The sequence below is a fragment of the Ammodytes marinus genome, assembly GCF_949987685.1.
Source record: "Ammodytes marinus genome assembly, chromosome: 6".
Lineage (NCBI taxonomy): Eukaryota > Metazoa > Chordata > Actinopteri > Uranoscopiformes > Ammodytidae > Ammodytes > Ammodytes marinus.
The window spans coordinates 18,928,429-19,158,167 of NC_137235.1; the positions used below are offsets into that span (position 1 = coordinate 18,928,429).

At 40.4% G+C, this 229,739-nt stretch overlaps 6 protein-coding genes across 9 annotated transcripts; 5 read left to right on the forward strand and 1 right to left on the reverse strand.

The window, feature by feature from the left end:
* The first annotated feature begins 5,911 nt into the window (after positions 1-5,911).
* Positions 5,912-37,406, forward strand: LOC307251403 (myosin-9-like). The gene is made up of 43 exons (XM_080028770.1): positions 5,912-6,048; positions 10,296-10,486; positions 10,603-10,743; positions 13,703-13,859; positions 14,113-14,140; positions 14,523-14,616; positions 15,063-15,083; positions 16,172-16,264; positions 16,577-16,640; positions 16,900-16,998; positions 17,283-17,426; positions 19,030-19,125; positions 19,244-19,320; positions 22,252-22,446; positions 22,670-22,843; positions 23,092-23,265; positions 23,532-23,646; positions 23,989-24,179; positions 24,271-24,392; positions 24,748-24,817; positions 24,902-25,062; positions 25,149-25,257; positions 26,297-26,428; positions 26,656-26,862; positions 27,256-27,393; positions 27,548-27,671; positions 28,270-28,441; positions 28,657-28,869; positions 29,055-29,199; positions 29,932-30,138; positions 30,229-30,333; positions 30,667-30,819; positions 31,829-32,077; positions 32,358-32,570; positions 32,769-32,981; positions 33,092-33,253; positions 33,526-33,654; positions 34,249-34,337; positions 34,477-34,600; positions 34,838-35,046; positions 35,143-35,251; positions 35,332-35,504; positions 36,410-37,406. Exons 2-43 carry the CDS (start codon positions 10,301-10,303, stop codon positions 36,519-36,521), a joined length of 5,889 nt encoding a protein of 1,962 aa, XP_079884896.1. The 5' UTR covers positions 5,912-6,048; positions 10,296-10,300; the 3' UTR covers positions 36,522-37,406.
* Positions 37,407-38,278: 872 nt separating this feature from the next.
* LOC307251889 (mitochondrial glycine transporter B-like) lies at positions 38,279-47,558 on the forward strand (the record flags this gene model as incomplete). 2 transcript variants are annotated; one of them, XM_080029334.1, is made up of 8 exons in its annotated part: positions 38,279-38,611; positions 38,913-39,011; positions 41,076-41,200; positions 41,633-41,717; positions 42,060-42,239; positions 44,578-44,746; positions 45,529-45,692; positions 45,850-47,558. In XM_080029334.1, 7 exons carry the CDS (start codon positions 38,997-38,999, stop codon positions 45,970-45,972), a joined length of 861 nt encoding a protein of 286 aa, XP_079885460.1. In that variant the 3' UTR covers positions 45,973-47,558. The 2 variants fall into 2 exon arrangements, with proteins under 2 accessions (XP_079885460.1, XP_079885459.1); XM_080029333.1 differs by lacking the exons at positions 38,279-38,611; positions 38,913-39,011 and adding an exon at positions 40,309-40,359.
* Positions 47,559-50,259: 2,701 nt separating this feature from the next.
* Positions 50,260-59,583, forward strand: ift56 (intraflagellar transport 56). Of its 2 annotated transcripts, XM_080029234.1 has the most exons (18): positions 50,260-50,484; positions 50,640-50,783; positions 51,937-52,029; positions 52,174-52,288; positions 52,374-52,423; positions 52,771-52,916; positions 53,634-53,805; positions 54,249-54,323; positions 54,430-54,532; positions 54,897-54,952; positions 56,186-56,239; positions 56,332-56,395; positions 56,489-56,577; positions 56,866-56,949; positions 57,055-57,124; positions 57,409-57,515; positions 58,956-59,089; positions 59,336-59,583. In XM_080029234.1, the coding sequence occupies exons 1-18, from the start codon at positions 50,482-50,484 to the stop codon at positions 59,448-59,450; spliced, it is 1,674 nt and encodes a 557-aa protein (XP_079885360.1). In that variant the 5' UTR covers positions 50,260-50,481; the 3' UTR covers positions 59,451-59,583. The 2 variants fall into 2 exon arrangements, with proteins under 2 accessions (XP_079885360.1, XP_079885361.1); XM_080029235.1 differs by lacking the exons at positions 54,249-54,323; positions 54,430-54,532; positions 54,897-54,952.
* A 2,513-nt stretch (positions 59,584-62,096) lies between these two features.
* Positions 62,097-80,805, forward strand: ubn2a (ubinuclein 2a). 2 transcript variants are annotated; one of them, XM_080030000.1, is made up of 17 exons: positions 62,097-62,655; positions 63,532-63,648; positions 64,216-64,314; positions 65,101-65,211; positions 66,337-66,440; positions 67,843-68,404; positions 69,068-69,138; positions 69,550-69,679; positions 70,677-70,783; positions 71,129-71,239; positions 72,557-72,700; positions 72,902-72,952; positions 73,086-73,128; positions 73,449-74,933; positions 76,017-76,221; positions 76,722-76,790; positions 78,546-80,805. In XM_080030000.1, the coding sequence occupies exons 1-17, from the start codon at positions 62,350-62,352 to the stop codon at positions 78,590-78,592; spliced, it is 3,762 nt and encodes a 1,253-aa protein (XP_079886126.1). In that variant the 5' UTR covers positions 62,097-62,349; the 3' UTR covers positions 78,593-80,805. The 2 variants fall into 2 exon arrangements, with proteins under 2 accessions (XP_079886126.1, XP_079886127.1); XM_080030001.1 differs by lacking the exon at positions 76,722-76,790.
* A 6,246-nt stretch (positions 80,806-87,051) lies between these two features.
* On the reverse strand, positions 87,052-175,716 carry LOC307251966 (myosin-10). The gene is made up of 43 exons (XM_080029449.1): positions 175,588-175,716; positions 170,766-171,147; positions 158,756-158,912; positions 126,313-126,340; positions 124,392-124,494; positions 123,964-123,993; positions 120,277-120,369; positions 119,322-119,385; positions 119,026-119,124; positions 116,143-116,286; positions 115,552-115,647; positions 114,521-114,639; positions 113,703-113,855; positions 113,341-113,514; positions 112,225-112,398; positions 111,164-111,278; positions 106,328-106,521; positions 106,041-106,162; positions 105,866-105,935; positions 105,112-105,272; positions 104,838-104,946; positions 104,029-104,160; positions 103,626-103,832; positions 102,977-103,114; positions 102,331-102,454; positions 101,612-101,783; positions 98,549-98,761; positions 98,272-98,416; positions 97,912-98,118; positions 97,602-97,706; positions 96,828-96,980; positions 96,411-96,659; positions 96,101-96,313; positions 95,727-95,939; positions 95,426-95,587; positions 94,643-94,771; positions 94,400-94,488; positions 92,735-92,858; positions 92,526-92,615; positions 90,793-90,911; positions 90,467-90,575; positions 90,172-90,344; positions 87,052-89,567 (listed from the first exon to the last, which is right to left on the reverse strand). The coding sequence occupies exons 2-43, from the start codon at positions 171,108-171,110 to the stop codon at positions 89,420-89,422; spliced, it is 5,964 nt and encodes a 1,987-aa protein (XP_079885575.1). The 5' UTR covers positions 171,111-171,147; positions 175,588-175,716; the 3' UTR covers positions 87,052-89,419.
* Positions 175,717-193,463: 17,747 nt separating this feature from the next.
* Positions 193,464-219,679, forward strand: cygb2 (cytoglobin 2; the record flags this gene model as incomplete). The annotated part of the gene is made up of 3 exons (XM_080028971.1): positions 193,464-193,663; positions 217,352-217,583; positions 219,515-219,679. The coding sequence occupies 3 exons, from the start codon at positions 193,464-193,466 to the stop codon at positions 219,677-219,679; spliced, it is 597 nt and encodes a 198-aa protein (XP_079885097.1).
* Positions 219,680-229,739: the final 10,060 nt, after the last annotated feature.

A 229,739-nucleotide genomic window follows, 5' to 3' on the forward strand; every position in this document is an offset into this window, starting at 1 on the left:
CTGTTAGCTTGGCCTTTGTCGGGTTTTACTCTCAAGATTAGCTTTGGGCAATGATCTGGGAGTCTTGTTGTTGGTGGTCCCGCTTCAGACGACAGGATTCAGAGCTGAGCATAACACATCTGCTCAGCTCTCTAGTTTAAAACTGTTGTATATAGACCTGAAGCTGGTGCTCAACATCCATCAGTTGTATTGCACAGCCAGAACATCAATGAGGTGCACTCCCACTACAGTGCTCGCTGATCAAGATTGTGTCCAAACACCAAGCTGGAAGCACTCTTCCGCTGTCGAGGTTCTCTCTTATTTAGCTGATGTATATTTTACACACGCACACAGACTGGCACGACCGGGCTGTTGCCACACTACAACTCTGTGAAACCAATTGGGTCAAGCCAGGTGTGCACCTGTTGACAATGAGAATCTAGGTGTGTGTGTGTATGAGGAGACAAAACATCCCATTACTAATCTACACACACAACCAAATGTATAAAGTTAGCCCATTCTACATGGCAATGCTTGTTACGGCAGATAGTGGCTTTATGTGCATATTACCTAGTAAGGCGCAAGGCCGTGGGTCTCTATAACAGAGCTAGTTCATAGTGTGTACCTGCGCTGTGCCTTGACATTGAGGGGGTGCGTCTGTGTGTGTCGTTAAACCCATTTGTAAGTAAACCAAATATCATTTTCACTATGCAGTCATTCAAACCATGTCAGCTTGCTTTTATGGGAAAATGGCCTCCTGTACATACACAGATTTATGGAGAAACAGGAGTTAGCGACGGCGCGTTTTTCTTTTCTAGTCCCCCCTCCCAGTGTAATTAACATCACCGCCTTCCGCTAGTTCACAGAGAAAACAGAGCAAGAGATATGTTTTGAATGAGCTGACGAATATTTAAGGATTGTATTTGGGTTGGGGTGGGACAGGGGTTAGATTGGGGTTTGTAGTTTGGTGGGAGATGCAGATCAATGCTGTAAAGTATATCAATTGCATGTTATTGTCATCGTTGTAACTGCCATTGTTCTTTGTTTTGTTATGTTTTTATTTACTTCCAAGACAACGGTTAGTTGGGGTGGGGATGCACAAAACTTTATTCTTATTTATGATTTTTACACATAGTCTTTTTTTTTTTTTTTTTTTTTTTTCTTTACAGACATGTTGAATTATTGTGTACTTAAAAGACACACTTCTTTTGCCTATTGTTGTTTTTTTCTTTGTCAACTTTGCAATATACTTTTTTCATTTTGGACCCGTCACTAGTCGTTGTCAAGGAGGAGGTTGAAAAGCTGTATCTTTATTAGCAGACAGTGTTTGTTAGAAAACACTTCCTGTTCTCCCCTCAGTCATATGTCTGTCTTTTTCTCTAAGTTAGCTGTGTGTTCGAGTGGAGAGGGTGTGTGATGTTTATTTGTCTACCAAAAGTCTTTATCCATGGTGATTATCATTAGCTTTTATTTTTGTCCATTGTTTTTTTTAATTATGATTGCTGTTTTTATTATTGTTTCTGTTGTTTTAATTATTATTGTTACTATTATTATTATTATTATTATTATTATTATTATTATTATTATTATTATTATTCAGGGCAAAGATGACACCAAATTGAACAAAATAAATAAGTGGGTGATCCCAGACAGTGTTGAGTCTTTTTAAAGTCTTACACTGCTGAGTTGGAGCAATCGTTTGTCTCACCGTTAAGCTGTAGTTTTTCATAATTATTATTTTTCTTATTTTAGTTTTCCTTCGATGAAATACCATGATCGATTTCTTGTTACCCCGGTTTTGGTCATAAATTGTGTGCCGTTATTAAATTTTCCCACCCCCCCCCCCCCCCTCCCCCATGATGTTTGATTAAATTTTTTATTTTATTTCATGTTTATTCTTTTCTCTATTCTTTCTGGTTTCTCCGATGCTGTAGTACTAAGCTGATAAGTAAAATACCAGAGCTTTTCTTTTTCTTTTTTGTGCGTGTGTGCGTTTTTTTTTTTTTTTTTTTTTTCTTATGCTGAGACTCGTGACTGATGTTGCACTTGTGATGGGTTTAATTTTGTTTTTGTTTTGATTTGTGTTGCAGATTGTTGTGCAGAGGAGAATATCGGGTGTTTTCCTTATTTTCTTTTGAAGTCACAGCAGATATTTTATCAATCATAGATCTGTGACCCAGAGCAAGAAAAATTATTCTACAGTGTATTTTTTTCACTGATATTTATTTATTGGTCATTTGTATGTTTTTTTTGGTTTTGATTTCATGTGTATTGCTTTTTTGTGGAGGGCAAACAAGACTCTAGGTAGAAGAGAAGTCTCTCATTGGCATTTTGATCATCGTGTACAGAAAGCAAAATATTGTATTCAAGCATCACACTAACCTACAGTCTATTACGTAACAGATTAACAAGTTGAAATAGAAAACCTATAACACAGTAAAGTGCACTGTCTGTCTCTACTGTGTCTGTCAGACATCTGACATCTGTTTGTTTAGTCTACTGTGTTTACCCTCTCAGAGTCCCAACAAAACAGTCTGCTCATGGTTTAAAGCGGAGTAGCCACAGCATGAATTAAACTAGTACTTTACTAAGAACTCCCAGTTAAAGCTTGTACTGTTTGAAACTTGGATGTTTTTTATCAGCAAGTACTGATGCCAGCTATAAAGCCGACTAGATTTTGTTTATTTCGGATGATTACTACCACAATAGTAGACTGTTTGGGTGGTTATTAACTCCCTGTTAGCGAGGTGATACACGCCTGCTTTGAAATATCATTTAAGTTTGTTGTTTGTTTGTTTTTCTAAATGCAGCTACGACTCTAGATTGCATGACCTTGCTAGTTTGCGGGGAGGGAGTTTGACAGTTGTATCAATGGACACAGCTTTACTGCCTGCTTCTTTCCTTTTTCTGGTTTGTTTTTGTTGTTGGTTTTTTTCCCCTCTTTTTTGGGGGGCTGTATTTTACCCTCTCGCCCCCCTCCCCGAGTCTCATTTCAAACAGAATAAATGCCATTATATTGTGAATACCTCAGGATTTTTTTGGAGAAAAAAAACAATAAAAACACTTAAAAATCAAATGAATAAATAAACAAAAACTCATAAAAAGTTGATGTGTCATGGTGGGATTTTCTTCTTCTTTTGCAGCAGGGTGGGTAAAATACAAATCAAATCACTAGACTTTTTGTCCCCAGGAAGGTTCAAGCTCCAAATCACCATATCCTACAATTCCCGTTAATTCATCTATAATAGTTGAGGTTGGGGAAACATTAAGGACACAGCCTCCACCAATCTGGTCGGGCTGTATCTTTTTATGTTGCCTGAGAGGTGAAACCTTAATGATAATAAAAGTCCTCACAGATGATGAAGCCTAATGTCTGTGAGTGGACAGAATGTTCTATATTTTGAAGTTTCATTTCAAACATGATAAATATCCAATACAAAAAATTAGAGCATCTGGCTCAGAATGCTTCAAATGTGGACACATTTCAGCTTGTAATCGCCCAATCTGTCCACAGTGTGGGGCCCTCTTCATTCAGTGTTAAGTGAGACCCATGAATTCAGGTTGTTGTTGTCCTTGACTAAACAGGAAAAGTATGAGTCAGAAATGGCAAACAACCGGTTTTCAAATCTGACAACTTCTGTCACTGTCTGTTTTAATAATCCCTTAAGTATGGAACTATTTGATGGATAGAGCGGATCTTGAACGAGCAATGTTGTGTTTTTGAGTTGAAGTGTCTGAACTTCTCATTGGTCTGACATAGACAAAATCTGCCCTCTCTCCACATAACACAGGCAGTCTGATGTGCTCAAACATGTTGAGATAGACCTACATGCAGACATCCTCCCACAATAGCCCTTTCCGCACTTTCCCCACAGTGAAATTTACCACCATTACCTGCATGACATGACTTGACTTATTTGTTTTTCTTCTAATCTTACACAATAAGGATTTATGCTTATCTTAACTATAGTTAACTAACTTCAACCCTTGTGTTTTCTGTTAAGGGAGTGTTATAGTAGTGTGTGTGTGTTGTGCAAAAATATGACAGATCATCTTACACTGAGACCATTATGAGGCGTGTGTGTGTCCCTGTCCTGTCCTGAAGTGAACTGCAGGAAGCTGAGTAAAATGTGAAGTGGTGTAACAGACTGTGGCTTGTGGCTTAAACAATCAACCAACAGGGTGATCATGAAGTGACAAAAACACAATCAAACACTTTACAGCCTGCCAAAGGATTATTATGTCTATGAATGTGACATTTGCTCTTACAGCAGGCTCATTAAATAATTGAATACAGTTCACAGCTTAATTATGTGCACTGAATTTGCTAAGTATTTGCAAAACTGAATACTTTTTAATCCATTCACAAAGGAAGAGTGGCTCATTTTGTATATTCAGTGTAAAGAATTACTGGTAATTGGTGTATGTAAAAGGGAAAGTTTGGACAGAAGTAGGCTGAACATTTCTCTTTTAAGGGTTGTGTCTAACATGTTTGATTTTCTCATTACCTCTGCATCAGAACATGGAATGAATCAACTGTAAATCTAAAGTTTGTGTGTCATTGTTTTCTACCACAGTGAAACAATTCAGTGTGTCATTCATGCTGTGACATGCCTCCTTCCCTGCAGCTCTATCAGCCTTTGATGTGTGACAGATATGAAACAACGGGAGGACCCGAGCTTGGGGTAATGACAGGGTTTTAAAAAGAAACTTTACACCGTAGCAAAAACACAAGAATAGACCCCGCCTCCCTCACTGCAGTCTTCTCTCTCTCTGAAAATCTTTTTCTCTTTCTCTCTGTCTCCTGTCTTTCTTTGACCATATATGGTAGGAAATTAAACCTAGAGCTCATTGGTTGATGACAAACTAAGTGCAGGTAGACACTTTCATTTACTGAGTTTGGGTAAGGTTGAGGTTACTACTCAGATCATTTTTTAATGTATTTTTGTTCTTCATTTATATTTTGTTGTTGGGTAAAATATAAATTTGACTTTAGTTTGTTTTTACAAATACAAAGTTGTTACTGCACCATATTTACACTGACATTAAATCCATTCATTGGTCACTTAAACCATTCAAATTTGTATATATACTGTAGATATATATAATAAACATGCTGGAACAGAGTCTGTGAGGCAATCTTACAATTTGGTATTCTCTCCACAACCTGTTATAGCTTTTTTTGTATTTCCACTTTGGACACATCAGCTGTGCCACACCCCTGCTCCTGTTGCAGGTACAGACGAGGCTCTGCATTCCAACACACACACACACACACACACACACACACACACTCTCTCACACTCTCTCTCTCTCTCTCTATCTGACTAAATACAGATTTTACAATTATTAATCAATGACCATCTCTTCGGTATAAAACTTTTTAGTAGTTACAGATGGGCCTAGAACAGAGCCGGGACTTGAACTGTTTCCTAGTTGTTAAATAAAATCGACATTTGAAATCAGTCATTTGATTTTTGAAATTTCGTGCTTAGAGGGCGCTTTTCCGTTTCTTTCCAATTTATTGACTGCTGTTAATTGTCCAAGTCTGAATTCCAGTCAATACATAGGCCTATGTTATAAATAGGCCTACTACATCAATGCCAGAGAGAGAGAGAGATGATTTAACCTAAACCTTAATTTATCTAAATGTGTTGCTAATTTATTTCGACATTATAAACCTGTTGATTCAGTTCTAACATCGAATGCATTGATGTACCTGTGCATAGACTGCATCGAGTCTGTTAAGTCCTTAGCCTATAATTTCCTGGCCGATACGAGTTATTTTTTTTCATAACCCCCTTTTTTACGCGGGGCTCTTGAACGCAGCAAAGCCAGCCCACGCGATAGGGGGAGGAGCTTTTACTTTAGCCTACCTACCTGCGAGAAGATAAAACTGGGCGGATGAAAGGTGCTGACCGCCGAGCCACGCCTGAGCAGCTGTACCGCATGACGGAGAGCAGAGCAGAGACGCTTCTCGTTTTTTCAATAAAGTGTCTTCGAGCTAAGAACACGGACACACGCAGAGACCGACAGAGCTCACATACAGTGCCTGCAGCTGATAACCAGGTGGGTTTTCTTTTTCTTTTTCTTTTATTCTGCGGGTAGAACTTAACTGTCACGTGCGCAAGCGAACTTTACGTTTTTTGTTTTTGTTAAAGGAAGACGAATACAAATCACTTTGGTCTGTCTGGTCAAGAGGATACATGTTGCGCACCTGGTCTGGTCAGGTGTTCTCATCAGGGGGGAGACAGGAGCCCTTTTAAACCCGCGCATGCTCAATAATCACCGAGTTTGTTTATTTATCTATTTGTATTAGCCTACATGTTGATCATACTGCGTCGTTTAAGCTGATCGGATCTTCCTAGAGCACTTTTGCTGAGTCAATACTGTGTGACTAAAACCGCTACTCTTCATGATGCTCAAGAGACAAACTACCAGTAGCCTATAACTAGTTACATCTACCCGTTCCTTTATCACAGAAGGAAACGCGATTGGAAAGCGATTACTTCCAGCTCACACCGGTTGAATAACTCAGAAGTTAAATATTAGCTCTTTAGTTTAGTTTAACTTTTTTTTGACCAGGAAATGGTTATATGCTACAGGAACAGGAAAAACAGGCCCGCCCTCTGGTATGAAAACATCAGTTTTCATTTCGGGTATTCAGTGTTCAGTCTTTTGTCTGTCTTATTTAGTCTTATTTAGGCTATCTGTAACAGATCTTTCAGTTTAGTCCGTCCTGTTGTGCGTCAGTTGGCTTGCATTCTTATCAACTTTTTTTTATTTATTTATTGTTAACTGCACACACCCTGCTGCAGTGCACCTACCCTCAGGGTACAGAATTGACATGCAGACACAAAAGAGGATTTGGCTTTGTGGTTATGACATCCGGGCCATATGTCTGATCGTGACTTGAAAATGTAACCTTCCTCTTTTGCTTTGGCCTGAAAAATTAAACTGCTTCTACATCTGGCACAAGCTCATTTGAGGTGCTCTCATCCCCTTTTGAAGTGAAATCCAAACACCTTCTCACGCTGCAAATGCCTGACTTCTTTCTTCCATCAAATTTCTAATCTTAAACAAGTTTACAGGGTTGCCATCTAAGCCCAAAGCCTGAACACTTTAACATGTGAAACCTCTTCTCACTCACTGCCCTCTTCATTTGATTAATCCTGAGTGTGTGTACACAAGTGAGGTGCAGATTAGACAGACAATAGTGATGCGTTTGCAGCAACGAATAAATCCAGGCGCTTATAAGGACAGGGAGGTTAACTTAGTGAAGTGATCTGGCCGAATTCCGTATTAGGGGTTAAACTTTACATGTGGGTTGAAATCCCTGTGAAAAGAAACGATATAGGGGTGTAGGCGTCAAGGTTGAAGTCAATTGTGTGCAACTTCCTCAGGAAGTTGGGCCATGGATCGCTTTAACAGTGAGGACACGCACATGTGGATGTCACAAGTTTTTCTGAAGTTTGTTGGCATTTTTTGTTGTGGTTTGAGTATTATTGCTGCATTTTGCACCCATCGTGCACATATTGTAAATGCACTTTTTTTTTATGCTGGCTCGTTCCTTACTTCTAGGAAAGCTGCAGTTTTACACACTGCAGGATTTACATGATAAACCTGAATGAAACGGCTCTGTTCCTCTTCCTCTACCCACCGATGTTCACAGGTCTGAGCCTATGGTCTGAGCACATAATGCACTTAAAGGAGGGACACGGATGACACTTTCTGCACTGATCCCTTTATCCCTCGCTATATAAACACACACACTCTGTTACAGTGTCTCTTCAGCGTCCATCCTCTTCCTGAGAGGAGGCAGCTGCTCTAAACTTGTGAGTGTTTTATATTGATTATACTGCCTCTGACTGTGAAGAGGAAAAGGAAATATTTTATTGTTTTAATGAACTGTAATTTGTCATTCTCACATTTTCTTTTTTTCCTTTATCCAAACAAAGGGTGTAGCATGCTGTGCAGACAATTAAACTATTTGGTTGAGTGGTTGTATTACTGTCTAGAAGTAAACCAAAGTTTTTGACATTTTAACTGCCTATTGTAGATTATTTAATTATCATTACAAATTCCTTTCTTTTACAGTTTAAAAAAACAAACATTATTTACAACTGTATTCTGCAGATTATTGTGTATGAGGCTCCCTAATTGGGCTGACTTTTTAAATGGTGATTTCATTTGTTTAAGGATTTATTTTTATTTTTGCAGTTCTCTTTGCCGTTCTCGCAGCCACATACCTCCACAAAGGGGTTTCAATATGACTAATAAGAGAGAACATTTCAGCTACATAACCTATTCATTTCCTCTAATCTTGGCCTCTTATTGTAAAAAGGCTGCACATCCAAAAACCCAATTGGGGAACATTTGGTCTAAAGTTGAGCTGCTCCTATTTTTTTTTAAGTATTTTAACGAGTAAACTTGCAAACCCCTTATCCTCACCAATCAAGAGGAAAAAAACAGACTCCTTTTGTCAGCCTTTTTCTCTCATTAGAAGTCAAATTGCAGTTACTTGTAATGTTTCTGCTTAATCGAGTTTAACATGGGAGTTGGATGAAGCAGCGTAGAGGTGATGTATTTCTTTTATCTCCTGAGGGCATTCAAATGGTTTCTGCCTAGTCGTCCTGTAGGGTGTGGTTTTAGTGGGGGGGCACATTTCTCTTTCTGCCCAGACTTGCTCCGGACATTCCTACCTGCCTCTCTGACTGCAAAGCATCCCTCCTATGACTTTTTTTTGATTGTTTATCTTTTAACATAACTCCGACTACTGGAGGCTTTGAATGCACAGAGGCCAGTGTCACTGTCATAAAGCAGAATGCACATGTGTTTACCCTGTTTAATGGAAATTGCAGGGTGGGGGATAGTGAGGAGGTGGGAGAAAGGAGCTGGGAATTTATGGAATCCCGTGTAATGAGCTGGTGAAGAAGGAATGTGGGTCAGTCAGGGAATAAGGGATGGATAGACTGCAAAGCTCAGGTGAAAGTGTCTAATTGCTTTTGTCTTAGAGCCATATGGCTGAGCCTCAGGGCACAGATACACTGGCAAGACTTGAAATCAAACATGTTTGGGCTGATGGGATTTTTTTTTAAAGAATTGTAACTTCTCTGGGGCGCTCCGGTGGTGTAGTGGATAGAGCGCGTACCATATTGGCTCTGGCCTTCGTTGCAGTGGTCGCGGGTTCGAATCCGACTCGTGGACCTTTACTGCATGTCATCCCCCCCCCTCTCTCTCTGTGTGTCCCCATTTCAACTCTGTACTATCTAATAAAGCTTGAAAATGCCAAAAAATAATCTTTAAGAATTGTAACATCTGGATTGTTATTGCTCCAACACACACTTATGTTTAGGTCACACAGAGTATAAGCTGCATGTTCCATAATAACACATACACAACTGTAGTTTGCCTAAACGTGTGCAGTACCTCCTGTGACCTTCCATGAGACTCAGAGCAGTACATTTCATCGCCTTGAAGACTTTGCGTTTGTCAGCATGGGCCAGGTGGTGTTGAGGCACACACACACCTATGTTAGATATTCGTTTGAGTCAGTTGTTGAAGCTGAAAGTCATTAGGCAAACTAAACAACTAACAGACTTATGATCACAGATGATGAGAGACGGTTTTAGTCACATGACACACTCTAAAAACAGAAGCTTCAGGAAACTGGAACGGTATGTATTGTATGTCGCCCTGAAAAGAGTTTTTGCCGCAGTGAAATGACTGAGTGTCTGACCATTTGATCTTTGCAACCGTTTGGGTTTACCATTTTTTTGGAATCAATTTGAGTTAATTAACTCTGGTTCATCTATACATTTTTGGTGCCAAATTTGGAATTTATTCTTTGTATTGTTTGTATCTGTGGCCTTGTGACTGTCGGTCGATTGAGATGGCAGTGCTCTGATTCACAAGTTTCTGGATTAACACATTGAACCTTTAAACTTGTGGAATAATAAGTACAGTTTCTCTGTGGTTAAAAAAAAATGTTAGAAAATCTGCATTAGATATAGGCGTGGCATATACTGAACCTCTCCACAACAAAATATAAAGTCTCTCTACACAGTGAATCTGTGTGCATTAAACCAGTGCAGTTCTTTCTTGACTCACCAAAACCACATTGATTTTCACATCCTGCCAAATAAATATGGCCTCTGAAGCCAGGTGTATGGTAAAATATTGCTCCAATAGGTGGCCTGAAAGGCGCCCATAAATAAAATGTTGTATTATTATAGCCGTTTAAGCTCTATATGAAAGGTCATGCTGTTAAAAATGTCTTCATTTTGGTTTTAAAATTCTCTTTCTCTGACTTACAGCTAAGATGACGGACGCAGACAAGTTCCTGTATGGGGACCGGGGTGGGGTGAACAACCCTCTGGCCCAGGCGGACTGGGCCACCAAGAAGCTGGTGTGGGTCCCCTCTGAGAAGATGGGCTTTGAGGCCGGCTCTCTCAAAGAGGAGCATGGAGAAGAATGTGTGGTGGAGTTGGCCGACTCTGGCAAGAAGGTAAAAAAGTGTAGATTATACTTTTTTTTTTAAAAATTTTTAAAGCTTGTTTAAAAATGTTTACCTCAAACGTTTCCACAATCTAAATTCCGGAGTTACCCCTCTGTCAATCTCAGGTGAAGGTAAACAAAGACGACATCCAGAAGATGAACCCACCCAAGTTCAATAAGGTGGAGGACATGGCAGAGCTCACCTGCTTGAATGAGGCCTCCGTGCTGCACAACCTCAAGGAGAGATACTACTCTGGACTCATCTATGTGAGTTTGGGTTGACACTTGTTACACATCTCGCTCATCCAGAGATTATGTACAAATAACTCAAAAAGATGGCTGATTATGATAAGCTGGACCGAAAAGATTTGAACACACCTGAGTAAAATTCACAAGACATGGAATTCAATATCAACCCGGAAAATAATTTATTCTTTAAGATCATCGATGACTGTGGCTTTTTCCAAAACATTAAGGAATATATGGGTCAATTAGAAGTAGGATCAACCCTGAGAAGGGTGTGGACTTTGAATTAGATGGTTATTACCTGAATTATAAGAACAGGAAGAACGGGAATGGAGGAGGTGTGGCAGTGTATGTGCACAAAAACTTTAATTACAAGTGGTAGGGAGAAATATGGATCCTTATTAGAAAGTTAAACAGTATAAATCTGCATGGGGGAAAAAAAAGAGGAATGTAATTGTTTGCCGCATTTATAAAGCACCAGGTTCTAATATTGAACATGTCATGGAATGGATGAAAGAAATGTTCACAATGTTAAGGTCATGTTCATCTGTGGGGATTTTGAATGTAGATCTGCATAATCCAAATAACCAGAAAACCAACAGAGTACTTTATCAATACAATGTGCAGTTTAAGCCTCTGCCCAAAAATCACCAGACCCAAAAGGATTACATCTCACTGTGCCACAGATAGATAGACAACCTATTTTCCAATGTTACAGACCAGCAATTCCCAAGCCCCGGTCCCCGGACCTGTGCCGGTTCGTGGACCTGTTAGTACCGGGCCTTGAAATATTTCCAGACTATTTTTTCTTTTTCTTTTGCGGTGCACACAGTGTGAGGGGGGGATGTGGAGTCATGGACCTATTATAAAAGTGTGGAGTGGCAGGTAATACGTCCATAGTACAGAGATGAGCAGGCCCCAGCAAACCCCCACTGCCTGTTTCATTGTGGACTATTCAGGTAAACAAGAGGGCAAATCAGGCCACAGCAGAGATCCTGGTATGACCTGAAAATGCATATCCAGTTGCACAAGTAGATGTCGATCCTGTTATGCTAGCATGATGGGTAGTGGATTTAGAGTTTCATGAGTTTGCGACTGATAAGCATTGCTCCTCAGCTCACAATAGATTAGCCCAGGGACGATTTAAGCCGTGTTTGATGAGCTGCCCCGAGTTCAGTCTTTGAGCAACATTAGAAATTCTGGCATCACCTGAAAATGTATATCCAGTCAAACAGGTAGGTGTCAATGTTGTTATGCTAGCATTGTGGAAAGTGGTGGTCACATGCCTTCAAAGACAGCAAAGCTTTTAAAAACCTAAAGGGGCAAGATTATTTTCAAACGCCTTCATTGAACTCTAAACACTAAATTCATATCAAGATATCTGAATGAGGGGCGCCTTTAGCTCAGTTGGTAAGGCGTCCCCCTCCCGGGCCGGGCCCAGCATCAGACCCGGGTTCGATTCCCACCCGCGGTCGTTCTCTGCATGTCACTCCCCGTTCTGCCCCATTTCACCTCTGTCTCTCTGCACTGTCAATAAAGCATAAAAAAAAATATCTTTAAGATATCTGAATGAGCTATTTGGCTTTGGTGAGTATCAGTTTTACAGCCATTTCTGACACAAGTCAGCTAGCTATAGCCTGGGAAAGTTAGGCTCAGAGTTCCGCATGAAGGGAAAATAATAATGGTTGAAATAGTGAATAATAATTTAAATAGTGTTAATATTATAATTGCCTTTTTCACTTCCCTTTTTCTCCACATTCCTATAAGCCTACCTATAACTATTGGCATTGTAAACATTGCATAGGGCATACGCTGATTTTAAAAGCCCAATTGCATTCACGTGTGATGTTATGGCCCCATTGTTACCATTTTCAATGCGTTGACAGCATTTTTGACATTTCTGCAGGCTATAAAATAGGCAATAGCGTTTCCGACTTCGAAGGTATGTTATCGCCACTACCTATCATGCTAGCATAACAGGATCGACATCTACTTGTGCAACTGGATATGCATTTTCAGGTCATACCAGGATCTCTGCTGTGGCCTGATTTTCCCTCTTGTTTACCTGAATAGTCCACAATGAAACAGGCAGTGGGGGTTTGCTGGGGCCTGCTCATCTCTGTACTATGGACGTATTACCTGCCACTCCACACTTTTATAATAGGTCCATGACTCCACATCCCCCCCTCACTGTGTACACCGCAAAAAAAAATAAAAAATTGTCTGGAAATATTTCAAGGCCCGGAACTAACAGGTCCACGAACCGGCACAGGTCCGGGGACCGGGGCTTGGGAATTGCTGGTCCGTAACATTGGAAAATAGGTTGTCTATCTATCTGTGGCACAGTGAGATGTAATCCTTTTGGGTCTGGTGATTTTTGGGCAGAGGCTTAAACTGCACATTGTATTGATAAAGTACTCTGTTGGTTTTCTGGTTATTTGGATTATGCAGATCTACATTCAAAATCCCCACAGATGAACATGACCTTAACATTGTGAACATTTCTTTCATCCATTCCATGACATGTTCAATATTAGAACCTGGTGCTTTATAAATGCAGCAAACAATTACATTCCTCTTTTTTTTTTTTCCCCATGCAGATTTATACCGTTTAACTTTCTAATAAGGATCCATATTTCTCCCTACCACTTGTAATTAAAGTTTTTGTGCACATACACTGCCACACCTCCTCCATTCCCGTTCTTATAATTAAAATTTTTTTTAAAAAAAAATGCATACGTGGATCACTAAGGGATTACAAAATGCCTGTAAAAAGATAGTAATATATAGAGATTTCATAAAACAATAAACCAAATATGCAGAAATCAATGTAAAAAAGTATTTACGTTAAAATGTAAGTAAACTAATATGAGAATTAGTAGGAAGGAATATCATAGCAAATGTTAAGATATTAATACAAACTATAGTAAATGTCTGGAACACACTCAAGTGATACCTAATGTGTTTTTCTCTCACCCAGACGTACTCCGGGCTCTTCTGCGTGGTGATCAACCCGTACAAGTACCTGCCCATCTACACTGACGACATCGTGAACATGTACAAGGGCAAGAAGAGGCACGAGATGCCCCCTCACATCTACGCCATCACAGACACGGCCTACAGGAGCATGATGCAGGGTACCCGCATTATCAAACCAAGCTTTATTTAAATAGCACTTTCCATTGCACAAAAGGTTACAAAAAGTGCTTTACATGAAAAGAGAGTAAACGGTCATATCATTATCATATCACATTTTTGTTTACAGTACATACACTAGGAGTGTAGGATAATATGATGCACACATGCTAAAAAAAATGTACACCTTCAATTTATCAAAAATAATTCAGACTTAAAGCCGTCAACTTTTTTTATCCTTTCTTTTCCTTTCAGATCGCGAGGACCAGTCCATCCTGTGCACGTAAGTTACTCTGTTCACTTCATTTACTTTGTATATGCAATTTATTTCTGTCATGGTCTGTCTTTATTGCACTTTTTTTTTTTTTTTTTTTTTGTAAATTTATCGATCCTTTCTAAAATGTTACAAGCACAAGTAAAACGAAAAACAAACGGGAACCTCTGCAACATATAAGCAACTTAATCCATTTGTCATCTTGAAGTCCTTTCATCCTGCAATTGTGCTCTTAGAATTGTTTCCTGAGCACTTTTTCTCACCGATGTTGGGTAAAAGATTAGCTAATTTTTTATGCTTTGGGATAATTTTTGCCTTTTTGGTATGACATTCGGTATACTTCCCTCTAATTGTGTCTTAATCATTCTATTTACCATCTATTCTTTGACAGTGGGGAATCGGGAGCAGGGAAAACAGAAAATACCAAGAAAGTCATTCAGTATCTTGCCCACGTTGCCTCATCTCCCAAGTCCAAGAAAGATCAGGTCGGTAAAAGGCTATTTTCTCTCGCTTTCATTCCCCTTCTTCCTGTTTCTTGCCTGAAGAAGACCAAGATGGACCGAACACCCCCACCCCCCACTACCCCCCTTTTTGTATTTTTCCTCTCCTCCTATGTTTTCTTGCTCTTTAAATGTCTGTCCACCTCCCATAATGTATTCTACCTGAGCCAGCTGTGTGGCTCTACTGCACATTCCTCTTTCAGGCCTCGACGTGCCTGCCTCACCTCTAAGTGCTGAAATGAAGCAGAGCACAAACATGAAAGTATGCTTACTTGGAACTCATTTCTTATCATGTAGGATGTCTCACAAGCCTTTTTAAATGACTACTTCATGATTCATCAGGTGACACCAAGTTTCCTCTGAAGTTATTTCATGCGTGCGTGAAGTTGGTATCACATGTGTTAACCTCTCCTTTCTCACCTCTTCCCCAGGGAGCTGCAGTATTGTCACATGTGAGTTCATCTCTCCAGCTCAATATGCATGATGTCTTACTGTTGCACATGCACTAGGCCTGTTCTACTAACAGGGAATGTTTTGTTGTCCTTTTTTAAATTTTCATTAAAATGCATTAAAAACTACTTAACTATGGTCTATAGCTTTTAAAGGAATAGTTCCCCTGCTGCTTAATTTTTGAAGGTTGGACTCAATTAATGATTTTGCTCTCTTGTCTTCACGTTAAAGCTGAAGCCAACAGATTAGTTTAGCAATAGACCAGAAACAGCTAGCCTGGCTTTAATTAAATACACAACTTGACCTTTTTACACATTGGTTTTCATATCTTTAGATTTGAAGAAGCACCAGGCTAGCAATTTACGCTTTTTCCAGTCTTCATGCTACGCTGATCCAACAGGCTGCTATCGGGCAGCTTCATATTAAGCATACAGATATGAAGTTGGCGTCAATCTTATCAAATTTTCAGCAAGAAAGCAAATATTAAAATTGTCGAACTTAGAACAGTTCGAAGCTTTGTATTAGATTAACTTCCAAACTTCCAGGTTTTCCATGTGAAAGAAAGTGTCTGGTATGGTTTCAGAGGATAGAATTACCCAGCAGCTATTTTTCCTTGTTAACTCTTGATTTTGTCATCATTATGCAGCTTGTTGGGTTTGTCACAATGCACTCCTGCATCTCCTTTCTCTTGACTAACCGGCCTGTGTGCTGCTTGTGTTCTCTTGTTTGTGCCTGCATGGACAGGGAAGGTCTGAACAGCAGTTTTGTGCTTGAGTGGACTTGCTGTGTTGCGGGAATGTGTGTTGGAATTGGCAAAATTAAATATTTTTGTGTGTGTGTCGGGGGTTGTTGATGAGGCCGTGATAACATCCCCTGAGGTCATTCTTTTGATTAGACAGCCTGCTTTAGTGTTTTTAAAAGATGAACGAGTTGTTGCACATAGCTCAGGTTTTTATTCGCCAACGAAAGATCTGCATCACTGCAAGGAAATGCATAATTTAATATGGGGCTTGCTTGTCTGATGGCTTAGAGTCAAGATGAAGTGTTATTGCGGCCCGTAGTTTGTTCTGATACGTGTCCTCTCTGTCAGGGGGAACTGGAGAAACAGCTGCTGCAAGCTAACCCCATCCTGGAGGCCTTCGGCAACGGAAAGACCGTCAAGAACGACAACTCCTCAAGATTCGTAAGAATGACTTGAAGAACCCGAAACTTAAAAAATAATCAAATTAAACCATGTCTAATGAGCACCAATCAAAATAAAGGTGGTATACACACCATTAGGTATTGAATATGAGTTTAGCACCCCATCCACATCAAACAAGTAGAACTTAAATCTTAAATGACCAAAATTGTTCACACTTTAGAAGATCAATTTGGTGTCATGTAGACCCCTTAACAATTGGGTTTCTTGGCCCTTTTTAAATGTATTACTCAACCTCATGACATAAGTTTTAGAGCTGCATGAAAATGATTTTGATATGTTTTTCTCTTGTAGGGAAAATTCATCAGGATCAACTTTGACGTGAATGGATACATCGTTGGGGCCAACATTGAAACTTGTATCTTTTTTTTAAAGATATTGAAATTTTAATTTCTGGTTTATTTCCAGGGGGCAGAAATGAACTACAATCAGCCCACTTTGACGTAAATTGACAAACTAAAAATAATGAGCATGATGCAATCCTCTGTCTCAAGTTTACCGTCAGTTACTCTGTGATAAATTTAAATTTGTTTAATGTCACATTACCACAAAGAAAACCAGAGGTTTTCCAGCCAACGTTTCAAAGATGCTGTTGTCCTTGACTGAAATGTCTCCAGATCTGCTGGAGAAATCTCGGGCCATTCGACAAGCTAAAGAAGAGAGGAGCTTCCATGTCTTCTACTACATGCTGACCGGAGCGGGGGAGAAGCTACGCAGTGAGACATTTTTTTCATCACGTGAACACTTACAGGCTACAGTCATTGAAATTGCTGAAATAAGCACAGTAAATTAGGTTTATTGTAAGTGACTTTCACTTCAAGACCCAAGCTGATTATTAAGTAACACGGAAAGTAGCAGACGGTTCACCAGTAGTGAAAACGCGTGTGCGTGTGTGCGTGCGTGTGTGCGTGTGTGCGTGTGTGTGTGTGTGTGTAATGTTTTGCCCTCTCAGATGAACAAGTGAAAAAAAATTCTCTTTTTATTTTTTTTCTTCGTCTAGCCGAGTTGTGTCTGGAAGATTACAGCAAGTACCGCTTCCTGTCCAATGGGAAAGTGACCATCCCGGGCCAGCAGGACACAGACATGTACAATGAGACCATGGATGCCTTTCAGATCATGGGCATCCCAGAAGAGGAGAGAGTTGGTACGGATCATATTTTTTATAAGGCTGTGACTGATTTTGTTTTTATATTTAAAGGTCAAGCTAATAAACATGGATTTGAATGCTGCCTTAAAACAACTTGAAATATGAGTTGGATGAGCGGATTTGTTTGTCTTACAAGAAATGATGATGATGTTACAGCTCAGGGGTACACACTGCTTTTAAGTGAAAAACACTAAACTTAAAACATAACTTTTTAGTTTTTAAAAGCAAAATTCTCTTTAAACTGCCTATCTTTTTTTATTGAATCTATTGATATTTTTACTGCGTCTGTGTGTTAACAAATTGAGTGACAATCCTGAACGTAAAACGGTACTAAAGGTTTTAGCTTTACCAAATCTCTCCTTTTTAGAAGTTTAAAAATATATACAGTGCTGCTTGAAAGTTTGTGAACCCCTTGAGCAATTTGGATTTTTCTGTTTTGCAATGATTTCCTTATTTTATCTTCACCAGTTTTTATATATGAAGTGTCAGGCTTGTGTTTATCAATTTCATGTACTTGTTTAGAGGGAATCGTGTAAGTAGCCAAAAAATAACAAGACAAATGGAAATAGTGCATGTGCAAAAGTATGTGAACCCTCAGCTGCATTGGTAAAGTCAAGTAGGTAATAGATTCAGGTGAAACACATTTAGGTGCTAAGTTAATCAATGAAGCAAACCAATCAAACGAGACATCCTTAGGAAAGGGTTTGAGCAGCACTGATTTAAAAGAAAGATGATGCCAACCAAACCACTGTAGTGACAAGGCATAACCAAACAGATCAACAATGCCGAAAGGAAAGAAGATATCTCAGGATGTAAGGAAGAAGGTAGTGACTGCCCATCAGTCTGGGGAAGGCTATAAAACAATCTCCAAAAGATGCCAGCTCTATCCATCAACTGTTCGACAAACAATTTACAGATGGAGGGCATGCAAAATGACTGCAACTCTGCCAAGAGGTGGACACCCATCAAAACTCAAACCAAGAAGAAGCACCCAAAAAATAACAAATCAGGTAAAGGCCAACCCTCACATCACCTCTGCAGAGTTGCAGACCTCCCTGGCAGCATCTGGGACAAATGTCATGGCATTCATGGGAGGTTTGCTAGAAGGAAGCATCTGCTTTCCACAAAGAACAAAGCTGCCCGTTTGAACTTTTCTAGAGAGCACTTGGACAAACCAGAGGCCTTCTGGAAGTCCATTCTCTGGACATATGAGTCCAAAATAGAATTATTTGGTAACGATAAAAAAAACGCCATGTTTGGCGAAAAGCCTACACTGATTTCCAAGAAAAGAACCCCCTCCCAACAATTAAGTATGGTGGTGGAAATGTGACGGTATGGGGCTGCTTTCCAGCCTACAGACCTGGACCACTTCATATTGTACAGGGAACCATGAATTCTCAGGTCTATCAAGAAATTCTTGACCAGAATCTTCTGCCATCAGTCAGGGAGTTAAAGCTGGGCCGGAAATGGGTTATGCAACAAGACGATGACCCAAAGCATTGCAGCAAAAGTACAAAGGAATGGCTTAAGAGAAAAAGGATTCGTACTCTGGATTGGACCAGTCAAAGTCCGGACCTAACCTTTTCTGTTTGTCTTTCAGGTCTGTTGAAGGTGGTGTCGGCCGTGCTACAGTTGGGGAACATGACCTTCAAGAAGGAGCGTCACTCTGACCAGGCCTCCATGCCCGATGACACCGGTACACACATTTTACTCAGACCCTAACGTCCTCATTTCCTCTGTCTACCGTCTGTGTCACTGCTTTTGATCAAACCACATCCTCTAATATGATGTCCATGTCCCCCCCCCCCCCCCAGCTGCCCAGAAAGTGGCTCACCTTCTGGGTGTCAACGTGACCGACTTCACACGAGCCATCCTGTCTCCAAGAATCAAGGTCTGCATTTTGATCAATATTATGAAATCTGACATTCAGTAATATGAAACAGCCTCATTCCTCAAATGCTTTTGGCCACAAGGGTTGTGATCAGTGTTGGGAACGTTACTTTAAAAAAGTAATTAGTTATAGTTACTCACTACTTGTTCCAAAAAGTAACTGATTTAGTAACTGAATTACTTAATAATAGAAGTAACTAGTTACCAGGGAAAGTAACTATTTGCGTTAGCCTACTGTGAAAAAAAAAAGTTGCTATAGGCCTATGTCAACAATTTTGGATTTTTCTGAGCAGTTTTCACAAGTCAGTTGAAATGAGTAGAACAGACAGGTAGGCCTACGTGTAGGCTACATCAGGCCTGTCCACACAAATGGCTGGGCCCCTGAAAACCTCCAGTCAATGGGCCCCCCTTACCCATTACTCCTATCAACAATGAGTGTGAGTGCGCTCATCCCTCAATAAACACATACATGTATTTGTAGAGAGACTAACTATCTTATCAACCAGGGACAGTTTGGGGAGCAAGGGATCATTATTATTTTAAAATAGTAGCACATTTTTGACTTGGCCCAACATACCTACCAATTTATTTTGATTCCCTTACACTCACTCAGTTGTTTAACAGATCAACAGATCTCTACAAAATAATCAGTCCACACAGAGACATTGTTCTTCTTTAGTATTCACTAAAGCAAACAGTTTTTTCACAATTTGCATGTTTTCTATGCTACTAGTTTCTGGTAAGATACATTTACACTAATTGACTGCACCATATATTGCACTTTTTTGTATTTCTGCACATGACATTAAATCATTTGAAATCTGTTGGTGGTATTGTTGAAATAAATAACACTTAAAAAACAACATCAACCACAAATTCTTCACTCACAAATAAAAAAAGGCGGTTCTCTACATGAATAACCAACCTACCCTCAAAACTATAAAGTTGGCCTATGTTTGATTGCAACGTTTAGGCTTGGTTCATTCTCCTCTCATCACTGCAAAAGCACTGAAATCATTACAAAAAAAGTTCTTAATCTTTGAACTCAAATCTTTTCCTTCAATTATTTCCAACTTCTTTGTGCCTTGTGTCTTTCTTTGCATTAAGAACTTTTTTAGATCTATTTTTATTTTTTAGAAACAATACAGAAAGCAGGATCTTGGTGGTTACGGCAATAATTAAAACAGGATGATGCTGCTCGTCAGCTTCATTGTGGTATGACCCATCTGGTTGGTCAATTGGCCAGGTTTCTGAAAAACTGGTCAGACTTGGCTGGTCGTGTCAACCTGAAGAATATGTCAAAGCCATTAGCAGGTATAGTCCCCAAAGGGAAATTCTTTATCACAAAAATTTACATTATGTGGAGAGAGAATTTAAACCTGTTTGTAGACTCAGGAAAATCACAGAGTAACTAATGTAGAAGAACTACAAAAGGTACCCAACCTGTTTTTTCATGGGGTCCAAATACTTTTCACAACGACACCCAGACACAAGTAGCAGGTAGGCCTACATGTGTTTTCCGTGAGCATGAACGAGTCAGGAAATATAATCCAGTCAAAACTTTTTAATATCAAAACCCAATCTTGTCACCATTTGGCACACAAAGGGTTTATAGGATGGATTATGTTTGAAACAGTTACACTCCGCTGTGCTCAATCTGAAATTTTTTGAAAATTTCTGCTTTTCTACTGCTTTTTAAATGGCAGTAAGAGGAGCCGCGGCTCTGTGTAAACACCCAACTTTGAATAGATATTGACATAAATATCTAAAAATAAAGTTTAGCTTAGTTAGGTTCTTGGCTTCCAAAGACCATGGGCCCCCCAAGTGGCTGGGCCCTAGAAAGCCTTCCCACTTTCTACCCCTTATGGGCGGCCCTGGGCTACATAACCTTCAATACTTATTGCACATCAACAGACAGCAAGAGGTTTATCCTGCACTTCAAGTATTTTGTTCTCAACAAAAGTAGTAGAGGAAACTGCTGAATGTACCGTGCTGATCTGCTATCACTGGATTCACTTCAGGGGTGTCGGCTAAAACACCACTTAAGGCCAAAAACGTCAGACTATGAAGCATGAGACGATGAGAGGAGGAGTAATTTATCCATATGTTTATTTCCTTCTTTAACATGCACAGCAGCATACAGATCCCAGGAAAAGAACAATAGCAATATTCGGCTTGTGATGACACGCTAAACAGCTGTTGAAACCGGCGAATCGCGGCCGTTTAATAAAGTGCATAAATTATAATTTATAGAGATCGGGAAACTCCATGCACTTACTCACAAGGGCGATGCAAACAAACTCAGGGAAAGCACGTTTCAACCGTGGATGGATAGGTGGTTACTGCGGCAATCACACAACAGAGAGAGAAAGAAAAAGAAACTTCACTAAACAGGCGCTCCGGCTGACTGACGTGACGGCGCTAACTGACATCCACACTGAATAAAACACAACTTAAAACACACCGGTCTCCTCACTAGCAGTTTGTGTAGTATGGAGCCAGGGGTGCGTTCGGATAACACAGTTTATTCAATCAATTCATAGTAACGCACCGCATTCAACGTTCAGTAACGATAACGGTGTTGTAACGACGGAAAAAGTAATTGATTAGATTACCCCGTTACTGAAAAAAGAACGGCGTTACCTAATGCCGTTATTTTAAACGGCGTTATTCCCAACACTGGTTGTGATGCAAGTGAAACTTGTCTGTCATTTAGTTGAGACATTTTTATTTTCCAAATACTTTTTTATTGACTGATTGAAACTTTGTTGACGCTCTCCCCCCCCCCCCCCCCCCCCCACACACACATTTCTTTGAGCCCTTTTTTTTGCCTTTTATTTTCCTTCTTAATCCCAAATAAATCATCAACAAATTTCATTGTCATTGAGTTTCATTGATCACAGGCTGACTTTGGTGTATTGCTTCTCTACAGGTTGGCAGAGACTATGTCCAGAAGGCCCAGACCCAAGAGCAGGCTGAGTTTGCTGTGGAGGCTCTGGCCAAAGCCTCTTATGAGAGAATGTTCCGCTGGCTGGTGATGAGGATCAATAAGGCCCTGGACAAGACCAAGAGACAGGGGGCCTCCTTCATCGGCATCCTTGATATCGCTGGATTTGAGATCTTTGAGGTGAGGAGATTAGGGCCTGACAGATTGACGGTTGTGCATCGGAACTCTAGTTCAGTAATCGGTAATACAATCATCAATTTAAAAAGTGAAAGTCAACATTTAAAATGTCTTGTTTAATCTGATCGCAGTTCAAAACCCAAACACGTTTACAATTTTACTAACATGAAAAAAAAATAAAAAATCTGCCAATAAGAGTAACGGTTTCTTTAATTCTCTCCTGCAGCTGAACTCATTCGAGCAGATGTGTATCAACTACACCAATGAGAAGCTGCAGCAGCTCTTCAACCACACCATGTTCATCCTGGAGCAGGAGGAGTACCAGAGGGAGGGCATCGAGTGGAGCTTCATCGACTTTGGCCTGGACCTGCAGCCCTGCATCGACCTCATTGAAAAACCTGTAAGTTACTTTTCCTCATCAAGACTCGCATAAATAATGCACAATATCTGTTTGCCTGGAGTAACACTTGTGATTTAAGGATACATTACCAACCTTCTGCAGATGTCACTGCCCAGATATTCTGCTTAGCACAGTTGAGTTGTGTAATACAGGTCAAGGCCTGTGCATAAATACTGTAATTATGTTTGCTTGAAACTGCAACTAATGTGCGTGTGTGTGTGTTTTGTTTATATCACCATTCATTACAGGCTGGTCCTCCAGGCATCCTGGCTCTGCTGGATGAAGAGTGCTGGTTCCCCAAAGCCACAGACAAGAGCTTTGTGGAGAAGGTTGTTCAGGAGCAGGGAACACACCCCAAGTTCCAGAAACCCAAGAAGCTCAAGGACAACGTTGATTTCTGCATTATGCACTATGCTGGAAAGGTCATTGATGAAAACCTGTTTGCCATGTTGAATGTGTGACTTTGACAAAAAAATATTCCTGTTATTTGAATATTAACATATTGAACACGTACATTTTCAGTTCATCTTTATAAATGAGCAACGCACTAGTTTTTAATCTTGACAAACCTATGCTAGTGAAGGCGAGTGAGACGGGGCATTAAGGTGTTTACCCAAAGTAACAAAGGTTTGGTGGGAACATGGACTTTGTAGTTTCTCCTTATAAATGTGACTCCCCTGTGGTGCAGGTGGACTACAAAGCTGATGAGTGGCTGATGAAAAATATGGATCCTCTGAATGAGACTGTCGCTACTCTGCTCAACCAGTCTACAGATAAAATTACTTCTGACCTGTGGAGGGATAGTAAGTGGATTTATCCAGTTTTCTCAAACACAAAACATGTTTTATTCTGCACGCTGTACATGATGTCCTGATGGCAGTCCATGACTGAAACATTGGAGACATTTCTAAAAAACTTGGTGCTGACTATGTGCAGGGATTGGATCTACCAACCTTTTTTTTATACAAATTTGTAAATAAACACTAAATTGCTTGTAAAATGTAAATACTGAAATGAACCAGTAGCGGAGGATCACACAATTTGTGTAATGTAAGTGCAAGAGCTGCAGTCAGACACAACATGTTTTGATTCAAAATGGATTGACCTGAAACACACTAATTTTTTGTTCCACCTTCTCCTCGCAGTGGACCATATCGTCGGCCTGGACAAGGTAGCAGGAATGTCAGACTCGATGCACGGTGCGTTCAAAACCCGTAAGGGCATGTTCCGCACTGTGGGCCAGCTTTACAAAGAGCAGCTGGGTAACCTCATGTCAACGCTCAGGAACACAAACCCCAACTTCGTCCGCTGCATCATCCCCAACCATGAGAAGAAGGTAGAGAATAGAGAAGGACACTCGCATGGCAGCTGATGCACAAATTAAAGGCTGAAACTGTGTAGGTAATTCATGAATATGTTTCTGTCAGGCTGGAAAACTGGAGTCTCACCTGGTTCTGGAACAGCTCAGGTGTAATGGAGTTCTCGAGGGGATTCGCATCTGCAGACAGGGCTTCCCCAACCGCATCGTCTTCCAGGAGTTTAGACAGAGGTGACAAACCACAGCAGATGTATCTTTACATTTGTGATTATTTTTTTTGTCTTTTAGTACATAGTTTCAATATTTTAGAAAAAGGTTCAATATTTTAGAACTTGAACACGTCAAGACCCATTCCGCAAAACTCGTTTTCTTTTTCCTTTCCCCAATTGTATATTCTTACTCCCCGAGCATTTTCAGACTGTACTACTGCATAACTTGAGGTTAAGACCAAAAAAAGAGGTTTAGGTCAACAACAGTGACTGTGACTAACTACAAAAGGAAGTATTAAAGAAAAACAAATGGGCACTTTAAATTCTAATACAGCTCAAACTACTTGGGTAATTTAATTTTGCCGTCTGTGTCTCAGGTATGAAATCCTCACTCCAAGTGCCATCCCGAAGGGCTTTATGGACGGCAAGCAGGCCTGTGTGCTCATGGTATGAACAATAAATCACTTTTAGAAGGAAGAATACATTTCAAGATCTAGGGTTGAACACTGACTTTTGTCTTCTTCATGTCAGTTCAAAGCTCTGGAGCTGGACCCGAACCTGTTCCGCATCGGTCAAAGTAAAGTGTTCTTCAGAGCCGGAGTCCTGGCCCACCTGGAGGAGGAGAGAGACATGAAGATTACTGACGTGATCATCAGCTTCCAGGCCTGGTGCAGAGGATATGTGGCTCGCAAGTATGAGCTACAACGTCACGCCATAACACTGTAAATACTTAAAGTACGAGAGAACCTGTGTAGACAAAATGTTTGTTTTCCTGTAGAGCCTTTGCCAAGAGACAGCAGCAGCTGACAGCCATGAAAGTTATCCAGAGGAACTGTGTCGCTTACCTCAAACTCAAGAACTGGCAGTGGTGGAGGCTTTTCACCAAGGTAAGAGATTAAAGGCATACTAGGTCATCCTGGAGAATGTTTGTCGACATCATCATTTGTCAAAATCAAATAATATCTTCTCACATTCTGCTACCAGTCCGTACTGTTTGCGCGCTGATGTTAATACAGAGCCTAGGCTCTGTAAACTGGTATGTAAACAAAGTGGACCCGCTTTTTTGACAGTAATTTTGTTTACATACCAGTTTACAAAGCCTAGGCTGTGTATTTGCTCTCTTTTTTTTTTCAGCGAGTCAGTACGGAATTACCTTGTAGGCCTTTTTAAATGAGGCTGGTAAAGTAGCTTTTTATCTTTAGACAGCAGCAGGTCTGTTTCATGTCTGCTATTTTAACTATAGATAATGAAATTATAAAGCTACTAATTTATACAATAAGGCTTATGCATTTAGATTTTTAAACTTCTTTAGTCTTAATTTGATATGTGTGTAGACATGGTTTGCACCCCTTTTTGTTTTTCATGAAAGTTTGGTACTGCTCCAACAGGTAAACCTATTTGCAGTGATTTCTACATATTAATCGGTCACCAAGTGAAGTTTCAAGTCAAATCGAGCTGTCGGGCGTAGCAAGTCCATTATTATCACAACTCTATTCCAGATTGTGTCAAAGTCTGTAGCATTGGGTGTAGATTTCTGACAAAATACCTTGCAATCAGTTGTGAAATATTTATATCTCAATTGAGCATCCGTTGAGCACTTCCTTGTTGTGCTGTAGCAAAAGAAAGAAATCCATCTAACTCTTGAAAAATTTGAAAAGATGTTTTGTCATGGTGCGATTTCAGCAAGCCCAGGAATGTCCACATACCGCCATAGTTTTATTTTTTTTTATGCTTTATTGATGGTGTAGAGACAGAGTTGAAATGGGGCAGAGAGGGGAGTGGCATGCAGAGAACGACCGCGGGCTGGAATCAAACCTGGGTCCGCTGCTGGCCGAGGCCCTAACAACTGAGCGAAGGGCGCCCCCTTCGTTTTTAATAAAGTTTAATTTTTTTATAACAGGTTGATTATTGTGTTTTTTACTTTAGGTTAAGCCTCTGCTGCAAGTGACTCGGCAAGAGGAGGAGATGGAGGCCAGAGAAAGCGAGCTGACTGCGATGAAGGATGGATTAGAGCAGGCCGAGCAGCAGCTCAAAGAGTTTCAGGGCAAGCAGCAACAGGTAGGAGTCTCCATTACACAACAGCAAACTTAATCTGCAGTCAGCCTAACTTTGAACGTGGTAAAATCATTATAATGACTCTGGATCAGAGTTTTCTTCATTGTAACAGTAAATAAAATGAATCTCTGAAAACACGAGTCGTTATGACTAGTCTCTTTTATACTGAATGACGCAGGTCTCCGACGTAATTGTCCGTTCTCCCAGTGACTTTGAATCCCTTCTTCTAGCTGAGTGCGGAGAAGTTGGCTCTTCAAGAGCAGCTGCAGGCAGAGACGGAGCTGTGTGCTGAGGCTGAGGAGATGAGAAGCCGCCTGGCCACCAGAAAGCAAGAGCTGGAGGAGATCCTGCACGACCTGGAGTCTCGCCTGGAGGAGGAGGAAGAGCGGGTCACTCAGATGTCAACGGAGAGGAAAAAGATGCAGACAAACATAACGGTCAGTGCAGTCCTATGCGATTTGCATTGTGTGGTGTGATGCATAAATGTACTCAAACAAACTTTATATATATATATATATATATATATATATATATATATATATATATATATATAAAGTGGCATAAAACAAAAGTATTTTGAGGTAAGGGGGGTTGGGGGCTAAAAAGGTCAAATTAAATGTTACAAAGGCAAACGGCACACACCCATCTCATCCAAACACTTTGAACACGGTAAACGGACAGTGACACACATCAAAACATACAAGTCACAGGAACGGCAACACACAGTGATCCCATTTCCTGCATGTCTTTTTACATACCCTTACAACAGCAGGCACTCCACATAGAACATACAATGGCAGTGGTTTAAAAAAAAATGCATGTTCTTCCAGGACCTGGAGCAGCAGCTGGATGAGGAGGAAGCGGCCAGACAGAAGCTTCAGATGGAGAAGGTCACGCTGGACGCCAAGCTGAAGAAGATGGACGAGGACCTCATGGTGCTGGATGACCAGAACAACAAACTTGCCAAGGTCTCTCGCAACGTGTTCAATTAGCCTCAGTGGTCTTTTTTAGTACTGAGGAAATATACAGTCATCATGCAGTGAGGCTGTATGACAGAAAACACAGCAATTACACAAATGGACAACAGGTTATTTATTTTTTATTCTTGTTATTTGACCACAGGAGAAGAAACAGATGGAGGAGAGGATCTCTGAGTTTTCTACCAACTTGGCCGAAGAGGAAGAGAAGTCCAAAAGTTTGCAGAAACTCAAGAATAAACACGAAGCCATGATCACAGATTTGGAGGGCAAGTATCTATACTGTTTACACAATTTATTTTGATCCAGTGAAAAATGTACTTGTGTGTTTCATAATTAGATGTCATTCTCATAATCATAATGTTTTTTCTTTGTTTACTTAATCAAATTTTGGTTATTTAGCCATACATTTTGACAATTTGTTCTCTCGCCCTTAGTCATGAATGACTGAGGCCTGTGTGCACCTCCACCAACTAAAGTCAAATAGTTTCACACTCTCTGTAATGTTGTCGGACTATTCTTGCTAATCAGCTACAGTACATTTGTCTGCAAGGAGTGGCTTTGTTGCTTCCTCGAACTGTATTTTTCTGGGTGAGAGTGAGACTGAAAAATGAAATAAAAAAAATAAAAATAAATTATTTAAGGATAAGCCCCTTGAGATGTATCATCTCGTTTTCGAGGGGGTCCGAAGTTAGGGTTAGAAATTATATTAAATCAAAAGTGTGAATTAAGAAATGATTGAAGTGATTAATAATACAAATTCAGTTTAAACACTAAGTGGTTTACATGCTTTTTTAAAACCTGAAATGATAAATGTTTTTGTGTTTATCTACCATTCATTTGTCAAATTACAACTTCTACTCACAGATCGTCTGAGAAAAGAGGAGAAGGTGCGTTCGGAGTTGGATAAGAACCGCCGTAAACTAGAGGGAGACTCCACTGACCTCCTTGACCAGATAGCAGACCTGCAGGCCCAGCTTGCTGAGCTCCGAGCTCAGTATGAAAAGAAGGAGGAAGAACTCCTCGCTGCACTGGCCAGGTTTGAAATAAATAAATAAATAAAGGATTTTGCAATAATATTTATAAGCAACAAAAATTACGCAAAATGATTTTTCCTTTTCTTGCGGATCCTTAGATTCACTTACTTTAGATGCAGATGCCCTAACCTTGTGGAGGCTGCATGTAGTGTTTTATCGATCCTCTGTGATCCTAAAAGTTTGATGAGACGGTCTGTCCTCTTTATCTCACCTCCAGAGTGGAGGAGGAGGCTGCAGCCAAGAACTCTGCCCAGAAGAAGATCAGGGAGCTGGACGCTCAGATCTCTGAGCTGCAGGAGGATCTGGAGCTGGAGAGAGCGGCGCGTGCCAAGGCTGAGAAATACCGCAGGGACCTGGGAGAAGAGCTGGAGGCCCTCAAGACTGAGCTGGAAGACACACTGGACTCCACTGCAGCACAGCAGGAGCTCAGGTAACAGTCAAAGTATACGCCATACACATCTCATCCAATACAATAGTTGTTAAGATACTGAGCTAAGCTGGCTGTAGTGAGTGTTCACATGGAAGGCTCTGAGGTGCAAAGATGTATATATTTAGTTTGTTTCTCTTCTGGCACGTGGTTCTTTGTCCATTCACATCCTCATTCTTTCTTTCCAGGAGCAAGCGAGAGACGGAGGTCTCCCAACTGAAGAAGAATCTGGAGGAAGAGGCCAAGCTCCACGAGCAGCAGATGGCTGACATGAGACAAAAACACAACGACGCATTCGAAGATATCAATGAGCAGCTGGAACAGGCCAAAAAGGTAATGGAAGGGGGAGGTGGATGGAGGAAGATTAGCCTGGCTCCGCCCGCCTACCTACTTCCGCTCAAATTTCATTTTCCCTTCAGTAGTCAGGCTGGGGCTGGGGTGTATTAGTGGGATCGAGCTGAGGAAAATTTCCAGCTGTCCAATCAGCGAACAGAGCAAGTGGCTGAGAACGATGACGTTGAAGTCGCGCTCCAGTTTCAGTTGAATGCTGCGTTCCTTTATACTCGGAACTCTGAGATTTCCGACTTGGTAGTTCTGAGTTCCGACCTGTCTCTGTTCCAGTGCATCTGCTCGCGAAAGTATGGACGCCTACAACCTTTCTCGTCTAAATAACTAAACATTAGGCTCTAGCAAGTTACCGTTGCCAGGTACCGGTAGATCCATAGACTACAATATGTAGTAAAGTCGGAAATTTCCGAGTTCCCAGTACAACTGGAACGCACCGTCAGAAGCCGGCTCATGACATGCGTCACAACCAAATGTTATGCGATTGGTTGGCTGATCCAGAGTGGCACTGAGCAGATCCAATAGTTTTAAACTTCAACAGACACCCGCCTCCAAGTGAGGGAAAGTTTGCCAAATAGAGCAGTTTCAGACCTTCTGTACAAATGAAATGAAGTACGATGGTCTGGTTGGACCAGGCTAGAGGAAGATGCCGATGCCTGGCAAACATCTGAATGTATGTATGTTACTGTATGTCACCAATAACATGTGCCACTCCTGCAGAACAAGGTATCGGTGGAGAAAGCTAAGCAAGCCCTGGACAGCGAGTGGAACGAGCTGCAGATCGAGGTGAAGACTCTGACTCAAGGCAAATCGGATTCTGAAAATCGTCGCAAGAAGGCCGAAGCCCAGGTTCAGGAACTCCAGGTCAAATTTGCAGAAAGTGAACGACAGAGGCAGGATGCCAGCGACAAGATGGCCAAGATGCAGGTAATGTGTGGATTGAGAGGTCTCTCTGAGGGGATTTACATGGTTAATTCAAATTTTGAGTGACTTATATTCTTTCTTTGTGGTGTGTAGTCAGAGCTGGACAATAGCAACGCTCTCCTAAGTCAGGCAGAGGGGAAGAACATCAAATCCAGCAAAGACGCTTCTTCTCTGGAGTCTCAGCTGCAGGATACACAGGTACAACCACACATGCACATGTTTATTACTGCTTTTGCTACTTCATTTGGATGTCTCTTCACTAGCTTCAGCTTCTACAATGTGAGTTTCCATATATCTTTTCTAACATTGAAAACGGATTATCTTTTAGTCATCGTTTTATGAACCAAAACGTTTCATAAGGAAACTATCTGCCAGTCACTTTTAAAAGTCATCCACTAATAGTATGTGCACACTCATTGTGGCATTGCAAAGAGGACATGCCAATAGCTCATTGAGCATGACGTTTAACTAACAAAATGTGAGTAAAGAATGTTTTTCTCAAGCTTCTTTCCTTCCTTTTTTGAACTGCAGGAGCTGCTCGAAGAGGAGAATCGTCAGAAGCTTTCCCTCTCAACCCGCCTGAGACAGATGGAGGACGAGCAGAACAACCTGCGGGAAGCACTAGAGGAGGAAGAAGAGAGCAAGAAGAATGTGGAGAAGCAGGTCACCACTCTGCAGTGCCAGGTTGGTCCATGCTCCCTCTGGGCAATTACACAACGCTCTTATCTTTGTTTCACATCAACAGTTGTAGAAATTGTACAGTGTTTTCAGATCTTTATCATTCGAAAGGGATGAATTTAAAGGGGATCAGTAACAATAACTTTGAATGTGTAGTAGTTATGGGCATGATGGTGACATTGCTCTATGTTCTTGGTCTGTCCACCGCTTTGGTCTGAACTAAACTATTTTAAAGATTGAGCAGACTTGTGCAGATGTTCAGTGTGGATACTTGTAGTTACCCTGCTGACTTTGACAATCCCCTGACTTATCCTCTTATACCACCAGCAGTTTGACATATGTGCTTAGTTCAGAGTGACATATCTTTACAACTATTGAAGGGATTGCCACGAAAATTGCTGCAAATATTAAAGGTCCCAATAAGTTGTTATAAAAAAACTTGGTGATCCTCTGACTTTTCATATAACGCTTTGAGGTTAACTTTTTATATTATAAAATACCTTAAAACTGTTATATGAAAAGGTTTTTCAAGCATTAACTTTATCCTCATGATACATTGTAATGATCCTCAGAGTTTATATAATACCATCATCAGCTCAAAACTATAATTTTTCAAAACTCTAGTATTGCAAGTATTTGGATATAAACCGATGACATCTCTCTATAAGCCTTAACTGTACCAATTGTGAACATTTTAGCATGCTTAACTAAGATGGTAAACTTGAATTTTAAAGCAAAAGCATTTAGTTCAAGTACAGCCTCACAGTGCTGGCGGTATGGCTTCACTCTTAATTACCGGTTTATAACAAGACTTAAGTCCTTCACTTTTGAACATATTTAACAATACAAATGCTAAAGCAATAAGAATAATGAAAACATTAAGTCAATTCTGACACGTGGATACAGAAAAAGGACCTCCTCCCCTCCTGTACCCTTTTTGATCCACAGTGTCCCAAAATTGTTCCCACATTTCATGCTTTTCTCTCTATCCCCCTCTCTTCGTGCATGTGTTCAGCTGACGGAGATGAAGAAGAAGCTGGAACTAGAGGCCTCGTCCCTGGAGGGGGCAGAGGAGGGACGCAAGAAGACGCATCGGGAGTTAGAAAGTGTGACGCAGCAGCTGGAGGAGAAGGCTGCAGCCTACGACAAACTGGACAAGACCAAAACCCGTTTACAGCAGGAGCTGGATGACCTCATACTGGACCAGGACCACCTGAGGCAGATCGTCAGCAACCTGGAGAAGAAGCAGAGGAAGTTTGACCAGGTATCATAGCAAGGAGATGCTGATTTTTTTTTTTTATCTTTGACAGTCTGAGATTACATTTTATTTAATCAGGCTTGGTTAGTAATCCATTTTACAAGGCCTAAAAAAAGCAGCTTAAAATTGCAGATAAAAAATTAAATCGCAGAACCGTTTCAATTATACTAAAAAGGAACACAAAGCTCATACAACAAAATAATGACGCAGACCATTTGCGGTATTAAGTTGGAATACATTTTTTCATTGAGATGTAAACTGCCTTTCCTGGTCTCTTCTTCCATAGATGCTGGCTGAGGAGAAAACGATTTCTACTAAGTATGCAGAGGAGCGGGACAAGGCAGAGGCTGAGGCCAGGGAGAAGGACACGCGAGCATTGACATTGGCTCGCGAGCTGGAGACCATGACAGACCAGAAAAATGACGTGGACCGCGCCAATAAGATGCTTAAGGCTGAGATGGAAGACTTGGTCTCCTCCAAGGATGACGTTGGCAAGAGTGTAAGAGAAACATGTTTCGGGCCAATGAAATGACATGGATCTGGATTGGATTGAATGTTGATTTTGTAAAGAAAAAAATATATATAATAGTAATATTGATCAAACATCCAAACATTTTTATCATGTTTCATTGATGCAATAAAGAACTCTTAACTCTTAAATGCTGGCTGTTTACCAATACGACCTCCTATACTTTAGGTTCATGAGATGGAGAGGTCAAAGCGTGCCATGGAACAGCAACTGGAGGAGATGAGAGTTCAGGTGGAGGAGCTGGAGGACGAGCTGCAGGCCACAGAGGACGCCAAGCTGCGTCTGGAGGTCAACATGCAGGCTATGAAGGCCCAGTCTGACCGAGACCTGCAGGCCAGAGATGAGCAGGGAGAGGAGAAGAGAAAGCAGCTGGTTAAACAGGTGTGCAAGAAAACCCTCAACTTGACAAGCTTTCACAAGTTGTCGATTTCCTGCAAAAATTTTCCCGAATCATGGTTCTGCCGGCTTAATATCTGTTTACTATTTTTCAGGTGCGTGAGATGGAGCTCGAACTGGAGGAAGAACGCAAGCAGCGTTCTAATGCCCTCTCCTCCAAGAAGAAACTAGAGCTGGACCTGATGGAGCTCGAACTCCTGATTGATGGTTCCAACAAGGGCCGCGATGAGGCGCTCAAACAGTTGAAAAAATTACAGGTAAAGTCGGCCTGCATGCATACAAAAGCAAGAGTTATTGGCAAAGTGATCGAAAGAGAGATTTATGTTAATGGTACATCCAAAATGAAATCTGTAGTTTGAAAATAATATGAAATGCATAGTTGGCACGTCTTGTAATAAACACATTAACACTAGGAAACCACTATTGTCTTCTGATGTTTACATATTTGAAAAGGCCATTGATAGAAATGGTCATCATTGTCACATTGATGGAGAAAGCCCTCACAATGATCAACTTGTCTTCACTCCAGGCCATAATGAAAGATCAGATGAGAGAGCTGGAAGAGCTGCGTTTGTCTAGAGACGAAGCCGTCAACGGAGCCAAGGAGACTGAGAGGAAGCTGAAGACCATGGAGGCGGAGGCCCTGCAAGCCCAGGAGGTATGAAAGTTATCATGGACAATAACAACATAAAGTTCTGAAACTGGATCAGATGTGAGAAACACACCTGGTTTGGACAAGTTCTTAGTGTCAAAGATTCAACATGATATGAAAGATCATGTATATTACTACATATTATATTAGTACAAAAATAAAATTAGGATGACTTAATAAAAATTCTGTACAATTTAGTGAGATCTGACCTTTTTCTGTGTGACACGAGGAACAGCAGCTACTTTTTTAAATCCAGTCGTTCAAGACACTCAAAGCACATCACAGCAAGTGCATACTTCATGTATAGAAGGGTACTGGCTCAATTTGGAAGAGTATACTTTACTGGAACAATAGCGTTTGAAGTTGGGTTTTTTGGAGGGACGGGGGGGAGACCAATGGCTGATGTATGTAATTAGCTAAAATAGCCACATGTTTACAGGTAATTGTCCCAGCAGCCTCTGCAGAGTCAGGCTTTGAAGTCTTAATAAACATGTCTTCTGCAGGGCATCGCGGTGCCCATATCAACTTTGTACTGTTCTATCAAATAAAAAAGGTGAATACACCAACAACAAAAAATATCTTGTGTCCTGCTTCCTCCAGGATCTGGCCACTGCAGAGAGACTCAAGAGACAGATTCAGACCGAAAGAGACGAGCTCCAGGAAGAAATCAATGGCAGCAGCACCAAGAAGTACAAACCAAACTATAACTGCTACTTTTCAAATAGTGTTCACTTTTCATACTGTTGCTGTAAAAATGGATGTGCAGTTAAAAATCTCCAGGGTCTGTGTCAGTCATTAACGTCACTCCTCTTTGTCACTTGTTGCCAGTTCTGCGCTGGCAGATGAGAAGAGGAGGCTGGAGTCCCGTATCAGCCAGCTAGAGGAGGAGCTGGAGGAAGAACATCTCAACACTGAGATGGTCAACGATCGTCTGAGGAGGAACGTGCTGCAGGTAAGGACGCACAGACAGCCAGCTGATACAGGGGCAATTTAAGTAATGTGGAGAGGAGGGTTTGTGTTTTCCATTTCTGGCATCATTATAATTAAACTTGATTTGCAATAAACAACTTCATTTTAATGGAATTTATTATGGATCTGCTTTACTCGAACGAAGCCGTTTCACTGTGGGTTTCTCTCTTTTTTTTTTATTTTTTTTTATTTTTCAATAACTGTGGGTTTCTCTCATTAGACTGAGCAGATGACCAACGAGCTGTGTTCAGAGCGCAGCACCGCTCAGCAGTTGGAGGGGGCACGCTGCCAGCTGGACCGCCAGAACAAGGAGATGAAGCTGAAGCTGCAGGAGCTGGAGGGAACCATCAAGTCAAAGTACAAGTCCTCCATCACCATACTGGAGTCCAAGATCGCTCAGCTGGAAGAACAGCTCGACATAGAGTCAAAGTGAGTGCCATCGTGACGGACAATTTGATTGACTTGAATGAATCCAGAGACTGATGGCTGATTCCTTGCTGCTCTTACTTTTTGTAATGATTGCAGGGAGCGGCAGCAGTCCTCCAGACTGGTCAGGCGGGCAGAGAAGAAGCTGAAAGAGGTGTTGCTGCAGGTTGAAGATGAGAGGCGCAATGCGGAGCAACAGAAAGACATGGTGAGCACAAATCCTACTTTAATGTATGTAGTTTGATCTGCTCATGTTGCTTTGGCACTAAGTGAACCCTCTGTCTACAGGTGGAGAAGGGAAACAGCCGAATGCGTCAGCTGAAGCGTCAGCTGGAGGAGGCAGAGGAAGAGGTGACACGGGCCAACGCCTCCCGCAGGAAGCTGCAGAGGGAGCTGGATGACGCCATTGAGTCATCAGACCTTATGAACCGGGAAGTCAGCAGTCTGAAGAGCAAGCTCAGGTAGAGGATGCTTACGTTCTCCTCAGGGAGAAAATTGTCTCGGATTGATGGAATTGCTGCATTAAAATCAGACATGTCACAAAAGACATTTAAATCACATTGGGCACTGGCTCAATTGAGTACAGTAGACTTCACTGGAACAGCATCTTTTTAAGTTTTTTTTCTCTTTTTTTTTTGTGATGTTCAATGTATGTAATTAGCTCAAATTGCCACATTGTTTACAGATAACTGTCCCAGTAGCCTCTGCAGAGTCAGGCTTTGAAGTCTGAGCTCAGAATAGTTCTCTTCTCGCAATATAGAGCAGAGCATTTAATTTGTTTAAAGGTTGTTGTTCACATGAAGATCAGTTTACCCATCATTAGAGTACATTGGAAGCAGGGTTAACTCAGTTTTGGCATGGATTCTGCAAATATTTAATGAAAATACTGCGTTCCATGCTAGTGATGTGAATGTGATAGACCTGAGTGATTACCAGGCAGGAAAGGTATATCAAAAAAAGAGGCTCCATTAAAATGGATACTCCACTGGTTTTCACATCAAATCTGTACCACTGCATATGTATACAAATAAATGAATATACTTCATATAGAGAGAGGTACGTGAGTGAAACCGTGGTTAATTTAGGCACCAGGCTTTGATTAAGAGGAACAATGTGTGGAATAGGAGTGCTGTGCTACATCGGTAGAGTACTTTCTTGAGTTGGTAAACAGGATGTGTGGGATCCTGTTTTTTTGTTTGTTTTTTACAAGAGGGATTACATTTCAGATTATCTTGACTTCAGTTTTCATTTTGATTGTAGCTTCAATTACACTCTTTCAAATATACTCATGTATACTGCATACGTCATCTTTTCTACGCTATATCTGTGGAGAGCCTCACCTTTTGAACCTTTGTTTGTTTTGAAGGCGTGGAGAATTACCTTTCAATATGCGGCGTACTATGAATCGCTCTGGCTTGGAAAGTGACGATGAACCGGAGCCGCCGACTGAAGCGCCTGAGCCTGCAGCTGCAGAGTGAACGGAGGAAGGTCAAACGGGAGATATTAAAACGACCACAGTAAAACCTTAGCCAAGCAACTATCAAGATACTTTTTCTTAGACGATTTAGCCTTTTCCCCCCTTATAACCTTATTGTTACTTTTCATATAATGCATTTATATTTGGCCAAATAACAGTAAAGATCTCAGTAAATGATTTTCTACAAAGTTTTTACATAGTTATTCTTGGCCTATTTTTCTACTTAGTGAATATATTATAACATGCAATATTGCTCTTGTAACAAGTCATTGCAATTTCATCTTCTCTGTGCTTGAGGTGTATGTGCTTTTACTGTACCACTTTTGGGAAAAACACTGGACATTTAATGCTTGTTTTGCACACATATGGGTCTTTTTGGGGATTTTTGATTCAGGTACAAAACTGTGGTTCACGTTTACTTGTGTTGGTATCGATCTGTGAATCTGTACTGTACGCTTTTCCTCTCACCGCGTTATCCTTTCAAGTTATTACCTATTTGCACAATGCCAACATGGACACAAGAGTGGAAATTGTTCATTTCTACAGAGATGTATTGTTGAAATACAGCAATGTTGGTGAAAATGTTGAACCATCAAAGATGACCAATTGGCTGGTGTCATTTCTCACTGATTTTAAACATAAATGATTGTTGGTGGTGGGTCATCACTTAATAGCTCTCACTGTGCTATGTTTTTCAAAGCAGAGGGTATTTCTATTAGCACATTAGCCTCTGAATGTTTTGCCATAGTTGATTCCTGCATATTTTACATTTGGTAATATATAGTACCAGTGTATTATTCAACAAATTACATTTCAAATTGATGCCAATATTTGAAGGCTCTTCATTTTTTTTTTAACAAATGCAATAAATTGACAAAATATCAAATGGATGTGACTTGTCTCTTTTGTTAACTTTAGGAACGTTATTGGCTTAAAGAGTAGGTTCATGTTCTTTCAAGTATGTCTTAAAACATTACTCACGTGCCAATAGTTACCATTCCTCCCGTCTACATGTGTTTTTGGTGTGTTTTGTTTTTGTTTTAAGAAATGTACTACTTGGTTCAGACAAGCAGGCCTTATATACCTACATATAAAGAAAACCAGAAAAAAATCTTAAAATCCAAAGAGCCATAGAGTTCAAATTTAGATAATTAATTTGTATTTCAGTTAAAGGTTTTCTGTATTTATTCGTATTAGTAGTAATATCATAATTATTAATTTAACGTTTTGTTTAATTAATATTGAACATTTTGGTTTATAAACTCTAGCCTACTTTTATTGATTTTGGTTAGGGGGTCCAATCATTAATTGTGGCCTACAGTTGAGAGTATTACGTTTTGCTGAAAGAATAATACTGTTGTTAATTGAATGTGAGCAGTATTAATAATAAAAGATAAATAGTTGCACAAATCTTACCATTTAATGCTGAAACATGGGACAACGGCGCCACCACGAGGTCACTTGTATAAAGACATTGAAATACAACGTCCATACCGGCTATTTTACGAAATCAAAAACATTGGGATATGAACTCCAGTAAAGATATAGTCTATACCCGTACCATATGCTATAGTAGGCTACTACAGCTCTCCCACACTGAAACCAAATTGCTATCTGACCGAGCCAGCCCCTGGTCCCTGTCAGATATCGTGTCGTGATGATTATGATAATGAGTCAACGCTGCTCTGGAGGTGAACCCTGTTAGCCACATGCATGCTAACAGCAGCCCAACGTCACTCGGTGTAGCACACACGGCACCTGTCACTGTGGATACATTCTTCTTTCTGGAACAAAATCTGCTCTTTAGGACATTATTAACGACAGGACATTATGATGTATCATCTCATGTTGTTGTAGAAGAGTCAGACTAAAGTTAAATAACTAAGTGGTGCGACTGTCTGAGCTATTTCCTGCCTTAACGTTAGCTTTGACATAAAGTTCAGAATTCAGTCTGGAAACTTAGCTGAGTGTTTACTAACGGACACTAACGAAACCTTCGTAGATTGTCACAATAAATACAAAACATGACGTTCCTAAAGCTGGCATGGGTGACCATCTTCTACATCAGTCCTTAACACACTACAGAGACAGGTAAGAGGAGCTACATGCTAACTTAGCAAGTCAAGTAATGTTAGCTGGTATGTCTGACTTTTCCTAAACAAAAGACTTCCTAGCTGACAGGTTTGAAGCTGTTTGCCAGCCTTTAAAGAGAAGCTGTTTGTTATAACTAGTAGGGTGTAGCTGTATGTGACTCAAAAGCAGCTCGTCAGTCATACTCATTAAGTATCATAACCATACTCTGACAGCTAGCTAACTCAGCGTGCTGAATAGAGATTATTGTTTTGATATGTGGCTAATGGCTGGTGACCGATCTAATTATCCCACTTTTTAGTCACTTTGGCCGAAATCAACCAGCTTTAAAACGGCAGCTGCAGAGGAGAAGGGAGACTCATCAGACTCCTCATCCGGGTCAAGGATGGAGTTAACTGCGGTGAGTTTGCCTGGCCTGCACATCTTATTATGGCCGTGTTACATCCACTGTAATGTGGAGGTCAGGGGGTGAATTAACCAATACTTAATTACTAGTATATATACATTTATATAAACATGTGTCAGACTCAGATCAACCTATTGTAATACTGTCCGTTTGTGTGTGTGTGTGCCGTTGTGTGTGTGTGTGTGTGTGTGTGTGTGTGTGTGTGTGTGTGTGTGTGTGTGTGTGTGTGTGTGTGTGTGTGTGTGTGTGGGTTATGAGTCTTGTAACCTTAATTATTTGACTGTCCAGTGGTTGATGAATGATAGAAACAACACCCTTTCCAACTTGATGACACAGCAGAAAACTACATGTGAGAAATACTGATAGCCTTCTTATCACCTTATCATCGCAAATATGTTTTACAACTAATCTGATGGGAGTTTCGGTCTTTGTCTAGTATTGGGAATCAAACACCTGACAGATCATGTATTTATCAGGTATCAACGGGCCCAACAAGTTGACAAAATCTCATGAATAAAATCAACATCACTTTATTAAAGTAGTCCTGTTTATTTAATTGCAGCATTGGCCTAATTATGCACCTAATTATGCACCCTGAGTTATTTATGGAAAAAGCTGCTGTGGTAAACACAATGGCAAAATGTCTGACTGCAGATCATTTTATATTGTCTCACACTATTCTCCCTCTAAACCATAACGAAAAAATCTGCTGCCTTTTGAGCTGGTTGCTATGCTAATTAAATTTTAGACTTGAGAAATGCATAATTCTTGCCTGTACCTTAACATTAGAGACTGATCTCTGATATTCTTCCCATAGTCATGAGAAACCCATGCACTTTATTTTGAAATTCAAAAACATGTCTGAGCCTGGTTTTGTGGAAGGCTGTGAAACCACCTGAAAAACAAAATCAAAATAATGACTCCTATTGGCTAATCATTGTATGAGCTTTACCAAACCGATTTAACACACACACACACACACGCACACACGCACACACGCACACAGGCACCTCATGACTCATGCCATTTGACAAAGATGCAGTTTAGCAGTGAGTTTTGCAGAGGGGGGGGGGGAGATAGTGAAATATCGCTGTGTGAGTGAGTCCCTGGAAGATAAAACGCAGGCTAGATTAAGCTCCTGCTTGGCAAAGAAAGAAGCAGTCGAAAGCCATTGTGGGTCGGTGGGAGAGAGAGAGGGAGAGGAAGGTTCGTGTGAGGGATGGAGGTTTATTTTATAATATGCTATTCGTAATAGCAGCATCACGCAGAGAGGGAGTTGAAAGAGGACAGAATGCAGAAAAAACAGGATTCACAGAGCAGAGCCCTGGGCATCCTGGGAAAGGTAGGAGTGTGTGTGCGCGCATATTCTGTGCCTTAAAGTGGCACGTGTGAATGTGTGTTGAAGCTAAATACACTATGCATTGAATGTTGTGTGTGTAGGAGACATCTCATACATCTCATACATTTCATTTTTTGTTGTAACTGTGGTTGTTGTTGTTGACATTTTCTTTTCCGTAACATGTTATTTTTCTAACTGTTTAATGTATAGAAACATTCTACTCTTGAAATTGCAGCTAAATTTAGTGTCCATCTCTCTGTCTATTTCTTTGTCTCAAGACCTCGCTGTGTGTTTGTCCCCAAGGCATGTAAACACACATAATGTTGAGTCTCATTCTACACAACAGCCCCTGTGTGTGTGTGTGTGTGTGTGTGTGTGTGTGTGTGTGTGTGTGTGTGTGTGTGTGCGTGCGTGTGGTCGCTCGCTGTCTCTCCACATCTCCATCATCTCCTCTGTGCATAAACCTGGCCTCCGTGCTACAGGCTTGTTTTATTTGTAATGAAAATGTCATGCATGCATAATTACAATCCACTCCATGTGTAATAGGTAAGTGTGTTCGTTATTTTCGGGTCGCATTTCTGCTGTGTCAGGATATTTGATGCAGATAGTGTTTGGAAAATGTTTCCCTGCTCTTTCGAGAGGGGTTTGTGGCATTCACAAATAGTGAATGGCGTTTTTTCATGTTATCCTTTTTGCACTGTGACTCTGTCTGTCCCCAGGCTCACCCGGCTCTCAAAGCCTTCATGTGTGGCTCTCTCAGCGGCACCTGCTCTACGCTGCTCTTCCAGCCTCTGGATCTGGTCAAGACACGGCTGCAGATGCTGCAGAACAATGCCAAGCCTGGGTGGGTGTCTGTGCACACACAATGCACATTCATCTGAACACGCACACTTCACATTTTGCTTACATGCCACGACCACACATGCCCCATGCTCTTATCTTTTCTGCCTCTGACTTTGATCCACACACACTGATAAATTACATGCCCACATGCCCACAAGGCACAAAACCACACACAGGCAATTAAGCACACAAGCCTCATCTTATCTTTCAGGTTGCAGTTAATTCCACTGAAGACCATACATGTTACAATTAAGTGGAGTTTCTTTATTTTAAACAACATTCCTCATGTGGAGGCCATGCCATTGTACCACTTTCCAGCAATTTATTTTTCACAGAATGAAAACAATTGTCTGTCTTTGCGTGCCCGTATGTTTTAAATAAATGTTTGCACCTTCGTATATGTCTAAAATACTTCCTAAATTCTGTCCTGCAGGGCACCGAAGGTGGGGATGTTTAGCGTTTTCGTCAGTGTTATTAGGACGGAGAAATTCTTCAGTCTGTGGAAAGGAGTTTCACCAGTAAGTCACTGACCTTGTTTATTCATTTCAATGGTTTGTCATTGAGCATTAATCCACAGAGGCTCTTTCTACCTTTCAGCTTACATTAGCGTTAACTCTCCATCTTGCTCTAAGACCCAGACAAACACTCAGACAAATCAAGTCGGCTCTTCCCTAGAAATATCACATTGCTGTTCATAGAAACAACTTTTTTGCAACTCATTTTGACTAAGCCATGATTTTGTTTTGAACAAAAAGTTGTTTGTTTGTTTTGTTTTTAAGATAAAGCCACCTTTAGAGGCATCACATTGAGCAAACAATAAGAATATGAGGCATGTTTAACACTGTGTTTCTCTCTGATAGTCCTTTGTGCGCTGCATCCCAGGGGTGGGCATCTACTTCAGCACTTTCTACTCCCTGAAGCAGCACTTCTTCCTGGAACGGGCACCCAATGCTGGCGAGGCCGTTTTGCTTGGGGCGGGTGCCAGAACCGTGGCTGGTGTCTGCATGCTGCCGTTCACAGTCATCAAGACGCGATTTGAGGTGAGCAGCAGTTCCTTTACATACAATTCAAAACATAAATGCACAATGCACAATTCAAGTTGTAAATGTGTGACTGCATTTTGTCAATGGTGCACTTTATGGCAATGATAAGTGACGTGTCATCTATTGTTGGACCTTTGTAAATATTTTTATTATTAGACAATTGTGTCTGATGAGAATTCTGCAGATGTATGGGTGAAAACAAATCAAAATGTCAATAAGAAAATGTAAGTTTGACTTCAATTAGAAAATGTCCATGTTCCTAATCTCGCCGACAACTCTGATTGGTCAGTTGTTTTTCCAACTGGAGAAATTGATGTCATTGAGCAGCACAACACCAGATCTATTTGAACCGCTAAAAAAGGTCTGGAACCAGGCAAGGCTGCAGTAGAAAACAGAAGAGGATATTTGTGTCAATTAATTTAGCTTAAATTTCTTGTACAGGTCCTTCTCATATAATTAGCATATTGTGATAAAGTTGATTATTTTCCATAATGTAATGATAATAATTGAACTTTCATATATTTTAGATTCATTGCACACCAACTGAAATATTTCAGGTCTTTTGTTGTTTTAATACTGATGATTTTGGCATACAGCTCATGAAAACCCCAAATTCCTATCTCAAAAAATTAGCACATCATGAAAAGGTACTCTAAACGAGCTCTTAACCTAATCATCTGAATCAACTAATTAACTCTAAACACCTGCAAAAGATTCCTGAGGCTTTTAAAAACTCCCAGCCTGGTTCATTACTCAAAACCGCAATCATGGGTAAGACTGCCGACCTGACTGCTGTCCAGAAGGCCATCATTGACACCCTCAAGCAAGAGGGTAAGACACAGAAAGAAATTTCTGAGCGAATAGGCTGTTCCCAGAGTGCTGTATCAAGGCACCTCAGTGGGAAGTCTGTGGGAAGGAAAAAGTGTGGCAGAAAACGCTGCACAACCAGAAGAGGTGACCGGACCCTGAGGAGGATTGTGGAGAAGGGCCGATTCCAGACCTTGGGGTCTGGAGTAGAAACATTCAGAGCCACCGTGCACAGGCGTGTGCAGGAAATGGGCTACAGGTGCCGCATTCCCCAGGTCAAGCCACTTTTGAACTAGAAACAGCGGCAGAAGCGCCTGACCTGGGCTACAGAGAAGCAGCACTGGACTGTTGCTCAGTGGTCCAAAGTACTTTTTTCGGATGAAAGCAAATTTTGCATGTCATTCGGAAATCAAAGTGCCAGAGTCTGGAGGAAGACTGGGGAGAAGGAAATGCCAAAATGCCTGAAGTCCAGTGTCAAGTACCCACAGTCAGTGATGGTCTGGGGTGCCATGTCAGCTGCTGGTGTTGGTCCACTGTGTTTTATCAAAGGCAGGGTCAATGCAGCTAGCTATCAGGAGATTTTGGAGCACTTCATGCTTCCATCTGCTGAAAAGCTTTATGGAGATGAAGATTTAATTTTTCAACAAGACCTGGCACCTGCTCACAGTGCCAAAACCACTGGTAAATGGTTTACTGACCATGGTATTACTGTGCTCAATTGGCCTGCCAACTCTCCTGACCTGAACCCCATAGAGAATCTGTGGGATATTGTGAAGAGGAAGTTGAGAGACACCAGACCCAACACTGTGGATGAGCTTAAGGCCGCTATCGAAGCATCCTGGGCCTCCATAACACCTCAGCAGTGCCACAGGCTGATTGCCTCCATGCCACGCCGCATTGAACCTTGAAGCAGTAATTTCTGCGAAAGGATTCCCGACCAAGTATTGAGTGCATAACTGAACATAATTATTTGAAGGTTGACTTTTTTGTATTAAAAACACTTTTCTTTTATTGGTCGGATGAAATATGCTAATTTTTTGAGATAGGGATTTTTGGTTTTTCTTTTTTGCCAAAATCATCAATATTAAAACAATAAAAGGCTTGAACTACTTCAGTTGTGTGTAATGAATCTAAAATATATGAAAGTCTAATGTTTATCAGTACATTACAGAAAATATTGAACTTTATCACAATATGCTAATTATATGAGAAGGACCTGTATATGCATGACACACACATATTCAACAAAGTTTGATTTTTAAGACATGCCCACCTTCATCTTATTCATATATCATGTTTTACTTTGCCAGAGCATTAGTTATTGGCACCGCATAGCTGAGCGTAACAAAGACATCTGTGAGTGAAGTGACATTGTACCCAATGAATGACCATTCCACCTAGCAGCTGTAAATGAATGATCACAATTTACGGCTGGAAGTCCACGGCGGCAGTCTGTTATATAATTATTATAGACACGGTGTAAACGAAGGGTTTAATTTTCATTTCCCTTGTTCATATGTTGTCTTAGAGTGGCCGTTTCAACTATTTGAGTGTGACCGGGGCTCTGAGGAGCATGTATGAGACGGAGGGAGTCAGGTCTATGTTCTCTGGGCTCACTGCCACGCTTCTCCGAGACGCTCCGTTCTCCGGCATCTACGTCATGTTCTACAGCCAGGCCAAGAAGGCGCTGCCTCAAGGTGAGAGCCACACTGCATCAGCATGTCAAAATGGAGGCTGTTTAAATTTGAAGTGCCATTTTTTTGTAGACCTGATGAGAAGAAGGTTGCGTAAGTGTTGTCCTTGTGCCGCAGAGGATTGAGTGGATTTATAGTGATTTGTTTTTTCAGTTTGGTGATGCTTTTGAATCAGGTGTACTAAAGGGGCTTTTCACTGCTCGTATATCTTAAAACTTTTTTTTTTCATTCGCTCAGAAAATCTAAAAGTGAGTTTCTATTCTCCTGTTTTTATACGCATTTCCAATTAAGTAGAGTAGAAACACAAGAAATGTATGAAAATATCAAAAAAGACTTGGCTTACATGGTGGTGTACGATAAAAGCAAAAAGTGCAATGTAAACAGACTCTTCCTTTTGCACACATGTTTATTTCAATTTGCCCACTTCTTAGTTTTGTGCATAAGTATATGGGAATGTCATTAATTCACATTTTCTCAGGCCAATTTTTCTGAAGTTTTTGCAAATATTTCAGCTACATTATGATGGAAACTTGACACCTGTTTTTATAATACTTTCACTGAAGTGTCCAGAACTCCACTTCCTACACCTGCCTTTTCCTTTGTTGATTCTTTTTGACATAGAGCCCAAATGATACATCGACCGGGCCGATATCATTTGTCCGATTATATCATTCCTTAAATAGTGAAATCATAACAGATGTTGCCGAATAAAAAAAAAAAAAAAGCCCGGATATGATTAGTATAGTCTTCCACTTTCTCCTGACACCATGTTCCTCTTCTCTCAGAGGTGGCTTCGTCGCCCTACGTCCCGCTGGTGAACTTCAGCTGTGGGATGGTGGCTGGCGTCATGGCATCGCTTGTCACACAGCCTGCAGACGTGGTGAAGACCCACATTCAAATCCGCCCGTCCCACTGGAACATGACGGACGCTATTCGCTACATCTACACGGTGTGTGTGCTCATATAATCTCCGCTATCACTATTTGTCTTGCTGCAGGTGCACATCATTGTCAGGAAGAAGGGTTGTTGGCAAGTAAGGGACTAGCTTATATCCACTTCATCTGCATCTAACCATCTAATCTTCCCTTCTCTGTCCTCTCCCTCAGGAGCACGGCATGGTTGGGTTTTTCCGCGGTGCCGTACCTCGGTCTCTGCGGCGCACTCTGATGGCTGCTATGGCTTGGACTGTGTACGAGCAGCTGATGGCTCGGATGGGCCTCAAATCCTGAAGAGCAGCTTCATTGTGTGAAGCCTCAATGAAATGGGACGAAATATAAGGGGATGAGGACGAACAGTATTTTTTGCACTGAAAGCCCCACAAAAAAAGAAGAGGGAAGCGAGGAGCCTGTAGAGACGTCGAACAAGCACTGCCAAGATTTTGTGTTGATATTTAAATGTGACTGTTCGCAGGTGTGTGAGTTTGGGGGTGTTAAACCTGACACATTCTTATGTCTTTCTTGGACTGAAGTGACACTCTCTGCTGTCAAGTGAACTTATTCCTCCTCTCAGTGTTTGTGTTTATACAGCCGGAGCTTTGGCTGACTGTGCCGGGTAGCATTGTAAGGCTTTTAACAACTTTAAAAATTTGAATATGCTGTCAATACAAACGGGACACTCAGTAAGCTGGTGTCTGCGGAGGAGACCAAAAACAAAGCACAGAGGAGAACCGGCTTCTGTCATATTTATGAATCTTATTTGCCAATTCACAAGCATAATTATATATTTAGTTTGTTATAGGCTCAGACAATCACAAGAACAGCTGCATTATGGGGGAAACAATCACAACAAAGCCTTCATTGACATACTGCTCCAAACTATGCTAATTTACAGTTTGTAAAACATCTGGTGAATTTCTCACTCAGCGCATTGAAGTCGAAAGTGCTTTTTCAGTCACATCTGGTTTAAAGAAACATAACTGCAAAATATTCAGACCTGTGATGGTATCTCCATCAGTTCTGTATTTTGTATTTTAAATGCTAGATTTGTTTAGGTAGATTTTATTTAATTTTTTGAGGACAAAAACAAAAATGAATTTTGCAATGTCTTCTGTGTTTAAGTAATACTTCATATAATTTGCCTTTTTTCTACACCTTAAGTAAATATTTTAATGACAGGGTGAATTGCAGACTTTTAATATTTGGAGTGACCTAAGTCCTGTGATCAAATTAGTATCTTGTGAGCATATTTCCAGAACATTAAGTCTGCTATTGAAACGTTGCCTCTTTTCTGTGCTCCCATGTTCATAAATTCTTCACAATTCACATTACAGCTGGAGACTTCTCCAGCCTGTTCCCTGGCTTTGTAAATATTCCACTACAATACAGACAGATTGGTGGTAAGAAAAGAACGCCATATTTTTGTGTGCCTTGTACAGTGTGCCCTTTGCTTTACAGATTATTTATTATTGTTGATATAAAAAAGAGGTGATATATTGAAAATAGTGCTCATAGAGATATTGCCAAATGGAAGATCATTAGTGGAGAGGAGATTGGAAGTGTTGGTGTGAGCTGTGTGATATAACGGGAGGTCCTGTAGCAGAAAAAATAAGTTTATTGACATGACTGCATTTCTAAATGCCTCAGTGTTTGCTCTGTAACACAAACTGTGAATCTAACTGTGCCCCACATGTACCGTGATATACTCTTGGAAGTTGAACTCGCTAATTGTCTTCATCACATCACTCCTGTATTGTTGGTTGGTTGTGTGCTGTGACTATATTGTATATGGTCATTGTTATTGTAGATATTTTGTCTGTGCATGTGTTTGCTCACACACATGCTGTGCCCGCCCGCCTGGTTGTAGCCGTTAATAAATCTTCCCCTTTATTTTTTTAAAGTAGTTTTGAGTATTTTTAATTCTTAATTAAGGTTGACTTTGCTTTATTTTCAGATATGATTCAATCAAAACTGTCCTACATCTATTTTTTTTTAAAAATAAATGTCGGCTTTTGAAAATATATAAATAATTCCATCACAGGAAGAGAAGCTAATATCAGTCTTGAGACACTGGTTTTAACAACAACATTAACCATAGGGCCTGCATTTATCTTACTGCCTTCTGCTCTCACTCCGAAAACACCTGTCCTGCTTCTCGACTGGTTAAAGGTGAAGTAAGTAAGCAATTTATTTATGTTAATATAAGTGTTAAATCGCTCTTTATTCATATAGTGATCACTTACATAATGTGCGCGTTTCATAAAGTGGATCTCTCCGTCAGCTGCTCTGCATGTAATCGGCAAATAAACTTTTTGTCGGATCCCGAAATTAATATCCAATCACAAGAGAGAACGTTACAAACCGACACCCGTCTCACTCATGGTCTCACTGCCAGTGCACGCCAGAGGACAGATGGGTGAATGTTGATGCGCCTACAATGGCGGAGCAGGTAAAAATCCTTCCCAATGTCTGTTTTGATGGTTTTTATCATGTTTTATCACACTTATGGATCTGAGATGGTGCTTTAAGTTGCGCCGCTCGCTCTGATCGTCCACTCAATCGAAAACTTCATGTGGGCGTGGTTTATGATTGACACTGTAGAGCAGAAGTAACACAAATTGCATGTACGATTTGACAGTCTATCTATGGTAAAATAGTGTTCAACGTTGCCTTGCATGGACGTAGGATACTTCTTATATTGTCTTATTGTCAGACTTTGGCCTACTCTTTGTGGAGTGCATAGGTGGAGTGTTATGTCAGTAAAGTTGTCACTAAGCGCATGCCATTTTACAACTGGCGTAACAACAGTTTGGCCATTATCGTTGCTGCAGTGTCTAGGTAGCCTAGCTTTACTTCGTTTGATTTATACACTTAGATATATTATGTTTGTGTTTTATAACAACAAGCAATAGAGTTTGTCTCTAGCTGGTTAGCTCAGTAGGTAAAACCGGAGACTGCGACCCCGATGCCAGTGGTTCGATTCCCGGACCAGGTATAATGTATTCGCGTTTCCACAATACCGCAGCACTCAATTAAAGCCCGGCACTGGTCCCGTTGGTGTTTGGGTGTCGGAAGTGTGCTAGAATGACTCGGCTGGGTTTTCGCTGACACCATGAGGACTGCTGTCCCATGACTGGGGTTAGATAGTGACCACAGCCACACGTTGAATTAGACACATTTTTATTTCCTTATCTCATTATTCCTCTCATTGTGAACATTCTGATGACACAGTGAGAGACTGTGATTTGGTGTCTAGGATGAGGGATGCAGAGATAACCTATGGAGATAACAGCCAGGAAGACAATTATTGCCCCAGAGTATTGTTGTTTTTGGCGGCCTGTTTCAAGTTTAGTTTTAGTCTAGTCTTTGTGTCAAACTGTCATTTTAGTTTTTATTAGTCTTTGTCACGTTTAAACTATTTTTCTTATTTCTTGTTCATAAGAAATAGGCCTACAATTCTAATTCCACTCACAATGAGTGTTGTCTTATTTGTATGAATTATTAAAGGTGCAGTGTGTAATATGACATCATCAAGAAAGTTCTACAAAGTTCTAGAATGCAACACTCCCTGGGTAACCCCAACCCTTTCGAATAATAACAGAAGCTACAGTGGCCTTCAAGGACAAGAACAATTCTAAATTTTAAACAATGCACCTGATGACATTCCAACTATGACACTTTCAAGATGGCAGCACTAGACCTTGGTCCAACATATGCAGAAATATGGACATATATGAGACCCTTTCTAAGGGAAAAAATAATAATTCAAAAAAAAATTTTCAGCTATTATGCACTAAATTAAATGTACTTATGGATATTATAATTACTTTCTACAAAATCTGCTGGGAAATAAAACCCAACATTCTACACACTGCAGGTTTAAGTGATATGACAACTGTTTTGTACGTTCTGAGGTATATAATTAACACTAACTCACTTAATTTTCCCTCAATTTTTACTTTTTCTTCTTCCCACTCTTTCTCCTTTCTCCCCAGCTTGAGGCCAGTGCCTTATCCATTTGGCCACTGGGGCAATCATTCACGTATACCATATAACAACACTATTTAAAACACTACCAACCACTAAACGGGCGCAATTAATTATTGGGACTATTTATAAATATATTTGGTAAAAGTTCAAATATTTTGTTGTACGCCACAGCTACATCTTTCTGTTCCGTTGCTAGGCAAAAAAACCAAAACACATCACTGAATCAAGTTGATAGAAGACTATCAGACGGCTTCCGGTTGAGACACAAACTACAAAATAAATCGTCACTCGAGAGCCGTGTAAGAAAACGCCTGCAATTTATCAGCCGTTCATTCGTCTGCCATCTCCAATTTGTTGTTTAGCCCGCACAGAGATTTTCTGAGAAATTTCATAATTCCAGTTTAATTAACACTTTCACCCCGAAAAGGCCTTAACCGCTCTACTACTTTGAACGCTCCTTTGCTAATGCCTTTAATTTGAAAATATGAGAACGGAAGATTCAATCCAAACTGCTGTCTCAATATCAGACAGCTAACGTTTACTAAGCTGGCGCAACATTATCCATGAGATGATACGAATGAAACAACTTGTTATATATATTTTTTCATCCTGGCCACGTTAGTTATATAATTGCATTGGCGTTAGTAGCGTTATCTAACTAGATTCAATGAAGGATGAAATAGGTTGCTGAAACCTAACGTTAGGTAGCGAGCCCAGCTAACAGTTTGTGTTTTCATCGACAGGAACAGCGTTACCTAGGATAGTGATAAACAAGTCCTAGCGAGGTTACCTTTTCAACAGAGACTCGTCGATATGGTGAGTCTTCACGTACCTCACCCAAAGACTGTAATAACATTGTAGCAGTCTCATAAATTAACCTATATCATGTTGCGTTGGTCCCCCAACCCGCTCAAAGTTAGGTGATAACCATAGACAGTGGTGATAACTTTGTAAATGTTGCACCTCGGCAGATCCTCTCTCGCGTGAAGCCAGCCGTGGGAGCAGAGACACAGGAAAGCATCAATGAGAAGAAGAAGAAAAACAAAACTAAGGTTCCCCGCTTGGAGGAGTACCTGCAACAGAGAGACTACCTTGGGGCCTTGACACTGTTAGAGGTACCACACACACACACACACACACACACACACACACACACACACACACACACACACACACACACACACACACACACACACACACACACACACACACACACACACACACACACACACACACACACACACACACACACACACACACACACACTTTGCAGATAGATTAGGTTTAGCTAATGAATGTGTCAGTAGCAATATTACAACACTGGGATTATAATTTTAACAGTACAGAATAAGTTGCATACCAATATAGTAAATGCCAAATAACCTTTAGAAAAATCAAAGAAATTGGTTCAGTGAAATTAATCCAATGAATTAAGGTCCTCCAAATTCAAGGTGGTAGGGGCAGGAGACAGCCAGGGAGGGTCGGAGGATCTGTGTGGTACTGCACATGAGGCACATTTCACTATTGAGAGGAAAATTAAAATATAACACTTTTTCATTGCTGTGAAGTGGTCACACTCATAGCAAATATTCAGGGATTTTTTGTAAATGCATGGGGGAGAATAAGTCTTGCTGACTTGTCGGCTGATTTGAGCTTACTTCAGATACTAGTATTTCTGTATTTGTAGGCCTGGTCAAATGTCAAATTAGTTTTGAGTTAATTTAGCTATTACAAAGTTAAATTATGGAAAATTCCAGAAACTGAAACTAATCCTCTCAAATCACCCATAGGGGCACTGTAGTACACACAATTCTGTAGAACAGTTAAACAAATTACATTTACTCTTATGAGGGCATAACACTATCGGACAATATATTGGTTTATGATTCTAAAATAATAATATCTGCATCGTCCATTATTGGTTGCTATTCTATAAAATGTGTTATACATACTTCTGTGCAGACTCTTCTTCTTTTTTTGTGTGGCCTGGATGTGATTCGTTGGATGAAAATTCGGGAATAAAGCAGTATTCCTGTAATAACAATTAATTATCCAAAAAGTGATTATTCAGTTTGAATAGCTTGCTGCTGTTTCATATAGGGTCGAAGAATTTCTTTTTTTAAACCGCAATGCCTCCTGCAGATTACCCTATGTGTCGTGCCCTAGAATGATAGTTTCAGAAATAGAGTATACCCCACATTCATGCTACAAAAACACTGTATTTCTGAATAATGTTGCTCTGCTGCTGATGTGTTGTGTTATCTCTAGTTTCAGAGAAGTATTGGTGAGAAAGAGGAGCATGCAGACCTCTGGATTGGTTACTGCGCCTTTCACTTAAGTGATTACAAGAGAGCTATGGAGGTAGGATTTCAAATCAATTACCCTAAATGCAGTATATGATTCTTATTCTGAGCATCTGTGGAATATATGGATAAGGATTTGACTGGCAGTTTATCATCGGCTCTGATTACTTTTGTAATATTTCCTCTTATCTTGTTCCGACAGGAGTACAAGGCTCTGACCATGAAGCCTGATTGTCCGGCTGATGTGTGGGTCTATCTGGCATGTGCCTTGTTTTTTCTGGGGCTCTATAAAGAGGCGGAGGAGGCTGCATCAAAGTGTAGGTTTTCTGACTGAATTCATTTGTAACTTCCTCTTTTGTACTGTACACCCTTACTAAATGTTGTATCTCTTGCTCTTTGTAGCGCCAACGTCCCCCCTCCAAAACCGACTGCTCTTCCACTTGGCTCACAAGGTCGGAATACTATCTATGTTATTATCCCTGCTGAGTAACCTTGCATTGTAGATAGAGGTTTATGTATGTAATATGGGAGAAGCACACCATTTGGTATTTATGTTGTAAAATACTGATCTTATACGTTTATTCCATCTTGTTTCAACTGAAAAATTGTTTTTTTAAACTCTTCTGCTATTGTGTCTTTTGATGTACGAGTGTGTCCACTTTTTGTGACCAGTTTGTTCCTAGGTGTGATTCATGTCTTCGCGCTGCCCCCGAAGCTATTAAGCTTTTTGTGCCGTGCTGATCACATCTCTAAACGGTCTATTCATTTCACTGTCTCTTGTCTTCATATTGTGCCTCAGTTCAACGATGAGAAGAAGCTGATGGGTTTCCACCAGAACCTGGAGGATGTGACGGAGGACCAGCTGAGCCTTGCATCCATCCACTACATGCGCTCCCACTACCAGGAGGCCATAGACATCTATAAACGCCTTTTACTACAGAACAGGTCCGTGCTTTGTGCTGCCCTTTACTCTCCTAAATGTACTTCAAGAGTCCGGCTGCACTCTGCACTAGCACCACCTACACTGTGTGAGTTGTTAATGGAGGAGTTTGAGATGTCATGTGCTCACACCTTGTGGAACCATAAAGATAGTTCAAGTGTCTCAGTGCCGCAGACCTGCTGAGCTAGCTTTCCTTAATTCTGATATACTGTATGTGTAGTGGAAAGGATAAGAAAATGACTTTGACTTTGATTTTACTAGATATCCTGTGCCGCTTCTCTCAGTGATCAGTTTCCTGCTTTGTGGCACTTGTGCATCTGAGGATTTGTTAAAGGTTGACGTCGGCTTCCATTGCAGGCCTATGCAGCTCTTCTGAGCACACTTTGGTTGGACTGCAAATTAGACTTACTAGTACTACCACTAATGCATGCTTGGAACATTTTCTAAAATATCAATATAGGGTTATGCAAAAATATGCACTTTTCTCTTGGACAAGATTGCAGAAAGGTCTATTTCCCCAGTGCTTTCATGTTCCTTTACTGGAAACGTTATGTGATCCTACCTGATTTAAGTATTAAATGAATGACATCTGGACAGGTGCTATGCTGTCAGCAGTTTGAGATAATAGGCACATGAAGTTACATTTGCCAAATGTCCTTTTCTAAATATCATAATATTTTTTCATTTAAAAGAAAGTAATCAAAATGTATCTTGTCTCTCAGAGATTTCTTGGCCCTGAAGGTTTACGTGGCTCTGTGTTACTACAAGCTGGACTACTATGACGTGTCCCAGGAGGTGCTGGCTGTGTATCTGCAGAGCATGCCTGACTCCACTATCGCTCTCAACCTCAAGGCGTGCAACCACTTCAGACTCTACAACGGCAAGGCAGCTGAGGTACATGGTCATCGATTGCTGCCTAGCCTGGCAAATGTTTTGGTTGTTCTTCATGTTTATACAAAACACATTTTTATGTGAGGTCTGGTTGGTCGAATTGGTCCATTTTTTGTGGCTGCAAACGGTATTTGCTATAAAAAAGACAGTTCCCAGTACTGTTCCTTTTATTGAGAAAGGAACTAATTAGATGGATGGATGAATGGATGAATAGAATGACCTTCTGTGCATTTACTATGTACATACATCAAAGATATGTTTAGTGTTATCAGTATTTTGCGCTTTGAATAGAATTTATTTTATTTTATTTGGTTCAGTTTTATTTTTTAGCCATGAATACATTATTACAGTTCAGTCATTAAATGCTTGCCTTTTTCATTTCATTGGGGTGGGTTACTGGTGCTAGGTTTGACTCTGCTCTCTCTCTCTCTCTCGCACGCGCTAAGACTGAGTTGAAGAACCTAATCGACATCTCCTCCTGCTCCTTTGAGTTTGCTAAAGAGCTTATCCGACACAACCTGGTAAGCTCTAACTGTGGGTGTGTAGGTGTGTGCCGCTGTGTGTGCGTACGCTGGTGACTAACATGCTACTTCTCCACTCTGTGAATCTCTCCCCTGTGTACTGCAGGTGGTGTTTCGCGGTGGGGAGGGGGCGTTGCAGGTTTTGCCTCCTCTGATCGATGTGATCCCTGAGGCCAGACTCAACCTGGTCATCTACTATCTCAGACAAGGTACGCAGGCATGGCATTGCAGCAAAACCTTGAAAATATTTCCATTAACATGCATTAAAGCTTTAAAGATTCAGATCTTAAGACGATTATTGAGAAATTCTATCATCTGAGATAAGTTGAGAATACAAAAACTAATTATTTCTTATAAAAGTTTAAGTATTGGATGATAATGATATGTTGAAAGTACTTAAAGTTATGACGAAACTCGATGAAAATCCCACTTTCCATATTTCCTCATTCATTTTATTTAACAAGTAGCATCAGTTTCCTTGTGGCAGTTAATTTGATAGTTGTGTTAAATGTCAGATTTTGAAGAAAACTTACCGTAGCTCAGGGACTCACATGCTCCCTTTCAAACTTCCAGACGATGTCCAGGAAGCCTACAACCTCATCCAAGATTTGGTGCCCACAACACCTCAGGTATTGACGTAAAATTACCACTACAAGGCCTAATATTGAATATTTAGCATTCAAGGGTTTATTGGTTGTACGCTTTTACAGAAACTAATATAGACAATGAAAACCCTTATGATTAAATGAATGCTGTTATCAAACCTTCTCTTCCTCAAGAGATGGTTTCTAGGTAGGTTTTCTGCATGTCTTCAGACATACTTAAGCAGATTTTGATATGAAAATGAGGGCTGTCAAGCGATTAAAATTTTTTATCTAATTAATTACAGGCTCTGTGATTAATTAATCTAAATTAATCGCATACTTATGACACTTTTATGCCTGTTTATAAACAACTGTATAGGCTACCGTTCGTCTCTCTCTCTCTCTCTCTCTCTCTCGTAACTTCTGTCTCCTCCTCTCAGCCAGGTTACTACATTAAATAAATTTAGGAACTACTAGCGCCGAAAAAAAACAAGCAGGCTAAATGACTGTCTATCTCCCACAACAGACAGCGCTGCACTGCCACAGGTGCGGTGCGCATATCCTATGCCGACTCATTCACCGTCCTTCTCATAGCCAAAAATATTAACACACACACACACACACAACAGAGGAAAAAAGACAGGCATATGCTTGGAAGAGTGAGAGGGGGTGGGTGTCCGTTTGAAGGAGACGATCGCAGCTAGCAAACAAAAGTGAGACACAGAGGAAGATTGAGAGATACTGTTTTGAACCTATTAGGCACCCACTAAATCAATAATGCACAGACACTGCGGAGAATAACATAAGACGTATTCCTACCTTCATGCTTATTTGCCCGGAGCTTCCCATAAAACGTCCCTCTCTATGCTTCTTTCTTTACTCTTTAATCCCGTGCGGGCCGTGTCAGCAAGCTACAGGTGCAGCTCCGCTATCGCCTCACCTCTTGCACCGGGTCAAAGGGCAATATAGAAGTGCGATTAATCTGCGTTAATTTTTTTTAATCGCGTTCATTTTTCTGTGATTAATTAATCGAAATTAACGCGTTAATTTGACAGCCCTAATAAAAATAAATAGATGGAATGATTTAAAAACTGAAGAAACATCTCCGTTTATAGTTTAACCATGACATATTGCTTTTATGTGTTTTTTTTTCTTCAAAATTTTCATCAAGGCAACCAGGGCTGCCTTTTCTTCCTTTTTAAATTATTTCCCCATAAAGGGACCAGACTAGAAAGCCTATGACGTTTTTTTTATTACTTTGATCATTTATTTTCTCAGGAGTATATCTTAAAAGGAGTGGTAAATGCTGCATTGGGACAAGAAATTGGATCAGTGAGTATTCCTGTTAAATAAATAGTTACACATGCAGGAACACTTGGTAAGAGTAAGTCCAGGAAAAATAAATATTTTATTAATCTCTTTAGAGGGACCACCTGAAAATTGCTCAGCAGTTCTTCCAGTTGGTCGGAGGCTCGGCCAGCGAATGTGGTACGTTGTATTGAAATTTGATCAATATGATCCTTTAAAAGTTTAAAGCAACACTGAGTGAGCATGTGTGTGTAACCTTTTCTTCACTTTCAGATACTATTCCTGGCAGACAGTGCATGGCCTCCTGCTTCTTTCTCCTGAGACAGTTTGAAGACGTTCTCATATATCTAAACTCAGTCAAGGTTAGTTTTGCTCAGTGCGAGGAGCACATTATAAGCTATATTGCCTTGAAGAATCACAGCGATATTATCACTTAACAGCACTATCAGAATGTATGATGGAGAGAAAAATGCTCCCACACACACACTGGGTGAGAGTTGACACTTTAGGTGACAAGTGGTGCGTTACAGATGCAGTACAATTATTCAGGTGTTTGTGATGTAATACTAACATAAAGTGGACACTTTTTTTATGAACATGCGGACCCTTAGGCTTTTTGTGTAGGAATAATTGTCCTTCTAAATTTGCAGGGTTACTTCTATAATGACGATACTTTCAACTTTAACTATGCTCAGGCTAAAGCTGCCCTTGGCAACTACAAGGAAGCAGAAGAGGTACGTGAGTCCAGCACACACTTACACAGCTACTTTTTACAGACAATGATTATTTCCAAACAAAATGCAGGATAATGTTTTTGAATAATTGAATGTCTTTTTCAGCTTTTCCTGCTGGTTCAGAGCGAAAAGATCAAGAATGACTATATTTACCTCAGCTGGCTGGCACGATGCTGTACGTATAGTGGTCTTATTGGTGATTCTGTAGGCTATATAGCATAGTATTAGTTGTAAAACGATTCATTCACATGGCTCCTAGGAGATTTTGTTTGCGTTACACTCAACAGCTCTAAGAAATGGACATTCTCGGAAAATATTTTTCTTCCTTCCTTAGCTTAATCCACATCAATAAAACCTGACAACAGGTGTTTCATATTTTTTATCCAATATGAATCTATAAAGGGTGTTGAAACTGCCTGTGAATGTTGGATTATTGAACACCCGTCTTGTTCTTGACAGATATAATGAACCAGAGGGGTCGGCTTGCCTGGGAGCTCTACCTGAAGATGGGAACTTCCTCCGACTCCTTCAGTCTGCTGCAGCTCATCGCCAACGACTGCTACAAGGTGACATCAACCTCTATCCTCTGAGAATGGGAAACGTGTATAAATCTAACAATTATTTCTTTAAAAAGTTAGTCAATTATAATTAACCCATTGATGACGGCTGCTGCTGCGCGATGCCACATTGCCTCTCCTGCCTGATGCTGCATCGTGCAGCATTGTTACTTTATCTAATTTTCATGGCATGCGCAGCATAGAATGCACTGTCATTGGTTCAAATACACATGAGGTGGGTTTTGTTGATTTTTTAAGACCACGTGACCACCCAAAAGTGGTTTGCCGAAAATCACATCAATCAAAAAAATAAAAAATAAAACAAAATAATAAAAAAAAAATAAGCCGCCTGTGTCAGCGATAGTGTATTACAGAACAGTTAGTGGCGTTTGGTGCGCAGAATCAAGGTCCACTACAGGCTACTGACGAAAATCACACTAAATATTTTATATTATTTATTCTTTTTTTTCTTCCCCCATCTAATTTTGACGATTTTTAGAAAAATTAGTTGGTGTGTAAGCGCTAAGGGAGCATGTTTAAATAAAACCTGTGAACCTTAACTTTTAAATGTATTTTATTTCATGTTTCTATGTGCTACACAGGCTTAGATATTAAGGTTTTGGTAGACTTGACAATTCGTACTATTTTTTCAGAAAACCCTCAGGCATTAAGGACATGCATCCTAGATTGCCATAGTCATCAATGGGTTAATTGCTCAATTGAGTTGAAAGGCTAAACATTTGGACTTTGGACTTTTTGAAAAATGTTATAATAAATGTTCATTAATCTTTAGTTGCAACCCTTGGAATATATTAATTAGCCTTTTCCTGTGCATTTCAGTGAGGGACTGTCTCTAATGATCATGTCAATTATTGGTTTATCAGCAGATTATTTTCGCGATCAACAACAGTATAAAAACAAAAAGTTATTTCAAATTGAGCAGAATATGCTCAGATAGAAGAAGCGGGCATCATTAAATGTTGAGTATTTTTTTGCTTAAGAAGTGACTCAAATGTCAACTTCTTTTCAAAACGTGTCTGCCAATGGACGAAACGTTTTCCATTCGGCTATTTCTTTGTGAAGATGCCAATAGACAGGGGTCTTTTAGTCCAATGATACAATTTTCAAAGGCGTATCCATTTCCTGAACTCAAATATGTCAGATGTATAGATAAGATTGATTCCCAAATGCCATCTTAAATGGAGAAGTTGCACCATTCATTTTATACCAGCCTGTTACATCTGGCATATAATAAGCACATTTGAGCTGTGATTATGTTCTTACAGGTCTTGTCCTTCGAGATGCTGTTTTCTCCCAGAACGTTTCAAACACATGTATTGTTCTGGATCAACCACTTCATTGGAGTTCACTTGATAAAGATGTTGTTTAATCTGTGCCTGGACAATCAATGTGTTTCATATGAGCGCTCACGATCACCTGCTGTTTCAGATGGGCCAGTTCTACTACGCAGCTAAAGCATTTGATGCACTGGAGAAACTGGACCCGGGCTCCAACTACTGGGAAGGAAAGAGAGGGGCATGTGTCGGCATCTTCCAGCTCATTCTGGCAAATAAGGAGTCAAGGTATGTTTTTTTTAACCCATGTTCATTAATGCGAGTCTTGATTTTATGATCTTAAATTAAAAATTTTTTTGTAGTTGTTTAAATTGCGAAAATACTGCCCCGTCAAACTGAAAAGCACCCTAACTTGCATAACACCCAAACTGTGGCCTGTTTCGAGTGAGCGTGATATCTAAATAAAAGAAACATGAGATGATGGTGCATTCTTGACTCTATCTTGTTTCCTCACATATCCTGTTTGCGTTCTAGGGAGACACTTAAAGAGGTTGTGCCCCTGCTACGAAATTCAGGAAACCCCCAGGTTGAATACATCATCCGAGCTCTAAGGAAGTGGGCCAAAGACAACAGAGTCCTCCTCTCATGACAGCCTTCCTCACTGCAGACCTACATCAAGAGTAGCTACATTATGCACACATCAGCAGTCTTTTAAGTGCATTTGGTCATTTCACTCGAATGTACTGTATGAGTGATATCTATGCCAGAAGAAGCAAAGAAATATGGAGCAATTATTTCTGCTACATTGTAGTGTTTTGTATCAAAATATGTATGTTTTAAATTGTAACTCTATTTACTTGTATATTTGTACTGTTACTGTACAGTTTTGTATACTGTTACTGTATATATCTATTATTGTATCAGTTATGTTATTGTATGAATGTCAGTGGAGTAACTGACTTCACAGTTTTCTCTCCACTTTGGTTGGGTAAACAGAAATACATTCAATTTACATAACGTACATAACATAAATAAAAAAAACAGTCACAACACATTTACACATTTTTAGTTTTATATTCCTCTCTGATGTTAATGAAATAAACAAAAAGGAAGCGTTTATCTTATTTGTATAAAATAAGATCCAGTAAGAATAAGTACATAACAAGATATGTATATGGGAAACATATTCAACTTCAAATCACAACCAATTATGTCTATCTTTCCATAATGTGTCCAAAAGTATACTGAAGGAACAGACTCCCAATGTATTCAAAATAACAGAGTGCAATGATCCATCCCCAGCTTTCATTTCATCACACAGTTTGATGTAATTAAGAGCGTGTCTGCTGCACTGAATTGCATTGCTCAAAGTTACAGTATGACTTGTGCAATTGTCCTGTTCGTATACCAAGGGTAAAGGAGTACTTAATTGAGTTAGTGTTGCACTTTCATAAAGTTAAGGAGTTTTGTGACAGACTATAAAACGAGAATGGTCACAATTGCGTCAAGCGAGGCCAGCAATCCTGAATTTTAGTCGCTAGAGGAAATCAATCTTTTAAATGCTGGATCCTGCATAACATACCATATTGCAACTCAACATGTCTGATCAAATGCTCTCATCTTAAACTTCTTAATGCATATATTAAAGTCAAAATATTGAATAATCAAGGCCAGACTTAACAGGACAATTTGAGCCAAGACAGTGAGTTTCAGGGGCAAGTGAAGAACAACTTTTAGTCTCCTCAAAGTTTCTCTGTGATTGTTTTTTTTTTAAAAAACAATAAGACCAAATACACAGCAGTGCGTGGTTAATTTTGTCAGAAAACTTCCCGACGATAAAATAGTGATTTGGTCAGCCATCTGTCCCACTCCTTACCAGATGTGGCCCCCATGCTGTTTTGTTGTTTTCCAACTGAAATGATGGTGCAGAAGACGAGTTGAACTGTTTTCATGTGGTTCAGGTGTTTTTGACAGATGAGATGTGTCCCAACAAAAACCAGTACCTTGAAATGCTAATTTTTGTTTTTGTTTTGTTAAGACAAAAAGAGGGTTTTATATTCTTGATTCGAAAGTGCTCATTCAAATACAAATGTTTCAACTCTGCAGGAGTTGTCACATTGCACAGAGGGTGGTAATTGGGGGTGAATGAGGGCCCTATAGCAAAACTGGGGCTTTGTAACAGGTCAGTCGAGCCATGGTTTCTACCAGAGAAGACAGTCGAGCATTCATATAAATGTCAGTTTCTTACAATCAACCATGCAGAGCTGAATTTGAAAAGAGCTGAACAAAACAGATAAAGAAAAAAAGGGGAACTGAAGTTATAAAATATGTAAAAGGATATAGGCTAATATTTAAGTTGAACGTTTTTTATTTTTATTTATTTTTTTTAATTACAAATTCGCCCAAGTTAAAAATTGAAGCTTTCATGCAATAATTCGTTAACTGGATAGCTTAAATCTTATTTAGAATCTTGACATGTACTTATTTGGCTTTGGGTGATAAGATAACTTGTCCTGGTTGTTTTGATATCTTGTTGAGAATAGCCTAGTCTCTCAAATTACATTTTACCACAGAACTGCTGAATTCAAATCATAGGCCTAGTCACTGTGCATCTAATAATTTGATTATTACATTCAATTGTAATTAACCTGAATGCATCAGTTGTTAAGTAGGATGTACTGACATAGGATAACTGCAGAATGTGAGTGAGCTTTGAAAAACATCGAAAGAGCCTTTATTAATTACAATTCATTATTTAGGCTATTATGCTAAGGAGTAGGCCTAACTGTAATTAGAGCTATGCCTGCTGCACTTCAACAGGTGGTCACTAATGATAACTAAACAGCTTTGTAAGGGTGGTTTACTGAGGCAGCCAATGATCTGGATTTCTTTCTTCCGTTGAGGAGTTGGTGTTTGAGTGTGTGCTGGTGCCATTGTAGAAAAATGCACAATTCAGCATGTTCCTGAATGGACGGAAAGAAAGGCATCAAATGAAAGCTGTCTAATCAATAAACCTATATTAATCGATACCTGGATATACATGCGACGTGTGGTCGGTGTGTCCCACAGCCTGTCCTTTACTCGCACACTTTATAAAGGTCAAATTAGTATTGATAGTGTTTTTATTATCGCCTGTTGTGACAGAGGCGGGTTTAGGGTCGGGGCACGCGCTGATTGGCCGTAGTGACCCCCCCTTGTCATGATGCTTCCGTTCTGTGCCCACGCGCAGGCGCAGCGACCCCTCTCTTCTGATATTTTATTTACTCCCGAAACCCAAGATGGCTCCTGTGAATGTCTCGGTCCCATAGCAAATTTAGGATGCAAGTAGCTGCCGTAAAAACAACTTTTGCCCGACCGTCGCATCCCTTGGAGTTCATATCGTATGGTGCGGAGGAGGCCCTGACGTCCGTCTAGGCACCGAGCAGCCGTCGGAGCTCCGCGAAACCCTCTTCAATCCTCCAATTTGGGGTAGTTTCGCGAAGTAGCTCTTCTCCTTGCTGTCGCTGTCTGTCCGGAGCGAGGCTCAGACAGGCAGGCAGCTCATCTAAATGGCCGAACCGAGAAAAGTGCAATTTGTCACCCTCTCGGCCTTCGCAGCGGGAGCGGCAACGGAGCCTAGGAAACGCCGGCTGGAGGATGAGGCCGACTTCAACTTTGGTAGAGCTGGGGAGGTTGGAGCAGCGACCGGGGCAGGGGGTGCTGCTGCCAGCGACGAAAACGTCGGCAAAAACGGCGACAAGGACAAGGCTGGAGCCAAGAGGAGGGCGACGGTGCGGCTCAACCTGTCCCTGTCCGAGCCCGACGACCGCTCCTCCGTCGAGTTTAATTACGGAGAACTCGTCCAGAGCCTGCAGGTAAGAGGTCCCAGTTTAACTCACATTACCGGGACGGGGGGACTGTAGCTGGAGTTAATTTTATTGCTTTTGGAAGTGTTATTATGACTTGTCACTGCTCAGTAATGGGGGGGAGTGCACCCTGTCCTCTCGTGGACTAGCGTGGCTGAAACTGACCGTACGTGCGACTCAACACAAAGACAGCAGCAGCCAATCCTCTCCGCGAGCTCCCCAACTTCAGCTGCGCTCTGACATACTGTAGCTTTATCTATTTTTTTTTCATTTTTAACGAGGGACCTCCTCTTTTTGCACATGTGAAGATGAAGCTTATCTCGTGCAGCTACCTGTGTCCTGTTCACTCAGACTTGCCCAGCAACAGCCCAGTCACACAGCCATTACAGCAGTGGGAAATGCCACATGCAGTTTGGCCCTCTGGCTGCTGGTGATAGATAGATGAGAGAGCATTGCTGATGGAAGTACCAGGATGTAGCATTGGGAGCAAAGCAAATATCAGAGCCGACAAATCAAAGACTAGCCTCCCTCCTTTTGTTGCTGGCCACTTTGGGATAATACAGTTTATGCTGTGCAGCTGTTTTACACTTGTGGTGAATTGTAGGTAGTAATAAAAAAAAGTTTGCAAACAGGCCAGTTTAATATTTTCACAAGAATCCAAAAAATGGCCACGCGAGCACAATATTTGCCATTTGTGTGGGTTTAGTAATTACATTTTTTTTATGCAATATTTTCTGGACCATCTTCCACATAATATTGTGGAAGATGGTCAGTGACAAGATGCCACTTTGAAGACGGTCATATTTTAGTGTAAGGGGCACCGACCCTTGCTCTGATCTTCCTTGTTCATGGTCTTTAATATTACATTTACATTTTTTCTTCCAGGCCAAACATAATCCTCCAAGTCTGACTTCAGCACCCAATCCAAATGACCCCTTCAACGATGACGAGAAAGAGCGGCTCCAGGTCGAGGCCCTGGCAAAAAAGTTTGAAAATAAATACGTGAGTTGATTATTTGTTTTATCATTTAAAATTACAGCCTGACCAATACTGCATTTTCGAGGTCGATACCAGTATCAATATTATACATTTGTTTTAGTAACTTGTTCTATGCAAGTATGTTTTATTTATAAAGCCTAAAATTTGGTTTAAAAACATATTATATATCCAATAACAGTATATTAACTGTTTTTCCTTTTTAATAAATTTTTTTTTTTTGTGACCAAGAAATGTTTCTAATATGACTTCAAACTAATCTTTCTGTAGTGAAAATTATTTCTTTTTATAGAACAATTTATTTGCCATTAACAACATATCTGTTAAAATCCAATATCGGCCCATACATTGATACGTTTGATTTATCTTGCTGCCAAATGTGTGTTTGTGCTCTTAAAAGGACCAAAGAACTCTACAACAACAGCCAGAGGGAGAAAGTGAGGACATTTTGTCAATCCTCATTTGTAAAAGGGGTCATTTAATTATTTGAAGTCGGAACAATTAGGAATTATTTTGTGTGTATTAAAAATCAAAACGTCATACTTGGGATTTATTTTAATCTTATTTTTTTAGTCTAACACAGGAAAGAAGAAGAAGGACAGAATGCAGGATTTGATCGATATAGGCTTTGGCTATGACGATACAGACCCCTTTATAGACAACTCAGAAGCTGTGAGTACTCCCCACTTTATTAATAATGAGGTGACTTTATACTTATTGGTTTCCAGGATGTCACTTTAATTTAGTCAGACTTCTCCCTTAAGACTTTGTAAATAACACTAAACATTGTTCCTTCCTATACTGATAAAGTACCATCCTCGTGACATTCCTGAACTGCAGTCCCCTTGTCTTGTTATGTTGATGTAGACCTATTCCTCAGTGGTTAAATATTTATTTCCTGGCTGGACGTTTCAAGACGGTGCATTGAATGGCACATCTAAAGATAGACACTTGTCCCCTCTTACAACCTACCTGACTTTACGGTCTAAAATTCCTCCTCATGACTCATGAATGTGTTCGTCCACGCAGAGATACGCCTTGTTTTTGTTTCACAGTGTTTATTTCTAAGTATTCAGAGGATATCACTCTTTGTCCAACTGTAACAGCCATAATTATGCTCTTGGTATGGCTTCTCTGCCGTTAAATGATAATTGTTCTGTTTTGATAGCTGTCCTCTCTGTACTCACAAATTGGCAGCGTCAGTGTGACCCTTTTTTATGTTTTGATATGCTTCGTGATGGAAACATTCATTTCATCTGTGGCCCTGAGGGATTGTGATACTATATAGTGATTTATTTATTTTGGGACATCACAAGTCATCCATTTTCCCTGGCGGACAAAGGAGCACGGCCACCTTTTTGAAGTTTTACCAACGTCCACTGTGTAGGAAGATATATTGTTTTCCAGATTGCTATGATCTTATGACACTCACTGTCCCTCTATTGTTATTCTTCTCAGTATGATGAGCTCGTGCCTGCGTCCTTGACCACAAAGCTGGGAGGATTTTACATCAACACTGGCACACTCCAGTTCAGAGCGGCCTCGGAATCCGAGGGAGAGGGCGACAAGGTAGGGCTACTACCTCAACACCAACACAACAAAACATAAAGAAATAATTGTTATGCACCTTTTCAAACTCACATTCTCAGTGAAAAAGTTAAATAAAAACCCATTGAGCCCATGAAAATAAATACATACTACTATAAAAGATCCAGAACTTATTTCCATTATGGTTGTTGATGTAAAAGTAGCCAAGATGCAGGACTCCAGTTGAGTAGGCAACTTCATAATACTAACAAGCAAGCAAACATTAAAATCCCTCAAAATATTTTGGAAATATGTAACAAAATATTTTGCCCGGACTGAAATATCTGTACAACTATTGCATTGATTGACAATGATTTTGTACAGACATTTATGTTCTTCTGAGGATAAATCCCAATATCTTTCCCCTGAGTGTCCTAATTAGCAAATGTAAGCAATGCTAAGACCTGTACCTGGTGGTGAACTTGGTAAATATTATATCTTTTTAACATCAGCGTGTTATCATTGTCATTGAGTGCATGTTTGCATTTAATTCCAATTTACAGCCTCACAGAGCTGTTAGCATGGCTGTAGACTTCTAGACTTGTTTTTCTTATTTGCATCATCCCAAATACTGATCTGCCTGCGTCAAGTTTAGTGAGGCAAGGCAACAGCTTGCCTACTTTGGACAAATAATGATCCAGGAAATTGAAATATGGTTTGATTCTAACCTGAAGAAGTGTGAGCTTCAATGCCCATGCTTTATTCAGGAGGAAATAAATCCTGCTTTACTAGAGAAGAGGAGCGTGATATGTATTCATTGGGATAAATATTATGGTTACTCTCCCATGGTTATTGCAACATATGACACAGCAGGATCCCAACAGTCTTGACCAGCAGATGAATGTCCTCCCAACAGGAGCTTGATTTTTATTGGTTTTATTAAGAGTTGATGTGGACGTTATCTTTCAGCACATCAAGATAAATCTCTGAAGGACATTCTGGTGCACGCTCACTCCCTCTGACTCACACACACACAGACAGATACACATACACATACACACACACATAGACACACAGACAAACAGATCACTTTGTGTGTGTTTCTCAGACAGAAGTGATCGTTTGTGCACTGTTATCTCCTCATTTGAGTGTGTGCTCTCTTTTCAGAAGCAGAATAATGACAATGAGCAGGTGATTAAGAAGAGGAAAAAGAAGGAAGTGAACAACCTTGAAGAAAATAACCTGAAGAAGAACCGAGTACCCAAAGAAGGGTGAGAATCATTGCAGTATGATATACCTGTCTGTGTTTTTGTGGTTGTCTTGTGTCATCCGGTGAAGTTACACTTATGTAAATGAAGAAGCTGAATGATTCACCAGTTGCTGAGCAAGCTAAAACTCTTCACATTCCAGGCATTACATTTTTTTTAAAATAATCTGACTTCATAACAGTTGAGCCAAGCTATGGAAATAAAATATCACTTTAAAGGAACTCAAAGACACTGTGATATAAATGGACAAGTGGGGGTTGGAAAGTTGACCTTTTGGACACCCATGGATTTGTGGGCCACTTTGAATATGTGATGACGCATTTGTCTGCTCTTTACCGTGCAAATAATCCACCACCCTGTGTGACATTATGCTCCTGTGCTTTTGTGCAGATCCCCTCATACATGTATCATGAGGCAGGGATGCTGACTGACTTGCTCTTACTTGTTGTGACAGGCAAGCCACCTTCTAGAAAACGCTCTATTATCCACGCTCAGATAGGCTGAATACTCACGCCGTCATTCTGAAAGCAACATCCAAAAATAGCAGCCGATATTACCATTGTGCCCTTATGAAATGGACAATGTTATATGTGGGAATGTGTGTGTGTCAGAGACTGCAGGTTAAACCTCAATAGGTCAACGCTCTTCTTACGTTCCTGAGTTGTTTTTGTCTCTTTAGTCGAATGGGCATTTACGCTTCATCTTGTGCTTTTTACCTTCACCCTCTCACTTCTCTGTCCCTCTTAAATGTGACAGAAGTGGTCTTTGTTGTTGCCTTATTAGGATGTCAATCTCACATTTGGCCAGTCATTGTGGGCCTACTTTTTTGCCAGTTTATGGTCATTTTACAAGTTGGAGAAATTTGTTTAGTCTGCATGATAAAGAAAGGGAATATCATCATTCCTTTACAGCTAGCTAGCTCATAGAAAAATAGCTACAACTTGGATTACATTGACATAGTTGGTACTTAATAACAACTCTCAAAGCAAAATATTTATTGAAAAAATTTAAAAACCTTAATTAGACAAAATAACCCCCCTCCCAAAAATATATCTGCTAACATCAACACAATGAATACTTTCACACTCCTATACAGGCTTTATCTTTACAGGGAGATTAATACGTGTTTTTGAATAAACATTGTATCCTAAATAAGATCACAAAGAGGGAGAGAAAAACGTGGTATTAATAAGCATTTAACTGACTCATTGTCAGGCTGAATTACTTAAAGGTGTAGTCACGAGTCTGGAGAATGTTTTAAGAAAAAATCTTAATCTTTTTGTCAAAATCTGACTGATTTCGAAGACAAGCGTTTTACAGATTTGCTGACCTTCCTTTAAGTGACACAAAATTACAACGTAGCGCTCCTCTAAAAACAAGGCATTGCTGTGTTTTCCTGCAACAGAGTGACGGCCCTCGGCCTCCACCGGCCGGAGAAGAAGAAGAGGAAGAAGCTTATGAAGGACTCTCTGTACCTGGCGGCCATGCTCCGCCGCTTCACCCGCGAGAAGGAGGACATGAGGAAGAGGAACCCGAACATGGCTCACCCCAACCTGGCAGAAGGCGGGGCTAAAAAAAACCATGCCACCAACTCAACCAACCACCTGCTAGTCACCAACTCCACCCACCCGCAGGGCAACGCAGCCAGTGGCGAGCTTTCACTGGCAGACCTCACCTCTGACCCCGCTGTGATGTCACTGCTGGGCTCAGCAAACGAGAAGGAGCTGCAGGATCTCCTGGGCGACCTGGACTTCAGCGTGCTGGAAGGTGACCAGCAGCACGCCATTGTAGCGGCCCGGGAGAATGGCATTCTGGGAGTCGGTGTTCCAGGGCACAAAGCGTCAGGAGGAGGAGGAGGTGGTGGCCAAGGGCGAGGCCTGGGGTCTTCCAGTGGACTGTTCTCTCCTCCCCCGTTGCCCGACGGCCTGCCTGCTCCGCTTATTAAACGCATCGAGGACCTGCGGGCGGTGAGTCAGCTGTAGCCTGTCTGTGGGTGGCTGCAATTACCTGTGAAGCCTCTTCACCGAAGATAAACGCAAATGTCGGTCTGCTCAGGAAGTGTAACAAAATGTTTATATAGTTTACTGACTGTTAACGATTTCTGTAGAAACGTGGCTCTGAGCTAAACACTGTGGGTTTTTATGTAACTGAAACAGCACAGCCTTTGAAGAAGTTCTTGTTTTCTTGTTGGCCTTATATCTCAGAGCCCCAATCTGAATCCATAGCATAGAAATATTACATTTTTTATTTTATTGAAAAGGAAGATTTGAGTAAAGGATACAGAGGTAGTGAAGAGGAGGGAGATGAAGAAAGAAATGCTGGATATTTTGTTGTTGCTCGGGAAAGTTAGAGAGAATTATTATTATTATTATTATTATTATTATTATTATTATTATTGAACTTAGTCACATATCTACTATCACAAAATCCTTTCGGTTTCACACTGCAAACTGCACCAGAGTCAACCCAAATCAGGTAAAGGTCATTGTCAGGCAAGCAGAGGAGAAGTAAGGAAAGATGTTACTGTCTGTACAAAGTTCTGGAAGTCACAGCATCACAGATATATGTATATGTATTTGTACTGATGTGGATCAGTGCTGTGGTGCTGACTCAACTTTTTTCTCCTACAGGCCTCGCGGCAGTTTGATCAAGAGGGCAGGAAGAAATTTTTCACCTTGGACATGAATAACATTCTGCTGGAGTGAGTAGGACAGCTTATAAATCACCGTCAGCCAAATCCCAGCTCACTCTCCTCCTCCCACTCAGTCCTTCCCACTCACTTTTTTCAGCAGATTTCCCTCGCTTCCTCTCCTCTGCTGCCTTCAAGTGTTTTGCTCTCTCTCTGTCTCCCATTGTCAGTGGTGATGCCATGCTACTGATTTCCATTCCTCTCTGTTGTTTCTTAACTTAATGTTGACACTCTTCTCTTTCTTTGGAACTACCCTTTTAATGTTACTAGAATCTCCTATGCTATCTTATTTGGTCTCAGTGTATTCCACCATATTTGTCTTGCTTTCTACTTCCAGCGTCATAACTGTGCCTCCTTTAATTTTCCATTGCTTGCATGTGTCAGAAATATTGACTTTTTCTCCTTCCTTTTTCCTTCTCTCAGCATTGAGCTGCAGGTCCAGGAGCAGCCTCCTGAGGCACGTTTGCACATCTACTCGCACATGGAGGCCTTTGTGCCATGCAACAAAGAAGCCCTGCTCAAACGCATGAAGAAGCTCAGTCTCAACATCCAGGTGAGTGAGGCTTACCATTGGAGAAACATCTTTGCCCACTGCAGACATTTTGATTGCTCTCAGGTCACTGATAGCCATATTGGGGAATATCCGAGGCCTCCGTACATGTGCACTATCACACTGCATTGCTAATTTTCCATCTGAAAAAATTATTTCAAACATCATGGGTTGACCTTGGTTTTACCCATGTAAAGACAGAAATAGTTGTGCGAATATTGGAAAAAGGGAGTGAAGTTCAGTAGAGAAGGCCATTATGTTTTTTTTTACAGCAGCTTATACCTCTTAATAACAAACCAACCTGTTGAAAGTGCAGACTATTACCTTTAAATTAATTAAACTCTGTAAACCATATTAAAGCATTTTATTTTACCATTTTAAGAAAAATCTTGTCAAGCAAAGAAGACTTTTAGAATTTTGAGAATCCTTGAACTACTTCATGTTTGTGCTAATTATTGTTATTACTTTACATCATACCAGGGATTTATATGGTCCCTTGTGGCTTATTTATTACTCACTCATTCTCATCTGTGACCACAAAACATTACCTGTCCGGGGATTTTTGCATGACAAACGAGACAGGGAAGCAACCAAATATAATTCTGACTGCGTCTTTCAAACTCAGTTTTCTGATTTGCGTATGTACTTGCGTGTTTCTGCGCTTTTGAGCTCTTGATTTTCTACATTATTTGTGCCTTTTTTGTAGCTTTTAATCCCCTGCTATCTGCGCTGCTTCAGTTTTTAATGTGTAGGCCGTCTAGTGCACGGGTGGTTGACACGGAAAACAGGCCTCCAAATGTCTTTTGTCATGGACCATTAAAGAAGCATTGTTGACAAAATACATCAACATACTCCTTCACTCTCCCTCCTACAATCCTTTTCTGCCTCCCACTGCTTATTCCCTTTTTCCCTCTGCCCACACCATCTCTTTCTACCTTTTCTTTTTCTATCTTCTCTTCTTCTGTCATTACTGCATTCACCCCTTCTCTCTCTCTCTCAGGACGATCGACTACGGACGCCACTGTTAAAGCTTAAGCTGGCCGTGTGCAGTGTGATGCCAGAACAGATAGCCAGATACAACATGGACTGCATGGCCAAGGTTGCAAAGTAAGTCAATCCCTTTTTTGTTCCAGATTAACACCTGTCTTCTGCCCCTGCCTTTCATCACATGTGACTATTATGACAGTTGGTAAAAATGTTAAATTTCATAAACAACAAAGTTAAACTTAAACCCATCTAAAAAATTAATGGCTTATTTAATTTACTGTTTACGGAATAGCTAGGCATTTGGGAACACCATCACATTTGTTTCTTAATTTCAATTTTAGCTACCATTATTCTTCCTTTTTAAATGGACCACACACAAGAATGTAGTAACCATTTAGGTAATATGATGTTAATTTGTTAATGCATACATGTATGTTTATGTATGACTGCGTGTGTGTTCTGCAGGCAGCAATCAGGGGAAGGTGAAAAGAACGGCTCAGAGGAGGAAGATGAGGAAAAGCCTGGGAAAAGGGTGATGGGCCCACGCAAGAAGTTTGTCTGGGATGACAAGCTCAGGTAAAGAGCCAGGACGAGAGGGTGTGCTGTGTGTTTGTGGTACTGCAGGTGAATCCCGACTAGGGCTGGCCCGAATTATTCGAATATTCGAATACTCGTTCGGAAAATTAGTATTCGGAGCTTTGTTTTTTTTTTGTTTTTTTTTTTTAATTATTTATTTATTTATTTTTCAAAAAAAAAAATTGCAAGAAGCTAGTACTGCAATATAATGTCATCAAATAATTTAATATTTGGATATAAAAGTTAGTAATATTGTAGTAGTAGTAGTAGTAGTAGTAGTAGTAGTATTGCTCATTTAGGAGGATATTACATCACCAAGTGTCATAGCGCATCCATTACTTCACCTCCGAGCGCGTAAATCTTCAACAAAATATGCAGATACTGTCAAAATCGGTTCCAGGGAGTATATAGGGATTATTAACGTTTTTTTAATTTTTTTTTATTACATTTTTTTAATGTTGTTTTTGATGGTGTGTTTTTCTGGAACGAATATTCGCTCGGAAAAACCAACGAATATTCGAAGCCTGAAAAATGGCATTCAGGCCAGCCCTAATCCCGACTCATTTTCTCATACCATGTCTGCAATGGTCTGTATCTACTAATTAGATTTCTTTTGTAAAGTAAAGCCTGAAAAAGTTCTGGGAATGAATGATGGGTGGGAAATGGCAACAATTGTGAATAGTCCTCAGTTTAGATGAGATTAAACCTCTCCATTCTTGGGAATATAAAATTCCCCATCCTTGAAATCAGTCCTATGGATTTCGGCTTAAAAATATGCAATGTTGTCCATGAATTTTGATTAATCAGACCGTTACCCATAATAACATAAAATACCCATATTGTCAGTCATGATAGATGGTTTAAAAAAATCTAAATCGAAGCAACAGAACCAGAGATATAGCTTTATTATTGTCGAAACTCCTACATTAATTTTGGTTAAAGAGATGTAGGTACGCTATGCTACTAGCAGCAGCATCTAGCTGGGGTCTGATGTGCTAACTTCTTTCAAACTCCACACCCACATTTTTTTTTTTTGGATCTTCAGTCCCAATCAGTGCTGACTCAAGCTTTATACATATTTTTGACATATGCAGCAGTGCACAAGTCCAGAAAACAGAATTTGATGAGAAGAATCAGTGAATTTCTTTTTTGAAGTCGCTGTGGAAAGACCTTTTATGCCTGCATGAATGTTGAAAACCCCGTGTAAAGAATAAGTGTCCTAATGTTATGTATCACCTCTGACTCCCTGAAAAAAAAACACTGTCAACACCTGCAGCCTTATTTTAGATATCAATAGAAAGATTTGTGTTTGTGCAGAAACCTGATGTGCAGTTTGGTGCGAGTGAAGCTGAGCTGCTATGAGATGGAGAACCAGTGCTCTCTGTCAGTAGAGGACTACCTCAAGTCCTTCTTGGAGAATGAGGTCAAACCACTGTGGCCAAAGGGCTGGATGCAGGCCAGGTCTGTATATGTGTGTGTCTCTCTCTCTCTCTCTCTCTCTCTCTCTCTCTCTCTCTCTGGGCATGTCCTTATGTAGCCTTATTTCGAAACATAAAATAAAATAGTCCACATGAAACTTAACCCAACATTAATGCAACCACCTTTATCCTCTGGCATGAACATTGTGTGTTTTTCTAAATGCTGTGTGTTTCCTCTGCTCAGGATTTTGTTGAAAGAGAGTCTTTCTGTTCACGGTCACCTCACTGGAAACCTGTAAGTATTTACTTTATCTCACACTGCACATTTCCTTAATAAAACCAACTACAAAGGGATTTCTCTGATACTGGGCCTGAATGTAAAATGTTTATAGAAAAGGCTGAATATGTGCTGGCATTCTTCCATACAGAGTCAAAAGGAGAATGGTGCCTGGGCCCAAGGCCAAGGCCAAGGTGAGTAACGTCTTATAACAATAATAACAATAGTTTTATTTGTATAGCACCTTTTTATTGTATTTGATATGAATGAAATGGATATACAGTAGTTAGTTTTAAGAGTCTAATTTGATTAATTTCATGCTGGAGGCTTGTTTAAGTCTAGAGAGTAACAGATAAGGTTTCTGTTACGCTAAGTAGTTTCTACTTGAGTAACTCTACTCCTGATCAATGTTAATGTACTTTTAACAGAACTCCACACTTAACTGAGTGAGGCCTGGTTCTCTCTGCCTCCAAATAAAAATGTTCGGGTTACTGACCATATATATTGTGCCTAGGAGGGTCTTTGGATGCACAAGCTCCCTCTCACCATGGCCTCCACCCTGTCGCTGCCCACCTCCACATCCTCTCTGATCTCCAACCGCCAGCCCTTCTCCTCCTCTTCTCCCTCGGAGCCCATCTGTCTGTCGGACTCTCTGGATGAGGATCTGACGGCTCCCTCTCTGGACTCCATCTCCCACGCTCTGGCTCTCCTCAGCAATGCCTCCAAGGGCCTGGGCCTCTCAGATAGCCCCTTGTCCCCACCACCTCTGCAAATCCCCACCACCTCTCCTCCCCCAGTCGCCCCTCACTACCCCTCAGCCACTCAGCTCTCTGCCTCGGTCGCACCCACAACGCAGCAACATTCCCTGTGTAAGGTGGAGACTTCTCAGCTGGCAGCATCGTCTGCAACAACAACACTACCTACCTCCTCTTCCTCATCTGTCTCCTCCTTGGCTCGTGTGCAGGCAGCAGGCCTGTCGCTAGCCTCTAGAACTGCAAATGGTCCCTACGGCACCATCAAAGGATCTGTTACTATGGGTCAAACCCAGACTCAGAGACTTGTTACCATGGCATCGCCCAATCACAGGTCAAGCCTGGTAATGGGCACAAGTGGTAAGATGCATCCACACCCCTCCCCGTCGCCTCCGAAGCAGAGGCCTCCTCCCACGGCTTCCCCTCTCCTGCCCCCCCATCAGAGGGGCTTTGTTAGCCCGGTGGGGATGCTGGGTACTATGGGAGCCCCACAAGGACTGGCCAAGAGCAGTGCCAAAGGCAGTGGCATCAGCAGCAACGGCAGCGTTGCGAGCAGCAGCGTCACACCCTCTTCCTCCCCCTCCTCTCTGTCCCGCTCCAACTCTGTCACACACCTGCACTCCTTCTGCCTTCCCTCCTCTGTGGTCTCCTCGACGCCCCACACTTCCCACACCGCACACTCTCAAGGTAAATCCCTCACACACCACCACCACCACCAGTCTAACTTCATCACACCAATGCAGGCCACCCTCACCAAGTCCTCCCACAGCAGCAACTCCTCTCCCATCATCAAGCTCACCCCTCGGCCCCCTGCGCCCACCCCCCCTCCCTCCTCCTCCCCCTCCCCGTCATCCTCACCCTCACACATGCATTCCCATCACATGATCCCCAGCCAACAGCAGCAGCAACCCCAGTACTCTCCCAAAACCCCCAAGGCTTTCCGCCCCGCCTTCAGTGTATCGAGCGGCGGGCAAGTGAAGCAGGCGCAGGGCATGTACAGCTTTGCAGGGGGCCAAAAAGCTCAGCCTACCACAATCAACAGTAGCATCATCAACAACAAGGGAGTGGTATCAGCTGTCTGCAGTCACCCAGAAAAAACTCCCTCGTCTTCTGCCCCTTCAGTCTCAACCAATCACGGGCAGAGGCAGAGAATGGTGGGCGGGGCTAACCAGAGCTCAAAGGCAGGAAATGGTTGGGCGGCTTCAGGAACTTTGGCCCCGTCCTCCACAACGTCACACCTCTCACAGGTTAGTTTCTCGGGAACAAGAATACTGGACAAGAGCATATTTAAGCTTCTTTTCAACTGAACAATACAGTTTGGTTTGGTACAGTATGGTTTGGTACGAAACAGTAAACCTAGATATGGCTTGCGGTTTCCACTGCCGTCAGTACCCTTACTCGGTAGGTGGGGTTTAGTCAGGGCTGCTGCTAAGCTTTCGGAGGCCCTAAGCATAATTTGAGTTTGCTTTTTTACCAATTGATCGATTACTCACGGCCATCCCTACTAGGATACCTAGCCTAGGTTGCTGACATTACCTAGCATATATATATATATATATATATACACACACACACACCATATCACTGAACGTTAGCAACACAATTAAGGTGGGCTGATAGAAGTAATCAGTGGGCAAAACACTAAGATGCTTGCTCGTACGCTAGGTGCACAGAATTGTTTTGCCCTTGCAAGATCTCTGTGACTGCTTTTTGGCACATTTACTGTAATATAAGCTTTTAGACACATCAATGCTGTAGTGAATGAGCTTTTGCAGACAGCATTTACTAACAGAACATCTCTTTTTCCTTTGTAATATTTAAAAAAATATATATATATAATTATTACTTTTTTTGGGGGGGGGGGGGGGGGGTAACTTTCATCATTGCAGCGAGACACAGTGTAGCCGGCCATTAAATAAATGAAGAGGAAGAATGCGACGCAATAACAAAAGAGCTGTCCGCCATAAAATATTCTCTAGACCCAAAATAATTCACTCTTTCTGAGATGACGGACGAGGTTTATCCGTTGCACTGAAATGATGATTTTGTCGACTAATCAAGAGACTAGAGTGTGTAGCTCCACCCTTGTGGTACTGCTTGGTACAGAAATGTAAAGGAGACCAAAATACAGTACGGCATGGTATGCTTATTTTGGTAAACATCCACATTTTTACAGTGGCAAAGCAAATAATTGTTTGCAGTGCCGTGCCATGCCGACGCAAACTATACCGCTCAGTGGAAACGAGGCTTGTGTGTTGAGCATGTACAATGAAGTTACCATTCTGAGTAAGTAGGGAAAAAAATAACTGATGACATTTTGTTTTATGAAGGTATCAACGGCAGGCACATCCCTCCTGGGCAGCTCCTCCGCTCTGCCCCTGGGCTTTGGGATGTTGGGAGGCCTGGTGCCCGTCTCGCTGCCCTTCCAGTTTCCCTCTCTACTCAATTTCAGCCCTGGAGCCTCAGGGGCCGCTGGCATGGGCTCAGCCCCCAGCTCCAACTCAGGATACCCTCTAGCACATAGCGACCTAATGGGTGAGTACTGGTACACGCAGCTTGTTAAAGCCTGATTTGTTGCTTAACATTAAAAAGACAGAGTGGAAAGCCATTTATCCTTTGAAAAATACTTTGAACAACCTTGCTTTGTTGAACATAATGTAGACAGCCTATACAGAGCTGCAGTAGTAGTAAATAAGTAAAAATTGCTATTTAAATCAGATTTGTCAGTGTATGAGCTCACACTGAATTATACCTGCAGCAGCTCCACTGTGCCTGTCGTGCTCCACTTCTCTCGCCGTGACCCTCCATTTATTTTTATAAATTACCTTCTCCTTCGTTTGTTCTCTTCATCTTTTGTGTCCGTCTCTGTCATCTTAACCTTTTGTTCTCGTATGCCTCGCTTCCACTTCACTTTGATCCTCTCCCCTCTTTTGTTGCTGGTCTCCTGTTTTAACATGCACAATCTTCTCCATATTCCTCCTGTTGTTAATATTGTTGTGGTTCTTCCTTTTCATCGTCCCTCCATCTCTCCTCAGATCTGTATAAGAGTCTCCAGTCAGGGTCGCAGGCTGCCCTACCTCCTCACTTGCAGCTTGCTTTCTCAGGTAATCTGCATTCCTCCTCATCCTCCATCTGTCTATGTCAAGTCGACCTGTCGTCCTCTGCTAAGCTGCTCTGTTGTTTGCTCTGTAACTTTCTGCTTGCTTCAGTATATTGGATGAATAATATTATTTGCATGCTTCTTGGTTTGTCCTCTGTAGTTGTATCCCAGTAGACGCATGTTGCGAAGCCACTAAAGTTATTCAGAGATGCATTGTTTTTTCCCTAGCTTGCAGAGTACACACAGTGAGGATTCGGTTGTACAGACGGTTCTTTGATTTGAAAGCAGCTGCCTGATTAGCATGTGACACTGCAGTGTGGTTTTTGGCTCTGCGAATCATGAAAAATGAAAAACCTTTGCTGACCTGGCTGATGTCTCAGGGTAATGTGGCTGATTTCAGTTGTATTTGTAGCTGTAAACAGAGACTCCCAGTTCAGTCTCACCTGGATTATTCATGGTACTGAGGTCAAAGAATCAACTGAACATCAAACCCAAGATACAAACTCAAACACAGCTCCTTGTGTTTGAAGGTGTCGCCAGTAACAGCCTGAAATCCTCTTACATCCTGTCGCACCAGCTCACTGCGAAGGTCAGTCAGGTCTCTAACCATGACCAAAAGTTTGAAAGCAGCGTTGGTAAGGTTGCAACTGGTATAGCCTGACATATGCTGGATTTGGATTAGGGATGGCCATTTAGAATTTTTTCTTTAAACGGTTACCAACAAGAATTAACGGTTATTAACCAGTTAACTGTTAAGATTTAATGTAGCCTATTTCTAGTGAAATACCTGAAGCATTATAGCAGGGCTCCCGACCGTCTTTGTTCTAAGGACCGGCATATTCAATTAAAAACTATTCAGGGACCAGTAGCCTATGTAAATGCATTTTGACACAGTTCACTTTCTTACATCCGGTTTAGCGATATCAAAATAAGAGTCCGGATTTGAGAGAAATTAAGATAATTTTATTTTTTGTTTAACCTTTAGTATTAACCGGTTAAATATCTTAACGGTTAACAGGTTAACCATGGTCATCCCTAATTTGCATTTCTGTGCTGCAGTTCTATTTTAAACTATAGCCGAGCTCACACTGGCTACTTTGTTAATTTATTATCATCCAGTGTGTAGATTTTTATCATTAAACCCACAGACAAGAAACAAACATTCTTTGATTTCGATCAGATAACACTGATGAAATATTGTAGGGCCGAAAGATTATTGGCAACTAATTTGATAATTGATTCATTGTTTAAATAATTTTTAAAGCAGAAAATGGCAAAAACTTGATAGGCTCTGGTTCCCTCTTTTTCGGGAAAAACTAAACAAGCCATCGAATAACGTCCCCCTGTGATGCAGGATATTATGAAGACTGTTTTACAATGTTTTATCTACCAAATAGCATTAGGTAGAAGTGAGACGAATACTTAAAAACTGAATATTCATTTATAGTAAAGAAATAATTGAGATTTAAAAAGCAGCCTTTTATAGGCTTTTCAGTTTTCAGTAAAACACTGGTGTTCAAACCTATGTGTAGTGGATGTGTGTGGAGGTGGATCTGGTTGAGTGTGGGCAATACCGAGGGACTGGAAAAAAGAACACTGGCTATATTCATGTTACATAAAGGAGGCCATCTGTAGTTGGACACTGGAGAAACACATTAATTTCCACACAGTCCAGGCTAAACTGGTGCAGCTGGCTTTTGGATGATTGCCTTACATGTAGACATCAAAGTCATTAAACATGTCCATTATCTCCACTCAGATGTGAACCAAAGCCAGGGCGAAGACATGAAGAGGAAATCCCACTGACCAATAACAGCGCAGGACAGCACGGCCTCACACACACTGATAGGAGTCTAGGCTTTGATTGACTGACACCCTGATGCGGTATGAGGGGGCGGGGCTCCACTGCCTCTTTTAAAATGGACCTTAAGGAGAATCTGTTCATCCTCTCTACAAATGGCAATGATGAATTAACTTAACTGTATTTTCTAATTTACCGGGTATGAGAACAAGACAGAGTGAATGACGAGAGAATTTATTTTTTTGTTCAGCTTATTTTTATTTTTGTCAACATGTTTACATATGACCGAACTTGATCACTGTGGAATGAGTGTGAGCGAGGAGGTGATGGAAATAGTGGTGGTACAGATGAGAGTAGTAGTATGCTACGTAATATAATTTGTATTTAAGATTATGTGGAGTAATAGGACTCTTGTTCTTGCAGTACAAAAAAGAAAATGAGAAAAACAGAGTAATGCATTTTTATTTTACTGTCGTTTGATGTGGGAATCGTCGTGTCCCTAGAAATGTTATTGTTGGTCACCTCTGCTCCCACAAATGACTGTTAAGTTGTAGCTTAAATTAATATTGATAAATTATTTGTTATTTACACGGGGACAAAAACATGTTATAGTGTGTGTTTGAGTGCGAGAGAGAGAGAAAGAGAAAGAGAGGTGAGGTTGATTTGAATGTGTGTATGTACATAGAGAAACACAATATACTGTTATTACTTTCCAGATTATTCTGTACGAATGGGTAAACATGTTTATCCCCCTTTCACAATAATGAGTGAGTGTAAGTTTGATGCCCCTCTCTTGCTCAGTGTGTTTTTGGTGCTGTTTAATCACACTGGACCTTTTCTGGAGAAAAAGACTTGAATTGAAAAAGTTTTGAGGCTTCTCTTCTGGAGAGGTGGAGCCGCCTATGAGAGAGGGGAGAAATGTCAAGATTGTAGCCTACTTGAATTTTGTTTTGTGAGTTAAGATTTTTAATTTACTTTATTTTCTGCTTATTGACTCGAACCAACTTAATATAACACAACGCCTTAGTTTATATTTAAAAAGTATAAAAAGATCTATGCAGGACTGTAAAACGCTCAATGCAAAAGTGCAAGTTATCGCTTGGCTTTCAACCTCTACTCAACTTGTCAGTGCATCTCTGGAGTTGTGAATGTTTGTAGATGTTGTGTGACTTGAGACCCCTTATTTCTTCCCCGGTGGGTATACAGACCGAACGTAAAGTGAATTTTAGGACTTCACATCATAAGAGGGATTTTTAACACTAAAAAAAAATAGGGTTATTTATTGTGAAAAGAATTACTACACAAATGTTCACAAACTGTTGGCAAAATGTCTGCCAATGCACAGCCGCTGGAAGTTTAAGTAAAAAAATATATATAATAAATAATATTAACACTTAGATAATATATTCAACTAATTAAAAAGGAGCTATACACTGTTTGTAGTTTTACTGAAATTAACCTACGAAAACATAACTCCATGAAATATCTTTATTTAGACTGATTTTATCTGCTGGGACTACATGGCCTTATGTTTCTGTTCTCCCCATTCTGCTGAGTGCTGACATTACCTGAATGCATCGCTCGGTTCTTAATGAATAAACGTCATAAATGTTCAGTGACGAGGAGAAATAACAGAAACAATCGGAGTTTGTAGTTTTTAAGCAAAAAAAAACACAACGTTGAAGAATTGGCTGTTTGAGGTGCATAAACATTAAAGGTCAAATTAACGCAAGGAAAGAAAATTCACCTGTCCGTCTGTCTGAACTCACCTGTAGACAAACCCTCCCTCTGCTGAATACCTCCGTTAAAAAACCTGTTCTTCCTGAGTCTCCAGCTATCCTCCCCCCGCTCTCCTCCACGTGTGTCTGGCTGACCGGCTGCACCGAGACTGGCGCCAAAGATTGTTCTGTAGCTCACTTATCCAAGATGGGGTGCAGTTGGTCAGTGAGTGAGTGAGTGAGTGTGTGTGTGCGAGAGATTATTCTGACATTTTCCCCCATATGTAAACCCATGAGTGTCCACGTGTGGTTCTCCAGGATGTCATTGTGAAGTCATGTGACTGGAGCAGTGGGTGACATCTTAAACCTTGTGCTTTCCTTCGGGCCAGGGGGAGAGTCAAAATTACATTTTCGTGGTTAACTGGTTACCTAATTTGGTCTTTTGTAGATTATTTTTGTGTGTCAACTATGAAATTAAACAAAACAGGTGGTTTTCATGATGACTCTTCTGGCCTGTTTCTTTTATTTATTTATTTATAGAACATGCTGAATTGGGTATCACAAAGTACTATAGGATGTTTGAAATTAACCATCACAAAATACTGGCTGTCCGGTAAACTGAACACACCTGTGGATCAGAGGACAGCCTAACTTCCTTGAACACTAAGAAGATGCAGATAATCTTTATTTTAATTTATTGCTGTAAATTGTTCCAGGAGTCAGGGCCACTGAAGCTAAAAGCTGTCTTTACAAGCCCAGACTGGATTTATGGAAGATATAACATGAGCATGTCAGTGGAGCGAGTCTGATAAAAGCACATCTGAAATATATCATGCACTTTACTATATTTTGCTATATCTTATATAGCCCCTATCTCACTGGGCTGCGACTGTGTCCGACAAGTTGGAGACACAAAATTGCGAGAAAATACGCGAATTAGCCACGATTTTCACTTGCAGTCTCACTGAGTTGGTACTTACGACTTGTTTGCGAATGTTCAGGCCAAAACTTGCCGGGAGCTCGGATTTATGTCTCACGAACGGAATGTCAGTCTCATTTTTGTCTCAAATCAGTTGCAATTTAGTTTCATATGTCGCCAAACCCTCGCTAAGTTGTCTCACACTTCTCGCACTTTCTGACTCGCGGAAACTAAATTGAGAAGGGTTTGCGACGCGTGCGACACACCTGCGACCACTCTGAGACTATTTTGAGAGAACATTTGTCGCACACATTTTTTGAACATGTTCAAAATTCAAGCGACAGGACTGCGAGGCTCTGCGACTCATGCGAGGAAATTGAGAAAAATTTACAAAACAGCAAAAGATTCAAGAGACGGAAGTAGCCACCAAAAGCAGTAGTGGACAAAGAAGCATCAACAATTTTGCTTGAGATGTTGAGAAGAAATGAGAGCAAGGCCTGCTATGGTGTTGAGTTAACCCCTCCACCAGGTATGATTCACGTGGGTGACCTTGAGGCTCTGCAGCTTCAAGAGACAGACAGAACAAGTTGTCAAATTAAGTTTCAAAAGCACAGAACAGTACCAAGAAACGCCAACCATGGCCTGCAATGGGCAGAAGAATTGTCCCCCAGGAATGATTCCCGTCCCTGAGCTCGACAATCAACAGTTTGTGACTAAGATGATTGAACAAATCATCAAAGCTACGGAGGACAACAAAGCTTCAGCAGCTCTACTGAAGCTAGTAAGAAGAAATGAGAGCAAGGCCTGTGTTGGGGTTGAGGCAAGCCCCCTGCCAGGTATGATTTACATTGGTGACCTTGAGCGTCAGCAGTTTAAGAGTCCAGACACAGAAGAATCCGTCAAGCTCAAGACCAATAAGGACTCTTCAGAAACTGTGCTGGAGCAGCTCAGGAAAGAAAATCAAGAATTGACAGAGAAAACCACAAAAGTCAATGTGGACAATGCAGCTTCAGAAGCTCTACTGGAGCTGGTAAGAAAACAGCCGAACAAGGCCTGTGAAGAGATTGAGGCTAGCCCCTTGCCAGAAATGACTGTGTCTGAGCTCAAGCTTCTTCCAAAATAAAATAATCAAGAATCAGGAAATAGTGATTTTTCACAAAGACATCTTGACCTTGGAACGTGCGCACAAAAAATCAATTGAAGCTGAGCCTCTCCGCAAGTACCAGCAGATAGAGGAAGCACTTCGGAGGCACGATGAAAGAAAGAGAAATGGACATTGAAATGCACTTTGTAGTGTACCACATACTGAAAGGGCTGGAGAGTAGGGCTGTGTAAAAAAAATCTAAATATCGATATATCGCGATACTTAGTTTCGCGATATCAGTATCGATTTTTATAACTAAAAATCGATATTTTTTTAATTAATTTTATGATTTATTTATTTTTTTGCTTTTCAAGGCTTTATTGACAGTGCAGAGACACAGATATGAAATTGGGCAGAGAGGGAAAGAAATGCAGAGAACAACCACGGGTCAGATTCAAACCCATGTCTGCTGTCAGGCCTGAGCCTCTAGGATACTGACTATTGAAGTTAAATATGTTTTTGTTTAGAACACTTAAGATTCATCAAAAAAAAAAATTATGAATAAAAAAACCTTTGAAAGAACACTTAAGATTCACTGTGTCACAAAAGCACACTGATGTGTTTTCATTTGCATTGTGTCCTGTACAGTTAGTACAAGAGTGAATTGCATTTGTTATTTTGATGTTATGGCAGCTGCAGTTTGATCATTTGCCAAAACCAAAAAAAAAGGAAGAAAATAGTAAAGGAAGTTGTGAATGAAATAGTTTTGACTTCATTTGTCTGTGCAATTATCAATATATTGAGCTGTTATGTTTGACAAGGCAACTTGTTTATGGAATATCGCAATATATCGTGATATATCAAGATACGCAATATATCGTGATATATCGTATCGTGACCAGTGTATCGTGATACGTATCGTATCGCGAAGTCCTTGACGATACCCAGCCCTACTGGAGAGTAGACAACAGCAGTTGCAAAAGAAGAGGGTGGACCTCCTCAAGAATTTAAATGAACTCAATCAAACCATGCCAGTGAAGCAGATATCGGAAGGTTTTAAGGACAAGATGGTTAGCGAAGATGAGCAGGCCAAAGACATAGAGAAAGAGCCAAAAAAAAAACTATCCCTGTGGAAAAGATTTTTCTGGTTATTCAAATAAGCTGGCGGCAGGGGAGGATCTAGAAAATGTTACATGGGGTGGCGAAGGGGGGGCAAGAGGTCTTGGCAGGGGGGCATTGGAGGACGGTAGCGGGAATCCCCATATATATTATATTGATCATCATTTCTGATAAAATAAGACATTTGTAGCCTATGTCTTAAGCCTACATAGCTTACCCTATACAACACATTGCTACAACAGAAAACAGGAAATCATTGAAACATGTTATTTTGAGTGACATGACATATCATTCTAGTCTAGTGGAATTTATATGGAAGGAGAATAACAATACAGTAGTTTAGGCTGGGACTGCAGTCAGACCCTCTGCCTACCTTTAATCTTCCTGCTGCTGCCTGCCTCTGTCTACCTGCCTCTGTCCCTCTATCTGAATATAAATCCTCCTCTTCATCCCTCACATTTATTTCTTCTTTTCCTCCACTTATTTATTCATGTCTTTAACATGTGATAGCCTAATGTAACCTGGTTTAATTTGTGCAGCTCGTTTGCTGTGATATGTGAGAGTTTTTAGTAGGCTATGTTTGGCTATTCAAACAAACATGATCGATCTCCTATAGCACTGTCAGTGTCACTGTAGTAACTCAATGCCTCAGAAACGGCAACTCTCTCTCTCTCTCTCTCTCTCGCTCGCTCTCTCTCTCTCTCGAAACGGCGATCCACTGTTAAATTGTATGGATCCGAACATGCAAGTTTTTTTTAAATATTTTTATCAAGCTCTTGCCTGTACTACAATAGGCCTACAAATTAATAAAAGGGCAATATGCTCCTACAAGTCACAAGCGAGTGATTTCCCTTTTGGCCAACGATGAATGGATGTGCTCTTATCGATGAATTAGCTACTTTTACATTGCATTACATTCATTACAAATTTAACTTTAAGTTAAATTGGTGTGTTTAAAATTCACAAGGGTAAACTGACTTCACCTTAAGATGCTCGGAGCAGGTCAGTTACTCTTCGCAGGGCTGCATGGCACAGCAGCGCGATGAGTCGCTGTGTGTGACAAACTGTGTGATCGCTGATATGCGCATATGATGCAGGGCCGTGGCTAAGTATTTGAGGGGCAGGGCATAAGATTAGATTTAAAATAATTTACTTTTGTTCAATGTATTGTTTGTTTCAATTATTTGAGTGGCTTGTTGACATAGTGGCGGTTTGTTCTTACAAGTACATTTTTGAGAATGCAAAAGTTAGGGGGGCAGCTGGGGGGGCAAGGCTCTTCAGTGGGGGGGGCGCTGCCCCCCCTTGCCCCCCTGTAGAACCGCCCCTGGCTGGCGGACAATTTGCTACCTGACCAACAACCATTTCCCTTATCCTAAACATCTATTTACTGTATTTAAAACTTTAAGGGAATATTTAAATATGTTTTATGAGTGAGGCAAAAAGCTAAATGTAAAAATGTTGAACTATTCCTTTTTAAATTAAGAAACAAAATAATACAATTTAAAAAAAAAACTAAACAATATTGATTTATCTGAATCCTAAAGCATTTCCCTTTTAAGTATTTCTAAGTATATCCACCATAAACACTATAACAACATTAAATACAGCAACACAAAGAGTAAAATGTTTAGAATGAGTTTGCAGTTGTTTCTTGGGGCGGTACAGAACGAGTGCCAAGTCCCACTTTAATACTGGAGTAAGGTCACACTTCAAGGGAAGTTATAATATTTTCACATTTTAACTTATCACATTGTGACCTAAATGACTGTTTTTATTTCTGTGGCATGGCATCAATGATCTGCTTTATGAATTAATATTAATCCACATTAACCTTGTCAAGCTTTCATAAAATGGCATCATATTCACCTACTCTGCTTAAATGACTGTGTAGTAACAGTTCAGTAACACTTGGTGGCAACTGTGTTCTTTTCAGTACTCTTAATTCCTTGCTCAGAATTGCCATAAAGTGAATAATTTTCTTATCCTGATGATTTTAGGAATTTATATAATACATCTATGCTATTCCAAATGAAAGCAAAGTCCAAAAAGACATGCCTTAACAGCTTACTCAATATTTCGACAATAAACATTTGCACCAGTAGAATCTGGTTTATTTGACTGTAACATTGAGTGGGGAGTGTCGTCTGTTTGTTTAAATTTTTTCTAGCACTGGTCAATTTTGAGATTTTGGGCTTTCTAGATTTTTAACATGCCTTCTTTCAGTGAGAAAGGTACGAATATTATGAGCACCAATCCGGTAAGGCCACATCCCTCGCTCCTGTTTGGTCCAATCAAACACACCCACACATTAATGCCACCATGTCACCTCTGAAGATGAACACAAAAATACATTCAGCCCTGAACCCAATGGTTCCTACTGAAAAGGGTTAATGTTTTAACTTCAAATCGCTCTAACCAGCACTACACCACAAGCAAGTCTTGAGAACTTATTTTTTTTAGATTGAATCAAAACCATTAAGATTAATCTTTTGGTGTAACCTAAATCAATACTCTTAGTAGCTGAAAGTGGCCATGCTTCTGTATATATAAATATTTTAAAATTATGTTATCCCATGATGACGAGATAGCAAAGCTGTTTATCCCCCAAGCACAAAATAAATACCTTGTGATGATCATAGGAGAACAAAGCTTCTATCCACTCATTACTTAATGTGTGCGGTTACCTTGAGCTCACGAGTTAATTCACTCGTTATTATAAGCTCACAAGATAATGAACATAAGAAGAAACAAAAAATGTCTTGTGATCTCTCGACATAACGCCCTATAATATTGGTAATGAATGGAAATGAGATTTGTTAAGTCGTTATCCGGAAATAAATAATGGAATAAAAAAATATAAACTAGCATTACTCAGCTTCCGTACATATCAGAGGCTGAAAACATAAATTTTGGAATTCCTGCTCGAGAACTTTGATGAGAATAAAAAAGTATGTGGATAATTTTTCTGTCAATCTTTTAATCCCCTAGTTGCAATGTGTAATATCTGAATATTTAGTGGCATCTAGTGGTGAAAGAACCCCTCCGCTTTCGAATATAATAACAGAAGCTACAGTGGCCTTCAAGGACAAGACGCTAGTTACTAAAGATGGCATCATCCACCACTGCCTCAAGTTTTTCCACAATATCAAGTGATGAGGTGGAGATGTATTTATTTATTCTGTAGTACTTCTTGGTCTTCCAACAGGTGCATTTCCCCAGGACACCCACTTTAAAAAATGCATATGGCTGTTAAGTTTGTCCATTCTGTGCTACTGTAGAATCCTGGCAGTGCAAAATGGCGGCCTCCATGGTGGCAAGCCCCGCTCTTATGTAGGCTCATTCTAAGCAAAATAAAAGAAACAAATTTTATTTTCAAGCTATATACTAATTAAAACCTACTTGTGAATATAATAATACATTTCTACCAAGTCTGTTCTGCAGAATGACAATACATTCTACATACTGCACCTTTAAGTTTGCCTAAAAAGGTGTATTATTACAACTAGTTAAATGTATTCCTAAAATTAGAAGGATTTTTTCTTGAACAATGTAATACGCTTACTGTGAACCTAGGTAGTACAGTCCCCCTGCCTAAACGAACCAAAACAGCACCATTTCTACAATGAATATGCTTTATTTTCCTTTTACAAAAACAAACAAACAAAAAGATGACCGTCTAGAAATACAGGTATACAAGAAATAATATGATGGGAGTATTTGCAGTTCAATGCCTGGTTATCAACAGCCAGCGTAATGATGATGATACTAATAATAAAATTAAAATGCGTTAACTACTTGTGGATGATAAAGCTTCCAACCAAATGAAATCCTGCACGGTGCATCATTTCCCAAAACAACTTCTGTACTCAGCCTTGACCTGCGTGGGGTCACAGCAGGGGAAGATATCTTGGTACAAACATGATTTTAGGAAATGCAGCTGCAGAGGGCTTTGCTTCTCATGGAGTTAATCACACTGGAATACTGATTATGACCCAAACAGGTAATTCTGAACATGGAGGTACACTACGGATATGATATGAAGCACAGCAAAAATACAAAAGACACAAAATAAGTTTAGTGTGAATACCTGTTGAACCGGTTTCATCTCTTTAGGGTTTTCTCTTTTTCAAACCTGTAATGAAAACGTTGCCCGCTTATGTTCTTATTCAGTGTCTAAGGCACTTTTAAAGAAACATACTGTTAACGTTTGAGGACAAGATCAAAGGAGTCAGCATTAGACATCAATCTCAATCTGAAGAAATAGTAGATGGATACGGGCGCCCTGGCATGTAGTGGTTTAATAGCTATACTTCAAGCAGAGCCTTAATTACTTCACCTTGCTAAAAATGATTACAGGAACTTGGGCTAAAATCCCTAGGAAGAAAAAATATATATTTATTTTAATTTATTTCCAGACAACCTGTCATCAATGAAAACTAAGTGCTTTATCGGGTCTGTTGGTAGTCTGAAGAGTTGGGCCTCAACTCACAAAATCATGGCACAAACCTGCCCGTTTGTTCATGATTACGTTACATTTGATTCACAGAGCTATTGTAAGAGGTTTCTGGAGAAATGATCAGAAACTCTTATCTGGATGTAGTTTTGTTTTGTGAGCATGTTCAAAGACGTGTCCATGCTGGCTTAAAGGTTAAAGTTAAAAACATTTTGTTATTCATGTAACAGACTGCATATTTGTCTGTAAGAGTTTTTAAAACAGCTGTTAATGTTGTTCAATGACCTCCTAGGCTTTAGCTCTGACTCAAATGTAAACATAACACAAACTGGGGCTCGGCAAAAACACTGAAATGCAAGGACAAGATAACTATTTTCAGTCTGTCTCCATTTCTAATCAAACTACATATTTTACTGAACTGTTACCATTTAGTGTCACATTCAAAGACTTGGGCTGAGCGCCACTTAAGCGCTTCCACTAAGAGCTTTTTCTTTTCTTCCCTCTGTTGGTTTCCAGTAAAAAATTCAAACATATTCCTGTGCAGTTCAGTGCATTTTCCAGCATCGCTTTAAACCCACATTAGAGGACAATATATTTAAATAAACTTCCCACTGGTCACCAATACTGAACGGGTTAAACCCATACTCACAGTGAAAACCCAGCTACACAGTCCTTCTATACATGTTGAGAAGAAGCAACAGAGAAAATAAAATACCTTCTTATTTTTCACAGTAATACACTTTTAAATTCAGAGCCCATGTTTTTCTATCGCATGTCCCGGGATGTTAATCGCTCCTGCGGTGCTGAACAACAAACCGTTTGTACATCAGAGGGAGGCTCATGCCGCCGACATGGTCGTCCATGGTGACCTTGTTTTTTTGGGCTTTTCCACTTTGGAAACAGTCAGTTTGAACACATGAAGAAGAGAGTGCGTCGGGTTTGAGATGGCTTTTACACAATGAGTGAGAATAACAATAAGATCAACACCAGAGTGAAATACGTTTCCTTGAAGTCCTGCATTTCCAGTTAGAAGTGCGTTCACATACGTTACATAATGGATGTGTGTACACCTCACAGCCTCCGCTTACATAACACACACACACACAGTGTCATATGTATAAAAGCATGTTGCACTTATGCATACTTTCTCAATAAGTAGATAACTTCACGCCTGAAGGGAGGGGGTTGTTACGTCATGACGCTGAGATGATACATGGCAGAGAGACCAGCCAGGACTAGCAGCTTGCCAGAGGAGAGAAGTTAGGCAGAGTTGTCCGTTTGCCCTGGATACTGTCCAGGACTCGAGGTGAGGGCGGTGGATCTTCCCTGCAGTGTTGACGGGTACGAAAAGGGCATAGGCCTTACCCAAAACAGCTCATCGCTCCAATCTTCTGTCCAATCAGTGGTTTGAAATGAATAAAGACGCAGATGACGGTGAGTATCTTTTGGTGGAAATGTGGGCGCGGTACAACTATGGAAAAGTGAGATGGGTAGTGACGAGGCAAGTAAAGCGGAAAAGAGGAAGGAGTGTTGCTGGGTTTACTCTGCGTTGGAAGCTTGCGTGTCATTGAAGTCGCCGGCGCGGCTGTCTGCATCGTCATCCGACATGTCGACAGACGCACCGTCCAGATTGAGGTTTCGGCGTCCGGAGCGACTGGAAGAGAAGCTGCTGACCGGGCCGCCACGCCTAGTCAAGACAAAGGCAGAAAAACAACTTAAAACCTGCTGCTTTAACAGTTTGTTCAAAATGTTAGGAAAATGTCTTGAGAGTAAGAAGAGAAGATTGATAGCGCTCTAATTTGTAATTGTACACAAACATACATTTAAAAAAAACAGAGTAATGTGCTTTAAATATCCATTGGTGACCAGCTGCTTTCCGTTTGTGAACTGCTTTAATAAATATATAAATTAGATGCCTCTTTATTTGTAAGTAAACATTAGGTTAGCGTCAGTCAAGACATTTAGCCATTTCCAGTAAGGCTATGGCTATGCTAAGCTAAGGTCTCGCACCACATTGAGTGTGTGTATATAAGAAGGTGGCATCTATCTCCTCATTTAACTCTGGGTAGGAAGGCAAACAAGTCAGATTGTTCCTTTAACCTCACAATATGATGATACAAGAAGTACAATCCTTGTCAATAAGCACATAGGCTAAAAAATATCATGACACTAATTTAATAAAGACTTAAAATAGCCTGATCCCTTATTGCAAATACACAAGACTGCACATCAAGAAAGTTTCACATTCGCAAAATGTATTCAGCATCTTTATCATCATTTTCTCCTCATACCTGAGGCGGTTCTTGAGGGAGTTGACCTCCCGGGTGAGACCCTCGCTGGCCTCTGTGGCGTCATCCAGCTCCCTCTGCAGCTTCCTGCGGCAGGCATTGGCCCTGGTGGCCTCTTCCTCTGCCTCCTCCAGCTGACGCTTCAGCTGCTTCATACGAGAGTTGGCTTTCTCCATCTGACAGGACGAGGGACACACGGGGAAACACACGGACACAGTGAGAGCTTGTTGGCTCAATAAATGTTCTGAGTGACAGTGAATCTTTCCACAGTGCCTCTCTGCTTCTCATGGGTAAATACCTGCTCCTTGTACTGGTCGGCGTGACGACGCTCATCCTCCACCTGCATCATCACCTCCTTCAGCTTCTTCTCCGTACGACGGACTATCTTGTTGGCTGCTGCTCTCTCCCTGGAAGTTTGAAACAGAAAAAGTTGAGACAAGAGCTCGTTATCATCATTTGTCCAACTTTATTTAATAAATCTCATGGAAGCGCTTTTATATCCTTAAAATGAATGTCATTATGATTTACTGACCGATGACAATGGACATTAACATGTATCCAAATTATATTTCATCCCTAGTGCGAGAACATCTACTCTAACGGACTCTTTGTTTGGTCACTTACTTTGCTTCCTGCTCCATCTGCTCCTCCAGCTGCAGGATCTTGGCCTCCAGGGCAGTGATGGACGCCTTAAACTTTGACTTGACCGTCCCCTCCAGCTCTGCCAGCTTAGCTTTCAAATCCTGCAATTACAATATGCAGCCAATAGTTTCATGAGCATTAAGTGTTAAAGTGCTTTTGCAATTGATGACAAAAGCAAACTGAAGGAGTGATAGTACACAGAGGAAACAATGAACAAAATAACCAAGTAAGTTAAAAACATTTACAAGTTTAAGTCACACAACACATAAAACTTAAGGCTCGTGGTAAACTTCTTGTCTAGCATCCCACATTTGTTTTAACCCATTGATGACGGCTGCTGCGCGATGCCACATTGGCTCTCCTGCCTGATGCTGCGTCGCGCAGCATTATTACTTTATCTAATTTTCATGGCATTCCCAGCATAGAATGCACTGTCATTGGTTCAAATACACATGAGGTGGGTTTTGTTGATTTTTTTAAGACCACGTGACCACCCAAAAGTTGTGTGGTTTGCCGAAAATCATGTCAATCTAAAAAATAAAACAAAATAATAAAAAAAATACGCCAGCTATGTCGGCGACAGAACAGTTAGTGGCGTTTGGTGCGCAGAATCAAGGTCTACTACAGACTACTGACGAAAATCACACAACACATTGCATCTATTTATTAACAATATTTAATAATTTTCTAATTCATCTAATTTTGACGATTTTTAGAAATATTTGTTGGTTTGTAAGCGCTAAGGGAGCATGTTTAAATAAAACCTGTGAACCTTAACTTTTAAATGTATTTTATTTCATGTTTCTATGTGCTACACAGGCTTAGATATTAAGGTTTTGGTAGAGTTGACAATTCGTACTATTTTTTCAGAAAACCCTCAGGCATTAAAGCTCCCATATTATACACTTTTCGGTTCTATTATACACCATATTATATGGTCTTAGTGGTCCCTAATACGTTTTTCTTTAATTGTTTGCTGAAAAAAACTTTCAGATAATTTATTGTACTATGCTGATGTTCAGCTAATCTCACAATGGCCTATTTTTTAGAAAGAGCTGCAGCTCCCCTCGTAAATATACAATCTTTGAGCTGCCCCCGCCCCCTGTCCGGAAGCGAAGCCAGATACGCCTCGCCCTCTGCCTGTCAGGGCCGTGGACCAATAAGAAATAGGGGTGTGGGCTGCACAGTGGAAGCTTCTGGCTTTCCAGTTTGTGAGGTCAGAAAAGGGGAAAATTCTGACTGGAGTATATTGGGGGGGGAGGGGTGGGGGTTTCAGAAAGGGGGAGAGTGAGAACAGGAGAGATTGTTATTTTTTTAAATATTTTGGCAGTCTCTAGGCACACCGTGGACCCATGGATATGTTAGAACACATTTAAAAAGTGCATTTAGCATAATATGTGACCTTTAAGGACATGCATCCTAGATTGCCATAGTCATCAATGGGTTAACAGGTAATAAAGTTGCCTGCACTGCAACTGCATCAGTCAAAAAACTGAATTTGTCAAGTGAGATCAATCAAGCAGAACCAAACTGATTTGTGAGGACAGACATTACAGATGCACATTTTCTCTAATGTTAAAGAGTTTTTTAATGGCCGACAATTTACATGAATTAATAGCTGACAGGTAACCAGCCTTTTCTGTTTATCCAACACCCCTCAACAAACATAAGCACATATTTAACCATGCTAATGTATTTGACAAACTACACAAGACCTTGTTCTGCCGCTCCATCTGTTGCCGAGCGTTTTCACTCTTCTGTGTGGTGCTACGCTCACCGGCTAACTCAGCATTCAGAGTGTCGACCTGGGAGAGGGACAACAGAGAGATGGGTTCAATGTTACCTTTTTGTCTTGTGTGATATTAATGGAAGCCAGTTTATGACCATGTTTCTCAATATATGATCTTATGGGACGTCAGTTGACCTGCAGTGTGGTCTTTCTGAAACGGTCGTTGAGCAGCTCCATGTTGCCCTGTTCCTCCTCTAGCTCCTCTTCCAGCTGAGAGATACGAGCCTCCAGCCTCCTCTTCTCCTCCAGGAGTGACGACCTGACACACAAACACACACTTCGTCAAATCCCATCTTCACTCTACTGTTGTGAATTCCTAATTTAAACTACAAGCTCTCATGAACAAAAACTAAAAAACCTTTTATAACTGAGGTCCAGGAAACAGGGTGACCGCCTTTTTTGTTTTTTTTCGCTAAAATCCTTTGAATTTTGTCTACTTGAATTGAAACAAAAAATTGTGAAAAAACAAAGAAATGTGCATATTTGTAAAGTACCGTACTTTTCGGCCTACAAGCCGCGACTTTTTCCCCGTTTTTCGACCCTGTTATTACACAGCACAGTATATATTCTGTAGCTACTGGGTATGGGCGTTAGTAATCGAGTACTCGAGTACTCCTCGTTTCAAATGATCTCGATTGGTGGATGAGGAAAATCGTTTTTTGTTTTTTTTAGTGTTTGTAGCCTTTAGGCCGGCCGGCGGGCCGCCCCTATTTTAAAATGTTATATACGTGTACAAAACGGCACAAAACGGATATAAAGTTTAACAAAATTAAATATTTTGATCCAAGTTAAATAAACTAAGCGTTGTGTCAAACAGAAACCGCAAATAACTGCCACCTCCGTGCAGCGCAGCCAGTGTGTGGTCTCCACAGCACCGCGGAGCTGAATGCGGTGCTGGAAAACTTGGAAAGACACGCAAAGAAGCCAGGCTGACTTCGGGCACATTCGAGCAAACGACATTTAAGAAGCCTTTATTATGGAATATAGGATTGAGATTCAAAAGCCGACGGTGTAACGTTCCGTTAACGAGGAATTAGTCGCGGTAATTAGTCACGGACAGGAGTGAGCATTACTAGCCTTGGATATACTAGCCTACTACTTCTACTGCTTTGGTGAGTTATTTAGCCTATCTATGTGTTTAAATTGTAGGACAATAATTTTATTGTATTTGCTGCCCTTCTTATTTTAAATGTCTATTTTGAATGTTAGCCAACTACAGCCCATGCTTTTTTTCTCTCTCTTTTTTCTCTCTCCACCGCAGACCTACTCCATCGGTTTAAATTGTGGCCCGCTTATTTAATTACTTTCAGTTAGGAAAATGTGTTTTAAACTTGTGGAAAATAAATCCTTAATATCATATGGCAACTGTGACTGTTTGACATAAGCATTGAGCGCTTTATTGCGGTCAACCGTTGTTCTGCAGACAGATGCGTTGCGTCCTAAAAATAGAAAAAAGTTTAACGAGGAATTGATTGATCCTCGAGGAATGCAAGCGATCACACGAGTAGCGAAAACACTCGTGCCCATCCCTAATAGCTACTATTGCACAAAATGGTAACACTTACGTATGTTATGCAAATATGCAACTTGTTTGTTGAAATGTGGGAGCTTCCTCAAGCAGCCATCTCTTTCCCGACAATCTCCTCTGTGCACGAACTCTTACATATGGTAATTAAACATTATAACACCTGCGGCTTATTGTCCAGTGCGGCATATAGTACGGAAAGTACGGTAGTCATTTGAATAGCTGTCCCCCCCCCCATAAAAAGAAGAAAAGATTAAATACAATGTGACACTGACTTTCCAGAAGCACTGTTGGAGATCTCATCGGCCAGCTCATCCCTTTCCTGTTCAGCATGTCGACGGGCCCTCTCTGACGCTGCATGATCCTGCACAAACACACAGTAGGATCAGTGTGGAGAAGATCTGGTACAATTTGTTCCCAAATACATAACTAAAGTCTGAGTGGAGTTTGATATTAAGTCAATTGTCATGAATAAATATCTGTGATTTAAAGGATTTAATGTAATATAAATAGTGAACCTCCTGTAGCTGCAGGATTTCAGCCTCCAGGCTCTTGAGTTTCTTCTCGTTCTCCTTGGACTGGGTGAAGATCTCATCCCTGGACGCCCTTGCCTCCTCCAGCTCCCTCTGATAGTCCTTCATCTGAGCCTACACAGCACAAACAATGTGGCCTGATTCAGAGGCTGACAGAGCAGGAAAGTGGACCACTCAGACAATAGGAAGTTCAATATTGTAGGTTGACCCGCTTGTAAACACGGCCAGCAGTCGCAGCTCATGGAGGCATTAAAGATACTTTAAAACCATAAGCACAGAGTCAACTCAGAATTATCTGAGCACACAGACATGATACACACATTTTTTGTTAAAATTACTTAGAGGATATTGTTATCTCTAGTGTCCATTGTGAATAAACCTGCTTATAAATCAAAGAACAAAGACGTTCCTTATAACTCAAGATATGCCTTAGAATCATCAGGATTGTGCTTTTCTTCACTCAGTGCTAGTTGTCGGTACATTAATGGTTCCACTTTAATTAAATGTAAACAAATATATAATACAGTATAGGCTAATAAAAAGTTGTAACAGCTAACACTGACTTCATGGCACCATTATACTTACTGTTTACATCTACAAGTACAGAGTGTGTTAGCAGTTTAGATCGTAAAACAAAGAATGATATTCCATTCATATTGCCTTTTTGCATCAATATATTGTCGTCAGTATTAGGCTCAGAATGTGCTATGAATGTTGTTCTCTGTCATTCAATAGAGATATATTGTGTGTGCGTGTTTGAGTTTGTACCTGTAATTTTCGGAGCTGTTTGACAGCCTCGTCCCTGCCTTTGTTAGCGGCTTCGATGTGTCCCTCCACTTCGTTCAGGTCCATCTCCAGCTTCTTCTTGGTGGCAACAGCCAGAGTTCTCTGTTTCCTCTCGTCCTCCAACTCTGCCTCCATCTCGCGCACCTGAAGCAGGAAAACAACACACCTGATGTTTCAGCACAATGTGTAGGTTGCATGAGCACTGAGCAGTCAAGAGGGATTCCTTCATGTAAGACAAATGTAAGAAAAGATGATTGGTGCTGGTCCTCATTCAGGTGTGTACCTGTTTGACGAGCGCCCTCTTCTTCTCCTCTCCCTGCTCATCTCTGGCCTGCAGGTCTCGGTCAAACTGGGCCTTCATAGCCTGCATGTTGACCTCCAGACGCAGCTTGGCGTCCTCTGTGGCCTGCAGCTCGTCCTCCAGCTCCTCCAGCTGAGTTCTCATCTCCTCCACCTGTTGCTCTAGCGTTCGCTTGGACTTCTCCAGTTCGTGAACCTGAAAGTAGCATCAGGAGGAAAAAGACCATACCGTCATAAAAAAGCAGCACAGGGTGGAAAAAACACAAAAGAAAATCGTATGTAGGCCTTCCATAGGCCTTTTCTTGACCCATGATGAAGTTATACTAGCAGTTCTTAAAGAGGTCAAAGGTCACTCACGTTCTTCCCCACATCATCCTTGGAACTCATCAGGTCCTCCATTTCAGCGCGCAGCTGCTTGTTAAACCTCTCCAGTTCCTCTTTGGCTTCCAAAGCTTCCTCCAGCGCTCTGGCCATAGATAGGGCCTTGGTGTCCTTCTCTCTGGCCTCGGCTTCCGCACGGTCACGCTCCTCAGCGTAACGAGCTGAGATGGTCTTTTCTTCAGCCAGCAGCTGGTGTAGATAAGAATATATATATCAATATTTAATAAAATGACATATATATGACCTCGATCTATCATTTATGAAACATTTAGATGGTCCAGTGTACCTGGTCAAACTTCTTTTGTTTTTTCTCGAGACTGGAGACGATCTGCCTCTGGTGGTCCAGGTCCACCATCAGGTCTTCCAGCTCCTGCTGCAGTCGGTTCTTGGTCTTCTCCATCTTGTCCATGGCCATGGTCTTCTCCTCCAGATGCTGGCTGGCTAGCTCCATGTCCTTCTGGAGTTTTCTCTTCACCTCCTCCAGGCCCTCCATCGCTCCCACGTCCTCATCTAGCTTCTTCTTTGTCTCAAACAGCTGCAGGAAGGCCATTTTTTAACCAGTGAAAACACAGGATGCAGTCTAATACAACAGGTTCTAAATGAATTATGTAACTCCTTTCTACACACATTCTTGTTTAACTGAATATCTACAGAATGTATACTGTGTATGGTTCTGTGTACTACTGTACATGTTGTACTGTACCTGAGCATGCATGGACTGCAGCTGTTTCTCCAGGTTTCTTCGCGCCTCCTCATCCTCCTCCTGCTGCTCCAGCAAAGTGTTCTTATCCACCTCCAGCTGGCGGATCTGTCCGCTCAGGTTCAGCTTCTGACGCGTCTCCTCCTGACGCAACTCCTACACACAAGAACACAACCAGAGACCATGATCAGACAAAGGAAAAGCAGGTAGGTTATTGGTTGTTCCTGGCTTCAGGAAATGAAAATGTGTTATTGTCACTGTCAAATTTGAGACAAATGATTCCAATTGACAGAAATAAAAAAGGATTAATGTATTAAAAGTTCATTTTAGGCAGGAAACAGTACAAGAGTAATTGATCAAATTGATTAATATTTAGCACATGAAGCAACTGTTTCATTTATGGTGTTTTGTACAGGCTCAGCAACAAAGTTTTTCCAAATATTTTTGAATTTATAGGGACAGCATACATCAATGTTAAATCTATAAACACCTTGAACAAATGTTATACAGTATGCCTGTTATAGCTCTGTTTGTAGGCCTTGGGTAAAGTCACCTTAAAAGTGGTGGGCTATTGAGATTTGCTTTGTTTGATGTCTTATGTCGTTTATATTACTACATAAATAGGATTCTAAATTCATTGATTTAAACGAGACTCTCTACTATCTTGACCATCCTTGTGTTTGGAATTGAGACTGACTCTATCAAGACCCCAGATCAACTTTCCTGAAGCTTTCAACTTGCTTTGATAGAAAACCTGGTGTTGATATCCGTTCATACCTCTAAGTCTTGCAGTTTGCTGTTCAGTTTGTCAACTTCCTTGGCCATTTTGACGCCCTTCTTCTCGGACTCCTCCAGCAAAGCAGACACATTGTCCAGCTCCGTCTAACCAAAGACAAATGGTGTTATGAGAAGAGCACAATACACAGATCGAGCGCATGTAAACCACAGTTCCTCCTTGGAACTCTTGCTTATGCCAAATATTCTTTGGGTTTCTGGCGTGTAATCTGTATCCCTTCCTTAAAGAACAAAATTGCTCCAAATCTTCTCTGCTTCTCTGACGTCTTTTAATCTACATGGAGATGTTTACCTGGAGTTTGTGTGAGCGTTCAGCCAGCTCTCCCTTGGTCCTCTCCACCTCGGTGGCCCTGGACATAAATTCCTGCAGCTGGGTCTCCAGTTTCTTCCTCTTGTGTTCAGACTCCATCTTGGTCTGCTGCAGACTCTTCACCTCACAGGCCATCTCTTTGTTGTCACTCTCCAGGCACTGCTTGTTCTTCTCCAGATTGGCTTTGAACTGCACAGAACAAACAATAATGCTTTGAGTGTTTGATGTTAGAAGTTAAAGACAAATGGGAACCAATCTGTACACATATCATACAACAAATGTAAACTGATATATGCAAACAAATACAAGCCCTGCGAGTGTAACCGGGTACGACCCACTCACCCTCTTGGCCTGATCCAGCTGTTCAGACAGTTCCTCCAGCGATGTGGCGTGCCTCTGTCTCATGTCCTGGATCTGAGCCTCGTGGTTTTTGCTCTCCTCATCTATGGCCTTCTTCAGCTCTGCCACCTCTTGCTCTCTCTTGGATCTGGAGTTCAGACGCAAATAGGAGGGTTTAGAGGAAAGGAGACTTTTAAGATACGAAGCAAAGATATCTTAAAACTCAAGAGTTTATTGCCTTTTTCATCATTGATACACCATTGATGTTTCAAACAAGCACCTTAGCTCCTGCTGGGCAGCGGTGGTGTCCAGTGTGTCCTCCAGCTCCGTCTTTAGAGCCTCAAGCTCCTCACTCAGGTCCCTCTTAAGCTTTTCAGCTTTGGTTCGACACATCTTCTCTGACTCCAGATCCTCCTGAAGCTCAGCTAGCTGGGCCTGAAGCTCCCGAAGCTGCTTCAAGGCGTTGTTCTTCTGGAGGGCTTCCTCGTCACTCCTAGTCACAGGAACACAAGTTTGTTTTTAGACCCTTCTCACTCAAACTAGTCATCCTCGTAATAAAAACATCTCCTTTGATCAGACCTTCACTGAAGATCTGCATTTATAAAGATTTCCTCTAAACCAAATAAAGTTGATAAAGTAAATGTTTGTTTAAAATGTTTAATTTTTTTGTATTACCAGAGGTACCTAAGAGATTAATTGTTACTCAAAGTTTTGGGTCATAACAGATAACGGCACATCCAAAAAGAAAAGTACATCTATTGCATGCAGTTACAGTAGAGTACTTCAAATTGTTACTGTCTGTCTTAAGTAATGATATATTAATAAAATGCAAGGGAAGTCATTGTGGCATTTGTTTTGACTGCAGTGAGGCCACAGGTGTACACAGGGTGGCAGTGTGGTGAAGTGTGCACTACTGCTGTTCACACAGGATCACTGTAAGAAGATGAACATATGAGTGAGACTGTTGATCTGCTGCTGGAAGTAATGCAAAGTGCAATCCTTGCTGGATGCAACAATAAAACATTCTCCTCTAGGCAGAAACCCACGGATTAAACACACTGTATTAATATTATGACATTCATAATTGTTTAGTTATACAGTACAATTAACACAAAGCCTCCGCGTTGATTAAAGGCACTAATGTGTTCAATTTAAAAGTAATTCCTCATTTTCCAAACAAAAATAATGACATGATTGTTCTCAAAATAGCTGCTGAGTTCAAAATGAGGCACAACATGTTTAATGAAAGCTTAATTAACTGAGACTGTGACTAAACTGATGATTTCTATGTGTGAAATTAGTCAGACAGACGTTTACCAACAGACCAGCGTTCTAGACTATTGGCCTGGTGTGAAGAGGAAACTGCTGAGGAACCACATTAAAATAATTTGAGCTGACCTTCAGAGCAACGACTTCCACAGCTGTTAACATCATCTGCACCCAGGAAAAATAATTTAATATAACAGCAAACGTGTTGATGAGAATATTTTCCCTCAGGATAAACAGAGATTTGAGATAATTAGGGGCATATTTTGTGGCACGGATAAAGGGGTAAGATGATCGGGACATTAAAGACAAAAATCTTCTGACGATCTCAAAAACAGGCTTGCTAATATTTTCTTCTCTGCTGTGAAATGATTCAGCCCAGCTCTTTATTGCTTCATATGGAAAAAACTACTGCAGAGTCCAATACTGTGAGCATCAATCACCATCAAATTGCCTGTAATCAGACACGGCTCCTCCGAGATGAAAGGTCGCTTAAGGCAAACGCTGCAGCTGGGAGCAGTGAGCAGAGGAGGACTGAGGCAAGTGAAGGAGAGAAAACATGTACGAACGCGTGGTGAAAAAACGACCGCAGCAGCTGAAATGGACGTTAGCTGCTTTAAGTCAGAGCCTGTGTGTTGTAACGTCTATTTTAGGGTTTCCTATTGACCGGGCCATGCCACAGTGGAGTGCAGTTGTCATGGAGATGGGGTGTACTGCACTAGTGAGAGGATGTCAGTGAAGTCGTACAGTTCACACTGAAATGGGCAACGCCACTTGCATATTATTAGATATTTTACCATACCAGTATCGATTTGTTGTGATACCAGGTCAAAAGAGTACGTCTGCTTGATCATTGCTTTAAGTTAAATGTCACTGTTTTCACAGTTGTGAACACTCAGCTAATTACACCTAAATACATTTGAATGTTATATGAAATATAAAATACAATCAGTATGTTTTCCTTTTTTTCTTTTAATGAAAATGTCCAAATCATTGGAAGCATAAGGTTGAGACAGCTATGTTGGAGCCACAAATCAATAAATCAAAGGATTTAATAGCATTCTTTTTATATTAAACTGTATTTCATCATCCCAAACTTAAAGGTCACATATTACGCTAAATGCACTTTTTAAATGTGTTCTAACATATCCATGGGTCCACGGTGTGCCTAGAGACTGCCAAAATATTTAAAAAAATAACAATCTCTCCTTTTCTCACTCTCCCCCTTTCTGAAACCCCCACCCCTACCCCCCAATATACTCCAGTCAGAATTCTCCTCGTTTCTGACCTCAAAAACTGGAAAGCCAGAAGCTTCCACTGTGCAGCCCACACCCCTATTTCTTATTGGTCCACGGCCCTGACAGACAGAGGGCGAGGCGTATCTGGCTTTGCTTCCGGACAGGGGGCGGGGGGAGCTCAAAGATTGTATATTTACGAGGGGAGCTGCAGCTCTTTTTAAAAAAATAGGCCATTGTGAGATTAGCTGAACATCAGCATAGTACAATAAATTATCTGAAAGTTTTTTTCAGCAAACAATTAAAGAAAAACGTATTAGGGACCACTAAGACCATATAATATGGGGTATAATAGTACCGAAAAGTGTATAATATGGGAGCTTTAAGGCATATTTTTGGCTTGAATACATGAAATTTAGTTTTATTGCTCTGGGCTCAAACAAACCAATAAGAAATATCCATGACAACATGTGGAAGGGTATTTTTCTTTAATTGTACCCAAGTGTGAGAGTGTTAAAGGTAATAGGAAAAAGAGGCAAACATTCAATGTTAATATGTGTTGTGTATTCAGTGTTACTCAGAGTTTTATCAACTAAAAGATGTAGAAACAGACTAAATTGTGTAATAATCACATTAAAGTCAAAACATATCTTACTATGATATACCAAGTAAGAGTATTATTTATATCACAAAGCTGTGGCTCAGAGTTTTAGGCTCAGTTCATTCGTTTGGTACAGTGAACTATAACTATGCTAAAAGGATCATGTTTGGATTGAATTATTTTGCAGAAGTTGTCTTGCAGTTGTGGCCTTCCTTGGATGTACTGTTTGTATCCCACTGACCTGGTTAGAGCAGTCATCAGTTCCTCTTCCTTCTTGGCCAGCTGGATCTTCAGCTCCTCTATCTGAACCTGAAGCTCAGCTATCTGGTCCTGCAGGTCCGTCGTCTCAGCATCCAGTTTGCGTTTGGCCTTCTCTAACTCCTGGCGTGTTTTCTCCTCCTTCTTCAAACGCTCTGAAGAAAGGCAAAAACACATGTATACAAGATTCATAACAAAATGCTAAATATTACTACGATAAAATATAGTCACAGAGGGTTCACAGAATGTGACAAACCACAAATTCATGACACAGCTAATGGTAACTTTTACACAGTTCATTAACCCTTAAAGCCATTTCAACAGACTTATATAAAGCAGGGCAAACTATATTATCAATTCATACTGCTTATAAAGTATTATTATTTATTTAATGTAATTTCATCATATGGAAAAATGTTGATGATGGATACAGGAAAATGTTTTAAAAAATCATATATTTCAGGGTAGCTGATAATGTTTCTTTTTATTTTTCATATATATTTTACTACTTTTTGACACCAGAACTTTGTTAAAGACATATAGTTTGAGGAAAGTTGGGAGTTCAGTGCATAATTACATTGTGAAGGTGCCCATCCATCTACATTGCAGCCTTCTTTGTGTCTGTTCTAGTAAATGTTCCCTGTTTTTGGGACACAAAAAAGATTCAGTAATAGTGGCTTTCTAGGAGTTGGAGTCACTTACCCTCCAGGTCAACCATCATCATCTCCTGCTTGTTCTTGACCTTGCCAAGGTTCTTTGCTTTCTCCTCCTCCTCTGTCAGATGGGAAGTCATCTCCCCTATCCTGTCTTCCAGCAGCTTTTTCTCCTGTTGGGTCGAATAAAAGTGTTTTATTACTCTATATATACCCTTTACAATATCATGTGCATCATCCATCACCTAAAGGCCAAGACACACTACCGACTTGCCCTACGTTCTGCGCTTGCGCGGGATGACATTAAGTAGGCTGTTATCATAACATAGGCTGTCATAACGAAGAGAATGCATGCTGCAATCACACACACACACACACACATACACACACACACACACACCTGTGTCCGCTCCTCGCCCAAACTACCTCGACTATTTCTGAAAACATGTGAAAAATTCATGCACGGACAATCTAATGTTGTGTGCTGATTGTGTTTAGTCTACCGACAAAATCTACGACGGCCGATGTCACCAAACACACCGAACAGCCCCCTTGAGACTCTCCGACGATGTCTGACGCCCGATCATCGGCCCGGTGTGTCTTCGCCTCTAGATGTTTTGATCCCATCTGAAAGGGTTTGCTTAGCTATGATCTCTGTGTCTTTGACCCATCATGTGCAGATCAAATCCTCTCACCTTGAGGAACTTGGAGTTTTGGTCTTCCAGCAGGAGAACGTCCTCCTCCATTTTCTTGATCTTTGCCTCAGCCGTCACTTTGTCCAACTGCAGCTTTTGTCTCGCAGCTTCCTCCTCATCCAGCTGCTCCTCAAGGTCCTGTGGAAAGGAAAGCACACGCATTAAGATTCACAATTAACCTAAAGGGACAAAGTTGAAGTTGCGGAAGAAACTCTTTAAAGCCGCTGTACCCTTGGCTTAAAATATGAAGTATTTCTCTGCAAAATTAAATATTTATGATTAAATAAAAAACTCAGCTAATCTGCTTTCTTGATGTTGATGTAGTTGTATCAGATTTGTTAGAACAGGGCATAGACTCAATCCTACACTCTTCAACTAAGATGGACAAAAAAATTACAGAATTTTAATAATCATTAAATGTTTTCCTAACTGTGCCCTGCCAAAATGCCTGAGGCTTTGGTTAAAAAAAGTGAGTTTGCATGTCCATCACTTATAGTAAGAAGCAGATAAAGAAATATTAATTATTGGGCCTTAAAAATGTCGAGGACAATTATGATGAATATCAAATCTATAGAATCAGTCTGTTTCAAAACAAAAAAACGGAGATAGGTTTGTGAATGTAGACATGTCAGTGGGTGAAGCTATACACCTGGATGTGTGACTGCATCTTCTTCTTCTCATTCTGAATGCTCTGGTTCCTCTCCTCCTCCTCTTCCACCCTGGACTCCAGGTCATGAAGGATCTCCTCCAACTCCTGCTTCCTAGAAAGCAGACGGACTCTCATCTCTTCAGCCTCGGCAAACAGTTCCGTCTCAGCGTGGAGTTGCTCTGCCAGAATGTTCTTCTCCTCTATGATCTGGAGGGAGGTCACAGATTGAAATAAATGTATCCAGCCTTCTTAGATACAAGACTGATTCCTTGGATTGTCAATCACACATTTTTCAAACACAGTGTAATTTCCTTAAAATAGCCATCATCAGGCCCTCAGGTACATCAGCTTGAACAAGGGGTAAAATACTGTATCTACTTTCTATAACAAGGGCCTTGTTTACCTGTTGGTGTTTCCTCTCCATCTCCACCAGTTCAATCTCCACCTTGAGCTGTCTCTCCTTCACCTTAACCAGTTCCTCGTCTTTTGCTTGCATCTCCTCCTCCTGCCTGGTGACCTGCAGCAGAGGCTTCACCTGAGTGAGAGAGAGAAAGAGAAAAATCAAACTACGGGATTTTGACCAAATTAAATGTGTGATTTTTTAGATGAGACCTTTAAAGTAACACAAATAATTTAATTTAACCCCTTTTCCATGGTTATGCTGGTCAGAACATACCTTACATGAATTTATATACATCCATATCACATTATTTTGAATTAATTAATAGACCTTTACCAAGATAAGCAACAGTTTATTTTTTAATCATTATTCAATTGTATTCCTATATACAGTACATTATCAAGTAGCAGCAACAGTCTTGAATAAATTATTACAAATGTTGCCGGCTATTAAATAATATTTAAGCAGATTAAATAAAATACTAAAACCTTCCAAGGCCTTTTATTTTGTACTGAATTAAATGCTTGTTTAGACCACGTCTCTCTGATGAGTCCAGTCAAACAAGTTCAGATGTATGATGCATTTGACAGCTTATTCTTGAAAAAAGCAGTTGATGAGGCAATCTCAACTCAAGCTCCACTTGCTGATCTGTTCGGGAGGTTTTCCTATTACACACAGTTCTTCACAGTTCAATCAGCAGATGTAAAAAAAAAAACGTTTCTTGCTGAAAAAAGTGAGATGTAGAGCGGAGTATCATCTGTGTAGGACACATTAAGCTCTTTGTTTGAGCAGGCATCTGTCAAGGTTCTTACCTTAGTGAAGAGCCTCCACCACTGCCAGTGTCGCAGCTTCAAGTAAGCAGCACAGTTCCTCTGGAGAACCTTTAGGGCACTCAGCTGCTGCTGCTTCTTAGCAAAGGCCCTAAGGGGAGAAAACAAATGATATAGGCGAGTTTTAAGAACTCATATGTGATTTCTGCACTTACAAAAACGTCTGAATGCTTCCCTAAATGCATCTTAGGTAAGCGACTACGGATCTATGTTCGTACCTAAGAAATGAAACGACAAATAAACAGAAAACACTCACTTGCGTGCCAAGTATCCACGGCACACAGACTGGAAGTAGATGATGATGTCAGTGATCTTCAGATCTCTCTCCTCCTCCAGATGAGCCAGGACACCTGTTCTGAAGAAGATCTTACTCTGACCAATACGGAACAGGTTAGGGTCAAGCTCCAGAGCACGGATCTATAAAATGCACATGAGGATTTGTTAAGAATATGGATCAAATTTATATTGTATTTTCAAACATTTAGGAAGAGCTTCTTGTCAAGTTTGGAAACAGTTTGACATAAGAATGCAGTACGTTTTTTCAACCACAGGAAATTTCCCCTGAGATCAAACACCTTCTGAGGAACTAAACCCGCTTTTAATTCCTGTAGGCTAGTTCCAGGTGTAAAAACATTCCCTCCGCTGAAGGATAGTACTCTGATGTTTCGAAAGGCAACAGTCACGAATTGATCAAACAGAGCTGCTTCAACTCACGGACTGCTTCACTCATAAAACAAAGAAATACTCAATAATCGTTATTTGTCTATTCACATTAAAACCAAAGAATTTGGTAATCTTGTGGTTGTTTATATGCGAAGGAAAAGCAAGGAAAAGCAATCAGGAGAGGACACTTTTAGCTCCTCATTTGGTTACCGAGTTCCTGGAACGTATGGTCAAAAAGGGCTAATAGTCCGTTCTTAAAATTCAGTTGCCCAGCAGAGTACACAATATGTTATCCTTTTGAAGGTAGCAATTTTAAAACTGAAATACTGAAGAAGAAAAAAACATACCATTCTCTCACAGGCCTGTTTCCCGTCCATAAATCCCTTGGGGATAGCGTTGGGTGTCAAGATTTCATATCTGTGAACAAAAGAGAACATTAAGTATACACTGAGAATAAAGCTGAAGTTTCCTTTGTGTGAAGCCAGTTACATGGTTCAGAAAGTTTTCTGTGTTGTTTGTTACCTCTGTCTGAACTCCTGGAAGACGATTCGGTTGGGGAAGCCCTGTCTGCAGATGCGAATCCCCTCGAGGACTCCATTACACCTCAGCTGGTCCAGAACCAGGTGAGGCTCCAGTTTTCCAGCCTGACAGAAAAGACAAATACACCATTAGGACCACAAAACCAGTATCTGTTTACTTTAGTTTTTTCCGTACAACATGAGGTTGCCTTCCGGGACTTGGAGTAAGAGTCAAAAAGGTCATATACACAAAGCTTCTAACAAATAAGTTTGGATTATGTATTTATTTACCCTTTTTTCGTGGTTGGGAATGATGCAGCGTACAAAGTTGGGGTTGGTGTTCCTCAGTGTGGCCATGAGCTTGGTGAGCGACTCCTTGTACAGCTGCCCCACTGTACGAAACATGCCCTTCTTCGTTTTGTAGGTGGCACCAAAGGCCGTCTCGTTCATCCCTGCCACTTGGTCCAGGCCCACAATGCGGTCCACTGGTGGGGGGGATGAGAAGAACTTGTAAAGCCCAGTTCAGACCAAAGATTCACCTTGCAACTGCTTGCGACGAGACGGTTTTAGAACGTCGCAGGGGGGAAATCGCAGCAGTGTGAACTGCTCGTCGCAGCGCGTTGCAAGCCGTTGCAAGGCGTCGCAGAAGATTTAACATGTCAAATCGCAAGGTCCAGTTTTAGAACGTTTCGGCGGTCTCGTCGCAAGGAGTTGCAGTTGCAAGCAGTTGCAAAGCGAATCTTTGGTCTGAACTGGGCTTTAGAGCACGGAAGAGTTCACAGGGAGAAGAGAAGCACTGTAGGATGAGCCGTAGCAACAGTGACAAAATGGAGCTATATGAACAAGTGCAGATGGATGAACGAGACAATACACACATTTGTCAAACTACGGAAATCTAACAAAGTGGCATTCAATGTCTAATACAAGCATATGGTGATGGAGCATATAGCCTATCTAGTCCCAAGTCTACATACAGGGCTCAATATGCTGATCGGATATGATTTACTTTCTAAGCATTAACTAAAGTCTAAATGCAAGTTGTAAAAAGCTCTTCTCTGGTCATGGTGGGTGAGAGACTATGCTTGATGGAAGCTAGATGAAAGCTATTAAACATTTTACAGCTTAAGCCACAACACTTGCATCAACATATTGCCAGTAAAAAAATCATCATCTCTTCTAACAAGATTTAAGTTGTTGCAAATATTGGATGCAAACACATTACAATATCACTTTTCATAACTTATATTTACACCATACATTTTAGACATGAAAATCAGTTTACTAGTCATGTTAAGTTCTGATGAGCCTGTGAAATTAGTTGTATAACGTATAGAGCGGAAACGTCAAAAGTAATTTGCAAAACATTTGGTAGTTACAACATAAACAAATGTGAGAGTTTGCTGCATTTCCTTGTCTCACATTATAGTTAGCTTAATATCTTTGGGATTTGGACAGTTGGTTGGTCGAAAGCATGATATCAGCTTGGAAATTCTTTATTTGCTTCAACTTTTTTGATGTTTTGTAGATCAAGTGATTTGATCAAGCATTTTACTATTAATGTGTTTTTTAAGGGACTTTTTTTTAGTCACTATTATGCAAGACAATAATTGTTGCTGTGATCAATTCATTGTTGTTCTTTTCACACATATATATATATATATACCCCCGTGGATATAGGCACACACATGTGAGAATGGAAGAAAGCGGCAGCAAAAGAAACAAGCGGGCACCGTCGTTTACCGCGGAGGAGATGTGCGTCTTAGTGGACGAGGTCTGGCAGCACCAGGGAGTTTTATTCGGGGGAACAATGGGCAAAAAGAACATCACGGTGAAGAACCGTGTTAGGCAGGCCATAGCCAAAAATATGTCCCCCTCCAGCCCATGTGGCCTGCGTGACTGGCGTGCTGTGAGGAAGAAGTGGCAGGAGTTCCAGAACCAAACAAAAAGGAAGAGTGCGAAGGTTTCACTAATCAATCTCCCTTCGTTGCAGGTGATGCAGACGCCCAGTAAAGACAGCGCGGAGTAACCCCTCCCCCATATGGTTTCAATAAACTACTTTGGTTTCTTTTCAACCATGTATTGTGTGGATCATGTTGCATTGAAATGAGGGTGTCAAACCTAGCAACAACAAGTCCCAGGCAATTTGTAATTTATCTAAGCGTAGGTTAATGACGTGTGCGTATTGTGCGCCCTTTCAACAGATCATGTTTTTCTGCTAATTTCCCACTTGTTATATGGTCACCTCAGAAACGTGGACACTATACTCCCACATACTGTATGCAACAATACTTCCTTAACATTCCAGTGCCAGACTTTCAGGTAGAGCACCCGGACACTGCAGCAATAAATTATAGTGTGCAGGACGTTACATGTAGCCTACATCTGCTGGTTATGTTTATTTATTTCAGCCTCCAGGCCTGACAGTTGATATGGGTGATGTGGTGGTTGTGGGTTTATGGTTTAGGGATCAGTGCTTGGTGACTGGTGGTGAAGAGGTAGGGGCTGGGTTTGTTGGACCTCAGAAGAGGTTGATATGTTCCTGAAAACGCAGCGCAGCCAGGAGCTGCATCTCCGGGCTGAAGGCAAAATCTGGATGAGTGGAGACACCAGAGTGATCAGCCGTTGGATCTCCGCACGGGGCAGCCGGTACTTTGCCTGGATGGCCCGGTCTGATAGCACGTCCAGTGGGGAGAAGTGCCGACGCACTTAAGCATTTATGTAAACCGTCTGGCTTTGCGCACGGCGAGGCTGTTGGTTCGCAGCGAGAATGTGTTGTATTGCAGCCATGGTTTCTCACACGCGCGGACTTTGGCAACGCCTAGCAGGTGGAGCTGCTCTGGATGAGGTTCAGCTGAGTTCAATTAAATCCTTGATATCGGTGAAATGCCACAGGGTTGTTGATGTTTTTTTATGTGTAGTACTATAAACTCACATGTGTGTGGAAAACGTAAACGTCTGATTCATTAAAACATTTTTTTTCTCTACTATTCTATGTTTATTGCGCCAGGTCCGCATTGAGCATTGTTTTATTATTTCGAAAAGTGAAGGAAATCAATTTAAAGTAGTACATCGTATCCACATATCTAAAACTAAATTAGCTTGTATGTTCCCCGATGTAGACCCGACCTGTGATAGCTGTAAGAGCGCACCGGCATCACTCTTTCACATGTACTGGTTGTGTCCCACCTTGACTGAGTTCTGGACATCAGTTTTTCAAACAATTTCTGAAGTAATTCAGCATCAAATTGAGCCGAACCCTTTTACAGCAATTTTTGGCATTGCTCCAAATCCGGGCTTGCCTAAAGTGAAGCTGAAGGTACTGGCCTTTACTTCATTACTTGCTCGTAGGGTTATCTTACTCAAGTGGAAAGATCCTGCTCCTCCTTCCCACTCACATTGGATTAGAGACATTATGGCATGTATGAATTTAGAGAAAATACGTTACACTACCCAGGGATCCGAGAATAAATTTGACAGAAATTGGCGCCCCTTCCTAAATTATTTAAAAAACCAACAATAATTATAGAAGAGTAGCTACCCCCTCCCCTCTTTTATTTGATTTAATTGTATTTCTTTATGTGTTTTTTATTTTTTATTTTATTTTTTCATATTGATTGTTTGTTTTTGTTTCTTGTGGTGTGTGTTTTGTGTTGTTGGGTGTGAGGGTGGGATGTGGGTGGGGTATGTTCGGGAGAAAAAGGGGAAAAAAATTGTACTCGCTGTGCTACAATTCCGTTGTTATTAACATTTAATAAAAAAAACCTTTGAAAAAAAAAAAAAAAAAAGTGGAGGAAATAAATTTCCCTGACGTGGCATGATCACTGACGATTTGGTCGCTAAGAAGGTTGTAAGAGTGGGTCAGCTCCATCTTACAGTTCCGCCTTAGTGAAAGAGCTTCTTTCGCTAAGAACGCATCTGGGAAACGCATTCTTCTTTCACAGCGTTCTTAAGAGCGCTCCAAAGAAGTACTTAGCTCCAAAGAGGCTCTTAACGAATCTGGGAAACACGGCCAATGTCATTACAAAGTACTCACATTAAAAACACTCAATTAAATAGAAACTTTTCTAATTATGAATTTCCAACCAACTTAATAAAAGTTGCAAGTATTTGCTGCAGTTTCAACATTTAAACTGAAGTACTGTATAGCCTGCTGTCTGGACCCTTTACACTGACGTCTGAGTTCACAGCCAAAGTAAATACAAACATCTGGTTTAAATTCCCTTCTACTGTGAACCTATCTAGATAGGAAGAAGGCGGGAAATTAATGCATATAAAAAAAATTCAAATCAAGCTTCGAATCATTCATTTTTTATGGACGTATGACATCACGGAGGGACGACAACAGAAAAAAGCTACGAATACTCCAAACAGCTGCACAACATCCAAAACGCTAGCTTCAGGGCTATTTGTCCTAACATAGATCACGTCACATATCTACAGACATACTGAAACAAATGAAAGCATACTGGTTCGACTAGGGAGCAGTTGACTATATTCTACTTTAACTTGTTAAGGAATCAGGCACAACTGCTTTTGGCTGAGACAACAGAGCCATGCAGCCTGTAAGCAAATGAGATCTATTGTAGCTATGACATACAGCACCATCTGAAGCATGAAACATAACAGCCAGATCTGGGCAAAAATATACCAGTACACTTTCAAGATGTTATCCTACTTGAGAAGGTCTACAATTTAGCCTACAAAGCACCTGGAGCAGCTTGTTTTCACAACTCAAAACTGTTAATTTTCAGCTATTATTATTTTGGCCCAGGTCTGCCACAGCACAACCCAGTCATTCACCTGCCGGCTCATCCAGACTAGTGACATTGTCATAGAATGAAGCCCTTTGAATGGTCTGAATCTCTACAACACAAAGAGAGAGACAGGGAGGAGGAGGGGGATGTTACATTCATTCTTAGTAATCATGAATGTGTAGGCCTGGGTCAATAAGGCAGACAGCTGTTGTTAGGCTTGAGAGAGAGAGAGAGCTATCGACAGGCTTGTTAACTGAATACGCAAACAGGTACGTAAATAATGCATCTTTAAGGTAGTGTTATTACTAAAATGAAGTCCTTCTGAAACCTAGTACTGCTTTTTATGTTTAAAGATAAGTAGGAAGCAGCTCACCATCTTTCCAAAGTTCAGCCACAAATTTGTCAGTTGACTGATGCAGAAGTGTGGCCACGTTGTCATTCAGTGGGTCCATGTTCTTCATCAGCCACTCGTCTGCCTTATAGTCCACCTGCAACAATAATGTGGTACAACTCAGCCAGAAGTCTATACCACAATTATAGTTGGACTCATTATGATACCGATACACCTGCCGATACAAAACATTGAGAATAAAGATCCCTTTTATTTGCTTTTCTTTATGTGACAAAGATCTAAAGCATATTTTGAGCATTTCTGTACTAACATTGTTGTTACTCATAGGAAACACTTGTCGCATATAAACCTGTAACATACGCTTTATGTCGGCCATACAGCTGATACTTATATTGGCCCATCTGGAGATTTTTCTCCACAGCAGAATCTCTTACAGCTTAAATCTCTGTGTTTGACTGATTGTGGGATAAAACAAAACAGTCCACATAATGGAGAGCAGCTGTGATACTCAGCAGGTCTCTCTGCAAGACAAATGCTGACTTCTATTGCATAACAACACGGACCAATCCACTTTAATACAATATCTTCGAAACCAAACCCCACCGCAGGAGAACTTTGCCTTATTGTTTCATGTGAGTGTTGAATGTAAGCAAACTTCACTTGCTATTTCATTTTTACAGATTTGGATGGGAAAATATATATTGGAAAAGTTGAATATCAAGAGAAAGGAAATGTCCTTCACTGAACAAATTATGAAATAGAGGTATATTAAGTGTATAGAGTAACAATTAAAAATTGCTATGATGGAGTTGTCGTAACAGCTAAGACTATCAAATTGTTTTGCTTTTTGTCTGCTTGGTGAGTGCTGACCTGTGCTCCAAATGTAAGCTCCATAAAATGAAAGCTTTATCCTTCAATACACTATCATTTTCAAGGAACGACCCAATTAATTATTTTCTTTTGAAAACCGGAAAGGCGTGACATTCCAGCTTGAAAAGAAACACACATCAATAGTGTATTATCAGTCCAGCAGAGGCAAAAACCAACTGAGTGCGATTTTCAAAAATATGTAATGGTCGTACCCTGCCAGCATAGTGGATGATGCAGAAGTCCGCCTTATCTTTGAGCTGGCGGGGCTTCTGGAACTTGCTGTGTGTGCCCTGCTCCTGGGTCAGCTTATCTATAAAGGTCTTGTCTGTGGCTTTGGGGAACCAGCACTCTTCATCCAACAGAGCCAGAATGCCTGGAGGACCAGCCTGAGGGAATAATCACACAGGACAGAGCTAAAGAATCCAGAGAGAGTGAACAGTGAATGTGGCATTATTTCTATTACTAATATCATATTAATAGATGCTAAATAGTTTTTCGGAGTAGCTTAATAATACCCTTTTCCCGCTGGCCAAAAAATCCACCTACACCCACGTTCATCCGGCTTTTTTGTCCGAATGGAAGGGTTACACCCTGCATTTAGATCCGGGTCAATTGACCCTGCAGTACACACGGTTGTTTCTCACCTTGCTAGGCTCAGCGCCGCTTGGCTTTTCAGCGGGAACACAAGTCCCGGTGTAACGCGGTAATTTCTGGCGTATCAAGCCATGTGTTAACAAAAGTATTTATTTATTAAATAATAACTGCTCCACCGGACAGATCACCGTTCATGCTTTCACTTTTGATTCAGATCGTGTTTAAGCCGAAAGACCCAGCTGAGCTGAGGCGCTGAATATGTTAAAAAGACTACAATTATAATATCCATATTTTGTTAACCTGATCGTCCGCACCAACCCGCAATTGATTTAATGTGATGGTGTCACAAGTTACACACCTCACCAAGGCGGTGAGTCTCTGACACGTAAGTAAAAAATAAAGAAAATAAAAAAAACTTGCAGGCGATTGCGGGTCGGCTGATAGTCATTCTAAAATGAAGTCAGTAGCCTAATGATTACTGTAAAAAGCAAAACTATAAAATAAAGCTCTCTCTTCTTTTCCCTCTCTCTCTGTTCACTCACTGCACAGCTGGAGATCAGAGCGGGGGTCTGCCGGCAGTGGGAAAAGGGACACGCAAGTATTTTAAGCAGCGTCGATCCGGGTTCAAAAACCCTTATCGACTCCCTCATTTTGGTGGGAAAAGGTTTTAACTGAAGAATGAGTGGACAATAGGAGTTTAAGAAAGGATGTTTTAAAAAAACATTCTCACTGACCGGCCTCTCAATGAGGTCGATGCAGGGCTGCAGGTCCAGGCCAAAGTCGATGAAGCTCCACTCGATGCCCTCCCTCTGGTACTCCTCCTGCTCCAGGATGAACATGGTGTGGTTGAAGAGCTGCTGCAGCTTCTCATTGGTGTAGTTGATACACATCTGCTCGAATGAGTTCAGCTGCAGAAGGATGGGTGGAAGAAACAAGGAGGTGAACTTTTATTGGAAATGTGTGTAGATGTCAAGAACTGAAAACCTAAAATGTTTAAATACATTTAAAAAAAACTTAACTTTAACTGTGCAAAACATAAAAATTTCCTAGTTACAGCAGAAAATAGAAAAAGAAATAAAAAGATTTTAATCCTAACCTGGAAAATCTCAAAACCGGCGATGTCCAAGATGCCGATGAACGAAGCGCCCTGCCGCTTGGTTCTGTCCAGAGCTTTGTTAATGCGATGGACCAGCCAGCGGAACAGACGCTCATATGTTGCTTTGGCCAGGGCCTCGACAGCAAAGTCAGCCTGGAAGGAGAAAGAGGAGAGAGTGGGAAAAGTCATGTAAGGATATACAGAGCCGACATGGCCAGAAAATGTGTGTGTGTGTGTGTGTGTGTGTGTGTGTGTGTGTGTGTGTGTGTGTGTGTGTGTGTGTGTGTGTGTGTGTATGTGTGTGTGTGTGAGGGAGCACTCAGGCAGGTGGAGGCTTGAGAGTGCTACGTCTTGGCAGGACTATTCATGGTCAATGTTACACATGCTTCAGAGTCAGAGAGGTTTCACAGAAGGTAAAACTAACCTTCCACTGAGATCTTTACAATATGAAACCAGGCAAGACATCAGATCAAGATTCATGTTTTTAACTTCAGAGTATGTATTTACTGAAGGTTTTTAATCAACAATTACCAACCACCAGCTACTACTATATGGAAATAAAGGAAGTCAGAGGCCTGAAACAAACAGACACAAAATTCTAAATGTTTTCTTTTTGAACCCATGCCATGATGGCAGAATTCACCCAGACAAATAAGAACTCCTCTGACTCCATAATGAAACTTAACTACACTGAAAATGACCAACTTAAGTTGAATCAATATACATATAGATCCTTAGTAATGTTACTGAGGATCTCAGCTAGCAGCAAAAGAGGACACACACCTTGTAAGTCAATAAAGAAAGCCTTGTTTACTGACCTGCTCTTTAGTCTGTGCTTTCTGGACATAGTCTCTTCCCACTTTGATCCTCGGTGACAGGATGGCTCTGGTAAACTCCATTACATTCAAACCCAGCAGATGACACAACTTCTGAGCGGCTGATAGATAGAAATGGACAAAACAAACAACAGGAAACAAAACGATTATTTCCCTGTGAACGCAAACAGATTACATTATATTTGAGTCATACCTGTGTTTAATCATCTTGTAAAGACAAAAAAATAATACATCTGGGAGTATTTATTTATTTTTTGATTTACATTAAGATATTTCCTATTATTATTTTGACAGTACAGTCTGACAATAAGATACTTTTGTAGGTTGTTTGCCTATCACTGATTAAAATTAATATTTTATTACACATCTTTAAGATTTCTTTCTTAGGAATTTAATAGAGAAAATGTCATATTTCACATGGCTGGGGCTTGTGGAAAAGTATAAAAAAACAGGATCCGGTCAAGATCAGCCAAGTCTCACTACTAAAATAAAAACATCTGCTTCAGTCCTGAGGTTCTGCTTGTTGCATTTTGAAATATCTGGCTGAGTTGCATCATTAACATTGGACTGATTCTCTCTCCTCTGTCTCCATCTTTTCAAATGCCAAATATGTAGTGCCACATCTGGAGGAACTAGATGGCTGTGCCACATTTCCTTCAGGAGTAAAACCTCATAATGATGTGGCTTAATGGCAGGCTGACAAGACACGGGGAGAGAAAAGACATAAATCCCCAGTTCCTCTGCTCTGTGGATGAGTTACGCAGTGAGAGAGGGAGGCAGGGGAGGGGGGATGGATGATGGATGGAAAGAGGAAAAGGAGGAAGAGATTGTCTTGACCTATGTGAGTGCCAAGCTATGAGGGTTAAGAAGCAAATGTAAAAGGCTTACAGTGTGTTGAGCGTGTATGTGTGTGTGTGTGTGTGTGTGCGTGTGTGTGTGTGTGTGTGTGTGTGTGTGTGTGTGTGTGTGTGTGTGTGTGTGTGTGTGTGTGTGTGTGTGTGTTTGACATGTACCAGTATTATCAGGCATAGAGGCTTGGTCCGTGTTCCTCTCCTTCTTAAAGATAACGTTACCAAACTGAAGCACAGAGGACACCACCTTCAACATGGCTACAGATTAAAGAGAGCAGAGAAAAAACAATATTACTTTTGTGAGACATACTTTAGCAAGTATGTGTTTGAGCAGTGAAACAAGGACATTGTTCAAACCTTAATCTCATAGTAGATAACTAAAAGAATTGTAATAATCCAAGTTAACTGTTCTGTTATCTTTCGCTGCATGCGAAATATTTGTCACATGTGGCACTCATTTATTCATACACTAATGTGGAATTGTGGCAACTAGCTAACCCTGCCCATCATAGGACAATCCTGTACTGTTAACTCGTAGGTTGTAGTAGCTAGCAAACAATTATCATGGAACAAGGTGCATATATAGATATGTTGTATGACAGAAACGAAAGATGGTCATTTTACTGTGAATTCAAGTACATATTTCAGTGATCTTACCAGACCAGGCAGACAACAAAAACAAAAAAATTAAAGTAACCTCATTGAGAAACGTGCGTTCATGTAGGTTTTATGCAGGTGTTAAAGAAAACATACCCAGGATCTCATCATGGGCGAAGCTCATGATGTGCATGGCATCCATGGTCTCCTGGAAGTTGTCTTTGTCCTGCTGACCCGGGATTGGGATGTTACCATTGGACAGGAAACGGTAGTTGTTGAATCCTTCCAAAAGCAGGTCCGCTGTGGAAAGTAGAAAGGAAAAACATTTAGAAGCATGGTTAAGATATCAGTGTTTCCTGCAGTGCTTTATGGCTATGGCGGCCGCCTTAACAACGCCAGCCCCCCGCCTTGACTAGCGACCGGCCTTTTCTCCGTCAAAAAAACTAGCAAGTGTGATGTGTCCTTGTGCATGGACATAACCGCGCAAAAGGCTGCGATTTGCGGTTAATAAATGCGCGCATTTGTCTCCAAGTCTCCAAATTAGCCCATTTAACCATTTGCTCACTGTGTGTGTGAGTGTGTGTGTCTGCGGATCTGCTCAGTCAAAACTCAGTTTTACTTTTAATAAAAAAAAGACTAAAACAAAACACATCATGCTCTACAGACACATCCGTCAAACAATGCACATCATTGTGAGACAGTTATCTCAGCATAACAACAACTGCCTGGGCCTTAGCATTAGGGTTGCTGGACGGGTCCCGGGATTTCGGGATTCCCGTGAAATGAGTCAGTCCGGGAGTACCGGAAATTGGCCGCGGGACCCGTCCTCCCGTTTTTTTTTTTTTTTTTTAGTTTTTTTTGAGGGGGGATATATTTTTAAATATTATTTAGACAGGCAGGCATACGAAATACCAGCGCCTCTACAATACTGAAAGTGCTGTGTCCGAGGAAGAGTCTGATGATACCCAAGAATATGCGTATCAGCCAGAGCCAAGCGAGCAGACGATGACCCAGAGCCTTACTGCACATCTGCAGCAGGCAGTCATTAGCCTCGTTAGAGATGTCGCCGTCTTGCTCAGACCTGCGCAATTATGACGCTCGGCTTGCTGAGCGCACAGCATGTTTGTTGTGCGCTCAGCAAGACGGGCTTCATAGTTGCGCAGGTCTGAGCAAGACGGCTCCAAGTCGAACGAGGCTAATGACTGCATGCAATGTCCCGAGCCAGACCAGAGGTATGGGAATGACCTCCACAAAATAATTTCAAACGAGTTTGCGCTCTTCGAGGCAACCAAAGAGCGACCCAAACACCTGCAGCAGCTCTACTCTGCACTTTCCACCATACAGCCGACGTCCGTGGAAGAAAGAGCGTTCTCGGTGCGGTCAGTTCGTGACAAAGCTCAGAAACAGGCTGAGCAGTGTTTCTTGAAGTCACACTTCATGAAAATAAAAGAAAGGAAAGCTGGAAAGTAATCTTGCTTAGCGTGTCAGTTTGAATAGGCTGTTAGTTCTGTCATGTCTTATTTCACACGTTAAGAGCAATCGGTAGTGCATTTTTTGTTATTTGCCTATCCTTTGGAAAATATTCAATTTAAACTGATTTCGTTCATAGAAATAAAAATAGATTGTTTGAAATACATTTGTTCGCCAAACACCGTTTTTTGGCCATGTTTTGATATTGAACCTCTGTGAATTTTTTTCGTATTTTCTTCATAAAAACACCGTTTTCAATAGGCATCTTCTGGAAAATATTTTGCCTAATTTGAATGGCTTTTCTTCATGTTATTTAAGTAGAAATAAAACGTGATGTAATATAGCATTGTTCTGCTGCATTTATTTATCTATTTGCATTGATTTAGTCCCATTAAAGTAGTATTAAAGGGCAATAATGGTTTCAACGGGAAATCCCGGGAAATCCCGTGAGGAGCTCTGAAATCCCGGGATTTGAAAAGGGGCCATTTCGGGAAATTTCAGCAACCCTACTTAGCATCTCATATACCTCGAATCAAGGCTTTAGTGAAAATGACACGTTTATTTCCACATACAAAGAAAACTTATAAGGCTGGCAGATTGTGTGGTTACATCATGTAATGTACAATGATGAGATTGTGGGCTTTAATTTGAAAAGACAATTAGTCAAAAATGTCCTGGTTCGGTTACAGATTTTTTGTAGATGTTTTATCACAAATCTTGTGTAATCGCTATGCCCAGTTCCCTCTGCCAGGTCTTTCCAGGCTTCCAGAAAGGTTTGTCTCTAATTGATTAATCTCCTAAAACACAATATCAGAGACATTCATTTCAGTAAATAAAGATTTTTTGCATCATTTATCTGATCTAAGGCCATCAGAACACCATCTTTAAAGAGTTCTCAGTGAGAAGAAATACTTTGAGTCTCAATGTTTGAAACCTTCCTCTTAAAACACCTTGAAGAAAATTAGGGATATTCAGGATTGTCATATACGTGAATGTTAATCCAGATCTTCCTTTAATTCGTTGTACAGCTCTTCAAGCCTTAACTGTATAAGATGTTATTGGTTAGTTGAAATACTTTTTGACTGGTTACAGTTTTTCTAGAAAGAGCGGATTTGAAAGAGGCCGTTAAGACGGTCAATGTCAAGCCAAGTTTTGTTATTTACCCACTTGTCTAAATATTGCAAAAGGACAGTAAATTGATCAAATGTAGGCCTTCCTCATCAGTTGGAAGTCGTAAATTGGACATCTTTTCGAATGATCTTTGTGTATGCCTAAATTAAAGAGCCGACCAATCCCTTTATCTTACAAATTGAGTTGCAACAAATATTCCGAAATCCCTCGACACAATTCCTGTGGGGGACAATCTTAAAGGGAGAGGGGGAGTTGTTGGCAATTATTAGCAGGAAAATGAATTGAATATGAAGTATGTAAAGTTAGAATTTATACTGCTGCCTTACTTAACTTGGCTTTTACATAGTAAAACTGCCAAAATAAGCTTTGGCCTACGGTTATGAAAGACAACAGGAAGTATGGTTGTATAATCAATTATATCAATTTCAGTCTACTTACATTTGAGGTGTTCTCCAGCTCCAGCAAGCAGCTGGTAGAAAACGTGGAAGGTGCGCTCATCTTTGGCTTGACGAATAGCTCTGGATTTCTCCAGTAAGTCTGACACAGAACAGTCAAAGAAATAATCTATTCTATTTTGTGGATCAGTTTAATTTAACAAAAATTTGTATCGTGATGAAACCATGATTTTTGAATGCGCTTCCAGTAAACACTCCTGATTGGACTCTTTGTAGATATCTCACCTACAATGATTGAAAGCATGTACAATTCAAGTTACTCAATTAAAAAAAGGATACAGGTTTCAATATTGGCTCCAACAATGTATCCGGTGACATCAAAGTTGATCCGGATGAATTTACCCTGCAGAGATAAAGAAGTTTTAAAGTACATTTTTTAAAAGCCCTTTGAGATGAACCATCTCGTTTTCAAGAGGTTCCACATGAAATAAACAATATAACAGACAAAATCACATACAACTCACATACAGACGAAGGCTCTTATTAACCAACCCATCCGCAATTAATTCCCATGAACCAGCAAATAAATATGTAGTAAGTGCACAAGATAACAGATACATTTAAAGACTGCTGTAACATACACTAAGGCATTGTTGCAAGAAGCAGCTGATTTATTGACATTTACTGACACTGACACATATTATCTAAAAAGGATGAATACATGAATTGTTCTCATACAATAGAAAACATATTTACAAAACTTTCCTTAATAATAAAATGATGTTAATTATGTTAAATACAAAACTTTATCTTGACAAACTCAGCCTTAAATGATAAGTCTTCTCAAATTCTCATTGATGAAAAATAGTGAATATTTCTACTGTCACAGCTGTCCATGGTTGATGCAGAATTAGTTTTACTGTCATTTAATGAAGCTATTTTAATTAATCACAGTAATTCTTAAACCAAGACCTTGCACTCATGTCCCTCTTGTCCTATGTCAATATTAAGAAGTCTAGAGTTGCCTCAAGTCTGAAAGGATCCAGTACACTAAAGGGATCACTATAGCATGAGGCTATTTCCGGCTATATGGCCTGTGAAAATGCTCACATGAAAAATAGGATAATTACATTCATTTGAATCACCTCTGCTTAATCAGATTCAAATGCTGATCTAAGATCAACCAAGGTGGTGTTGTGAGAAGAGCAGGCTGTTGTAAATCCTGGAGTAGACTTTGTGAGCTGCACATTAAGAATGCAGTCCCTTTATGCATATCTTTCTGTTTTTAACTTACAAAACGGGAGGAGTTGTCATTTTTCACTGTCTTGGCATTCCCAAAAGATTCAAGAATGGGGTTGGCTTGTAAAAGCTGACGCTCCAATTCACCCTGAAAAAACAAGAGGGGCGTTACAGCAGTTCTTAGATAGCAAGACCAACAAACAAACATGATGAGAAATTACTTGGGATGCCACTGATTTTTACTGACAACATAAACATGCAGACAAAGAGGGCAGACATTTGTCATGTTTTTTGTACAGTAAGACCACACATATTATCTCTGTGTGTAATCTAAACAAAACCAGACAGAAGATGATGATAGCAAGTGTGCCAGTAATATTAAAATACCGTTATTGTGACAAGTCTCTTAAAAGAACTAGGTATAGAAGGAGAGTTATAATTGACAGTGGACAAAAGCTAATTATCCATAATCATTTGTATAACCCATTTTAACGTCACGGACGTTAAACATTACCTGGAAAATTCTTTTGAGAATAAAATTTTAAAAACCTTTAACCTAAAATGACATAACTCAGCAGGCACACATAACAGACAGTATATGGAAATAATTATACACCTAGGAATAACCTTAATAATATTGCAATGTATGGTTAAAAATACTTTTACAACTTTGTTTTTTAGTATGGTGGTGGAAAACATCTTTCAACTAAAATGGTCCCCATTGTCTGATCTGGAGTTGTTTAGCTAAAAGACAACAATAAGTATGGACAAAAGGTCAGTAAATCTCTTCCCACTCACTTAAATGGCCATGGTAAATGAAAATTATCTTTGGGTTTTAGACTTCAGGGGGTTTATCTGACATTTTCTCAAGTAAACACTTAAGCAAATATTCTGATCAATCACATGAACAAACACGAAAAATATAAAATAATCCTATATTTGGTGATCATAAGACCTTCCACAACCCAATTAATACAATTTGCAGATGTTTTATCTTGAGTAAAAGTTTAAAGAAAAAAAGAAAAACGATCCTGCACTGAGGCCTGCTCTAGCTGACTGAGGACTAATGATGTGTCACGGTGCTTCATAGTGATTGAGATCAAATCTCTAGGAAAGATTTATACTTTCTGTTGTGAGAAAAGCCAGTCAGTCTCTCTATCAAATCAGGAAGAATGTGTCCACAAGCCACACCAAAGACCGATTTTAAATAAATAAGGGACTTTTAGATGTTTGGACAGGTGGCCCACTATGATTCCATCTAAGCCACATTGTGGGCTTTGTCTTGACCAGAGAATCCAAAATGGCTGAGAGAAAAACAATTTATCCTGCAATGTCACTACTCATATGGCTGAGTGGAAAATCTTCCCATTATATCAAAATAGTTGCATACAGTGGAAGTTTGCAGAGGCCATTTTCCACCAAAGGGAACTCTGCGGGAAGAGGAATCAGTATTGCACGATGTGAGGCATGTACTGTGATCTTTGGCCAGAGATCAAGAAGGGCTGCTTTTAATTGAGTTTTAAAGCAGCTGGGATGAAGTAGGCCTGAACTGGATAAACCAGGTCCCTTTCAGCTATCAGAGCAGAGGCATAGCCTACAGAGAGAGGGCAGAGGATTCAAACGAAAGCCTTTGCTTCTATATAAACACATGCCTGTTGTGCAACTTGGTATTATGCATTGGCAATCTTTAACCATCTGTGTGGTACGCACATTAAAAAAAAGAACACATTACAAACACCACTGGGGGCCAATTTAGCAGAATTGGAAGTTGACCCACATTCCTGTTGTAAAGTGAGCATGTCAAGCATCTGACAGCCAACAGAGCCGTCTCCTCCACTTGAGATGGGCGATTGTTGTGTAGCTGTGATCAAATTTAAACAACCCCCAGAGGCTTCAAAACTACTATAGAGACAAAACAGTCACTACAAATACAGTCATTTTGAAGCCTAAAAAATAGCACTCATCATCTCCTTTCAACTTTTTTCTTGAAAACATTTAGAGGTTAAAGCTACGCGCTTGTTTCTTATCAAACTCAGGCTCTTTTGGCAACAGTACTTTAGGGGAGATTGAGTGGCGTCAGAAGATCAATCAAAACTGTAAAAACGGCTAAATCTCAAGAGGCAGAGGCCAGTCTTTCTGGATGTGTGCTGACTGCTCAACATCTGCTTTGGAGGTCACAAGGTTGGACAAATACTACAAGTCGCCCTTTTCAACAAGAAGAAACAGACAACACTCCTTGAGAAATGGCTCAAAGAACTTAAATCTGGACGGGAATAGGCCAATGTGGGGAACTCATCCAGGCCAAGAAAAGCTTAACGCAAAGATGAAACAGCTACAGTACTTTTAAGTGTTGTCATTATAACCATAACTGGCCAACTATGCAGTTGTTAATAAATATATTATATTATATATTTATGTTATATATAACATGCCAACAGTTGTTGTTAAGTCAGACATAGAATGGAACATATTAAACAGCAGATTATACTGTAGTTGCTTCATTGAACAGGCAAATATATTACCCAGGGGATTTATTGGCCTCATGGATCAATGATTGATTTCTATGAAAGGGCATCATGTCCTCACATTCTAAGTTACGTTAATGTCAAATGGCTAAAAGAAGAAGATCGTTATAACTCAGTGAAGACAGGAAGTACAGATCATGCAATGCAAAAGTTAAAGCACAACTACAGCAGGTTAGGGTGGCTGATTAGCATCTACTGCCCTATTTTGTAGGGTAAAGATGACCCTCTTTTATATTGTAAGTGCGGTGAGATATGAGAAAAACTACATACTACTCACATAAAACAGGGATCCACTCTGTAGGATATGGGGAGATTGAATTGTTATTATGGAAAATAATTAATTGCATTAATGTCATGGATACAAATGAGCCTGTAATTCAAGCTAAACATTTTTTATTCATTTTAAAAAATACATAAATTATGCATTAGCTTCAGAATCTAACCACAACCTACAGCAACCTGTGGATGGAATTAGCAACAGGTGTTATCATAAATACCTCAGTAATACGTTATCCTGGCCCTCAAGACTCAGATTACTACTTTGTTTCTAGGTAAACAGGTAGTTAATTGTTTGTACCGAGCATCTCAGGTATGCTGTTATCAAGTCACGGTAAATGAACTACCTACAGGGCTCTATGTCCTGGAGAGCAGAACTGAGACTTTGACGAGGGCTGCAGGTAAACTTTCTTAACTTAACTTTCCTGGTTACTGATGTCCAAGCCTTTAAAGCACAACAGGTGAGGTCACTGTCTAACTTATAATAGTCTACAACACAGATGCAGCAAAGTATCATACGCAAAACGATGACAAGCAGAGGCTCAACATGTGGCTATTATAACAAATACAAACAACATGCATTTGACGAATGTATGATTAATAATAATGGGGAGCAAATACAGTGTTGCGCATCCGAATAATTCACATAAAACACAATAATCATGCCATTTTTTAAATTATACTCACAACTTCATTTTGTGGCTGATAGAGGGAGACAATGTAAATGCTACTGTAAATATGCTGTTCACAGTGTATACACCAGATATGCTAACTTTGGTGTCTTTAAACTTATTCTTACACTCTTCGATGTTCCCTCAGTGGGCTCATTTCAAACAGATATTTAATGAGACCATTTTAGAGAGAGTACATTTGTTTGAGGGGAAAATGTTTGTGTAGCATGCATGCACATGTAAAATGGTGCATAAAAATCCAAGACTTGCCTGTTGTTTCACTGGTTTGGGTGATTCTGGCTGTTTGTTGCAGATAAACAAATGCAAAATAATTAGAACGTGTTCACTTACATCCGGTGCACAAATCCATGTTGTACACTACATGTATTAGTATCTATAATTCTACTCTTTTCAGTTATTATAACATCACATTCATTTGTGACATTATGATCATCCAAGTTAAACCCACTACAATCCCACTCCCAATCACCATTACAGCGTAGTTTACAGCATAATGTAAAAACAATAACCTGCTCAACAGGGGATGTTCGGGCTTAGTAAAGACACAATAGGGCATAGAGGTGGAAGTACATTTTTAATACAACATTAATGTTAGTATATCAACACATTTTTGAGGGCTTATTTGGTTCACCTTAGAGCAGGCATAAATGAGATAAATGAGAAAGGAGAACACTCACAGGAACGGTGTGGTCTTTTCTTCCTTTGTGAGACGAGGCAACATGTGCCAGGTACTGAATGACCTTTTTAGTGTTTTCTGTCTTGCCAGCTCCGGACTCACCTCTGTGAGATAAAAGAAAGACAATGCACACAAAAAACTACTTCCTCAGAAAAGCGTGTTTGAAACACTAGACTGTTTAGCATGACCCTTTTGCATCTGCACCTTAGCCACTCTGTGACTTGGTACTTTCTTCATTAAGCGTGACAGATTTGCAGGGCGAGGACAGAACACAAGCCCTGTCGTCTTTCCAACTACAAAGAAATGCGAAAAAATAATACCACCTGGTGGTAGCTGGCATGTGGATGTGCAGCCTGCCTTTCCCTGCTCTGTCATAAAGTGACCGTGAAACAGAAAAACAGGAAATAAATCTTCTCAAGTCCTCGGGATCTTGCAAGAACTTTGGGGAGAGTTTAGATTTAGAGCATACTTGAGGTTTTACAGTAAGTGCAAATTTACATACACCAAGTATGCACAAAATATTGTTTTGCTTTCAGGTTGAGTGATTGTGATGTGGCTGAGGGTAGACTGGAAGAGCGGTGTGTAAGTGTTTTCAGTCTCAGTGGCTACTGTGAACAGAGGGTGATCATGGAGGGATTATGTTAATGACAATGTTGTTGGCATTGGACTGCTGGGTGTTAAATTCTTCAGCTCTCCCATCTAGGACGACATGCCATATAAACAGGGAGTGCTGACTTAATCATTTCTCATGAGGATTCTACATTTTTTTTTCTAATTGTTTTATAGTACTTTGCAATCAGCTTGTGCATCTCAGTGCCAATACCTCATATTTTGCATAATCTATATTTAGATATCTGTGTGCAAGCATTAATATATCCTTCTTTTGTGAAAAACAGCAACACAGTTCAATAGAACAATAACCATGTAAGAAATGCTAACATGTGAACATAATACTATATTTTCTTTACTGTGTGTGAGGCTGTGTTTTATTCAACTCCAGAACACATTAGAACTGTAACTTTTTATTTTAAATCTGAACCACCACAACATTTCATATCAAGTTTAATTATTCGCTCAAATTAAAATTCCAATATGTTTTAGACATTGATGTCAACTCAAAGGTCTTATTACTAACTTTTCTGGCACTATATTCATATCTCATTCACAATCCATACTGGTAATGTAACAGGCCATATACTGCACTCCACTGGGGTTGTTCATAAATAATAACTATGTCACACGCTCAGTAATCTAGGCTATTATCGTTCTCTTCGTTAACGCGAAATGTAGTGAACTAGCCTTGTTGAATGGATAATCCTGACTCGGTTTGAACTTGTTAGCTTTTGTCGACGTGTGGTTTTAAAGTAATATTTTTTAAAGTGTGCAATACAAGATTTTTTGACCGTGTGTGTATAGAAGGGGCCAAATACCATCCACACAACACCATCCACCCTGCATGAGTAAAAGGGCAGTGGCATGGATTATGTCTTGATACACTCTGGGGCATTTTCTTTGCTGACATTCCTGTCATCTGCAGGCACTTGTCACTGAAAAGACGCCGGGGGGAGGCTGCTTAGCTGAAATGTCAGGCATTTCTCAGAGACATATTTTTAACTTTTCTCTTAAGTTGTGGCTGTCAGAGTAACTGAGATTCACAATCTAAAATAACTGTCAAAGTTCTGGGGCACTGATTCACTGACACTGCTCCTTAACTTGTGTGATTACCAGTAAATGCATTATTATTATTTTAATTTTGACTTAATTATGATACAAAGAAAATAATAAACTGCACAATGCAATGTTGGTACCTGAAATTGTTTTATCAGCAATAACTTTGACATGCTGAAATAAGAAAAGATCCTTGAATAAAATACGAGTAAGAATAAAATTCATGCAGTAATTGACTGAGCCTGTGTACTCACGTGCAAAGAATGGATTGGTCCTCTCGATCTGTAAAAGACAAGAAGAGGGGAAAAGCAAAAAAAAACATCAACATCAGCAGTCTTTGATTTAGTTTCGACTGTGCTTCCAGTAAGTTTGATTGACAGTCGACTAACCAAAACTGTCTTATTATGGGTTTGAAGGTCAAACTTAGTGGGTTGCATTTTAGCTCTCCATCAACATCAAGGGTTCTGAATATCAAGTTTTTCACAGCCCAAGGCACATATTTTATCAAAATAACACCATTGCTTTTTCAAGGTGTATTTTTCAGTAGACTCTGGCTTAAAAGAATTTCACCAAATGTACTTCCTGTAATGTCAGAAAGGCAAAACTGCAAAGTCAAAACACTGCACAGGAGAGATAAGGCAACTGCTATAACAGCTTTAAATTGGTAAATGCTGGGTAGTGACTATTTCAGAGTATAATTTTGAGACTTGGTTTACGGCCAGTAATCCATGATTTTGTGTGATCAACTAGAGCTTACTTTATACAAAAAGGGAAAACGCTACAGAGGATAAGTATCTTTGAACTGAGAATTGGGGTGTGCAGTAGAGAAATACATACAATTAGTCAAATAAAATGCACATGTTTAACTAAACATGCTGTCAACCACTTACAGCAGGATGCCACGAATAGTGAAGAAAAAAAGAATGAGCGCTGTGCTGTGGGCAGTTAGCAGTGTGTCCTTGTGGCAATACATAAAATGGATCTCCATTAACCTCTGGTGTTTTCGAGCTCGGAGTGTCTTGAGAGCTTGAGAGCTGACAGATTATCCGCTATCAAGAGGCCCACTAGGGGGAAAATAATAGTGATGATGTCATGGGAAAATGGCACTTTGTCTTCCCGTTGATGCCCCCCCACAATGACAGGGTCTCCTGTCCAGTCACATGGCTGGCTGAGCAGCTAGAAGTCCGAGATTAGATAAAAGTCATCCGACTCTTCTGTCTGCACTTTACTGGCTTAGTGTTGCACATTGTTCATTCAGAGATAAGACTTTGGCCTTGATTCTGCGTCATTGTCTATGTCTATGACAGGTGCAACTGTGAAAGATCTACTAAATAAGAAAAGTAGCAACGTCGTGATTAAGTTAATATTTAGATGAGAATTAATCATCAAGATTATTATTGTCCTTTGGAAAAAGTTGTATTGCTCTTTACTCCAGTGTTACATTATTTGTATAAAGTAGGGGAGAACGGGGGAATCTGAGGCATCGGGTAATGTGAGCCACCCCCTGTATCTAGGCAACGGAAAACATTTGTGGTCATGTGAGATATATGTTTTCAAGCCCCTCTCATTTCCCCGCCATGGCCCTGAAAGAGAGGACTTCATGGTGCTGTGGTAAGCATGTTTTTTTTCACCAAAATAGGTATTTTGCATGTAAAAGTCAATTTTCTTGCTGTCAACTTAATCAACTGTTGTGCCAAAGCAAATGTATTCACGTAGAACAACTTATATCATACGTGTTGATGAACTACCAACATATGAAACCATGTGATGCTGATAACTGAAGATTAGCCTGAAATGCTAAGAGAGGTAGTTTTTTCTCAAATTGTGGTGGTGGGGGAAAGTGAGCCAAATGCTGTGGGGGAAAGTGAGCCACTGTCTCACTTTCCCCCACCATGAGGCACAAGTTAAGTTTAGTCTTAAACATATTTTAATGTAATATTACAAAACATATGTTTTATTTTAATGTCATACACATTGTAGAAAAGCCATCATGTCAAGGAAATACACCAGGAAGACGACCTGGGGCAACCACACGGAAAGAGCACCTTCTCATCTTTCCCTGTAACCTTCAGGGCTGGAATGTAGAGTAGGCCTAGTTGAAGAGTATGACAGGCTGATGTTATAATCCAGTTGGGTCTTCGCCTGCTCGCTGGTTCTGATTTTCCTATGCTTTGACCCCCAGACACTAGCTGGCTCTAAGGGTCCTGTGTTCTGACCCCCAGACTGTGTTCTAATCTAACTGGTTCTATCTTTCATTTGAATCTTATTAAAACCTTTTGAATTATAATATGTTGTATTTGATTTTGTTCAGAGTTACTTTCAAGTGTTTAGAAAATTTGCTTTGTTTAATTGACCAAACCCCATCATTCTTTTAATAGTCCGACATTAGTTCTGGAATGTGTGGCTAGCTTTCACGATTCTTACTGTTACAATATGTGTTGTTATGGTAGTTTCAGTGTGGAAAAAGTAAGTGGATCAGTTTACCCCACAGCTGGGGTAAAGTGAGCCACATGACAACTTTTTTTAAAACAATCATATTTTCACTGCCCTTTGTCTTGAAAGAATTCTGCTAATGCCCATTTCTAGGAAACATCCTGAATTAATGGGAAATGTGTAAATTTGAGTGATAAATCATTTTAGCTCCCTTAGAGGGGAGCAAATGTAAAAAGTGGCTCAGATTACCCCGTTCTCCCCTATATGTTTAATATTTGAAATAAAATTGAAATCCCAGTGTCATCTTAAAAATGTTGTAGGATCTTCAGTAATAATGATGAAATTGAATAATGTAGATTTTGCACTGAAGCAAAATGGAGATACATTATACTTGCAGGTTGGTTTGACAATTTGATTCATTGTGAATTATTGTACAGTTTCCTGTAAGTCCATTTGATGATTGAGTGCCAATTCATCAAAGGGCTGGATTTCAGAAGCCATTTAATACTGTAACTGAATTGCATAGTCTACTACATGTTTGCTAATTGAAGGAGTTACCATTGATTGATGATTGGCAAGCTGGTGCATTAGTAGATTGACTTGGGAGACTTAAATCATCAATAAGTCAAGAAAAGCCACGCCTTTTGTGACTTCAAATATCAGGGTTTTTCCTGGCTCAGAGTGGGCCTTTGGTGGGTCACTATGTGACGACTTTTTTGGGGTCACGACTATGTGCAACAGTAAAGGCAAAACGTTTGTGGATTTTAAGAGGGGTGTGGGGTTTGTAGAGGGGTGTTTCTGTCTAGCTAAAGAGCATTTCAGTCAGCCTGTCAATCACTGCATTACCATGAAGCTCACTGACTGATGAAATCACAATGAAGAACATGTAGATATGAAGTCAAAATACTAATGATGATTACCTGTTTAATAATGTAAATGTAATTGTTTCTAATTGATCTAAACCAATTAGGCCTACTAGGAAGAAAGTTACAACAGGTGGAAAATGCAACATGATGCAAGAATATCATTTATGGGGGTGCCCTTAGCTCAGTTGGTAGAGCGTCCCCCCATGGGCCTCGGCCAGCAGCGGACCCGGGTTCGATTCCAGCCCGCGGTCGTTCTCTGCATGTCACTCCCATCTCTGCCCCATTTCAACTGTCTCTACACTATCAATAAAGCATAAAATAAAAAAATAAAAAATAATATCATTTATCTGTCCCTGAATCTGGATGCCACCCACTCTAGGTCATTTGCATTAATTCATTCAACCTTTATATACTCAAGAGATAATTTGAGGGGTGACCCTCATTTACAATGACGTTGAGTCAAACAAAACAATGCGAAACAAAAACACAAAGAATGTACAATGCAAATACACAACAAGATCTTAATAAGAGCCAAAACCATTGAAACATTTAGACAGTGATGTAAAGTGGCTGCAATGAAAAAAGGACGTGACATCTACTCGTCATGAAGAAGAAAGATTAGACAATAACACAAAATTATATTTATTTTTCTTTAGTTTTTACTGTAAATACTTTCACCAAACCAGGTCTCTTAAATCCGGCTCTGAGTTGAAATGCTCACAACTCATGATGGCACTTAAGGCCATAACATGTGATGAGGAGTAAACATTGCTTCATTTTGAGTGGTCACAAGCCAGAAAGGTTATGAACCACTGCTCTGAGCCATGCCAAGAATGTTTCAACATGTGTTGTACTGCTCCCCCAGAGGTAAAGGTTTCCTGGACTAAAGTGCTGACTGTGGGGTAAAATTATGGAAGTTTATCTGACTGAGGACACAGCTGGATTGCTCATCAGGGACAACCTGGGTTTCCTGGCTATGACCAGGAACTTCCTGTTGTAAAGTACCGTAAGAAGAAGGGGAATTGGCATGACACAAATGCATGCAATCGCAAGCACACACTAAAGCTAATAGTGGGCGTTCAGGATTCCTCATGCTATGACGTCAACTGCTGCTCTGTGCATGACAGCACTCAATCCCCCATTAGCCCCCATCTCTTTCTCATCTATCTTTGCATTCAAATGCCTATCTGAATCGGACACAAACACAACACCACTCAGAAAGCTAGTGTCCTCCTTTATCAGACTGCATGCAGACACAGTGGTAAGATATGATCCGGTCTGTTCACTTCCATTCACCAATTTGCTTGTGTTGCTGCAACCTTAACTACCTCTGCAGACTGTAAAGTGCTGATTACTGGCAGACTGTGGCTCTGTGTGCAGATGAGAAAACTGTCCAAGAAGGGGCTGTAATTTCTGTATCATTACTTGATGGACATAAGGGTTGTTTTGCGTGTTTGGCATGTCTATAATGCTCTAGCCAGCTTCACATGACTATTATGTTGCGTTAGCAAAGCGAAGATTATGTAATATTATTAGTTGAAGAGAATTCTGAAAAGTCTGATTGGAATTTTAAACATTTGATCCAGACCTTTTAAAGGGGCAAAAAAAACCCCATCTGATTTTCAAAGTGTTTCAGACACAAACATATAATGGTCTTGCAAACTGTTGAAAGTGAAAATGTAGAGGTTTCGATATGAAAACAGCGTCTCAGTACTATAAAATACAAATAAATGTGTGGAGGGGAGGGGGGGCGGTTGACAGTGAGCTCATTGTGAGGCTGTTGTACACTGGGCCTGGGCCAGAAGTGCAAACACTTAACTCAGAAATCGGTCCTGCACGCTGATCTACGTAGATTTTACTAGAGTCACAGAGACATAAAAAAACACAAAACAACAGATGATCTGAACAGTAGAACACAGTGGCTGAACTTTCAGGGTAAAAAACGCAAATACATGAGCACTATAATAATGTCTCTTAACAGAAGGAAAAAGAGCATTGTCTCTTGGCTGTTCATGAATAAAAATGTATATATAATGTTAATGATGATGTTTGCCCAGGATATTAAGACATTTTCCAAGTCATTAAATAGCAGTTATAAAAGTGTTTTCAGTAAATAAGCGTCAACTCAACTATGAGTAAAAAATTAAAGAGACAATTTCCTCTTAAGTAACATACAGAGCTGTCCGCAGCTGACTAAGTTACATCTCCTAAAGAAAATATCTACAACTAAATGCTGGTTTTAACAGATCAATGACACATTGCTCTTAACGGAAATCTAAATTCTGATTACAAATCACTCTGATCTGTGCAGCCATATCAATCAATCAATCAAACATTATTTATAGAGCACTTTTAATACAAGTAAATGTAACACAAAGTGCTTAAAACAATCCCCCCCTCCCACGACACACCCCGATATATTCATACACACAAAAACAATCATTAGAAATAATTAGTGCTGTCAATCGATTAAAATATTTAATAGCGATTAATCGCATTAATGTCATAGTTAACTCGCGATTAATCGCATTTTTATCTATTCTAGCCTGGATGTCCCTTGATTTCTTTTTGTCCCATTATTTTTTCTCATTTTAATGCTCTTATCACACCCATTCTAATTATGATAATTGAGAAGAAATACACTGAACCACAACGGCTTAGTCTACACCATTGTAATTCAGTGTATTTTTTATTGTAGACCCCCAACCCCCACCCCTAGAACAGCATTCACAAACATAATTGGAACTTATTTTTTTATTTAAAAACCAAACCATAAAACAACATAGGGTAGGCTATATAAAACAAATTAATATTAAGGCTAAATTAAACTGGTTGTTGTAGGCCTAAATGTTTTGGGAGTCTTTCATCCACGGCTTATTTCAGACTGTGTGTGGAGTGGACACACTATACGCCTGTGAGCAGGTGGTTGCCATGGCGCTGCTGCAGCCGAGGCTTCAGTCGCCCTTCGTAGCGAAAATTTAAGTGAAAATGAATGACTGGCGGCTGCCACTAACATTCATGGAGGTTTTGGTGTGCGCGCAGGGTTATAAGTAGGACTTTTGCAAATGACAAGCTTTCTTTTCTGTTCTTTTCCGCAAAGTCCCACACTGTTAGCCCTTGCTGTAAACGCTACAGTTAATTACCAGAAAATGCCCAGTAAAATACTTTTAAAACATTTTACAGTATGAAACTGTAACATGCAATGCACCATGGGAAATGTATAATAAACTACAGTTATTTACTGTATAATTTAAAAATGTGGTAGGATACTGTTTTCCTGCAATGCACCATGGGAAATTTCTAATAAACTACAGTTATTTACTGTATAATTAAAAAATGTGGTAGGATACTGTTTTCCTGTAATGCATTATGGGTACACACATACAGTACAGTAATTTACAACACTATTTACAGTAAGCAACCAATGTATGCATGTTCTAGAACTTTCTTCTACAGATGCTGCATTCATAAAAAACGGTCAATTGGAATTGTATTACTTCCCAGTAAAGCAAAAACATTATCTATTATTATATTAGCTGTAGTGTTCTTTTGTAACACACATTCAAACCAGCGTGGTGATGTTAAGAATTTAAAAAAAAGAAGAACAAGAAGGTGTTTGGCTTTAAAACAGCCTTTTGGGCTTCCTTTTGTAGCCTACATAACCCACATTGAGATCAATTTGGATAAGTGCTGATTTAAAATGAAAATTAAGTTATCAGTGGTAAAATAGGCTCTTTGGCACTGACATTGTAGCCTACTGGCGGACATTCATTACAAACCATTACAAACACTTGATGTCTCTGTAATGGAAAGAAAGTCTCACATTCCCTGTGTCCCTGAACGCAGCATAACCGTTGCGCAAAATAACTAGATGGAGAAGGAGACGAAGAACTTGATCCTCAAAAGCCTCTCAAATGTCTCCAGTGAGATGGCTGGAAGCATACAACAAAACCCACAGTAAGTTTTGAATATTTTATCGGCTGACGAGATTATTCGTATAATTAACGCTCTGTTAATTAACGCTCGGCGCAATGCGCAAATAGGGATTTCAGTGATTGTTTTCCATTGCTAAAGTCATATGTTGCGCTAGCATTAGCAAGGTAACAGTTGGTGTTAGCCAGGTTAACATTGTACTGCTGTTTAAAATGGTTTGTCGATGATACATTGTGTTAACCATTTTAACTCACATGTTAACCGCATGCAGTGTTGGAGTTGGGTGCAAACATAGTTAGTAGGCTTTTTAAACTATTATTTCACTGGGGAATTTGAATGAGAAGTAGCATAGCAGGGTTGCTCTCTTTCTATATAGCCTAGCTAACTTTAAATTTGGGAGGGAAAAAGCTAACTTGTACACTCTTATTTCACACTACATTTGTTAAGCTTGTTTGGGTGATTTATGTGACACACTATGTTGAACTTATTGATGAAGCCATTCATTTGATTTCACATTCTTTTTTTCTTCCTTTTTTTGCAGACAATGCCAACCAAACCACTGTTAATGTCAAGAAGAGACTCATTATACTTGGTAAGATAAAAATAGTTGTTGTGTTAGGTTTGTTAGTTAGGTAACCAGTATCGTATGGCATCGTGCAAAGCTATGCAACGTAGCAAAGTCACACTGTGTGTTTTTATTAAGGTTAAGCAAGTTTTTAAATTAAAATGTAATGTACCTATTTTCCATTTTTCCTCAAAAAACAAGAATATATGTGCCCTTCTCTGGGGAATAGGGACCTTTAGAAATGTGCCCCCTGCTAGTCAGCCAAGCATTGTACTTAGCTGAATAGTACTCCAAAACGCCCCATTTACATATTGTGACTTCCACATACCCTACATTAGGAAAATAATTTTAAATTATTAGATCATTTTTGAGATTATTATTTCATAGTGGGGTAAATGTGCCAGTCATCATGTACATGAGTGTGTTTTGGGGTTCTAGGAATGTTAAAATGATGGCTTTTGACGGAGGTAGGCTGTGTATACTAGAGACTACCTTTTATTGTGCTAAGCTTTCTGGATGTGTGTTCCTAGATTTCTGCTGAACAGAAATATAAGGGCATCTCTCTTCTCGTCCTACTATTGAAAGGATGTCAAATAGGCGATATTTTCCAAAATATGGCATCTTCCTTAAGATTTTGTATTCCTGTACATAGTAGAGCTGGACTGGCGTTCTACCTTGGTTTACAAGTAAAGGGTACACTTTGGTTTTTACTTCAATTTTTTATGAGTTTAAGTACAACATCTCAGGCCTTTTCTATGCATTCAAAGGGATTATTTCTCTCATTCTGTTACCAAATTATATTGAAAATATGCCACCCTAAAATGATCTTATGCAAAGATAGCAAATCCATGTAGCATGCTGACCACAGGTATGTACACCAGAGAGAGCGCTCCGTCTCGAGAGAAATAAGCCTTTTGTGTTAACAGAAAGTTTTTATTAATTTGTGTTTTATCTTAACTCTTAATGGGAGCAAAGACAAATACAAAGGGTTGCATTTACATTTTTTTTGAATACATTTATTATAATTTGTGTTTGTTTGTTTATTTCAGGTGAAAAGCTCCTGTCCGCTGACCAGTGGATGGTCAGCATCAAGGGAAAGGTGGCATATCAAATCAGTCAGCAACACAACTTTGCTGCTGCCTTGGCTTCCTATGTCGATTGCTTCTATCTCTACAGCAAGGGGGTCGGCCTGCACAACATAATTGATACAGAGGTGAGCACCGAAACCTTTTTATTAATACAGAAACTCCTGCCATACTATTTTGTCTAAGTGGCTCAAATGTATGAATTAGGGATGTTAAACGAGTCATTGTTTGCGTGTCGACGTGTCGGAGGCATGAATCGACAAATCGATCGATTTACTGCGCCATTTAAAAAAAATAAATAAAAAAAGGCAGTGTTCCTTTTTTTTGCGGCAGCATCACGTAGTTGTGGTGCTGATAAACTGTGCTTTCCTTTAAAAACACTGCTGCCGCCCGCTGTGTGTGTTCAGACTTCATCTGCATCAAAGCTTTTTGATAATAAAGAGAGGCTTTAATTTTAAAAACGCTGTCCATGCGTCGGAGGTGAATGTAACTTACTCGGCTGAAAACAGAAAGTGCAACATATAAAGCATAACCTTTTAATATTCGTCTACGACCGTGATGTTAATTTAACTTTATGCTGCATATGTTGCACTGCACTGTTGACACACACCGGACCTGCAGCGCGCTCGCGACCACACATGAACTCGCATGACGGACGTCTCCCATGTCCCCAAAACATCTAATAAAGTAAAACACCCGATTTATCGATTTCTATTTTTCGAGTCGTCTTAAGCACGTGTCGAAAATCGAGCCGAGAATCGACACATTGTTCACATCCCTAGTATGAATACATTCTTTGTGAACTTGTTTGCTTGCATTTTTCCTTTGTGGAGTACTATGATGCATGTCATGTACTGTATCAGTTCAGAAAAAAGCAAAACCATGAAGTGGGTCAAGAAAATATTTAGATAACTAATTTATTGCTTTTGTGTGTTAAAAATGATTTCTCAGGATAAACCCAGTAGAGGGAACTAAGTGCGCCGCCAAAGTCGGAACCATCAGAAAGACGGCCGCCTGGTTAACAAAAAGCTGTATTCCCAAAACCCTTGGATGACGACTTTCCTCACCAATTGACTAAGTTTCAATGGAAGACCTCAAAGTAGGTAAGTACACACACACACACTGAATGGATGTAAATTGAAAATGTGAATGTACGCCTTTTTAGTTTATTTGATTTTGTTTACTGACATTCTCTTAATTTTACTCTCCCCTCCATGTGCATCAGAAAGACACCCCACGCTGGACAAATCCTTCTTCCATCAGCTACTTCCATTCTTCTTATTGAACCCCACCAAATGCAACTATCAGGGTTCGTACAGATGCTTGTGCTTGGATTTTCTCTGCAGTGTTGTAATTTAACTATTGTTTTTATTTTTTATTCTGTAAATTTTTAAAAAATTCAGAAGTCATGCCAAGGTTAATCAGTTGAGATTTTTTTTTCCGTTTAAACTTATCGGACAATGTCACTCTGACTGTTCATTCATGTTCTCCTTTGTAAATTACACCAAATCCCGAGTTTGTGTTTGTTATTGACTTGTAGATACAAAGAAATAGCATGCTAAATTGACGCTCAACACCGTTAGCAATTAGCTGACCAGCTACTTCTCAATAATTTATTGCTCCAAATTCATGTTGTTAGCTAGTAGTTGAGGTCAAATAGTATATAAATAGTATTTATCTTAATATGAAGATGAATCTGGTAAAAAAGTATGAGGATATCTAAAAAGGAAAAAAAAAGTCCCATTCACCACGTAGTGTGATACTAGTGTAACCTGTTGTGGTCATTTTCAGGACTTTCGCCCCGGTAGAGATTTTGTCACACATCCCATGTTGTTCACTGGGGTCATATTAGTCTATAACAGTTGAGATATTCTACGCTAAATGAAGCGCATACAAATCTTACCCAGGACCTAGACTATAGATAACGTAAGCTCGGGGGTTACTTCATTGTAACGTGATGTTACACTCAGCTGGGTTAGCTCGATGCAGCTCCATTAAAAAAATGTATAACCTAATCCATTAATCACTGGTAACATTAGTTACAGAACCAAGATCCAAAATTTTAATTTTGTGAAGCTGTCAGAGTCGTTGCGGTGTGCTGCCAAAAAGTTATTTCAGTCCACGGTCCCAGCATGTTAACGCTATGTCGGCACATTTGTACTGATGCTTTATTGGACCAGAGCCCTCTAATGGCGCTTTTCCACCGCAAATGTAGCTCGACTCGACTCAACTCGACTCAGTTTAACTTGGTTTGGTAGCAGCACGGGTCGTTTTCCACCGAAAATAGTACCTCCTGAACGTGGGCGGGGTAGTCGTAAGGGGCTGAAAGCCAACTCCGGAGTCAAGTAGCAAAGCAGAAATTACGAGCAGTTGTTGCACTATTAACTGAACCAACCGCCAAAAACACGGATGAAAAATGTTTAAGAAAATACTCCCCTTGTATCTGTTTGCTAAAAGAAGTAGAAGAATATTGCTACGGGCCATTAAAAGGGAGGGTTTGTGTCCTGATGTGTGACTGCCACACAGTCAGCTGTAGGGATGCGTCACGTACATCCCTATGCACGTAAACACGGGCATGATAAAGTTGACTGTTAAGTGCTTGTTTCAGGATACGTGTTTTCAAATGCAAGCCGTGTCTCAGCCTGAATATTTTATTGAGGTAATCAGTGCAGTCCGAGGCTTGTAATGTAATCGCTCGCTATCATGTCTGTCCCAGCTGGCTGCTATAGGCTATTTATTAGCCTAGCTGCGATGTCTCCTCTCGTATGTTCAAAGTAACTTCCCCAAAACAGCCAACACAACTGTGAGCTTAGCGAATATATGGAGAGAAAAAAATCGGGTCTGTGATGCAAATCAAATGAAAGAGAGCCAAAGAAGGCTGCACGCGGCGAGACAAAATACACATAAAAGTCCCTGAGAGTTGTTGAGAATCATGGGGAATAATCAACAGAATGAAGCCGACAGACGGTAGTCTCTGGCCAATCAGCGGCCGGCCGTCTGCCGACGTCACCTTTTAGCTCGACTCAGCTCGCTTGGTCCCTAGAGCGAGGTGATACTAAAAAAGCAGCCGCTAGCAGGTACCAGGTACCATGAAATTGCGGTGGAAACGCCAAAAATGCGAGTTGAGTCGAGTCGAGTTGAGCTGATACCATGCGGTGGAAAAGCGCCATTAGTCCTGTTTACGTTCTGAAATCATGGACGTATATTGGCTTAAATACCTTTTTTATTTGACTGTAAGACCTTTTTGGGAGGATCACTTTTTGGCAACACACCAAGATACACAAACTGTAATCTGGCAACCTAGCAATATTGAAAGTGTCTGGTCATACACAAGCTCAAGAATGTATTTAAATATATAATATCTAGGCATACATTTATACATATTTTTAAAATTCAGCCCGGGAAAAAAAGGAGTGCAAAGGCTGTATTTGCCCTTTGTTATTCTTTAATTTTTCTTACATGTGTGTGTGTGAGTGAAATATGTTTCTAATTAGTAACCATTTCCTACATCTAGACCTATTGATTATCGCTATGGCATTTTCGACAGAAGCACTGCAGCGCTGATATAGTGACAACATTTGTCCCTCTCATGTGATATTGCTTAAGTTTTTTTTTTCTTTTTTTTTTTTTTTTTTTAACCTTTATTTATACAGGTATATCCCATTGAGACCGAATACTCTTTTGCAAGGGAGACCTGAAAAGTATAGTCATGTTGTTATTAACCTGATAAATGGTCATTTTGGGCATATGAACTAAACTGATAAAGGTCTCCTTAGGGCCATACTCTCCAATTTGGTGATTGTCCATATACATTATATTATGAACACCCTCCCATTTTACAGATAAGGCAATGTTGTAACGTGACTAAATGTTGAACATTTCAAGGGGTATGAATACTCACACGTACATTTATTTTATTGGGATTTTATATGATACACCAACACAAAGTGGCGCATAATTGTGAAGTGGAATGAAAATGAAACGTGGTTTTAAAAAAAAATTATGAATAAAAAACTGAAAAACGTGGCGTGCAAAAGTATTCAGCCCCCTGAGTCAATGCTTTGTAGAACCACCTATTGCTGCAAATACAGCTGCAAATCTATTTGGGTATGTCTTTACCAGCTTTGCCCTTCTACAGACTGACATGTTTGCCCATTCTTCTTTAAAAAATAGCTTGAGCTTCAGATTTAGCATCAGATTGGATGGAGAGCGTCTGTGAACAGCAATTTTCAAGTCTTTCCAGAGATTCTCAATTGTATTGAGGTCTGGACTTTGACTGGACCATTCTAACACATATGCTTTGATTTAAACCATTCCATAGTAGATCTGGCTGTATTTTTAGGCTTGCTGTCCCTCTGGAAGGTGAACCTCCACCCCAGTCTCAAGTCTTTTGCAGACTCTAACAGGTTTTCTGTCCTGTATTTGGCTCCATCCATCTTCCCATCAACTCTAACCAGCTTCCTTGTCCATGCTGAAGAACAGGACCCTCAAAGCATGATGCTGCCACCACCATGTATCACGGTGAGGATGGTGTGTATAGGGTGATGTGCAGTGTTAGTTTCCGCCACACATTGCATTTTGCATTCAGGCCAAAAACTTCAAGTTTGGTCTCATCTGAATATGCTGTGTCCCCCGCATGGCTTGTGGCAAGTGTTGGAGGAAGGTGCTCTGGTCAGATGAGACCAAAAAGGAAATGTTTGGCCTTAACGCAAAGTGCAATGTGTGGTGGAAAACTAACACTGCACATCACCCTATACACACCATCCCCACTGTGAAACAAGGTGGGGGCAGCATCATGCGTTGGGGATTATTTTCTTCAGCAGGGACAGGGAAGCTGGTCAGAGTTGATGGGAAGCTGGATGGAGCCAAATACAGGGCAGAAAAACCTGTTAGAGTCTGCAAAAGACTTGAGACTGGGTGGAGGTTCACCTTCCAGAAGGTTAAATACCCTAAACATACAGCCAGATCTACTATGGAATGGTTCAAATCAAAGCATAGTCATGTGTTAGAATGGCCCAGTCAAAGTCCAGACCTCAATACAATTGAGAATATCTCGAAAGACTTGAAAATTGCTGTTGACAGATGCTCTCCATCCAATCTGATGCTGAATCTGAAGCTTGAGCTATTTTGCCAAAAAAATGGGCAAAAATATCAGTCTCTAGATGGGCAAAGCTGGCAGAGACATACCCCAATAGACTTGCAGCTGTTATTGCAGCGATAGGTGGTTCTACAACGTATTGACTCAGGGGGGCTGAATACTTATGTACGCCACGCTTTTCAGTTTTTTATTTCTAAAAAATAAATAAAACCATATTTTATTTGCATTCCACTTCACAATGATGCACCACTGTGTGTTGGTCTATCACATGAAATCCCAGTAAAATAAATGTACGTGTGTGGTTTTAATGTGATAAAATGTGAAAAATTCCAAGGGGTATGAATACTTTTGCAAGCCACTGTATATACTGTATATATTTAAAGCGTTGGCTTCCTTGAAAAAGTTGACATTTTATCTTGAAAGTGCTGGAAAAGTTATTGCATTTTACTCTTAAAAAGCTGTCCGAACCCTGAACTATTTTCCTGGTATTGGTGGTAATTTTAAATCTATCTTGTCCAATCTTCTTAAGATGTGTGAGTATTTGTATTGTGACTTGGTGAATTAATTAATAAAAGAAAATGTATTTACTGCATATCATTGTAGATGTTTTTTCTTCTTCTACAGTTTTCTACAAGCCACTGCACTACAGTTTTGCACAACAATCATTTCAGTAACCTTTTCCTATTGTTAAACAGTAAGGGCACTGTTAAGACTTTGTTATATGGTAAGATACTAGCAGCACGGTTGCCTGCAAAATACTGTAAAGGTTAATTGACAGAATGTTACTGTAAAATGAATGTACACTACTGTAAATTATTTACAGTAAATAACTAGAGCTTTACAATAAGATACTGGCAGCACAGTTGCCAGCATATTACTGTAATATGTTTTTACAATAAGATACTGGCAGCACGGTTGCCAGCATATTACTGTAATATGTTTTTACAATAAGATACTGGCAGCACGGTTGCCAGCTTATTACTGTAATATGTTTCTACAGTAATAAGCTGGCAGCACGGTTGCCAGCTTATTACTGTAATATGTTTTTACAGTAATAAGCTGGCAGCACGGTTGCCAGGTTAATACTGTAATATGTTTCTACAGTAATAAGCTGGCAGCACGGTTGCCAGCTTAATACTGTAATATGTTTTACAGTATTAAGCTGGCAACCGTGCTGCCAGCTTATTACTGTAAAATAGCAAGGAAAAGTCTAACAGTGCAGTCACACACGGAAGACTAGTGAAGGTCGCGCAGCTGAGCTAGAAAATGCTAGGTTCCGGTTTCTGCTTCAAAATAAAAGTAAAAGAATTTACATGATGTTTTGCCGTTTTGCCAGTTAAATGATTTTAATGTGAAATTACGCTGTAGGACATGTTCCGTTTGAATTGACAGTAACTTAAATGCAAGCCATATGTATAGTTTGTGGTGTTTCAGTTGTTCTAACATTACTAGTTGATACAACAGCATGTGAAAAAAACCACGTTTCCTAGGCCATGACGAGCGTTAATCGCGCGATAAAAAAATTGGCCATTAAAATGGGTTTGCGTTAACACCGTTAATAACGCGTTAAACTGACAGCACTAGAAATAATACATAGAAGAGAAAATTAAAATAAAAATACATAGAAAATAAAAGCAGACTACATATATAAATAAAATAGGTTATAAAAGATAGATAAAAACAGTAGGTTGGTTAATCTAAAAGATAAAACAAATAAGTTCTGTGATTAAAAAGCCTGACTAAAAAGGTAGGTTTTGAGTTTGCCCTTAAAGGTATCAACACTTTCTGCGGCCCTCAGGTCATCAGGCAGGGTGTTCCACAGACGACGAGTGTAGTAAGAAAAGGAAGCCTCGCCGTGAGTTTTGGAACAACATTTTGGGACAATTAAAAGACCGCTGCCAGAAGACCTGAGGGTACGAGAGGGTTCATATGATAAAAGCAAATCTGATAAATAACTAGGACTAAGACCATTAAGAGCTTTATAAGCCAATAAAAGGATCTTAAAATCAATTCTGAAGGACATGGGTAATAAGACGCTTCCTTAACTTTGTACTCCAATAGAGTTGTTTTGCCTCCCACTGGTTGAAAAAACCTAGTCAGCTTAAAGCTATACTGTGAATCATATGAGTCACAAAAATATATTGGCTAATATTTATTTATACAGATGTTAATGATAACAGTTGTCCTGCCCTGACAGCTAACCTTAAAGGCCAGGACACACCAGCCCGATAATCGCCGTCGTCAAAAAAAAAGACAAATCTGTTTGTTGTGTGCCGTGACGTCGGCCGACGTAGAGGTCGTCGGGCTTGTTTTTGAGCCTGTCGGCCGCCGATTGAACATGTTCAATCGGCGGCCGACCGTCTTTCAATTGGAGCAATTTGATTGGTGGAGGGCTAGCGAATCAGTGAAGCCCGGAAGTGAGGCGGGTAGCACAAACAGCTAACAACAGCTAGCCATCGTTTTAATGTGTTTGTTCGTTTCGTTTTGCGAGTACTCACATGCATCAACCCTTGTTGACTGCTCGACACCATGCTCGACACTCTCTGCTAAAAATTGTGCTCTTATGGTCCATAAATATAAATACGTATTTCTATCTATGTTTATGCTCTAGAGAGCTGTCCCATCATTTCCGGCTTTCGTATTTTTTCGGGCCACAATACAGATTAGCGCCGCCTGCTGTTGTGGAGACATTACAAGCGCGGGATGTACGGAAAATAAGCAGTCGTCTCGGTGTGTTTTTGGGCCGCGACGGAAAGACTGGAGCTTCCTGAAACGGCGACTCCAGTTTTTGGGTAGTCGGAACGTGTCGGACTGGTGTGTCCTGGCCTTAAGTCACCACCCCAAATCCACAGAAAGCATTTTCATTGTTTCATCTCTCATACAAATGTTACAGCTACTGTGATAATTTTCAATGCCATTAATTTAAAATGATAATATAAAAATTTAAAAATCTAGCCGTGGAGCCAGGTATGACGCACCAGGGCTGTGATGACCAACATTAGAGACCAAGAGAAACTACAAAACTACATAATGATTATACATGGACAACCACAAACATCTGATTTTCCAGCTAAAATAAAGTAATGGGTTAAGAGTCCCACGTGGCAATTATGGAATTTGCTTTAAAGCACACTTGGATGGAGAAGCAGTATTGGCATGAAACTAAACTACAACTCAAACAGAAAAAAAATCTTAAGTATTGCTGTTTGTGAAGAATTCTGGGGGCCTTTAGTCCTTTCTGGGGGGGGTTGGGCTTGTGATCGTTTGTGAGTTTAACACCTCAGAGCAGTTATACTCAGGACAGGGCGCCAAAAAGGCTTAACTGTCTATTACAAGAAGGCTAAAGTCATATTTGCAGTGGCATGAACCAAGACTTGTCTATCGTGTTAGTGCATCTACTACCCATAAGAAAACCATTTCCTATTGGTCAAAGCGGATTGCACTATCCCTAGACACAAAGGTTTCTGTCAATAAGGTTTTAAAAGTTAAACTTTTAAACCGTTTCAGGATTTTTATGGCAAAGGCCTCTGGTGTTGGCCCAACTGGGGCGGATGCTTCAGCCAAGGACTTAGATATGAAACATATGCAATGGAGATCCAAAGGATTTAGTGCCCTATGTGGAGCATTTCTGAGAAGGAACGTCAGTAATGCAATTTGATAGAGAGATTTACTCTGTTTGATAAACACTGACAACATCATTTAGATTTCTGTTCTCGTTATTCAAGCAAACTGAAGCAAAAATGAGTTAAAAAAAAATGCAAGTGATTAATGTGTGATTAATTTCTGCAGGTGCAAAATAAATCAAGTTGTGACAGGTAGTGTGGCGGCCAAATAAAGCAGACTGGAGGGACGAAGACATAAAATCATTGAGTGTGAATAGAAAAATAAGATACACTGAAGGTGACATATTTAAGAGAGACAAGAGGAAAAAGAATGACACAACGGTGATAAATCTACTTTAGCTCATAATATCGTGTAACGAAAAGTTACTACCTACATGCTCCGTAACGCGTCTCTTTTCCAATAGCTGTCGTAAAGAAAATAGCCACCATGGGGAAGTTAGGACATTAATAACTATAGGGGAGAACGGGGGAATCTGAGGCATCGGGTAATGTGAGCCACCCCCTGTATCTAGGCAACGGAAAACATTTGTGGTAATGTGAGATATATGTTTTCAAGCCCCTCTCATTTCCCCTTGGCCCTGAAAGAGAGGACCTCATGGTGCTGTGGTAAGCATGTTTTTTTTCACCAAAATAGGTATTTTGCATGTAAAAGTCAATTTTCTTGCTGTCAACTTAATCAACTGTTGTGCCAAAGCAAATGTATTCACGTAGAACAACTTATATCATATGTGTTGATGAACTACCAACATATGAAACCATGTGATGCTGATAACTGAAGATTAGCATGAAATGCTAAGAGAGGTAGTTTCTTCTCAAATTGTGGTGGTGGGGGAAAGTGAGCCAAATGCTGTGGGGGAAAGTGAGCCACTGTCTCACTTTCCCCCACCATAAGGCACAAGTTAAGTTTAGTCTTAAACATATTTTAATGTAATATTACATGACATATGTTTTATTTTAATGTCATACACATTGTAGAAAAGCCATCATGCCAAGGAAATACACCAGGAAGACGACCTGGGGCAACCACACAGAAAGAGCACCTTCTCATCTTTCCCTGTAAACTTCAGGGCTGGAATGTAGAGTAGGCCTAGTTGTAGAGTATGACAGGCTGATGTTATAATCCAGTTGGGTCTTCTCCTGTGTTCTGAGTCCCAGGCTGTTCTCGCTGGTTCTGATTTTCCTATGCTTTGACCCCCAGACACTAGCTGGCTCTAAGGGTCCTGTGTTCTGACCCCCAGACTGTGTTCTAATCTAACTGGTTCTATCTTTCATTTGAATCTTATTAAAACCTTTTGAATTATAATATGTTGTATTTGATTTTGTATTTTGTTCAGAGTTACTTTCAAGTGTTAGAACATTTGCTTTGCTTAATTGACCAAACCCTATCATTCTTTTAATAGTCCGACATTAGTTCTGGAATGTGTGGCTAGCTTTCAGGATTCTTACTGTTATAATATGTGTTGTTATGGTAGTTTCAGAGTGGAAAAAGTAAGTGGATCAGTTTACCCCACAGCTGGGGTAAAGTGAGCCACATCACAACTTTTTTTAAAACAATCATATTTTCACTGCCCTTTGTCTTGAAAGAATTCTGCTAATGCCCATTTCTAGGAAACATCCTGAATTAATGAGAAATGTGTAAATTTGAGTGATAAATCATTTTAGCTCGCTTAGAGGGGAGCAAATGTAAAAAGTGTCTCAGATTACCCCGTTCTACCCTATGTGACTTTACAGCAAGACTCTACATAAATAGACTGCCAGAAATCGTTTCACACTGGGTTACCACTACAAGAAGGTATTCTACTTTAGTCCACAAGAGAATTTCTTCACAACAACTAGGATTAAGGGGCTCGCTTTGTGGGGATACATCATCCATCAACATGGTCGTGTTCAGTCTCCTGGAAAAACTACTTCTGTACAACCTTTGCAGGGTTTCCTGCAGAACTTTATGGCTAAGGCGGCCGCCTAGACAACGACAGCACCCCCGCCCTTGACTACCGACTGACGGTTTTGCCCTTCAACAAATAGGGGAGAACGGGGGAATATGAGGCATCGGGTAATGTGAGCCACCCCCTGTATCTAGGCAACGGAAAACAGTTGTGGTCATGTGAGATATATGTTTTCAAGCCCCTCTCATTTCCCCTTGGCCCTGAAAGAGAGGACCTCATGGTGCTGTGGTAAGCATGTTTTTTTCACCAAAATAGGTATTTTGGATGTAAAAGTCAATTTTCTTGCTGTCAACTGTTGTGCCAAAGCAAATGTATTCACGTAGAAAAACTTCTATCATACGTGTTGATGAACTACCAACATATAAAAACCATGTGATGATATTAGCTAAAGATTAGCCTGAAATGCTGAGAGAGTTAGTTTTTTCTCAAATTGTGGTGGTGGGGGAAAGTGAGCCAAATGCTGTGGGGGAAAATGAGACACTGTCTCACATTCCCCCACCATGAGGCACAAGTTAAGTTAAGTCTTAAACATATTTTAATGTAATATTACATAACATATGTTTTATTTTAATTAGTGGTGGGCCGATAACGGCGTTAACGTGCTGCGTTAACGCCAGACTCTTATCGGCGATAAAAAAAATATCGCCGTTAATCTCTTGTTCCTCTTATTTTAGCGCGGATGTATACCTGGCCGAATTGCACTGTAGTGCACGAGTCAGAACGAGTCCGACTTCGCACCTGTGTAGCCTACCACATCAAACGTAACGTGCTGACATGGATGCAGCTAGGAAGCCGCCGGGTTTGCTTCAGGGAAAATGTATTTTTAAGAAGCTTCCCAATGGAAACCTCGACAAGACCAAGGTTGTTTGCACCTTGTGCAATGCGGAATTGGTTTACTGTAGGAGTTCTAACAGTCTGTGCTCTCGGAAGCGGCCGGGGCATGCGTGTGTGCAATGGGAGAGCTTTGTGTGGAGAGAAAAAAAAGAGGCAAGGGAAATCGCCAAAGCCAATGCATAGCCTCGACTCATTAAAGGTTGAAAATCACTGAATTACACAACATGTAGGCTAGCCTATGGCTTAAGGCTATGGAAATCATTATGGAAACAATATTTTTTTTTATCAGTGATAGCTCAGCTGATCTCGTTGCTATAGAGACCACGTCCGTCCGCTTTGTTTGACAACTGACAGAGCTGCCAAGTCTCACCCTTTTGGCCGTGAGACACACTCATATCAACCAGCTCACACTCTCACACGCTAGCCTACAACTCAAATTTCTCACGCGGAGAAGTTAATCCCCAAAATAACGATTGTTTTGCGGGACTTTTATTTTGACAGTCTTATATTGAAAAGCTAACGGACATGAGTTCCGTGACATCCTCTTTCTGCACGCAAGTTAACTTGATGCATTAGGTGTGCACCTGCACAGGAGATGAGCCCCTGGTCTGATGCGCCACCTGGCTTGAGAAACACGTTCTCAAAGACTTACTTTGAGTCATTATTTAGGGAGCACACACATATTATGATTGAATTCAAATGAGCCATTTTAATCTAGATTAATCTAGATTAATTCCAAAATTAATCTAGATTAATCTAGATTAAAAAAATTAATCTATGCCCACCTCTAATTTTAATGTTATACACATTGTAGAAAAGCCATCATGCCAAGGAAATACACCAGTAAGACGACCTGGGGCAACCACACGGAAAGGGCACCTTCTCATCTTTCCCTGTAACCTTCAGGGCTGGAATGTAGAGTAGGCCTAGTTGTAGAGTATGACAGGCTGATGTTATAATCCAGTTGGGTCTTCGCCTGTGTTCTGAGTCCCAGGCTGTTCTCGCTGGTTCTGATTTTCCTATGCTTTGACCCCCAGACACAAGCTGGCTCTAAGGGTCCTGTGTTCTGACCCCCAGACTGTGTTCTAATCTAACTGGTTCTATCTTTCATTTGAATCTTATTAAAACCTTTTGAATTATAATATGTTGTATTTGATTTTGTTCAGAGTTACTTTCAAGTGGATCAGTTTAACCCCAGCTGGTTCACTTTACCCCCTTGTTTTTTCTGGTCTGTCTCAGTTTACCCCACAGCTGGGGTAAAGTGAGCCACATGACAACTTTTTTCAAAACAATCATATTTTCACTGCCCTTTGTCTTAAAAAAATTCTGCTAATGCCCATTTCTAGGAATCATCCTGAATTAATGGGAAATGTGTACATTTGAGTGATAAATCATTTTAGCTCGCTTAGAGGGGAGCAAATGTAAAAAGTGGCTCAGATTACCCCGTTCTCTCCTACATAAAAAAAAATATATACATATATGCTTTATTGATAGTGTAGAGACAGAGTTGAAATGGGGCAGAGAGGGGAGTGACATGCAGAGAACGACCGCGGGCTGGAATCGAACCCGGGTCCGCTGCTGGCCGAGGCCCATGGGGGGGACGCCCTACCAACTGAGCTAAGGGCGCCCCCACAAGGCAGCGATTTTATGTGAAGAAATCCGCGATTGTGTCTTCAAGATTTCCTTCTGATCAGCTTCCGAGCCGCACCAACCCGAGCCACACTGCTCAGTAGAAACTAGGCTTAATTAGATGCTCTGAGTGTAGGCCTATGTGTCTGCGTGCGAACACTACGCGTGTGTGCATGACGTTACGGCATGCAGACGGAAGAGTTAACAAACATGGAAGCCGATGAGCTCATAAAGAGCAAGCAAACAAACTGGTGGCGAAAATAAACGCAGCGTCTGCTATATGGAGATATTGAGAATTCAGGTACAGGAATTTGAACAGAAAGAAGTCCTGTGCAAAACTTGGAAAGTTAAAGACTCTACAGCAGGGGTTCTCAAAGTGGGGAAGCGAGTGAGCAGAGAGAAGGCGCAGCGTTCAAATCAAATCAAATCAAATCAAATCAAATCAAATCAAATCAAATCAAATCAAATCAAATCAAATCAAATCAAATCAAATCAAATCAAATCAAATCAAATCAAATCAAATCAAATCAAATCAAATCAAAGCGTTCTGTCAGGCGGCACGACAAGCAGGCGCACTCCCGGGGAACTGTCGCTTCCGTGCTCGTCGAACGCATGCGCGCGCTCGTAGGGGCCGTTGGAAGAGTTGAGAACTGTTTATCTTTTTGTTGCGGCGGTTGAAAAATCACAATCGCGCTCCTCTGCCCGTCACTTCACATGGGGAGCGCAAAGTGAAGCCGCGGTGCCAGGCGACAACGCGAGCGGAATGTCGCCTACCGTCTGAAAACGCCCTTTAAAGGTTCACATTTTTCTTCCAGGAGGACATGCCCCCGGACCCCCCTACAAGGTCCTGAGTCCCCACCACAGTCTCACAAATTCCTGTGACAAACACTGTATAACAGAAAGTTGAGACACCTTCTAGAAGAGAGTAGGGGGACAGAAGAAGGAGAAGGGAGAATAAAGGGAGGGGTGAAGGAATACTGGTGTGACGATGAAGGTTTCAATGTATAAATATTTTGAATATATTTTTATACACATATTGTTTTAAGGAGGCTTATTCGGGGTGACGATAGCAAGGAAGGGGACATGTAAGGGGGCCATGGCCAGAAAAAGTTTGAGAACCCCTGCTCTACAGCACCGTGGCAACACAGACAATCTGTATCAGACAGCACAGAGAAAAGTCTGATGAATGCATGAGAGTGATGGCCAAAGCCAGTTTCAGTAAGTTTACAGAAGTGCCACACTGTTACTGTCTCTGACCTTTGGAGAAATGCATTGATTTATTTATTTATTGGAAAAAAAACGTTATATATCTATCATTAAAATTGTCAAATTATTGGCCTACACTGGCCCCATTGTATGCCTTCTAGGGCTGGCCCGAATGCCATTTTTCAGGCTTCGAGTATTCGTTGGTTTTTCCGAGCGAATATTCGGATATTCGTTCCAGAAAAACACACCATCAAACCAACATTAATAATGTTGGTTTGATGGTGTGTTGTACTCACTGAAACCGAGTGTGTGAGCCGAGACAGCAAGCTGCGTAGTTTGTTGATGCTTTAATAACTTACGAACGGTAGTAAAGTCGGAGTTCCTTACTTTTTCCCCGTGGAGGCAAACAGCTGTTTTTCCGTTCCAAATCAGCTGTCCTCCGCGCCATCGTAACCCATACAGGAGCTTATCAATTCATCCAGGAACGTGAATCTTTTCGGCGATTTATAAATCCATACAAAGATCCAATATTGATAGTCTTTTGTGTCCATATTATATACATTATTGACTACCTATTCCCATGATGCAAGCAAGTCACGGTTGATGATGGCTGAATAGCATGGCTGAATGTAGCATTACGTCAAGCATTACATTTCCTTCTGAAATTGCGCTAATGTTGTGGTAGCCTATAGAGTTATTAGGAACACAATCTATTCTTCCTCCATCTCTCTCTCCCTCCTGCGCTTGGTGCCGCTTTTAGTTTGCCTCACTCTGGTAACATCACATAGCATACTACAGCTGATATCACCGGTTGCGCTGAAAGGGCAACTGCCAACTAGGTCAAAGTTCAAATAATTCGATAATATATTTTAAATGAACGTCTAATTTGTATTTTACAATTGTTTTATAACTTGTAAATCCAAATATTATTTGCTGACAAAATATACTGCAGTTTGAGCTACCTTTGCAAATAAAAAAAATAAAAAATAAAAAAAAAATAAAAAAAATAAACGAATATCCCGAATACTGAATTGAGCTCCGAATACTAATTTAACAAACGAATACTCGGATATTCAAATAATTCGGGCCAGCCTTCAAGTTTTAATTTACTTTATTTTTATGTTTTTAATTGAAAATAACCTTGGTATTTAAAAAAACAAAACAAGCAACAAACCAACCACCTTAACTAACACATTTCCTGCGGGAAACACTGATTTATTTCTTTAATCATGACTCAAGAGATGTGTGTGTACTGCCATTTTTAATTGTTTTAACGCAAAACATCAGAAAACATCTAAAATCTTACTGGAATATATATAATGAATGCTTCTGGTTCCGTTATGTTTCCGTATGTGGATCTGAGAGGAAAGCATTAGATTGATGCACACATGGTCTCCAGGAAGCCCCTTTATTTTTACAGGAAAGAGAAGCTATACGTAGCCATATTCCTTTGGTAGCTTCACTCAGCTGTTCCATTAGATTTAATTCTAAAGGGTTACAGAATAACTTATAGAGTCATAGTAAAAACAGAAGCATTTATATAACTTAAACTGTGCAAGTACTATTAAGGATAAAACTGTGAGCTTTATTGGTCCTTTAGTTACTCTCCAAAACCACATCTATTCAGTTGTTATTTGGAGAAAAGAACAAAAGTCTCTCAGTGATTGTGAAACTGTCCCACATCCACTGAAACTTGCATCATATTTCAAAATATTAGCAAATATTTCCTGTGAACTAAGCATGCTCCGGTGTGCCCAGGAGTAGGTTTGAGGCTGAAAGAGCCCGACATGGAGCCTTGGTTCAAAAGGCCATCAAAGCCATTACTGTTGGCTTTAGACCTCATTGGTGCCAGGTGGGCCAGAGTTTGCTGAGCGTGCCATTATAAACAATTCTAAGCTTATTTTATCACAAATTCCTTACAGTGTACATTACGACATACACATGACTGGAAACTTAATTTAACATGCTTTGCATACTTCAAAGCATAATTTTCAGTCCTTTAATTTTTTATGAATACCTGTAATTCAGCTGTGATGTGATATGTGTTTTGTTCATTGTTGATACAATTAAATTGACCTCTATGAGAAAGGTCACATAGCCATGCTTTGAGAAAAACTTCACTAAGCTAAGATGGCTCTAGCTGGACCTGACCTGACGCCCTGAGAACACCCAGGAGAGATACAACAAGGCTGGTCTTTCACCATTTCCACTAAAACAAAGACCCTGTTTCAAAACTCCACCTAAGGACACTTAAAATGTTGTTGATCCCCTCTTGGATTCATTGCAACTGCTGACATGGCCGGTCCTTTTACACGTTTCCATTCAAGCAAGCATCGTCATTTCAATATATGATCAAATTAGCTTGACCAATGTGAACGTCAGCAAGTTCACATCGGCCGAGCGGTGAGAGCAATTATGTAAAGTATCTGGACCGCTAATCAATGACAGATGTGCAGTGAGTTCTAGAGGTCTGCTTACACACCCTGTCTTTGTTAGGTAACATTTCATTTTACCTCGCATCTGAGTATTGGTTTCACAGCAATGCTGAGGTAATTAACAGATCCCTGCGAGGTTAAGACACTCTCCAGACAAAAATTTGATTCGCCAATCTGTTCAGCTCCAAAGGTCGTAAATTAGAGGTAACAATTTATTTGTCCCAAGTGTTCTTTGTTGTTCACACGGCAATGCACACTGCAGATTTTAAACATGAAGTGTGAAAGGTCTGATAATAATCACTGACATTTAATGAAACATTCTGAGATAATGAGATAATGTTCAAATCGTACTCCACAGCGCATCCACTATGTTATCCTACTGCCAATCAGCTTGCTTCTCCCTGCAGACCAGAACAGAGTCCAGACTGTTTACGGTCTTGGCTCAACAATGGTGGAACAAGCTCCTCATTAATATCAGTGTAGTAGAAAATCTTTCCATCTTTAGTTGAGGGCTGAAAACGCATCTGTTCAGACTGCACCAAGGCTCAGAGAAGTGCAGGGGTCCGGCTTCGGAAAACCCATTCCTGCTCGCAACCGCAAAGCTCGGTACCAGATTGACGACTACATGAACCAATCAGGACTGCTTTTCACTAATGGACAAAGGTTAGGTCCGAATGCGTGCCCATATTGGCCCAGCAATTTTATTAACAAGGATCCTCCCCACAGAGATTGAAGACAGTCCAGACTGATTTGCAGGAGAAAAACAAATTTGAAGCTTGTGGGATCAGGCTGGTCTCGCCGGGCTAGCCCGACCCGTTAATATCAATTTAAATACCTTCATATCCTTTATTAAATGTAGTAGACATATTATCTTAAATCTGTGGAAAAAAATCTCTGTTTAGAGTACAATTGAAAGGATATTCAGGTTTTCAGTTAGCATTTATGGGTCTTCTGAAATCTCTCCTAAACTCCTTAAAATGACTGAGCTGACCGCCAGCTCCATAAGGTAACAGAATAACTATGCCTTAGTACCCCATACAACCCCACTTCAAAAATACTGAACTATCCCTTTAATATAATGTGAGCAGCACATGCGCAATGTGCTAAACATTCACGATTTAGAGGACAAACCCCTAAAAAAATAACAACATTTAAAGCACACCTTGTGCCATGACAGGTGTGTGGCTGGAAGACCAGCTCCTGTCACCGCCGCATTTCAGCATCAGCAACAAACAAAACAGTAAGGAGTCGGAAGTGGTGATCAAATTTAACAGGGCTTGCAATAGCCCATAGGAAGGAAAGCTGCCATTCACTAAAATCTAATCGATGATCATTCTCATGAATTAGGGTTAAATGTAAACTAACGCAAACGCCCCTACCCGTGCACAGTTTTTACAGTAGAAGAGACGGGGTGACTCTTATAAAAAATAAATAAAAAAGGTGCTTTGCAAAATTGCGGATTCCATGTAGGCCTTATACATTTCATGTTTGAGTGATGGAGACACTGACATTTCCATAATTTTCATTTTCATTTAACTTTTATTTATCCTCGAGAGACCAATTGAGGGGTGACCCTCATTTTCAATGGTGTCGAGTTCAAACAAATTCCAAGGAAAAACAACAATGCATACACAATATTCAATGCAAATACATCAAATACACAACAACAGGTGAAGAGAAGAAAAAAAAAAAAAAAAAAAAAAAAAACAATTGAAACATTTACATAGTGGTGAGGAGTGGCAGCAATTAAAATGAAATTAAATGGGTGAAAGTACAATATAGCCTAATTAAAACAGTTACAGGTAGAGTTTGGCAGATTTAAGATAGTTTGTTTAAATTGATTAAAGGATATGAAGGTATTTAGTTTAATTTGTTGCTGTAAGTTGTTCCAGGAGTCGGGGGCACTGAAGCTAAAAGCTGTCTTTCCCAGCTCAGACCGGGCTTGTGGGACATAAAGCATGAGCATGTCAGTGGAGCGGGTCTGATAAAGCCCATCTGAAATTTGCAACATTTCTGTTAAATAAATAATAATAAACGAGTATCAAACCACCTGCTGCCGCATCTTCCGCAATGGAAGACCTAAAAACATAATAATTGACGACACGGAGGTGGACCATGTCAATGAACAAGTTATGTGTAAATTCCTCAGTAAGGAAAAAAAAGATATGCATCATATTTGAATGGTTATTGCTCATACAGTATATCAATAATATGATGAGGGTCTTGGGCCAGCAGATGCTCAATAAGAACTAAGGAACAGCACACACTTTTGTTTAAGTTAGTTTTATTTAGTTTTTCAAGCAATTAAAAACAGCACTTTAACTTAGTTTTATCACCATTATTTGACATTCAGACTAGGGATTGGGCCGATCCGATCCAGTATCGGGTCTGATATGGCCGAAATCTGCGTATCGGATATCGGACTGACAGCTCCAAAAAAAAATATATATATATATATATATAGGGGAGAACGGGGTAATCTGAGCCACTTTTTACATTTGCTCCCCTCTAAGCGGCCTAAAATGATTCATCACTCAAATTTACACATTTCCCATTAATTCAGGATGTTTCCTAGAAATGGGCATTAGCAGAATTTTTTCAAGACAAAGGGAAGTGAAAATATGATTGTTTTAAAAAAAGTTGTCATGTGGCTCACTCAGGGCTGTACAGTGCGACAGTTTTGATCGCATTTGCTACTGAAATTGATCACGTGCGATGATGAATACAGTGCTGCTCGCACTAGTGCTAGCGTCTAATACACTTCACCAACGGTAATAACCGGAAGGAGACGGCACGCAGTTAAGTTAGCGCGTGTGCAAACAGAACATTTCCTGTGCGCCTTCACATTAAAAGCCTGTTACTAGCCAAACGTGAGTTGACTTTTATTTTGAAGCCGGTAAGAACAGGAAGTTCGCGCTTCACAGCCCGTCAGTGCACAGCTGCAGAGAGCAGTCAACAACAGTAGTCTATACAAAGTTTGAAATAACTGATAAGCCACTGAAGAACACCTCCCAACACATTCACAACAACCTATTTAACTTATCCTAAATTGTACCAATATGTAGGCTATATAGGCTATATGTTTTAAAGTTTGGTTTTAATTAACAGAAGGACATTTACCAAAAAAAAATATTAGTATGAATATAATAATTATATGTGTATACAAAAAATATATAGATATACATTTTATCAGGAGAAATAATTCTGAATCAGCAAAAAATTGCAAATGGCAGGTTAGATTATTTTGTCTAAATTGCAATCAGTGCACCCCTATTAATTTTTCTACAATTATTACTGCACACACTAGGATATGATATTAATTGAGAATTTCAAATGAGACCAATATGACAGGCTAAAAGGCAATTAGAGCGAAATGCATGGGTTAAGGTTATGCAAGTTTTCGATCATACTTTGTGTGCTACTGAATTTATTTTTGTGCTACTGATTTTTTTTGCTTGCTAGCACCAGTGCTACCACCTAAAAAAATAAGCGTACAGCCCTGGGCTCACTTTACCCCAGCTGTGGGTTAAACTGAGACAGACCAGAAAAATCAAGGGGGTAAAGTGAACCAGCTGGGGTTAAACTGATCCACTTACTTTTTCCACTCTGAAACTACCATAACAACACATATTGTAACAGTTAGAATCCTGAAAGCTAGCCACACATTCCAGAACTAATGTCGGACTAGTAAAAGAATGATGGGGTTTGGTCAATTAAGCAAACCAAATTTTCTAAACACTTGAAAGTAACTCTGAACAAAATCAAATACAACATATTATAATTCAAAAGGTTTTAATAAGATTCAAATGAAAGATAGAACCAGTTAGATTAGAACACAGTCTGGGGGTCAGAACACAGGACCCTTAGAGCCAGCTTGTGTCTGGGGGTCAAAGCATAGGAAAATCAGAACCAGCGAGAACAGCCTGGGACTCAGAACACAGGAGAAGACCCAACTGGATTATAAAATCAGCCTGTCATACTCTACAACTAGGCCTACTCTACATTCCACCCCCGAAGGTTACAGGGAAAGATGAGAAGGTGCTCTTTCCGTGTGGTTGCCCCAGGTCGTCTTCCTGGTGTATTTCCTTGGCATGATGGCTTTTCTACAATGTGTATGACATTAAAATAAAACATATGTTATGTAATATTAAATTAAAATATGTTTAAGACTAAACTTAACTTGTGCCTCATGGTGGGGGAAAGTGAGACAGTGTCTCACTTTCCCCCACAGCATTTGGCTCACTTTCCCCCACCACCACAATTTGAGAAAAAACTAACTCTCTCAGCATTTCAGGCTAATCTTTAGCTAATATCATCACATGGTTTTTATATGTTGGTAGTTCATCAACACGTATGATAGAAGTTTTTCTACGTGAATACATTTGCTTTGGCACAACAGTTGATTAAGTTGACAGCAGGAAAATTTACTTTTACATGCAAAATACCTATTTTGGTGAAAAAAACATGCTTACCACAGCACCATGAGGTCCTCTCTTTCAGGGCCAAGGGGAAATGTGAGGGGCTTGAAAACATATATCTCACATGACCACAAATGTTTTCCATTGCCTAGATACAGGGGGTGGCTCACATTACCCGATGCCTCAGATTCCCCCGTTCTCCCCTATATATTTTTTTTTATTTTTACTATGAAAGCGCGAACGAGCCGTGCGAGCATGCGCCGATGTTCGGTGGAGGGAGAGAGGACACCACTTTCTAATTTGACATACCGTACATATCAGTTTGTTAGCCAGTGAGCTAACCAAAGCTAATCCAAGTCAAGGAAGTGGAGAGGCTTCTGCACTGTGACAAATTCTACCATGTAAAATACAGCCAGAGAGAGGAAGACTGTTCAGACAAACAGACCACCACATATTCTAGTGGGGCAGAAGTGATTTTTTTTGTATGACTCTATAATTCAGCCTTTAAGATAAACCTATATGCCTTTGTGTATATTTCTTGCTCTTTTAAATTAGAATTGCCTTCCTAGCCTTATACATAACATCACCACCAACAAAAAAAATTATAACAATTATGATATCGTATCGGACAGTATCGGTATCGGCCGATATCCAAAACCCAGATATCGGAATCGGATCTTAACTAAAAATAGTGGATCGGTGCATCCCTAATTCAGACATTCCTGTCTGCTTTTTCCTTCCATGAACTGTCATCACAGTGTATATCATTACAGCAATACAAAAGGACACATTCCAAGAGCATCCATATTGGAAAATGTGATGATATGTTATGTTGGTCTAAAAAGTCACTAGAAAGCCAATTTCGAGAAAAGAGGAAAACATCACCAGTACTAATCTATACAGCTGTATATCACTTATATTAACCAGGTTGCTGAAAATGCTTAGGGCCACTGTGGAACAGCAGCTGGCCTCCACTAATCTCCAACCTATAAACCTCCTTTTTAACCACAACACTGGTAAATCTGATACAACCACGATGAATGGAGCAGTAGTGCATTAAAAATGGAAGGTCAGGCTCGTGTTCTCCAAGACATACAGTTATATATGCAGCCCTTTGAAAAGCTTCAGGGTAGAGGTCATTGCTTCAAGAAATAACAAAATGCACAAATATGTTGGATTTAACACATTACTAATTATCAGATGTCCCGGATCCCCCCTCCATATGTCTATGTCCACTCCATTCATGTAGAAACTGAGTGTGGAAAGAATAGAGGGGTGTGAAGAATAAAGGAGGTGACAACAAGAAACTAGCTGGACTAGAGCTGGCAGAGCTCCAAAACAACTACAGCAGGGCTACAACTAAAACTGTTCCTGTGCTTCTAGGCATCAGCTGTGAGGAAATAACACCATTACCAATTCCATCAACATCACAACAAGCATATGTTAGACTAAAGCTATGTATAACAATGAGGAAACCATGCATATACATCATCAAGCTACTTGTAGACACTGCCGAAACCTACTTCTGTGTGCCAACATGGCGAAAAGCAAAGCCTAAAAGGACTGACGGGACTGTCCTGTTTGTCACCACCCCCACTGGTCGGCCCTCGCAATCACACAAAGGTCCTATTGTCGAGCACAATAGGGTCACCCTCTCTGTTCGCGCTGGTCTGATCCAAGTCAGTCACTGCTCATAGAGCCTGGAAGCTTGCCATCTTCGGGGCAAGGATCTTTGAAGACATCGTCATGAGTGGACTGCTTTCACTTCAGAGATTTCAAGTTAAGTTAAATGTATTAAAGTGAGATGAAGTGACAAATTAACTCCAAAGTAAATGGGAAAGATGAAAGTAATGAAGTCTGAATTGATTTCAAAATCTGAATGTAGCTGCGTTTCCACCAAAACTACCAGGGCCTTTGAGTTCCAGGAACTCCTCAACCAGTAACCTTTAGAAAAAAAGGCAGACACAAGGGCAGCAGATGCATGATGTGTGGCCTGGGCAATACAGTCAATACATGATGTGCTGTTGCTCATCTCTTTTTATTACATCGCAAATGGATTATATTCAAACCAGGAAATGAGACGCTCGCTAAGTGGAGATATAAACATTACGGGTGAAACTAATCAGATTTCTTCAGCACAGCATCCCTGACCTATAAGTTACTGAACCTTTGCAAAGTCCTACCCACCGAGCAGGATCTTTTTCTGGGGTAATCATAGTTCCGTACGGCTTAGACCCTAGTTCCTGTGGTGGAAACACACGTAGTTCCTGCAAAGTTTCATAGTTCCGGGAACTAGTTCCTGTAGTAGAAACGCGGCTATTGATGTCTATATATAATGTATTTTTTTCTTCAAAGTCAGAGAGCTTGATAATGACATGATGATCTAATTTGAAACTGAAAATGTGAGCATATATGACCATTTAAAATGAGCAAGCAGGGTGCAATAATTTAAAAGGATTTCTGAACATTTCGAACAACCCATACTGTAACACAGAACCTTTGAGGCCAATACACTGAAATTCAGCAGCATATGAATGTTTAAAGTTAAAGGGGTCATATACTGTATGTGAAGTGGACTTCTGGTAGATGTGAATCAACTCTATACAGCACTAGCACCCAGACTTACCTTGCAGCATGCATCTGTATGCAGACTCTGAGATGGCGTAGATGTGAGGAGGCATTTCATGTCGTTTTTTGCCCCTGTACATCTCAATGATGTTGTCTGAGTAGATGGGCAGGTTTTTGTAGGGATTTATGACCACACAGAAGAGACCAGAGTATGTCTATAAAAAGAAAAAGGAAAACACGGTTGACTGTTCATTCATCATACAAAGGTTTGAGATTTAATATTTTGTATTATCAAGACCCCTAAAAAAGCAAATATAGGGCTGCCACTTCTGCTTCATTTGATCATTCAAAACTGTGTTACCAAACAGAAAACATTGCCAGGTTTAAGTCGAACTTTTGGAAAATCATCTAACAAAACATTAACAAATGTTCCAGTCTTGGACTTATGGATATAGACAAAACTAAAAATTGGTAAATGCCACACTGTGAGCAACTTTTTAAACAACCGTGTTTGTACAAGTTGTTGTTTCATGAGGCCCCTTCTGTTGTGAAGATTATACATTCATAAATCATGCCGGTAAGCTCTGCATGACTGCAGGTTGCTGGCACACTGCCAAGTATCCTACAGTATTTAAAGTTCTTGCTCAACTCACTTATTCTCCTCATACAGTATGTGGCAATTCTCCATTTCCTTTTTCTGCACGTTAAACTGGTGTCAATTTTACCCAGACAGTATTTGACTGACGGACATTCTTTAATCCACTACATATTTCCCTCAGCTGTATGATGCAGACTGACATGCAGTCAGACAGGACAGGGTTAATCCCTAATATGTCGGCCTCTGCTGTTGGAAGACTCCATTGACTGAAGAGTGGGGGGCGGGGGGTATACAGCAGACGGATTAAGGCTTTTTGAATCGCACATCAAAAGGCTAGGATCAAAAGATCAATACATATTGTCAATTAAATAAAAATCTGGTTAATAAATTGCAGCCATCCATCCAGTCATGATCTAACTGTATCTAAGAATACCTAAAATGCTTTAAATTAAGATGAACGGAAGGTGTCCACAGGCTTTCTCCCTCTGCTGACCTGTCTTGTCAGATAGTTTACTGCCTTTAATTCTATTCTCTCATCCTTGATTAGTTGTACCAACTTTCCTTGTGTTTTTTTCTCCTTCACACTGCACACACCCCCTCTTTTGTCACCTTTCTGATCTCTGTGCTTTGCTGGACTGCAAAGCCACATTCTTTTAATTATGTTGTCTGCGGCGGCCAGTGGGCTGCAAGGGGCCCCGGGGTCTGCTAACCCAGTTGTTGAACTGGAACACTGGTGACATGACCAAAGCAAACTGTGGGAGCAGAGTGAATTATGAAAGTGTCGGTGTGTGTGTGTGTGTGTGTGTGTGTGTGTGTGTGTGTGTGTGTGTGTGTGTGAGTGTGTGTGTGTGTGTGTGTGTGTGTGTGTGTGTGTGTGTGTGTGTGTGTGTGTGTGTGTGTGTGTGTGTGTGTGTGTGTGTGTGTGTGTGTGTGTGTGTGTGTGTGTGTGTGTGTGTGTGTGTGTGTGTGTGTGTGTGTGAGAGAGACAGAAAAATACCTCTGACAAGCACACCACAGTTGTCATCTGGCCAAATGTATACCCCAATCAGGTGCTATTCTATCATAAAAATGCAACACTTGTGCATACACCCACAGTCAAGAGAGGCAGATAATAGAACTACACACGTTATGTTACAGTGCAAGACAGTGTGCAAGACGAGGATGCTTACGTTAGCCCTGCTGCTAGACATCTTATGTGAATCTCAATCAATGGACCAGAGGTGTCTGACTTCACAGTTGGCAGTGGAAACAGCTTGAAAGTAGGCTACTGGAGAAGTTCTCAAAGCCAAATAGGTGAGATTTTGAATAGACATGTCTGCTAAAAAAAATTAAATCATGGACAGACTGTTGTAAAATAATTTTTAATTGTAAAAAGACATTTTCTGTTAAAAGAAAAACATAGTTGTAGGGGGCGCCCTTAGCTCAGATGGTAGGGCGTCCCCCCCATGGGCCTCGGCCAGCAGCGGACCCGGGTTTGATTCCAGCCTGCGGTCGTTCTCTGCACTATCAATAAAGCATAAAAATGCCAAAAAAATATCTTAAAAAACTAAAACAAAAAAAAACTTAGTTGTAAAGAATTGCTGTTGTACAACAAATAAGCAGTAAACCTAGGGGAAACACTGTTGCCCATATCTTCAACTAAATTAATTTAAAAGCAGTTTGTGCCAAAGTTGCACCTATACATGGACGTCGATTTGGCTAAACAAGTGGGGGGGACAAACAGGCATTCTGGAGTGCATTTTCAAAAGTGGGGGGGACAATGAGGAAACATATTTTTTTCTCTTTAGTGCAGGTAATGAACGGTTCTGAAAGACGGCATACCCGCTCACTAATGAATAAAATGTATACAAAACACTGATGTCTGACACATTTGATGAAAAAAGCATTTTCAAAAAGCAGCGGACATATGAGCCACTAGCTGCTCCCCGTAGCCCAACCAAACATGACGTAAACAAAAGGAGCTTGGGAAGGTAGTTCCGACTGAGCAATCTGAATGGTCGAAGGCATTTTGACCGTGCTCAAATCGAGCCGAAGCACGGCTGGACTGTCGCACAACAATATTACTCCGCCTCGGTCTCCATGGCAACCTAGCTAGTAGCATAGCCATGATCAGCTTCAATTACTTCTTGATAAACAACCAGTGACGTGCGGTGAGGTCAGTGAGTGGGTAGGCACTGAGTTCTGAAAGCCAGATTTCTCTAAACCTATATATTGTTAAATCAAAAACAATAAACAACAAACAGGCACGCACGGCCGATTTCAAATAAGTTCCTCCCTTTCTTTCTTTCTTTCTTTCTCTCTCTCTCACTCACTCACTCACTCACTCACACACACACACACAGACGGAACGTATATGAAATGTCACGACGGTGACTTCAGGTTTGCCCGTAGCCTACTGTAGTTTGGTCTAAATGATTAAACATCGCATCCATCGACTTAACGGACCCGTCCCTCACACCGAGGGCCAAAAAAACGTAAGGCAACAAGTCAAACCTTCGCCGATTCAAACTACCGGTACTACTTCTATTCAACTTAAAAATAAAAGACAGCATTCATCATTATGTAGGACTACAGCATAACTGATGGCAACTCCACTCCATAAACTTTATCTTAATAGATAAAGTACCAGTACAGGGCTGTACAGTGCGACAGTTTTGATCGCATTTGCTACTGAAATTGATCACGTGCGATGATGAATACAACTCCAATCGCACTCGTGCTAGTGTTGCCACCCGTCCCGTTTTTCCCAGAATTGTTCTCTTTTTTTCACCAGCTGTGACCCGTTTTTTGGGGAAAATGCCAAAACCTCATTTGATTTCCTTCCTTCGTTCAGTAGTTAAGGCCGTCTCACACGGGCCGAGGAGTTTGTTGCGCCCGCTATTGCATCGGAGAGGCGGGCGGGCAGGGGCGGTCTTAACGATCTCGGGGCCCGTTTCAAGACCCTGTGTGGGGCCCCACACTTTTTTTTTTTTTTTTTAATAAATAATGCTTGTGCATGCTGCCCGCGAAAATAAAAAAGATTGTGGAAACCAGTTGGTTCATAGACGGATTATGAGATAATGGGCCCAGACTCTTTGTACCATTTTAAAGTTAAATGCATCAGAGCAGAGGAACATTTTAATCAAATCTTGAGCTGCAGAAGGAACATTATTTTTCTTAAACAGGCACTCTTTACTCTGCAACTGTGAAAACAGTACAGTAGATTGGTCTGCAGACTCATGTTATATGATGGAGGGGCCCATTGCAACATATACAGGGTGGAAAGCTACTTTTCATGAACAGTATAGAATTTACACATAGCAAGCTTATTCCTGTTTGTGTGTGGGGGGCTTAGCTGTCCCTCATGAAGCCCCTTAGACAGAGCTAATAATGCTTTTGTTTTGCACTTGCTTTTCTATTTGTCACCTAGTTGGGGCCATGATGATTTATTTCCTTATATTTAGGCTATTCCTTGTTGGACCCTGTTATTGACATGAGTGACTGAGCTCTTTGACAATGCAACATTTAAAGTTACTATCAGTATTTCTGGCTTAGGCCCCCCCCCCCCGAGCCCTTGGGCCCCTGGGCATGGTTGCATGCAATATTATTCTCAAAGTGCACCAGATTGATGAATTTTACTTTAAAAGGTTGCATTTTTTTCTTCCGGGGCCCCCCTACAAGGTCCAGGGTCCCCACCCACCTCAGTCTCCCTATTTAGCCTATACTGTAAAAAGCACTGTAGGTGTGTATGGTTATTATAGGTCATTACACTGGTCAGTCTGAACTGGTAGCCTAATAATGGCCGAGCCCTCTGCCCCAAACATTCAAGTGTCCCTTTTTTTCCTAAATCCAAGGTGGCAACCCTAACTAGTGCGACAGCCTGCCAAATTGCAATTGGCAGGTTAGATTATTTTGTCTAAATTGCAATCAGTGCACCCCTATTAATTTTTCTACAATTATTACTGCACACACTAGGAAATAATATTAATTGAGAATCTCAAATGAGACCAAGATGACATGCTCAAAGGTAATTAGAGCGAAATGCAAGGGTTAAGGTTATGCAAGTTTTCGATCATACTTTGTGTGCTACCAAATTTATTTTTGTGCTACTGATTTTTTTTGCTTGCTAGCACCAGTGCTACCACTTTAAAAAATAAGCGTACAGCCCTGTACCAGTAGCATATGCCCCATGGACCTGTCCAGCATCAGAATGTAACCATTTATCCACATTGCAGAGCTTAGGTTTGTCCGTCAGTAACAATGAAAACACAACTGCTCAATTGAATATAAAATGCAGAATGGATTGCACTCGGTATCAATTCATCCAACTTTATTATTAAATAAACCCCAAAAAAGTTTCTGACTCACCAATCTGACTCCCTGGCTGTAGAAATAAGCAAGACGATAGTAATCCAGTGACAGTCTGACTGACAGCACAGCTAGCTAGCATCCATCCGTTCATGTAGGCTACCTGTCCGTTTGAAATGCTCGAACATTGTTTGTCCCTGTTGCTGCTGTACACCGTCCAAGGCTGGCGCAGGCCTTTCTCTTGCTATTCATTCTGTTCCTTTTTAAATTATAATCCAATTTGTTAAAATTCCTCCAGTCTGAAATATCTGCGGGCACGGCAGCTGCAATGTTGACTTAAAAATCCGCGGGGGTAACGCGACGTGAATGAGCATAGCCAACGTAATGACGTTGGCCTAAGCTGCGTGAATGTCTAGTAATATCTCGATTTTAATTGATGATATGTAATGTAAAGGCTTATGTGGCATACCATTTACGTAAAAAAGGCACAAAGAATTATGCTTATTTGCGTACATGTTAAATAATACAGAATCAAGTGCGCAATTTTTTTTTTCTTGCCGTCCACAATGAATAGGCGCAAAGGCACTGATTCTTTGCCGTACACAATGAATGGGAAACAGCAAAGGCACAATATTTTTTTGGCGTAACTTACTAACTGCCACGTTTCGAATCAAAACGTCTACACTTTTTTAAAGTAATCGCGGATTACATGTAAAGATCAAAATAATTAACAGTAATAATACAAATATAAGTTTATTAAATAAAAAAAATATTTTATTTTATTCTATTTTTATTTTATTTTTTTGCACACGGCGCCGCCTACCCTGACCGCACGTCACTGTAAACAACATCGTCAGTATCCATGTGCCGCGACACAAGCTGCTGTTAGTGTCAGCTACATTTACAGTCATTAGTGGGCATAGAGGATGGTAATCCCTACAGTTTACACTTCACAACGGGACACTTAAAGCCACTCGCCGTTGTCTCTCTGCTGCTGATTGAAATGCATCAGTCTTCTCTGGTGTGCAAACTAGTGTGTGTGTGTGTGTGTGTGTGTGTGTGTGTGTGTGTGTGTGTGTGTGTGTGTGAGTGTGAGAGAGAGAGAGAGAGAGAGAGAGAGAGAGAGAGAGAGAGAGAGAGAGAGAGAGAGAGAGACCTTGACGCTGTGTTTTAATACGGTTGGACGCACTCCATGTCCGGCTTAAAAAGTGGGGGGGACAAAATGAGTCTTGACGAAAAGTGGGGGGTACATGTACCCCCCATAATCGATGTCTATGCACCTATAGGCAGTTGAAGGATGTTCCAGGCGGTAATATGGTGCAGCCCACGTGTGTGTGGAGGGTAATGTCACCAGATGGCCATCACCACATACAAACCCCTTCCCCGAGCCCCCTACGGTGGGCACAGTGCCAAGCAGACAGATCAGTGCTCCTGACCCAGCATGAGCCACAGGCAGTGGGGAGAGGGATGACTCAGCTGGCTGCCCTTGACAGTGGACCCCAGGGGGTATTTGGGGGATAAGTGGGACTCTGAGGGCAAGGGGGTGGGACACAAGCAGGCATAACAAGAGACAAGCCCAGCCTACATGTTGTGGTTTGTAACTCTCTTCAAATGCAGAGTTTGCACAAAAGGAATTTCCACTCACTGGAAAAGTTACTACACTGCTACAATCAACGTTGAAGGCAGTGCTACACAACCCGGAGAAACGATGGTCAACAGAGGAGACCACTGACACATTTAAAAGGGTTCTCAGAACTCCGGAAATGTCCAAATAAATGTCTCTGAAGCGCTTAGCAACTGGGCCTCAGCCTCTCTCAACAGGAAAAAGGGAAACATGTTCTGGGCTCAAAGCGCTGTACAATGTTTGTCTCATTTACCCATTCACACTGTTAGAGATCCACTATTGCAACTGCATGAATCAATTGCCATGCTGACATAACTGGGCAAAGTAAACTTAACCAAGCCTTTTATATTTGCAGACCTCCCATAGAAACAGAGGAAATGCTATTGCCTCACACAACAGGTTTTAATTATTTACAGACAGACCCAAAAGATTCTCAAAGCTCTGTAGTTGATCTAAATCTTGAGGTGCTCTTAATCTCACTCACCATCACTTTATTAAAATGACAAACTGTCATAATTTTGTGCTTCTGACTGCTCAAGAGAGGGAGCTAACTTAAGTCTGCATAAAAATAACACAAGAAATACTTAAGACTGAATGCAAATGACCTGTGCAGAATTTGTGTTTCCTGCTTTCCTCAACAAATCATCTCTTAACTTTGCAGCTTTTTAGTTCTTATCCTCTATCAAAGTGCGTATTGGAAGTTAGATAATGCAGTGAAGAAACTTATAGGAAAAAAATTCTAGTATAACATTTTAATATTTGTTTTTATAAATCTACACTAGAAGTGGCCTCTGGAGCCGTTTTTGTGATACAATTTTACTTCCCCATCTCAAAACGAGTTTTCGAATGTGACGTAGCAATTGGTCGACGAACATTCTTATCCATAGACTACTTGGTGCAAAACAATGGTAATAGGAGGGAGATTGAGTTATGGTGAGAGGAAAATCAGTGGAGAATCGGTCTGGTGAGTGACTGGCATTAGCTAGAGTTAATGTTAGCTTATGACAGAAAATGCTGGCCATATTTCAACACTTAACAGCCAATGGCCGCGTTTCCCAGATTCGATGGTTCTTTGGGACCAAAGAAGGGTAAAATGGAATGAAACAACTTAATATTAATTGGAATAATCTATGAGAACTCTGTGAAGAAAGACAGGGCTTTTAGAAGCAGCAGCTGCTGGGATGTTACATGTGTGGCCGAAAAACAGTGCGAGAGATGCAGCAGTAACAGACGCAGACGCGCTCCAGAAGGTAGACGCAGGATGTGTGTTCCAGGCCTAAGTGGTCAACCATGCTGATCAGCAAAGCCAGGAGTCCATCACATTTTCATAGACTGAAACATGTTTAGAGGAAGTGTTTTTATTTTATGTTTTCAAGTCTGAAGCATGATTATCACCTTCACATGCTTTTAGGATGGAAGTATTTGAATGGGTTATGTTAGCGCTATGCTATGCTGGTCAGACTTAAAAGGTCACACAATCCCCAAAAAGCAGGACAGGAAAACATGCATGAGTGAGAAATGCTAAAGCAATGAACCAACAGACTTCGGCATGCATGCACCTCAAATCTTTAAAACGGCTTGTTCATTAGCTTCACACTTGAGGACTTTGGATTTGAGGATTAATAAAAAAACATGGTAATTTAGCCACATCAGGGCTCAACGCTAAGGTTTTTTTTCACTTGCCCGGTCGGGCAAGTGGGTCTGAATTCTACTTGCCCGAAGTAAATTTTTACTGGCCCCTACATAATTTCTTTTTATTATTAGTGTACAAATATTTTTTATATTTGCTCTTTATTTACATTGTATAAACACATCATGGACAGTGTGATAGATGAGTTAAGGGTCATACTGAAAGTGGAGGCTATTATTAAAATATTATTTGAGTTGAAAAACCGACAATAACTGCAAATTTTATGCAAAAAAAAACATTGGTCACACAATTGTTTTTTTCTTTTACCTTATTCTGTTTACAACAGCAATTCTTTAAAACTTTTTTCTGTAAGAATTTTTTTTAGGCCTACAACAAGTTTTTTTTATTCTATTTTATTCAAAATCTCAAATTTTGGTTTAGGACAGGCTGTTTTGATCACTTTTCGAGTAGCCTAGTTTCAAGCTTCCACTAGATGTGGAGTGACACCTCTTGCCCATTTATTGAGATCTACATGCAGGCTGTAAAGATGTTCCTCTGCTAACTGTTGCTGATGTTTGTGTTGACCTGCACACATTAAACTGGTAGTAGGCTACTATCAGTAGAGCTAACGTTAGCATCCTCGCTCGCTACCCTACTACTAGATTCACGTTGGATGCATTTAAAAAACGCGGATATTTTTGCTGCTTTTCAGACGGTTGGGGTATACTTATTTAGGCCTACTCGTTGGCTTTTGGACTTTCTGTCACACCAACATAACGCGTGTAGTTCTCTTTCCTATCTCTCTTACTGTGTGTGCGACGCGCATCGGTTTTTTGCAGAGATCTGCGTGTGTGTTTGTGTGTGTGTGTGTGTGTGTAGGGCCCTATGATTTCCGCGATAACGAAAACACGGACGGAATCATGGAATCGGGCAATAACAACGGAATCTACTGTTTAACACGGAATGTCACGGAATTCGCCATTATTTTGGTGAAATTCAATTTCCAAGGCAAAGGGAAACAACACGGTTGAAATTAAAGCAGAACTAGGGAGGAATTTTGGTTTGGCGACATCTGAAGACCAAACTACTGCCGTGAAAAGTAGAGCCTGGCTGCAGGATCGCTAATGTAACACACGGCGCCAAACCCCTTTCACAAATCTGTCTATTCAATGTTTACTTATGAATGTATCCATGTACGTAACTCTGACATGTACATAACTTAATTTATTGTTAATAATATGGTCTGTTTATAAATTCGGCATATGATTAAAGCATCTAAAAGCCCGTAATCATGTTAAACGTTTACTGTTTTGAAGTTATTAATGCCACTCGCTCCCGCAGATACACAGCACAGGGAGGTCTTATATTCAGCCATTGCTAAAGGGAGTGTTGTATTATGGAACGGCCGCTGTGGTACGAAATTCCAGTCTCAACAATGTTTCCTACGCGCAATTATAACTCTAGCGTCTACAGCCCGTTGTTTTCATGTAGTGTAACTTGTGTAATGTGTTACATTATTCAGCTGTTGCCGTGATGTCGGCTAACGCTGATGCTAATGATAACTAGCTCTCCGTCGCACAATAGACTGTAGGTTGGTGTTGCAGCCCGCTGTTGGGTGAAGCGCTGTCCCACAGGTAAAAGCCATGGACTTATAAAGCCTGTCCAATATTCACTCTAGTCTAGCTTCTTGCAAGGTTAATAAGGACTTTATTATTTATGTAAAAATAATATTTAATGTTTCACTTGAAGCACAAAATGAATGGCTTTATTTTCTGTTAGGCCTATAGCCTATACCCAACACATTTGTTTTTTCGCTTTTTTTAAGCACTAAAAACAGTGCAATGTTGTGATGTATTTTAAATTTAGCCTTATATCTGATTAAATTGTTAGAATAGTTTTTGTTCGCAATAATTAGACACTCGTTCTGATGACGAAATGAGTGTTAATTGTAAAAAAAACGGAAATCATGAGATTAAAACGGAAAAAACTGAATTTGTGAAAAAATAAAACGGAATTAGGAAAAAAATAAAACGGATTTCATAGGGCCCTAGAGACCGTTACCCACCGCCATCACAGTGTCTCACTCACACCATGTTTCACCGAGTGAAACGCTGCTTCAATCGCGCAAGGCTTTTGTGTTTCGGTGTAACATCCTGGACGAGCGTTTTAACTTTATGCTGAATAAACAATTGCACTGGAATCGCTGAAAGCGACAGTGTTCGGGCGGGGGCGGGGCGGAGCGCAGGTGGAGACAGAAGGGTGCGCTGCATTTACTACACATGACCCGGCGTGCCGCACAATAACCATTTTATTACGATTATCTTGTTTTCATGATCGAGGGAAGCCAAAATTGTAACTGAATTCGAAATTCAATTAATCGCCCAGCCCTAGTGGGTTGTCATAGTTACTGGCCCGACATGGCGTTTTACTTGCCCCGGGACGTCGGCCAATCCTTATTGTTGAGCCCTGCACATGCAAATCGACTGAGCATGCAGGATCAGAAGAAGGGCATGTCTGTAATACACTGCAGAATAGCAAAGATTTTCAAAAGCTGACATGGTTGTTGATTAAGAATAATTTTTCTGACAGCAAAACTGAACAGTTATTTGAGCAGACGGCTACTGCTTATCAGTGAACACAAAGAACCCTGTTTAGGCGGTTTGGTTACAGTGACTCAGCACAGGACTCCCTGAGCTAAGAGATGGGCTCACTTCTGTATCTCTTATATGTCTATTGATACATTTTTGTCAACAGCTCTACAAATTTACCTATAATTTCTGTAACAATAACAAAATGTCAAATTTTCTGTAAATTCATGATCATGGTAAGGGCAACATTGTCCCAATATGGTGGCAAACAACTTCTGTTCTCAGGATACAAACACACCAAGCTGTCTATTGGCAGGGAGCCAACAGTAGACAGTGAACACATGGCAAAGCTCACACCGCTAAACCTCACCTGGTCACATGAACAACAACCCCACCACCCAATTTAATTAGACCACTGACACATAATGCTGGTGGTTTTACCATCTACTAGATAATAACAGTGATGTAATCATGGCTCATCAACAGAAAAGCATACATAGTGTCATCATAGGTAATGTAACTCATGACTTCCTCCATAAGGTTTCCAATGGTCCATCTCATAAAATAAGCTGAGGCAGAAAACCACAAGTACTCAACTGCAGCTCATTTAGGTTCAAATATAATGTGGCAGGGGAGAAAAACTGTACAATGATACACAATGTGAGATGTAAATGATTTCACACAATCCCAATTGTAACCATTTTTTTCGAGTGTTATGTATGTAAATCTCAAGTAGGTAATCAAGCAATATGCCTGGATGGAATCAAACCATCCTTCCCACACTCTGGTTTAGCCTAGCTTGTTCCTGTCTTCATGACCGGGGCCTCTAAGTGTAAAACCCTGCCTCCTCCTACGGTCTCAGGTGGCCCACAAGCTCCGTGCCTGGGCTATTCCAGGAATGCATGTCACTAAGTGGGTCATAATCACAGGGGAAATCTGCAACTTATGTAGGACATGATGGCTTGTTCATTGAAGAACATTTGTTTGGTAGTCTCTTGAATTCAGATGCTCAGATATGAAATGTTCTGGATAAGATATATAGATGTTTTGGTCAAAATGGGTCTAATTAGTTTAATAAGCCTTTACATGTATACATTTGAGGTTGTCATCACTGTTTAATTATAGACACAGAAGACTTGCTCCTAGGGGACTTCAGTAATGTGGTTAAATAGTGTTGGAGCACACGGCCTGCTGACTGAGCTTATTGGATGTTTATCAAGTCTAGCTTAAAAGGATACATATTTATCACACATTTTTCAGATGTTAATTTGAGTTCAAGTTTCTTGAACGTGTTAGAAGAGGCTTTTGTGTTGTAACAAGGAGGGAATAACAAATACGTACATAAATGAGGCCAGAGTAGTAGCGGTCTTTGAGGTTGAAAAGCACGGACGCCTCGTTCAGGCAGGTGAGTTCGGCCATGTCCTCCACTTTGCTGAACTTCGGCGGGTTCATCTTCTGGATGTCATCCTTGTTGACGACTGCCTTCTTCCCATTCTCTGCCAGCTCTAGCACCACCTCCTCTCCACGCTCCTCGCGGACACTGGCAGCCTCGAAGCCGTGGCGTTCTGATGGGATCCATACTAGCCTCTTGGCAGTCCAGTCGGCCTGTGCTGCCGGGTTATAGACCACGGCGCGGTCCACAAAGAGGTACCGCTCAGGGTCCTCCTGCCCACTCCTCTGTGACATCGCTGCTGGAAACCAGGAGCAGAACACACTAGGCCACCTATGGACAGGAGAGGAAGCATAAGATTCATCTGACCAACAACAAAATGCTACAATTAAAATTCTTGCAGCTGACTAATAACACACCGTTCACTCTATAGAGCAGCGATGACATAACCTCTGTGACGCAAGGCCATTGTGTGAAAGGTCTTTTTCACTGCAGACATCTTGACTTGTTACAGTAGGAAAAGCAAAGTTGTTACTAATAACATTGAGAATGACTCAGTTCTGTCCAAGTGTTCCAGTAAATAGTGACTCAGCAGGCAAATATCAGAAATCTGAAACTGAAGAAGCTAAACGCAATTCAGCCATCAATAATTTCATTGTTTACACCTGTGCGTTTCCTACTGTGACTTGTTCAAATGTATTCAGTGAAAAAACGTCCATCTGTGTTTTACATCAATGCTTTATTTCTGTGTAGGGCTAAACGAATGGGAATTAAGAAAAATTCACATTTGTTTACTACACAAGTCAACTCCAGGTCACCAGTTTCGTCCGACTCCAAATATTAGATTTTTCCATACAGACAAAGTGAAATAATTGTGATGAAATACTGCATGACTGCTAACAACACGGTCAGCCAAAGGGTAAATGATGTTCGGCGCCAGTAGAGGAGGTTGCTGCAGTACAACCTCATCTCCTCATCTGCTTCTTCTTGGTTGATCTGTTTCTGTCTCCATTCTCTATTCCCATTACAGTTAGCTTTGGAGTTCAGTCCTTCTAGTACAATTTTATTTTTTTTGTGTGCAATAAGGGCTTTCCATTTTTTAAATAAATGTTGTCTCTAAAAATACTCACTCACATAAAGAAAAATACAAACAGGACTGGTGTGTCTCAGTCAGCATTTGCATTAGTGTCTTTATATCAGTGACAGAATGGGTATAACCACTAGTCTCCGGTCCACCAAAAGCTTTTTGCGAGTTTGTTGAAATGTTTTCCTTGTGTGAGTAGCCTATTCCTTATCAATATTTCCATCAACACTGATGCAATGAACTGCAATAAAGGAGAAAACATGCCATCAATAGGTCATAGAATAAAATAAAAATAGGACCAAAGTTTAAATAACAAACAATGATAAAATGATCAAAACTGAACATAAAGGGGGCGCCCTTAGCTCAGTTGGTAGGGCGTCCCCCCCATGGGCCTCGGCCAGCAGCGGACCCGGGTTCGATTCCTGCCCGCGGTCGCTCTCTGCATGTCACTCCCCTCTCTGTCCCATTTCAACTCTGTCTCTACACTATCAATAAAGCATAAAAATGCAACAAAAAAAATCTTAAAAAAAAAAAAATTAAATAAACTGAACGTAAAATAAACCGTTGACGGCCTGAACTGATGACGTTTGAAATAATGAATGCTAGGTTTCAAAATGTACAATATAGAAATGTATGTATTCAGTACATTTTAATTGGCCATCAACCTGCGTGTGTCACAACTTCAGCCCGTATTTAGGTTGCGTTCCGAATCGCATACTCTTTCTTTTTTCTATTCTACATACTACATCCGACGATAAAAATAATCTAGTTAGGATGCAGTAGGCATACTATTGGGACATACTTTACTCTCTTATTTCATCATAACATTGCGCCTTGATCTTGCCTCTTGCTAATATCCGTCGCATCCCCGTTTGTTTTCATATGGAGGCTTCGTCGATGTTACGTCACTTCACGTGCGCATTGGATTGTGGGTCAGAATCGCCCAAATAGGATGCATTTTTCAACACTAACAATCTTGGCCGCATGAAGTAGGACATCCGGGTACTTCTAACCATCCTAAATCTGGCCATAAGAATCGGGACATCCTAAATCTTTTTTCTACATACTATATAGTAGAAAGTATGCAATTCGGAACGCAACCACAGTTTGTTTTCATATGTCTGTTTTCCTGGTTTCCTTTCTACTCATGTCATTTCAGACCCGGCCACTCCCTCCTGCTCTGCACTCCCTGTTAATTGCATTCACCTGGTCTGCCCATACTCACCTGCTCCCCATCAACTAATCAGCCCCTCAGTATTTATTCCACTCCATTCCCCTCAGTCAGTGCCAGATTGTTTAGTGTGTTCCACAAACTCTCCAGCTTCTGGACATTATTGCTATATCTTGATCCTGCCTGCTATTTGTGTTTTGACCTGCATTCTGGACTTTGGACCTCCCTTTTGCCTGCCCCAACTGGACTTGTTTGCCACGCTGTCTGTCTACCTGGTTTATCATCCACTTCCCATTAAAACTGTTTCTAAACCTGAACTGCATCTGGTGTCTTGCTATTGGGTTCTTGTCTGTCATTATCCTGAAACCTGACAGCGCGCCTTGATACTACTTGATACTAGGGCTGCAACTAACGATTATTTCAATAATCGATTAATCGGTCGATTATTTTTTAGATTAATCGATGAATCAGATAAAAAAAAATGAACATTTGTAAATGCCGCATCTTTATTCAAAAACTGAACATTACTTCAAATTCACAGTGCAGACTGAAGTGTCACATTTTAAACCAAATAATAATGCAATGTGAATAATTATGTATTCTGTTTTTTACTTGGATTCAAATGCTTTCTTTTCTTTGCCTTGTAAAGGGCTTGCTTGGACCACACAGACAGGCGTTGGAGGTTCAAGCATTTACACCTCCATCCCGTGCATATAACCAACCCACATACAGTCACGTCACCATTTGAGCCTCTTCAAAGGCAAATGAGTGTGTTGTGTAATAAAAAGGCAGAAATAAAAAAAAGTTCTGAAACTTAAACCAAGATGCCAATAATTAGTCGATAAACTGAAAATTGATCAGCACCAATTTTGATACATCAGTCTTTTCAGTTATTACCATCAGGCCGCCGCTTATGTCCATATAGCCAGGAAAAACTCTTTTAAAAAAACTCCTTCTTACAACTGCCATAAACATCTTAAATAAGAGCTAATCATCAACAAACCCGCATAAAAACTATGCTACTTATTTTGCACACATATTCCAATTTTTACCTTTATAAATTATTTTTAATATGTATTTTATTCAGTTTTTTAGGAAGACATGTCATACATTCTTGATTGTTAGAATGGATTTTGCACTGTGTGTTGTATGTTTGAAATAGATGATTTTCTGTAAGAACAGACAATAAAGTTTTCTGAATCTTATTAAGTGTCTATTAATTTGTGAAGCACAAGTATCCATCAATAATAGTTTTAGTATCTCAGTTGAGAGTATTTGCTCCTTTTTTTGTCTTAAATTATATATTGAATACATTTTTGGTTTAAACTGTTGGTTGGAAGAAACAAGCTATTTGAAGATGTAGCCTCTGGCTTTTAGGAAAGAGGGGCATTGTATATAAGATTAGCTGACATTTTATAAACCAAACAATTAACAAATAAATAAAATTATTAGCTGATGTCTTAAATATAACACAAAATGAGTGTTGGGTGGTTGCATGCTTATAATATAATTCATAACGTAGGCAACCAAAACAACCAAGAAGGGAGTAACTTTGTAAAACTTGGCACTTGATGCCCTCAACAGCTGATGCAAGGCAGGAACAGGGAGCACCACTCCAGGCACTTTATTAATCTGTAACAACATCATCTGATGCATGCCCAGAGATATTTACCCCACAATAAAGTCCCTGGTTTTAATCGGGCGCTGGTTAGAAACAAATGTGGGTCAGGTCAAGAGATGGAGGATCAGTGTGGCTGCTGGCTGCAGTGTCACTGCATCTCACTCTCAGCTGGAAAAACAGAAAATGAACATCTCTCATTCAGCTCTAGACCACTGACGTACACAGCACAAAGCACCTCCGGGAGGATACCTCAACAGCGGAGGGTCAAGAATTAGCAATTAGCAATGGAAATAGCTCGTCGTGGACTGATAAATCCAGGCTGGGCCAAACAGCTGCATTGGCTAGGTTAGCTCGCTAACGTTAGCTCAAAGTTGTCGTGCTGTGCTTCATATCCCAACCGCTTGGAGAGATGCATGCAAGAACTCCACAGCCATGGGTATCAAACTAAACATAACTGAGGGGTATATTCCGGCGATTTTATTACATTGAGAAATAAGAATGTGGACAGACATTCCCAATTAGTCTTTAATTCTATTCAAATAAGAGTTTTGTTGGTGAAATAAACAGACTCCTTGGGCATCATGGGTGTGGGTGGCTCAAAGACGTCTGGGTGGGGATAAGAGCACGCGGACAATGACCACACGGTTTCTCAGTAACCCTTCAAAGAATAAACTTCTGAAACAGATTCCTGCAACAAAAATATTAATTTCAGACTATACCAGAGCAGCACCGATAGCACGTTTGCCGCGCGGCGCCGGCTAAAATTAGCAGTGCTCCATGTCCTCCATCATTGAACAGACGCGGCACAATAATCCTAGCTAACGGTAACGCTTACTGTTGCTAACCAACAACATCCCCGCTCAAATGACCGGGCCCTGGCCTTTCTGCTCAACTTACCACACGCAGCAGATGAAGGAATCCCGCCCGGGTGTTTTTCGGTATCCAGTGGATAAATGTAATAATGTAATATAGTCCCTTCTCTCATCAGTGGTACTCCCCCACCATCCAGCACCCTCTCAACCAAACTCTCGCCGGCCACGGAGGATGGATGCACCGCACCGCCTCAACAGTTTTTTTGGGCAACACCCACAACACAAATCTGGAATGTGATTGGCTCTCAAAGTCTTGTGCCTGCCTGTGATTGGTCCAAAATCATTTTCATCCCGTTACTTTGATAGTTGACAACTGACGCCCAAGGTACCGTCACCTGCAGAAGGTGGATGCGGCTTCACATGGTTGTAGTAGCAGGACATTCCATATGTCACCAATAATAGACTATTAACTTTTGAAAATTGGGAACATATTATTTTTCATTTTCATTTAACTTTTATTTATCCTCCTTGTTTATAAAAACAAGCACTAGCCTACTGCACCATACTACTTCTGTTTATCAGCATATTCTGTTATCCTAAATACATTTGTAATTTTCATGTCATACATTTCATACTAAACAATCAAAAAAGTTTGCAAATGCTGCCATATACTCCACCCCCCCCCCACCCTCCCACACACACACATTTATCTAATTATATATGTCTTTTTTTATCTTATAAAATAGAAAATAAATAATAAATAATAAAATATGTTAAAGTACTCTATTTAAGAAATATTTCAAAATATGTTTTATAGGTGCTTCTCTTAACAAAGTGCTAGTCCTTTTTCAGGGGAAATAATAATTCAAACAAATCAGGCAAATGCATAAACAGTGTTTAGGAAGGCACTTTAAATACATTACAGTCCCACAGCCTGTCTAATCTCAATCAGCAAGGGAGTTTGAAGCACAGTCAACATTCATCACCTGCTGAGACCCAGGAATGTAACATATACACAGTTTAATCAAGTATATTTCCTGTTATACTGTACTTTTCAGCCTGGCAACACAGTGAAGTGTGTTGAAATAGTGCCCCCTGTTGCATGAGGACGGACATAACTAATGCTATTTAGGTGTCTTTGTAAAATATAGATTGATGAAGAAGAACTGCAAAAAAAAACATTAGGTTACTGGGTCAGTAGATTTCAGGGCAACCAAACACACACACACACACACACACACACACACACACACACACACACACACACACACACACACACACACACACACACACACACACACACACACACACACACACACACACACACACACACACACACACACACACACACACACACACACACACACACAATTTCCTAAATTATATTTTAAAAAAGCTGAATAGTTAGAATGCATTAATTCCACAGTAGAATTATTTAAAACAAATGTGCTGTATTTGACCTTTATGCTGCAGGCACATTCCCCCATATTGCCTTAGCTACATCTCCTTTAACAATACTTTATTGCTGCGAGATCATCCATTGGTCTTCACATATCATTCTGGGTGAGATCCAGCATTTTTGTCCTAGAACACTGAAGATAATCTGTGAATTGTTTTCAGTGTAGTTTCTATCGTTTGTGTTTTTACACAATAAAGCATCTCTGTCTTGAAAAGGACAGAACAAGGCATAATTCTGAACCACCAAGAAACTGAAACACTATTCTCGGAGAGAGACCAAATAAACTGTTGAATGATTTACAGCGGTTTCTGGTCGCTCTCCTCTTTATGTGATGGATTCCTCCTTTTATTTTGTTTAATGTACATTTAATAATAACTTCTAAAATTAATATTGATATTTATATAAAAAATATCTAAATTGGGGTCTGTACTGAGGCTGACTGGCCACAAGATGGAAGCAGCTAGCTGCTGCTAAATAATTCTGCAGTGAACCTTTATAATAGAACCATCTCAGTGAAGCAGTTGTTATGCTTAGGTACCATCAGTTGATTGAATTACAGAATCATTTGATAAATGTCCCCGAGCAGGCCCGACATAATATGATCGAAGTGTCTACTGTAAATGGGAAATTAAACAGACATTGCGAAGATTGTTCATCATCCAGGTAAAAAGTAACCCATCAATGCTGCAGTTACACAGCAGATGATAGTATTCATTAGAGTCACAGAGGTAAACGGTGGGTTTCTCTCAAATATAACACTTGCAATGTTCTGGAGGTATTTCAAGTCTTCTTAATCTAAAAATGTATTTGATTCCAAAGTTGCAACTCTGTTTCTGAATAAAACAAAGATGGCTGCCTGCCTATGATAGGAAACATGGTAAACGAGTTAAAAACATTTTATTCTATGAACACGACTTTGCTTTTTTCATCCAGATGGCAAGAAAAAGGCTTTGAGGTGAAAGGTCTTCAGGAACAACTAACACTGACTCCAGTGATGTCACTTGAGCCAATTTATCAGTTTTCTTTTGGAACCCCAAAAAGCTTTTTTCCCAAACAACTGTAAACAGACTTAGAATTGTTGGTATTACATTTTTTTTTAAATTTTACTCATGGTTTATTTATTGTATGACAAGTAGAGTAGTACAGATACACTTGTTGTACATCATATTTTTTCAATTTTTTCCCTCAGTCCTAGGCACTGACACATGGCTAACAGACACAAAACTAAACAAACACAGATACATAAAAACCAGCACTAGACAAAAAACTTTAACAGTTACACATAAAATGTGTGCACAGAAATAAAGAAAAATACAACAATAAATATAGAGAAATTGATAAATACACTAACACACAAAAAATTATAATTATTAAAAAATGTCAACATGCAACTCTAATAGTTGATCAAAATGGCAGAGTTGTGAAAGTTAGAAGTTAGGAGCCTTTAGGAGTCTATTTTTTTTCCCTTTTTGAGTGTGAGTTGGATACAAGCTTGATTAAATGAAAGGGGGAGGAGTCCTCTTTAAAGCGGCTACGAGTAACATTTAAATATATTTTAAACAGCCTCATGTTTCCTCTGATAATCATAAATTACCTTTAACAGCAAACGAGACCATCAGTGCAAAGAAAGACGTTTTTATATAGTTTTTATTACTGCTTTTGGTCTGGTCGCACACCCAGTCCGATTTTCGGTTCGCTCGTGCAGGCTCTATGGTCACATATCCGTATTGGTCGCAGATTTCAGTGTGGCGATGCAACGCGATTTGAGGTGCCTATCCCTCCAGATGAGGAGCCTTGTTTGAGACAGTTATTTGTCGTCATAATGACTGATAACGGGGTAGAACCATCAAAGAAAAAAAGAGAATGCAATGAAGAAAAGCTAAAAGGGAGAGTGATATAGGCTACGGGCGGGACGAGGGCGTTGCCAAGCAACGTGTATACAATTTCACGAGAGCGAAACTAGACTGCAGTGTTTACTCCTAAATGAATAAGCGGTTGGTACTAACACAAAGTTTGCTTTGCTTCACCATCATCAGATAACCATTATCTGAAATAGTCATTATTTACATCAACAACACAAACACATTACCTCATCGTGATCCATACTAACTGCCGTCTCTCGTTCATTCGCTTTCTGTGAGGACACGTAATCTTTCAGCTCCGTGAGAGAGAGTAGTTAGGTGACGCTCATGGACGTCGATTTGGCTAAACAAGTGGGGGGGACACACAGGCATTCTGGAGTGCATTTTCAAAAGTGGGGGGGACAATGAGGAAACATCTTTTTTTCTCTTTAGTGCAGGTAATGAACGGTTCTGAAAGACGGCATACCCGCTCACTAATGAATAAAATGTATACAAAACACTGATGTCTGACACATTTGATGAAAAAAGCATTTTCAAAAAGCAGCGGACATATGAGCCACTAGCTGCTCCCCGTAGCCCAACCAAACATGACGTAAACAAAAGGAGCTTGGGAAGGTAGTTCCGACTGAGCAATCTGATTGGTCGAAGGCATTTTGACCGTGCTCAAATCGAGCCGAAGCACGGCTAGACTGTCGCACAACAATATTACTCCGCTTCGGTCTCCATGGCAACCTAGCTAGTAGCATAGCCATGATCAGCTTCAATTACTTCTTGATAAACAACATCGTCAGTATCCATGTGCCGCGACACAAGCTGCTGTTAGTGTCCGCTACATTTACAGTCATTAGTGGGCATAGAGGATGGTAATCCCTACAGTTTACACTTCACAACGGGACACTTAAAGCCACTCGCCGTTGTCTCTCTGCTGCTGATTGAAATGCATCAGTCTTCTCTGGTGTGCAAACTAGCGGAGACTTCGGAGCATGTTCACTGTTTTGTCGTTGGTATCCACTGCTGTTGTGCTATTTAAAAAAAGTTTACGGTCTAAGCCTACGAGAGAGAGAGAGACCTTGACGCTGTGTTTTAATACGGCTGGACGCACTCCATGTCCGGCTTAAAAAGTGGGGGGGACAAAATGAGTCTTGACGAAAAGTGGGGGGTACATGTACCCCCCATCCCCCCCGTAATCGACGTCTATGGTGACGCTGCTGGATCAACTCATTGCAATCAGGTGTGTGTAGCACTGACTGGCATTAGTTGATGCAGCGTCAAAACCACTCTCACGGAGCCGAAAAGAGTCCTCACACTTTCAACACACGGACATGCACTATATTGCGCCCTTCTCAGTTCACATTTGCACGCCTGGCACGAGCTAGAAAACAGCTTTGCGACAGCGGGCGTCCTAAAAATACTACAGCTTTTGTCCAAAGGTGACGCCAACGTGCCATGTTACTCGTAGTGGCTTTAATGCAGATTTAAAGCATTGTCATTTTGATTGTCTTTTACTGTTCATTCATTATATCATTCCTTCAAGGTGCATATTAAATAGTTAATACACATAGGTTTTATGAATTCCTTTGCAGCTGAAAATGTAATCTTTACATTGTCAAAAAGTGAGAACTTTCAAATCAGTAACCAATTTAAAGCTGGAAATTGAAAATGGCAAGATGCACACTTAGTTTAAGTCTTGTATACCTTTTTAAAAAAGCAGTCTTACATTTTCACCTTACATGCCCTTATTCCTTTTGCAAGCAGATAATTACTTCATTATTTGAAGAACAGTATGTGCAGCAGCCTTGAAGGTAAAAGACCTTCAGCTTGCCTTGATCTACACTCAACAAAAATATAAACGCAACACTTTTGTTTTTGCTCCCATTTTTCATGAGATGGACTTAAAGATCTAAAATTCATTCCAGATACACAATATTACCATTTCTCTCAAACATTGTTCACAAATCTGTCTAAATGTGTGATAAGCCCCTTTTACACAGAGATTGCGGCATATTGACGGAACAACATCACTCCAATATGCCGGCTTTGCTTGCTTCTGTGTTATTTACACAGAACCAAGCAACGCCGGCCTGCTGGCGCATCAGTAGTCCCTTTTACACAGTGCTCCGGAATGAAAGAGGTGCTTGTAAACAGCGTCAGGTGTGACGTAAACATTTAGCGCCGCGCCGGTCAGCTGCTTTACAACAACAACAATGGCCGGTGAATTGAGAGCAGAAGTGCTGGAGCTTGCAGTAAGAGGGCCGTATTTTACTGTCCCCACGATGTGCCAGTTGATCTTGCTACGCGCTGAGTCCAACATCACTGGGACAGTTAACCAAACTGACTAAATCAATCCGACCGCTTCACCTCTGTGTGTGTGTGTGACAGGTTGGTTGTGAGCGAGTCTCTTTGTGAGGGCAGCGATCTGCCAATCAGACATACACATACACATACACATACACACAGTGTGTGAAGTCACGTTACTGTAGACAGAAATAAAGTGTGGATATACGCTCAGACTTAGGATAATAATAGCGGCGGCGGAATGTGTTAGCAAAACAGTAGCTCTGTGGCTAACAGCTGAGCCGGAGCCTTCAGTCAGCTGAAGCAGACAGTCTAGCGGGGCGAGCAGACTATTCCCCCGTTACTAGGTCGACCTTCAAGCTGAACAAGAGCCCTCCGCTGCGCGTCGGGCTCCTGCTTCAGCTTGTCGGTCTTTATTTCTAGCAAGTGACCCGTTCGCTATACTTTATCCCTTACTTAGCCTAGCCTAGCTTTCCATTGTACAACTTCTCCTGGGCAGAAATAGACTCATACACTCTGCAAAATGAAGCGCGGGGGTTTGGATTGAGCAACGGACCTTATGATCAGCTAGATTATACACCGTTCCTTTTATTTGGTGATTTTTACGGGACATCAGGCCGCCGTGGTTAATGTTAAACACACGTCCTTCAACTGCTAACATGGTCGCATGTTTAGAACGTAGACTATGGAACGTCAAACGCCCCCCTGTTCCGCAACAACAAGCTGGAGCATTTAAACAGAGAGGCGGAACTGATCGTGTCGGGAATCTTACTACCCCCCGAGGTAGTAAAATTCCCGGAACGATCACTCGCACCTTTCTTCCCTCGTTCCGCAACTGTCGCATTTATACAGCAGGGCGGAGGGCCGAAAGGCCGGCATATTCCCGGCTTTCACTGGCTGTGTAAAAGGGGCTATAGTGAGCACTTCTGCTTTGCTGAGATAATCCATCCCACCTCACAGGTGTGCCACATCAAGATGCTGATCTGACATCATGATTAGTGCACAGGTGTGCCTTAGACTGTCTACAATAAAAGGCCACCCTGAAATGTGCAGTTTTGTCTCACAGCAAAATGCCACAGATGCCACAAGTATTGAGGGAGCGTGCAATTGGCATGCTGACAGCAGGAATGTCAACCAGATCTGTTGCTCGTGCATTGAATGTTCATTTCTCCACCATAAGCCGTCTCCAAAGGCGTTTCAGAGAATATGGCAGTACATCCAACCGGCCTCACAACCGCAGACCACGTGTAACCACACCAGCCCAGGACCTCCACATCCAGCAGGTTCACCTCCAAGATCGTCTGAGACCAGCCACTGAGACAGCTGCTGAAACAATTGGTTTGCATAACCAAACAATTTCTGCACAAACTGTCAGAAACCGTCTCAGGGAAGCTCAACTGCATGCTCGTCGTCCTCATCTGGGTCTTGACCTGACTCCAGCTCATCGCCGTAACAGACTTGAGTGGGCAAATGCTCACATTCGATGGCGTCTGGCACGTTGGAGAGGTGTTCTCTTCACGGATTAATCTCGGTTTACATTGTTCAGGGCAGATGGCAGACAGCGTGTGTGGCGTCGTGTGGGTGAGCGCTTTGCTGATGTCAATGTTGTGGATCGAGTGGCCCATGGTGGTGGTGGGGTTATGGTATGGGCAGGCATCTGTTATGGACGAAGAACACAGGCGCATTTTATTGATGGCATTTTGAATGCACAGAGATACCGTGATGAGATCCTGAGGCCCATTGTTGTGCCATGCATCCATGAACATCACCTCACGTTTCAGCAAGATAATGCACGGCCCCATGTTGCAAGGATCTGTACACAATTCTTGGAAGCTGAAAATGTCCCAGTTCTTGCATGGCCAGCATACTCACCGGACATGTCACCCATTGAGCATGTTTGGGATGTGCTTGACCGGCGTATACGACAGCGTGCACCACTTCCCACTAATATCCAGCAACTTCGCACAGCCATTGAAGAGGAGTGGACCAACATTCCACAGGCCACAATTGACAATCTGATAAACTCTATGCGAAGAAGATGTGTTGCACTGCATGAGGCAAATGGTGGTCACACCAGATACTGACTGGTTCTGAGTCCCCAGACCCCCAATAAAGCAAAAAAATGCACATTTCAGAGTGTCCTTTTATTGTGGACAGTCTAAGGCACACCTGTGCACTAATCATGATGTCAGATCAGCATCTTGATGTGGCACACCTGTGAGGTGGGATGGATTATCTCAGCAAAGCAGAAGTGCTCACTATCACACATTTAGACAGATTTGTGAACAATGTTTGAGAGAAATGGTAATATTGTGTATCTGGAATGAATTTTAGATCTTTAAGTCCATCTCATGAAAAATGGGAGCAAAAACAAAAGTGTTGCGTTTATATTTTTGTTGAGTGTAGATCAAGGCAAGCTGAAGGTCTTTTACCTTCAAGGCTGTACAGTATTAAACACAGTAAATCTCTTATTAATTCAGGTTTTAAACTCAACTCAATGGATTTAATCTAAATTTTATCAGAGGCTCTAACTAACTGATTGTATTTTCTGTCCATTCATCCTCATGCTCTCCCACTGTGTTCACACAGTATCACTTCATATTAATCCAGTTATGGATTGCCACACCGATTCATAAGTCACAAAACAGTAAATTGAGTGTGTTTCTTTTCTAAATGTTATGTTCCATACTGAGCACTGGCATAGCTTGAGCGACAGATGCAAGATGACTGAGTGAGTTATCTCTTCTTGACGAGTAACAGAGTGACACCCTTTGGTGTGGCGCATTTTGCTAAATGCTGTGAGTGACAGCTCCATCTCTCAATTGTTGGCTTCTCCAGTCGCCTCTGTGGCATAATAGACCTGTCATCAGCATCGTCCTCCACCATCCCCTTTCTGCTTCTGTCTAGACAGAAGTTTATCAAACATCTACATCTCCATCTTTTTTGCACCTTTTTATTAATTTAAGTAATGTCAAATGTTGCGTTTTCAATACCTCAGTTCCAGATTCGATAAGGATAAATGTTTTACCTCTTGGGGCACTATGTTCAGTTTTTCTGCACAAGTAAAGATTGATTTGCTCTCTTCGAACTTGCCCACTGCAAAAATCTTCATTTTGATAAGTAATTTCGCCTATTTAGTTTCCTTTTCTTCAGTGCTGCAAAATGACTACACCCATTTGCAAAACCAATCATCTTGCTTGAAATTATTTGTGGAATGAGGTTGTATTCCTCTTGATTATATCTGTTAGTCTGTAATTTCTTTAGGGTAATCTCTTGTTCCCAAAGCAACAGATTTCTGTAGGAAACAGGTGAAAAAGTTTGATTTTGTCTTTCCTTTGAGGACTCAATAGGCTCCATTTACGCACTGCAGGTGGTCACATCCATAATATTTTTCTAGGAATTTGAGCATTTTCAAATATTTTATTGGCTTATTAAAATGTTTGCAGAGTCTTATATATCAAAACAGATGAATAAAAAAACAAAACGCCAAATGCAATACAGAGATTTGAATTTTAGTATCTGGTGAACAATTTCTAGAAGGCGTACAGATCTTTAGCAGACACTGACTAATATACTGCTAGTGCAGGTTTAAAAAGCAACAAAACATTTTGATTATGTGGGAGCCAGTGCATTGACAGTAATAATATGCTGATCTATTATCTCTCCTACCGCAGGTTGTCCTCAGCTTCCTACTGTCTGCTGAAATGAGCAGAGACAGTTTGTGGAGAAACAGAACCCTCTCACTGTGCCTGACTGTCTTTACACAGAAACATAAACTTTTCTATTTCTGAGTGTTTGCCTTCGGACCATTGCAGCTGCACCTCTTCAGCACAAGTAGCTATAATTAGCCCCCCCCCCCCACACACACACAGACACACACACACACACACACACACACACACACACACACACACACACACACACACACACACACACACACACACACACACACACACACACACACACACACACACACACACACACACACACAATTAAAAAGGCCTTTTGGTGCATGGCATGCATATAAATGTATGTTTCTGGAAAGTAAAAAACAAAGCAGTTATCAGAAAGAATCAAAACTGAGCATCATAAAATATCTTTATGTATCTTGGGTATCCTTACATGTTCTGTGATGACTAGATGCCCATCTAGTCATATATATATATGTATGGTCATTTTATAAATTATACATATTACATTTTATTAATGAAAGCTTCCACAGGTTAGTCATCATGTGTCATTGTCTGAAAACTATGCACAGTGAAAGCAATGACAGGCAGGTAGAAATCGATATTGCTCTCAAAGTATGACTAATTAGATTTTTAGGTGACATTGTACGTTAGTCCATGAGAGCGCTGCACGAAGAGCAAAGACTGTTTTGTAGACTGGTTCTGGTTCAGGGCTCCAGCAGTATTGAATCAGTCGCTGGAGTATGTTAAATGTGGAGGGACTGAACAGCAGAGATTTTCATTTTTCATTTCATTTAACTTTTATTTATCCTCGAGAGACCAATTGAGGGGTGACCCTCATTTTCAATGACGTCGAGTTCAAACAAATTCAAAGGAAAAACAACAATACATTAACAATATTCAACGCAAATACATCAAATACACAACAACAGGTGAAGAGAAAAACAATTGAAACATTTACACAGTGGTGAAATTAAGTGGTAGCAATTAAAATTAAATGGGTGAGAGTACAATATAGCCTAATTAAAACAGTTACAGGTAGAGTTTGGCAGATTTAAAATAGTTTGTTTAAATTGGTTAAAGGATATGAAGTTATTTAGTTTAATTTGTTGCTGTAAGTTGTTCCAGGAGTCAGGGGCACTGAAGCTAAAAGCTGTCTTTCCTAGCTCAGACCGGGCTTGTGGGACATAAAGCATAAGCATGTCAGTGGAGCGGGTCTGATAAAGCCCATCTGAGATTTGCAGCAATTCAGTTAAATAACGAGGAAGCTTCCCGGTCAAGGCTTTGTAAATTAAAATATGCCAATGTGCGTCACGTCTCTCTTTAAGGGAGGACCACCCAACCTTTTCATATAAAAGACAATGGTGTGTGTCATAAGCATCTCCTGTGATGAACCTTAAAGCAGAGTGAAAAACAGAGTCCAGGAGTTTAAGACATGAATGTGATGCATGCCGGTAAACCACATCACCGTAATCAAGGACAGACATGAAAACTGCTTCAATAATCCTTTTCCTACTAAATAAAGGGAAGGTGGTTTTGTTCCTATAAAAATAGCCAATTTTTTGTCGTAGTCGACGAACAAGATTTTTTATATGAAAATTAAAAGTGAGTTTATCATCTAACCAGATGCCGAGATATTTGTACTCTGTGACTCTTTCAATTAAAAATCCATTCTTTGTAAAAATATTAAAATCATTCAAATTTGTAGTTCTTGCTCTGGAGAAACACATATATTTGGTTTTGTCTGTATTTAGAACCAGCCTGAGGTCCACTAGACAGTCCTGCAGGGTGTTAAAAGAGCTTTGTAGGTTCTGAATAGATTGGTGCACCGAATCGGAAATGCAATACAGTACTGTGTCGTCAGCGTATAGATGGGCATGACAGTTTTTTAGCGATGAAACAATGTTATTTATATAAATTGTGAAAAGAACTGGACCTAAAATTGAGCCTTGTGGGACACCATTTGTAACAGTTAAAAACTCAGATTGGTATCTCCCGAGTTTAACTGACTGCTGTCTATCAGAGAGATAATCCCTAAACCAGCTACATGCAGAATGATCAAAGCCAATGTCATGCAGCCTCTGTAAAAGCAAATGGTGGTCAACAGTATCAAAGGCCTTTGAAAGATCAATAAAAAGTGCTGCACAGTGCTTTTTCTTGTCTAATGCTGTAACAATGTTGTCTACAACCAAAGTCACAGCAGAGACAGTACTATGGCCTGCCCTAAAACCAGATTGGAATGGGCTCAAAATGGAAGCACTAGTTAGAAATGTTTTTAACTGATTATTAATAAGTGATTCTAGAATTTTTGCCAGGCATGGGAGTTTGGAAATTGGCCTGTAGTTATTAAGATTATTTTTGTCACCACCTTTATGTAAAGGAATTACGTGAGCTTTTTTCCAAATTTTAGGAACTATTCCAGAGGAGATGGAAAGATTAAAAATATGGGTTATTTGTTTTGATATTATATGTGTCGAAAGCTTGATTGAAAACGGGTCCAAATTGTCCTCTCCCATGTACTTCTTGGGGTTGATGGCGAGGAGCGCATCTACAACAACACTTGTGGGAAGAAGATCAAGGCTGAAAATAGGAGTTTGAGAGACAGGCGGTACGTTACTACTGGTTGTAGAAGGTGTACAACCTCCATTTTGAAAGAGTTGACCAGCAGCTACAAAATGTTTATTAAAAGCTAAGCCAATCTCTTTTTGATCATTGAGAGTGTGACCATTTAATTTGATCTGAGTGGGAACTGTGCTAGAATTGTTTTTATTATAGTTCACAGCTTTCCAAAATAGTGCAGGGTTAGAGTAGCAGTCGGAGATTAATTCAAGGTAATATTCGGATTTGGCTTTCCTGACCATGGCTGTGCACTTATTCCTAAATTGTCTAAAAATAGTCCAATTGGTATTATCTCCAGAGCGTCTAGCTAGAGACCATGCATTATTTCTTTCAGAAAATAAATCAGACAGTTCACTTGTAAACCAGGGGTTTGATCTATTTTTTACTCTATGCTTTTTAAGGGGCGCATGTTTGTTTATAATTGAGGTGAAACTATTGATGAAATAGTCTAAGGCTAACTCAACATCCGAAATTTCCGTAGTGAGTTGAATGTCACTATGACGGAGATCACTTAAAAAGGCTTGCTCATTAAACCCTTTAAAATTACGCTTAATTATGATTTTAGGTTGAGATCTTTTTAAATGAATACTTCTGATACAGGCCACTGGGCAGTGATCACTAATCCCGAGCTCAAAAACACCAGCTGAGACTATTTTATTTATTTTATTTGATAGGATTAAATCGATTAAAGTTGATTTTGCTGGGTTTTTTAGATTGGGTCTTGTGGACTCAGTTATTAATTGTGTAAGATTAACGTTGCTACAGATTTCTTTGAAAGGTTCAGAGGCACCAGAAAGCCAATCAACGTTAAAATCACCCATCACAATTACCTCTCTATTTACATAACTGGAGAGCATATGTGCTAGATCGTTTAAGGAGCTAGTAACAGCAGAAGGGGGCCTATACACACCAATTACAACAAAACAATCATTTGATGATAAAGATAATTCTAGCGCGATAAATTCAAAACAATTTGGAACAGAGACAGCATGTAAAAGTGTTACAGAATAACAGGATTTAACATAGACAGCCACTCCCCCACCCCTTGCGTTTCTGTCTATTCTGAATAAATTGTATTCATTAATTGCCACAATAGAGTCATCTGTACTCTTCTTTAACCAGGATTCAGTCAGAATCAAGACATCTGGATCTGCCTGGGACACTAAAATCTTTACATGGTCTAATTTATCATGCTGCAATAAACTTCTAATATTTAGATGAAGAAAACCCAAGCCCTTTCTTGATTTAAGAATTTGTGGGGAATTTAGTTTAGAGCAAAGGGGGTCAGTGATGTCTGGGATGAATGAAGGACAATTTGAGGTGTTGTTATGAGTTAAATTGGGGGATATTTCAGCAGGATCCCTGGGGAGATCTTTTTTAATGGGGGATGCTTTGGTAGGGTCGTGCTGTGGTAAATATCAGTCCGAATTATGCCAAGATGCGATGTGATGAATGTAGTGATTAGTAAGTTCTTTAATACCTTTGGCATTGGGATGGAGGCCGTCAGATTTGAGTAGTGTGTGTCTAGAGAAAGAGTCAAAGTTGTTAATATAGCCCAGAGAGTTGCCCGAGCACCAGGACTCCAGCCGTTCATGTAAATCCAAAAGACGGCTGTAGCGCTCAGGGCTTTTGGATGACGTGGGAATGGGGCCGGAAAATATACAGAATTTCCCCAGGCTCTCCAGGGTGAGGGCCAGACTCTGAAGATTGTCAAATAGTTGGTATGACCGTTTATTCATTACGTCATTAGTTCCAACATGCAGGATGACTGTGTGGGCAGTAGGGTGGAGGGCAACGAGGGCAGGTGTTAGCTCCATAATGTCAGATGATTTTCCTCCAGAGAGGCAATAGGTGAAAGCACCAGGGAGACAAAGAAATCTGACAATAGAGTCACCGATGATGAGGATCTCAGGTTGGCGATTCAAGCAGCTCCCACAGTAGAGAGACAGCTTCGATGAGAGGGGAGGAGGTGAGGGCAGGGCACAGCCGCGAGAGAGAGCCTCACCTGTACAGCGGATGTCAACATCGGGGGCACCACTTCGAGGAGGCACGGAGGGGTGCACACAGGGAAACACACTTCCAGATGGAGCTGGTAAACGGCGGCGATCTTGACATCCAAACTGGGAAGTGGAACCCCGACGTCCACGTGCCACCCTGGAGCAGGTCTGGACCGGCGAAGCAGATGGAGAGCCGGCAACACGAGCCGCAGGTTCAGCAGCTCCACATAGCACCTCCAGCGGAGCAAATGGATTGCGCGTCAACACAGGAGGAGGAGATGTAGAGGAGAGCAGAGGAGGAGGAAGAGGATGAGAAGATCGTGTAGAAGATCGTCTGCCCTTCTTCACAACAGACGTCCATGCAGCGTCGGGAGGCTGGGCAGCAGAAGCAGTAGAAACGCCGCTAACCGGTGCCTGAGAACTTGAAAGAGGAGCTTTTTCAAGCACAGCTAATTTGGAGACCAGGAAGGACTGCCGCTGGAGGAGATCGTGAATGAGACTCTCCACTGACTTGAGCTCAGATCTCAGGAGGAGAAGCTCCGGATCTGTCTGGGTGAGTGCCGATGACATGATGCGGAGAAAAAAAGACAGAACACTATAGAGCTAACGCTAGCTAGCGGAGTATTAGCTAGCTTTAGCCGTTTTAGCTAATTTCGGTGGTTTCTTTAAACGACCATAACTCATCACAGGAATGGGGTAGAGACTTACTTTTTTTTTTGAAATGTTCAGAATCTTATGCTCTATGAGATGTATATGTCCATGTTGTTACGACCGGAAGTTGAAAAGATCGCGAAAAAGATCGCGAAAATCATCTAACAAGCAGTGGGCTCAGGCTGCCATTTTCTGCGATAATGTTATAATAAAGAGATGAGATATAAGATCATGGTACCAGTTAGCCTGGCACCGCCCACCTACCTACGTCCGCTCAATTTTTATTTCACTTCAATAGTCAGTCTGGGGCTGTGTATTCATGTATTCCTGCTCAGGCAGATTTCTGCCGGTCCAATCAGCGAACAGAGTGAGTGGCTGGGAACGATGACGTCGAAGTTGCGCACCAGTTTCAATTGAAGTCCGGCTCATGACATACGTCACGACCAAACGTTATGCGATTGGTTGGCAAATCCAGAGTGGCACTGGGCAGATCCAATAGTTTTAAACTTCAACAGACACCCGCCTCCAAGTGAGTGAACGTTTGTCAATAGAGCAGTTCCAGACGGTCTGGTAGAACCAGGCTAGGTACCAGTACCATTTGTTGTTAAATCTCTCAGACAGGTGAGCCCAACCAATTTAAGAAACTTATAGAAAGAACTTATCACCAGTGGTGAACTGGAGGGCAAAGTGGTGAATACAATTTAGTGGCCTCGGAGGGGAGGCAGAAGCATGAGTATTTTTGAAATTCCCATAATCTAGAATTGAGAGAAAAACCTGTGTAACAATCTTAATTTTGCAAGTTGGAGGGAAGCTGCTTCTGTGTCTTTACAAGCATCTGTCACCAAACCGGTTCTGAAGCAGGTACGTGTGTGGCCAGGGAGGGGGGGCTCTGCTGCAGTAAAGGCCTGTTTAACCACCACTGACTGGGAGATGTTTAAGCAAGCAGTCACCTACAACAACCACACAGACATTGAGGAGTATTCAGACACTGTCACCTCATACAGTAGCAAATGCATTGCTGATGTAACCACCACCAGAATCATCACCACCTGGGCTAACAAGAAGCAATGGCTGAGAGGAGAGTTCCGCAGGCTATTGAGGCCCAGGAACTACGCATTCAGAGCTGAGAACACAGTCAGCCTGAGAACAGTGAGTGCCAACCTGTTCTGTGGCACCAGGTAAGCCAAACTAAGCTACACCACAAAAATAACTGTACACTTCAAAGACAGCAGACGCCTGGAGCCTGTGGTGTGTTATCCAGACCATCACGGATGACAAACCCTGCCACAGACCTGCCACCTCTCTGCTGAACGACCGCAACAGCTTCTTTGCCAGGTTTGAAGCACACAACAGCATGCCCCCCGCCTCCCACGACCAGGCTCTGTGCCTGACTGCAGCCAGCGTGAAGAGAACCCTCTCCAAGATCAACACCTGCAAGGCTGCAGGACCAGACAATATCCCTGGTCGTATGCTAAAGGTCTGTGCAGAGGAGCTCAAAGTAGTCTTCACGGATACTTTAAACGCTTCTTTGAGTCAGGCTGTTGTTCTGTCGTGCTTCAAAGCGACCACCATCATACCTGTTCCAAAGAAGCCCTCACCATCCACCTTCAATGACTATTGTTCCGAACCCCCCAGGGTTGTGTGCTCAGCCCCCTGCTCTTCACACTGCTGACCCACGACTGCCCTCCATCCTTCAGCGGCAACCACATTGTGAAGTTCGCCGACGACACAACCGTGGTGGGTCACATCTCCAACAATGATGAGACTACGACCACTACAGAAAGGAGGTCAGCCAACTGGCCACATGGTGCAGAGAGAACAACCTCTTCCTGAATGTCTACAAAACCAAGGCGGTTGTTATCAATTTCCTGAGAGTCCCCACTCCTAAACCCCCACTGACCATTGATGGTGCTGCTGTGGAGTGAAGGAGCAGCACCACATTCCTGGAGGTGCACAATAATGAGGACCTCTCCTGGACAACCAACACTGCATCACTGGCCAAGAAGTCCCAGCTGCACCTCTACATCCTCCACAAGCAGAAGAGAGCAGACCTTTGCCCCCAAGAACTCTGGACATTGAACCCCTCCTGCCCCCTAAGAACTCTGGACTCCACATATTGCAGAAATTGACAATGAAGCTGACTTTGACTTTGAAGATTGTCTTCATGGTATTTTAATTCTTATGTTCTTATTCTACCAGATGCAAAGATATTTAGATTATTTTTGAGAGTGAATAAATGCATGTCATCTCTATCGCCAGATCTGGACAATGGTATGATGTGTTAAATTGGGTCATTAAGTACTTATTTAAGGTTAATAAGAGCATCTTGTATTAAATCTATATCAATTGAAATGTTTGGCCACTTTGATATCACCTAATAAAGCTAAGGCAGATATATTAAATATGTCTAGAACAATGGATCAAAGGAGTGTGTGTAATGCAAACAGGGTTAGCAACACAAAAAGCTGTATCATCTGCGTAAAGGCACATTTTTGGCTAATTATTTTAATATTTCGGACAATGCAGAGGGAATGTGCCTCTACAATAACAATAATGATAATATTTGATAAACCTTTTTTGATATGTGTCTCTAAAACTGACAGAAAAAAGGACTCACTCATTGGAATCATGTGTTTTCAGACGTGCAAAGAGGCGATGTGTGTTGGGGGGGGGGAGTGGCTGTTGTCAGAGACCCTTGAGGCTCTCTCTCTCACACACTCTCTTTCTCTACCTCTCCCCCTTTACCTCCGGAACTCTCCACCCCTCTCTGTCTCTCTCTTCCCACCCTGCTCCCTTTCCACCAGGTCCTTGCCACACACACACACACACACACACACACACACACACACACCACATCCTCCGAGCGCCTCTTCTCTTCCACCAGACAGAGAGGATCAGAGAGAGGGAGCACAAGTGGCGGGAAGACAGCAGCAGCATCACTGACAGGCATCTCCCTTACTGGGGGAGAGGGAGAAAGAGAGGTGGACAGAGGAGTGGAAGGGGTGAGAAGAAAAGACAGAAGGTGAAAGAGAGAGGGAGCATAACAGTGAGATAAATAAGTTTTTAGTTGTAAGGAGGACAAACGTAAGGAGAGTTTGGAGTGAGAGCGCTGTGGTGGGTGGCAGGGGGGGATTGGGAGCTTCATTTTTCCCTTTCTTTTTATCGGTTGTGTGTGCACCGCCTGCATCCTCTCTTCTCTATCCCCTCCTCCACCTCCTCCTCCTCCTCCTCCTCCTCCTCCTCCTCCTCACTGCTCCTCTTCTCACCTCAACTCTCCTCATCCAGCTCCCGCCGTGGGGTCACAGCTCTCAGTCTCCCTCCCCCCCTCCCTCGCTCCCTACCTCCCCCGGGCATTGCTGGGAGCCTCCAGGCTGCTGCGCCGCAGGAGGATGTCTCGAAGGGAGTCTCCGCCGCCGCCCTCACCACCTCCACCCCCACAGCTGTTGGGAGTGCGGAGAGGGGAGGTGAATGGCGAGGATCGTCCGGAGCGCACCGAGCCGCTCTCTGACACCGAGAGAGAGATCATCCAGGACACGTGGGGGCACGTCTACAAGAACTGCGAGGATGTGGGCGTGTCTGTGCTCATAAGGTGAGTTGTGTCAAGAGGTGGAGAAGAGGATTTTATTGTCTTAAGTGTGTGTGTTAACTTTCGAAAGAAGAGTTAATCAAATACATTGTTCGCAGTTTAAGATGCAGTTAGGTGTAGAGCTGTGTGTTCAGTTTCCCTGCTTGTTGTTGAGCTTTCTCTATCTGCAGCTTTGCCTGGATGAGTATGCTATATTCTCGCACTTTATCCTGGAACTTTCTGTTAATGCTCTGCGATCATCAAACCATCGAGTGCATTCTTAGTCATACTGTTATACAGTTTGATCTTTTGTGTATTTGCATGAAACACATGAAGGACAGATGGAGGGAGATGAAGGTCATTTCAACATCAGCCAAGGTTTCACTGTAAACAAACAAATCTCTAATGTTACAGTGGCAATAGAGTCACATGAATTTATCTTGAAATGTAATTGTAAAACCTTTATTGTATTTACTGTACACTTAGAGACATTTCAGGAGATTCTGCATTGACTTTATTTCTCTTCTGTGCCATTTAAGGCTCATTGATTGTTTTAAATCTTTCCTGATGTGAATGGGGAATTACCTAGCCTGGAAATCCAGACCCATATCTAGGACGATAGAGGGTCTGGCCACAATCAATAGCAATTCCCAACTCAAGGGGCGGCTCCTTCTCGTGCATTTCAAATGCCACTGCAAGCAATTGGATTGCACTACAACCAATCAGAGCAAGGAACAAGGTGACGTATAGCCCCGTTTGTTTAGCGAACAGCGGGATTATCTATTAAATTAAACTTTTACCGTGGTCGGTCGGCAAAACAGAACATTCCTCTTACTTGCTAATGAAAGATTTGAGTGCCGTCTTCCAAATCGTAATGGGTCGAGGCCAAAGCCGTCTCAAACTCAAACAACATATCCACAGTCATCTTTGATGTTTACTATCATGGCTTTGACGGCGCGTGCACAGCTCAGGATTTCTTGACATATTTAATGAGCTTCAATGGAGAGTGTCCAGCCAGATGGTCTGGATTTCCAGGCTGGGAATTACTTTGATTTTTCAACAACTGCCCTTTTCTATTGTTGGTGGTGGATATCCAATGAAATACAAAGATCACATGAATAAAGAGTCAGATAATTTGTTTGACATTTTTCAGAAAAACACACTTGGCACATATGAACAGTGCATTAGAGGTTAAGATATGTTCAGTAATAGTAGGAATCAGCATGGTTTGACATTAACTTTTCATTGCTATCAGATTCTTGAAATAAAGTACAATATAAAAATAAGTATAATTAATTATACATATTTAATTGCTTTGCCACATGCCTGTCATGATTTCTCCCAGTGTCCTTGTTCAAAAGTTGTAGATGGTTGTGTGAACATGATTGTGATAGGGTTGTCACTAGATTGTACCTTTATGTCTAATTTCTGCAAATCCTTTCCAAGCCCTTATTCAAACGTAACAGTGCTGTGTACCGATTTTACCATAGTGGCCACGGTCAACTGGAGGTCATGTCAAATGACTTTTCCTATACACAAAAATTACAATATGATGTTACAAACACTCTAAGCTGTCTTTGTATCATCAGAAATGCAGCCAGCACGGCCGAAGCAGGATTCTCATGTGTATACTCTGTGTGCCTATACAAACCCGGTGATGTGAAAAACCTTACAGCTTCTGCACCCATAAAGCTGCTTTCATTGGAATGAATGAGGTTACATCTTGGAACATTGCATCCATCTAAAGGCCTTAGACTAGTTGAAGATAAGCTGGAGAGACAAAATGTTGAGAAGATATGCGAATTAGCAACAATTTTCACTTGGAACTTACTTACGACACTTTTGCGAATGTAGCACAAACTCCTGCCGAAATTTGAACCAAATTTTGTTGGGAGTTCGCATACATGTCACGTGATTTTCGAGCAAACATTGAGCGAACTTCGCCAATCCCTTGCAAAGTTGTTTCACATTTCTCGCACTTTCTGACTCACAGAAACTAAATTGAGAAGGGCTTGAGACGGGTTCTAGACACCTGCAACGACTATGTGACTATTTTGAAAGTAAATTAGTTTGAACATGTTCAAAATTCCAGCAACAGGACAGTGTGGCCCTGCAAGGAAATTGAGAACCTTTCGAGACTTCTCCCTGACCATCGTGAATGCTTATCGTAATGTGTGGCCAACCGTCGAGAGAGCCCAGTGAGATCATATGATCCCTGAAAGAAATGCACTTTTTCATAGTCCTTTCTTACAATAGTGACTGATATTCCCTTTTAAATTACAGTGGCCCTTGTTGTTCCTCAGATAATAAATAATGGGATACCAATATGATCTATTGACACCATGATTAAGGCACTAACCTTTATTTTACCACAGAATTAGATATTTACAATATAGTATTTAAAAACGTACCAAGCACACACACACACACACACACACACACACACACACACACACACACACACACACACACACACACACACACCATGCTCCGTAGCCATTCCCTCAACCTCTTACCAACAACTGAGCTGTGACAAGTGCAGGGAAGGAAGGAACATCGTATTACTCTCTCATTAAGACACTGAAGAACTATTCCATAGTCCAAACCTCCCAGCTTTCTTTGAGTCTTCAAGTATGTTCAATTTATGCATCAAAGATTTACATCTATTCATGTATACAGTGTAGTGTGAAAGTTTGTGAACCCCTTGAGCCTTTTGGAATTTTATTTATTTTAACCATTATTAATTCATTTTTATCAATACCAGTATTTTTTATATGAAATAACAGATGTTTGTTTATCAATTCAACATTTTTCTTTTCCAGAAATCAACTGTTAAAACAGATAAAACAAATTATTTGACAAATGTTGTATGTGCAAAAGTTTGTGAACCCTGAGCTGCATTGCTTAAATCGAGCAAGGTAAACACAATCAGGTGGGCCAAATCGAGTGATGAAATAGACCAATGTAATGAGAGATCTTCAGGGAAGAAATTGGGTGGCACTAGATAAAACAAAGATAAAACCAGGTCAGCTTAGGCCCACCAAACTGAACCCATACAGGTCAGACATGCTCAAAGGGGAAAAAATCTCAGAGGATCTCAGGAATAGAGTTTTGATGTTGCACATTTGTCTGGGGACAGCTATAAATTCATATAAAAAAGTTTGAGCTCCATCGGTCCACCGTGAGGCAAATCATCTACAAATGGAGAGCTTTAAGAGTGACTTAACATCTGCCTAGAAGTGGACTTCCTTCAACAATATCCTCAAGCGCCACAAGAAAAGCGATTTTTCAGGTAAAAGCCAACCCAAACATTACATCTGGAGATTTGCAGACCATTTGCCACCACCATTCTTCACTTGGGAGAAAGTTCTCTTGGTGGTAGGCAGAGTTGCATTTTTGCCCAAACATGGCGGTTTTGGTTGTGACCAAACAGTTCAATTTTGGACAAATCTGTCCACAGAAAAGACTTCAGGTATCTCCAGGTGCTCTCTGGCAAAGTTGTGACAAGCACTTTTGTTCTTTTTTGAGAGTAGAGGCTTCTTCAGCAACCCTCCCTTGAAAGCCATGTTGACTTATTCTTATTCTTATTCTTATTGTGGAACCATGCACATCTGTCCCAGATGCTGCAAGAGAGGTCTGCAAATCACTAGATGTAATGTTTGGGTTGGCTTTTAACTGAAAAATTACTTTTTTTGTGGTGCTTATGGATATTTTTGAAGGAAGTCTACTTCTAGGCAGATATTCAGTCACTCTTAAAGCTCTCCATTTGTAGATGATTTGCCTCACGGTGGACCGATGAAGCTCAAACTTTTTTTTTTATCAATTCCCCAGACAAATGTGCAGCATCACAACTCTATTCCTCAGATCCTCTGAGATTTTTTTTCGCTTTTAGCATGTCTGACCTGTATGGGTTCACTTTGGTGAGCCTAAACTGACCTGGTTTGATCTCTGTTCTATCTAGTGCCGCCCAATTTCTTCCCTAAAGATCTCTCACTACATTGGTCCATTTCATCACTCAATTTGGCCCATCTGATTGTGTTTACCTGCTCCATTTAAGCAATGCAGCTCAGGGTTCACAAACTTTTGCAGATACAACATTTGTCAAATAATTTGTTTTATCTGTTTTAACAGTTGATTTCTGGAAAAGAAAAATGTTGAATTGATAAACAATTTATTTCATATAAAAAATACTGGTATTGATAAAAATGAATTAATAATGGTTAAAATAAATAAAATTCCAAAAGGCTCAAGGGGTTCACAAACTTTCACACAGCACTGTATACGAGTGTATCCCTTACAAATGTTCATCTTTGTATACAAGCACCTTTTTCTTAAATTATCCACGGCTCTTGCTCAACCACTGCAAGAGCCTAATCTTTTTCTCTGCGTAGCTTCACTGCAAAGTGTTGTAGACCAAATTAGATGTAATGTGGCTTGACTGTGTTTTTCCTGCTCCTTTTTTTTATATCAAATAAGAAAGACTTGATAGGTTTGAATGTCCCCATCTAAATTTCTCAGTGTTACACTAAGAAAGCCCTTAAAGGCATGTTAAAATGGACAGCCAGTTAAATCTAGGGAGGGATGTGAGTGAGACTAACCGATTTTCGGCTTGGGTTGAGGAGAATCCTGAGGGGAAGGGGTGGAATAGAGCATCTTTTGTGTGTGCACTTAAATGTCTCCAACCAAGCATCGCTACATGTGTTCTGTACATAAATAGTATATAAAAGGTTCTGTGACTCCTCTCAAATTTCTTATAATTCATGTGCTCCCTCAATTTGCCATATTCCCTTCTCGTTTTCATTCTTTCAAATCTCAGTGGGTCAAATGCCAAAGCTGTCGAGGCACATTACATATCCAGGGAGTAGTTTGGTGACTCTGGTATACATATATATTGAGAACTTGGAGCTTCTCCAAGCTTAAAAGTAACAGTAAAAACATATTATATCAAAAGGGTTCCAGACAACAAGAGCTGCAACTCAATGATTATATTTTTTGTGAGCATGACATGCAGTTCACAAAATCATCAGCTTTTGGCCTGAATTTTCAACCATTCATAATTTGTAAAAGATGGCCAAGCATCTGGAAATCATTCCCCACTACACACTGTACAAAAGCTACAGTACATATTTCTGTAAATTTGCTTTCTTGATTAGCGAAAGTTTCGACAACACGTTCCTGTCTATACAGTAAATATGAAGCTTCACCCTGCAGCTGGTTAGCTTAGCATAGAATAAAAGATTGGAAACAAGGGAATTATTTTCTGGTATATGAAAAAACCAATGTGTAAAAACACAAATAAGATACTGTTCTTGGCTAGTATAGTAACTTGCCGGACTCTATCTGATGGTTGGACATCACAACAACAACACCAGTGCACCGCCACCATGTGCTTGGGCACTGGTGTTGTAAAAATACTACCGCTTTTTTCCAAAGGTGCCGCAAGAATCAACAGAAACTGAAAGTTCCTTGTAACTACTTTTAGAAATTCTTCATTAGCACTGTTAGTACACAGTATTACACGTAACTTCAAGAGTTCATGGAGATCTAATCCTGTCAATTCAATTCAAATAACTTTATTTATCTCACTGGGGCAATTTGTTATGAGCAGGTTGTCGTATGAACCAAAAACAAGTCTCAGTGAATGATTTGCATTTTTGTTTGATAAAATACTTGAAAGCTTAATCAATTATAAAAATGGTTGTTTTTTCTGTTGATCTAATCAGTTTGACTGAATGTTTCAGCATTTAAACAACGTAGTCATTATTCTATCTGTGGTGCAGGAAGAGTGTGAAAATCTACAGTTGGCTGGCAGTTCCTTAGTTACCTAACATAACCTGAGGCGGACACTGGGTCAAAGTCTTGCATGGTTGAGATCAGTGCACAACATCTCCCATGTGAACACAGATTTGCATTTTCATGACAATTCATCTGCTTGGATGCATTGAGATGTTAGATAGACAGTAACTATACCCTCAGTTGATCTTACCAATGCGTACAAATGCAATTGCACCAAAGAGTGAGAGCGCTCCAGGCGTCAGCAGAACAGTACACATGGCAGCTTTGTGAATACATGAAACCCTGCAGTCTTTGTCTCAAATAGTACTGTAGCAGTGACAGCAATGTGATGGGAGGATTCAAATACATTTGCACCATTCTCACCTTATTAAAACGATGTAATTCGTACTGTATTTACAACAGGACATTGGAGCAGGATTCAAATGTGTTTGATAAATGCATCATGGTATCTGTGAAGGTAATAAATGGTACACTTAGAGGCCATTCACTCATAAAGCGCACATTAAACAAAGCTGCATGTACCTTAGTGACATGGTGACATCTATCTAGAAGTTGCTGAGATATTTCAGTTGATTATGTTCACTAATATCAGGACAAGGGTTATTTTCATTTATCAATTATTAAATTGGAGGCCATGAAGTTTGCCTTGCGAACAAGACATCTTCGTCAAGGTTCAAGCGGCGAGGCTCAAGATGGTTCGTAGCACTCCACAGAATTATAAAAAACCTTCTATTCTGATCAAAGTGTGATTAAGAAGCCCCACTAATGGCGATGCTCTGGCTTTGATGACTTCATTTAAATGCAGAGACAGGTGCAATAAAGTGCTGAGAGCTCTCCAAAGTACTATACACCAGTGTTCTTCTGATACAGGGACAGACTGTTTCTCGCCATGCCTCTATGGACATGTAGTATTACAAATCTGAAACACTTCAAAGATAAGGGGTGACTCATCCTGCCATTGCAATAAAAAAAATTATTTATTTTTTATCACAGGACTTAACTAAAGGGCAATCTTACATTAAAGGTAAACATGTGCTTGTTGGCAGTTTGGCCGATAAGTACTCAGCCTTGATGAGTGCTATGTCTTTAGCTTTATTCTGATGTTTAAATATACAGCGTTTTAGTGTACTAAGAGTATCTTGGCATACAAGAAAAGCATTATAAATAAAGTTAGAAAAAAAAAAACTTTCCAAAAGCTCCGTAGCTAAATTTGGGGATTTGTGCTCCTTAGCTAAAGCTGATAGACTCCTCAGTAGTTGTTGTTTTTTTGTGACCAAGATAATACTAAGTGGGACATCTTAAAGTTAAAAATATACTTTTCAGTGCCCTTTGGTGGACCAACTGTGTAATTTTCGCACTGGTTCTAATAAAACATCAAACCTATATCAGCATTTCTGTACTGCAATCTTTTGCTGCAGCACTCTGTTTTAAAAGACCATAAAGCGCTGCTGCAGTTAACTTTAATTTGTGTCTAAGCAGAACAAGAGCTTCTAGAAAGTCTGTATTATTTCTGTCATTGAGGACAAGAGTGTTTCTGTATCGTGACAGCTGGTAGAGCCAAGCTACACAGTGCCACAGGCAAGCCGAGCCTTTGTAGGCCTAGCATGACATAGGATCTGGGAGTTGTGGATGTAGTGTAGCTGAGCTGCCCAGGGCCAAACTCTGACTGAGAAATAACTGTACTTTTGCAATTCTAGTCAGCTTGAGCGCTGACAAGATTTAAAGTGGGTCAGAGCAGAAGTGTGTGTGTGTGTGTGTGTGTGTGTGTGTGTGTGTGTGTGTGTGTGTGTGTGTGCGTGCGTGCAAGTAAATCCATCTGTGTTTTACTCAGTGTTTGTATGTAAATTCCTAAAGCACTGCATTAACAACTATACGTTATTGTTGTCAGTAAAAACAATCTGTCTAATTTCTCACATACCACTTCATCTAAGCTCATGGAAACTGTCAGTTGGCTATTATGAAAAACTGTCAAACCAAAACTTTGTTACGAGAATCCCTATGAGACAATTTACATTTTCCCTTGTTAATCTCTCTTCCTACATCTACCAGGGTGGATTAAGAATGGAATTTACTACATGTGCAGCTAATATAACTCGCTTTATACACTGGACAGACCTCAAACACAATCCAGTGTCCCAAAAAAGCACTGAGGTGATGTTCGGTACTGACCAGTTATTGAAATAGTTATTCAGGTTTTTCAAATCAGGACAGATTAGCTACTTTTATTTGAGTATTATTTAATTTCCCATAATCTATACTAAGGTTTACTTTAGGCAACACTTGTCGATGGCTGGATGGCAATGTCAGTCTGTAGGTCGGTCCGCCACTTTGGTCAGAACCGAAATGTCTCGACAACTATCGGATTGGGTTTACGTAAAATTTGGTCCAGATATTTATGGCCCTAAATCTGATTAATCCTGATCATTTTACATGATGGCACATCATTGACTATAGTTTCTTTCTAACACTACAGACCTCGCATGAGTCAGAATTGAATGCCATCACATCAAAGTAAAGGGTACAGTAATAAATGGGTTTATCTAAACAGACCTGATTTTAAGTCTCTCAACAGTAGATTTCAGTCACACTGTAAACCCGGACAAGTAGAGTTTACTCAAACTTTCCAGTAAACCGGTTGCCTTAAAAAAGTAAGTAATGTAAAACTAAAACTTGAGTTGATTGCAATTGTTATTTTAAGTTCAATACAATAAATGCAAAGTTGATTTAAATTAAAATCTTTTGTAGTATTAATTGCTTTGCACAGTAACTTCACTTAAATTCTTAAGTTTGTGTGAATATTATTTTTAAGTTCAATAGATTATATGCAAATTTCATTTAAATTAAAATCTCTTGTAGTATCAATTGATTTACCCAATTTCTCCACTTAACATTTTAAGTTTGGGAGTAATATTTGTATTTATACTTTAAATGATTGATTTGTTAAAGAAAAAAGTACAACAAAAGTACATTCTTATTTAGATTGATTTAAATCCAACCATATTCTTGGAAATAAAACTTAAAATTCAAGGAACATTATCTTTAGCTGGATGTACCGTGCTGATCTGCTAATATCACTGGATTCACTTCAGGGGTGTCGGCTAAAACACCACTTAAGGCCAAACACGTCAGACTATGAAGCATGAAACAATGAGAGGAGGAGTAAGGATTTATCCGCTGTTTATTTCCTTCTTTAACTTGCACAGCAGCATACAGATCCCAGCAAAATAACAATAGCAATATTCGGCTCATGATGACACGCTAAACAGCTGTTGCAACCGGCGAACCGCGGCCATTTAATAACGTGCATAAATTATAATTTATAGAGATCGGGAAACTCCATGCACTTACTCACAAGGGCGATGCAAACAAACTCAGGGAGAGCACGTTTCAACCGTGGATTGATAGATGGTTACTGCGGGAACGTGCACGCTCACACAACAGAGAGAGAACAAAAAAGAAACTTCACTAAACAGGCGCTCCGGCTGACTGACATGATGGCGCTAACTGACAGTTAAAATGTCATCCACACTGAATAAAACACATCAAAACAATATAAGCCGTTATTTTAAACAGCGTTATTCCCAACTCTGAACATGTTACTATAAAAGTGTAAGCCCTCAAGCTCGAAAATACCCCTGCCCCCTATTACATTCCTTCCAAGGTTGAGCATTACATGCTGGATGAAGTGGAAAGTGTTCTTCATGTACTTAGGATAGTCCAGGTGAAGGGCATAAATCAGTCCGAAAAGGGCACAGAAGTCTTGAGGAAGGTTGGCCAGATCTTCCACTACCACACTCCCCTCCAAGACGACTCCTACTCCGGAAGGGTTGAGTTGAGGATGTTCTTGATCGATGCTGAGGATCCCCACTGGAGTTTGGCTGTAGGAGTCATTGTCGTCCACATCCTAACAAGAAACAGATTCACAGGGAGAAGACATAGTGAGCTAATGCTGTGTTTTTCACCTAAAAGTACCTCTGAATGTTTATAATGAAAAGCTTTGTACAATATAAATGGCACTGAAAATTATTATTAAAACAATACTGGTCTTAAACGGACGTTTTGTCAACTGCCATAGTTGGATATGTACATTAAAATGAATGATTTTGTAGCTTGGCAGCCAAGGAGCTATTACCAACCTTCAGTTGACACGAGTGCAACTTTTAACCACTGACAGTACGGGGTGTGTGTGTGTGTACACGTGGATAAATATTAAAAGGGAGTCATACAACATAAGTTTCTGGGAGAGGTTTTTCAGAACTTGGACTTAAAAGTGGGTTAGCTCTCCTTTGCTGCCAATCTACCAAACCATATTCGATGGCACACTAGCTAGAAAATGATTTGACAGACACACACAAAGTAAAAGACAGAAGCAAGAACCCAAGATCAAAATGATGTCCAATGTTAATTTGAGCTCATTTTCAAAAGTCAAATCTTTCCAGTTTCAGCTATGAACAACGCAGATACTCGAAAATATTTGTTAAAATGCGTTTGTCCATAAAAAACAAGTCTAAGTCTGGGAAATACTGAAAACCAATTAAATGATTCTGAGAATTAATAAACAAGTCCTCATTAACAAACTAAATTAAATGAACTAAATGTACAACAATTACTTACAGAGCAGGTCTTGGAAAAAGGCAGAAGGATCATCCCCCAAGATGACAGGTAATCCCCGAAGGCAAAGGCACCTGATATCCGTTGGATGTGTTGTCTAGAAGATAGTGAACAGTACAACACAGTTTGCTGGGATATTCACATGTATTTATCAAATAAATTCCAGAACTGACATACCATCTTTTATGGCTAAATTGTGCATTTTCAGGACTGCAAGTATAGAAGAGTACAATAGCAGATGTTAAAAAAAGTAAGGAGAGGAGATAAGAGGAAATAAAAAACTGTGGAGAAAAGAGAAGAAGAGAGAAAAGACTGAATAGATAGGAGCAAGGATGAACAGAGAGAGTAGTCAAATGAAACCACCTTTGTCTAACTAAAGAGTTGAGTCAAAAGCTGTCCGGTGGAACCTTTTTTCTTCCTGAAGAGGTCCATCAGGCCCGGAGAGAAATGGTCACGTGCATCAAAGAAGTTTTTTTCCCCACCACTCTGTTGAAGGAATCAATTAATTTTCCTTTTCTAAAATGTATTTGCTTTCGATGTAATCCAACTGTGGCACAGTAAGCTTAAAACTTTTACTCCGACTAAAAAAATACATACAAATACTGAGTATAACTGTTAAATGTGGAAGCACAGCTGACATACCTTTAACTGCTTAGATCAATTTGGGGAGTTTGGGATGTCACCCTCTGTTTGAGCCTGAATAGGAGGTAGTTAAGAAAAACACAAATATTTTAGGCAACTATTCAAAAGTACACACTATCATCACTACACCTCAAATGTTGTTTTAAGTGCAGGTGAAAGATATGAGGCCTTAACCACACAGTGCCCAGTAATGAAATATGGATATCAAGAACAGCAAGGAATGACAACATTTTGGGTCAAAGCTAAACTCGTATTAAATGCTCTACCATAATACTTTTTTCCACACATAACATGTGAGAAAGTAAAATGTTGACAACATCCCTTTGAATTAAAGACATTGACCATCAGAAAGTAAAAGAAAGGGAAAATAGGCATAGCACAGGGGTTTTCAAAGTGTGAGAGAGTGAGCCCGCCCTCAGAGAACAAATTTCAACGGTGCCCCCCCCCCCAAAAAAAAGTATTTTTTTTTACAAATCTAAACATGTTTTTGAAACATTCTAAACATTTTTGTGCGTTTTTAAACACATTTAATACATTTTAACATCTTAATCCAGTGTTTTAATCCTGCTTCCTTTAAGCATGGATAATACTGACTGAGTGTGCATCGGAGTGAGAAAGATAGGCAGACATACTTGCCCAAATTATTGACTAGTTAAATGTAATTCACACACCCAGTGTTTTTTCGCTAGTGCCTCCAATGTCCTGCTGGAGGAGAATAGTAGCCAGTGGAGAACCAGACCCTCCTAGGGGTGTCCGGGGGTATGCCCCCCCGGGAGATCTTTTTTCACCTTTTTAAAGTGAAATGCATGAATCTGGTGCACTTTGAGAGGACAATTAAGAGGCTAAATATGAGGAATTTTGTGTGAACAAATAATTTGGAGACACTGGGTCTGATGAATTAGAAGCTATTGAAGAAGGACACATGGATTTTCCATAAAAATATTAATTGAAAATAAACAAAATGTATGCAGGGTCCTCTGGGTTGGGCTTGGTGCTCTTTTTCTTTAACGAGACCTATTTCTCTGTAATATAATGAATGCATTTAAATGCAGTGAGGGGAACGAAGCAGAAGAACTTGTGTCCAGCTATGCCGTGATCTTAGTATAAAAAAGAAAAACTAAAAAGAAAATTTTTTTTTTTTTTTTTTTTTTTTTTAGTTTTTCTTTTTTTTTACATATTCATCCGCGCCCCCCTGACATAACCCTGCGCCCCCCAAGGGGGGCGCGCCCCACAGTTTGAAAACCGCTGCCATAGCAGAACACATCATAGTAATTGACAAGTAGGCTAATCTATATGCACAAAAATAATATGTTTTACTGAAATCTCAGTTACAAATACATTGTATGAACTAAAAAGGCGAATTATCTGCAGATCAAGTCGATTTAATCTATTATTGAAAGCTGATGGCGACAGAAACTGTCAGCGTTAAGAGAGATGGGAGATGAGCTTCATGTTCAGAGCTTTGATAAAAAGGACCGTCGAGCTGACGGTGACTCAGTGGAGCGGAGCGGGGACTGACTTTACTTTAGGGGGGAGAGGGGCTCGGAGACGGACGCTCTGCAATGACCGAGGTTGCGCTGACCGCGCTGCTTCAATATAGTGCATAAATTGAAAACGACGAAGACTATTCAGCAATACAAAAACAAACAAAAAAAATCAATGAGAATCTCTCAAGTCACATAATTGTATGGTTTAAGTAATTGTGTCGCAGCAATTTGCTGTATTCATTTTCCACAGACAAATGTAAAAAGCTGGTAGGCCTACTTAGGACACACAATCATATAAATTACATAACTAATACTATCTATAACCATTTTAAGGTAGACTTACGTTTTACTCATTTTAAGCAATTCCGACACACGTGATTAAGGGCCTGCATCATCTGCACGTGGATATACACAGCGCTACAGCATGAATTTTTTTTTTAAATAAATGCTGGGGGAAACACTCCATATTCTGCATTAATATTAGGTTACTTTCGAATCTTCTGGCACATGTTTATCAAAATTACGTTATCAAAGTTGAGTTGAGGTCCGACCATGATGCTAAACTATTTAACAGCATGGTTGGCTATCAGCAACAGTTGCAAGTAAGCTAACTAGCTCCGCGACTAGCAGTGAGCTAACGTAGGCCTAAACCTCGTGCATTAGGCTATTACAACAAGATAGCAACACGGTTTGCACAGGGATAAAATAGTTACTCACCACAGCAGTGTGCAGAGAACAAGAAGCACGATAAGTCCGATGAAAATAACCGTAGACTCTAAAGCGGGGACCAGCTGCACCACCTCCTCCCCAACCATGTTCCGTAGAGTGAGAGTCACGTAGCACGGCCAAGTACGTGACGACCGATCTGCGCATGTCTGAATGTTTGAAAAAATAGGCTCCATCTCAACAGACTGTCTAAAACTTAAAAATGCAGGTGACCATGACTAAAACTTTAAAATGTCAAGCCATTCAACTTAAAATCATTCACACATACAACTATGTCTACAAAAAAGTACAATATACTAACATGTATTAGTTATGCAATAAAACTCAAATCATTAAGTACATTCTAATAAATATTTTACGTAGATATAACATCCGGGCTAACAGTGGAAGGACATTATGGAAGAAAGAGAAATATACAGCTTTTAAATCTACTTAATACTTTGCCTTCAGACGGTGTCTTTCATTATGATCGACTCACGTAAACAGCACCAGATGTCCTTGTAAATTAAACTCCAGTCTTCAGCACACCTGCAACCAATTACGCTCAAAGACTGTGATCAATCTCAACCTTCGGGGCCTAATCAGCGCTGCTGCACTACAAAGAATTCTGAAAAGAAAGTCTACCACACTGATGGTGTATATGATGATACACATTTAATAGGCAGTAAAGAAACTGGGGTGTGTGTGTGTGTGTGTGTGTGTGTGTGTGTGAACAACACTGAATTGATGACATTGGTGTATAAGGGCAAACAAATCTCTTTTAAATGTGAAAGTTTCTCTTTTATAGAAGATTAATTAATGTCCTTTTTTAATACTGACATCCGAGGATATGTCCTTGTTTTTAAATTTTCCGTTGGTTTTATCACAAGATTGCTATTATAAAGAGGAGTGGGAGTGTTTCGTTATGTGGCCCTCGTTCTGGTATCAGCATCCAGCCATTGTTAACATGTAACAGCTGCAGTTCAGAAACATAAAAAATAAACAAACATGGAAAATAGTTTCAATGATTAGCTAAGTCATTAGGTTTTATCTTTTGGGGACCATCAATGTCTGCAGAAAGTTATGTGGCGATAGACCAAAGCTGGGATATTTCACAAGATAAGCAAAACTTTGACCTGCTGGTAGCCCTACTATACAGAAAGAGTTCTATGGTCATATGAGTCACTACGGTCCATCCTCTGGGCCATGTGAATATTTGTACCAGTCTGTCATTGTTGTTGGGAAGTTTCACTAAAAGCTGTCAACCTGTTGTTGGCACTAAAGGAAAAGTCAGAGGCTCACCAAACCGAGTACACTTCTTGCTCTGAATTACACTGTGAGGTCAGCTGCTACATACACTCTAAAAAATGATTCAGGGGATTAGTTCATTACGCTTAAAATACAGACGTTTTTCAGCATAAAAAAACGAGTTTGTTACATGAACTTGAATTATTCCATTGACAACTTATTCTAAATAAGTGGGTCAAACTTAATATTTAGAAGAATGTGTTAACTTATCAATGTATCAATTTTGAATGAATATTTATGCGTCCACTCAACACTTTTGAAATAATAAGTTAGTCCAACTTGTCTTTCTGGTTAGTTTCAACTGTACATATTTTGAAAGTTAAGTAGGCGCCTGAATTTGCCCGGACATGTTTCGCTGCCACGCACTGCGGTCACACAGCCAGACCACGTTGTCCACCACAAGTGAAAGAAGGGGAAGAAGCCAGAGTTCACGTCGAGTATGCTATCATAGGGTAAGTAACAGCACTAAGTCGTTTTGCTTTTATTCGCCACAATTACCAACTGTATCATCACACAGTGCAATACATCGTTTTTACGCGGCACTTCACCGGAAATTAAATGTAGTCTAAGCTAAATTAGCAGCTTGATAGTAGGCTACGGCATTAGCTAACGTTAGCTAGCTAGCCTTTTTCGGTTGTATTGTTCCAGAGCAAGCCAACTTTAATGGCGCACTTGTAACATGAGTTAAAAGTGAGACAAAAGTGAGTGTGTGTGGCACTGGGTAAAGTGTTGGTCTTCACGTTGTTTTTTTTGTGTGTGTTCGGGCGAAGTTGGATAATTAATCCTGTTGGAAGCAGCACGTGCCAACTCTGTAGCTAATGTAAAATAATAGGACATGTTAGCTGTTACTTAGTTCGAACACAGTACATCAGGTTAACATACAAATATACTGGTAGGCTTATTTTCAGTTAGAGTTTAATGCAGGCTTCTGTTTTTTCTGTTCTTTCTGTGTTTGCTTAACTGAACCATCTTGTAACACAGAGGTACTTGGTTTTCGATTTGCTATTACTACAGTACATATAAAACATTTTTTTCCCCTTTCAAAAATCTACTGCATAATGTGCAACAGGTAAATGGGACTGTAGTCATCACAACTTCTGCTTGAAACGTTTTCATTGACTTTTTCCTAAATTTTTCATTTTCGGTTGGTACTCAAATCCACTTTTCACAACATAGGAAGGATTAATTAGATTAAAGAAGTAAATACAACAATATTAAAACTGCATTTATAATTTTTGTATTGCTTCATAAGGGTTCACTGTCAAATTATGATAACTTCGTACTTTCCTTTAGTGTAGTTTGTCATTACTGATTGCAATTTGCACTAGGGAAAAAGTTAAAGTAACACAAAATCCTCCAATTTGTCTGTAATTTTTGCAAGCGGAAGGATTCAAAACAGGAAGGAAGAGGTTACTGCTGTAAGAACTAAAAACCTGAATGAGAGATCATTGTTGGATAACAGTACACCTGAAATTTAAGTTAAGGTAATTAACCTCAGTTTTTAAAATGAATTGGATCTGTAAGATTTGCAAATTTGAAACACCAAATAAGACCAATCTTTTAAAGCATTATAGACTTAGACATTATGGCCATGATGTAGAGGTTCTGCCTTGTCTTTATTGGGAGTGTTATTGCTCATTTAAAACATGGGGGAGCCTGCGAAATCATCTGTCAAGAAGCCATTCATCCCGTGAGAGAGTGACATGTACAGAAGTTCTATCTTTTAAATGTCCATGTTGCTCTTTAAGCACTATATCCCAGGAAAGAGAATACTTTGAGCACATCGGCCGTCATTTAAAAAAACAAGAAACTGTCACTTGTGTTTTTGAAAATTGTCATTTCAAAACTAACATTTATGGAACATTTGCCTCTCATAGGTCCCGGAAACACACCCCTCATTCAGTGGATGACTTCAAGTCAGATCTTTTAGTGAGGTATGTCAATCCTTTAAATGCAGGAGATGATCCTACTGTTGAGGAAGACACTGAAAGTGCAGGGAGTGAACATCCTGGGGATGAAGAAATGAGAGAATTGCCTAGCTTAATTGAGAAAAAATTAGGCCACCTTGTCCTTAAACTGGAAAGCATATTCAATGTACCTCACAGATGTATTGATGAGTTAGTGGAAGAACTCCACTTTATTTCTTCATCAGCTTCAAGTCCTATTTTAAAGGAGATTTTACAGTCATGCTTAGCGAAGCATAATTCTGTGGTTGATGATATGATACTCTCAGAGATGGTGACAGACATCTGTCAGAACAATCCAATTACATTATCTTTAGGGAGAGATGGTCCTCTTTCCACCTCCTACAAAAGAAGACAGTATTTCAAGGAGAATTTTTCTGTAGTGGAACCCATAGAGTACATGCTTAGTGCCAGGGAGCGGAGAAGTTTCCAATATGTACCTATTTTGAAGTCATTACATGAGGTTTTGAAAAGAAAAGAGATCCAGGATTTACTCACACACAGTTGTGACACAGACAGCAGCTCTGACACTCAATACAAGTCATTTCATGATGGCACACATTTTAAAAACAATACATTGTTATCAGAAAACAATCCTGCCATTTCTCTCATTCTGTATGTGGATGACTTTGAAGTGTGTAATCCGCTTGGCACGTCAAGGAAAAAGCACAAAATTACTGCTGTGTACTGGGTTTTAGCTAATGTACCACCATTGCTCAGATCGTCGCTGACATCAATCTACCTAGCCATTCTCTGCAAGGCTGATGATATAAAACGATTTGGATATAGTGCTGTGCTAGAACCACTACTCAAAGATCTTACCAGCCTAGAACAGGAAGGACTTTACATTCCGTCATTAGGCATACGAGTTAATGGTACTGTTTATTGTGTTGTTGCAGATAATCTTGGCGCGCACTCTATCGGAGGATTTGTGGAGAGCTTCTCAAGTTCGTATGTCTGCCGGTTCTGTCTTGGAGAACGATCCCAGTTCCAAGTAAGTGAAGTTAGAACTGGAGCATTTCTTCCTAGAACAAAACAAGAACACATGGTGCATGTTCAAACTGCACAGGGAGATACAAGTGGGTCTCATTGTCACGGAGTGAAGAGACAGTGCCCACTGACTGAAAAACTAAAACATTTTGATGTTTTATCTGGCTACCCACCTGATTTGCTACATGATCTCTTTGAGGGTATTGTACCTTTAGAGTTAGCACTGTGCCTAAATGCATTAATCAAAGGGAAATATTTCACTCTTGTCGAGCTGAATAAATTAATTAAAGAGTTCCCATACAAATGGGCAGATAAAACGGATGCACCACAACCAGTTCCATTGACTTTTGCTGCAAGAAAATCTGTTGGTGGGAATGCCCATGAAAATTGGGCCTTGCTTCGCCTCCTCCCCCTGATACTTGGAGAAAGAATACCAGAGAATGAACCAACATGGCTGGTCCTTCTGAACCTAAAGCAAATAGTTGAACTTGTCCTGTCTGTTATTCATACAGATGAAACTATTTGTTTCCTTGACAGCAAGATTGCTGAGCATCGACACAGATTCCAGGATGCTTTCCCTCAACAAAGACTTCTTCCGAAGCATCATTTTCTAGAGCACTACCCACAGCTGATAAAGGCTTTTGGTCCACTTGTGTCTTTGTGGTCTATGCGATTTGAAGCTAAACACAGCTTTTTTAAGCGTGTGGTCAGGCATACCCACAGTTTTCGAAACATTCTGTTATCTCTCTCAGTGAAGCATCAGTTAATGGTTGCATACCATCTACATGGAAATAACATTGTCCAACCTTCTCTACAGGTAACACAACTATCAACCGTGGATTTGACGGTGCTGAGGGAAGACATAAAGGAAGCACTGGAAACAAAATTCCCTGGTGAGTTCTTTGTCCAGATCGGTAACACAGTTTGTTACAGTGGCACCAAATATTCTTCTGGAATGATCTTGGCACATGGTTCGACAGGAGGTCTTCCAGATTTTGTAGAGCTGATTCAGATAGTTGTTGTACATGGGATGGTTGGCTTTATTGTGAAATGTTTAAGTGCATGGTATTCTGAACATCTCGGAAGCTATGAGCTTGAAAACACAAGAAGTGTTAAAGTTATTGAACCAAGCGAGTTGGCTGACATCTTCCCAATGGCAGCATACACTGTTGCAGGAAAGCGCATGGTGACCCAGAAGCGCTACATCTACTTACCATAGAGGGCAAAGTAGTCATTACACCTAAATTACTCTGATGTGTCCTAATCATAACCATGCGGATCCTCACTGAAAAGAAGAGATTAGGCTTTTGATAACCCCACCAATGTACAGATGTAAAAAGATAAGTAGTTTTAGACATGAGCCCCACTTATCTCTGAGATGGTGAGATGTTATCATAGCTGGGCCTTTTTTGTGAAATGACTTCATTACTGTAAGCCAGGTCATGTTCCTGATCTTTGTAGTTGTACAATGTGTTATGCTTGAGTGAAAAGCATTAATGAACAGAGAAAAAAAAATGCTGTCCTTTTTTTTGTCATTTGCCATGTAATAAGTATCTGAAACCTTTTTGTCAAACTAATCTAATCTATAAATGGGCTCTTTATTTTGCAGGAAGATCTGTAAAAGAGGAAGTGTTTACAGAAACTTAAGGCTTACTCTGTGTAATATTCTGAGAAAATGTCACTTACAGTGTAATGTGAAAGCTAACTTTGTGGAAAAGTAACTGGAGGCATAGTTATAGTTTTACATTGTTAAAATGGAAAAGATGATGAGGGCAAAGATTAAAAATGCCAAATAATTGTGCGACTCCCAATTTTATTTATGTACCTTATTGGCATCTAAGCGAGTTGTTGATGTCTTAAGATCTTTTATTATATCTTTAAAAAGCAGGCTCATGTAAGAAAACAATGCAACATAGCTTAAAAAAAATTAACTGAAATTATCCGTTTTAATATTCTCTGGTTTTTCCATGTTCTGGGCATGTAAATTGATGTAGTCTGGTTTAACTCAAGCTGAAGTGATGTTTTTTCTCTTAAAGATGCACCAATGTCTCATCCAGCCAAACTGCGGATCATACTTCAGGACCATGAGATTCGGAAACTGGACTTACCTCATGGAATCCCTGGAACAGTGGAAGAACTTGAGGCTATTGTGAGAGAGACATTTGGGCTTGATGGGAACTTCACTTTACATTATAAGGATGCTGATTTTGGAGAGGAATATTTTTCTCTTGCCTCAACAAATGACATAAAAGACAAGGACACAATCAAAGTGATTCACATTGTCGAACCTCCCACAATCACTCTGACCTTTAATGATGTGGAGAGCTCCATCGAAAGTGCATCAGAGACCTCCGTCCATACATCAGCTTCCTCTGTCAAAACTTCAAACTCATCTGGATCGCAGCCGGATACCCTGATTCTTTCATCACCTGAACATGGGACTCGTTCGCAATGCTGGCCTACTGATTTTCCAATACCTCACTTTGGCAGAGACACGGAGATTGTGCTTACCTCAGGAAATAAGGCATTCAAGAAGGATGGAATTCCACTCGTCTTTAACACAATCCTTTCGGACATCCTCGCGAGACTGGCTGATAGCATCTTCGAGTATGTTGCCTACCCAACAAATGCACAGTTTGCCGAAGTTGCTGAGGCACTTGTTCAAAAGCATCCCTGCCTCAAAGAACCTGGATCATATAATGGATGCTATGCATGGCAACAAAGACTAAAATATAAAATGGGCACCTATAGATCTAAACTTAGTGGGCTTGGATGCCCTGAGCTTGATGTGAACTCACGAAAGAAAAAGCGAGCACATGAGAAGGCACCTGCAAAGAATATAAAAAAGCCAAGAAAGGCTGAGGTAAATTATTTACCGCCCCACCCACAAGGAGAGACAGAAGAAAGCTTGGAACACCAAAGAGTGGAGCTCCTTACTGAAGTTAAGAAGAGAAACAACAGTCAAATGATCAATGAGAAAATGGCAATGACATTCTCCATTCGAAGGCAGGAAGTTGTCAATCTTGCACCACCAGTCAGTGACTTCAAAGATCGATGGCCTGCTCTCTTTGATGCTGCACAGGTGAATATGTTAATATAATTGGCAGTGTTACTTAGTTGTTTTAGTCTTATTTGATTGTGCCTTTATTTTTTCATTTGTTGTGTGCAGATAAATGAAGAATTCAGACGAATCACCACTGCAAACCTGGAAACCACGTTCATGGCAAAACTGGACCAGTACTCCCCGAAAATAATGTCCATGGCCTCCTCAACAGGAGGAGCTGCAAAAATGAAGATCCAGCGCATAAGTAACATGCTGCAAGAGGTATGAATCAATGTTTTATTCTTATTAGGTTGTGCTAGGTTGTGTGATCATCAGGGCTGGCCGAGTAATTAGAATAGTCCACTACGTTGTTACGTTGGTATTCAAGGCTCAATTCAGTATTCAGGACTTTTCTGACACAATGCATGTGAAACATCCACCATAACTTGAATGGGATAATATATCACATGTTGTATACTGCTTGGTCCTGGTCCTGTTCCCCAAAGAGGCTAAGAAAAAATCATTGCAGTTTTATGCCACAAAATCAACTCCGATAAAAATATTTGGTGTAAACGTTTTGTTATTTTCATTGTTTAATTCTCCTCAGCCTTCTGTTGAAACAAATGTGTCCATTTCTGTCCTGTACAAGACGCTAACAGTTTAAGCAGATCTTTCCATAACTCTATGCACTACCTGTGTATTAATTAATTTAAAAGAGCAACAATTGAAGTCCAACCCACAAACCAGCAGCTACAATTCTGATTTGTCAGCTCAGCTCTTATGTGCTGTTCTCCTGTTTCACCTCTATGGGTTGGATTTAATCCAATTAATGGGGTGGCACTACACTTTATTTTTATTTTTAGTAGAGCAATTAAAAAAACATTGCTATTTGGCCAGGCAAAAAAAAGAGAAGAGGAACATGCTAGTGATGTTTCTGTAACGCTTAATTGAGGTGTAAACTAAATAAGTGTGTTATATTTGATAAAAAGAAAAAAATATTCAGTCAGTTGGTTCAGTCCAGACCCCTGTCACTTTACCTTTCAGTCCTCTTTTCCCAGTTATGTAATTATTAAAATGCATCCTAATGGAGATTGTTTTTCTCATTCACAGGATAATTCAGTGGAAAGGAGGAGAGAGGTGGCTATCCGGTGTCTCATGGTGTATCTCAGAGAAAATGAGGAGGATCTCTTCAAAGAAAGCTTGGTAGGTAAATCTGGACACCAAAGATCAGACAGTTAACTGTACGTTTTGCTACTCCTATTTGTATGACTTAAAACACTGAAATATTTATTCTGACCTTCTTATGCCAGGATGGAGAAATGGACGTCACTGATGACGTGATAAAGATTGTTGTCAGGAGAGGTTCCTTGATGTCTGATACTGCCACCGCAAGGGTAGTCATTGAGGGAACCGAAGTCCTGGATGACCTGGATGTACCAAGAGCTTGTGCCTTGCTAATGGGGCTGATATATGCGCTCAACCTAAGCTACCCAAAAGAACTGATCAAAACCTTCGAGGTATTTCAGAAAATACTCCTTGAGCTAGATGGCCTGAAAGCCAGCCCGAGGGTAATGTCTCTCAAAAATAGACTTCTGTCTTAAAATAGATTCAGCAGGAAACAAAGTGTTGTTGTGCAGTTAAACTGCCAGTTTATTGGTTCTAGGGCTGCAACTAACGATTATTTTGATAATCGATTAATCTGTTGATTATTTTCTCGATTAATCGATTATTAATCGATTAGTGTTATGGTCGGTAAAATGTCAGAAAATGGTGAAATTTTTTGAATTTTCCAAAGCCCATGTTGACGTCCTCAAATGTATTGTAATGTCCAAAGTGTGCGTGCGTGTGTGTGTGTGTGTGTGTGTGTGTGTGTGTGTGTGTGTGTGTGTGTGTGTGTTATTGGAAGTGGGAATGTTTATTTTGTTCATGGTAAAAGTGCTAAAATAAACCGTGAAAACTGGAATTGCTGTTTCTTCTTTATTCTTACGTAAGTGAAATAAGTTACTCAAACACAAAAAATTAAGCTAACTGTTTGCGTTGACATTTTTGAGTACGATGAAAGAAAGAAATTAAATCAGATTAGCTTAAATAAGTAATTTGAACAGATTATCTTAAATAAGTAATCTGAACACTTAATATTCCCATATCTTTCGAATTAATATTAAGTTGGTTCAACTTAATTATGCTTTCAGAGGTCATAGCAAATTATGTTGGATCTACTAATGTATTTGCATTATTATTTCGAATTAATATTAAGTTGGTTCAACTTAATTATGCTTTCAGAGGTCGAAGCAAATTATGTTGGATCTACTCATGTAATTGCATTATTATGACTACAAAAGACTCGTACGATGAACTCAATAATGCCAAAAGTTGGGACAACTTAAAAAGAGGCATGCAAATAGTTAGCATAGGTTTTTAAGTTGAGGCAGTGAATTATTTTTTAGAGTGTATCAACAGTGTCTTTGCCACTGGGTGGTCTCTTCCTGAGACATAAACATTTACATTAAAGGATGATCCGGCTGCTGCAGGTGACCCATGTGTCCTGTATTGTTTTGTGTTTATAGTTGTGCATTCAATATTTCCCACCTATGATTTGCCACACAAAAAATATATTTCATTTTCCTCCTGTAATTTCCTGGACAATAGATGCAGCCACAGGTGAGGAGCTGGCAGTGCATGTTCAATGTGTGCTGTGTGGCGTTCCATTTTGCATCATTCTGTGCCATCACCAAAGACTCTCTTGTAGCCCTGACAGTTGGTCCAAGTGATACATACCTTAAATTTGTTGAATTATCTGACTTGATAATATTGATGACACAAATTCAAAATAAAAACTAGCAGTAGGTTAGGTACTAGCATGCTGTTAAACGCAATGCTTTTGACAGTATTTATCAGTGAGGTTAAGGCAGGAACAGGCATTTTATTATCCAAATAACGTTGTGTAACTGTTATTGATAGCAAGTGAATGGGAGAGTTATATAATGAGTAGAGCTCTATTCCAACAGTCTTCAGAACTTATCCTCTGGGGACCAGGAATGTGTGTACAAACTGCCATCGAATAAATAATTCAGCCTGATCAGACCAAAGTGTTGGGGGATAATAAAAAAAAAAATCTTTATTTTTTTCTAGTCTCAAGTCATCTGAAATGTATTTGCCTCCTTAGATTCTTCATCAACTTCCCATCAGGCAAACAGTACTTCAGCCAGTTCCAGGACATGGAGGATCCCGATGAGATGGAGCGAAGCAGCCAACTTCGGCATCATGCTCGCAGGGTAATGAACGCCATCAACACTGTGGTGGAGAACCTCCATGACCCAGAGAAAGTGTCTTCAGTGCTGGCCCTGGTGGGAAAGGCCCATGCTCTAAAACACAAGGTGGAACCCATGTATTTCAAGGTAACTTGTATATAACTTGCATCGCTGTCCGTCATCCTGTCACATTCTGTTCCACTTTGGTCTGTTTTCTTTTTTTCCAGAATCCCTATAGGTACATTTACATGGTTAGGTTAGGTCAAAGCTTATAACAATAGAATTATTCAAATTTCACATTAACTTACATCATCTGTGATTGTGTTGTAGACATCTAAGTGAGTTTTATTTGTAGTAGACAAATATGGTTACCATGAGTTAAAGTTTGAAAGATCTAGCACGAGCAACCACTGACTTGCATAGTATATTCAATCTAGTGTTCGTACCATCAACGGTCTCCTTTACAAATAGTAAGATGGTAGTTTTAACAAAATTTACAAAATGGTAGATGAGCAATTATCATGATTGTGAGACATGACTCATGACACTTATTACAGAAACAAGTATTAAATAGCAGCTGATAACAAAACTTTATTAAATCAGTCCTGCTGGTAAACATCACATATTTCTGTTGGCGGCAGATAAAGACAAAATCAGAATAAGTATAATTAAAAATCTTTATGATCCATTGTTTGATTTTAGATCATATGGTTGACTAATTTTCAATATGACACTCCAACATGATCTCCTCTTCATCTGATTGAAGAGGGGAAACGTACACTTTTCTTCTTCCCTTCAAGTGTTTTGAATGCGGTCGACAGTTTGTTCATTGCAGCTGTGAAAATCCCACATCACTGCTATTCAACCATCAATCTGCTAGCTTCAGACTACCTTTAGAATGCATTGTAAGATTGAATTAATCACTATGTGGATAAATCTTTAGAAGGATTCATCCCTGAACTCCTAACCTGATATGTCCAGGGGTGAAGAGCTCTTGGGCCATTATTTAGTATTTTTTATCACTTTGTGTTTTATCACAATGGTGATCATGCTGTTTGTGAATGTTTTGTATCAAACAACAAAATCTATATATCTATATCGTTATAAGCGCTGGATGATTCTTGGTATTAATGAAAAACTTTGTATGGATCAAACAATCATTCATGCTTTCACATCTGCCTGGTTCCGTTGAATCGGACCCAGGAGTGTTTGCGGCAATTACACCCGGGGGCAAACCAAAACAACTACACCAAGACCTTGTTGAAAAGATGGTCTCGGTCCTGTTACAAACAAACTGTGGTACGGTCGAAACTGTGGTACGGTCGAAACTGTGGTACGATCGCTTGGGCTGAAAACGTAATCCAGCCTTAATGTGACCCAACTGCAGGGAGCATTGCGCCTTTTTATTTTATTTTAAACTAGCTCCCATAGCCAGCTGCTGTGCTTTATTGATAGCATTGTAAGCAATTCATTTATTTCGCTTCTACTAAATGCAGCAGATGAATCTGAATATCAAGTGCCTCATTTTCAAACTGATTCATTTTCCTGAAATGACGAATGCAAAAGATGTAATGAACAAAAGCAAGGGCCATGACAGATCCTTGTAGTTGTCCTTCCATTGCGAAGTGTTGGATTAATCTATTTCTGGAAAAGAACAGGAGATGGCTCCTCTTTCCACTTTTCCCTCTTTATTGTTGCCTTCCCTTTGTGTCTACTTCTTCTTCTGTGTTGTGCTTTCTCTGTACTTTGTCATTTCCATTCCCTTTGTATCCCCTGTCCACCCACTGCTTTCATGTTTCACTGCTATCACTTTCAATTCTCACCTGCCTTGCCCACCTATCTCTACCAGTGAATTGGATTCTTTATATCCACTGTGCCCTCACTTTACATACTGAATACTATTTCTCTGCATAATTCCCTCTGTCTTCCACCAGCCATTGATGATAGCTACATATTCTCAATTTGTCACTCTCTTGCTACCCTATACTTCAATATAAAGATATACATTAACTTCATATGATTTACTTATTTCCCACCCAATGTGATTCAACTTTCATTCTCACCCTCTTTCTAAACAGATCCTGTGTGGTGTGATGCTGGAGGTGCTGTCTGAAGATTTCCCTGAATTCTTCCCGGCTGAGGTGCAGATGGTGTGGATCAAACTGATGGGAGCTGTGTACTGGCATGTGACGGGGGCCTACACAGAGGTTGGCTGGCTCCAGGTGTCCAGCTCAGCAGTGTGAAGAGTTTAGAAGAGGAGGGTGTATACTAGTTTTAATTTGACAGGAAGTTCTGTGAGGATGGTTTTCACAGACATGGATGAGATTAAAGTGGTAATCCGTGCAACTCTGTACTTAATGTTGGTGGCAGTTTGGTGCTAAGCCTTCATTGCTGTGGTGTTTCTGCATTGCACTTCCGAGAGATCACACAATTTAGTCAGACATCATTTTACTTTTCTCCAAAAATGAAGTTTAAGCAGATTTTAAGCTGTTTTAACAACGGAAGCTATCACTTCTTAATATAACTATCTACTTATTTGACTGTTTACTGCAAACTAACTGTTGTTTCTGCGAAATGCATACATCACATTACTTAATGTGTGGCATGGGATCGTCCCAATCAGACAGCTACATTGGGCTTAGACAAGCAAATCCAACGCCTTTACTAAAATGGCAGAGTTAGGTACTCTTCTGTTCCATTCGTGGACAGTTGACCCTTTGCTTAACCCCATCCCGCTTTGTTAGCCTACTGTTACTAGGCCTGTCAAGTTTTCCAGTCGATCACGTGTGCAGTCAACAGTGATAATGGCAGTAGATCAGCGACTTAACTTTCTCAGTAATGTTTGAAACTTTGTTTCCTTGATTTAAGACAGAGTTGGGCTTCTTTATTCTTGTTGCACGCTACCCATAATTACAACTAGCTGCTAGAAGATTAATTTGATCAACTAACTTTAGCTAACACATTTTTGTTAGCTCTTTAAGTTGGTCTCCAACCAACTTGTTTGAACAAAGACACTGCACATGAGTGTTTGAAGTCTACATTATGTAACAGCTACATGACCTTATGCTAGAAGGCTTAGCTACTTATCCTTACAGCAATTACGGTTGCCATGCTGTAATTCCAATTTTTCCAGTTGATGAAATATGTTGTACAGATAAAAACAAACGAGCAAATTAGCAGCTGGTTTCTTCTAGTATTAGCTATAGTACAATATGATAAGGAAAGATGTAAAGAAAATAACTGTAGGCCTACTGTATTATAAGGCAAATGGAAAAGCCACATAGTATCATTGTGGCCATTTTAGAAAATACACTATTAATCATTGTCTTTAATTAGTCTTTAATCCTTTTGATGTTTTAAATTTACCTCCAGAATCTTTAATAAAGTATATTGGTATCATACAGCTTCAAGCATAATGCTTCACCATGTCAGAAAATCCAAAATTCGACAGGCTTGCTGTGCTTGGTTATGGGTAAGCTAACATTATGGCCAGCTGGGGGAAGGCAGTAGCACATATTTATTTATACAAAAATGTTGTGGATTATGACTTTACAGACTTCATTTCTGTGGAAACCTGCGACGAGATACGCATCTTCGGGCTGAGACCCACACATGAATCCACCTCATGATATTTTGAACGCAAGATTACGAAAGGATTTATAAGCTCTGAGAAGGGGGCGGTTAGTAGTTGAAGCCCCGGCTGTAGGACCACAGAGCTGCTGACTGTTAATAGATTCTCTTTGTGTCCTACTACAGTATATCCTCGTGTTCAGGGGACCCGCGCCCCGTTCTCTCTCTATTGATGCATTGCGTGCTCTTAACGTCTTGTTAAACTTTGCAGAGGTGTTGTTTGTATAAATGTACAGTGGGCAATTGTGCATACTCTTCTGCCTTTGTTTACATCTCATTGACATGCCGTTCTGTTGACATGTTACAGAGGGCTGTTTTTTCTCTTTGCTAAAAGTCTTTGGACCAGCGACTTAGCTTTAAGTTTTTATTTGCCTATCACTTTCATTACATGGACACTTGTGAAAGTGAGATGGAAAAAAATCAGCAGGTGGACACAATCAGTGATCACACGTGCACATTCCCACACAAGCTATAAGATCTTCGAGACGCTAATATTTACATGACTTTCAGTTAGTTTACGTCTTCAAACCCCATCACAGAGACATGTTGCATTAAAGGCTCCATTAAGGGCTTTAGTAAGTCACTACAGAGGTCAGCTTTAGAAGTGCCATCAGACTGTTTCTTCAGATCTCATCTAACACAATGTAGTTATGTCAACTCACATGCAGACATTATATTACATTTTTAGTCCCTCCTCAGACATGCTGTCTCAAACAAACTTTTTTGACCTCACTAGCACTCCTCCTATTGTCACATGTGCTTCGGTAATGCGATCCAGCTAGCAGTCCCCATCTGTAAGTCTCTTTCCAGTCAATTCCCCAACATACACAGCAAATCTGTTTAGGATGGACACTTGATCCAATCTTCAGTTTGCATCTGCTCCATTGATGTCCTGTATCTCCCATGTGACCCCCCTTAGCATTGGCATCTGGCATTAATGAGGAAGTAATGAGTCTCCTCTCCTCCTCATTTGGTCATTCATCTACTGTAACTTCCATTGTCTGCGTTTCAGTCCACGTCACTGAGAACAAAAACAATTATAACTGCACAGATGGTCTTAAACCCACCAGCCAAGAACAAATCCTATTATCTGAATATTTTATTTTATTTTTTTTGGTGTGGGGTTACAAATTATTTACCTTTTTAACTTGTGATCTTCAAATAACATGATTAAGCCAATTATTTCAACCATAGCCACGGCCACAGTTTGCTTCGGTATGTGTATAAACCGCACATTTCATTAAACGTGTGAGGAGGTTCACTATGAATTACAAAAGTTTATTTTTCAAATTGAAAGCCCATGTCACAAAGTGATAAGTCAGATAAGTACAAAATACACACGATAGTCAAACAAACCTCAAGGTAAGCTATTTTCCACTTTGCATCAAATAGCTCTGAGGGCAGAAAAGCTGTTGTCCGTCATATGTGATCTCAGAATACACACCAGTCCTTCTCTTTGTCCAACCTCTGACTTCAGTGTCCCTCTGAGTTCAAACCTTAAACAGATCGAGGTTCAGGATAATTTTCGTTAATTAAACAAGAGTTCCCAGACATGTTGTTATTTAACACTGTGTGGTGTTAAACCAATCTGCACACCAACGCAAAGTGAAGATTTACTGGTTTTCTGTCCATCTTCATCCGTATGCAGCACGTTCCACATCACACTATAAACACACACACACACACACACACACACACACACACACACACACACACACACACACACACACACACACACACACATACAGGCACATACATGGTCTTGCATTAAATATATATATATAAAATAAGGAATATATATATATACATATATACATTCACAAAATCATTCTCTGTCAGCAAATAAGGGCATCACAGCACATACAGTGGAACTATGTGTTTTTGTTGTGAAATGTTTTTGTCTTTCAGTTGAAAAGTTAGGACTTTATATTTTTCTAAATATAGCTATGAGAAGGACTCTATGTATTTGAATATGTCATTGTATACTGCGTTGTTGGTGGGATTGACTGCAGTGGCTTTGTAGTGTTTTGAGCATGTTTGCACAGCCTACCGCAGACTTGTCCCTTCGCAGACTTTGTGAAAATGAATCATGACCATCAATAAAAAACTTGTTAATTTGTCTCTTTTGGTCCAGTGAGATTTCTTTACACAGGTCAGGCTAAAACTACAGTCCCTTCACACATACAGTACATGTCGTGATGTGTTTCTATCTTTGAAAGATAGAAATTAATTAGAGGTTAAAGTTGAAATTAAATTGGAATTATTTTGTGTGAGAAAATAAAAAACAATCTTCGAAACTCAGAGTAGCAGTCCTGTAACTTCACAAGTCCCTATATTACTCTGTGATGGGATTTGAATCACGGAGTAACAAACAGAGTCATTAAGTGCTGAAATTATGGATGGTACAAAGCAAAAGGTGAAAAGACACATTAAGTAGGATATAAAAATTACATTCAAATAATAAACAAAGAAAACATTTGCCAATATAGAATTAAACAGAAGAATAAAAAAACAACAGGCGATGTGTGATGTATGAATAGAATGCCCCAAATTTAAATTAATGGAAGGAAGTGTTAAAAGAGAAAAGTAACAGCTTACCAGTTATAGAAAACATACAACTTCTGGGTGAACATCTGGGGACATAGAAATAATTTATGTCTTAGGTATTTGAGCTGTTCTAATATTAGCGGGTACAATTTGACCTACGGAACAACACCCTTAGTACAAAAAATTACTAAATCAAGGTGAATAAACTGCACATTGTTGGACATACACTAAGCATTACCACGCTTTGAAACCTGGAACTGAGATTTGGGGAGTGTTGAAAATATGTGGTGTTCAGAAAGTAAATGCTGCTTCTCCTTGGGAGGTGTGGATGGTTCAAAATGTAACAGCAGATCAAAAATGTAATTTGGCCCTGAAACATTCAGTGTTTTATATATCAAAACTATTTTAGAAGCTTGAAGCTGGTGTAAGATGTGTTAACTGGTGTGACGTGTTCCACATTCATTTTGATAGTGGGACTCCTGTGTATTATTTTTGTTAAAATTATTTGTGATTATGTTTTCCTGTCGTTGCAGTCTTTTCCAGTTACATTTTTTTATAAACTCAAAATCTCCTAAGCCAAAGGGAAACTTGACCAAGATAACCCCACGCTGCATATCTCCCCCTGCAGGTATTTAGTGCAGAAACTCTGCCTGGCAGTCCCACTGTTTAAGGAGCAAGAGATAATTAAATGGCATGTGATGGAAATGTTCATAATCAATGATTAATGGTTTGCTGTTCGCTGCTTGACGCTTCAGGCGAGACTCGATCTAAGGCTCCAGTGGGAGGTTCATACAGGGAGGAAGACACTCGTTTTTCAAATCCATAAAGTAATTTATTCAGACAGTACATCTCATCATCAAAGACTTGGTTGTATCTGCTTTGGAGTCCTGCTTTCATACATGCTGTATCTCTCCGTTTTTTACGATTTCAGCATTTTCCCCACCAGGTTACTGTGTAACGCTTCGGTTGAAAATGTACTTGTCACCCAAAGGAATCAGTATAATGTTCAGGAAATCCATTTCCCTTCATGTTGCCCTGCTGAAGCAGGTAAACAACACAGCCAGTCAGAAAATAGGAATTCTCCCATGAGTGTCTCCATCATGCACAGCGTGGTCGACAGGACACTGACTTGTCACCATGGCGACACATTTTCCCCACTGCCAAATATTGTCATTTCCTGAGATGAGCCGGTAACTTGGGCTGATCACATCCCAGGAGATTGATGCACAAACGTACCTGGACGAAGTCTACTTTGCCCTTTCGAAACACACACAGCCTAATAATAAGTTAAATCTCAAAAAAACACAATAGGCTTATTACTAAAATTATTAGGAAGAAATATCTCCACATATTAGGCCTACCTGCCTGAAGCTTTTAGAAGCACTGACAATTATCATTTAATCGAGTTTTCCGGCACACTCACACACATCGGCCTCTGTCAGCAGGCAGTTATTCGTATTATCTGGTTTATTGTAATATAAATTGTCAAAGGATTATGACTAAAAATAGAGTCTGGGTGTTCGCAAGCTTTTTAATTCTGGTGGCAGAGAGGTATACTCTTAGGTTGGAAAAGTTACACCAGTATGTGCAATGCTGAAAGTCACTCCATGTACTGAGGCATAAAAGTGAGTTTTTCTTAAAACTGCCCTAATTGATACTTCAAGTATAATGAATGGTCTACTTTAGTTAGGCCGCCTGGAGAATATCAATTATACAATAATCACCTCTGAGCTCTATGGTGCCTTATAGCATCTTACAGCTCACTTTTCGATTTGTCTACTCTACTGTAGAAACTGTATCAACTAATCTGTTGATAATTTTTTCGGTTAGCCGACTCATCTGACGATTATTTCTGTAACAACCTCCATCTCTGCTTCATGTGGGAGGAGTTCCTCTTTCCAACATGTAAGCTCACATAAACATTACGTTACTAACATTATAGCCAGTTGGTAGATTTAAGAATTCAGAGGGTGTCGTAACTGTGTGGACCAGTGCGAATTCTTCACCAAAGTCTGTGATTTATTCCCTGAGGATCATGAATGTTCAGTCAGTATCAAAGTGACGGACAGAGGGATCTGATCTTAAGAGCCAAGCCAATAGCATGGATCAAATATAGTATTTAGTCTAGCAAATGTTAAACAATGTAAATACAATTCCTGATAGTTAGGAACTCAGGCGCTAACGGCTATAAAAGCTCCAATAAATCCTTTAATTTATTTAGTGACACAAGCCCAGGGCACGGCTAAGCCAGCCATCACATGCAGGTCAACATAAATAACAGCACTGTGACATTAAACCCCACAATTTTTAGGCATCGGCGAGTCTGTGCAGCTTTCCATTAGGACCAAGCTTGAGAGGAGGCCTGAACAATTTCCAATTAGGCTGCATGAGCTCGTCTCAAAGCTGGAGATGAGATGCACAGCCACATCTCTGCAACTTGACATTCCTGACAGCCACTTGTGTGAACTTCCATCTTTCTGCCGTCGCTGCACCAGAGGTGTCATGACAGAGCGCTGACAGCAGAGTCACAGACAGATGCCGTTGTGGGGAATGTCGTTGCTGGATTTAGAAGTATCCATGTTCTGCTGTCTGCGGAAGAATAAATATAACTTCAGCCTAATGAGACAGAGAACAGGGGGAATAAAGATTTGTATTGTGTGTGTGTGTGTGTGTGTGTGTGTGTGTGTGTGTGTGTGTGTGTGTGTGTGTGTGTGTGTGTGTGTGTGTGTGTGTGTGTGTGTGTGTGTGAGTGAGTGTGTGTGCATGCTTGCGTGTGTGTGCATGTGTGTGTGTGTGTGTGTGTGTGTGTGTGTGTGTGTGTGTGTGTGTGTGTGTGTGTGTTTACAGCCATTCTCTGACTTTGAGCCATCCTCATTATGGTTCCAGGTTGTTGCTGTTCCACTGAACAATGGTCATCCAGCACTGGTATCTTAAATTGGATGCAGCTTCTAATCTTGCTTGAAATAGCCTTCTGCAGCAGGTGATCCTCAATTATTCACAGATTCACAATAACAACAAACACCTGCGACATGCACATTGATTCACATCAGCCTCAGCTGAGGTTTTTACTGCTAATTAGCAAATGTTAGCATGCTAAAATGCTGAACTAACATGGTAAACATTGCACCTGCTAAACATCAGAATCTAAGGTTGCGTTCCGAATCGCATACTTTCTACTATTTAGTATGTAGGAAAAAGATTTAGGATGTCCCGATTCTTGTGGCCAGATTTAGGATGGTTAGAAGTACCCGGATGTTCTACTTCATCTGGCCAAGATTGTTAGTGTTGAAAACTGCATCCTATTTGGGCGATTCTGACCCACAATCCAATGCGCACGTGAAGTGACGTCACATCGATGAAGCCTCCATATGAAAACAAACGGGGATGGATATAAAAGCAAGAGGCAAGATCAAGGCGCAATGTTAAGATGAAATAAGAGAGTAAAAGTATGTCCCAATAGTATGCCTACTGCATCCTAACTAGATTCTTTTTATCATTGTATGAATTGTAGTATGTAGAATAGAAAAAAGAAAGAGTATGCGATTCGGAACGCAACCTAAGTCTTGTCATTCTCACCAAGTCACTGACACCTTGTCATTGTGAGCATGTTAGCATGCTGATGTTAGTATTTAGCTCAGAGAAAGCTTCAGATAGCAGCTAGTGGACTCAGCCTTGTTTATCGTCATTGTGTCGGTAGAAAAGATATAATGACATAGACCTGAAACATTGTGCTATGCTACACGGCTAAAATACATCTATAGGATACATTATTATTATTATTTTTATTATTATTATTATTATTATTATTATTATTATTATTATTATTATTATTATTATTATTATTATTATTATTATTATTATTATTATTATTATTATTATTAAATTATTTATTTCAGACCAAGGGGACCCATATCAGTACCAACAACATCAACAAACAAACAACAACAGAGTAAAAAATACAAAGCCTTCCACAATATTCAGTGTCTGGCATACAGACATATTCGCCACTGGCCGCGCGGCGAGATTACATACAAAGTCAATGTACTAGCGCGTGGCTTCGCGTCCACCCAAGAATCGGCGGCCGGCGGCGGGCCTCATCGAAGCGCGTGAATCGACGGCGCTACCATTTGCGGCGCGGCCAACATATGCGGGGAAAGCAGAAGATGCAAATATTTATCTTTTTGGCGTTGGCGTTGGCGTTGGCGTTGGCATTGGCGCGCCGCGATAGCCAATCAGCGTTGAGATTGCCCGGTGGTCTGCAAGAGTGAGGACATCGGTTTTCCAATATGTAGTGAGAAAAGTGAGATCATAAGGCTGTAATAATCAAGCAGAAAGTGTTTAATAATCAAGCAAAAGAGTATTCAATCAAACAACAGAGGCTTCATGTTCTATCCAGTAGAACATGGAGGTCCATCCGACAGTCTGAGTACTTTTTAATACACATTTGAGGAATTTAACTTTAGACATACGGGAGCAACACAAGACAAACACAATGTTTCCTATTACATTAATAAGCATTCCAACATTCAATATCTGCCACCACACAATACATCCTGCAAATATGTGTATTTTGCATCTGTTTAGCTGTTGGTTGTACTTTAGCCAAGGTACCGCCGGTTAGCATAGTGAAACTCACCCAGCTGTGTGCTGTTCCGGAGGATAATCCCTAACTTGACGGCAGTGTCCGTGTGGAATTCCAATATAGTACTGCGGTCAGCAAAGCACCGGTGTTGTCCTCCGCCAGACCCGGCACACTTTCACTTTCAGGTAGGCTGATGTCTGCCTTTATTTTTGCCGCTGAGCACACGCTGCTGGTGTTAATGTGTTTAGTATGTTGCTGAATTGCTGTTAATGTGTGTGTGTTTGCGATCGGGGTGCGTCTTCATGCTGTTTTAATGTTATTTGTGACATGACTGCCGCTGGTTACACAGTGTAGGCCTACCTAGAACTGTATTTTTTGGCACAGCTGGACCATGTTATTGTTGTTGTTGCACCGTAAGTGTGACGGGTCTGATCTCGGCGTCGGCATCAGGAATATATGGCCCAATATGATCAAGTGGCGAGCCTCTTGCGTTCACGCGGTTAACCGCCGCCTTCGATGAGGCGGCCGGCGGTGGCGGCGTCGGCTGCGGTGAATATGGCCCAATATGACCAAGCGGCGAGCCTACTGTTTGTTTTGTTTAGCTTTGTTTAGCTTTTGTTAAGCATCTTTGAGCACTGGGAAAAGCGCTATATAAATTTGATCTATTATTATTATTATTATTATTATTATTATTATTATTATTATTATTATTATTATTATTATTATTATTATTATTATTATTATTATCATAGAATAAAGTTTGTTTTGAATGCAACAAAGCAAAAGTGATGTGTGGATCCAAATAAATGAGGCAATGACATCAAGCGAGTTGGTCGGTTTGGGACTCGGACCCCGCAAATGTCCCTGATTCAAACATCTGTACTAAATTAATTGATTTGAATAATCAAAAACATTTCCTAGCAACAGGTAAGTCCAAAAAGAAAGCAGCCAGGCCAAAACCAAAAACATGTAGTATGTAATTGCCGCACTGTAGTGACATTGTTTGCATGTTAGGCCTAAATGTTTACATCTTTCACAAGCATTCACTTCATCAAACAAATCAGTCTGGCATGACATGAAATGTTACAGCAGGAAGATTCAATAAAAGGCAGATGATGCAAAAATATTCAAAGTGGCAAAAAAAAAGAATAAAGCCTGAAGGCTTGTGCTTTTCTTTGGAGATTAAGCATTAAATATCTTAATCATGCACAATAAGGGCACACACTCCACAGCATACTTAAGGTGTGCAGTCAGACTGTGACTCAATTAATGCACCGTGTAACATGTTTTCTAATCTGGGATTGACTAATCCCCTGATGTTCCGGGCAGGCAGGCAGGCAGAGAGAGAGAGAGAGAGAGAGAGAGAGAGAGAGAGAGAGAGAGAGAGAGAGAGAGAGAGAGAGAGAGAGAGAGAGAGAGAGAGAGAGAGAGGGAGAAAGAGGTAGAGTCAAGCAGGTCTCCTCAGCTGTGGTGGGTCAGATCCAATATAAAGACCCTGCTGCCTCTTCTCAGCAAGAATTAAGGGCACATTTGTGTTTCAGGGG

What these genes read in the sequence shown, in the direction of transcription:
- LOC307251403 (XM_080028770.1), top strand. Translation starts at nt 10,301, where the DNA reads ATGACGGACGCAGACAAGTTCCTGTATGGGGACCGGGGTGGGGTGAAC. An exon ending in AGAGGATATGTGGCTCGCAA is followed by an intron (nt 25,063 to 25,148) that starts GTATGAGCTACA and finishes GTTTTCCTGTAG; the next exon opens with AGCCTTTGCCAAGAGACAGC. An exon ending in CTCAGCTGCAGGATACACAG is followed by an intron (nt 30,334 to 30,666) that starts GTACAACCACAC and finishes TTTGAACTGCAG; the next exon opens with GAGCTGCTCGAAGAGGAGAA.
- ift56 (XM_080029234.1), top strand. An exon ending in AGCTTATCCGACACAACCTG is followed by an intron (nt 54,324 to 54,429) that starts GTAAGCTCTAAC and finishes TGTGTACTGCAG; the next exon opens with GTGGTGTTTCGCGGTGGGGA. An exon ending in TCGCCAACGACTGCTACAAG is followed by an intron (nt 57,516 to 58,955) that starts GTGACATCAACC and finishes CTGCTGTTTCAG; the next exon opens with ATGGGCCAGTTCTACTACGC.
- ubn2a (XM_080030000.1), top strand. Translation starts at nt 62,350, where the DNA reads ATGGCCGAACCGAGAAAAGTGCAATTTGTCACCCTCTCGGCCTTCGCA. An exon ending in TGCATGGCCAAGGTTGCAAA is followed by an intron (nt 70,784 to 71,128) that starts GTAAGTCAATCC and finishes TGTGTTCTGCAG; the next exon opens with GCAGCAATCAGGGGAAGGTG. An exon ending in CTTGCAGCTTGCTTTCTCAG is followed by an intron (nt 76,791 to 78,545) that starts GTAATCTGCATT and finishes ATCTCCACTCAG; the next exon opens with ATGTGAACCAAAGCCAGGGC.
- LOC307251966 (XM_080029449.1), bottom strand. Translation starts at nt 171,110, where the DNA reads ATGTCACAGAGGAGTGGGCAGGAGGACCCTGAGCGGTACCTCTTTGTG. An exon ending in TCGACCTCATTGAGAGGCCG is followed by an intron (nt 112,399 to 113,340) that starts GTCAGTGAGAAT and finishes TTATTCCCTCAG; the next exon opens with GCTGGTCCTCCAGGCATTCT. An exon ending in TGGAGAGGAAACACCAACAG is followed by an intron (nt 103,833 to 104,028) that starts GTAAACAAGGCC and finishes ACCTCCCTCCAG; the next exon opens with ATCATAGAGGAGAAGAACAT.